Raw genomic sequence first — 288,358 nt, 5'->3', positions numbered from 1 at the left:
TTGCACATATTATAAAAACATTTACCCTCTAATAATCATTAATACTCTTTTTTGCATAATAAAATAGGGCACAGACAGTGCAGGCGGTAAAAAGAACATTTTTTTAACTATCTAAAAGTCCAAATCTTTGAACAAGTCATTCCCACAGAATCAAAGCACAAACATAAAAGCGATGCTTCCAGACTCACAAATTTACACCAATGTTCAAACTCAAACACAGGGAAATCCACCGTGTCAAAGGATAAACATAGAGAATCATTGAAGTAGTGAAGAGGGGTACTTGATAACCAGATGGCACTGTCTGTCAGTGGTTAAAGGGTAGACTGTATTCACGCATGTACAAAGTATCCCACTCCTACATTGTATTGTCAGAAGGATCTCAGAGACAACAGAGTGGCAACTATGCAGGACTCCCCTGCATCACTCCTGCCAGACTGGCATCCGTCAGTCTCGTTCACCATCACACGATGACTAAACTAAAATTAAAGTGGCACTGATCACATGCAGCTCACCACAGATGTCTGAAGACTCCCCAACTAACTGCAAACCACTGGAGCCAGAGTGGAGCCCTCCTCAGACAGAGCTGCCCCGGGGCAAATGTGCTTCATGTTCCACAAGCCTCCCCAAAACAGCAATTTTGTTTCTTTGAGGTCGGTTTGGCAGACTGACTTAAAAGACATTGGCTATGAAGTATCAAAGGACATTTTCAGTTGCTCTGAATTCTATGATCTCAAAATATGTGATAATAAGAAAATAAAAACATACATGTCGTATTTCACCAACAGGCCAAAAAAGTTTTGAAAAGAGGCTTTAGCAAAATATCGTCCTGAAGATTGTCTCTCTGCATGAAACATTTGTGTAAATTGAAGTGTGTGTAGTTTTAAAAGTTGCCATTATTTTACCCTACTGGACAGATTTCTGTCTGCTAAGGGATAAGCTGAGTGTAAACATTTGTTTTGAATCAAGTGGCCACTAAAACAGTAGTTTTAAACTGCTAGCATTGCTCAGCCTCTGTCCCCCTCTCATTAAAATCATTTGCTGAATTTGGGCTATAAAAGCAAATGCAGCAATTGCTGGCATGAGGCTTCAATTAGAGTTACGACTAGAAGGGGGGCCTGCATGGGGGATTTTCCAGATCTGTGTGTGTGTGTGTGTGTGTTAAGCATGTGCTTAAAGTAGATGTTTTGAAATATGGTTGCCAAGACTTTATATGTCCTCAAAACATCTATGCTCATCTGTGACAGACAGTAGAAGAAATGTGATTAATCTCTTTTTGACAAGGACGTCAGATCGTGCAGCAGCTTGATCTTTTCACTTAAACTTGAACTGCGAGTTGAAGCTTCAGGCAGTTTTCTGTTTCATTAGCAATGAAATTTTTAGTATCCAAATGGCAAATTAATTCTCAATATGAGCATGTAAATGTACTTGTGGCGTATACCCAACAATTAAAAAGTCAGCGTTATTTTTTATCAAATATAATTTATGTTTGACTGCACTAAATCCTCTTAGGTTTAGCATCTGCATTGATTAATTACACCTTCCTCCATAAAAGAAAATATAAAATCTGTGTTCTTCATCAGATTTCTAAGATTCACATACAATATGTGTGTGTAAGTAGGTTTAGTCATTTTATGATACAAGGTGAATAAAACCATACTTATATTGTGATATTCAGACCTTAAGTTTAAACATTTTGATGGAGAATTTTCTATCGAAACAAATGCCCATTACCCAAGGTGATAGAAACACTGCACTGCACTGCATTTCATAGCTCATTGGTAAAAAAAAACAAAACACAGGTATATCAGTATCAAAGTCATGTTATGATTGAAAATCCAAATAAATTGACTTTTGCTTGTCAGACCTGGAGTATGTTCTTTAGCAGCTACAGTGTGGTCATGGTATGACAAAATTACCTATGGTTAGGGTATGGTGAGGGTTAGACAACTAAAAGACTTGGGCAAGGAAAGGGTTGTATTTAGAGATAATAAAAAGGTAAATGTTAATTGCAGGTTGGTAACATGACTCAAACTCTGGCTTCCATTAAACTCACGCCCATTCACCACCCAGACCTGTACACTGTTACTGTACTTTCTGGCACATTACTTCCTCTATGGAGTGCTGCAGGGATGATGAATTTTTGTAGGCCTACCAAGACCTTAGCGTCACTCTGGCTCTGTCATCAAAAAACCAGTGGAATTTTTACACAGGCTTTTGGATTATCACAGAAAATAAGATATGTGACAAACAAAATTTTGCAATCCTACTACATGTTTTGTTCAGTATGATAATGTTCACATATAAACACCACTTTTAGGATTTTTGAAGCCAGAAGTAAAAAGCTAATGTTGGGCTATAAAGAAACTACACCACGGTCACATGACTTCAACATTACCACTGCTAAACTTCCAACTTGTAGTTTGATTTAGCTCTTACCTCCTCTACAAACGCACTTCCTCTTATTAAGGTACTCATAGTTCCCAAAAGTGCGAGTATAACCACAACGAGGCTGTAAGAGTGGACTGGTGAGTAGATCGGATTTTGTGTTTGGTGTGATGACCTTTAACATCCCAGACAACCTCTGCAGTCTCACTTAGCCACTTGTTAGCAACCTTTAAGACATGTAAATGCTTAAAGAAATCATGACTGGGGTATTTACTGATGTATTTTATGTAGTACAATAAAACATGAAAATATCTTGAACTTGTGTTAACCACAGACCAGCATCTACCAAAAACCCATTCAAAAAAACCCATAGACTTTGGGACAGGTCAACTCGAAGTGCTAAAATGCAAAACTAACTTCCGGGTTTTAGGACTCATTCCTGCAGCACTCCATAGGTGCTAATCCCTATACAAAGTTGAAAACAGAAGCTCTAAACTGCCAGTGGGAATACAGTTGGCCTAAGACTGAACAAATATTTCTCACCAAAAGATAAAGTAAACTTTGTTGTTTTGGGAATTGACAGATCATCAAGTTAAGATAATGAACAAACTGTTAAAAAAAACTACAGGTCAAATTTCAGGTCAGTTAATGACTTGAAAAGCACCTTAAAAGTGCATTAGTGCAGGTTATAATAACACTAGCAGCTGGCAGTGCTCTGGACTTTTTCTCTCTGTTCAAATTTTAGAAGGCCTACATGTTAAGACACTTGCACCATTCAGCCTGTATTTTATTCTGTTTTCCAGGGAAATATTCATGAAATCATGTGCACTTCACCCAGAATCTTTATCTTTATCTTCATATCTTATTTAAGTCAATATGCTGTAAATATGATACCCCAAGGTACACTTCGGACAAACATAAACAGTGTTTTATGTAATTTTAAAGCTTTAATCCCAAGGAATCACACCTGAGTAATATCCAACAATATCAGATTTCTGATGTGATGCATTACACAATTCAAAACATCTCTAAGTTAATATTAAGAGCAGCTGTATCACCTGAGGCCATACAAGAATAAACACAGCCCCAGTTTCCTGCTGACTCCGGTATATTGAATCGAATCCAACATGAACATTGAGCCAAGGAGTGACTAAAGAAAAAGAGGAGGGATAAACAGTTCGAAGAGAAAGTGATAAAGATAAAGATAAGACTCTTTATTTAATATTTATTTTAATGGAGACAGATATGTAAACACAGACAACTGAACAAATAGTCCAATGCCACAAAACAGGTTTATAACATGAGGGGTAGTGTTTGTCCCTAATGGGCTTTTGTTAATAAATCAGATATACAAAAGATTTACAGTCCAATAAATTACCAGAATTATATAACTGGTGGCTTGGAGTCAATTTATATTTCAAGTTGTCAAAATTATGATTAATTCTGTGCTGTATGAGAATGCCCATATGTTGACCTGTTTTAGAGTTGTGTCCACAACAACCTCAGAGGCCTGGTTTAATGTTAGCAGATTAATGGCTATTTAAAAATCTAAACTTTACTATGGGCTGTGATATGCAGGTTTTTATTATCTTGAGAGGTTTGATTTTCAGCTTTTGCTGAAGACAGAAACATGTAGAAGAGTTTAGTGCAGCACATAAATTTGCTTTTGCAATATACTCATCACTTAAACTGGATTCTCTACTGAAACAAGATATTTGACCTCTGAAGTCTGTTTGCTGAGGCTGTCCTCTCAAGGAAAAGTTTAATAGTAGTTTATTCAAACATCTTAAAATATTCTGTTTATACAAAGTGCCAAAACAGAAAATTATACCAGTACCACAGAAACAGCATTGGGGAGCCTCTAGTGTTTAAGGAATACTTTTTGGGAAATAACCTTATTTGGTTTATTGCCAAGCGTTTGATGTGAGCATTGACACCACTCTCATTACTGTGCCAAAAATATGGCCACCAGTTAGCTTAGCGAAACAAAACCTGCTTCCCAGAACCTCTAAAGCTCACTCATTAAAATGTTATATTTTGTTTGTTTAACAGTTCTATTTGTAGTTTATCTCTACTTGTGGGTTTTCTCCAGGCAAGAAACAAGGTGGTGGCGATTGTTGCTTGAAAAGCTTTGGTCATTGTTGCAATTATGACACAAGTGGTAATAATACGTCCTATGGTGAGCTGCGGAAAGTGACGACCAGCCAGCCCCAAGACCGGGGCTTCAGTAAAAGAAAAGATGTGATAGGGACAAAAGTTAACATCGGTGTTGCTTTCCACTGCTGGATACAGCTGTTGGTGAGTAAGTGAAAGCAGTTTGATGGTGAACTTGCACTGTTTCTTCTAGACTGGTAAGTAAACAGCTGTTATTGCTAACATTGGCTATGTAGCATTAGCAAAACTTACAAACAGCTCCTTTCATTTGTACAAAAAACAAGGAGTTAAATGGCATTTCACCCTATTTCACCCAGCAAAGACTCAAGGTACATTACCAAAAAAAAAAAAGGTTGTGTGTAAGTTCACTTAATCACTCACTTCAAAGCTTAATTTGACCCAACATCACAACTTACCGGCTTTTTTTTTTTTTTTTTTGTCTCTTTAGTCACTAACATTACTCATATACACACAAGATAATGTAGCCATACAACCAGGTGGCAGATCAGAAAACACTTCTTTCTGGAAGACGCTGACAGCTGTTTAGATATGAGGACCTGCTGTGTTGAATTGTCTACTGACAGTTGGGTTGTATGTTCAATGAAAGGGGGAGACAATGGCCATAAAAAATCTTCAAGTCTTGACAGACTGGATGATAATTCACTCATCAGCAGAGTTTTGATCATGTATTCGCCCTGGAGAAAGCTGATTATCATTTATTTTCTATGTATTGGTGTCCTTTGAGTGATGGATAAAAATTTAAAATATGACATAAAAGAAACTCGAATTACTTGGCCGTAGTTGTATGCCTCTGCCACTCAGACTAGTTTCAGATTACATCCCTGTTCATCCAGAGTCATATAAAATATTAACAATTTGTATGAAATTGTGTCATTATTGCTGTGTGAAGTCTTGAGTAATGGCTAAAAAGTGTTTTGTGAGGTCACACTGACCTTGACCTTTGACCATCAAAATATAATCAGTTTGAACGTTCGTACCTGATTTGAAGAAATTCTCAAAAGATGTTACGGAGATATTGACTTCATAAGGCCAAAATTGTTTTTTTTTTTTGGCCACTGCAAGTATGACCCTTTACCTTTGATCACCAAAATCTAGGTCTACACTACACAAAACCTCTTGTGAAAATTCAGTGATAACTAAGCCAACACAGGACATAAAAAGCTTCCATTTTCTACTAAATACATTGTCTTTGCAATGTAAAATGTATGTCAAATAATCCAATTATACATATTCAGGTATGACCTTATGCCAATATGTTTTGGATGGAAAGAATGCATTTTCTTACACATAAGTACTTATTGTTAATCTTAGATTGGTAATAAAATACAACTTGAACAAATTTTGTTCTAAAAATTATACAGTATTTTGAAAAGTGCTTTGGTCTTTTCAAAAACTAGTTTCCAAAGTGTTTTTTTTTTCTTTTCTTTTTTTAACAGTAAAACCGGAGTGTGGATGTCTGGCACAACTTCACCTGCTTCCAAGGTTCTTGAAGAGGGAAAAAACGTGAAGAGGTCAAAACTGCTGAGGCACTTGTTGAATGAAGAAGCCTGATCCACGTTTAAAAAGAGACATTCATTGTCTGTTAATAATTAAATTACAGCAAAGTAATTACCTGTAATTTTGTATGCCTCTGCCACTCAGACTATTTTCAGATTACATCCTTGTTTATCCAGAGTCATATAAAAATGTGAGGGGACTCCCTTGAGGAGTTTTTGAGATGTTGCGTTAACAAGGCCAAAATCATGTTTTGTGAAGTCACTGTTTCCTTGCCCTTTGACCTTTGACCACCAAAATTTAATCCGTTCATCTTTCAGTCAACCCAAAAACAACCCAAAAGCAATATGCCTCCGGCTCTGGCTGTCACCACTGGAGCAGGAAACAAACCTTAGTTGCTTGTAAGGATGAGCAGGCTGAACAAGATGTGTCAACATGGGAACTGAAGAAGCGCAGAGAAGAGGAAAGGATATTTACAGCGGGACTTTTTGATTCCTCACTCTGACGGTAAATTCTAGGCAGGGACAGTGAGCGAGTCACTCCTCATCTTCATCATCCAACGGCTGCAGGAGTTTGTTTCCCCTGTGAACCAACGTTACTACAACAATGAATCACAAAACAGTGTGGCATGACCAGAAATCTGAGGTGAGTAATAAAGAAACTATCTGAGCAAAGCAATGCCTTGTCACAAGCTTGTAATTCAAACACACAAAAATAATCCCTTCTCAACATTCAGTTTCCATTTCCTGATACCCATATGATGTGTAATCACCACCAAGTCTGAAAACAGGAATCTGGTTGTTGCATAACAACAGGACATACAAGTCCAATATCTTAGACCTCCGGTATCTCACTGACACTTAACTCGTGTCAGCCTATAATATGTGTCAGGTTCTGTGTACATAGGCCTTAACGTCTGATTTAAAGGAGACTTGTTTTCAGTTATTTTTGTGTTGGTCTATCATCAGTCTGTGTTGGTAAGTGCATCCTATTTTTTGACACCAAACATATGGTAATTCGTTTAAATTCACAGAACAGAAAAGTATTTCAACAGAATTTCTCATCACAGCAAAATCACTTCTGCTTCTCTTTTTTTTTAACTCAGTGGTCTGTGCTTCTATGAAATGCTTTCAAGGCATGTGAACCCCTGAGGACCTGCCTGGACATGCCAGCAGTCAGTGTGGATGGACAGAGACCTAACAACAGCAGACACGTAGTCACAACGCAACAGCAGGGTTTTTTTTTTTTTTTCCAATGAAAGGCGTAACACCCCTTATTTAAATAGCTCATATACTGGTCATACTGGTCTGTTGAGGCTACTGTCATTGGAGAAATGTGCATCCCTTCCTCTTTAGAGAGGAACCTCTCTCTGCGTTATGTTTAGAAAGACGTATGTCCTCTTTAATCCTGACATTATTGTATTAATGCAAAACTATAAACAGTGATTTGAGAGAGAAAAGGAAATTAAAAAATGGTTATGCTCAAACACTCCAGTCAAAACCTTTGTATATCTTATGTCACTGTGTTATTTTTTTTCCTGTCTTCTACAGCTTAAAAGCTGAAATACTGTTTGATGTGGCTTGTTTGTCGCTTCACCTACATTGTTATTGTTGTTATAAACAATAAATTGGTTGACAGTATGAATGCATAAAGTTTTTTCAAAGAGGATGATTAAAGAAGGAAATGGAGAAATTACATTTTGTTGCACTGTAGCTGCACATTGTGCATACCTAGTTTTACCTTTTAAATAGAAATTGTTGTTTTAATCATGTTCATTTTACATATGAACCTTTTTATAAAAAATAATTTCTGGGCATTATTACACAGGTTTATGAAGTTTACAAATTAAACGCATAGTGTGTAACTTCTGGCTGTCTCACTCATGTCATGATGTCGTGAGGTGGTGTGGGAGTTGTTGTCTTCACCACCATTGTTGTAAGCTTCTCTTGGTTTGGATTCCTTCAGGGTCAGTCGTTCAGGAGGTTTTTACCAGGAGACAAATTCTCTGCAGAGATCTCCTCCTCTCCAACACAATGACTATAACAAGTAAAAACACTTAATAAAGCAGTTTCCCGTTAAAACCAAATGAAACTGACTGTCACCATGAATAAAATTATGGATTTCTCAATGTTTGAATATTGAGAATATTGAGAATGTTGAAAAACATTTAGGACAATGTAAGAACACAGCTCAAAACATGTATTAAATAGCTTTTTGTCCTTTTCGGACATTTTAATGTCGAAAAGTTACATATTATAGCTTTAAGTAGTCATATCATAGTCTGACATTTTTCAACCTCAGGCACACTGTAGTGGTTTAGGGTGATTAGTGACTTTTTGTGGTTCTTACTGACAGTTAATGACAATGGCAGCTCCTGATGTCTCCTACAACAATAAAATAAGGTGCTTATCTGTGATAAATAGAGCCTCATTAGTTACCCAGATCACTGCTTACGTCACTCAGGCAGGCACCTGATTTCTTTATCTATGCAGGAATGTCGAAATGTAACGGACATGATTGTTTTCACCGTCACTTACAAAGGTGAAGTTTATTGACTTTTTTGTTTGACACAAAAGTGAAAGGAGACAACCTGGGTGGAGACAACGAGTGAATTGAAACTTTGCTGTCTTCCAGACGACCACTTTCAGATGCTAATCGCTGCTAACGATAGCCAAAGATTGACTAGGCGTTGACAAAAGATGTCGGGCAGCAGATCTTTAACACTGCACCAACATGTTGCTCAGCTTGGTTTCTTCATGGCCCTTAACTAAATAAATAAACTATATTTATCATTAATTAACAAAAGCTGTGAGGACGACTGCATTCTTTGTTTTGTTTGGTTATATGTGCTGCAAAATGAATTTGTAACATCAGCAGCATATGTCAACTAATGAGCACCAACACACTTAAGTTAAATGGTAAAATTAACAGTCAAGAGCTGCTTGTGCTGAAGAGAATACGGAGATTAACATTATATATTCATTACTGTTGATGAGTGGCTTTGAAAAAGCAACAACACGCACACAGACATCAATCAGCTAACTCATTTGTTTGGTGTGTTTTAAAGGAAACTGGAGAAGGAATGGTCTGCTGAAAGTGAGAGGATGTCCATACAGATGGACTTAGGTCAGATTCAAGTGGGTCTTCAAATAGTTAGAATACACAACTGTTGTCCCCTTCCCTGCTGTGAGAGGTCTACCTCTATTGACAAATACCACAACTTAAGGAAGCCCCATCTGCATCAAACATCTGTGATATTTGACAGATACCTTGCCAACCATTTAACTTTGTGTGTGCCCTCTACCAGGGCTTTTCCTGCTGTTTTTTTCAGTGCAGTGAGCAGTCCTAGTGCATTTCTACTGTGGGCTGCCTCATTCTCTTTAGCCCCTTTTCCACTGGTCAAAAAACCCACTAAGACCCGCTAACATCAGGCTTTGTCGGCAATGGAAAAGGGTTTAACCGGCCTTCACACCCAGGTCAAATGACTTTGCAGTAGACATGGATATTTATTGGCTCCAGCTCCAATCGGCATTGATTTTTGCATCTTTTCCTGCTGTAACATCTTTCTGAGCACACAGACACAGGCCTGTCACCTGTCCAGCACGGTGCTCTGTGGCTGCACTGACCTCGGGGACAAAAGAGTGAGCTGTAGCTCTGAAAGTTTTTAAAACACACAGTCCAGTCCACTGCTGCTGTGTGTGTGTTCTCCAAGTTCATGTGATGACATTGCTCCTTGTAGTTGTGTGTGTCCTCCGTTGAGCAGAAAAACAAACTTGACTGTCAGTGGGAAAGGGGCAAATCGGCTTTTATTAGCAAGTTTAAGCGCATTTAAAAAACCCGCTTATACCTGCTAATTTCTGTCAGGATAAAAGCAATGAAGTCCTAAAAACCCCTCTGTAGATCTGTGCGATAAAACTGGGGCGAGATATAGATCACACCTAACTGATATAAATACAGTAAAAGAACAGTCCTCACTGCAGTAAATTTTCCCATAATTGACTGCAACTTCCTCTTTGCATTTGTTTTGTGCTTGACTTCTGTATTTGCAGTAAATGCATCTATATTTTATCTGACGTGGCTTTAAGACCCAGTGTTGTGAAACTGCACAGTTTTGGTTTGAAATTTAATTGATTAGTTCAAAACATTATACAGTATCTGGTTGGGCTCAATCATCTGGTACCTGGTGGATGTTCCCCAGATTTACACTGTAGCACCACCACCTGCAGCACTTTAGATTGGAAGAACATCTGACCTATAAACCATACACTCCTGTTATTTAAGCACAGTGTTTGAGACTGTCAACAGCCTTTGGCACAGTTAAGGGCGTCCACTGTCCGGTGATGTCACCTTTAGGTGAAAGTGACACTGTTGTTTTTGTGATCCCCTCCTTTTCTTCTTGTGCCATCATTACATAATCCCCTCTCAATACAGAGCAGCGGATACTTACCTGCCTACTTTATTCACTATACATGGTGGCCCTATATCTCTTACCTGCGGTGAATAGTACTTAGTGCAGCAGGTTCTATTGTACCTGTAGATATAGAGAGGGAGGCCCAGGCCCCCGCAGTGATCCGGTGTCCTGCCATCTCAGGTTTCCTTCAGGGAACCCCTGGTATCTTTCCGTTTGGCCAACATTATGTGTGACTTCCTGTCTGTGGCAGGGATATGACTGGAGGACCTCTCTGGGGACAAGGCGACAATTGTCCTCTTCTTTAGTTTCTCCTTCTTTTGTTTTTTTTTCTGCAGGTGTGTGAGTCTGTTTAAGTGACAGTGCTTGCAGTAGTTCAGTAGCTCATGGAGACCACAAGAAGTGTGTTTTATCCTGCAAGTTTTTAATATTGGTGGAAAAATAGAGTGACCTGATCTTCTCCTTTTCAGTTCAAGTCTATTCTAATTCAGTATTCACAAAGCTATATGTACACTGAACATGATAATTATGGCTTTAATCATCTCTACTGTCTGTGCAGGCCAAAATCCACAGCACCCTTTCTGTTTAAGTAGTTGAATTTAATATGAGACCACCGCAGCCTCAGTGAGGCTACGTCCACGCTACTACATTTTCATTTTAAAAAGTATCTCTTTTGCTACATTTTCACCTTTCTCCATACTACTCCTGAGTTTTCGAGGCTGGAGAATGGAGCATTTTGGAAATGCTGTTGGCCCTGTTTTAGTTTGAAAACTTCAGGGTTGCATTGTAGTCTGGACACACCTGTAGACACGCCCGTAGACCCTGATTGAGTGTTATCGGCCTCGGCTACCAGTAGTGGAAACACGAATTAAAAGTGTTACAGAACTTGTTGTTTTTGCTAACAGCTGTTGTTCAGTGAAGTTCTGCGTGTTAATGGTACAACTGCCTTCGCTTTCCAAGTTTGTAGTATTTTCTGCAACTAATCAGCTGAGTACAACTGAGAGTAGACAATCGACTTCCTGTTTGCAGCAACTTGCGCATGCCCTGTGTCCATGAATGGTCACATATGTATGCGTTTTCAGGTGTGTTAGTATGGACGCAGATCATTTCTGATTTGGCTCTAAAATTAAAATGTAGTAGTGTGGATGTTGCCTTAGACAGATGACTTAACTTTTAAAGTTATACTGTTTTTATCACAGAATTGTGTTACTATCTCACCACTGCAGTTCAGCAAAGAAACACTGTGCAGGGTAACACAAGGAGGGAGTTTTGTACTAAAAATGCATCTCTTTCAATTCACGAATGGGGTGTGAGTACTGTATTAAGACAAACCTGAACCAGTCTTTTAAAGCACAATAAGGCCTGATAATGTGCAACATGTTCAGCTAGTGCCCTGTTAGTGTCAACACTGCATGAAACCCAACACTCAACTATAAATCAGTTACTACACCAGAGGCACCCACAGTGACACAGGAGCATTAATCTACTTATAGGTATTGCTCCATGTGTGACCCCACTACTATGTATTTTACTTTATGATTTGGTCACACAGTGTTCCCCAATGCAAACTCAGGCAGTGGGTTGTTTCTTGTGATCAAACAGAAGTCGACTTGATGCTGGGAATAATAAAATGTTAGGCTGGGGTAAAGAAAATATTTAAATTCAAAATTTCCTTAGACTGTGTGATTATGCGAGCTGTGGCAAGACTGGAGCACAGTCTGTGGAAATGTTAATCACTGCTTTTGCTCAGGGTAAATATTTTATTATTCAGGGCAGACAGAATGTAGGATCACATATGTATCTTTTTAAGATGTCACAAGTAGAGTTTGATGGAAGTGTGCGGGTCTTTCAAGTAAGTTCATTTCGTAAAGTTAAGTAGTATTCTGACTTTAGTTTGCCTAGTATTATAATGATGCGTTTCTGCGCATTGGTTAAATGCAGTGTTGAATTTTAACCCCAAAAAAGGTAAATTAATATTTACTCTTTGATTTAAATCCAATGCCTTTCTGTCTTGCTCATTTTGTTTTGAAAAGGTTGTCATGTTTTCCTCAACCTGAGAAAGCCAAGAGCATCCTCATGGGACTCTGGTAAAAGGTGAAACTCAAGACGATCTCTAGTTAGTGTAGCGTAGGTTAAAGCATCCTCCTTTCAGAGAAAGAGTGAGGGAGACAAATAGGTTCCCACCGGCAGAGAGAGGTCAGCTCTCCTGGGAAGCATCTCCACTATTCTCTCAGACTGAGGTGTGCGAGAAAAGAGTTTTTTACTTGGGTCTAGAGTGAAGAAAAGGCTCCCACCCATAACCTCACATTCTGCTTTGGACAAGCACACAACAACATGCACCCATCCCTCTTACACGCTCACACACACTGCATTAACCTGCTAATGGATTGACCCCTTCCGCTCTCTGCTCTTTGTTTCGAAGCACAGATCACTTTCCTCCAGCTCCACTGAAGAACAGCAGGTGAGTTGCGTTCCCTCACACGCCCATCAAAATGTGCAAGATTAGGTGAACAACCTTTTCATATACATTACGGTTCTTTTTTATCCTGTGGTCTAACACGAGGCGTCTTCCTGTATTTGTCCATCTGGAGCCAGATCACTATCAAAATACGTACAGTGAGATAACATTTGCCAGATTTGATTTCATAACAAACTAGAGGAAACGTTAAAAAGTGTCAAGTAACAAGTGTTATGTGACAATTTGAATTGCCAATAAATTATTGGGAACTCACCTGGAACTAGATCCTCCGTAACAACTTGTTAAAAACAAATAAATCAAGCCAACCAACCTAATAGACCAAAAACCTAATTTCCATTTTATAGTGGCACATTATAAATGGATCAAATTGCCATTTTCCCTATCCACCCACACTCAATAAACCAAAGAGAAAACATGTTTTTTACTTAAGATCATAAACTAAAATATCTTATTTACAAAAATGTCCTCAGACCTTTTACAGTGGCTCTCCGAATTGTGGCCAGGTGCCTTGAGTTTCCTTTAGTTATTTGATTGGAGTCTACTTGTGGGAAATTTAATTGACCGGACAGAGTTTAGAAAAGCACACGTGTGTATGTAAAGTCCTACAAATATGTCAGAACAAAAATCAAACCATGAAGTCCAAGAGACTTCTGTGATAAAATTGTTTCAAGGCACAGATCAGGGCAAGAGTATAAAACCATGTCTAAAGTTTTAATAGTTCCCAGGAGCACAGTGGCCTCAATAACTGTGAAATGGAAAAAGTTTGGAACCACCAGGAGTTGGTTGTCTGGCCAAACTGAGAAGCAAAAGGGGCCAATGATCACTCTAACAGAGCTTCAGAAGTCTCCTAAAGAGATGGGAGAACCTGCCAGAAGGATGACCCTTTTAGCAGCTCTCCATCAGTCAGGCCTTGATGGTAGAGCAGCTAGTGAAGCCACTATTGAGAAAAGGCATATGACAGCCTGCTTGGAGTTTACCAAATGGTATTAAAAAGGACTCTGACAGCATGAGGAAAAAGAAATCTCTGGTCTGATGAAACAAAAACAGAAAGCTTTGAGCACAACTTCAACCAATATGTCTGGCAAATGTTGCTCATCACATATTAGTACCGAATAATGAAGATTTAGTGATGTCCCTCTTGCAAGTTGCAAGTTGTCTGCCAAATGAGTAAATGCAAATGTAATACCATCCCTACACTGTAACATAGTAGCAGCATCATGTTAAGGGGGTGCTCAGCGACAGGGACAAGAAGACTGGTTAGAATTGAGGGATGAATGCAGGCAAACACTGATAAGAAAACCTGCACCAGAGTGCACGTGACCTCAGACTGGGGTGACGGTTCATATTTCTTCATGAAAATGACCTGAAGCAGCCAAGCCAATGCTGCAGTGGCTTTGGGAGAAGTCTGAGCCAGAATCCAGACTTAAACCCTGTAGAACATCTGTGAAGAGACAATAAAGTGTGCAAAAAGTCAAAGTGGACTGATACTTTATGAAGCCATTGCTCATCTTAATTACACAGGATAGATGCAACAAAAGTCTCCCAGTTGGACTCAAAATAGGGACATTGTGGTTCATGAGCAGGTTCTTGACGCCTAAGGCATAGGAGCGTCCCACAGCATTCTGTTTGTTGCAGTTGACTTTGTTCTGATGTGGTAACACAACGGCCTGGAAATGAAATTACCTGCAACTCGCATTTAGTACCATTTACTGAGCAGTGCTGAAATGTAGTTGAACTGGTCTCCACAGTGAAAAGTAGAAATAACAGCAGAATCCATGACATAGATCTGGCATTAACATGCATCTTCAGTGATATGGTCACAAATGGACAGCTCTAAGTACAGGTGTGAAGACACCCAAGAAGTGTTGAAGACGTATTTGAGATCCGATCGCTCAGACCACATTCGGAGGTGGTCTGGGTCACATGTGGCCACATTCTTTTAGCAGTGTGAACACAAATGTGTCCTGGTCACAATGAAGGACCACCTACTCTACTTAAGTCCTCTGCCACAGTCTAACTAGTCCCAACACAGTTTCGTCATGAACCGAAAATAGTTTACTAATGGCTAAAACCTTTTTTTTCACTGTAGAGCTGTGAGCAGTGCATTCATTCACTCAATTGCATAGATGTTTATTTGCATATAAAGCGAGGAAGTGACATCCCATCACAGGTGGTCAGTTGAGATGCATGTGGAGACGCATTTTAAAGCCAGGTGTGAACAGACGTTCATGGTGCTGACCACTTGTGACTGGATCACTGAAGACACATGTTAATACCAGGTCTGAACGGGGCCATAGATGTTACATTATGTTGCAAATCATTTTCTGTTGTAAGGCTGTAAGAGCCTGAGCTGTGATAAGATCTAAGGTAAATCACCCAGCAGTGAAACAAACCACACAGTTAGAGTTAATATTTCAGCCTGACCAAACTTGGGGCTGGTTTAGACTGGTTTACTCCCCTAAGGTATTTATATCAGTTTGGGTTTTAGTTTATTCATTTTATGTATTTAAGCAAATTATATGCTGAAGTTGTTTGGGCTTGAGGCAGGTTGAAATAGAGCTTATGCTGGGTCAAGGAACGTGTCTGCCTGGTCCTTATGTGGCATAGAAATTAAAAAATTATAAAGATGATGGTAAATTTGGTTTGTGTTTGGATTAAAAGACTTTGATGTCAAACCACATTCAGTTAATTTAATTAAATGTGAGGTTTTTAGTCAGTGTGAAGGCACAAAATGATTTTTCAATGTTCAGCTGTATGCCAAACTCAGCACTGCTCCTACACAATACGACTGTTTGTCACTCTAATCCTTTCCAAAGTAATCTCTTACTCTTGAACCTCTCTGTGAATTTCTATTCAGGATTCATCCTGTCTTTCCATTGATCTGAGCTGCTCCCTCACTCTGACCTTTCCATTTAGAACAGATAATCCTCCTGTCCGCAGACATGTGCAATGTTTGAGTGTGTGGCGAATGCCCTTGATCTGCCCGGGTGAAGGATTTTGTGACAAACACACTACCTCACACCGCCATCTGAGCCTACACAACCGCATCAAAGAGGTGTAGGAGACGACTAGAGTTTCACATTTATCCGTCTTGTTTGGACTTCAGCCCAGCAGATGTAGGTCTGTGTTTAAATGTATTTGAGCTGACTGTTGTGTGTGAGTGTGAGTGTGTGTCCCTACTCATCATCGCTGGTACAGACCTTTAATGTTTTAAAGCTAGCAATGAACGCCAACACAGCTCATCATGTAACTACAATATGACAAGTCCCTGAACTGACCATTTCTTCTATTCTCTTCTTTATTTTTTGGGCAGGGCAGCTGAAATAGACCTCAGTGAGCTTCTAACTTTCTCTCTGAATGATCATTTTACAAGTAAATATAACTTAAATCACAGCACAGGTCTTCATGTCATTTGGAACGACCACTCATCATGTGGTATGACCAATAATAGCAATAACTGTTTTAAATTCAAAATAAAAATATTTCTGTGGCTGAAATATTAATCACCGATACAGTGCTTAAGTGAATAGTATTTTTAAAACATCTTTATTGGTTGTATGCAATTTATCGGAAAAATAAGTCTCTTTGAGTGTAACATTATACAACAAAAACACGAGTTCTTTATTTACAGAAAATGTTTCTTTAAATTACTGTAAACCTGTAAAAAATATTAAGCATTATTATTTTGTTTATTTTTAAATTGGCCTGTTGAAACTCCTTGTCGTTGACCCGTGTATAAGTGACTTTGGAACAAAATTTGTGTAAACTGAAAGAAAATCAAGTCTCCACCTGTAGCCTTTGTGGGCTTGGATTGTATTTTTGAGGTGCAGTTTCCATGAATGTATGACATTCATGTAGCTGAAAACCAAGAACAAAAACACTCTTATAACCAGCTTAGTTGTAAATTGAAATCAAACAAAATGTAGATGTATAAATAATATCAGTAGATATGAAGGGAGGTCCAGATGAGATAGTGAAGAAATTTTGGCATAATTCATTTTGACATTTTGTAAAGATATCAGAAATTTATAGCAGCCTTGAAAGAGAAACTTAAATACTACTAAGAAAAATTTAAATGTCTTAATTGTTGACATATGTGTACACTTCTAGATCAATCAAGCTGGGTGTGCAACGGTAAATTAATAAACAACATGCAATTTTCAGTACAGCACAATTTTACTATCTGTCCATCAAGAGAGCAGACTTGGTTTGAAATTGATTTAAAGAGGCAGCATCTCACTTATAATGAATAAACATTGCCAAGCTCCTTAGCCAAGCTTGGGGTCAGAGTTCGTATGGCCCAAAATCAATTAATCATTAGTTTGACCCAGCTACAGTGTGAATGGTAGACACTTGAAGATGTCTGAGGATTTGTGAGGTTTGAGTTCTTTGCAGAGATGGAGGAGCTGGTTGAGGAGTCACCATGTTATCGTTTTCCCTGTTGTGGGCACACAAAGGAGGGCTGAAATTAGAAGACCAGAGGCCTTGAGAGGACAACTGGCAACTTCCATGAACGCACATGGACAATACAGTATTTGTTAATACTTTGATCGCAGTACTTGACAGTAGAGGGGGAAATGTGACCTGTCCTGTCTCATACCACTCCCACAGAAATACTCATGTCCTGTCTTTGTTCCTGTTGTCTTTTTTTCCGTCTTGTCCTAGTCACATAATAAGTTGGTGAAACTGACTCCCATGCTGTGGGAATCCTACAGGTGTCTGAAGTGTTATGAAGCTCAGAGTGGGCTACTCCATGGACGCCATCTTGGCAGTGCCTGACTCTCCCTAACACCTGTGTAATCCAACTAGAATTACTGCCTCATGGTTTTATGCCTCTGCCACTCAGACTAGTTTCAGATTACATCCCTGTTTATCCAGAGTCATATTAACAATTTCTGTGAAACTTTGTCATGATTGCTGGGTGCTTTGAGTTCACATGAACGTTTGTACCAAAGTTGAAGAAATTCCCTCAAGGCTTTGCAGAGATATTGCATCCACAAGGCCAAAACAACGTTTTTTTTGGGTCACCATGACCTTGACCTTTGACCTTCGACCACCAAAGTCTAATCAGTTCATCCTTGAGTCAAACTGAATGTTTGTGCCAATTTTGAAGAGATTCCCCTGAGGAGTTCTCAAGCTATTGCATTCACAAGGTTATGGTTTGTGAGGTCACCACAACCTTGACGTTTGACTTTGACCACCAGAATATATTCAGTTCATCCTTTAGTCCAAGTGAATGTATGTGCCAAATTTGAAGAAGTTGCATCAAGGTGTTACTGAGATATCGTGTCCATGAGAACGGGACGTACAGACAGACAACCTGAGAACAACGTGCTTCTGGCTTTGGCTGCCGCCGGCGTGGAGGCATTAAAATGGACCAGGAGGTGGGGTGTGTGTGGAGCTGAGACTTTGGTGCATGCCAGTTTAACTGTGGCAAGCATATGCTCCTGGCTATTTAGCTAGTTAACAAGCTAAGCTAACAAACTAGGTATGGTGAGCACAGACAGCGACAGCTGCTAATTAAGGCTAACATGTAAAATAATACGAGAATGTCACTCATCTCAAAAAACAGGAGCAAAGACGTCCACACGTTCTGTTAGTCACCATAACCGCACACAGTAAAAATGATATTACATATAATGACATAAAAAATTCAGTCTGTGTACTGTTGTCTTGAAGGGGCAAATTTACTATAGAGACCAGGCTGTAAATGTTCATTTCTGCTGGGCATTTTAACATGGGAGTGTATGGGGTTATAATAGGCTACTACCTGACACATGGCTGATATCTTTAAATGATAGATCCACTGGAGGGCCAAACATTTCCAAGTCTTCACACATCCTCACATCTCCCAAAAGTTATTATACCACTTTTCTGTCGTCATGTATTCTTGTCCTCAATGCTAATTACTGACTGCTGAATACAGTCAAAACAGAAAAAGACTAATGAGGCCAAAAAACTGCAATACAACTTTATACTTTTGCTATAAATCTATGTGCATGGTGCACGTTGGAACTGCTTCTTTTTTAATTTTCTCTCAGATTAGAAAACAACTGCATCTGTATCAAACCTCAGGGAAAAAACTCAGATTTGGTAAATGTTTGGCTGCAGAGCAAATTGAGTCAAAGTGTCAAGAACAGTATACAGCTGTACAATCTTTCAAAACCCTGAACACAGATGCTACCTCAGAGAGAAATGGTAACATAAACCATGTGTCTGGAGCTGGAGCTCAGATGATATGAGGGGGAGGGAGCCAGCCTCCAATTTTATGGTATGTTTGTCTTCTTTTTACTTCACAATTTATGCTTATCTGTGTTAGCTGGAGCATAAATGTTTGTCACTGTCTTTGTCTGTTTATAACAGACAAAACGGAGGGGGGAAGTGTGTGTGTGTATGTGTGTGTGGTGGATGAAACGTGATCCCAGTAAGCACCAACCCCCCCTCTCTCCTGGGCCATTATAACTCTCCTTGCTCGCACTCCCCCTCCCTCCCTCACCCATCCCTCTCTCAAAGTTTGGGCACCTGCCAGGTCCCACAGTCATTATCCTAATGAGCACTGACAGCCTAAAGTCAGTCTGGCTACAACACAAGCACACACACACGCTCACACATACACATACGCACACATTCACAGAGTTTATCTACTCTGTCTTATCAAGTTTATCACTGTGTAAGTGTGATTCACTGACTGAATCATACACTGACTACACCTTTGGTTCTGTGTAATCATTCACTTCATATTTTGATAATCATCTCTCCTGGTCCTCCACACCACATTTGGAGAGTAACATTTTCTCCACGTTGCTTATGTGAAGAGCTGGAGACAGGAAACCTATAAAAGACCATGTATTAGTTTTTTAACAAGTGCCCCCAGCTGTAAGGACATGGCTGAGGATATATGTTATTCTTAATGACAACAAATGGCATGAAAAAACCAAAATAAACAGTGAATTGATCCTCCAACATGTTTCCAAAGCCTGAAGTAGTTTATTCCTCTGTTGCACTTGATGACACATTCCTCCATTACAATGAACATGTGCACTGTAGTTTTATACTGACTCAGTCTCACATACACCGTCCCGCTGCAGTCAACACTCACTAGAACAACAAATATGTGTTAATCCTCAGATGAAAATAGCCCCAACATGTTAACTGCTTAATCGCCTTTGAGTACCGTTTGCTAAAAACCAGAGCACCCAACTGTTTAAGGAAATTTCTGAGCTTTTTTTCTAAATGAAAGTATGTAGTTGTGACCTGTTTTTAAAGATTTGTGCCTTGAAAAGGAATAAATAGGCCTGAAAGCCAAAGACAGTGTAGGGGAATCAGAACATACTGAGATGGACTAATGCAGTGCTTCTTTCGGTCTTTTAATGGCATGGTTAATTATTCCATCATCTCTTGTCTAAATTCTCACTCTAACTTTTCCTACTTTTGAAAATCTCTTTGATAAAACATGTTTTTGTTTCATTTAACACGTCTAAGACAAATAAAGGGATCTCGCAAAACACATTTTAAAGTTGGACGACAATTGAAGGAAACCAGTGACAACAATCTCATATCCAACCATGTCTGCTTCACATGGGAAATTTCATGAGTGAGACACCTGCCAGCCCGAGGAGAAGCAACGTGACCTGATGAGACGGTGCACTTCCTGGCGCGACACCACCCGTCTGGCAGGAAAACACACAGGAAACAGGTTCTTGAAGTGGCTGGTGAATGTGTGCGTGGACAGGCTACACCCTCAGGAGTGTGCCACCACGGCAACTGTCTCCGTGGGAACAATACCACCTGTCGCTCAGGGCTACCAGACAATGGAGGCCAGATGGGGAGCAAAGGGTGGAGGACGGAACCAAATGCCGACCTAAGCAGGGGCATCAAATCAAATTCTTTAGGTGCTCCTGATGCCAAGAGCTTATGGTTTTTATTGTTTATCACTGTTTGTATGGGTAATACAGCACATGGCCATCTGTCTTTCGCTTTTTTAACTTCTTTTTTCCCTATGTCTTTGTGTCTTTGTCTCTCTCCTCCTCTTTGATACACATACATACATAGGCAGGATGAAGTGATCAAATGATATCGTCTTGAAAATACATTTTCATGGCAACATCTTTGGCACAAAGCCACTTTTGTGTTCATCGGTGCCATCTTGAGAGTTTCATACAGTATTTTTCCAAAGCTGCCCATGATTAGAACATGAAATATCTTAAAAGAAATCTGAAAATCAAAACGTTAAGTTAAGAAAAGATGGACTCTGCGTATTATGTCTATGTATGAGTATTTTCTCCAACAGTATAACTGTTTCATTACAGTATTGACTGTGGTTGTTTTAGCAGCTCTCAAGATACAAATAGACATGTGAAAACAAAGAAAACACTGCTTAACCGACTAACATGTAGCTTCTATGTACAGGCAAGATAAATAGATACAGCTAGTCCTACATAAACAACAACAACACGACAACAAACACATTTATGTCAAGATTGACGTTGAAAAAACAATTATACAATTAAAGGGTGAAAATACTGGGGCATCTGGGTGAGTCGCTGCCCAGTTTCTGGTGTGTGCTACATTTAAGGTCAATAGTATCCATCAATACCGGACTTAAAAAGTAATTTTTAAAATAATTGCTGCCATTTTTAAAAATACAGTTTGAAATCACACTAATCTCAAAGGACTGTTTAAGGTTAGCAAACATGTTAAAAACTGTGAATAGAAAATATATATAATGACTAAAAATGTCTCACTGCCCATTTCACATAAGATATTAGTAATTTATTTACAGGATCTATATAAAAGAAATTTGTTGTTGTGATAAGAAGTAGCTGTATTTGTACTCGTTAACAACAGGGAAATAGCCATCACTAATTTCAAGGGTGACTTACAATTTTTTGTTAATTTTACAGAATATTGATACTAGCTGTGTTGTGGAGCCTTCGCAGGCTACTGCAGTGTGGTCTGGAAGAGTATTTTGAGAGGAAGCTTCATTTTCACATTAGCTACACAAAAATTTTCAGCATCCTCTATCTCCACCTCAAAGTGTGATTGTTTCCCATCACTCAGGTCTGCAGTACAGTGTTGTGTACATCGAGAATTTCTTCGATAAGAGTGGTATTTGAGTAAATGTCACCATGTCAGTCTGAAAGAGGTAAAAGCGGAAGCTGCCCTTTGGCTTGGGAATGCACCAGTTACATCTTACATGTCACAATTTATAAGTAGTTGCTATTGCCACATAGCCAGCATTAGTATTAACAGCTGTTTACTTACCAGTCTAGAAGAAACGCTATGAGGTCAGTATCAAACTTAATTCCTTTACTCACCAGGAGCTGCCTGCAGTGGTGGAAAGCAAGGCCAATGTTAGCTCTTGTCTCTATCACGTCTTTTCTTCCCCTTAAGTTAGCATGCTAACCAGCTTGCCACAGGCCGTCTCATCTCTCTCTCATTCTGCCCTCAAGACATAGTGCTGCTCAGAGGGCGTATTATTAGCTCTTGTATTAAAAAACAATGATGGCCGGAGCTCTTGTCAAACAACAATCATCACCACCACATTCAGCTGCAGATAAAACTTACAAATAGCCCCTTCAAAGTTCATTTGCCATGAAATGAACAATTGTGGAGTAAATGTGTCCTCTACTGTGTAGGTCTTGTAGGTATTGTATGCTTATTTATTGTTTTGCTGTTGTGATAAATTCTCTTTGACATGCTGAGACATAATGTAACATCTTGAGTTGTCACGGCAGGAAAAGAACATGTGAAATAAATTTTGTGAACAATGACTCAGTTCCATTACGTGTCTCAGTAATCCATGCCAGAAAGTAAAAATGCAAAATACCAAGGCCCTGTAACCAGCCACCAACCACCTAAATGGAATGCACTTGTTATCAGTGTCATTAATGACACCTGTGCTTTTCCCGCTGCGACACGTCAAAATGTCTGCAGTGAAAAATGTCTTTGTCATCATTTTTGCACCAAAGCAAAAGCTTTTGGAGGAAAATCTGAGAGAAATTTTAGATAAACAAAAAAATGTTAAGGATCAGATTCAGAGTCTAAACAGAGGTTCTACATGACTCAGTGTAACTATATCAAGCAAGAGCAAGGACAGTGAACTTCCTATTAAAATATACAATATACGAGACTACTCATTTTGTTATCATGGCAAGGGCTCATTCTAGTCTTCTTGAAGCACGCCTTCTTTCCAGTAATTGACCAGGCACGACTGCCCGGTTCCCATAACTTGTATGATTACCCCATGAAAAGAAATAGTATACACAAGAGAGCAGACGTTTTTGTCCCCCAACCCTTTTTTTTCCCCTTTCTCTTATAAACGTCTGTGCATTCAAGTATAAATCTAAGCTATCCCTGTCACACATGCCATGCTGCCATTAAGAAGTATAGGAGTGAAGGCTGAATAGAACAGGAGAATGTGGGAACTGGAGGTTTTCTGCCCTGTCAGGGTCGCCATCTGCTCTTTATCCATGCTGGCACCAAGCCCTGGTCCAGCCCTTGGCACCTACACACACACACACACACACACAAACTGCATGTGTAATATAATTGTAACTTTGCTAAGAAAAGCAAAGAATGCCATGTGCAATTCACTGTAGACAAACAAATTAAGAAGCAAACAATGCATTTCAACAAAGAATCTGCGATTGCGCTCATTTGAATGTGTAGGGTGTGATCCAAGTGAGTGGGTTTGCATATTTAGACTTTCCAACAGAGTTTCTGGCTCTTATTTGAAATGAGTCAGTGAATGGAAGAACAAGAGTAAGTGTTTATTTGTGGATGTTCTTGTGTGTGTTTGTGTGTGTGTGTGTGTGTGTGTGTTTGTGCGAGGGGGGATGCTTGAGTTTGTATGTGTGTGCCACTATGCACTTGTACACATGCAAAAACAAAGAATATGTCTTGGCGTTTGAGTGGCAAGACAAGGGGGCCTTAAGTATTTTGTGTGTGTACTTCAGTGTGAATACAAACCCAAAGTGATTGGCTTTTGTTTTTCGAAGGAGTGGGTGGGGAAGGTGCATGAGAAGTGCGTTTTCTCTCCTTTTGGGGTACTTGGCTCGGTTGGGTGTTGATGCATGGGTGTGTGTGTGTGTGTGTGTGTGTGTGTGGAGATGGATGGTGATGATGTTGGTTCCCAAAACAAAACCAGCAGCTGTTTTTACAGGCTCACACACAAACCCATTCATCTGTTGTCATCGTAGACCCCCCCCCCCCTTCCTTCTTTGGCCACGTCTATAGACTTTAAAAGAAACAAAGGCAAAAGGATATTTAAATATCATTTATCTATAATATAATTTCAATGGCCTTAGAGCTTTAGGTTCCAACCCACGCACTGTGGCTAAAAAGTCTCCACCAATGAATTTTACTCTGAAAAAGTGAGATTACCAGAGAGAAGAAAAGAACGATTGCTCACTAGCTCCATGGTGGTAGCTGGAGTTGGCTCAGCCAGTAATGAAACACAGCTCGCCGAGGTTTGCAGCTGGTGCCACATCTGTGACCAATCACATTATTTGGCTAAAACTTCCTGTTGTGTAATGGCATCTGAAAACATCACTCATCAGAAATCACAAACACGTATGTACCATTAATTTTAAATGCATGAGGAATTAGCCTTAGCATGTTGTACACAGCCAAAAACAAAAACTCTCTTGTATTTAGTAAGAAATGAAAAGAAAAGAACCTGCTGCTTTATCCATACGCTGATGTCCTCTAGGAATAGAACACATCAATAGTGTCGCATTGTAGCTTTTGTCTTTAATTACATTACATTACATATTACATACTTATAATACTGTCCTGTAAGCTCCCCTATTCTTTTTAGATTGTACACAAATAATTGCAGGAGTCAGCATAGTAACAATTATATCATTAAGTTTTCTGACGATACGGTCATACTGAGTCTGCTGACAATACAAACAGACATCAGGACGTATAACTCAGAGATACTGGATGTGGTTCAGTGGTGTGAGGACCAGTGTTTATTAATGGAAAGAGAGTCAAACAGGTCACACAATTCAAGTACTTAGGCATTAACTTTGACTGTCAGCTGCAATGGGCTCATCAGGTGGAGTATGTTTGTTCAAGGATTAGTCAACGGCTACACTTCCTACAAAGACTCAGGGTCCATGGCATGGATAAAAACATGATGCTACTATTCTATAGAGCAACCATTGAATCTATTATCTGCTTTGGCATTACAACATGGTTTGGTAATTGGACTGTTAAACTTAGATCAAAATTCCAAAACCTGGTTAAAAGGGTTGGTAAAATAATGGGCACGCTGCCCCCATCCTCTTTACAAGAGAGCTTTGAGGAGACAGTGAGGAGGCAGGGCCTTAAGATTGCTAGTGACCCAACCCACACCCTTCACTAAGAGTATGAGCTGATGCCTTCGGGTGGGAGATACAGGCTGCCAACCTGCAAGCTGAACACATACAAATCCTCTTTAGTCCCACTATCAATCAAACTACTCAACAACAAGAGATGACTTGTGTGTGTGTGTGTGTGTGTGTGTGTGTGTATGTGTGTGTGTGAGGGGGGCAGGGGGGTGCAAGTAGGGCACTGTGCAACATTTTGGCATAGGGCAATAGCGCAATAAGTTCTGTAGGGTACAGTGCAATAATTCCTGTATATTGCTTATTGTGTGTGTTTTATGTAAGAACTGTGCATAGTGCTGGATGTGTGATTGTATTTTTTTTTGTTGTCATTTGATTGTTTGCTGTTTTGAATGTAAGCTACATGTGTGTGACTGGGTAGCCTGTGCTTTTCGAATGTCCAAGACAAATTTCTCCCAAGGGAGACAATAAAGGTTAATTTTACTTAATTATATACTGATCAGCACTGATGTACTGTCTGACTTCTGTCAGATAAGTGGAAATTTTCTCAACACGTGTGAAGTTCTGCTTTTTTTGTTCGAGACGATGCCCTAACAAGCCCTTCACACATACACACTCAAAATCTGGAACAGCAATAGGCTACTTTGTTTTGTAAATGGGACCTGGCACTGCAGCCCAGCACTGCACACTGAGCTACAGAGATTTAAAAGGCCCCCATTGGCACTACAGGGGAAAGTTAAGAAAAGGCTCATCTTGACAGAAATGCCCTCTGACTCAATGTAAACAAACAGTGGTGGAGGGGAGATCACGTCCATCAGATCTTGTCTGTTCAGGTGTGTTTGCTGTATTTCTCAATAACGAGTCATGCAACGTTAAAAAGACAGCGATCAAAGCTTTTCTGCACTCTGGAAAAAAAAAACCCTGCGCAACAGGAAATGAGCAATGAGAAATGAGACTGCCTGCTACTTCGTATCCATATGTGTGTGCACAGCATTAGGTATCTCATTTTTAAAATGCTGTTGATTTGTGGAAACAACTTGCATCCACATAAGTATTTTCAGTCCTTTTAGTGAATATGTCTGTCTGCTCTGAAATGCAAGAACAGTAGATAAACAGCTGAATCTCTTCCCCATCACCCTCTTCTCAGCTGGCAAACCTCAACATAAGCCTTTTACAACCAATATCTTCTAAGTAGGGAAACAGACAGGGCATGGTTACCCTGCATTCTGTCCCTTCCTGCTCTTGACCACTTATACTGTGTTTTGATACAGCTCAATGATCAATTACTTCCTATTTACATGTTTTTCTGTATCTGATTTTAGAGAATGGAACAAGTTAAAGCTGTGCCATATGATCAGCTATATGGAAATATGCACTCACAGAGAAAGACAGAAGTCAGAGGTCAGAGTTGTCTTCCTAATGTGTCACACACCCCAACCACTGATTTTCTATAGCTCTGTTTCCGCAGTACACACTGAAACAGCAAATCTACATTTTTGGATTTATCCACTTGGAAAACAAGAGTTTTGCACTGAGAAAAATGCTTAGTGTGCACAAATGATGAGGAAATAGAAAAGGGTGCATCTTGAAATTTAGATAACTTCTTCTGGAGATACCTTCAGTTACAATGGGTCATTGGTTAAGACAGATGATCTTATAATGTGCTAGGCGTAAAAAGCCCAGCAGTCATTTTATATGCAGTATGTAATCAGATTCCCTCCCAAACCGCTCCACATTTAATGCAAATATTTACCAAGCTGAGCTCGGTTATTGAGCTTATTGACAGTGATTCATCTAACAATACTTTACCAACTTAATATTCTCCTCCTCATCCTTCTCCATGTGTAACTGCAACACAAAACAAACTTGAAATGTGTCATTCTCCACTACCTGCTGGTTAATCCTCTTTATGCTTCATTGACTAACATAGTCATATTTACATGGAGTGTAGCGTGGAAATCAAATTTGCGTCTGTCAAATCAAATCCAAAAGTGTGTGTGGAAACATCAGATGACTGCACTGATTGACCCCCAGAATGAACCCCCCTACAGGAAATGAACCAATCTTACACAAGTTTTGAAAACACACAAACTAAAGAACAAGTCGGACTCTCATCAGGGTTGTGACCAACCACATGACTGCACGTCACTGCTGTTGTTCGCCACCACTGTTGTTCTTAAGTGAATGTGTGTATTTATGTGTGTGCACACATATATGTTTATGGCTTAGGAGTCAACCCCTTTAAATAAGACCATCATTAACCCTTATAGCTCTTGAAAGACCACCCAGATATGTGTGTGTGTGTGTGTGTGTGTGTGTGTGTGTGTGTGTGTGCATGTGCGTGTGTGTGCGCGTGTGTGTGGCCTGCCGACTGGCATTGTGCTGTGTGTTATCTATCCACTCCAGCCTGTTCATTTATGCTGCTGAGACAACAATCTCCTCTGGGAGTGGAAGACAGAAGTGTATTACATCACCATGGTAACGTACAACGCTCAAAATGAAAGAAGTTGGCAAAATAAATTTCATCAGGACAAAATGAGACTAAGATGATATGAAAGTGGGATATTACAGTGGCAACCACCCTGTGTGCTATTGTTTGATTTAAGGTCACGTCTGTGACACTCTCTTGCTTCATCTTTCCCCTAATGACCCACCAGAGGGACACTAGAGGGGCCCACATGCCCTCTGGATGGCCTAAGGACCCCTTAAATTGGCTCAAATGCCCCTCCAACTGGCCCCTCTGGTCAGCCTGAATATCCTGGTCAGCTCAAGTGAAGCTCTCCTTGGGGCAAAAATGATTCAGCAAGAAAAAAATAAACAGATGCATGTATATCCAATTCCCCTCTGCCCTGCAGAAAAAAGGATAATTGAGAATGTATCCCTGTCAGATTTAAACCATGGCAATGTGATTTGCTGGTATGCAGTTCCTTCTACCCTCAAACCTCTGGATTCAGTGTGTGATTCTGCCCTCTGTTATTACTGGTGATACAAGAAGGTTGGTTGGTCCTCTCTATCAGAAAGGCGTGATACACATAGGTATCTGTTCATTTGCGAAGCCCTTATTGGAAAATTACCATCTTAACATTACATCTCTGTGAGTCAAACCAGGTCACATGACTGGCTAACACTCCATGTGCCGAAATTAAACTCTAAATAAAATAATAATAATAATAACAACAATAATAACAATAACAACACCAACAATAATAACAATAATAATAATAATAGAGTACATACAATAGAGTCCAAATGAAAAAAAATGGTAGAAATGAAATGAATCACAATAAACAATCTTTGGTTTATATAAAATTGTACATGTATGCATCAGTTTACTCTAAACTGCTATCAAACACACGATTAACCTCAGTTTTACATTCATAAAATATTTTGTTGTGCTGCATATCAATCACAAATATAAAATGTCATCACACTTGCTTGCACAAACAACAAAGTAAAGCACAGCATTCGTGATACTTTAGACTTCATTAGAGTTACATGAAAGGCTGTGGCTGCTCAAAAATGATGGGAAATCTGTATCACTTAAGTACTTAACAAAAGATTATCCCTGCTCAATTTACTGACAAGAGACATAAGACGTTCCACAATTGGTTTTGTTTCCACTGTGTGCTAATGACAGCTGTGTTTGTATCTCAGAGCTGTAGCAACACTAGCTGCAGAAAACCACACAAGACCAGCACCATGAGAGGAAGTCCTTACCTGGGATTCATAGTAGCCTTAGATTCAAAGTGGGACCATTTCAAAGGCACATTTCAATCTGTTCAAACACACAGTCTTTAGCATTCAGATAGCCAGTCATTTCAGCTGGTTGCTTTCTGGGAAGTATGTGGATAGTTTCATTATTCAATCATGACTGCAACATTTTAAAGAGCATAACAGCAAGATTATCTGCTTACACTGGGCCTTTTCGCATCTGAAGTGCACCTTGGTAGTAACTCAGAGAAATTATTTTCCTTTCACCTTGATTTTGTACTTTAACATGACAGTCCAGCAGTAACTGGAGCACTACTGGGCTCCCGCAGCTGCTGAAACGTACAAAGAGTCCCTTCTTTGTAACTTTATATTCAACACACTGGTCCTATGCACGGGATATGTTCAAAGATGGGAGGAGAAAGAGCATTACATGGTAGTTTCAAAAGGCAGCCTTGGCTGCAAGACCTCAAACGCACTCACACACATACAGCCCTCACACACCTGTGCAAACTCTCCATCTGACTTCCTCTCTCCAAGTCACACACACACACACACACACACACTTTTCCTGTGGGCTCATACACTGCCCAGTCTGTTCTCCAGGGCGTTGGCTGCTGGGCACTTGGTCAATGTGTACACAAGTGTAATGCTGCAGCGCTCTGGGACTGGCATGCAGACAACACACACACACACACACACACACACAATATTACATGCAAATTCACATACAGTAAAATCTGAAAGTTTTCAGACAGTGACATATTTCTTTGGACTGATAGTTGAATTAGTGATCAAATGAGAATGAGGTTAAAAGGACTGATGTTTCTGCCCTCAAGTATTTCTTATCATATCTTATCTTATAAACATAAAAGATAAGATACTCCCAAGAGCAAATACCATTTGTGAAAGACTGATGTTACAGAGATGACACTTTGTTGTTGTTTTTTATTTATGCATCTGGAAGAAATCTTCATATTGAATGTATCTGCAGACCATGTTTGTGGTTGAATATGTAAAAAACTGCTGACTTGAAATGAGAACTTGACAACAGGATGTGAACAATGATGTCGGTGTCCTGCTCAGCCATCCACACCGGCCTCCTTCCTGTCGTGTCTGTGAAGTATAATGGTCCCATCACATCAGGAAGTGGCACGGCAGAATTTATTTATGCATCTTCACTAAATATGTGTTGGTGAATGTTCATGAACTATTGTAACCGCTGAGCTAATTGCTAACACAATAGCCAGAAAGGAACATGCGAGCAGTAGTCAGTCATAATAGTTCTGCTGTTAATAAAGTAGTTAGGTTGGTCACTAACACGACAATATATTCACACAGTTTATTAAGAGACATATTTGTATGATTGACTCTCGTCTTATAAAGCTCAGACGATTGTGATTGGTGCATCACTGTGAATGAGTTATGGCAGATTCTCCTGTTTTTGACTTACTGCTCTCTTAAAGGTCAGCGCTATCAGGATTTTTTCCTTTGATCAACTGAATGAGTTTATGAGTCAAAGTTCACCAGAGTTGAACTTCATGCAAAAGATTTGCGTGGATTTCCATAACCTCAGTGAGCAAATCCACAGATCATAGTGATTATACTGAGGCTACGTCCACACTCCCACATTTTAGTTTAAAAACACATCTCTTCTGCTACATTTACACCTGGTGTCCACACTACTCCAGAGTTTTCCACTGCCTAAAACAGAGACTTTTGGAAACACTTCTGGCCTCCTTTTAGTTTGAAAACTCCAGGGTTGCACTGCAGTCTCAAAAACAGAGACCCTTGGAAATGATGACGTAGACACCCACAGTCACTCCCTGATTAGTCTAATCAGCCTCAACCACCAGTGGTGACCTTGTTTTTGCTAGAAAGTGTGCTAGTGTGGATGGAGATCATCTCTGATATGGGGTTAAAACAGTTGTCTGGATGGAGATCGTCTTTGTTTCAAAACACCGTTTTAAAATGAAAACAACTTAGTTTGGACGTAGCCTGAAATTAACTGCTTTTGTGCTTTAAATGGTGGTGTGATCAACGCCTGACACTTAATGGATTGATTAAAAAAAATGTTACAAGTTGCAGTTCCTCTAAAACATATTTGAGAAAGCATATCGACACCATAAAAACGTATTTTCTTGTTACTAATTTTGAAGTGCACAGCAAGGCTTCTAGAGAATTCATGACACACACTTCATTACTTGCTTCTTTAGGGGACTTTTTGCCTTCAAGTTAAACACATGTTGAGACTGAGGTCAGAGGAATGACTTGCTCAGTCAAGACAATGACACTATTAGGCCACAAATATATCATAGACGGCTGGTCTGTATGTTTGGGATCACTGTCCTGCATTTGTACAAAACAGTATGAGTCTTACCCAACATAATGCAAACAGCGACAAAATATCCTCAAAGCTGAAATTTGGCACTTTACTGTTTCACTTCAGATCCACTGTGCTGGAGTACAGAGACAAAACAATGACAAACTCACAATTCACCCATTCAGAGTCCTGTTAGACACACAGTGTTGTATCCACACAGCTGGGCAGAGAAGGAAAGAGCTGGGTGATCTTTAACACACACGCACACACACACCTCCACTGTTTACACACCACTAAGCAAATGTCTGAAGAACGACGAAGCCGTGAAAAACTAAACTAAAACCCTTGTGTTATGGTCGACATCTCACTCAACATCGACCCAACATCAGTCCACACCACACAGGTGACATGACACACCATTTGCAAACACACCAGACACAAGCAATACACACGCACGTACACGAACACACACACACACACAGATACAAGGAGGATCAACTTCTTTGCCTTTTATTCATTACATTCAGAATGAAAACAGTAGCTGCTTTGTTTTAACATTGTTCTTTAAGAGATACTTCAATAATTGACAGAGCTGATTTGTGGCTTTTTTCACCCCCTCACTAAATAAATGAAACTTTGCTTTGCTGCAACGCAGAAAACTTTCGTGGTTTTTCTATCTATCAGAACAGAAATGCTATACTGTGCATAATGGACTTGTTCATCCAATTCCCCCTCAGGCACGTGTGTATTCGGTGCAGCTCTTTGCCCAGTGTGAACTGTAATGCACCGTAATGCGCAGTAGATGCCTGACATAAGCAACACACTGAGATGAGTTATCTTGCCAATAAATCTAACTGTGCTTAATATTACGAGTACAGTCTAGACCTGCTATTTAAAAAGTGCCTTGAGATAACCTCTGTTGTTATTTGGAGGTATATAAATAAAAACTGACTTATTGCTTTAAGCTTCCGTAGAAAATGAGTCCCCATCCACGGCAAAGGTAAGTCATTGGGTTAAAGCTCTAACAAATGTGCCACTGTTTCCTTTGCTAGAACACTATGCACAGACCATGAGATATTACCTGACATGTACAGTATGTTTGACTTTACATTATCATCTAGTGGTGAATTCCAGCACACATACCATCAGCAACTCCAAGGTCAGGCTACACAAGAACTCCAACCATTTCTCCGTTGTCCTTATTTCTAAGAAAATAAACCTAAAGCTGATGTTTTTCATTGTTTTACTGGTTTCAGCACTTTCGGTTTTTTCACCTAATTCTTTTGCAGCTTCTTTGGTCCAGATTTTCTTCAGTTTTCCTTTTTTTTTTTTTACATCTTCTAACACTCATGATGGTACTTGTTTTTTTATCCATACCCTTCACCCAAACTGAATAATATGCTTTCCCCTGTCTTTTATCAGTACCTCTCTACCTCTCTACCTCTCTATTACTCCCATCATTCCCTCGTCTCTTCTCTTTCTCACCAGCGTTCAACAGACTAGACATGTGATGCACCTCCTGACTGACAGGATGTCATAGCTAAACTCATTACATATAAAACTATTTAGTGAATTAATTTACTGAGAAACCCCTTCTCTGCCGTGGAACACTGGACATTTACAATGCTTTTCAATCGAATAAATACAAAATACAACAATTATTTTTTTCAATACAACCATAGTTTTAAAAATTATATTGTTGTAATTTTACAAAAAGGAAACAAACAACCTTTTCAAACTACTATTTCCAAAGACAAGAATGAACTTTAATGCCCACATGCAACTGTTTTAGTCTCATTGTGGAGAGAAGCAAGAAATAGCATTTATTTATGAAATCAACCACAACACAGCAAATCTACACTTAAAACTTGATCTTACTCTAATAACCAAAATGAAAACTTTAAGTTTCATATGAGTGACCCAAACTCAACCGTGGATACGAGCAGGTTTATTTGAGCACATACAATCCTCCAACATCCATCTCACAGTATTTACCCGCTTGTCAGCCCTTTACTTCCTACTGACCAAGACAATCTCTCCCTCTGCCCCAGGATCTGACCTTTCCCCTTGGTATCACCTGCCATAAACACCCAGCGTTTGAACAAGGCATTCTTAGTCGGGGTGAGGCAACAATCTGTGTCAGGAGGCACCAGCGGCCCTTGGGGGGGGGCTGGAGCCGACCCCCTCTCTGCTTTATGGCGCTCATTTAGGACAGCAGGCATCTAGAGTAATGTGTGTGATGATTGTGTGTGTGTGGATACGTGACAATGGTGTGCTCGTGCATGTGTGTGTGTGTGTGTGTGTGTGTGTGTGTGTGTGTGTGTGTGTGTGTGTAAGGGATGATTTACGGCTGGAGGCAATGAGTGTGCTGGAATCCAGCTGGCTCCATAGATAGCTTAGCATCAACTAGTAACGAGTCCCTGAGACAGACAGACACACAGACAGATGGATAAACAGAGAGACAGACAGAAGGACAGATAGACACAATGGCAATTAATAACTAGATAGACAGATGAAAAACAAACACAAAAAGATAGATGCAGCAGAGAGAAAACATGAAGGACAGATTAAATGTGCTCAGAAACCATGTACTGGTAAAATAAAGATACTTTAGGCAATTTTATACTGTAGTATCCAATACACCATTATCATCACCCTGACCTTCTAACTTCTTAAAGTCAGAGAAGCAAAACAAAGACTCTGTTTGAAACAGCAATGTTTACATAATCTGGGCAGAGAAAGTTTAACACTGGATCTTTTGCTTCACTTGTCCCTTAAGTTTACACAGTAGGAGGCATTGTTCTCTTTTTAGCCAGAGCACAATGACTTAATATAATGTTCTTTTATGTGTTTTGTGACACAAAGTGGTGTTAAATAATAGCCGATTGTAAAATTATCCAAATACAACCCGATGGTCAGTTTCACTGTGATGAAATTTGCAATTTTCATATACTAATTTATTTCAGTCTATGATTTCAGGTACTTTCTCTGCAATCAGAGAAATCACCACTTTAAAAACACATTCCTGTCGGACGGGGGATAATTGCTTGGCCCGCATTAATCCAGCTTGTAGCAGCATCATCCAAACAACTTCACACTCAACACTGCACTTCCTTGGGTCCGGAGCAATAAACCCAGCTGGTCACTTTATTACTGCTCTGCCCCACTCAGAAAGAGTCGGTGATGGGTGACAGTGTAGACAGCACTATCATATTTGAAACCCTGGCATGTACACACTGTAAATTTGTCCAGGTGCTGCACTGCCCTTGTAGTGTAGTTTTTCTTACATGTAGAAAAGCAATGTTTGGTGCTTCCTCAAAAACCACTGATCAAAAAACTTACCAGTCATCACTGCACATCCTTGGGTCCTTGGCAACGCCCCCGCAACCTCTGTAGTTGATTGGATGAGTGGTTGTCGAGAAAATCGAAGTACAGACACAGGCAGACAGAGATTCTTCCATTTACAGTTCGATTGTCAGTGAGTAAAATTACTTAAAACACATGATGGCAAATTGGTTCTGCCCACTGAGCATATGGCACCTTCAATCACTGTCCTGAATCAGTTCCCAGAGTTAAAGTTTGTTTTCAGGAAGGGGATGGAAGTTGTGTGGTCGGGTGGAGAAGGAAAGTCACAAACATGTACAATAAGTGTGATAAGGTTAAGGCTCTCCCTGTTTCAGTACATATCTCCTACATATTACTGTAATACTGGGCTCCCACGGTAATGTAATGAATCAAACAGCTCTTTGTTTAGGGAGCTTTTTCATTCATAGTTAATGGTGGAGAAGGCCACTTAAGACTGTTACCAACAATAAAACCAGTATTATCTTTTAACAAGGAGGAAGTTTGTATTAGAAGATTAGAAGATTGTTTTAGTGGTAAAAGTGTTGATGCCCCAACACACCCACACCCCGTGCTCCCTGATGGGAAGGAAGAGTTGCTGTAAATTTGTTACACACTCAGCAGGGGACATCTGTTGGAGTGATGAGTGGGTGGGTGAGTGGGGGTGGTGTGGGTCACTCCAGAGGAAACCAGCCTGCACTCCAGACCAAGAGGACGTCACGATTTTGGTGTCAATGGACACTGTGTGTGTGTGTGTGTCTGTGTCTGTGTGTCTGTGTGTGTGTTCGTGAAAGTGAGAGAGTCCCCTTCACATTGAGGCCAGAGAGTCATTCAGTAGATGAGGTGTCTCCATTACTATTTATCAATAATGTAATTAGCTTAGCTTTTCTGCTGATTCATTTCAGCTGCCAATGGAACTTCTTTGAGTGTTTACAATTCAGCTGAAACTTTCATCCAGTTTTTGTGCTTATGCTTAAATTGAAGTGCAATTTACACAGAAGCCGCACAGCACCAATTAATCCCAGTAACATACATGATACTGGCAGAACCAGCAGTGAGTGTATACTAATGTGGTAAAGTTACTGCGTCATGACAATAGCATATCCTGACGATGCAATAAAGATGTCAGCAGTGTGTGGGCTTGCATGAAAATCGATAGTTTTAATAGGTCTACTGGTGTGTGTTGCCCTTGATACTTCAACACTGTAGCTTTCAGTGTTTCAACTCAGTTCCGCTCCTTTCACTACACTTTAGCTTCCTTCACTGCTCACAGTTCAGTTTATTTTAAAGGCTACTTTATATCTTTTACCCCTCTATCCTTGATTTCATAGTACTGACAAAGCATACATTATTATTTCCACATTTTCATAGTCATTTTCATGCAATATCAATGTCTGCACAGATTCCACATTCAGCCGAAGCACTTAAATGTCTCAGTGCCCATTCAAACACCCAATGTGGTTGTATAGATATCCACCGTCTGTGTCAATGGCAGTTTTGGAGTACATTCAGACCTTAATCCTGCGAGTCTTCCTAGAGTAGAATTTCTACTATTTTCAGCCAAACTGCATTTCCTTCATTGCATTCTTTAGTTTATGTGTATTTCTGTAGGGGCAGATACACAGCACTGAACAGACCAACCCTGCACACCTCAGCATGGCTAACTGAAGCAAATTTGCATCAGTTGTGCTTACATGGCTATTAGCTGATTCTCACATAGAGAAAGAAAGCAATCATCTAACAATGGAAAGAATAAAAGAGCAGCTGACATGAGATGCAAGAAAATATCAGCCACATAAACATACATTGATACAACGTTGCATCTTATGTTGAGAGACAGTTCAGATTTGTTTTGTTAACCTTTACTGGCTCATCTTACCTTGAGGGGACACTGGATATGTATTGAGGATTGTTTTACATTTAGCAGCAGATGGCATGCACAGAGCAGGGAAGATGCCTTTAAACATGTAACTTTATACCTGACCTTGACTTATCGCCACTTATCAGTTTTAAATGGTCAGACATTGTCGTCCTAGCACGGTGGATTTCTTCATTTCAGAGACACAGCCTGATTCCTGCCAGGTGCTTCTGGTTTGAACTCTTGACAGGCAGATTGTTCCAGTTTAACGACTATGACTTGAAAGCTCTTACTATTGTCTGTAACCAGCGTCTTGTTAGGATGTGTTCATCTTCACAATTCATTGCCTCTGTTCTGTGTAATCCTAGAACACCACTTATCCTCTCAGATGAGTCTGATCTTCATGTTCTGTAACAGCTACTTTAACTGAGTATCTGTTGAGAAGAGTGGAATCTGTTTCTCCTCAACCCTCATTGGTTGTTTTCCCCAGTATTCTTGTAGGGGTGTTTGTTAGCACAGTGAGTGAATACAGCTTTGAAACAGGAATTAAAGGGGCTATTTTTAAGTTTTTGCTCCTGCAAAACGTGGTTTCTTGACAGGAGCGGGTGGTGGTGATTGTTGCTTGACAAGAGCTCCAGTCATCGTTGCATTTAGTGGACAAGAGGTTATAATAGGCCCTTTGATCAGTGCAACAAAAAGACAGGCCAGGGGCTAGCTGGTTAGCATGTTAAATTTGTAAAAAAAGGATTCAGATAAGAGTTAACACTGGCGTTGTTTTCCATCTCTGGAGCCAGCTCTTGGTGAGTAAAAGAATGAAGTTTACTGCTGAACTTGCAACATTTCTTGTAGACTAGTAAGTAAACAGCTGTTTCTGCAATAGCAAAGTTTACAAATAGCTCCTTTAATCCTTCATAAAAGCCAAATCACTCACTAGCAGAAGACCACGTAGCAATCCTGTTCGGTTCAACACTGTAACTTCCATCAAATAGACCAAACTAAGTCTGTGCTGACATAGACGGCTTGTTAAAAATAAAAGTTGAAGTGGCTCATATACTTGCAGCTTTTAAGACTAACACTTCATCACCAAATTACAAAACAGAAAACTGTGGTATCTCTAACAGTTACATAAAATATGTAAGTCACAGTAAATTCAGATGCCTGGACAGTAAAGAAGAATGAATCTAGTAGTTCAAGCATAGAGGGAAAAGTTTGGCCATTCCACATCTGCACAGACAGTGGTGCCTGCAATGCTTTTTTTCTCTCTCACAGTCCTCCCAACCCCCACTGACTTCCTTCTTTCTTCATGCATGTGTGTGTAAAGTGCGTGTATTCTCCCTCCACAGCACAAAGCTGCCATTGGTTGGCCAGATTTGTTGGAGGGAAAAAGAAAGAAAAAAGAGCAAGTAGCAGGGAGAGTGGAGCAGGGAGATAGTGCTGACTCAGGCACTCGGCCCATTGTTCTCGTCGTCTCGTAACCCTACACCTCCCTGCTTCCAGCCAGACAGCCCATTGGCCAGCCGCAAGTGCTGGAGCCAGGGGGACTGCGGTGTTAAACAGCACCAAAAAAAATCTTATCTCTTCCTCCATTAGTCCCACAATGAGAGAATTCAGCAGCCAAAATCACAATGGACACAGGGCCATTCAGGTTGCAATATCTCTGCTGCATCTTGACGAATTAGAGACAGGTATTTTGGTGATAATCAGGACATTTTGTGTGAGGCCTTCTACCTGTTTGTTATGGGCTGCTTTGACAGAAAATGCACATTTTGTAACCAGGGCTCTCTGCAACTTTCTGTGTGTCAACTGTTAGTATCAGAGCTCGGTACAACCTTGACAATGACATTTTGAAGTTTACACGAGTGTTTGCCAAACTGTTTGGCTGTGATTCCTTAAAACAAACCAATGTCTAACTGCAATCCCTTATCAGCAGTTAAGTGATTTATTTCTGCTTTTCTTTTTCCTTTTAACATCTTTAGAAAAATATTTTCTGCTTTTTGCTTTTCTGCTTGTTACTCATCTTGTGACCCACCAGATTTATCTTATGACCAAGGCTACATCCACACCAATAAGTTTTGAGTGTGAGACGTAGACTCACACTCAAAACTCACCATTGTTTCTAAAACTCTCAGTTTCTACCTATTCAGACTTCAACACAATCCTAGAGTGTTCAAACTAAAATGGGACCGGCGGCTTTTCCAAAAGTCTCCATTTTAGGGGCTCGAAAAAATTCTTCCAAAGGACTAAACTAACAGGAGGAATAAATTAACATTTGTTTTTGCAGAGCTCTTTTTACAAAAAAACGACTAATTGTTGACCAACTTTCATGGACCTATTCATGCGATTTCTCTCCATCCCCTCTGTGCTGCCAATGATTTCTGTCAGACTAAAACATAATACATATTGTCACGATACCACAGGATAAATGATACAGGGGAATGCTTGCCTTGGGGAGACAGATTACTAAGTAACAAATCAAGGATCGACAGGGGAGGAAAGTGAGAGTTGCAGCAGCACCGGTAATGGGATCCCCAGTTAACTAGGCCATTTAGATTCTCAAGGTGATAAATAGGTTATGCCTGCTGCAGGGGGCTTAGTTTAGTGAGCTGAAACATGCACAGAAGAGGCTGAAAACTTGGTTGTATAACACTTTATGTCACGTGACTTTGTATTCTGTTCAGTGCTGCACAGTTGTTTATTCAGTGTCAGTGCTGGGACAATTTCTTCACATTAGGATGAATATAAATAATACACAAAAAAAAAAAAAACATTGTGTTTGTTTAGGCTTTGTTCAAACTATGATTATGTCCTTTTCATCCTTTGAGTGCCTGTATCCATGGCTCTAGCTTTTGTTAATTTTACTGTTTGAACTGACAGATAATTTAGATAAGAACACAACTATGAAAACTAAGTATCAAACACATATTAAGAGTTTATGGAGATTATTACAGATTTGAATTATATCCAATTTAATGTTCCTTTATCATCTTTCAGAGTTTAAAATATTTTATTTTTTAGTAAAAATACCTTCTGCATGTTCTGCAGAAGACATTGCTGTGGCTCCACCGACACTTTACATGAAGGGAGCTGTAGGTGTATAGTAACATGTCAGGGCAATTTTATTAGAGGATCCAGATCATTTACTATATATATAATATATAATATATCTATAATCTGTTAAAAAGCAGGCATTAAATACATGTAAAGGCATATTGAGCAACCCCTGAAAAGGGGTATAAATACAAAGCTGCACAAAGTGGAAAAACCAAATGTTGTTCATTATTACTATCCTTACTCTTTTACTTTTCACTTTGCATCTTTTTCTTTGAGTGTTAGTTCATAACAATTCCAGCAGCAGTTAACAGGGTATCTGAACCATTACAATAAAGAAATAATAATAAAAATCTCAGCTTTCTAGACCCACAGGAGGAAAAAAGTTAAGTTAACTTGTGCTCAAGGGCCACACTTACATAAGTAAGATAACTCCACACAGGACAACCTGAGATAAAGGAAAAGGCTGAGTTATTCTGTTTGTCAGATTCAGTGTACTTCCTGTTACAGGCTTGTGATGGCCTGTGGGGCTACAGTAGTTATGTAAGTTTTGTCTTAGCCTTTGGCCTTTGGCTGTTTATATTTCTGCTAAAATGTGTTTAATTATAGTGTGAGGAAAGAAAGCCAAAGTTTCCACTTCGTCCTTCATTAATTAACAGGAGGCTCATCACATTCTGGCATAGTGGATCATATATAACAGTCTGTGTGATTTAGAAGAACAGCAAAAATGTGACTGAGGGGAAATGTGAGAGCACGAATATTTGAAGATGAAGAAATGTTGGCCTTCAGGCACTGCTGAGCCTACATGTGTGTTCACACGGATATATCCACCCTCGTCAGCGTTCTTAACGTTCTTAACAGCGAACACATCACATACAGAATCACAGCAGTCCGTTTCCACGTTCTCATAGCTGAAGCATTGTTTGCCTGTGACACCGAACAATTAGCTGCTTTTCCCATGTGAGACAATTGATTCCCCTAAGCCCACGTTTATTAGATTCCGCCCTGGGTGTATGAATATGGAGGAGGGCCGGCGCTGGGGGCACAATGCCCTGCTCCTGTCTGAGCCTGCACATCAAGCTTGGTCATAGATTGAAAATTCTGCCCACTGCACGAGACAACAAGGCTCTTTCAGCTGGCGAGGCAGCCCAGACTCTGCCTTGGCAGCGTAATTTTGTGGATTTGTGTGTACACTTCTCCTGGGATCCCAGCCATCATTTCGTTGTGACCGTATGCAACCGTAAAGGTGGTGGGTACAGTTTAGCAAACGCACAAAGTTAGTTTTCCTTCAGACCTCATGCTCAAGATCCACAGTGAGAGGGTTGCTGTTTATTTTTTGGCTCTTCTTTTGTGTGAAGTTCAATCCTGTAGGATAAGGACAGACAGACAATATTGCTGAGACAGCAGAGCAGGGACATGAAAGGCACTACATTTTTAAGAATAAGAACATTCAAAGTATAAATAAAATGGAAACCAACATAAATTTGCTTTGCAGAGCTGAACATTTGACAGTTTGTAAAATTATACATTTGCACTGTAAGAAATGGCTGTGCTCCAAAATAAGGTGGTGGGTAGGACGTATCTGATCACTGTCCTGCTGCATGTATACGTGGGTGTATAGTAACAGTGCATGTACTGTAAAGGAACTGTCAGGTTTTCAATGTAACCTGATCTCTCTGAGGCACTGCATGTTTGAACTCTGTGTCCTGTGGTTTATTTTTCACCTCCACCATCCTCCGCCCTGTATACTACACTTTGCTCGTTTGTCTTTTTTTCCCCTCATTCTTCGCTTCCTCCCCCCCTCCCATCTCCTCTTGGTTCGGGGTGTACAATCAGCTGTCTGGCCCCCTTTTTTCATCCCCATGTTCCTTCAAAGAGTCAAAGTGGGGCCTCTCTGAGGTATTAAATATCTTTATTAAACTGCTGCTTTGGGGGCTCTCCCCTCAGCCCCCTGCCTCTTCCTTTTCTCTTCTGTACATCCCAACTATCCCCACAAACTTGGCCTCTGTCGGCTTCTCTTCAAAGGCTCCCGCCATGCGGCTTCTGCCGGCTACCTGCTGCGCTGCAAGATCATGCACAATAGCCTCCGCTGGTCCCCGCTGCGTTAAACCAGGCAAGCTCCGCTACACTCGGCTGGGCCACATCTGACGGGGGGACTTTGCCCAGGCGGAGTCCAGGATCAGCGAGTTGACTGAGATGGAGGGGGGAGGACAGTGGGGAGAAGGGGGAGTGGATTTCGTAGGCCAGCTGTGTCACGGTTTAGTGACTGCTATCAAAAGACGAGCTCAGGGGCAACCAAGCCCCCCCCCCCACACACACACACGCAGACATATGCACCTTTTGGTAGTCTCACTCATGCACGGAGTGTCGCTGTGCATGCGTGAGAGGGTGTTAGGGATGTGATTCACTCCTGCGCTATGTGAACAAAAATCCACACTCTTTGGCAGATGGTTGCTACAAATTTGTCCCCTCCCAGGTCCGACACTCCTCTCTCAGAGGGTGACTATACACTCGGAGGCGTTCCTGACCTGCTTTATGCTAAATCCTCACACCGTGACTTTACCCGAGTCATCTGTCACAACAGTGACATCACAGGAAATCACGTTAGCTGCTACAAAATATCACAATCGCATAGCTCAATAGCACAGGAATGTGACATCATGTATAAGAGCCAATTCAGTACATTTCCTGTTTTTTAATAAAATAACCCGTTAGGACATGTTATTTAGATTCTAAATTATTGAACTCTGTATGTAGTGGTTGCGCTTCGTTTTAAATTTTTTGTCGTAAAGTATACAGTTATATGATTGTAGTCTATGACAGGTCATTTTGTGGTATACAGTTTGGGGCTTTGGATAAGGCAGCACTAAGAAGATGCTGAGAAGTCAGCTCAGTTTAGATCAATATAAGTTTTTGACCATGTGAAATATATCAGATTTAACGCTACGAGTGTGTAGAACATCAAGTTGGGAATTGACCGGGCTGAGATATAAGACTGAATTACCTGCTGTGACGCTGGTATAAGGAAATAAACCCTCATTCAAGTTTTCCTGCCTGAATGTGAGTACACTGGGTTTTCACATTCAATTAATGAAATTTATAAATACATTAAAAAAATAAATTTAGTGGAACATGCGTGAAAACAAGATACTCTGCTGACTAAGTGGCCTAGGATTTTGGAGCATGGTCAAGCGTCCACAACATAGAGGATGAGCAAAAACAACCAGAAGCATGTAATTCAATGGTAATTCAGCTTGTAGACTTCAATAGTGTGGAACAAGATTAACATAAAGCAGCTAAAACTGGCAAATTACACTCATAAATCACCTCTTTGAAGATGAAATCAGAAGTATTATATCAGTAATGTAATAGTAATATATCCAGCTGAAGTTTGGTGCAACAGTGAACTCATTTGATGTGGTTGGACATACTGTCCTTTATTTGCATATTGAGAAATGTTGATCAGGTTTGTCAAGTTGTACCTGTGTGATTGACAGACAGTATATCTGCTTTCATGTTACCTGACCAGTTGATGACACTTGACACCAACTTAATGCAAACGAAAAGACTACACGCTCTCAAATGCTCTTGTGTCAGTTTGTTTGCCTCAGAGGAATCGGTGTCTCTACCCTCAAGCCTCAGTATAAACACATTCTGGCTGATTAGACGTCTCCTCCCGCTGATGCTGTGATACAAATGTAAAGTGTCCTGCCTAAGCAGGTGCAACAAAACGAGCAGGAGAGTCAGAGATATCAGTTAAATCAGTCCTGAGATGAGGCCTAATCAGCTTAAAAAGTGAGTGTGCACAGATAAAGCTGCTCTTGACAGTCAGGTCTTGTCAACTCACTGTGATAAACAGTCTGTGTATGTAACTGCAGGGACCATTCTTGCAGACAGCAATCTTCACTGTCTGCTGTCACCATTATAAACACAAATATATCCTGCTTTTCATTGCATACGTTATTGATTTTGGCTAAAGGAATGACATAGGTTGGTCAATAAAGCTGTTTAATAATGAAAATATCTTATTTAATAATGAAAAACAAAATTTCTAGATGTTTTCTCCAGTGCTACAGAGCAGCCCTTTAGATAATATTGGGGGTATTTTGACTAGCATTATCGCAAAGTATGAATATTAGCTTTTGGTAAAAATACAATATATATTTCCAGAAGCGATAATGAAATTATTTGACACCAGTTAAGTTGTTAAGCAGTACAGATTTTAGGGAAACAAAAAAGTTGTTTGTTAAAGTTTGAAACATTGAATCATTTTTGTGTTGCCGTTGCATATGCAGTCAGTGTAGGCCTCATTTGCCCAAACGTCTCAACCATTTCAGTGTAGATCTGTGCAGTTCTGAAGATGTGTTTGTGCTAACGCCAGAGCCAGCCTCCTCAAATCTCAGTGTGTAATCTAACAACACAATCAGTGCAACTTTTTGCAGTTTTTTCTCCCTTCGCCCCTGTTGACCGACTTCTTCCAGTGTGAAGTGGCTGCTTGTAAAACTACACTTTCAAAGTAGCCTCCCCCCACACTGCCAGTTGCAGCGGACTCTTTGTCCATCACAATGTGAGCTAAGGAAACAAAGGCACCATTACGGGCCCTGAGGTTTTTTGGGAGCTGTCTGTCACTCAAACCCATTGTTGACGTGTGCAGGGCTCAGAAGACAAAGGCACTTTGTGTGAGGAGGGAGCTGGGACACACCCTTCTCCTCCTCTATCTCTACCTCTTATCTGCCTCTCTGTCTGTCTGTCAGATTTCTCTGCAGGTCTCTCTTTGATTTTTTTTTTAATCCAGTTTTATTCTTCCATAGAGGGATTTTCCAGATTTGGAAATTCTGCTTCTGTTTCTGTTTTTATTTTACTCTCCATCTCTCTCAGTGTCTGTTTGTTTCCAGTAGCATCACAGAATAACATCAAATGCACAGTTAAATAGAGAATTTAAAAAAAATTGACGAGGGCTGGTCACACCAGAAAGTGGAACAGTGAAGTTCATCCCTTCATTCTTGTGAAGTAGACGCTGCTACATTGGTGGTGACACAGAGAGCATAGAGAACATAGCTCTGGGGGTAACAGCTAACATGCTAGTAACCAGGGTCATCAGTCACAACAGATTTCCAAGCTTATTTTTCTGTGCACTGGGTCATTTTGTACATCACACATACAATGAAGGCTTTAAAAAATAAAAAATTAAAAACATAATACAGTAACAGACATTCAAAAGACATGTTTCTACCATTTGCTCCTGTCTCTATCAATCTATGTGAAAACCACTCCTCTTTTGAGGATAAAATGTATAATTTTTTTACTATTTATATTTATGTTATATATATATATATATTATATTTCACACTATTTATGATTAAAAATAGTGTTAAATAAAACTAGACAGTGCAACACAGAAGTAATGAGCTTCCTCAGTTTTGGACTCAGTTCTCTGTTCCCTGAAAGTTCAGTTCTGTGAAGGTGGGTTACTGTAGGTCACCTGCTATTGCAAACTGAAATCAAAGTTCACCTAAGCTGAACTCAAAGTGAAAGGTTTGCATGAATCTACCTTGCCCACACAAAATAAGTGAACGAATAAAAAAAACTGGCACCAATTCTACTTTACCACAAATGTAAAAGCTGCTGTGACTGGGATTTCTTAGTCTCAGGAGGTTTTCACACGTGTGACTGTTTGCTGGTTTGTTTCTTCACTTGTCAGCGGGATTATGCAAAAGGTACTCCACCCATATGCATCAAACTTGGTGAGGGGTTGTGACATGGGCCAGGGAAGAACCTGTTAAAATTTGGTGCAGATACAGGAATTTCTTATCATGTTTTTTGACATTTTCATATTGTTTGGCCTTGGCATAGGTGTTCACTCTACTGAGTGCCATTCTAGTTTCTATTTTTGTCTTTATTCTTTTTCTCTTCTTTTCCTGGTTCTTTATAGTTATTGCATGCTCTAGATCCCACTGTCCAACACACACACACACACACACACACATGCACAAGTGGAAACATTGGTTTCATTGTGCTGGTACAAGTACAGCAAGGTTTCCATCCAAATGTTATGACAGATATCGCAAAACACAAAAGTGAAAAAGAAACAATTGATCAAATTCCCCTCTATCCTTTCACTTTTACTTTCACTTGAGAGAAAATTGTGTAGCTGCTGTGTAGAAGAAATGAAAACAAATCAAAGACACAGTTGGTTTTATTTCACTGACTGTGCATATGAATTAATTTGCTGATTAAAAGCAGCAACATTTCAAAACTTGACTTGACAGTCCAGCAGAAAATGATCTATGATGTGTTTCTGGCTTCTGTGGCTTTGTTTCTCCACAGTCCTGTAACTGGACCAGAAGGTCAGGACTACCAGAATAAAGTTGGAGTTTGTTCGAAGGCCACAGGCACTCTGACTGTGTAGGCATCGCAGTCCTGCCCTTTGACCCTGATGACATCATATGACTGGCTCTCATGCGTCTTTCGTGAACCAAGGGGGTCAAGATTATTCAGTGGACTTTCAAACAAGCAAAGAGTAAGTGTGGAGAAGCGAGAGGCCTGGACAATTATGTGTGTTTGCTCTGAGAGGCGCTGCTCTCTGTGTGTATGCGTGGTCAAAGTCATTGACATTGTTTGATTCAGCGAGTGTGTGAGAAAGACCGAAATGCTGTATGTGTGTGAATGTGTGTGTTTCTATCTGCATTTTCATGGATTCATTTGAAATGAATTCTTAAAAACAGGAAAATTAGCCATTTGGATTTCCTCCTTCTTTTTGTCCATGAAAATAACACCATTCAGTTCAGTCCTGAGGTCATTTACATAACATTTAGAGGGCCCTGGTTAACTTGCAACTTGTTATGAGAACACGTTATTCAGGACAGATGAAATTACAAAAAGAGTAACATTACATCAGTCGACCATGACATATTTTGATAAGGTGGTTTACTCTGTTTACGACTTACTGTTGTTGCCCCTTTTCCTTCCTTTCATTCCCGCTCTTTTCTTCTGAATAAGGCTAAGCTAACACGAGTAAACTGGATAATAATAATAATGTATACAGCAGCAATGTTTCAGGAATGACGTGTTTTATTCCCAACCCACAGTGTCGAATGGATTTTAAATGTGAGCCACCAGCTACACAGCAGATAGCGTGAAATGTAACAGGTAACAAGAAATAAAAGCTAAAAGTAATACTTATTCCCATTAATGGTGTGGGAAGTTTTAAGTTAAGCGTTGAAACAAAAGTGCACTCCTGTAACAATGTTGGACCCTCTGAAAATTACAGATATGTTCATGCAAAAAGAAAATGTTTCCTGTGTTTGAAAAAGAAATAAAATAAGAAATGGTATTGACATGTAGGAGAGCAGGAGACCCTTTTCTGTCAGGTGGAGGTATCTCCAGTCACTCACTACCTGAGCTTTGTGATTATTCACACAACCTCAGTGAGAGCTCTGAGGAAACACCAGATGCCAAACAAACACTCATAACATTATATATAAGTAGCAATATGTAGCCTTGATTAGGGAAGTGCAATCAACCAACTCGTGAAACAGAAGTTTCTGTTTTTAAGTATTTAGGGTGTTTGTGTGTGGTAGTAAAACTAAGATATGTTACTGGCATAAACAATACCACAAACAATATGTCAGCATAGTATGTGGTCTGGTATGACTGTGTGGAGATCGCCCTGGGCAATTGACATTTAGATTCTTGGTCTGAATTATCATCTTGGTCCAGACCTGTGCGCGAAGCAGTTGAAAAAAGCTCAGAATCAAAGAGGCAGAGACCTGTGAAGAGATTCATGTAAAATTTGTGGAGATATATTTACACTGCAAAGCTAAGGCCATATGATGATAATAAAACATAATTTATATATAAAATACAGCACAAAGTGTTCGACATAAAAGCAAAGCTTAATCAACATTTACATTAAAATGAAAAAGAAATGTGATAAAATAGGATAAAGTTAAATTACCCTCTGAACATCTGCATGAGAATAAAGCACTGACCGGAATCAGATGAGTTTCTGTTTACCCTTTACCTTGACGTGACATGTTTTGACACAAAAAGTTGATATGACTTCAAAATGATCAGACCCTGTTCCAAAACCTCAGCTTTTGTGTGACGGTGTTTGCGTTGTATAAATGATACGTATGTGCTGGATATACGACCCCTGACCTGGAAACATGAGCCTGCTGTTGTTTTTGTTGCTGTTGAACGTGAAACTGTGTGAAGTCAAGCAAATGCAAACAAAGTACACTAAACATGTTGAAAGTGAACACATCAATTTGTGATGGCTCATCGATGATGCTTTGCATGGTTGTTCTTCCCAGAAACCTCACCACACCTGTAGTTCACACCCACTGGAACGAGTTCATTCAGCAGCCAAGGAGGAAGAATCTCCTGAGTTATTATGTAATTATGCAACTGATTATGCAACTTGCACCTTTTTAACAGCTTGGAAAAAATGACGCTTACTACTTTTTGCCCAATAAAATTCTGAATGGACATGTCAGAATTTTTCCCAGCCTCTGTTCCTGATATCTCCAACATCCTTTCACCTTCTTCTCTTTTCACTTCACTCCATGTCTTTTCTTGCCATACATGTCTCTAATTTCAGCAGGATCATAGTAACTCTGTCACTGTCAACTACAGGCAGAGTGAGGCGTAAGTACTGGAGTTAATGTTCACCACAGTGTACAGGAAACAAGACACAGAAAATGTTTCTGGTAATTGAAAATGAAGTTCCTGATTATTCACTCTCGATAATTTTTGTGTGGGTTTTTTTTTGTCATTTCCATCTGTTTTTAAATGCATGTTTACCGAATATTGCATGAAATTGATTAAAAAAGAAACAAAACAAAAACATCTTATCTTTTCTGAGATACCCTCTGTCCTACAAACTTCTGCACACACACACAAACACACACACACACCCACACCCACACAAATACACACACGCCCACACAAACACACACACATATACATACACACACACACACACACACACTGGCCAGAGGCACGAGGAGCTCTCAGTGGCTTCTCTTGGCCTCTTGAGTCAACAGGGGCAGGAGGTCAGAGGTCAAAAATGATAGAATTAAGCCCAAGGAGAAGAGAGGTGGGAGGGAAGAGGAGGAGGAGGAAAACGAGTGTAGGACACCAGGGGGGGTGGAGGAGAAACAAACAACGGGGGAGATTTTGGCGGGAAAACCGGGACAGATCTGGAAAGTCACCTCTTACAGACAGACGGTGAGTCAGAGTCTGCTTCTGAATCACACTCACATGCTCATACACAAGCAGAGAGCTCAGATATAACGCCATGCACACACACACACACACACACACACACACAACCCCCCACACCTTAGCAGTCTACACACTTACACCAAACAATAACTGCACCCCCCTCCTGCACACACATACACACACACACACATAGGCTTTGAGATGATGTCATCTTTCTTTGCCTCTGTGGCATTGCTACACAAGCATGACTCAACATTTTGTGTGTGTGTGTGTGTGTGTGTGCATCTGTCTATATGTGCATTGACTCACGGGGTCAAAGTCCACATTTCAAGTGTGATGTCACTTATCACTGACTAATCCTCTCTGGACCATTTGAACAAAATAGGACAGAGGGCGGGAAGAAAGGAGGGAGATGGAGGGAAATTTTCTTTGTCACTATGTGTGTTTGTGTGTGCATGTGTGTGATTGCAGGCCACAAAACACAGCCTTTGTCCCCTGCCATTCTCACATTTGCTACACATGCACATTGGATCACTCTTTAAGTCCTTAATTAGACACACACCCAGTACTTACTGTTCTAACTTAACGAAATACGAGCAGCTCTCTTCTCTGTCTCTTTCACACAAAAACGCACACAGCTAATAACAACTTTGGCCACAGGTATTTAAGAGAGTGCAAACTCCTCTAATCACATGCACATTAGCTCTCACAGCAAATACGTGCACGTTTAGTCCACACACTTCCTTGAAATGAGGAGTGTATAAACACGTCGCCATCACCTCCACTTCAGTGAAATGATTAGAGCCCGGGGCCAAATTAAACATCCCCTGGACGCCGGCCTGGGAAATGAACTCATAGCTAAACCCATGACATGGCCCAGTAGACATGAAAGCCCTCATAGAGAGGGCCGTCAGGTGAAACGGGGCAAAGGCAGGGTGGCACCAGGCCTGCACGGATGTGGCAGGAGGGCATGATGTCAGTGGGGTCTCTGCAGGCCCTGCCAGGCAGCGCGGCGGTCGTGGATCAAGCATGTAGTCTGATGCCAGCACAGGTGTACACGCAAAAACACACACGCAGCCACAACACACAATGTCACAGCTTGGCAGGAGCCCGCAGGGACATGGAAAGACGGGTTGTATATTTCACACTTGTACGTACAGTGTCAGACCGAACAAAAAGCGCTCTGTTTTTAAGTATAAATAAATGTGTGTTTGCATGTGTGTGAGTGTGAAGGGATGGTGTGACAACCTGAAGCTGGTGACAGCAGGTAAACAGTGGGCTGATGCTCTGAAAAAGAGAAACATCAACATATTAACATAGTAGAAACATAAATGAATGTTACAATATAGCAGTGAATAAATATAGTTGTATATTTTTGATAGTCATGGCATCATGTCAACATCTTGGTTGCCTTTGGCAGGATGGAGCAGAGTAGAACCACTGCTTCTTGGTGTCAGAAGGTGCCAGTTGGGATGTTTTGTACACTCTATTAGGATGAATCTCAGATGCCTCCTTTGGAGACCCAGAACACCTTGGTGGGATTATATATCCCATCTGGCCAGGATCTCCCACTGTGAGCTGTACAGGCTAGGGGACATCTGGGTTTACCTTGCTGCCACTGCAACCCAGACCAGAAGTGGTGGGAAATGGATGGATGGTTAACTTTCTTTGTGGCACTGACAACAAATAACTGAGAATCCCCCACCACACTGTGCAGCTTCATGAAATAAGCAGCATTTTATCCCCCTCTCTCTCTGAACAGGAGCCAATCATGTCTCAACAAAACATCTTTATCATCTACAGCAAACAAGGTTTCTGATTTTCTCTCCTGTTTCTCAGATGCCTTTGTTTCTAATAGAGGAAACATGAGGCTACTGAACAGAAAAAATAATACTGAGGCCAAAACATGGGCAAAAGTGAGTCAGCAACAGAGTGAGACTGTCTACTTTATCACCCCTTGGTGCGTGAGAAAAAATTCTGACATTGGAAATGAAGACTCAGCAGTCTAATAATAGCTCTACATTCAAAAACACAACAAGTGAACTCAGCAGTAATTCACTGTCGCACTGGTTAATGTAGTACATGTGGGATTTCTGCCATACATAATCTGTAATTAAGGCTAAATGATGTCAGAGATATATGACATCCCATGAACAAAACAACCAATCCTTGTACTAATGTAAAGATGTCAGCATCCCACTGTTTCCCAGATGTGTTGTGGTTGAAACAAGATGGTTTGTTACATGACAGACACTACATCATGTTAACAAGGGGGGTGTTTCCTCCAGCACTTTAATGTGTGTTTTATGTACAAAATACAAGGATGTGTATATACATTTTCTTTTTCAGCACATCCCTGATTCACACACTGACCCATGGCGGCTGCTTCTGTCCACCACAGCTCAGCTGGTGCTGAAATGCCTCTCTGCTTTATTCATGTGACATTCTTTACCTCCACCTCATCTGCTTAGTTTGTATATTAACACAGCTGGTCATGTGTTATGGCTTATTTAACACATTACTTACACTACTTAACAACAACAAAGAACAAAAATTCAGTTGTAAAATTTCTTCTGTGACTCCCCTGTTTTGTTGTGTCTTCGAAAGTAGCCCATGAGTGGGGTTGTTTTGGCATGGAAACTACAAATTCACAACAAGAAGGCTGCATTACAGTAAAAATATGGCTATGTCACTTGAAAGATGTGGGCATTTACCAGGCAGGGATGTGTGCTTGGTTGCATTATGGAAGATTTTGAAGGTTAACCTTCAAAAGTAAGTAAGGACTAAAAGTCAGGTAAACTTGGCCTCTGCTGCCTCAGCTTAGATCATTCTTTTTAATCTGTCTCTTATATGACCCACAACTTTATGTGTGTACTTTTAAATTATGTCATTCTAACATCTTTAAAGGAGCTATATGTATTTTTTTTTTGCTATCATAACCTAGCCAACCTTAGCATTACCAGCTGTTTACTTATCAGTCTAGAAGAGACATTGTGTGTTTATCAAACTTCATCGAACTTCATTCCTTTACTCACCCAGAGCTGTCTCCAGTGGTGGAAAGCAATGCCAATTTTGACTCTTATTTTCCGTCTATAAGTTATTTTCATCTTCTTTTCCTGAGTCCACAGCTAGCCCTAGCACTTTACAACAGCAAGTCACTGTAGCACCTAGTCTACCCTGAAGACGTAGCACTGCTCAGAGAGCATATTATAATATTGTAAACGCAATGTTGGGCTGAAGCTCTGGGCAAAAAACCATGTGGCAGATAAAAAATCACGTAGAGCTTGTAAGTGTTTGATTTTGGTTATTTTTTTAATGGCATCATAAAAAGTCGCGAATAGAAAAATACAAAAACAACAGCAAGTTAATCAGTCCCAAGAAAACTATAGCTCAAATTAGCAAAGGCTGGAGACTATGAACAATTAAGGAGCCCTTTATTGTTCATATTGTTCATTGCTGTCTATGAGAAGCTCTGCGGTAAGCGTATTGTGTCACTTCCGGTTGTTGGTGGTGTTGTGTTTGTTGCTGCTCCCCCTGAACTCAGCTGATCCTAGTTGTATCTTTGTATACAACCACTAATTATCTGTTGTACTGTCGAACTTCTGTTCGATCACTCCTAGCTCTCTCCTTCTCTTCGTGAGATTCTCATTAAAACACAGCTGTTTACACGCTAGCTCTGTTAGCTACTTTAGCTTAGCAGTTAATGATGGCTTCTGTCTCTCCCTCTCCTGCTCTCTCTTGCTCAGCCTGCTTCATGTTTAGTTCCTCCTCTGCCTCCTTCAGCGATAATGGTACATGTAACAAATGCAGTTTGTTCGCAGTTATGGAGGCGAGGCTCAATGATTTGGAATCCCGGCTCCGCACCATGGAAACAACAACGTTAGCTTCTCCAGTTAGCCAGCCCCCAGCAGCTGGTGCGGACCGGCCCAGTGTAGCGTCTCCTGTCGCTCCTTCTCTCCCCCCAGCAGCTCCCGAGCAGCCGGGAGGTCAGGGCGGCTGGTGACTGTTCGTAACAAGAAAAGGCTTAGTCCTAAACAAAAGCCCACGGCTCACCACCGACCTGTTCACGTTTCTAACAAGTTCTCCCCACTCAGCGACACACCCGCTGGGAAACAAACTCTGGTCATTGGTGACTCTATTCTGAGAAACGTGAAGTTAGCGACACCAGCGGCCATAGTCAAATGTTTCCTGGGGCCAGAGCAGCGACACTGAGTCCAACCTGAAGCTGCTGGCGAAGGATAAACGTAAATACAGTACGATTGTAATACACGTCGGCACTAATGACACCCGATCACACCAATCGGAGATCACTAAGATTAATGTGGAGTCGGTGTGTACTTATGCTAGAACAATGTCGGACTCCGTAGTTTTCTCTGGGCCCCTACCCAACCTGACCAGCGGGGACATGAAGCCGCTTGTCATCGTTCAACCGCTGGTTATCGAGGTGGTGTTCCGCTAACGATGTGGGGTTTGTTGATAACTGGCAGACTTTCTGGGGAAGACCTGGTCTGATTAGAAACAAACATCCCACGCTGGATGGAGCTGCGCTCTTATCTAGAAACTTCACTGAGTTTATTAGAAAGCCAAAGCCATGACAAACCAGAGCTGAGACCAGGAGGCAGAGCCGCAGTCTTACACTCTTCTCTGCGCCTCTTAGAGCAGTCGCTGCCATTCACCCCCTAAAAACTGTGTCTGTCCCCCCACCACCTACATTTAAATATAATAAATCAAAAGTGAACAGAGGAGGAGTTAGACATGAAAACCTAATAAAAATTAACACAACTGTTAGTCCAGAACCAAATAACAGGAAAATTAAATGTGGATTATTGAATATCAGATCACTCTCATCTAAATCTCTACTAGTCAATGATCTGATAACTGATCATAACATTGATCTGCTCTGTCTGACTGAAACCTGGCTGCAGCAGGATGAATATGTTAGTCTGAATGAATCAACACCCCCCACTCATGTTAACGTTCATATCCCTCGAAGCACAGGCCGAGGAGGAGGGGTGGCAGCCATTTATCACTCCAATTTATTACTGAATCCCAAGCATAAGGTTAATCATAATTCGTTTGAAAGCCTTATTCTTAGTCTGTCTCACCCAAACTGGAAGACACAAAAACCAGTCCTACTAGTTACTGTATATCGTCCTCCTGCTCCTTACTCTGAGTTCTTATCTGAGTTCTCAGACTTTTTATCTGAGTTAGCTCTTAGCACAGATAAAGTCATCATAGTGGGTGATTTTAACATTCATGTAGATGTTGAAAGTGACAGCCTGAGTCATGCATTTAATTCATTATTAGACTCAATTGGCTTCTCTCAGCATGTTAATGAACCCACTCACTCTTTTAATCATACCCTTGATCTGGTTCTGACTTATGGGATTGACATTGAATACCTAACAGTTTCTCCCAGAAACCCTCTTTTATCTGACCATTCTCTGTTAACATTTGAGTTTTCAGTCATGGACTACACAGCATCTGGGGAAAAAATCTATTACAGCAGGCGTCTGTCTGACAATACCGTTAGCAAATTTAAAGAAAGGATCCCATCAGTACTTAGCCCACTGCCATGTATCAATGCAGTAGGGAACAGCTCTCTTAACTTCACAGCCACACAGGTTGATGATTTTGTTGATAGTACTGTAGCCTCACTGCGTGCAACTCTAGATACTGTGGCCCCTCTGAGGAAGAAGGTAGTGAGTCAGAGAAGGCTAGCTCCATGGTACAACTCAGAAACACGAGCTTTAAAGCAAAATTCAAGGAAACTAGAAAGAAGGTGGCGTTCTACTAACCTGGATGAATCTTTAAAGGCTTGGAAAGACAGCCTGTTGGCGTATAAAAAAAGCCTCCGTAAAGCCAGAACATCCTATTATTCATCATTGATAGAAGAAAACAAGAACAATCCCAGGTTTCTGTTCAGCACTGTAGCCAGGCTGACAGACAGCCACAGCTCTGTTGACCCATCTATACCTTTAGCCCTCAGTTGTAATGACTTCATGAGCTTCTTTACAGATAAAATTGTCTCTGTTAGAGAAAAAATTCACCATCTCCTCCCCACAGCTGGTTCAGATGTATTGTCCAGTTCAGCAGCCTCAGAGTCAACTGTAACTGGCTTATATTTTGACTGTTTCTCTCCTGTACATCTCCCTGAGCTCACTTCAACAGTTTATTTATCTAAACCATCATCCTGTCTTCTTGACCCCATTCCAACAAGGTTGTTCAAAGAGGTTTTTCCTTTACTTGACACCTCTATATTAAGTCTGATTAACTTATCTTTATCAACTGGTTATGTACCGCAGGCTTTTAAAGTTGCAGTAATTAAACCTCTACTTAAAAAGCCTACTCTTGATCCTGACGTTTTAGCCAATTATAGACCTATATCCAACCTCCCCTTTATCTCCAAAATCCTTGAGAGGGTCGTTGCAAGCCAGTTATGTGATTACTTGCACAGGAATGGTTTGTTTGAAGACTTTCAGTCAGGTTTTAGAGTCCATCATAGCACAGAAACAGCTCTGGTTAAGGTTACCAATGATCTCCTCATAGCCTCAGACAATGGACTTGTCTCTATACTTGTCCTACTAGATCTTAGTGCCGCATTTGACACCATCGATCATAAGATTTTATTACAGAGACTAGAACATATGGTCGGCATCAAAGGAACCGCACTAAGCTGGTTTAAGTCATATCTGTCAGATAGACTCCAGTTTGTTCATGTTAACAATGACTCCTCTATCATCACAGAAGTCAGTCATGGAGTTCCACAAGGTTCTGTGCTAGGACCAATGCTCTTCAGTCTATATATGCTTCCTCTGGGAAACATTATTAGGAGGCACCAGATGAATTTCCATTGTTACGCAGATGACACCCAGCTGTACTTATCCATGAAGCCAGGTGAGACTAACCAGGTAGCCAAGCTTCAGGTGTGTCTTAAGGACATAAAAATCTGGATGACCAGTAATTTCTTACTCTTAAATTCAGACAAAACTGAAGTTATTGTAATTGGCCCAAAACACCTCAGAGATACACTATGTGATAATATACTGACTCTGGATGACATCACCTTGGCCTCCAGAGCTACAGTCAGAAACCTTGGTGTCATTTTTGACCAGGACTTGTCCTTTACTTCACATATAAAGCAAGTCTCTAGGACAGCCTTCTTCCACCTGCGCAATATTGCTAAAATCAGACCCATTCTATGTCTAAAGGATGCTGAAAAACTAGTTCATGCATTTGTTACCTCAAGACTGGACTACTGTAACTCTTTATTGTCAGGATGTCCCAAAAATTCAGTAAAAAGCCTCCAATTGATCCAGAATGCGGCAGCACGAGTACTGACAGGAACGAGGAAACGAGATCACGTCTCTCCTGTGTTAGCCTCTCTGCATTGGCTCCCTGTAAAATCCAGAATCGAATTTAAAATCCTCCTCCTCACCTACAAAGCCATTAATGGTCAGGCACCATCGTACCTTGGAGAGCTTATAGTTCCCTATTTTCCCAATAGGACACTTCGCTCTCTAAATGCAGGTCTACTTGTGGTTCCCAGAGTTAGTAAGAGTAGAATGGGAGGCAGAGCCTTCAGCTATCAGGCTCCTCTCCTGTGGAACCAGCTCCCAGTGTGGGTTCGGGAGGCAGACACCCTCTCTACCTTTAAGATCAGGCTTAAAACTGTCTTGTTTAGTAAAGCTTATAGTTAGGGCTGGCTCGGGTATGTCCTGACCCATCCCTTAGTTATGCTGCTATAGAGCTAGACTGCTGGGGGATTCCCATGATTCACTGGGCGCTCTCTCCCTATTTCTGTCTCTCTCCCCCGCTCTCTCTCAATGACTTCATGCCATTAACTTTGTTTTTTTTTTTTCTCTCCCGTAGTTTTGTGCTTCTCCTCTCTCTCCCTCTCTCTGTCCTCATTCTGCAGGTATCTCTGCCTCGGGAGCAGCAGGATCCAGATCCACCACTACTCATCTTTACTATTACTATTACCTGTCTTTATTATTAATAACGCCATTACCGACACAGCTGTTCCTGGTCTCTCTCTCTTCTCTCCCCTCTCCTCCCCCTCCCCCTCTTTCTATCTTCCCCTAAACCCAACCGGTCGAGGCAGACGGCCGCCCACCCTGAGCCCGGTTCTGTTGGAGGTTTCTTCCTGTTAAAAGGGAGTTTTTCCTCCCCCCTGTCGCCAAGCGCTTGCTCGTTGTGGGAACTGTTGGGTTTTTCTCTGTAACAAAGTAAGGTCTTGACCTTACCCTGTAAAGTGCCTTGAGATAATGTATATTATGATTTGGCGCTATACAAATAAAATTGAATTGAATTGAATTGAATTGAATATCATAGAATTGACATTTTTGAATTAGGCCAAGTATACAGAAGCATAATGCATTCACTTTAGGAAAAAAAAATATTATGCTCTGTTTAGACTCAGAATAAAGATAATAACCTTCAGATTTAAAAAAAAAAAAATAGAGAAAGGATTATTCTCTGACCTTACCTGAGTCATTTATGCTCCTAAAGCCAAAACTATGGACATGTCAGATCAGAAAACTGTCTCATTTTTGCAATGGTGATATGAAACGACTTTGGAAAGCAAAGTCATGTATCGTTCTGGAGGGCAATTACAAACGCCTTATTTTATCATTTAATTTAGTTGACTTGTTGCTTGTGGTCTGAGATAATTATTTCCAGATGACCTCTTTAAGATGTTTGTTTGTTCTAGTTTGCCCATAATCCCTGACACAAGTTTTGACACCAGCTTTGTCACTAAGGTCATGTACAATGTAGAAGCAAGTAGGGGCTATTTTCACAGTTTCCAGAGGAAGTGAAAGTATCGAGCAGAATACCTAGATCTAAAAAGCACTGCTCAGCACATTACATGTCAAAGAACACATAAAAAACAAATCCTTGTATCCCTTCTCTTTTTTTCAGAAAGTCTATCAGGCTTTTAGTTTGAAATGTCAGTTCAGTGCCATACTGCCAAAGATTCAGAGTTGAGTTTTGGCAGAAAACCATCTGTGTTTAGATCATGTCTGGGCTGAAATCCTTAACACTAAAGGTTCTGCTAACAGCCGTGGATTGTGAGCTTAAGGTCAAAGAGGTCACATCATATGGACATCTGTGTGCGTGTCTGTCGCTCACGTAACTTTTTTTGTTTTTCTCAGATCTTAGTTTTTCCAGCAAAGTGACATGTTTCAAATGTTTTTCCACAGTTAAACTTTCCTTACATTCTTATCTCCACTGGTTATCATTATGGGCCTCAGGTCACGTCACTCACCACCTGGCCACGCCCCCTGCAATCTTGAAACATATTTATCATTCCCTTAAGTAATGGTGGCCTCAGGGCTACTTTTACTCTCAACTTTTACTTGCTCTCTGTGTTTGCCTCTTTTTGCCCTTTTCTCTTGTCTTTCCAGACCCCATTCACTTCTTCTATCACACACACGTTGCAGTGCCATGAGCGCAGCTGTGACACAATACGAGGAAGCATTTGACCTTCAGCTCGTTAACAGGAAAGTGCACAGATCTGTGAGGCGGCATCCCCTCCAGGAATCTGCATCTGGTGAACACACACGTCGTGACTTTATCATTCGTTTTGGACATTTCGGAGCCATTGTGAGATTCACAATTATTTGTTTGTTTGTTTTACCTCAGGTGGAAACAATAGGTGGAAAAGGAAAAATAAGAGTGACTCCCCAAGTGTACCTAAGTCATTGCAGCCCTAAGTAGCAGTGACTCCTCCTCCTGTGACCTCCTGGGTTGTCATGACACACACATACATATCATACATCCAAGCGCAATCACAGCTAACGTTGATGTGATTGCAATGGTTTCTGGACTCCCTCTCACTTGTGTGTGTGTGTGTGTGTGTGTGGGAGAGAGAGAGAGAGAGCAAGTGAGAGAAAGAAAGAGAGAGAGTATGTTTCTGTACAAGCTCCTCTCATCAACACAGGAAGTAGATGGACTTCTACTGTCCCCTCCTGGTGTCTGCAACACGTGTGTTACCTTAGCTCAGGATTAATTCATCTCTAGTGTAGCAGCATCTGAGCAGAACATACAAAAATGTCAGATTTGTCTTGAGGCAAACATACAGTTTATCCTATATGAACGATGTCCAATGCAAAATGAATAATAGAAAAAATTTACTTGGCTTTATAGGTTACACTTCTTTTAAAGTTGTTCCTGTTTACCCCATGATTAGTGCCATACTACATAATTCTTTCCAGGAAACAAATTTAAATTACAAATCTGTAATTAGATTAGTTACTGCAATTTTCATTTAATTTGTTGATTCGATCTCATGATTTCTGTAGTCTAGTGGAGGAGCCAGTCAAGATTAGACCAGGTTTTTACTGAGGTAAGAAAATAACATATCTGTCATACTGGACAGAATTCAGTGAGCCTCATATGGATCAAACACATTAACAAATAGAGTTCTTTGGTCAGAGACACCTGAGTCCTTAAGTCTTTCATCTAGGAGTTGGAGAAGTTGAACGTTAGAGGGGATGATTGTATAGACACTTGGCCAATATTTGTTAGAGCCTTTGAGTGTTTGCTTTAGGGGTTGGACTCAAAAATGCAGTGCAGCACCTGGGAACTGAACCCAAAACATGTACATTTTGTGGTACTCTGACCTGTTCAACCAGTTGTACTTGCACCTAATTTCTTGCAGCAGTTGACTCTTTCCTTTAGACACTGGCCTTCAAAGTTTGGTTGACATTAGAAGCCTTGACCTCAAAACTTCTTACCTCTGACTGCTGGAGTCAGTTGGTCAGGTGGAGTTTCTATGTGGAGACAGACGTTAGGTGTCCCATCTTCTTTGAGAAACATTACTACTTACTACTTAGGGCCTTTGAGTCTTCACTTTCAGTGTTGGACTTTGGGTGTTGGCCTCATAAAAATTGAACCTCAGAACGAGCAATCCTCTAACACACTGAGGTATTTAGTTAAGGACCGTTTTGCTCTTTTTCTTAGAGCTTTTGAATCTTTTCTTTGGGAGCTGTCCAAAGGAAAAGTTGGGGCCACCTTTGGCAGGTCATGGAGGCCAAGTGGAAAGGCACTCGAGTAACAGGGTCATTCAGAAGTTTTGGGGTTGTGCGTTTAATCTTCAGGCTACTTGTTGTACTTTGAGGACACAAAGGCTGTGAGAAATAATGTAGGCTTTGAACGTGAGCTAGCTCAGGGAGCTGCAGGACTGGTTGGTGGTTGTGGGTTTGATCTACAGTATGTGTGGTGCATTGAATTTTGAAGACAGTAGGTTTGAAGCTGTGAGATCAAAACTCATGAGGCTCAGTGAATCTGAAAAGACCAACACCCAAAGTGACGTGAGAGAAGCTGCTAGTGTGAAGGGAAGGGAACTTGGTGGCGTGATGGGTTTGTTTGTGATCGTAAGGTGTCAGTGGTGCCGTGTCTGGTTATGTCATAGAAACCATGAGCGGCTAGCAATGCTGCAACATGAAAGTGCAAGAGTTTTGTTACACATATATGTAGTAGCCCTGCACTGCTGCCCATTTGGGTGTGGGCCTGCACTGGCCCTGCACTGGGACCCGAGGAGGTGGGGGAAGGTGAAAGTTTTGGTCACAGTCAGACTGAGAGTACAGGCATGATTTACCAACAGTGGTCCTCTACAATGTCCCCTGTTGGCTCACCGGTCCGCTGTTGGATATGTACACACACGCACATATACACACAAACACACACACTTCAGGAAATGAACCCCATTACTTTTACATAGAGTATGAAAAGTGCTACTAAAACAGCACAGTCACCACTTTACACAGAGTGCCCTTTCACCATTACCATGCACACACAATCCACACATCCACAGACACACACACACCCTCAGACACACACTTGCACAGACACACATACACCCAAACAAAGAGGCAGTTCTCTCCAACAAGGGTGTGGCTGACCTGTGGTGGGCTGCTAGACTGAGGTCGGCCTGTGTGTGTGTGTGTGTGTGTGTGTGTGTGTGCATATTTACACGTGTGTATCCTGCTCACAGATGTTGAGACAGACCAGGTTAAATGGTGAAATGATTTAGAGACACTGGTACTAGCAAACACTAGGATGAAGCTTTCCAACAAAAAAAACAAAAACAAAAAAATGTCATGTTGCAATGTGAAACAAAAAGAGTTACAACAGTCACTGATATATGATTGTAATCAGTCACAGCTGTTAAGTGCCTTCACGCAGCAGCAATATTCACATGCATTAGTCACCACCTCCTTTGCTTGTAATCAGTTATTTTGTGTTTCAGTACAGGTAAACACACAATACAAGTAGTAACCTTGAGATATCTTTATGCTTCTTCTGTCACATGGCTAAACAAGTATAAAATGACATGATGCTCCATGAAGTGTAGAGGACTTTGATTGGCATTTGGAGGAATTCTCCAAAACTGGATGTCGGTGCAGGTTGTGTCGGAGAGAGGCAGGAGTGTTTTATTCCCGTAGAGCAACATCGCCTCCTGCTGGTGTCAGTGGTCAATACATGACCATTGCTCAGCCAAACTCAACCCACTGTGCTCAAGTGATTTCTGGGAGTCGTTTCCAGATACAATGATGAAGAAATCTAAATACCTCAATTTTTAGCTGTGAAACATCATGATTTGTCTCAGTAAAATATGTTACCTATGTTACAGTTACAGTGACATGAGTATACACATGTATCTGTGTGAGCTTGATCGACCTCAGTGAGAAAACTGGTTGACTACAGCAGCAGAGAATAAAGGCTGAGATTTAAGGACTAGGAGAGAATAAAAGAACATTTTACATAAACAAATAAAAAAATATTTAACAGGAGTTTTATGGTGCAAACAAAATGTGAAATGTTTGCTTGTTTCATACAAAACAAACAATTTTATAATGTCGTCAGATATATGAGTTTACATTTTCATATTATTTGTGTGCTAGTAGAAATATAAATCTAAATTAAAATAATGGTTAATGATAAATACAGTTAATTATATTTGTTACTGTGACTGGAATACATTGTTCAGTTAATCTTCAAAGGCCAAAGTAACTCAGAAAGTAAGTAGAGGTTGGATTATCTAATGGATTATGATAATGATACTGCACTTTTGAAAAGGTAATCTGTAGTCAGAGGCAAATTATAGTTGAGCGAAAACCCTTTCAACCTCTTAATCAGCTCTTATCTCAGAAACAGTAAGTCACTCCTCACATGGTGAGGAAATTATTCAGTTGTCAAACCAAACAAAGCAATGAAATCCAAAACATTACACAGAGGCAGAGTTTCACTCTAAAATAAGATATCTGCTGTTTAAGAAAAAAACTATTGCCCTAATGGGATATAATAGCTGGATGTTTTCTTTAGAGTGTAATGAGGCATGATGAAATGTTTCCAGAATAGATGCAGTACACTGATTTTATTTTTAGACATTAAAACAGATCCTGACAGAATCAGTCTTTAATCAAACACAGGAAACACTGATAAGCCATTAGGTCTGCTTCAAGACCGAAAGTGATTAAGACCACCACTTACAGCTTACTGATTTTATCTTGGCACACAACCTGCATGCAATCTCACACACACACACTCACACAGACCGTGGGACGTTCTCGCAGCCTGGGAGGGCTGATAGTGGAGGCCTGTATTTGACAGCAAACACAAAGTGACACCAACATCACCATACACTGAGATTAAGCAGCGGTCGACAGGAAAGGCCCGACACCTGACACACACACAGAGGTGAGGGGAGAGACAGGGAGGAGGTGGGAATGAGGATAAGCTTGTGACTGTGTTTTGTCATTTAATACAATGAACATCCATTCTGGGTTTTTTGTCATCGTAAGTGTTGAGAAAACAAGAATCTCATCAACAGGATTTCAGGGAAATACACAACAGAGCAGCCATGAACCTGCAAATTAAAAAATTAATTGATAATTAGCATTTGAAAATTAGTGTGTAAAAATAGAGATTCAAGCTCATGTACTGTGCAATCAAATATAAGCTTGTTGCATAACATGCTGTTGTGTTTGTCATGGTTCAGTTACCTTCTGATCCTGAGCAGGAAGAAGTTTTTAAGAATAAATGATTCTTTATATACTTCCTGTCTTAGTTGTGAAGACAGTGGAGTTTAGCCACACATGGAGGAAATTCAGTTTAATCAAACACTGACTCCGACAACACAAAAGTGGAATTTAGGTCAACTTTTGCAAGATTATCACTCAATGACCTTTGTTGTAGCATCTCAGATGCTTTTGAACTCAATGACTTATGGGAAGTGATGCACTTCACTTCTGGGTTATCCTATTCACCTGCCATTTGCTCACAAACCTGATGGTTTGATCTTGTTTCTTGCCTCGTCGAACATGGTTGTAGCACATCACTGTGTTCTGAGATCACAGTATTTAGTGTGATGAGTACAATGTTACTTTTATTGATGCAACAATGGCCAAAGCTGTGAAATTAGATTTCTTACCTTTACACTGAATGTCCTGATTTGTTTATGGAGTTTGGATATGAATGAATAGTTGTAGTTATGTGAATATCAAACCTTACAGCCTCACAGTCTTTGTTCTTTGACAAGGTTGACCTCACAAAAAAACACAAGAAATTGTACAATATGTTTTTGTGGTAGTCTGGAATAAATTATGGCAATATGGTCAGTTCATCTTCGGAGTCCATTAACACAATGCGCTCATTAAAATCTACAATACAAACATCAGCGCAGCTTTCCAAAGCCACTCAGTACTCTGTCAGTCATCTGTCATCCATTGTTGTTCTCTTAATCCCACCATTCATAGTGAGGTTCATTTCCACCATCAGGGACCAAGAATTAATCAGTGGACTTAAATTAGCCCAGGGCAATTAAAACACCCAGCAAATGGTTAATTAATTGACCTTGGTGGTCATTAAACAATTCATGGGATCAATAAGGGATCAATGGTTACCAGCGACCTTTCGTGCTCAGAGCAGATGGGCAGTGGCCACTTAGATGAAACCATAGCTGGATGACAGTGAAGATGAACTGATTGTGCTTTATTTCCCAGACAGATGGATACATATAGCCCCCATCCTCCACCTCTTCCTCCCTCCTCCCTTCTCATCCTCAACTCTCCCCCCAGAGCAAAGGTTTTATTTTTTAACCCTGAGGATACAAGTGAAGTTAAGCCCCAGTGCCTAAAATGTGTGAAAATCTGCAGATAATGTTCTTAAACTTTCTTATAGATTAAACGTACAGTTTTTAATACTGTTTATGTTTTATTACAATAGACACACAAATGAACCGTTTCCCCATCTAATCCAACATTCTTCATTACCTATGTTCTTTCCAAAGAAACAGAAATTGGAGTTCATTTCCTGCCAAATTATGTTTTAAAGTGCCTCTTCTAAAATTCAGTCAATATTACAAATTTTTTTCTCATGTTGATTTTTACAAGAACCACAGGGCAGCTGAGCTCAGTGTGACATCAACCTCTCGTCCTTTCTTTGCTTCTCTCTTGAACCAAGGTTTGCTCCTGACCCCAGACTTTTTGAGGACAAAGGAACTCTGCTTTCTAGTACAACCATCTCCCTCCTCCCCCCACCGACCCCCTCCACTTCTGCTCATTTAAACTCCCCAGACTCCCCCATCCCCCAGACACACACAACAAGACAACCTCTACCCAACCCCCACCACAGTCCATCCACCACAGTGTCTGCTGATTGTCATCAGCAAGTGTTGATTCACATCCTGGATGTACAGGACACAGGACCTATACGTGGGGGAACCACTGTTTGTTCCCCATCCAAAACCATTGTTGTTTCTTTTATTTGAGACCCTTCCACAACCTTGACTGTGTGTTATTATTGTAACCATGGCAACGGAGGTCCTCTAACCTTCATGACATCCATCTCACCCTCAACCTAACCACTTATTTTGTGCCTAAATGTGACCAAACAGATTTGTTTCATAAGCTAAACCATGTGTTTGTTATTGTTACCATGGCGATAAAGGTCCAGCACACCTGGCGCTGTAGGGGCACTGTTTCAGGAGACGCAGAAGGTTGGACCAAACAACATATATGGATGTTCATATTGGAGGAATTGTTGGTTAAAGAAATGTGGATGTCATTGGTTCACACACTGAAAAACAAAAATAAAAACTTTCTTCATACAGGAATTTTTTTTTTTACTTGTGAGATGACTAATGGCATCAAATCTACAGCAGCTGAAGCATGACAACGCTAAATAACAGACAGGTCCATTTATATGAGACTAAAAATGAATTGTAACTAACAATGATTCCCCAAATACTGTGCACTTAGACAGACTTGTGTTGTTATAATTGAAGTTAGTATTATATTTTCAAGTCCTTTTTCTACCTTTTTGTACAACTAAAATAAGTTGGTGACATAGTTTATTTTTCTTGGCATGAGTTCCAGTTAAATGCCTTTACTGAAACAACTAAAGGATAAAAGCAACATTTAAATGTATAAATCCTATGAAAAAAAGCCCAAACCAACCTACATGTTCGTCCATCTCTTAATACTTTCGTACTTCCCCTGCTTGTCTGGGACACTCACGCTCCTACTGAAGATGAAAATAGTTTAAATTGAATATATTGTTTTGTTTATTTTTTTTTTCAAGGTTCAATTCCCTAAAACAGCAGGGCACTGGAGTTTTTAACAAATGTTATCCCAACTGGAGTGAATGCTAAATGTGTTGAGGACTACTTTTAGCCGTGGATTAATATGTACCATGTTCATAGTAATGAAGGAACATGTTACCCAGTGCAACAGTGTGGTTCACTGATGTGTTTTGGAAAACAATGCAGCTCTGTGACATAGATATATAGATATATGGTAGAAAGGAGATGCAGACGTTTTATACCACAATCAAAATGTACATCTGCCACACATGGACACACAGAAAACAAGATGGGGATGTCACAACAGTGAGAGGAATTCAAGCTCGTTTGACATATTTGGCTGAATAACAAAGAGAAAACAGTGTGTGACCTCTAAATGAGACCAGGTTGTGTAATGCAGTACATACATACTGTAACACAAAGCAAGCATCCAGTTAGCTTTTCTAGCACATGTGCAGTCAGTGCATCAATGCATTCACACATTCTGGGTGGGTGATGTAAGTTAGTTGATGCAAAGCTGCCCAGATCCTCATGGCCTTGCAGATTCAGGGTGGGCATTTCTGGATGCTGAATTCTAATAAAAGCCATGAGTTGTTTTTTTTTTTTGTTTGTTTGTTTGTTTGTTTTTTGTTATGAGGTTGCCACAAAAAAATATAAAAACCCCCCAGTCTTATACTGTCAGTCATAATAAAGGCATTTGATGCAAAAACCTGTTGTGACACCACAGCACTGCAGCCAATGAACAGGATCAAAACAGTGTATGTATGTGTGAATGTGTTTAAATGCATCACCTTTGCAGTGATGTCATTGCGGCTTGCTCTACCCCCATCCCATGCAACACACACACACACTCATAAACACACCCTCCGCCCTCCTCTCTCGCTGCTAGCACCGGCCAGCTGTCTCCCCTGCTGCTCTCAGCTGACGGAGTATGGGGGTATGGTGGGGATACGAAGGAAGAGAGGTGGGGGTGGGTGGGTCGACAGCTGAGCAGATGCAGAAGCCCCTCCTGGGTTTGCCGGGGACGGGCTCTTTCCCAGCCACCCCGCAGCCGTGCAGCTGCCTAGGCACCAGCTGTCCCGATGATCACTCCAAACAGACCAGGAACTTCCTCACTGTGGTGGTTGGCTGAGGATGGAGTGGAGGTGGTGTAGTGTAGTCTCACTGTATGGACCAGCTGACACACTCTAAACAGCCCCCACCTCCCTCATCCCACTCCAAACCAACATCCCAGACAAAACATGGCTGGAAATGCACAATGTCTCCCCTTTGACCTCTGGCCACTGGCCTCCACACAACAGACATATAAGGGTTAAACTTAAATGCTGCAAATTAGCCTTAGTATACTTCAACGGACTAGGTCGTGCTAAATATGGTCTGATCGTTTCTACTTGCTCCCACAGCCTCCTTGACTGCTCTCCAAAGATTCTGTCTTTTGTGTGTGTGTTTTTTTATTGTCTCCAAAACTCTACTCTCCAGTCTTTCACAGTGTTGCACTGGTTGTCCATTCAAAAAGCGACAGATGTAATTATGTGAAAGATTACAAAAAGAAAGAGAGAGAAAAAGTTCATAGCCTTTTGCTGTGTAAGGTGTGCGTGTTGATTGCATGTCTCAGAAAGTTTCAAAAATTGCCACTGTAAGTGATTGTCGGACCAATTAGACAATTCAACAAGCACTTGGTTCAAATATAGTAGGTTCAGACATTTTTTTTTTACATTGGCTACAGTGGTGAAGGTGGAAAGGCTAAAAACTAATTTAAGATTGGACTCAGTCTTAAGCAGTATAACATGTCATTATGAAAACATTAAGATTTTAATTTACTCCAACACCACCACCCCCAGCCCAACCCTTAACTCAGGTTATATCAGTGTATGAGTACTATATTTGTTTATGCTGTCCATTATCAGTTAGAGCTAAGGTTAGTGTTAGGGCACATATATATATATATATATGTTGTCCTACACTGAGTTGTTATCTTGCTATACTCGGGTTCGCTTTTTTAGGAAATGAAAAAAATTGATAGCTGGATAGAGAAAGAAGCGTACATCTGTAAAAGGAGTTACACATTCCCCCACCCTGACCTTGGCTATGGTCACATTCATTTCAGTTACACCTAATGAGACCATTAGCGCAGCTGGATAAACAGATCTTAAGTATCAAGGCAAATATATCACGGTGCGCAGACGTGATGCCTGTGTGCCTGCTGGGTTTATTTTAACTCTTGTTCACCCCAGATAGGTTTGCTCAGCGTTTGTATTGTTTTTCAGGTTTGGAACAGTTGCATACACCACTATCTGGCAGCTGCCTTTTGGGTCATCATTTCATACTTATCAATACTTATTAGACCCATTCTTAATATCTTATTCAACAGAAAAGAGTGGTGTTGGTAACTTTTGTCTTGTTACAGGTTCCAGGGCCCAGCAGATGCAGGTTCTGAAGAACAAAACTATATTTTTATCTGGAAAAAGCTCATCTGATGTTATGCAGGATCTGCTGATATCAGTGGAGTGGAGACAAAAATAACAACCCCCTCTATTATGTAATTCAGTATCCCTGTCGTAAGTGCTGCCTTTGTGACCCTTATAAGGTTCAGTTTTTGTTGAGACTGATTGAACTCTATTTAACTTTACAGCAAATCTTTAGGATTAGTTTGTACTGTTATGTGACAAAGTTTTAAATGCTTTTAAAAGACAATATGCGCTATACATGTGATGATGTTACAGTGTCCACTGTCTGTACAAGGGCATGAATACAGTGTATGTATATGTAGGTTTATCATTTTTTATGATAAAATACAGCAATATAAAAGGAAATGAGATAAAATACAAATTTAGGGGCTTAATATCCTTTTTAAGATTCAAGTTTTGTCACCCTCATATTTATTGTACAGATTTATTTTCTTACTAAAGTCCTTCTGAACATTGGTCTCTAACTGTCCAGCCACCATAGCCCAAGTAAAACAAATTTTTTGGTCAGTATTTTTATTTACAGTTAGTATTCTCCGAAAAGAGATGCTAGAATTTAACCTCATAAGAAAGATGCAGTTGCATTATTATTGGGTATCAGATAAAGGAAACTAAACTTGATTTACAGTTACTGCTTTAACAGACATTTATATAAAATTTTTATACTACCATTATTGCAAGAAGTGTAATAACAAATTGACTCCTAATTTGCTATTTGCTAGATAGTACAACTTAACACACAGAGACTGAAACCAAACCTACACCCTTGTGTATCATACACTGGGATTAATAGAAACAAAGAAACATGCTGTACTGAAAAAAAATTAAAAAGAATGGAAAAAAAGTGAATTGGTTGTAACTGGAAGATTACGTGTCTTTGTCTTTTCATGTGTATTTTTGTGGGTGGAGAGGAGGAAGGGTGGAGGTTCAGTCGGCCAAACAGAGGGGAGTGTGTGTGTTCCTGTGTATGTGTGTGTGTGTGTGTGTGTGTGTGATAGAGAGAGAGAGTGAGAGAGTGAGAGAGAGAGAGAGAGAGAGGGAGATACTGGGACGGGTGCTGCAGATGGATAATGAGGGCGAAGTGTGTTGATGGGTTTGGGTCACAGCAACATGCCAGCGGTGGGAGACTGAGGTCAGAGCTGCCATCCTTCCAGCTGACACCAAATGAAATTACAGTTTAATTTAATGTAATAAAATTATAGATTAAAATGACACTGTAATTTCATTTTTCTCTCCAGCGAAAATGTCTCTAAGGTCATTTGGTGGATGGAAATGGAAAACTAACTAAATAACACTATATCACATGGCAAGTTCTCATGTCATCAGCACAGGTGTAAAACAAGTTATCAATTGTGAAGTGATGTACGACTAAATATATTTTTAAAAGTGCTTTAATATAGAAGTTTAGTTTTTGAGTTAATGCACATAGTTACTTTCCATCTCTGCTCATCATAGGCAACTAATTTTAATTCAATTTTATCTTCTAATTTAATCCGGTAATTGAGCAGGACTGAAGAACTTTTAACATTTTAAAACTAAGTTGTTCTGCTTGTTTTCAAAATCAGGTTTTCCCCCAATTTCAGGCCAAATAACAACAAGTATTCATTCTCTGAAATCAGAGTTAGACCATTATGGGCTCCAAAAAAAAAAAAAAAAAAAAAAAACCCACTGCAAACCCACTGCAAACCAACCACAGTCTTTGCGGTAAATTAGCACATTGACAAAGAAACTCATGCATCAGACTGACTTTATTTTATTTTCTCTTGATTATTTGTTTTTCTTTTAAACCCTAAAATGAAACATAAACGAGGGTTCAGAGGTTTGGAATCAGGAGATGGAGATGTTCGGGATGAACTGATTAAAGTGATGGTTCGGGTTATTCGACGTGGGGTCGTGTGAGGTAGTCATGCATAGTCAGTGTGTCACCTGCAGTAGATTCGGATCAGCGTGCTGCCAGTTTAGATCAGCAGCCGGGAGCACCAGCGCAGAAGCAGAGCGATGTGCTGCTGTGAACGAAGCCAGAAGAAAAAAATGTGTAGGTGGGCGTCTGTTAAAAGTGTCTACAACTTTTTTTTTCTGCTGGCCCCATGCACAGCAGCACATCGCTCTGCTAGTGTGCCATGTTCCCTGCTGCCTCTCCTATATGGCAGCTGGTCTGAATCTACCGCAGGTGACGCACTGACTATGCATGACTGTCTCACACAACCCCACATCAAATAAACTGAACCTGTCGTTTTAAGATAATATAATCCAAAATTTCATTGATTATAAATGACAAACACCTGTAGTTACACACTTCAGCACAGGGTGTTTATGTTGCAGGGGGGAGTCTCTGTTTCTAACAGCGGTCAACACTTGGCAGCCGATATCTGATATCCAATAAAAAGCCTATAAACTGTGCAGCAAAGTGATACATTCCTCTAATCCTACTTTTCAGTGAGTGAGTACAATAAACAGAGAATTCAAAAAAGACTGTCAGAGGTCAGGGTGTCCTCAGGGTCAGGTGGTGCCCCCACCCAACCATCATTAGATCAGTTTCCCCCAACCAGGACCGTCTCAGCTGTACCCATCCATCACAGAGGCCCCAGGCACTGGCCTGGGAGCCCCTAAACCAACACTGAGCGACTGACCACAGAGAAAGGTGAGCTGCAGTCCCCGTCCCTCCCTCCATCACCTGTCACCTGTTATTGTCGTCACACATCAGCAGCTCTCTACAAACTGTAAACTGGGCGGCAGCTGGCCTAATGGAGAGCAGAGCATCCTCATGGGGGGGGGGGGTTGCCTCTGTGAGTCTGTTTATGGTTGGTTCTTGCCTGGACCCAGACACTAATCCCCTCTACTGTAGATGAAGGCCCTTTTTCCCCAGAGGGAAGAAATGAACCAAATCACAATGGCACATGCAGGACCCTTATCTGAGGGTAAAAGAGGTTTGCAGACCCCTAAGCAAAACAGGAAAATGGCTTTCATTTAGCAGGAAGGGGCGGCAATATGACTCTTTGTTTGGTCCAGTGTCACTGATCAAAAGCTTTTCATGCTTTGAAGTTATCCCATTGATCCTTTTATTCACAGTATTTTACAGATTTTTTTTTTCTTTTATTTTCTGTCTTTCTTCCATTAAGCAGACTGAATTCACAAAATGAAGTGAAGGTTGCTGTGTACACTTCACAGGAATGGCCCTGATATGAAAACAGTCTAGGACATGAGCAAGGACATTTTATTCATATGGCACTCTTAAAAACAGAGGTAAATAAAAGGAGAATAAAAAGGACAAAGAAGGAAATACATATAAACAAGGAGAATGCACAAATCACAAGATATTAAGTCAACTAAGAAAGAAACAAAGAAAAGATGTGGGTATTAAAGGAGGCACAGATATCCTAAACTTAGTCTTTAGTATGGGTCAACCAACAAACACACTGGATCCTGCATTTCCCAAAATGCAGCTTGGTTTCTTTCATTAGATCCACCCTCCCTCATTAATACCCACTTCATTCAAACCCCATGCCTCCTGTTTGTAAAGTATGACTTTCTGTAAATTTAGATTATTGTTCTTTGAGTAAAAAACAAATGTAAAGCCCAAACTGAGATTACCCGGATAACATTATTGTTTTCTTTTTTGTTTGTTCGTTTGTTTTCAACTATTCTAACAGGCAGGAGGCTACTCATCAGGACAAATAAACTAAAATTTATGTATATAATTAAAAGATGCTTCTTATAGATGTGAACAAATTTTGCTTCTGTGAGACTTTGCAGGATTGATGCTGAAAACTCTCAAACTCTCAGTGAGTGTCCTACATGTCCGACCTTCAAGACATATCTCAAACATTGACAAACCATATCTGTGATCACTTTTAACTCAGTATGCTGCAAAATATATCTGTCTCTTTATTTGTGTATTTTATATTTGTATTTGTGTATTCTTACTTGTAATGGTTTTTATTTCATGTTATCTACCGGGATGTAAATTAGCATTTTTCCTACTATCCAGCCCGTTTACATCACATTTTTTTATACTGAATTGTCCCTGTCAAATAAATAAACTCCCAAATTATTCCTTTGGTGTTAGTTTTTGTTTTGGAGAAAAAAATTGATAATCACACTGAAAATTGGTGATTTTTTTTTTCCTATTGATTTTGGACACAGCCACTGGGGAGTGCCAAAGCTGAGAATTATCAAATTATATAGGGCTCAAAATATGATAAAAGTTAAGATTAGCATCTGAATCACTGATTATTGTTCTCTAATTTGGTTTTCAGGATGCAGAGATTTGTTCCAAATAAAAAGTATTGATGCAGTTGATTTAATATGGGCCTCAGGGCAAGAACAATTAATCAGCAGCTCATTAGCAAATGCTCCTGTCTTCTGTTACGGCTGCTGCTGAGAGATTTGTTGAGCTATAATGGAAATCAAAGAAGTCAGATTATGACTGTTTATTCCTCGCGTCGTACCTTTCACCTCATTACAGGACACAGCAGGATCCTGTCGACTGCCATCAAGGAGATGGCGGTGTGTGCGGCGTGAAGTAACAGCTCTGTGATGCTCCTGTTCCAGATGTCACTTCCCATGGCTTTGGGAGAGGGTTGAGGTTGTCTTTGGCGCCGGCAAGTGACAAAATCTTCACCACTCACAGGAGCTGTCCCGTTCACAGGACGTGTCGGCTGAACTATTTGTAGGGTTTAACGCTGCCAGTGTATTACAGCAGCTTGTGAGGATATCTGTGACAGATGTGAGGGAATTTACACAAGAACTCAGCAAATGCAGGGATACTGAGAGGAGCTGGCCACCTGTTTTAGTTTCCACTATGGCAGCACATGACAGCGCTGCCATTTATTTAGTGAAGTGAATAACTCACTGATAGATAACAGTGCTTGTCCAGTTGCATGCACAGAGCATTTTTAGGCACATCAGACTTTTCGAAGCTTTATGGCGATCATCCTTTTGGTGCAACAGGATGTGTAATTGTAGCTTCCAGGAGAAAGATTGCCATTGTTCATATGTTACAGTGTAGACGTGCTGTGTGACTGATAGGTGTCTATAGCTTTCAGTGTTGATCTAGAAAATATTTGGCAAGGCCTGGCAATTTGTGGCTTTTACCCAGATATATCAAGATTAATGCCCTTGTTTCTGAAACACATTTAAATTTGAGCTCTATTGTCTTGTTTGAGCGCAAATGATAGTCTGGGAGGCGCAATCTGAGAGAGCATAAGGTCTGACCGTTGAGGGTGAGATTGTTAAGAACAATACAAATTGTACAAATCTACCTATGGAAACACACAACATCACAGACTGAAATCCTGAGATGAATTTTAATCGTCAATTGTTGAATTAGTTTCAAGACTGCAGCATTTTCAGTTTTTGGACTTGAAGAAATATCACAAGTGTTGTTGCTTTTATTTTTGTTTTCTGATGTTTTTCTTCTTTGACTGTGGTTATGCTTATTCTGGCATTACTCTAATTCTTACTTTCTTTTTTTTTACATTGCAGCCTCACAGACAGAAAAATAAATCCAGCCCATTCTTGGGCCACATGCTTGTTTCCTTCTGGCTGTTAGTCAAAAGCGGAGGATAACAGCCAGACTCTGCCCAGATGTGAAAGTATATGGACCAGACTCGGTCCTAATCTAATCCTAATCTAAAGCTAATGTACTAAAGTGATACTGATGTGAAACTGCTGCATGTAATACAACAAAAAGACATAACCTTGAATAATTTACTTATTTTTTAATAAGTTAAGCAAGACTGAATGAAGTCACAGATTCTTCCTACAAGATTATGTTAAAACACCACCAGAAAATAGAAAAAGCAGTGTATGAATACATGACAGTGATGACAGGAAGTTAAGAGAAAGTGACACAGTTAAGTGGACATGGGATTATCCCGTAACACATGGAGACAACTGTTAAAGTGTCATTAGGACCTCACACACAGACAAAGGCAAACCAACACCTCAGCTGTCTGTTGACATATGGGTGTAAGAGACAGAAGCTGGTGGCCATGATATCCAGAGGTGTGCAAACCACACAAGGGAAATTAAAATCCCCACGCCACCACAAAGCAATCCACATAATGAGAAGGTGCTAGATGTCATCTTCCTGTCTGATTTTTATTTGCTCTTCCCTCGTTTCCGTTTGACCAACACAGCAGCACATGAGCCACCTTGATTACACCAGGACAGAGCAAAGACTCTTTCACACATAGAGCCCATAATACTGGCACTTTCCCCCATTCACACTATTAGGTGTATGACAGTTTCATATCGGTGAAAGAAGAAGCCTGAATGCCAGATGTTGCAGTTGTGGTAGAAAACAAAAGACATCACTTGTTTTATTGGAGAGATGGAAAATGAGGAGCTTCTTTGGACAAAGCTTCTTCTATATGCCGCAATTCATCCAAGGTTAACACGAGCTTTGTCTTGGAGTCTGGCTGTAATACGCCACACAAGGATCTCCTGTGATTGGTTTGCTTGGTGCATGTCATAACCTGGTATCTTTCTCCAAAGCACCAATTCAGAAGTAGCACTCAGTTTGCATTGGTGGAGAGAAGGTATCATTGTCTTCATGGCTAATGAGCATTCACTGATCACCTGAGACTTTTAACATGTCATCACCATGGCAACACATCAGCATAACAAGCATTTTCAGGAATGAATGTAAAGAGAATATTGGGGCTCCTTCAGGAAGATCTCAAGTACATTTCAAGTAGATTTTCATATTAGGTGGATGAAAAAAAAATCAAGACATGAAGAATCAATTTCAGCTCGATGACTTGTAATTTGAGACTGTTGGTTTGAATGTAGGGTCTTGCATTTGGTGTTTTTGTTTTTCTATTCATGTCATGATTGAAACTAAAATAAGTCAGACAGCAGAAACAGAAAAGGAATATAGACAAAATAACAAAAAATGTTGGTGGTTGATAAAATATAATATTACAGACATTTGTAATATTAACTGCAGTTCAGTCCCCAGCATCTTCATGGCACTTTGAATTTTAACCATCAGTACCAACAACCAATCTCAAGGGGGGGGGGCAACAGATGGAGATATTTGCATTCCTGAGCAGTTGGAGGAACCAAGACACCAGGTGTTTTGCTTTTATTTTTACATTTGCATCAGTCATTTGGCGGTATGGTAGCCCGAGCAGGACAAAGACCCAAGGCCAAATATCTTGGCTTTGTAGGCACAACAGCTGGAAGGAACAAACCAGGAAGTTGCTCCACTTCATTAAAGACCCAGCAGGAGAGCAGCAGAGCTTTTCTAGCTCTCCTCCCACTCTCTCCATCACGCCACTCCTCTCGTCTTGAGTCCATTCCCACTACAATTAGAACTTTGTACATGACATCGGAGTTCACCTTGTTTTCTCACATTTTCATTATTAATGACTCTACATTTGTATAAAACCACCCTGTCGTTTGTATATCAGAACACTCAGTACATTCATGTTGTCTCTAATGTTACATCTCTATGGGAAATTTCCACTGAGTTGCATAATAAAGGTATATTATGTTGGAATGACCTCCACAAATACCTCTTTTCTTTATCTGGGGTACAACATCACTATGGTATTAACATGAAAGACTATTTTTTTTTCTTTTTTAACTATTTCACTCTTTTCACCTAAATCCATCTCACTGTGAACACTTTTCATCAGTAAAATAGTGTTGAAATCATGAAATAACAAACGTCAAGTCATCTACCTGATCTCACACCTGTCCTGTCTGCAGTGTAGTGCATAATACTGTATATCATTCCCTGTGTGTGTGTGTGTGTGTGTGTGTGTGTGTGTGTGTGTGTGTGTGTGTTTCTAATGCTTAACTAAAGTGGTTACTGACAAGCTCTGTGACTTCTAAGCTCTTCTGAGCTGATCTTCCTACAGTGTGAAAGTGCTTCTCTCCAGCAGCAGCTACACTAATCTCCTCCATAGTGCATCAGTGCAGAGCTGCTGCTTCACGGTCCTAACGGCTGATCAGCTGCATCAGGATGTCACCTTCTCAGCATGTGTCTGTCTGTGGGAGTAATTTCACACCTCAGTACTGGTTTAGCTAAAAAGTATTTCTCCTTCTCCCCTCATCAGACTCATTTCCTGCAGATATGACCCTGCTTCCTGAAAAATAAAACACCACACACTCATCACGAAGCAGCCAGTAGTGTGTAATAGCACATAAAAGTCTAAAAACAAACACTAACACACACACACGCCATGGCCTTTTGGCATCACTGGCCCCGTCAGTAATAGACGATCACTTCATGATTTGCTCGTTCAGTGAGTGATGGACAGATCCCCCCTCAGCACCACAAAAGAAAACACCTGTTAGAATCTGCTTAATCCTAGCCAGTGGCCCTGCTTTCGGGGCTCTTTGGGGCCCCGTTAAATCCGCACAAGGGCACCAGGCCAAGGCCAGGGTAGATTAGACCCCCACCATCCATCCATCCATCCATGCACACACACCTCTGAGTCTGGCCCCTATAACGAGTGTTTCAATCGGCCCCTTAATCCTTGGACTCAGCGGAGCCCTCCACCCAGCACACACCCACCTTCCCCCTCAGTAAAACCTAATCTCCATGCATCCCCTGCATACCCACTCGCAGACCTGGCCCAGCCCAGCCCAGCCCGGCACTCACTTGCCCCTCCCTCTCTCGTCCACCTCCTTTCCCCTCCCCCGGTGGGGCTGAAAGCCCATTGATTTGTTTATTTCTCTTCTTTTGTCTGCGGCCGGCCGAGTGTTAACGAGACATCCAGGGTCCGGGGCCCAGTGCCAGGACTTTTGGCATGGGAGATTAAGGTCCTGATCTGGGCATCTGTCACTGCCCAGTCCCTCTTCTCCCTTGTGGCTCTGGGAGAGGCCTTTCCTTCAGTCATGTTCAGAATGAGCTGTAAACTGATCCTAACAGGAGAAGAAAACTGTTGTCCTCCATGCAACAAAAGCAGAAAGGCAGTTTGTATGTAAATATTTCAATGTTAATTTCAGTTGGACTATTATCATCATTATAAAGCTACACTAAAAACACACACACATAAATGCATATGACACATGGGGGCACATACACAGAAACAGATCCATGCATTACAGTCATGTGTACATAGCTCTCTAACTAGCGCTCTAACTATAGTAGGATCCAGTCTGTGCACAGAACTAGTCAAAATTTTGGTCAGGTAATAATAATATGCTAATTTCAAAGAAGAAATATTATATATATTTACATGACAATGTTCAAAGACTTATTACTTTATGTATTGGAAAGGAAGATCAAGTGTTACTTCAGTTTGTCTTGTCTTGGTACTGACAATGAGAGAAACAGATCAGTAAAATTAAACATTATTGTAGGATAAATTCAATCATTGTAAATTTTGAAAAATTATTCATCACTAAAAATATCAAAACGTTAACCAGTTTCATTCAGTTTGTTACAGCAATAAAGAATATTTTAAAGCACCTATCAAATATTACCAGCATTTTCAGTCCTCAAATTGTTGTTTATGCTTTTAAAGATTATTTTCTCCTTCAGTGTATTGTATTTTACTTGGCATCAAGTGACTGTTCACCTATATGTTATTCCTGTTTTGTTTTCTTTATTGTTCTCATATATCTACAAACCATCATCAGGGTTCATTGTGGAATTTAAAAAAGTCTAAAGTTGTTTTGATGTGTTAACTTCTGCTCACATATCAGTTTTACCTCCGATATATTCCCATTTCCATGGCAACTGTAACACTAGTATCTTTTTTATCAAATTAAATTAAATTAAATTTGTACATTTGTAAACAATTGTAAACTGCTCACTACATAGCAAACAATACCAGCATCACAGAACAAATGAAATGTGTAAAAGAAAATCATAAAGGCTTTCAAGAGTGGTGACACATCAAAGCCAGAGTTCACTCAGACTCTGTCTCCATCTAGTGGTAACAAAGTCTTACAGGCAGGCTGTAACAGGATTTATGACATGGGTTATTCCCTTTCAGTCTATGGTTATTCCAAAACACCAGCTGCATCTTTTTATCTGTGTTAAGTTTTATTTCTGTTGGATTTGATTTTGCTCTAAAATAAACTGGATAAGGAATTTAAACATGAATGTGTGCAAGACAAATTAAATCACAATAAATACACTATATGATCAGTAACAAAGGTTTACACTCAAGTGATAAAGTCAAGAAAACAAATAGGAAGTGGCCAAATTTAAAGATAAAAAGATATATATTACATTTGAACAATGACATAAAATCATCAATGTTTAATAACAATGCCATTAAAATATTTCAATTATATTAAACTACTATGCTAAACTTAATTATTCTGATACAAACTATTTATATAAACTATAAACTACCTAAAATACTGAGGTACACAGTATGTTGAACTGACCATGTGCTGCCATTAAAGGAGTTACATTAAATGTTTGGCTTATGTCGCCATCTGGTGGTGGACACGCCAGTGGACGGTTCTTGTTTTGTAGATACAGTGTATCCGGAAAGTATTCACAGCGCTTCACTTTTTCCACATTTTGTTGTTACAGCCTTATTCCAAAATGGATTTAATTCATTTTTTACCTCAAAATTCTGCACACTATAACCCATAATGACAAAGTGAAAAAAGTTTGTTTGAAATTTTTGCAAATATTTAAAAAATAAAAAACAAAAAGAATCACATGAATTGTCTGTAGACCTCAGAGACAAGATTGTATTGAGGCACAGATCTGGGGAAGGGTACAGAAAAATTCCTGCAGCATTGAAGGTCCCAATGAGCACAGTGGCCTCCATCATCTGTAAATGGAAGAAGTTTGGAACCACCAGGACTCTTCCTAGAGCTGGCTGCCCGGCCAATTTGAGCGACCGGGGCAGAAGGGCCTTAGTAAGGGAGGTGACCATGACCCTCATGGTCACTCTGACAGCATTGCTCTGTGGAGAGAGGAGAACCTTCCAGAAGGACAATCATTTCTGCAGCACTCCACCAATCAGGCGTGTATGGTAGAGTGTCCAGACGGAAGCCACTCCTCAGTAAAAGGGACATGACAGCCCGCCTGGACTTTGCCAGAAGGCACCTGAAGGACTCTCAGACCATGAGAAACAAAATTCTCTGGTCTGATGAAACAAACATTGAACTCTTTGGCCTGAATGCCAAGCGTCATGTCTGGAGGAAACCAGGCACCGCTCATCACCTGGCCAGTACCATCCCTACAGTGAAGCATGGTGGTGGCAGCATCAGGCTGTGGGGATGTTTTTGGGCAGCAGGAACTGGGAGACTAGTCAGGCTCGAGGGAAAGATGAATGCAGCAATGTACAGAGACATCCTTGATGATAACCTGCTCCAGAGCGCTGTGGACCTCGGACTGGGGCGAAGGTTCGTCTTCCAACAGGACAACGACCCTAAGCACACAGCCAAGATAACAAATGAGTGGCTTCGGGACAACTCTGTGAATGTCCTTGAGAGGCCCAGCCAGAGCCCAGACTTTTGAACCCGATTGAACATCTCTGGAGAGATCTGAAAATGGCCGTGCACCGACGCTCCCCATCCAACCTGATGGAGCTTGAGAGGTTCTGCAACGAAGAATGGGAGATACTGCCCAAACATAGGTGTGCCAAGCTTGTAGCATCATACTCAAAAAGACTTGAGGCTGTAATTGCTGCCAAAGGTGCTTTAACAGAGTATTGCGCAAAGGCTGTGAATGTACATGTGATTTTTTTTTTTTTTATTATAATATATTTGCAAAAATTTTAAGCAAACTTTTTTCACTTTGACATTATGGGGTATTGTGTGTAGAATTTTGAGGTAAAAAGTGAATTTAATCCATTTTGGAATAAGGCTGTAACATAACAAAATGTGGAAAAAGTGAAGCGCTGTGAATACTTTCCAAATGCACTGTATATATGTTCACAAGGGACAAAAATGAAAAACACTGTAATAAATAAGTTTTGGTGTAAATGGATTTTATTTAATAAGGCACATATGACTGATGCTTTTTGATGACATCAGAGTAAAAAGATAATCTGAACATTATTAATTCATTATTGCAAATTTCCCCACTGTGGGACTAATAAAGGCTATCTTAATTAAAGTATCAAAATGTGGTCAATTTAAAATATTTTTTATAAAAAAAAATATTTTTAATTATTTTTTTTTGCATCATACTGTAGCCATTATTGCACAACAGTTATAAAACTGCACTGCATTAAATCTTCAGCGTAGTAAAATGGCTCCCAAAACCGGGATAGTCCCAACTGTCAAGTTCATGACAACAAACCACAGTGACTTTGGCTCATCTTTCAACATCACCACATCCATCTTTCTTTTCTCACTCACACCCAGGCATCCATCATTCATAAATCTTGTGCTTGTTTCGATACAGCATTTTGAGATCTTCACAATTAAATTGAGATGTCTTGAGACAAAAAAATAATTCAAAGTCCCTTTTGTTACAAATTTTATAGTTAAGATTTTTTTTTCTTAACTTCTGTAGGTAGATTTTAGTGTAAGATTAAAAAACCTGATGAGTGTGGTTAAAATGAATAAAATCTGACTGTCAACATGCAGCAGCTTTATGTATATAATGTGCGTTAACAGCATTCCCGAGTTGCTCAGTGTGAACTTCAAGATGAGCAAAATTGCCAGATTTTCCAATCTTGACAATCTTGACTGGACCACTTAATTGGAGATGAGCTTGTCACAAGGCAGCAGCGGGCTAGCACCAATTTTCTTAGCACATTCATTCTGCAGACATAAAGTAAACATTTGAGTCAGGTTAGCTCAGTCTCAAAGGCCCTGCTGTGAGTTAGATTAGAAGATTGATACTATTGTCATGTCTGTACGGTAAATATGAAACTACAGCCAGCAGCCAGTTAGCTTAGCTTAGCATTGAACCTGCAAGAAGAGGGAAACAGCTCACCTGCCTCTGTCCAAACAACAAAATCAGCCTACTGGTACCTCTAAAGCTCACCAATTAATACGAATATATATTCTTTATTTAATCTGTAAAAGGCCTCAAGTGCAAAAATGACAAGTCATGGTTTTACAGGGGATTGTGTTTCTTGGCAATTTGTAGACACTTCATAAGGTCTTACCATATAATTGACGACATTGATGTGGTAGGGAATCCCACCCAACTCTTCGCACATCTTCATGTTCATCCTCTCCGGGTCTCCGGCAGCCAAAACAGGAGCATTGGCATCAGCCTATGATAAACAGCAACAGCAACAAAATGAAGCTCAAAACTTGATTTAAAACTTGTATGTGTTTTTGTCTTGAAAGATTGCAACCATTAGACATCATCAACATATTTTTTTCCCCCTTAATTGGTCTGTACATCAAGACAGCAGTAGGATCTACTCACAGGATCCAGGCCTCTCTGGATGGAAAGCAGGTCTGACATCCTGTCACTGAACCCAGGAGCAAAGTTCTCCGGGTTGATTGCCACAAAACACTGACCCTGAAAACACAAAAAGGACGATGACAAAATTGTGAACTGACCCAGAACAAACAGCAAAGGGGCCTGTGACGTATTCATAAATATGCCCTGCGTTTGACCATCATTGATTTTGTCTTTTAGATAACAGCGACTAATCTCTTGTCAATGTTGATTTCTTTACTGCTGTTGCTGAGTGGGAACTAATCATTTTTCTAACTTTACTCCTAGTCAGCTAATCATCACCACATCATACAGCAACATCTCTCGCATTATCTAATGTATGTAACTCAAGATATCTGTTTAATCATTATTATAGAAACTTTTCCTAGTTACCCTGCTGCTTAATTAACTGGGCAATAATGTAGTAAGCAGTGTGTTTAGAGTAACTGCTTTGTCACTTTGACTTTGATACATGATTTTTTTTTTTTTAATTAGGGTTTAGCAGCTATTAATTACAGATGAGTCATTTTCAACCTATTTCTCATTCTCTTCCATTTCACAGGGAATAAGACAAGAGGACAAGGAGGCTAAGTTTCAGCATGTCATGTCACTAACAAGTACTATGAAGAGTATCTTATTATCTTTTTTAAATGAGGTCAGCATGTCCTCTTTAAAACATGACAGCACAAGCCAAAAGAAAAGAGACAAATCAAGTGTACCAGGTCAGCAACACGGTCCGTTACTTTCCACGTGCGGACATGTTTGCTGTACTTCGCTCCAGCCAAGATGCCACAGAACACCTCCACCATCATTCCCAGACCGTAGCCTTTGTACCCTCCTGGAAGCCACAGACATAACATGACATATTTGAACTGAAACAGTAAGTGCAACAAATACTTTATACCAGTGGTTTCCAACCTATTCCAAATGTTGGTGGCCCACATCTGACCCCGTAACAATACAGAGGCTAAGTAATGCATCTCAGAGCACTTCTCTTGACTCTCTTTCCTTTTTTTTAGCGTGCAATCAGACAAAGATAGCAAACTAAGATAGCAAAATGTGATTCAGTCGTTGACAACATAAAGGTTCCTATCATTGGCTTATCCCTGTGATTGGCGTTAATGCAAGAAAAAAAACATGGCCCCAGTCCACTAGTTGGGAACCAGTGCTGTATACTGTGTGATATAATATACAATTAGCCCACATTACAGACAGCTGGGATATCAGTGTCTTTTACTACTCGAGCTGAATGCTAATAGTTGTATCTACTAGTTTCTGACCTGTGGCTTCACTGCCGCCAATGGGCACCAGTCCTCCACCGCTAAGGACTCTCTTGGGGTCTGTTGTCAGCTTCCCCTGAGAGTCACAGCCCCAGCCTTCAGGAATGGGGTCTCCACGCCGCTCATGGAGCTCCACCTGTGCACATTAGAATAAGTAAGAGAGTAAGAAGACTAGATACATATAGCACTTTTCAGTTACAATGTGCTTATAATATAATAATAACAATAATAATAATAATAACGACAATAAAGTTTATTTATAGAGCACTTTTCATACAAGATAAGTATGTTTAAATAAAGACTTTTTAAAAGTATTTCATCAGATCATTGTAACTGCACATGGACTTTCAGCTCTATATTGACTCAGTGGTCCAGAGGATTGTGCTTCTGCCACTAAAACAAAGAAAAGCTGAGTGGGCAATTACTCACCTTCTTTCAGCTGACAGGGACACAGAATACAAAGCCTTACATGAATCCATTCAGAGGTTATATGATTCTCACACCTGCTACTTAACTCAGGCTGCGTGTAAATCAAAGGAGTAACTTAAGACTTCCTTGTCCAGTGGCCAACCATTTCACACGATGTGAAAACCAAAACTTTAGATATTTGGCAATCAAAAAATCTGATCTTACCTTTCCCAGTGCTACTGCTGATGTGGCCATGTCCAGAACAAAGCTGTCTCCGTCTTTTGCGGGAGCTGCCACACTGATGGGGTTGGTGCCCAACGTGCACTACAAACAGCAGGTAGATGATGTTAGGATGGGAACGATTTTTACATGCAAGACTCTTGCTCACTGATTTTAGAAACATCTTGGCTAAATACATTCAATCAGTAATGTTGACATGCATACTAACATAAATGGTTTCAACAGCACCATTCAACAGCAATATGCAGGGCAGCATATTTTACCGAACTGATAATATATTTACCTCTTTGCCACGTGTAGGTACCACCAGTGGGGATGTGTTGGTAAATGACATGCCCTGTGGTGGTCAGATCAATATTAGAAAAAAAACAGAAAATAACATTTGGAAATAGATTACATTCTCTTACATTTATGTTGTTTAGTAACAGCATATACATGAAATTGTTTGAATTACAGCTTTCTCCTTTCTGGAAAAAGCTGAACTATTTTTTTCAGTGTCAATATTTAAACTGAGTCAACAGGAAAATAAATGTTTCACTCACAATCATGTTCTCTTTCACAGCTTGCATTGCGTAGTATCCGGCAATACCGTAATGATTGGAACCTAAGAAAGTGTCATTAACATTAATTGGTTTAAGAGCGTTAACATTGTCATTGTTTTCTTTATCAAAGTAAATTACTTTACTGCTTTTCCTCTGTAGTCAAGTGGCAAAATAAAATCTGGCCTTTGATAAACCTGAAAGGGATTTTATTACTGAAACTAAAGTGAACTATAGTATTTCAAGTCCAACTCGCTGAGTGTTTTCTGTAGTCTTAACCGCAGTGGTGTTTCCTCACTCCCACACTTAATTGTCTGTTATATGAGCCAAACACTCTACTTATAACTAAACAGGGAAAATAATCCCTTTATGAATGCTGAACATTTGTCCAATCAAATACAGTCCTGTATCTGATGCCTGAGTATGTATGAGTGTGAAACATTAGCTCACAATAAAGGTGTAGATGTGTTTATCTGACAGATGACACTTTGCCTAAATCTAAATGCATCATACAATGTAAGTTTGTAGTGCAACAGGTACGGCCTTTTAAAGTTTTAGTCAACCACATCAAATCACATTTTTTTACTTTAAAAAAAAAAAAAAAGGGACTCACCGTGTGCCACCACCCAGCCAATACCAACTTCTTTGGCCTTCTTTATGGCCAGATCCATACAGAAGTTTCCCACGACAGGACCCAGGAGGTTCTTCCCATCCACCAGTGCTGTAGCTGCACTCTCCTTCTCCACCACCGGCTCCCCGTCCTTGGCGCAGATTCCTGTCTGGATGTCCTTTACATACATGTCTGTCAAAAAGTATAGAGGACAGTGAGCACAAACAGCAACACATACTGTGTCACATTTTACCCACTTTCTGCTTCTATACCACTACAAATAAAGTGATGAGCCTCCAGCTCCCCACTAACCCATCCTGTTGAGTCCATGGCTGTAGTGGCCCCTGTGGTCTCCCTCCACCAGCACTTCTGCCAGGCTGCGAGCATGGTGCTGCTTGGTGCCCACAGCCATCATGCACCTCTCAATGAAGCTTTTAACCTCCACCTGGCTGATCAGACATCTGCAGAGGGGAAATGTTTAATCAGCAACAGAAGCACAGGTAAATCCAGATGATCACTTTAATCAAATTAATTTAGTTGCTGTGGGGTAACGCATCCAAAAAGGTGAAAATGACTTTGTTTTAGTTGGTTAATGAGTATGACAATAGATTGACTGTTAAAGTTTCTGCAAATTGAATTAAGGCAACTCAGAAAAAAAAATCAATTAAGTCAACAGAATAGTTTTTTTTGGCTCACCTTCTGCTTTTTATACAAATGCTGGTTTCTGGAACAGAATAGGGACTGTGACTTTTGGCCTAAATAGTAAACCAAAACAAATGCCAGACTGCCCAATTACGTCCTGCAAGGGATGACCCCCTTTATTGCCCCACATGTTGTAGGATTTGACAGAATGGTCAGTCCCATGCTTACTTAAAGTTTGAAGTCCATATTTGCAACAGTGATTGCACAACCTGTAAACATATAGGTGATGTAGGTCATGTGGTGAACCTCCACTTGCGTCGCGTTAAATTGTCACTGCAAACAGAGCTCCGCAGAAAAATGCTGATGGTTTAACCAGTGTAAACATAAACAGCATCCTCTCTGTTGACTTTGCTGAGTGAATGTAAGAACTGTCAGGACATCATGTGCCAGATGATGTTTGTTTGTCTCTAGGTGATGAATAGCGGTGTCACTGCGTCATGTATCTGTCATAGTTAAAGTCATGTGCACTAAAAGCTTCAGAAAAACTGCATTAATTACGCAGGATGTTTGACAGTGTGAGCAATGTTACATGTTTAATACATTAGGGTGGATATTGATTACAATGTGATCAATCAAAACAATAATAGTGATTATTTTGCTTTAAATTCTTAGACACAACTTTTCGGGGAGAAAAAAACTTTAAATTATTAGTGTACCTTCTGAAAAAGCACCAGATGCAAAACGTTACATCACCACTGTGGCAAGGTAAATATATGAGGGGAAAAACTGCCAAAAATGTTCAACAAGTATTTGCCGATATCTAAATACTATTGAACACAGATCACAATGAGGCTAATGTTGAACATTATTAGAGGTGTTCCGATACCATGTTTTCCCTCCTGATACCGCTTCCAATAACTGAACTTGTGAATCAGCCGATACTGAGTACTGATCTGATACCTTTACATTAAAACCATTTTAACAGCTGTGAGCTACTAGTCCTTATGAATGTTATACGATTGCTGTCATTGTTCAATGACTCAGGTTAAACACTTGAACAGATACATTAATGCCCTAGAATCTTCCTTTTATTGTCTAATTTGACTGTCAATCATGAGAAAAATAATGCAAATACCACCCCTCCAAATTAAAGCCTTAAATGCTGAACACATTGCCCTTTCACTGGTGAGACGTTCCAGTGTAACATGTTGCCAAATTGCAATTGACATTTTGCAAACAGCTAACATTTCACGATTTACAGGAAATCAATTCTTCTTTGCTGCTCTTAAACAATAGTTGCCAGTGGCTGCAACATGCAACTTCCTGTGTAAGCTAATAGTTTTGAGTAGCTACCTAGCGGGGATTGCTTTCTGAAGAAACTGTCATTTTATCCAGGTGTGACACTAATAAAGTCTATTAATGTAATTAATAAATTATGTGGTATCTGATCAGTGCATAGTGTCATGAACTTGCCGATACCCGATGCTGTATTTTAGGCAGTGTTGCAGCATTTCCAATACTAGTGTCAGTATTGGAACAAGTCTAACCATTATGTTGCATGAAAATCTGTAATTTTCCTTCCCAGGAAGATTTTGCTCTAATTGGCTTTCTTACTGTCTTTCTTTACAGTTTTCTCTGTAAAGTTCAGTACCAGTTAAAAGACAGCCTAAGAAGTAACGTAATGGTTAAATCACATCTGAAAAAACTTCACCCAAAACTACTTAAGTGAAAAATGTTGTTCATTAATACTTTTGGTTATTAAACATAACGCCTCATTGTGATGGAACATGTTTAGGTAGCTAATGACAACCAGATTAATCAAAACCTCATGCTTTTATGAAGACTGACAGAACAGAACACATCTGTGTTCATTATCTGCAATACTGATTATGTCCTGTTCTACTCCCTCTCTTCCTGCTCTGTTCTCCTTTACTCCTCCCATGTTTCCTGCATTGGTATTTAGTTGTTGCTGGAGGGAGGAGAAAAGTCGTAACTTTGGGAATGCACCATAACTTTGTCAACACATAAGCTGCAAGCGAGCTGGTTCGGCCTTGTGATTGGATGATTCTCAATTCGTCCCCAAAATGAACACTGTGTTCTTAACAGAGCTTCACTCAAAACCAGCGACTGTTGTTTATTGGACAATGGATCCTGTTCCCACAGGTTCACTGTAAGCTCATTGCCCAAAAGACTGGATGCACTGCATGATCAAACTTGCTGTTGCTTGTTATAGTAGCTATCTCGTGCTAGTTTCTAACACGAGCATCTCTCACTGTGAGACAAACAACTCATATTTACACATATTTACAGTCTGTGTGATCTTGAGAGCAGCATATCTGACTCCTCGATCCTGGACCCACCATTTTGTTTCAGACATCAACCACTCCAACTATTAGGTCCACCCTTACTACAAAGTTGTCGTGAGGACTTGTTCTTAAGCTATTATTCATGAAGACACCTGCATAAATCGAGCTGTGGCACAAGCACCAGCTCAAAAAGAACTGTGTAAGCCTACAAGTCCACACCCCGTCCCCCCTTCTACCCCCCACTGTCTTTAACTGTGAAAAAAAAAATGTCAGCATCACTTTTAATCTAGCAAACTGACACCACTGTGCTCTTAGGCACCTTACAGAATCCAAAGAGCCCTCGCGATTTTCAAGCAAACATGTTGCAGTTAACCTTAATTACCCTGGTACCACGCCCTGAAGCCCTAGCGGATACCACTCTCATGTGTGTATGGTAAGTATGAAGCTACAACCAACAGCCTGTTACCAAGGGTAACAAAATCCACCTTCCAACACCTCTAAAGCTCACTGATAAACACATTATAACTAGACTATTTAACTGTAAAAACTAAAATTTCTTATTTTACTTCTATTTCTTGGCAGGGACCATGGCACAACCTGTGGTCTCCCATGGCTGCTTGGTGACCGGTCCAGGGGAGGAAATAGTCTGGCACATAACCCCCCCCCATAAAATGTTACATTTGCAATTTTACACTTCAGTTATTGTATGGAATTAATAAATAAGGAAGGCAGATTTAAGTCCAGTAACCCTTAGACAGAACTAGGCAAGCCGTTTCTCTCTGTTTCCAGTCTTTATGCTAAGCTAAGCTAACCAGCTGCTGACTCCCGCTACCGCACACCTGTATGGGTGGTATCAATCCTCTCTCTACTTTGCAACAAAAGCAAAAAGTGTATTAATAAGTTTTCATTGTTAGGTCTTTCCACTTCAGCACCAACACAAAACATAATTTTTCACCTTTACACTCCATTCTGCTGTAAACTCTCCTCCTTGTGGACGTGTGACACCTTCCCCCCTCCAGCCAGTCAGCACCAAAGAAACTTGTGTCAGTGACTGTCGGCAATGATGGCATTTGTTCAGGAGCCACATTGTAAATGCTATTAGGTCGTTGCATTTCTGACATAACTCAAAGAGCAGCCGCTGTTCATATAAATCCTCCTTCACCTACAGTACAAGGAAAAAGTGTAAAAGTGTGTGGCACAGGGTCACATCCCCCCCCCCCCCCCCCCCCCCCCCCCCACTGGTTCATGTTAAATGAGTATAATGGGGCACATGTATGCATATCTAAGCATGGGTTAGCACTCCCCTTTAGCACAAACATACAACAGAAACAGATCCACTTCACAACTTGATGCACTCATGATCTGCTCCAGAACACTCTGTCCCTAACATGTTGCATCAGAAATCATGTCTCGTGAAGACAGAACTGACACTGATGATCCCTCTGAATGTGTGCGGTGCGAGGGTGTGTAACTGCATTTATCCAACTATATGTAAAGCAGTCAGACAAGAAGTCTACAAGGAACAAACGTAAAAGTGAAATCAAAATTAAGTACACATGAGCTACTGCGGTGAACAGCCACCCAAAGGTGCACATTATTCTCAGTTTAAACCTTTCAAGGGAACTAAACTTGACTCACACCTATCCTTGAAAAGTGAGACAAAGATGACTCAAGTTTCATGGAGTTAAATCCAAAAACATAAGTTTTCTATCTACATTCAATGAAAACAGGAGCAGCACAATCACCACACTGTGGCTCGTTGTTTAGTGAAAGAATCAAGTCGCATAAAAGTGAAATAGTGAAGTTTAAATACTGCAGAATTGTAAATACACTGGTGTATGAGTCTTATATAATTGAAAATATGTTTACGTTTCATTAGAGTGCCAAGTGCTACAGCTCATTCATAATGTCATTGACTCAACTGTCCATCATCGCCTCTCGTCTGAAATCACACCGAGTCCTGACCTGCTCATGTTGCCCTGAGTGCTGCTGCGCTGCCGCGGCTCGGTGCCTCTCGTTCCTCGCTGTGGAGCTGCTGACCTGCCGCCGGTGATGAAGAACGATCACTCCTCCAACTTGCTCTTCGAGTCTGGCAGTGTTTGTGAACGCTCAGAGTTGCCAAGTCTACCAGGTATCCTGTCTGTCTGCATCTCTGTGGGCGGGTTGGATGAGAGAGAAGGGAGGGGGGGGGGGGGGGGGGGGTGTCTCAGACGGGCCTATTCGTGACAAGGTTGTGGGGCTCCAGGCGTCACATGAACTTTACATTGTGCTGCTGCACAGTTTCACACTGTAGAGTCTTTACCTTCGATGAGCAAGGCCCCTTGACAAAATGATCACTGTAATATTCATTTAAGGATGTTTGGTCTCTAGATCATTGATAGGCTACTCAGTTTTATTAATAATATTTGTATAATGGGCCAGATTTACCAAATCGTTAATGAAACTCTATAGTGTGTTAGGAGTCCTTGCTGTCAGTCATACATTCAATCAAAGTCACAATTGTGTGAGAGGATTGGTGACATGGCTTTAAGCTAAGGTGTTGGCAGTTGCATAAGACACAGTAAGAAAATGAGTGGAGGAAAAAATTCAAGTCTTTGTTCACTGCTCCCACTATTTATTTGGAGTCCTCTTAGAGTAAGTGCAGTACATAGTAATTACTACTACTTACTGTACTAATGATGACTAATGACTTGTTTTCTCCTCACAAAGTGAATGTATTTACTGCATGTTGCAAGAGGTGCAGAGAGAAAACAATAATGAGTCAAGCTTGAAACTTGGGTTAGAGGGGATTAGAATCTCTTCACAATTCATGGCTAACCTAGAGTGTGATAATGCTGTATACACAATGATTCTCTTGTTTTTTGTTTAAGTCCGGATACATTTGTACCATACATGGTCCTACAAGGATCATAATACAAAGATGTATGCTGATGCAAAATGATTTCTCCACCCAGATATAGTCTACACATTATGCATTTGGATGAAATCAGTGTGCTTACAGAGGCTCTGATACACATATCCTCATTTTTTTTTCTTAATGTGGTACATATCATAAAAAAAACATATTTCTACTGTCTTTGATTAGTGTGGAGACTCTGGCCAGTCTGGTGAATACAGCTGTGAGGCTGGTAGACACACATGCTCATCTTCTGTGAACTGGAATAGTGCTCAGTGCAAAAGTCCTGTAATTAATACTATTTTAATACTATTTTTCATGAAAGGTTCAGTATTTAATTGTTCACATTTCAGAGGTGTGGATAAAAATAAACTGTAACCTATACTTTGTGGTAGTGTTGCATTGGATTAGACTGTGTTGTAAGGTTTGTCTAACATGTCTTCAATCTAAATGAGGTGAACTAAATATTAGAAACGTCTTTCTCAATTTGCATCACTGTTATTATGTTATTTTTCCATTTAGCATATAGTGGTTATTGCTAGAAAGGCTGAATGGACCAAAATCAAGAAATCCCATATGTCCTGGTGCCTGAGTCCAACAGGCCACAAGGGGTCAGGCACACACTGGACAAAGACGTATGGACAATAATAGTGACTTAATAAGAAATCTAGAATCTGCCTGATGCAAACAGTAAACTGCGTGTCCACATGGAACACAATGGTACAAAAGTAATGAGAAAGATTAAAGATTTTGCGTGTTCATGCTTGGCTGTCATATGTTTGTAATTCTGGCATTCAAGAGACAGAAAAGAGATAATGACATACATCAGCGTCATTGTCTCTGCAGTTTACAAACTTGTTCGTATAAAGCTCTGAAAGCAACAGAGACGATTCAAATAGAGTAAAGGGTGTGGAAACCAGTTTGACAGCTATATCACGTACTCGTGATAAGAGAGCTTCTGCTTTTCCTATCTTATAATGGATTGAATTGAAAGCCTTATTGTCATTGCACGAAATAGTACAACAAGATTTGCCGCGCAAAACCCAAAAAACACTATACATACATGCACGCACACTCATTCACACACATTCTCTATATTTCTCCAATAAATAGTAAAAAAAAACAAAAAGACATCATATTAAGAGCATCAACATCATAAGAGAACATCAGTATGCACTGTCTAAAATATTTCACATAGTGTCCCAAGATTAATGTGCATGTATGACCACAGTGATTGCAAATAAGATCAACAGATTGAGTTTAATTTCGCAGAGGCAGCATCTTTTAAAGATATCTTCTTGTATGGGCAGGGGAGTCTAAGGATTTTTCTACATCTGTGCAGTTCGTACACCATTCTGTGATATTGTGTGTTAGGACACTCTCAATAGAGCAGACTTGAGCAGTAGACAGGTTGATTTTCTTAAGTGTCCTCAGGCAGAAGAGCTGCTGTTGGTTCTTTTTTTTATATCAGTGCAGTGGTATTGGCTGACCATGTGAGGTCCTCTGAGATGTAGGTCCCCAAGAACTTAAAGCAGGAGACTCTCTTTGCTTCCTCTCCTTGGATAGTTAGTGGAGTGAGGTCCCCCTTGTGTCTCCGGAAGTCTACGATTATTTCTTTTGTCTTTTTGATGTTCAGTGTGAGATTGTTATCTGTACACCATCCTATTAGCTTGCAGACTTCGTCCCTGTAGACTGTCTCGTCGCTCTTTGTAATCAGACCCACCACTGTCACACCCTCATAGGAACCATAATCAAATTATGTAAAGGATTTGGACAATTGACACCAAATTCAGTGCCCAGCTACGCATGGTTCATTCACAGCATGGATGAGTCTATGTAGCTGTCTGTACCTGTTTTTTTTTTGTTTTTTTTAGATTCAACTTGTTTCCAATTTAACAGGTAGAGCTAGGAGTTAAATCCAAATTGTCAGGAGAGACAGTAGAGGTATGGTAATAAATTGCCCCTAAGAGCCAGTGTGGGACTTGTTCAGACACGAAGATGCAATTTGACGTTAATAATTGATGCTCCAAGGAATTCTGTGTAAATAATCTGGCTGTCATAAATAATCCACTATTATAAATATAAGCATTTCTAAACAGCAACTGTTCAAACAAAGGCGTAGAATCAACTATTAATGTGTCAGGAAGGATTAAAACGTCTGTGTTTGCAGATGTATGTATGTGAATCTACACTAGCCCATGTGTGCACATTATTGTATGTATATTTAAATGTACACTATGAAAATGCATGTGTGTGTCTGTGTATACCTGTATGCATCCAGATTTTGCATGACCATGCTAACAAGATCGCCATGAAATCTGATTTGGATATTCTGCGCTTCCCAAACCTTTTCCAACTCATGGCCCACTTGAAAAACTCAAAAACCCTGGCGGGCCACATCACAACAAACCAGAGCCCAAACACTGTGTTCTCAGAGCACGTTTTATTTTAATGATAAAGATGAAAACATCCAGGACTGCACTGAAAGCAGGGGAAACATGAAGAAAGCTCCACAGTCTCCACAGTGGCTGATAGGCCTTAACATCCATCCATCCATTATCTATACCGCTTATCTGTACAGGGTCGCAGGGGGGCCGGAGCCAATCCCAGCTGACATGGGGCGAGGGCAGGGTACACCCTGGTGAGTATGCCAGTCTATCACAGGGCTGACATAGAGATAAACAACCATTCACGCTCACATTCACACCTGCAAATTTAGAGTCTCCAATCAACCTAACGTGCACGTCTTTGGACTGTGGGAGGAAGCTGGAGTACTCGAGGGGAACCCACGCAGACAAGGGGAGAACATGCAAACTCCACACAGAGAGGCCCCAGTGCTGACAGAGCAGTGAGATGTTAGCGCCCCCTCCCTCTGCAGTGCTAGTCTGTAATTCTCCACAGCTCAGTCATCTGTAAGCATTTTTTCTCTGACCACAGGAGAAAAATAGAAAGTTGGAAGCTAGAGGCTATGATTTGGGTGCGTATAAATAAAGCTGCGAGCAAAGGAGAGGCTGCTGAACATGACGGGAGTGCATAAGGTGGGAGGTCGGGAGGAGCAGGACACCCAGGTCATCAAAGACATGGCAAAGAGAGCAAGAGGACAATTTAAGCCTCTGAGGGATTTACTGTATGATGTTGACATTTAGTTTCTGAATTACTCAAGAGCGTCTCAGTGGGTGTATTTCACACATGCAAGGCATGTTCCAGCTTGATTCATCCTCTGCTAGCACATCCTCCTCGATTTGCCTGTTGGCATGTTGCATGATGACAGTTCAAACGATTACATAAATACATGTATATGGACTGTACATGGTGACTAAGAAGACCAAGTCCTTGAGGGCACAGTAATGTTGGCACGCCACTCGAAAGCATCATTGGCAGCGAAGAACATTTTGTGGTGGATATGTTTGGAGCTCCCTTTTAAACCTATATATGTCGATATATGTTGAAACTGCGTCTGCCTGTTCATCTCACTGGTGTAAATTCAAACACAAGCAATTCTGTAAAGTGCAAAAGTACAACAAATTGAAAAAATCGTATATATGGTGTCTTTTGAAATGCGATTTTTGCAGCACAACATTCATCTGTGATGATGACCCTAAAGGCAGGACCAAGTCGTGTGACAGATGCTTAGCGTAATTAGAAAACAAACATCCATATGTTGGCTCAGGCTATGAAGATTTTCCTGGGACTCTAACCAGCCAGCAAAGACCGAGCAAAAAATGACAAGTGTTCCCCAGAAAGCACGCCACTCAATTTGTGATAATTCCTCAGACTGAGAGCAGATTGAGTGGAAGTGAGCCATCTTGTCCCGCTGCAGGCCTCCACACTGCTGCTGCCTCCTCTGTTGTGGTCAGCCTGGGCAGCCCTGCCTCACGACTGGAGGGCACATTTATACTGTTTTCCTAAAATGGGGTGTTCTGTATATAGTTGGTGCTGCAGCAGCCTCACAGCTGGGATGAAAACAACCGTGCTATGCCTTAGACCCGCCCCACAGTCAAACCTATAAAGCCCAAAATGACCACTTTAAAGCTGGGTGTAGGTGCTGCAGCAGAACCGCAACCGCATTTGAACATTCATCACTTCATCCTTGTGTTCATTAGCTGAGGAAACCTGAGGAGACCTGAAAAAAACACCTGAGAATTGTATGTAAATTTTTGGTAAAATAAATATAAGATAATCATGTGAAAGATAAAATTAAGGCCAATTTGTTTTTCAATGCAATACTGGCTTAACAGTATCTGGTTTATTTAGCTCAATAAGATGGTGTAAAATCAAAATACTTAAAACGACAAAACACTGATAAAAATACATGAATAATGACAAAAAATAGATGTATGCTGTAACAGTAATAAAATTTTAAAAAATGATGAAAGACAAAAAATAAAGGACTATCAATGGGAGGTCCCTTGTAAAGTGGCTTCTCATCATCACGGTATATTCAGACTTTGGCTCCACAGTCCTCTGTTCTCTCTGCTCTCTTTCTCCTCTATCTATGCTGACTAGAGGTAATTTCAGCTGTCACCCAAATTTCCATTCAACATAAATACAATAAATAACAACAAAAATGACCCAGAGTAGCTGCTTGCTCAATCTCTCAGCCTGGAATCAGCTCTTATTCTTTCTTGTCTCCATTTATTCCCTTATTTTCTATTTGCTTTAACTTTTGATCAATGGCTCAACTGACCATCTCTGGGAGACTGGCAGGTGTAAGCTGAATGCTCTCTAATACTGACATTACAATTAGGGAAGCACTGATACTTATGTTTTCTTTTCTTTCTCACAATATCAAGTCTGAGAAATGCCAGACTACATGTACTAAATTGCTGTATTGCTTTCACTGAACAATATAAACATGTATCATTAGTTTTAGGTCACTTGACCAAATGTTTAGTCTTATGTTTTATCCATAATTTTTTATGTGTAACTTTCAGATACTGGTCAAATTTCCTGTTTTAATCTAATATTTGATATCAGCATTAGTATTGGTGCATCCTTAAGAGGATATTCTTGTAATACACAACCCAAGGTTTACTTTTCCTTCTCGCCAATTGGATTATTTTAATGCTGGGATTTTAAAAAATCCCAGGACAGACCATGGCTTCCATATGGAAAAGGAGCTCTGAGACCTTTATCACTTGGCTTAGTCTGACTAAAATTCTTGACTTAGAGGCTGACATTTTTTTAATTTTTTTTTTTATTTCTCTCCCGCCATATCCATCTACCAGCTGAAGAGTTTCATGAAGTTTTGGAAGCCGTCCTCTCCCAGGAAGTCGAAGGAGCCCTGGGATGAGCCCAGGTGGACGAGCAGAAGGACAAGAAGGATGATGGCCAGAAGTGGAATCAGCAAGTTCCAGCCGGCCGCCAGGATGTTGTACCACTTGGCCTTGTCTGAACACTCCTGAGCCAGCTGCAGGTTACCCTGAGTCTTCTGGTCCCTGGCCTACGCACACACACACACACACACACACACACACACACACACACACGAGTTAGTTTTGACTGATAAAGAAATCTTTTAAAAAAATTTTAAAATATGTGAAATCTTTGTCTCTTCTGCAATGAAACATTACCAGAGACAAAATGCACATAAAGTACAAAAAGACTTAGTGCATGTTATTATATGTCATTATATGTCATTATATTCATGTAAACACCAACTAAGCATGTAGTATAATAAGAAGAGGAGGGCAAACAAAGACATATTATAATGTTCAGTTCTGTTTTTGTTTACGGTCAGTTCATTGCAACTTGTCCCATAATTCCTAGTTTTTCCATCCAGCGCACGATTGGAGTGATATTAAATCCTTGAGATGCCTCTAAGTGTATCTGTGTATTTTGGAACAGGCTAGGCTGAATCTTTCCCCAGCACTCTCTAATTTCCCATGAGTACTTGCCCATTAGGAAGATGCCAATTACGCCATTTTTAACTCCCCAGACGAGCAGCCAGTCCCTGTTTTTAATTTGAGAGCTGAGCCAATACATGGCCTGTGATTCAGAGCTGCTCCCTATGCTGACAGAAATAAAAGACTTAAATAAAGGCTATCCACGCCCTTTTGTGGTGAGTTTGCTGTAACCTTTTTATTCAGGTAGTGCTACAGTTTGTCCAGTCCTGCTTTGCACATGGCATTTTCAAGGATCTTCTGGCGTCTTTTAAGTGAGGAAAGCTTTTGTTTAGATTTGGACTCCTGTTTCTGGACAGCCCCATTCCTGTGGTAGAGGGCACACCAACTTTATACTGTGTGCACCATCTGACCAGGGACAATAACAGGTCTCCAGTGTCTGAAATATATTGTTTTTCAGATTTTACAACAAAGATTTTGCTAAACGAGCATTTACATGAACCTTTTATGGCATTACACGACCTATTGCACAAGTTTGGCACTCTAAATCCAGCTATGCCAATTTTTTCTTGACTTTGACAGAGTAGTAACTTGTTCACTTGTTCTCTAGAAATCTGTCTGTGCGCCATTTCCCAATATGGAATTTTCCTTTGCTCATTGGTTCAAAGCTTCCCTTGCCAATTCAGCACACATTTTGTCTATTACTGCCAAACATGCATTACAGACACCTTTAAAATTATCCTAGAGGTGTTCTTGCTGCATTAGGCTGGCACAATTAAAATCTAATGTTACATTGCATATTGTTAACCAATTATAACAATTATTCTCTTTTCTCACGTGTTCAAAATGTTGCATCACTTAAGAAATCGGCTAAGAAAGCAGTTCTTCTAACATTGGTTCATTAACATCATCAGTATTACCTTCATTTAAGAAAACGGATTGGGATTTACGGTCAGTGGTGAAGGCTTCAAACAGATTTTAAAAGACTTTAGAAAGGAGGTTAAATAACAATGTCAAATAAAACAGTGGGTCTCTGCATTGTTTGGATGCTTCTGTAAATCACATCTGTAAAGAGCATCCTTCAATCCCTGCTTGAACTTCTCTCTTAAACACAAAACAGTGCAGACCCTTGCTGTCCTCTTACTTTTGGCTCGTCAGTTAATTTTTTTTGGACACTGAGCGTTTCATAAAAAATGACCTCACCTTGATGGAGTAGATGAGAGCCATGAATCCAAGGCAACAGAAGTTAACGTACAAGGTGTTGCACAGTGACCAAATGAGATAGTCCCGGGGAGGATTCTTTCCAGTGTTGCCCATATTCACCACGGTGGATCCAGCCGGCTTACGGGCAGACTTGCAGTTGGTGAGCGGGGTGCAGTCGGACGGAAAGTTGTACGAATGGTTGTCCATGGCTATGTTCGGTCAGGTGTCCCCCCAGCTGTGGATGAATAGGTAGCTTTGCAAACTAGCTTGTCTTCCAGATGCCTGTGCTTGGTCCCTCTTTGGAAATTAGTGCCCCCCCCGTGTAGGAGGCTTATAAAGGCCCATGAAGAAGGAGGCGGCCAGGAGAGAACGCATGGGCAGGGTCCTTTAACATACAGTAGGTCTGTCATTATGTGGTCAGGCCAGAGAGAGACTGAAATAGAGATACAGAGAGAGAGAGAGCAGTTTGAGAGAGAGAGAATGCAGAGAAAGAGACAGCATATAGATGCATGGGAGCAGCACAAAGTATCTTCCACCAAAGTGCCCTGCACTTCAGCTTTCTTAGAAGTCCTAGTGGTGCGGGTTGAGTTGGACGGTGGTAACAGAGGACAGCTGAGGAAGGGTTGTGCTGTTCAAAAGCCTTGATGTTGAGGAGGAGTTCATCTGAAACGCTGTCTGCCAGAGGCCTTGAAGGACAAGTCTGTGATGTGGTCTTGAAGGGAACTGAGTGGGTGCAAAAAGGTTACACTTCTCTACAAATTACTTAAATATATGACAACTCCACTCAAATTAAAGTTCAGGCCAGGAATCATCCTGCCTGAACATTTGTCTAAGGTAAAGTTGAGATGATCTGTCAATCAATGGCAAACTAACCCAAGACTTTTCTGATAACTGATTAACTGATTTTCTTGCAAGCATAGACAAACCATGGACCAATTGGAATACATCTTTAAGTTTTGGACTGTTGGACAAAATCAATATGAAGACATCATCTTGGGCTCTGATGCTTGACAGCAAGGTTAAAATCTTTTTTATTTTTTTGTTTCAATCTTTTTTCACACAGCAGGAATGGCTCAGTATTATAATTTAAAACTCTTCAAATTCACTTCAAATTACTCCAACTGGAGTTTCCAAGTACAACCACAGTCTGCTGTTGATGGCCGCTGTAGAAAAGTTGCATTTGAGTGCCTGCATTAAACCCGGTTCAGATCTGGCACTAACATCCGTCCCAGGTGAGCTGATCACAAGTGGACAGATCACTGCTGTTCGGATTGACTTTGGCAAGATGTGTATACGAACCTGCCTCTTTAGCTTTAATATTGCTGTTGTTTATATTGTTGACATAAAGTTCACAGATGTGAAGGATTTCAGATATCAGGCCAATTAGCAGTTTTCACAGTTCAGTCTGAGAATGTTTTGTGCTGGATCCAGAGGCCATAATGGGAGGATTTCATAGGTGTGGCAGAATTAAAAAAAAAAAAAAAAAAAAAAAAAAGAGTTTAAAAAGTTTAAACACAAATGGACAACTGATCATGTTAAGTTCAAAATGAGCACTGGTTATGTATGATTGGAAATACTGAAAAGTAAAACAATGCCCTCTGCTGGCCGCGTACAGTTAACCTGAAGAGATGCAAATCGTTGCAAACACACTGTCCATTTTAATGGGTACGATTGGCTAAAACTAATGCAGCCAAAAACAACAGTCCTGGAATAAATTAAAGGTTTAAATGTTCCGTTTTTTGAACTATTTTAAAGAGGTCTTTCTTCAAATGTAATATGTAGTTTGTGTTGCGGTCAGAATGTACGCCATTACATTATATTTCTTTTACCTTTTCCACCCCATTGAATGAATAACAAAATCACCTTTCTTTATGATATGCAACAGCGCCAACTGCTAAAATGATCCTAAGATTGAATTAAGACCTCGAAAAAACTTTATTAAAATAAACAACTATTGTATTTAGTAAACTAAAAAAAGCATCGTCGTTACATGAATTTGAAAAAATGATGTTACGTTAATGTTACCTGCTCGCAAGTAGAAATAACTAAGGCACATACACAGTGATGACAACGAAGGGACCAAAAAATAAAAAAATAAAACTAGCAGAGGATGGTTTCGATCCATCGACCTCTGGGTTATGGGCCCAGCACGCTTCCGCTGCGCCACTCTGCTGCACGCCTTTGGTGAGCAGCAAACACCCTTAAGATTGTTTTCTGTATTTATGGGTAGCTGGTTTTATATTGGATAATTATCTTAGTTTTTTGCTCAATATTGTTCTTGCGCTCGATTATAGTGGGAAAATGTCTTCCTCGTCACCAATTCAAGATAAAAACACACATGGTATTAGTACAAATTGCGTTTCCGACTTTTTTTTTCCTTCTAAAAAAGGGTCATTTTTACAGTAGGACGGATAACGACAGTATTTACAAAAGACAATTAACCAAGCAGCAACATTATATCTATATTCCAGATAATGAGCGTTAGCCATGTTTATTGTGAACTCGATTTTTCTCTTGGTAAAGGACGGGGAAACATCACTCAGAGCTCTCTCGAGTGAAAATCTAAAATTTCACCTTAACCTCCCAAACAGCAGCATGTTGGAGTGGACTGGAGAAATCAGCCACAAAACAAAAAAACATCAGTGTCCAGCCCTATCAGGATCTTACCGTGGCCCGTTGCTGGGTAAAAAAAGTCCGGGCACTCTGTGATTGGTGAGCCCATTCCATCCTAGTTTTTGTATTAGTGATATTAAAACCAACCAATGAAATTTTACCTGTGTGGGTAAAGTGAGGGTGTCTTTGGGACAGCCTTTAGTTTAGCGTCAAATAGAAACGAGCGCTACAGGCTTTATTTGTGGATTGTTGCTGACAACCACCCAACACCTTGCACTTCCTACTTTGGTGCAGAAACCTACGACAGGTCAAAGACACTTTCATCGAAAAATATTTACAAATTGGACTCAGCTGCTTTCCACAAAATGGGAGTGCTTGACACTGAAAGGACGGAAAGGATCCTGGGGACTGTGTTTGTCGGAGACAAAGTGGTGAGTCAATTTTAACTTCTGAAAAAGTTCAATAACAGGTGATGGGTGCATTTATCTTCTTTTCTGTCCATTATTATCAGACATGCAGAACACCCCCCCTCCCAGAAATTTTGACCGGTAACCATAATTGGACCTTAATTCAAATTGTTCTCTATGTTTAAATATATTGTCTCTAAATTTTATTTCCCAATATAATCGGTGTTTCAGTGTCTCTTCTACATTACCCGGCATAGAATTCTAGTTGGGAGATAATTCATAAATTGTTTATTTGTAGGCCTAAAAGTAGTAGAATTTATATTTATATTTTATAGATAGTATGAAAATAATGGAATCAGTCTATACAACACTGAAAGCTATTAGAGTATAACTTTAGTAGTGTGATTTAGATAATAAAAATGGGTTTCATACTGTTACAGTTACTCAGTCAGTTACTCTCAGACTAACCTTGAAATATGGGAACCCAGCTCATCAAGCTGTGATTGTGCGGCTGTTGATTGATGTGATCTTACTTTTTTAGACAATGTGCTCGCTATGTATTGATCATAATCTGCGTGCTTTAATCAAAGATTGGTGGATCATAGTGAACACGTCATATTTAGTTTTGTACATGGGTGTGATTGTGCAGCAAAGAACAACTTTTCAGATCTGTGTTTTATTCTGGTCTGTGATGCCAGTTTTCATGGTTACGTTTGTGGATGTTGTAATGACCCCTGTCAAGTCTGTGTGTGTGTGTGTGTGTGTGTGTGTGTGTGTGTGTGTGTGTGTGTGTGTGTGCGCGTGTGTGTATTTGTTTGTTTCCCCCATATGAGATTTGATATGCAGAGTGCGGCAGAAACAAGTACGCACACATGAATTTAAATGGCAGATAAATGACTGAAGAAACATCAAGTCAAGGTAAAAATAAGCATTTGTGTCTGGATTCATTCTGGAGATGTGACATGTTCGTATTGCAAACCTGGCAACACACTGCACCCTGCTGGATGATGGTACACTCACCATCTGAGGTGAAATATGTGATATTGTGAGAAAAAAAACACAATGATGCACATTTTGTCCAGACATGGTTCTGATATAAAGACATTAGATGCACAGAGTCGTGTTTTCACGTAGGTCTACGTGGTTTTTAGATCATTACTTGCCATTTACTTTGGGGAGTGCTGTAATCATGTGTGGACAGAGGAGTCTGCTCAGTAGATCTCAAGCTCTGTTGTGACAAAAACATCATCCAGTGACAGACGATCCGTTTGATGTGAGGTGCAGTTTGAGGTGTGAACTTTGTTTGATGAGAACAGATAACTGTAGCCAGAGCTCTCTCTTCTGCTTCAGTGTGTGTGCTGATAACACCTAGATTTACACATTTGATCCTGTTGCATTCTGTTTCCCAAAACGATGATAAATAAATGAGTGAAACGCTTTATTGTGCTTTATTGTGTCATGTGCTCTCAAAACACAAGTGATTGCAGGCTTTACATAATGCCGTGCTGCTGATGCAATTCTACTTATTTTAAGAGAGAATATGATATATTACAAAGATAGTGCTGGGAAACAAACTATTACATGTAAGAAGGGCAATCGCTCCTTCACCCAACCCTTAAAACAACTTCCACGATATCATTGTGAAAATGTGGAGAAGGTTCTTTCTGTATTTTTTACTTCACTGGACATAAGCATCAGAGAATGCATCTTTTTTCTTTCTCTACATTTTCATTCTTGTCCTACTCATGCAACATCACAGGTAAACTGTACTTGAGACAAATATCTTCCTATAAAAAGTTTTGCATAAGACTTGCATGGGATACATGAGTTCTCTACAACTGACAAACAATGAAAGCATTCAGGAAGCATTCGCGTGTCACTTGCCAGATGCCGTTCTCTGACAGCATTGTGCAGCCTGTGCCCTGGATGGATCTGTCTGGCTGCCCTTCTCCCCATTTGGTGAAGGTCAGAGGCCGATTTTTCATATCAGCCTCAAAATTCCCCTCTGCTTTTTTATTGTTGATGTTGATCCAGGCTGCTTTGTAAACGTCCCCAAACACTTGAGTCAGTACATTGTTCTCCTCCTCATTTTGGGGCAAAGCCAGTTCTAAGCCTCGTTGGGAACAGAACTCAACAGCAGTGGAGAAAGAGTCTCTCTCCTTGTAGGACACAAAGTATTTCTGACCAACTTTCCGCACAAACCTGTAGTTTATAGCTGGAGAAAAAAAAAACATGCAACAAACCAGGGATAAATGAAGAAATTGGAACCCAAAGCACTGAAACTTAAGAAAAAACAAGCAAATGAAAACAAGAATCAACTTTTTTTGAAAAAAAGAAATGCTGAAAATCTGTCAAACACGTTCACCAATTTGATAAGACATACTCAACTTATAGAAATGTGCTTCAAAGTTCAACATAATAGAAATTTCCAGGAGACACTAAAAGCTGCTGGATAGTGGTACATTTTTAGTAATCAACAGTAGATGTACAACTATGAGATGTATAACTAGCTATCAGAATGCATGGAATAAGTAAACTAAGACATATATCTTGAGTGTGTCCTAAGTGTGTTGTGTAGTCACTAGAGACAGTGAGTAAACAAACATAAATTGGATTAAACTGCAAGAACAAACCTACACACACCAGAAGCATCCAGTGGGAACACAGGGCTTTCAGTGTGTTAAGAAAAATACACTTGGACTGATGCCAAAATCAGGATAGTCAGGCTGATTAAGCAACTCCAAGAAAAGAACCTAGAAATAATGGTGGAAACGTTTCTCAATGAAGAGAAGAAGGGGATGTCCTGAGGAGTAAGCCCCACCATAGGTGGAGACCCCTCAGAGGATATAAGGAGATGTTTGTTGGGCTCTAATTCAGTGTCTGTGTTCATGAACCAGCAAGATCAGTAAATCTTAGAATCATACTCTGCTCTGCATTGTCTCTGTATGTTTCTTGACTCTTGAGTGTTTCTGGCTTCTCTGAGCAAAAGTAAGATTTTTATTGAACTAAAGTGTTGTGGAGGACCTGAAGATCCACTGGCCTTATCTGAAGAGTTCTGCCGCCACAATATCATGACCCGTTGTTAGTGATATTTGAAAATGAGGAAACAATGTTCATTTTAGTTTTGATTTTCTGAATGAGTGATTGTGATGTAACTGGAGAGGTCGGCTATAAACCTATTAATGTTAGGGTCATGAAAGCAGAGAGCAAAACTCCCGCACACTGTCCATCACTTGTACTCACTTTATTAATGATATTTCCATCATTAGACCTTCATCGCTTCATCAGGCAAAAGATGAAGTGATGGACGAGTTCATTACCGGACAAATGGTGGACAGTGTGATGGATTGTGTTCCTTTTGTTCTCAAGTATATGAATTTGATAGAAAATTTGACAAAGCATTATCTCTCACATCCTGTAATACTCTCGTGTAAGTCCTCGATGATGACACTTACCCAGCTCTAACCTAGCAAGGCTCTCCTTTAAAGTGTTGAGGTCTGGGCAGCTGGAATCAGTGGTATCTGGATCAAACAGATCAAGTTTAGTTAGCAAACGTTAGAACAATATGGAGCTCACATCTGCATGTGCAGATGTGCGACCTTTTCAAACGACAGGCTTACAGTGAACTGCAGTTTCAGCTTCAGTTCTCTTATTACTAACAATCAGAGCATCAATGAGAAGAGAAACCGGAGCAAAGACAGACACAATAACATGCATGCCTTACAATATAATGCAAACCTACACAAGAGCCCCTAAATACTACCTTTATGAAACCTATGATATTCACCTTTTGTTCAGGATGTGCCATCGAGGTGACTATTACTTTTGTAGACTGAAATGATCGTCGATCACTTCAATTTTCTGCTCAGCACAAAATGAATCATCAAACATTTTACTAATGGACTAATAAATTAAGTTTAAAATTTAGCTTAAGAAAACGTTTTGAAGATGCCACTTTGAGCTCTGGGAAACTGTGATTGACATCTTTCATAGCTTTTTTTATTTTTTTTTTTTTTACAAACTCAGTGGTTAAACTGTCAAAATTAAAAGATGGGTCGATAATGAAAGAAATGTTACTTGCAATTTGTTAAAATGCATTGTATAAAAAAATGACAAACTATGGGCTCAGGATTGATTACAGACTTGTATCAACTCCTCTCTGACAGACAAAATGAAACATTTGAAGATACACAAACATACACACACTGTTGTTACCTTGGGTGTTCATCTTTTTTTGTCTAACAACTAGTATGTCTAGGTTTGCAGAAATGTCCTTGTGCAGGATAATATAAAAATAGAAATTTGCTCAAGGTGTACTTCTACTGCATCCTGTATTATAATAAATAACAAAAGCAACTGCTCAGCTGATGAAAACAATTCTACTAAATGATTGCATCATCATACAAAATCCATAAAGTATATTACCCCGGCCACACGTTGCACGAGGTCCAGGTTCTCCAGGTCTTCCTGGGACTCCTGGGAATCCTAGGTCCCCTGAAGAGGAGGGAACAGACATTAAACAAACAAATCATACAATCATACAGTCGTACAGTCGTACAGTCGTACAGCCCCCACACACAGCTCAGTGAAGAAACTGTTTATTAAATCAGGATGGTGACATGGGAGGATCTGGGGACATTGTAGAACTGAAGTTTCAAAACAAACTAATTTGTCTGTCAAACGGGGAAGTGCCAGGATTCAGACAGAGGAAAAATATTCTTTTAAAACAGTAGTGAAGTTGATAATATACCTTTTTGACCTGGAAATCCAGGAGAACCATCACGCCCAGGGAGCCCATGGGACGCAGGGAGCCCAGGGCGCCCACTGGACCCTGGGAGCCCTGGGATTCCTTTTTCACCTTTGAGACCAGGAGGACCCGGAGGACCAGGAAGACCAGGAGGACCTTGAAGTTGACTGTAGCCGATGGGAGACATCAGGCAAAGGATGCAGAATAAGAGAAGCAGCCTCATCTTCTCAGTGCAGAACTGAAAATATATATGAAATATAATTAAGAAGCTGTACACTACTGCTGTATAGAAGGTGGCATTAGAAATATTTTTTATCATCACTGACAACCATTGTTTCAGAGTTGAAATTAAAGGTTATTTCATAACAATTAATAACTTGTTTTACACATTGGCAGTATAGTTCCCACCTCGCAAACAAATCAGATTTACTGGGCTCATATTTACAGATGTGAATTTTGTTCTGCAGATATTGAAAACCTTCCAGCTAAACGCACAGAAAAACAATGTTGTTATAAAGCTGTTTAAAGGGTCCTAATACCACTAAATCTACTATTAAAGAGTGATGAGCAGGAAAGAACTCACTGATTTGCTGGTTGTGCTGCCTCTTCACTACTTCCAAAGACAAATAACTGAGCTATTGGGTGGAACTCCTATGTGAAGAGTAAACAACAGATGCAACGTCTCATTTGGGTTATGACACAGAGTCCGAAACCCTCCCTCTTTTTTTTTTTTTTTTTTTTCTTAACTGATCTTGCAGAGTGTAGTAATAGAAAATAGTTTCAAATGCATTACCACACATTGTAGAATAGTCTGGCTCAAAGGGCAAGGAAGGTGGTAGGTAGGCAGATTCAGCAGACAAGGTTTCTCAGAGGTGAATATTGTTTATTTACAGTGCTCCCCATTTTACGTGCAACTCAAGATTAATGTGAAAAAAAACAAACAAACAAGACATAATCATAGAAAATGAACCCATATCAAATCAAATTTAGGGCACATGTTTCTGGCAGCACTGCTGCACCTCCTCCCCCTGGAGTAGAAGTTACACTGGTTATATAGACCAGTCAGTTGACACCTAACCTGTGTCAGGCTGAGCCATAGCACAGCAGGGTTTCCTGTACTTCCCTAATAACCTTACAAAGTCAACCTACATTCGTGGACTATTTTCCAGCACCTTGACATTTCTACATGACTTTTCCCTTGTAAATAAACCCAAACAAAACTCTGTAAGGTGCACAAATCAAACAAAACAAACCCAGGAATGTCAGTTAACAAAATGAGACAACCCCCTTGTTGATCTCTCTCAACGATGTCACCATGACATCACCAACACCATAAAAATCAGGAAAAGCTAGGCAGCCCCCTCCCATCACTAGTTCTGAATGGTGAGTCAGAACCTTTTTATATACAGTCTATGGTCAGAACAAAGAAAGGTAAGTGGAAACAAAGGAACGAACAATACTCAAAGCTGCAACATAATAAAAGTAACTGAAACCAACTTGTAATTGTGTGTTTACTCAAATCTACTCATGTGCTTGATGTAAACGGCAACATATTGCTTAACACAAACAAACCTGGGATGGAAAGTCAAGCAATGTTACAACTGCTATGGTAAATCAAAGTAAAGTGAACACGTGTAGAAAATGGTGAGATTAATGTGTATTAGAAGAGGCAAGTGGTGTGAGTGAAAGAGCTCTCACCCACTTTGTCACACACATTAAAATGAATTCTTTATATGAAATTTTAAAAGATAGATTTTATGCATCCTGTTTCCTGATCCCCGGCAATATTAAGTTGGCAAGACACGTCTGTGCATGCGTTGTGTGTGTGCGTGTCCACTGCTATTGCCAGTCCTATTTTGCTACATTGAGTTTGCCTTGGATCTCCACAGTGGGTTTGGTGCCGTCCATCACTGATGAGAGGACCGAAGTGAACAGCTGTTCCCAAAAAGCTCACATGTAAGTTTCATTAAGATCCTCTGCTTTTCTATGAAATGAATGGAATCAGTCTATACAACTTTGAAAGCTATTAGAGTATAACTGAAGTAGTATGATTTACAGAAAATAAAGAGTCTCATACTGTTATTGGCTTATAATAGCATAAACTGTGTTTTCCATTAGTACTCAGCCAGTATCTAACAGTTACTCAGTCAGTTACTCTCAGACTAACCTTGAAATATGGGAACCCAGCTCATCAAGCTGTGATTGTGCGGCTGTTGATTGATGTGATCTTACTTTTTTAGACAATGTGCTCGCTGTGTATTGATCATAATCTGCGTGCTTTAATCAAAGATTGGTGGATCATAGTGAACACGTCATATTTAGTTTTGTACATGGGTGTGATTGTGCAGCAAAGAACAACTTTTCAGATCTGTGTTTTATTCTGGTCTGTGATGCCAGTTTTCATGGTTACGTTTGTGGATGTTGTAATGACCCCTGTCAAGTCTGTGTGTGTGTGTGTGTGTGTGTGTGTGCGTGTGCGTGTGTGTATTTGTTTGTTTCCCCCGTATGAGATTTGATATGCAGAGTGCGGCAGAAACAAGTACACACACATGAATTTAAATGGCAGATAAATGACTGAAGAAACATCAAGTCAAGGTAAAAATAAGCATTTGTGTCTGGATTCATTCTGGAGATGTGACATGTTCGTATTGCAAACCTGGCAACACACTGCACCCTGCTGGATGATGGTACACTCACCATCTGAGGTGAAATATGTGATATTGTGAGAAAAAAAACACAATGATGCACATTTTGTCCAGACATGGTTCTGATATAAAGACATTAGATGCACAGAGTCGTGTTTTCACGTAGGTCTACGTGGTTTTTAGATCATTACTTGCCATTTACTTTGGGGAGTGCTGTAATCATGTGTGGACAGAGAAGTCTGCTCAGTAGATCTCAAGCTCTGTTGTGACAAAAACATCATCCAGTGACAGACGATCCGTTTGATGTGAGGTGCAGTTTGAGGTGTGAACTTTGTTTGATGAGAACAGATAACTGTAGCCAGAGCTCTCTCTTCTGCTTCAGTGTGTGTGCTGATAACACCTAGATTTACACATTTGATCCTGTTGCATTCTGTTTCCCAAAACGATGATAAATAAATGAGTGAAACGCTTTATTGTGCTTTATTGTGTCATGTGCTCTCAAAACACAAGTGATTGCAGGCTTTACATAATGCCGTGCTGCTGATGCAATTCTACTTATTTTAAGAGAGAATATGATATATTACAAAGATAGTGCTGGGAAACAAACTATTACATGTAAGAAGGGCAATCGCTCCTTCACCCAACCCTTAAAACAACTTCCACGATATCATTGTGAAAATGTGGAGAAGGTTCTTTCTGTATTTTTTACTTCACTGGACATAAGCATCAGAGAATGCATCTTTTTTCTTTCTCTACATTTTCATTCTTGTCCTACTCATGCAACATCACAGGTAAACTGTACTTGAGACAAATATCTTCCTATAAAAAGTTTTGCATAAGACTTGCATGGGATACATGAGTTCTCTACAACTGACAAACAATGAAAGCATTCAGGAAGCATTCGCGTGTCACTTGCCAGATGCCGTTCTCTGACAGCATTGTGCAGCCTGTGCCCTGGATGGATCTGTCTGGCTGCCCTTCTCCCCATTTGGTGAAGGTCAGAGGCCGATTTTTCATATCAGCCTCAAAATTCCCCTCTGCTTTTTTATTGTTGATGTTGATCCAGGCTGCTTTGTAAACGTCCCCAAACACTTGAGTCAGTACATTGTTCTCCTCCTCATTTTGGGGCAAAGCCAGTTCTAAGCCTCGTTGGGAACAGAACTCAACAGCAGTGGAGAAAGAGTCTCTCTCCTTGTAGGACACAAAGTATTTCTGACCAACTTTCCGCACAAACCTGTAGTTTATAGCTGGAGAAAAAAAAAACATGCAACAAACCAGGGATAAATGAAGAAATTGGAACCCAAAGCACTGAAACTTAAGAAAAAACAAGCAAATGAAAACAAGAATCAACTTTTTTTGAAAAAAAGAAATGCTGAAAATCTGTCAAACACGTTCACCAATTTGATAAGACATACTCAACTTATAGAAATGTGCTTCAAAGTTCAACATAATAGAAATTTCCAGGAGACACTAAAAGCTGCTGGATAGTGGTACATTTTTAGTAATCAACAGTAGATGTACAACTATGAGATGTATAACTAGCTATCAGAATGCATGGAATAAGTAAACTAAGACATATATCTTGAGTGTGTCCTAAGTGTGTTGTGTAGTCACTAGAGACAGTGAGTAAACAAACATAAATTGGATTAAACTGCAAGAACAAACCTACACACACCAGAAGCATCCAGTGGGAACACAGGGCTTTCAGTGTGTTAAGAAAAATACACTTGGACTGATGCCAAAATCAGGATAGTCAGGCTGATTAAGCAACTCCAAGAAAAGAACCTAGAAATAATGGTGGAAACGTTTCTCAATGAAGAGAAGAAGGGGATGTCCTGAGGAGTAAGCCCCACCATAGGTGGAGACCCCTCAGAGGATATAAGGAGATGTTTGTTGGGCTCTAATTCAGTGTCTGTGTTCATGAACCAGCAAGATCAGTAAATCTTAGAATCATACTCTGCTCTGCATTGTCTCTGTATGTTTCTTGACTCTTGAGTGTTTCTGGCTTCTCTGAGCAAAAGTAAGATTTTTATTGAACTAAAGTGTTGTGGAGGACCTGAAGATCCACTGGCCTTATCTGAAGAGTTCTGCCGCCACAATATCATGACCCGTTGTTAGTGATATTTGAAAATGAGGAAACAATGTTCATTTTAGTTTTGATTTTCTGAATGAGTGATTGTGATGTAACTGGAGAGGTCGGCTATAAACCTATTAATGTTAGGGTCATGAAAGCAGAGAGCAAAACTCCCGCACACTGTCCATCACTTGTACTCACTTTATTAATGATATTTCCATCATTAGACCTTCATCGCTTCATCAGGCAAAAGATGAAGTGATGGACGAGTTCATTACCGGACAAATGGTGGACAGTGTGATGGATTGTGTTCCTTTTGTTCTCAAGTATATGAATTTGATAGAAAATTTGACAAAGCATTATCTCTCACATCCTGTAATACTCTCGTGTAAGTCCTCGATGATGACACTTACCCAGCTCTAACCTAGCAAGGCTCTCCTTTAAAGTGTTGAGGTCTGGGCAGCTGGAATCAGTGGTATCTGGATCAAACAGATCAAGTTTAGTTAGCAAACGTTAGAACAATATGGAGCTCACATCTGCATGTGCAGATGTGCGACCTTTTCAAACGACAGGCTTACAGTGAACTGCAGTTTCAGCTTCAGTTCTCTTATTACTAACAATCAGAGCATCAATGAGAAGAGAAACCGGAGCAAAGACAGACACAATAACATGCATGCCTTACAATATAATGCAAACCTACACAAGAGCCCCTAAATACTACCTTTATGAAACCTATGATATTCACCTTTTGTTCAGGATGTGCCATCGAGGTGACTATTACTTTTGTAGACTGAAATGATCGTCGATCACTTCAATTTTCTGCTCAGCACAAAATGAATCATCAAACATTTTACTAATGGACTAATAAATTAAGTTTAAAATTTAGCTTAAGAAAACGTTTTGAAGATGCCACTTTGAGCTCTGGGAAACTGTGATTGACATCTTTCATAGCTTTTTTTATTTTATTTTTTTTACAAACTCAGTGGTTAAACTGTCAAAATTAAAAGATGGGTCGATAATGAAAGAAATGTTACTTGCAATTTGTTAAAATGCATTGTATAAAAAAATGACAAACTATGGGCTCAGGATTGATTACAGACTTGTATCAACTCCTCTCTGACAGACAAAATGAAACATTTGAAGATACACAAACATACACACACTGTTGTTACCTTGGGTGTTCATCTTTTTTTGTCTAACAACTAGTATGTCTAGGTTTGCAGAAATGTCCTTGTGCAGGATAATATAAAAATAGAAATTTGCTCAAGGTGTACTTCTACTGCATCCTGTATTATAATAAATAACAAAAGCAACTGCTCAGCTGATGAAAACAATTCTACTAAATGATTGCATCATCATACAAAATCCATAAAGTATATTACCCCGGCCACACGTTGCACGAGGTCCAGGTTCTCCAGGTCTTCCTGGGACTCCTGGGAATCCTAGGTCCCCTGAAGAGGAGGGAACAGACATTAAACAAACAAATCATACAATCATACAGTCGTACAGTCGTACAGTCGTACAGCCCCCACACACAGCTCAGTGAAGAAACTGTTTATTAAATCAGGATGGTGACATGGGAGGATCTGGGGACATTGTAGAACTGAAGTTTCAAAACAAACTAATTTGCCTGTCAAACAGGGAAGTGCCAGGATTCAGACAGAGGAAAAATATTCTTTTAAAACAGTAGTGAAGTTGATAATATACCTTTTTGACCTGGAAATCCAGGAGAACCATCACGCCCAGGGAGCCCAGGGGACCCAGGGAGCCCAGGGCGCCCACTGGACCCTGGGAGCCCTGGGATTCCTTTTTCACCTTTGAGACCAGGAGGACCCGGAGGACCAGGAAGACCAGGAGGACCTTGAAGTTGACTGTAGCCGATGGGAGACATCAGGCAAAGGATGCAGAATAAGAGAAGCAGCCTCATCTTCTCAGTGCAGAACTGAAAATATATATGAAATATAATTAAGAAGCTGTACACTACTGCTGTATAGAAGGTGGCATTAGAAATATTTTTTATCATCACTGACAACCATTGTTTCAGAGTTGAAATTAAAGGTTATTTCATAACAATTAATAACTTGTTTTACACATTGGCAGTATAGTTCCCACCTCGCAAACAAATCAGATTTACTGGGCTCATATTTACAGATGTGAATTTTGTTCTGCAGATATTGAAAACCTTCCAGCTAAACGCACAGAAAAACAATGTTGTTATAAAGCTGTTTAAAGGGTCCTAATACCACTAAATCTACTATTAAAGAGTGATGAGCAGGAAAGAACTCACTGATTTGCTGGTTGTGCTGCCTCTTCACTACTTCCAAAGACAAATAACTGAGCTATTGGGTGGAACTCCTATGTGAAGAGTAAACAACAGATGCAACGTCTCATTTGGGTTATGACACAGAGTCCGAAACCCTCCCTCTTTTTTTTTTTTTTTTTTTTCTTAACTGATCTTGCAGAGTGTAGTAATAGAAAATAGTTTCAAATGCATTACCACACATTGTAGAATAGTCTGGCTCAAAGGGCAAGGAAGGTGGTAGGTAGGCAGATTCAGCAGACAAGGTTTCTCAGAGGTGAATATTGTTTATTTACAGTGCTCCCCATTTTACGTGCAACTCAAGATTAATGTGAAAAAAAACAAACAAACAAGACATAATCATAGAAAATGAACCCATATCAAATCAAATTTAGGGCACATGTTTCTGGCAGCACTGCTGCACCTCCTCCCCCTGGAGTAGAAGTTACACTGGTTATATAGACCAGTCAGTTGACACCTAACCTGTGTCAGGCTGAGCCATAGCACAGCAGGGTTTCCTGTACTTCCCTAATAACCTTACAAAGTCAACCTACATTCGTGGACTATTTTCCAGCACCTTGACATTTCTACATGACTTTTCCCTTGTAAATAAACCCAAACAAAACTCTGTAAGGTGCACAAATCAAACAAAACAAACCCAGGAATGTCAGTTAACAAAATGAGACAACCCCCTTGTTGATCTCTCTCAACGATGTCACCATGACATCACCAACACCATAAAAATCAGGAAAAGCTAGGCAGCCCCCTCCCATCACTAGTTCTGAATGGTGAGTCAGAACCTTTTTATATACAGTCTATGGTCAGAACAAAGAAAGGTAAGTGGAAACAAAGGAACGAACAATACTCAAAGCTGCAACATAATAAAAGTAACTGAAACCAACTTGTAATTGTGTGTTTACTCAAATCTACTCATGTGCTTGATGTAAACGGCAACATATTGCTTAACACAAACAAACCTGGGATGGAAAGTCAAGCAATGTTACAACTGCTATGGTAAATCAAAGTAAAGTGAACACGTGTAGAAAATGGTGAGATTAATGTGTATTAGAAGAGGCAAGTGGTGTGAGTGAAAGAGCTCTCACCCACTTTGTCACACACATTAAAATGAATTCTTTATATGAAATTTTAAAAGATAGATTTTATGCATCCTGTTTCCTGATCCCCGGCAATATTAAGTTGGCAAGACACGTCTGTGGTACTGTTACACCCGGGACACACTGCATGCGTTGTGTGTGTGCGTGTCCACTGCTATTGCCAGTCCTATTTTGCTACATTGAGTTTGCCTTGGATCTCCACAGTGGGTTTGGTGCCGTCCATCACTGATGAGAGGACCGAAGTGAACAGCTGTTCCCAAAAAGCTCATATGTAAGTTTCATTAAGATCCTCTGCTTTTCTATGAAATGAATGGAATCAGTCTATACAACTTTGAAAGCTATTAGAGTATAACTGAAGTAGTATGATTTACAGAAAATAAAGAGTCTCATACTGTTATTGGCTTATAATAGCATAAACTGTGTTTTCCATTAGTACTCAGCCAGTATCTAACAGTTACTCAGTCAGTTACTCTCAGACTAACCTTGAAATATGGGAACCCAGCTCATCAAGCTGTGATTGTGCGGCTGTTGATTGATGTGATCTTACTTTTTTAGACAATGTGCTCGCTGTGTATTGATCATAATCTGCGTGCTTTAATCAAAGATTGGTGGATCATAGTGAACACGTCATATTTAGTTTTGTACATGGGTGTAATTGTGCAGCAAAGAACAACTTTTCAGATCTGTGTTTTATTCTGGTCTGTGATGCCAGTTTTCATGGTTACGTTTGTGGATGTTGTAATGACCCCTGTCAAGTCTGTGTGTGTGTGTGTGTGTGTGTGTGTGTGTGTGTGTGTGTGTGTGTGTGCGCGTGTGTGTATTTGTTTGTTTCCCCCATATGAGATTTGATATGCAGAGTGCGGCAGAAACAAGTACGCACACATGAATTTAAATGGCAGATAAATGACTGAAGAAACATCAAGTCAAGGTAAAAATAAGCATTTGTGTCTGGATTCATTCTGGAGATGTGACATGTTCGTTTTGCAAACCTGGCAACACACTGCACCCTGCTGGATGATGGTACACTCACCATCTGAGGTGAAATATGTGATATTGTGAGAAAAAAAACACAATGATGCACATTTTGTCCAGACATGGTTCTGATATAAAGACATTAGATGCACAGAGTCGTGTTTTCATGTAGGTCTACGTGGTTTTTAGATCATTACTTGCCATTTACTTTGGGGAGTGCTGTAATCATGTGTGGACAGAGGAGTCTGCTCAGTAGATCTCAAGCTCTGTTGTGACAAAAAACATCATCCAGTGACAGACGATCCGTTTGATGTGAGGTGCAGTTTGAGGTGTGAACTTTGTTTGATGAGAACAGATAACTGTAGCCAGAGCTCTCTCTTCTGCTTCAGTGTGTGTGCTGATAACACCTAGATTTACACATTTGATCCTGTTGCATTCTGTTTCCCAAAACGATGATAAATAAATGAGTGAAACGCTTTATTGTGCTTTATTGTGTCATGTGCTCTCAAAACACAAGTGATTGCAGGATTTACATAACGCCGTGCTGCTGATGCAATTCTACTTATTTTAAGAGAGAATATGATATATTACAAAGATAGTGCTGGGAAACAAACTATTACATGTAAGAAGGGCAATCACTCCTTCACCCAACCCTTAAAACAACTTCCACGATATCATTGTGAAAATGTGGAGAAGGTTCTTTCTGTATTTTTTACTTCACTGGACATAAGCATCAGAGAATGCATCTTTTTTCTTTCTCTACATTTTCATTCTTGTCCTACTCATGCAACATCACAGGTAAACTGTACTTGAGACAAATATCTTCCTATAAAAAGTTTTGCATAAGACTTGCATGGGATACATGAGTTCTCTACAACTGACAAACAATGAAAGCATTCAGGAAGCATTCGCGTGTCACTTGCCAGATGCCGTTCTCTGACAGCATTGTGCAGCCTGTGCCCTGGATGGATCTGTCTGGCTGCCCTTCTCCCCATTTGGTGAAGGTCAGAGGCCGATTTTTCATATCAGCCTCAAAATTCCCCTCTGCTTTTTTATTGTTGATGTTGATCCAGGCTGCTTTGTAAACAGCCCCAAATGCTTGAGTCAGTGCGTTGTTCTCCTCCTCATTCTGAGGCAAAGCCAGATCTAAGCCTCGTTGGGAGCAGAACTCAACAGCAGTGGAGAAAGTGCCTCTCTCCTTGTTAGACACAAAGTATTTCTGACCAACTCTCCGGACAAAGCCATAGTTTATAGCTGCAGAAAGAAAACAGTAGAAAATCAGGATGAAGTGTTTGTACAAATGATGAGCTGTATTGTCATTATGGCCCTCTGACTCTCAAGCTCTATTCACAGGTCTTTGCCATATCAAACCTAGTGTAGCATTTTCTGACCAAATAATCTAAATTAACATGCCTTTTATAGCTTTTCTTTCTGAGCTCTCAGCTGCATCTCCAACAATCAGTGAATAGAATTATCATACACAGGAAGACCAGATGGTACCTGAGACAGGCCGGGTCCAAATTCTTCTCAGTCTAAGATTATTTATTCAGATTGTTTTTTTTGAAATGGAAATAAACCAGATCAGATTAGGATGCAGTGCACCCAAAAGCTTTTTTTGGAAATTCAGTAGCTTGCAAGATTTATGCTGCTACTATTAATTATTACAGTTTTTAATTTGATTCATAGAAATTATAATAAGTTAATGCCCAGTTGACCAGAAAACATTTTATGATTGGAGTAGGAGGTGGAAATATGACTTATTTATATAACTTAACTAATAATAATCAAGCGGCAACATGGGGCTAAAAAATGAAGCCAACACAAAAGTGCTAAAAACTATAGCTCCTCAAATGGCCACAAGTCTGGCTCCAAAAGTGAGTCAGTCTCCATAGACTCTCACTTTAAAATGCCCAAATTTACAGCACAAATAAACATGACAACTGTACGAGGGGATGATTTTTTAAATAACTCACCCATTTAGATTTTGTTGCATTGTGCATACATAATCGAGGACATGCCGCTTTGAGTGACAGATGGGTGAGCGTATACTTGCCTCAAACCGGCAAGTCTCAGCTCCACACACGCCCCACTTCTTTGCCCTTTTTTGGACTAGCTAGGAGTTAGGCGGAGTCAGGCACTGCCAAGATAGCAACTGTGGAGCAGCTCACTCTGAACTTCAAAACTGCTGTTCAGAAACCTATGGTGACGTCACGGAGGATACGTCCATCTTTATTTACATGCTATGATAATAGTTAAGATAAAAATTTATTGAGATTGATAGAGTCCAATATGGCAGCAATTCACTAAATATATTTTCCTTATTGCTTCTTTTGTCAAACATCCAATGTGCATAAAAGAAGGGATATATACGCTTCAAAAGTACTGAGATAAAAGTACAAAGTAAATCCAAAAAATGCGGGGTTTACAACAAATATAGGGCACCACCGCCTTTTAAACTATGCTAATTAATCACCATCCACATGCACTCACTTCATGTAACACTCCTTTGTAGTTCTTGAATGGGATACTTACCCAGCTTTAATTTAGCAATTCTCTTCTTTAAGGTTTCAGTGTTCTGGTGAACAGAACCAAAGGGATCTGGATCAAACACATATAGTTCAGTTACCAAAACAGTAATTGGAAAAGTTGGATCCGCGTGCAAGTGTGTGTATAGATGCGCACTCTCTGCAAACAAAAGGCTTATCTTCTATATTAATCTTAATTTCTCTTGTTGTCCATTTAACTTAACACTGAGATTCATTATGGGAGCGTAGGGCAGAGGTGGACACAATAATGTTATTGCTGTTATTGCTCCTTACGATACAATGTAAGCAATGCAAAAGCCTCTTCAATAAACATTACACTCTTATAAAACTTTAAACTGTTATATTTTGCTAAGCAAGTGTCAGAGAAGTGTTGAAACAGCTCAGAGATAAGGTTTTTGTTTTGGCCTAACATAATGGGTTGAATAATTGATTACAATTTATAATTGGGGTGGAATGGTTCACAAAATTCACAGATACTATCATACTATTGCAAACTAGGCTCAAAGTTTAAGTCTTAGTTGAATCAACACCTCCTGTGACAAAGCGTCAACAAAAGCGAAACATTATACAGCCTTTTTCATAAGTCGTTTGTGTATGTGTCTACCCTTTGTCCTGTGCACCCATGTTCACTGAAATTACTATGTTCAGCACCATAAAAACAATTGCAGAATTAAGGCATGCTCATTATCTCATGTAAAGCAAATAATTCTGTGAAATATATATATTCTATAAACTATATTACCTCGTCCACACATTACAACAGGCCCAGGTAGTCCAGGTGGACCAGGTGGTCCAGGTCGTCCAGGTAGTCCACGGTATCCGATATCACCTGAATTGTAGGTGGACAGGCATCAAACATATTAGTAGCCATGTGAGGACAACATGCTTCAGAGAAAAGAACATTAGAAGAAGAAAAAGGTTGATGAATGAAAACAGGCAAGACAGTATTACAAATCTTAGGCCACTAGTGGGACAAAAACCTTAAAGCTTGGCCTGAGGGTGGCACCAGAGGAAAGGTCATGATGTTGCCTTAACCAAAAGGATATACCCTTTGATGAGCATGAAGGTATTCAGAGATTTAAATGTTAGTCTTCTTGCATATTTTCCAGCTCAAGAGTGATAGTAGAGGGAAGATTTAAAAAAAAAGCTAGAAAATGCCAAATGTTGATGTCTGGATTTATAATGTCGCACATTGTATGGGACTGGAAAAAATAACATACACTTTGAGAGTGTTTATGAAGAAATCCTGAAATGATCTGATCTTTATTTGAGACATCGCAATGTTATTAAGTACTGGGGCATGTTTGAATGTAGATGTAATGGTATACTTTACAAGATATATTAAACTTCTAAGGGTTAAGATGTCAGATGTGGTGACAGATCTGAGGAGGGTGGAGACAGATCCTTAGATTCTAGCTTATTTTGTTGTTGTTGCTTTAGCTAGAATGTAAGGTTATTGAGGTTTGTTTTGTAGTTCTTGGAGTTCTTGGAGTATGATTGAGGTGATTGTCAATAATACTCACCTGGTTGACCTCTTGGTCCATCCTTGCCAGGTGGCCCTGGTGGCCCAGGTGGCCCTGGTGGCCCTGGTGGCCCAGGTGACCCAGGTGGCCCAGGTGGCCCTGGTTGTTCAACTTTAAGACCAGGAGGATCATGATGCTGATTGTAGCTACTAGGAACCATCAGGCAGCTGATGCAGAAAAGGAGAAATGACCTCATCCTGTGAATGCACAACTGAAATAGTGATGATATAGTTAATGATTTTCCTTTTCACAGGTCCCGTTTGAATTTCTTCTTCTTTCCTCCTGTCTTTTATCTCTTCTTTACAGCAGTCCACTCAGAATGCAGGCAATGAATTCAAAGATGTTAACTTCACATTTATATCGGTAACAAATAACAGTTATTATTATTATTATTATTATATTGCAAATTATGTGGATTCAATTGTTTCTTCTCTGTTCAACACTGAAGCAAAAAACTATTGGGATCGTTTGTGCCAGTACAGAGTTAAGTAATTCAGAATGAATATGATCTAGTACTGAGTAGTGATAAACAGGTAAAAACTCACAGTATGAATGAAGGGTGATCAGGATGTGCTGCTTCTTTGCTGCCTCCAAACAGAAATCACAGAGCAAATAGTACAAAGTCAGATATATGAGAGATCCAGTCCAGAGGAAATGAAAAGCAGGTGAAAAGTCTTTTCATGGGCTCTGACGCAGAACAGAGAACCAGAGTTTAGCTCTGGTTTGAGGATAGAGGACAGAGCAACAACAGATTCCTTTTAAAAACATTTCCATTCAAAGATACAATTTGATTATTTATTGATGTATTTTATATTTTCTTTCCTGACCTGTGTGAGTTTTAAGTTGGCATGACCTATATGCCATGACTATATTTGGTGTATGGTACTTCATTTGAAAATCATTGATGTTTTCTGTCAGAGCAAAATTATTCTGTTGATTCTTACTGAGCATATGAAATGGAGAAAGGAGGATTTAGAGCCTTGCTCATGGAGACCAAAAACATTAATCAGCATATTAAAAATTTCCTGATAATTCCTGATAATGAATCTATAGTCTGGTGTTCAAAGGATTTTTCATTCCAGGTGACTGTAAAATGTAAAATGTGAAATCTGTTATCTAGAGGCCACACTGGGATGGATTTCACTGGTTTGGCAGGGCCAAAAAACGAATAACAACATATGTAAAGCAAAGATAAGTAAATGGTTAAAAGGCTTATTTAGTTTACAAGCTTTACAATAAGCTTTTGTAATTGATCATGTGTGTCCAAATGCCTGCATGATTTTACAGAGCGCTCAGTGTCTGTATATGTAAATCATGGTCAGAGCTCATCTTTAATATTGTGTGAAAACCACCGTACAGTTACAGATCTTTAAGAAGTACTTATAGAGATCACAGGTTGTGCCTCTGTTGTGTTTTTCAACATCCAGATAAGCCTTTAACCAACCCTGTAAGCTGTGGTGATTCTAGAGTAAGTTGGGGCCCTAGGAAAAAAATTGCATTCATCACCAGTGATACAGTAAATAATCTGGCAACAACAAATATGTGCAAGATCTAAACATTGTTTTAATTCCAAATGCTCATAAGAAAAGTGGCCACTAAACACACAAGAAGCACAACTGAATAAAGGGAGCCAACAAAAAAACAATATATTTTAGCCCATGCTTGCATTGCCATGACATGCTACAGCAATGCTGGCAGTAAAGCCAGCTAGAGATAGCAACATTTGCTGAACAAATTCATAATAAGGGTAACAGCAAGTTCTCATGCCTACAGTAGCCGGTCACTCATCAAGGAGAAGAAGCCAGTCCTAGGTCAAGCAATTTGTAGAGCTCTCCATCTTGGTAAAGTCCGACCGATATTGGCTCCATGGTCAGAGTGAATTTCAGACTTGGATGGGTTGCATGAGTTGTTAAGGAGTTCATTTTGACTCTTGAATAAATGAGACTGCTTCATTGTTGTACACTTTATCGTGGCATATGCTTTGGGAGTATTGTGTCTTGTTAACAAATTCTGTATGTATAATGTCTTTCCTTTAATTGTGTGCTGCAATCATTCATCATCTGTGCAACAGTGATAATGCCATGCTGAGGATGCAGTTATACATGTCTTTGCCTAATATTTACCACATGCATAATGGTTCTGACACATTTCAAAGAAGAATGGTTCCTAACGCAGGTCCTTGAAGCTGTTTCCATGTAATTCCTAGTAACATGAGGATCAATGTCACACCAATATTCTTAATTTGCACAGTGGAAGAGTCTCCCCCACTTAGAATCAAGAGTTATGCAATACTTCACTTATTCAAAACTCAAGACAAACATTTTATGAGATACAAAACATGAAAGGACAATGGATACAAGACCTTACTATGACTGACAAATGATAAAAGCATTCAGGGAGCAATCGTGTGTCACTTGCCAGGCACCGTTTTCTGACACCATGGTGCAGCCTGTATGCTCGATGGATTTGTCTGGCTGCCCTTCTCCCCATTTGGTAAAGGTCAGACGCTGGTGTTTCATGTCGGTCTCAAAGTTCCCCTCTGCTTTTTTATTGTTGACATTGATCCAGGCCGTTTTGTAAGTGTCCCCATAGAAGTGAGTCAGTGCGATGTTCTCCTCCTCGTTCTGGGGCAAAGCCAGGTCTAAGCCTCGTTGGGAACAGAACTCAACGGCCCTTGAGAAAGTGCCTCTCTCCTTGTAGGACACGAAGTATTTCTGAGCAACTGTCTGCACAAAGTCATAGTTTATAGCTGAAAGAAGAAAACAGTATGCAGAACAATATGAATTAATGAACAGGTGAACACATTTGTTTTTACAAGCTACAAACATTATTAGTTTTGAGTCTCAAGGTCTTTTCAGTCTTTTATAAAACAGAATTTGGCATTGCACGAGAAAATGACCTCAACTCAAGCTCCATTCACTTGGTTTTTTGGAGGTTTCAACATGAGTCATGTAGTAACAGGTGGTTGTATCAAAACCACTGCCTTGGATCAAAGAGGTTTCTTTTTCTTTTCTTTTTTTTTTTTTTTACGTTAAATGTGAATGGCTACTGCAATCATTGTTCATATAAGAATATGTCTGTGCAATAGTAATAATACTATCTTGATCTTTCTCCTGCTCTCCACTAACTCCTGATCAATTACTTTCTTTCCTGTCTCTATTCTCCTTCTCACTGACTAGATGTTCTGTTGTTGAGGAGGGTCTTCACCACTGGTCTTTTTTTTGTTGTTGTTGCAAGCATAGGTGTAGTGCTGCTGGAGCACAGCAGAACAAGAGTCCACCACTTTTTTTCTCTAAGTGATGAAATAAAATATCCGCAGTTTGCATAATCTGTTTGAAATTTATATTCATTTTTAAGCACTAGAAGATCCAATCATGACTTAAGTGTATAACATGCAACAGGGCTAATAAAAATAAATGGTCAGAGTTGTCATATTGACATTTAAGGTGTATTGATTGATTCCCAGACACCAGTCTGGCATTGAATAACACCTCTCACAATAATCATTTTTTTTAGAAGACATATTGTCCCAAAAATAATTGAAATAAATTCTATTTCTGTCAAAACCATTTTATGCCACTGATATAAGAATATGATAGCATAATAATGTAAGTACACTGTTTCACAGAGCAATGAACTTTTAATTCTCAAAGGTTCTGTAAATGGGATTTTAAAGATTAATACAGCAGCAAACAACTATTTTATATATGAAGATACAGTGGAGCAACACAGAGAACAAAGCCACTTGCCCTCTGTACAAGTTGTAATCTGCGTTTATTTTATTCTTATCTTATTGCGTTTTGGTCGCAGGTCTGGTAGCAGCTGCATGTTAGTACAGGTATGTATGTATGTTAGTGCACGCGAGTCTGTCCTGTTAAACTGTTGGTCCTCCCCACATTTAGAAACGCACAGGCACCGCCGACACAAGAGATGGCACAGTGCAGTAAACAGCGTCCAAATGAGAGCCACCTCCACTAAAGACACAACTTTTTTGTCTAAAAAGGCATCCGACCAAGACAAAGATGAGACCAGAGCACAGGCAGACTGGCCTTGAGGATTACTGGTTAAAATCCCGTTTCACCAGTGGGCCAGGACCGTGAAAACATATCTAAAGTTTTTACTGGCTCCATTAGTGTCTGTACCAACTCCGGCAGTGTCCTTACCAGCTCTGTCAAAGTCATTTATGCAACCGTGGTCCTAGCGGATTAGTCCAAGGCTGAATTTCTTTCTAGTCCGACAGCAGAGCCAATACTGGTCTTGTTCTACTGAACCCTACGCATTGCTCAAGGGCTCCAGCTTGATTCAGAACTGTTTTTTCTTACTCTCGTGTGTACGTAACTTGATGGCGACATAATGTTACATCTTTGTTTTCTTTAGTGATCGACTACATTAGGCATGATAACGTTAGCTGACTTGCTGTCACCCTTATTTTGAAAATGTTCTGCAAATGTTGCCATCGCCAACTGGCTGTCAGCATAAGTGTGGAGCATATCACGGTAATGCTAGCATGGGCTAATGGTTGTGGGTGGATTGTCTCTGTGGTGCCTTTTGTGTACACAATAACTTAATTGAGTTGTGCTTCCTGTTGTGTTTTTAGTGACCACTTTCGCTGTGCTCCATAGCAGCTTGCTGACTACTGAGAACGGGAAAGGAGGGCAGGTGGGAGGGCTGTGGCTGAACGGAGGTCAGAGGTTTGGCCAATGAAGTGTTTTTTGTTCTGCAATGCTGGTGTATGAGTGGCAGTGACGATCGCTTACAGAACCATTAAGAATATTCAGGTATGGAATTGGACTGTAAAAAATACATTTAAATATCCCAAATAAATAAAGCATAAATTTTAATAATAGAACATGGACGTGGTCGACATATACACTTGTTTGCATTGGATTCTCAGTGTTTCCCATCCGTTGAAAATTTACTTGTGGTGGTGGGAGACCCAGGGCATGACCGATGTATGGTGCAGTTTAGGGAGGAGAATGTAAGCCAGGTTATTTTCTGAAGCTACAGTTTACAAAAATGAAATTGAAAGTAGTTCAAATTCAAAATTGCAAATCTAATGTTCAAGAAAAACAAACAAAAATAGTGATATGTTTGTGTTCCTGGGTTTCCTATCAAAAATGCAATAATGTGGTGTATGAATTAAGTTTTGTCCTCCACTAAATGAGATTAATGAGAGCTGACTACAGCAGCATTTCATGGAAGTATTTCTCAAACATCCCATTTACAAAGAAGAGGTGATGAACATAAAAGGACATAAATAGTACAGTTGTGGCCACTGAAATCGATACTTACCCAGTTCTAACTTATCAATGATCTTGCTTACGCTGTCAAGGTCCTGGTTAATGGAGTCAAAGATATCTGAATCAAACAGATTAAGTTAACAAAAGTTGTTCTGTTGCTCTGTGCACATGTGTATGAATGTGCGCAGAGCTGATAGTGCATTGAGTTACTAAAACAGGCACATTTATTTAAAAAAGCAATAAAGCTGCCATGAATCACAACAGTCCTGTGACACAAATAATTAATCAGTCTATCTTTCATGTCTCCCTGAGGGTGAATTGTTATATCACTGATCCTCAGACATTTCATCTAAGTTATCTTCAGGTCAGATTTTAATTCGTCCAACATAGTAAACATTATACGTGTTAAACATCAGTGTGTTAGCATTATCGCATTACCATGCTGATGTTTGCATTTAGCTAATATATGTTCTCTAATGACTAAATCACCTTTTCCACACATTACAAGTTTTCCAGGAATTCCAATTATTCCAGGTTGTCCGAATGGTCCAGCAGGTCCACGAGGTCCTGGGAATCCTGTAGAGCAGGTAAAGAGACATGAAAGATGATTGAAGTCCATAACCTCACTAGTGGATTACATTAGAAAAAGAAAACATTAGATGAATAAAAAACAGACAGACACTATTTACTATTCTCTTATAACCAGTGAGACAGGTTTGACTTGAAGACGTGTGGAAAGGTCATGTTATGTAAAAGGGTTTATCCTCTAATGAGCATGAACATATTCATATATCATGTCAGTCTGCCTTACAAGTTACAGAGTGCCCAAAATACTTTTGGCCAACCCACCCTTTGCACCTGGTGATCCAGGTGGACCAGCTTCCCCATTTGATCCACGTGGCCCAGGTGGTCCAGGATCTCCTTCGTCACCTGGGCGACCAGGAGGACCAGGAGCCTGACTGTAGCCAATAGGAGCCACAAGGCACAGGACGCAACATAGGAAATACAGCCTCATCTTCTAAATGCAGGATTAAAATTTAGATTAAATATAGTTAAGGGGTTTCTTGTTTAAATACTGCATCAGAAATATTGTTACATCATAATTTAAAACAATTAAGTCAAATAGTTGCAAATATTATCAAAGTTGTTCACAATTATTCTACAGGGTATTCTTGTAGTCACCTGCTGGTTGTAAAAGAAAGTTTAAGTGACATGTAAATAATAATAATTGAGTACTAACCAGTACCAAAAAAACAAAAACTTACATAGAAGCGAGGACTTATCTGCTGGCTCTGCTGCTTCTTTGCTGCTTCCAAGCAAAAATGACAAAGAAAATAGTTCAAGAATAAAAGCAGCCGAGTCCGGAGGAAATGAAAAGCAGGTGAAAAAAATGTTTTATGGGCTATGACACTGAAAAGAGAAAACTCTGTGTCAAAGAGCTTCCCTCTACTCTGAGCTGTGAAAACAGAGCGTGGAGGCCTATCAGCAGATTTTCTACATGTATTTCCTTTAAAACAGAGAGTACTGAGGCATCCCTGCCTGACTTATGGTTACCAGTAACAGTCCTTCGATCATTACAGATTTTGTCTGCCAAGCACATGAATTAATATATGTTTTCCGGGGCTGAAGCCCTGGGATGTGCACTTTCTAAAGGCCACAAACTAGTCAATTATAATACTATGTCTGATAATAATAATAATAATAATAATAGTGTAAAATAACAATAAAACATTTTTCTGATGAATTCAATAATATATTGTTTGATAATTTCCTTGCCAAGAATGATATTTATGGATACAGACTGGTCAGTTTGGTGCCATCTAGTTCCAACCTTGTGTGAGATCTGTTATCTAGAGTGGACACTGGGATGGATTTTACTGGCAGGGTAAAGAAACTAAGAACATCAAAAGTAAAACAAAGAGAAGAACAAAGGCTTGCTCAGTTTAAAATAAGTTTTTGTAACTGACCACTTCTGTGCCATCTTTAATAATGTTGTGTGAAAAAAACTGGACCATGACAGATCTTTAAGGATACTTTTAGAATTCACAGGTTTTACCTTTTTAGTGTTTTTCAACATCTGGATCATTATTTTACCAACTCTGTAAACTTTCTAGTTCACTGTCAGCAGATAGGTTGGCTAAGCAACCAAAGTAGCTAAAATGTTCATGAGTTCATCTTGAGGCTTGAATGAATGAAATGAAACTTCTTCGTTCATATACACTTTATTCTGGTTTGTTTCTATATATGTATATAATGTACTTCCTTTAATTGTCTACTTAATCATTTGTCATTCCTGCAACAGTAATTATGCCATGCTGATGATGCAGTTACACATGTGTTTAGTAGGGACTAAGATTTCCCACATGGATCGTGGCTTTGCAAAATGATAAAATTTGAAAGCAAATATTTTGAAGAAGAACGGCTCCTGATGCAGGTCCTTGAAGCACTTTCCATGTAGGTGCCAGCAGCATGAGGATAAATTTCACATCAATATTCTTAATTTGCTCCATATCACCAAAGGAGGAGAACACTTTCACATTGATTTTTTTCTACCATTTTTCCTGCCACACTTAGAATCAAGAGTTATGCAATACTTCACTTATTCAAAACTCAAGACAAACATTTTATGAGATACAAAACATGAAAGGACAATGGATACAAGACCTTACTATGACTGACAAATGATAAAAGCATTCAGGGAGCAATCGTGTGTCACTTGCCAGGCACCGTTTTCTGACACCATGGTGCAGCCTGTATGCTCGATGGATTTGTCTGGCTGCCCTTCTCCCCATTTGGTAAAGGTCAGACGCTGGTGTTTCATGTCGGTCTCAAAGTTCCCCTCTGCTTTTTTATTGTTGACATTGATCCAGGCCGTTTTGTAAGTGTCCCCAAAGAAGTGAGTCAGTGCGATGTTCTCCTCCTCGTTCTGGGGCAAAGCCAGGTCTAAGCCTCGTTGGGAACAGAACTCAACGGCCCTTGAGAAAGTGCCTCTCTCCTTGTAGGACACAAAGTATTTCTGAGCAACTGTCTGCACAAAGTCATAGTTTATAGCTGAAAGAAGAAAACAGTATGCAGAACAATATGAATTAATGAACAGGTGAACACATTTGTTTTTACAAGCTACAAACATTATTAGTTTTGAGTCTCAAGGTCTTTTCAGTCTTTTATAAAACAGAATTTTGGATTATGTCAGAAAATAATCTCAACTCAAGCTCCACTTACTAGGTTTTTTTGAAGCTTTTAGGTGGTTGTATGTTGGGGTAAATATTTTGCATTAAAGGTGAATGGCTATTGTAATAAATTTTCATGATAATATGTATACAGTAATAATATTATCTTCATCTTTCCCCAGCTCTCCACTAACTCCTGGTCAGTTACTTTCCTTCCTCTCTCTATTCTCCTCCTCACTGACTATATGTTCTGTTTTTGAGGAGGGTCCTCACCACAGGTCTTTTTTGTTGCAAGTTGCAATTTATGTTTACTTAAATGTTCATTAAGAATCTATCTGTCACTTTAAAATAATGTGTAGCCTTCTACATTTGGCACTCCTTATGTCTATTGAGCTGCTTCATAAAAAAAAAAATACAGAAGGCCCTGCTTCAAAACTATAGATTGGCTCTTAAATTATTACTATGATCTGAATATGTGCTGAAGAATATGCAAAAATAAATAAATAAATAATTAAATCATATTGTGATTAATTTGGCAGATATTGTGATTGAAATATTAGTCATAATCTCAGGTGGAAGGATCATTTTTACATTTCATTTTCACAAAAAAAAAAAAAAAAAATGTTCATTTGATGTGATTTTTGCTGGGGTTTCTACCAAACCAGTATGTTCCTTTACATCTTGAGAATATGATTCTTATCTCTGTAGCACCATAATGCTTCATTTATGATATGTTGTGACACATGTTATCTTCATCAAAAAAAATTCCAGCTTCTGTGATTTGGATATTCCACTTGGCCATATTGCGATTTCAGTAATATTTCAATTAACTGTGCAGCCCTAATGATAATAAAACAAAGTCAACACATCGGCTTGTTTGCATTGATGGGCTCTCAGGGTTTCTCATAAGTTGAGGAAGTTGGCCAAAATAAGTTCAAAAAGTGAATTAATGAGTTGGGTTTAAATTGAGAGCCTTTGTTTGGGCAACTGGCTCTCATATCTCCTTCAGCTTAAACAAGAAATGTTACCACAGTGGAGCTAGGGTTAGGATGTGACCTTGAAACCAAATTCATTTAGACTCATTCTTTCAAAGTCCCTGGCTGGAATTATGCAGTCATTGATGGCTGCAGAAAAACATGTATTAGCTGCTAGTACCATGTTATCTTTACTTCATTTGGTTTACTGTGGGTGCAGCTGTGTGTACATGTGTGGAGGAGCTGCCTAAGCCCCGCCCACAATTAAACTTCAGTCCAGTACTCTTTGTTCATTTGGGTCAGGCTCTATGAAAAAACCCTTAGGCAATACACTGAAGTGTCATCATGGAAATATAAACAGCTGCTTATTGTGGCACCATGTTTATTAAAAAACTGTCGACATTCTTATGCAAACAAATGCACATATGCAATATCAAGGTCAGCAAAAATGATCGAGGTTGTTTCCATATATTGTACATTAAGTCGATAATGTTATAATTGTGACAGGCCAAGGATATCTCACATAGGTGAACGACAGGCCTGTGTCCACTGAACCATATTTACCATTTACTTTGTTGTTGCAAATTAAAAACTGAATGGTCAAGAAAATGTTTTTTAAAAAAAACAAACAGGATGCAGTGATGCGTCTGTGTCTCTGTGTTTTCTATCCCAAACACAATAATGTGGTGTATAAATAAATACAAATAAATACATAAATAAAGTTTTGTCCTCCTCTCAGTGAGATTAATGAGAGTCTGCTATGGCAGAATTTCACTGAAGCATTTCTCAAACATCCCATTTGCAAACAGGTCATAAACATAAAAGGACATAAGTTGTATGAGAAGTTGTTGTCCATGAAAAGGAAACTTACCCAGTTTTAATTTTTCAGTAATCTTCTTCAAGTTTTCAAGGTCCTGGTTAATGGAGCCAAAGATATCTGGATCAAACACATTAAGATTAACAAAACTGCAGTATGTTGGTGCTAACAGCTCTGTGCACACATGTATAAATGTGCACTCAACAAATCAAAGGCTTATCTTCCACTTTCAGCTTCAGTTGCCCTCTTAATAATTTTTTTAGCCATGCTAGCAGCATAGAGCAAATCAGATTTCTGATTAACTATGATTTTTGAATGATCCAATATCAATTCTTAAAATTCCTTCTTTGCATTTGTACCCAGAACATGTGTGTGGTTGCTTATGGTTCAGTCAGATAGGGCAGCTTGATGTGCAAAACGTTTACTTAGAGGACATCAAGTTATTACAATATGCACAAAAGGCTTATTTTGAAAAGCAATGTGTAAGTGATAGCTGGTGGTATGAGCTGCCATGAATCACAACAGTCCTGTGTCATGAATAATTAGTCAGTCTATCGTTCATGTCCCCCTAAGGGTGAATTGTTATATCACTGATCCTCAGACATTTAATCTAAGTTATCTTCAGATACATGATAAATGCTAAACATCAGTGTGTTAGCATTATCATGTTACCATGCTGATGTTAGCATTTAGCTAATATATGTGCTCTAATAACTAAATCACCTTTTCCACACATTGCAGCTCTTCCAGGAATTCCAGGTCTTCCAGGTTGTCCCGGTAGTCCAATAGGTCCACGAGCTCCTGGGAATCCTGTAGCGCAGGAGACATGGAAGATGTGGAGCAGTGAGGATGAAATGCTCACGACACATTAGAAAAAGAAAACGTTTAATAAAAAACAGACAGACAACTTTACTATTCTCTGATAATCAGTGAGACAGGTTTGACTTGAAGACGTGTGGAAAGGTCATGTTATTTAAGGGTTTATCCTCTAATGAGCATGAACATAGTCATATATTTGAATGTCAGTCTTCCTCACAAGTAACAGTGTCTAAAATACTTTTGGCCAACCCACCCACCTGGTAGACCTGGTGATCCAGGGGGACCAGCTTCCCCACTTGGTCCACGTGGCCCAGGTGGTCCAGGATTTCCTTTAACACCTGGGGCACCAGGAGGACCAGGAGCCTGACTGTAGCCAATAGGAGCCACAAGGCACAGGACGCAACATAGGAAATACAGCCTCATCTTCTAAATGCAGGATTAAAGTTTAGATTAAATATAGTTAAGGGGTTTCCTGTTTAAATACTGCATCAGAAATATTGCTACATTAACATAATAAGTCAAAGTGTAGCAAATTAAATCAAAGTTTTTTATTTCACAATTACTGTACATGATATTCCTCCTGTAGTAGCATAGCAACTATTGTTTAGTTATTCATAAAGTGAGATGTCAATAATATTAATCAAGTACTAAACAGTACTGAAAACAAAAAAAAACTTACATAGAAGCAAGGACCTATCTGCTGGCTCTGCTGCTTCTTTGCTGCTTCCAAGCAAAAATGACAAAGAAAATAGTTCACGTATAAAAGCAGCCGAGTCCGGAGGAAATGAAAAGCAGGTGAAAAAAATGTTTTATGGGATATGACACTGAAAAGAGAAAACTCTGCATCAAAGAGCTTCCTTCTAGTCTGAGCTCTGGATACAGAGTTACAGATACAGAGTAGGCCTATCAACAGATTTTTCTACATGTATCTCCTTTAAAACGCCTTAAAATCTCAGAGTACCGAGGTCTCCCTGCCTGACTTATGGTTACCAGTAACAGTCCCTCAATCATTACAGATTTTGTCTGCCAAGCACATGAACACATGTTTTCCTGGGCTGAAGCCCTGGGATGTGCACTTTCTAAAGGCCACAAACTAGTCAATTATAATAGGCTACTACGTCTAATGGTAATAATGTTCAATTATATAGTTTTCTGTTGAATTTAACTATATATTGTCTGATCATTTTCTTGCCAAGGATGACATTTATGGATACAGACTGGTCAGTTTGGTGCCATCTCCCAACCTTAATTCTCTGCTGACCTCTTCTGGATATCCCCATACTAACTGGATTTTAAAATAAATAAAAAAATTCAGAACCACGATCAGGTTTATCAAAGCCCTGAGGGGCAAATGAAAAGAAAAAGAAAAGATAAACATGGTAATTTTTCTATTGTATTATTATTATTATTATTATTATTATTATTATTATTATTATTATTATTATTATTATTATTATTATTAGTAGTATTTTAATCTGTGAAGCCTGTGAAGTCTTTTGAGTTTAAACTTTGTTGTTGTTGTAATACTCATTTTGGCCACAAGAAGTTTACCAGTGTAGCCTAGAGGCCATCATGTTTCCCTCCAGGTGTAAGTTATATAACATTTCTGCCATGTCTTTTTTGTGGCTTGAAATATATTTATTTGATGACACCTTTCTGCTGAAAAGGCTTTAGGAAGTCAGGTGAGGTCATGTAAAGAGTGACAAAGCCCACATATTGTGCAGGTTGTGGTGGATGAAACACAGGACATTCACCAAGGAGACTGGGTGAAAATCCTGTTTTAGTTTTTGACTCCTGAACTGTCATTATTGTATCCCATAATAAGAAAAACATCAGCCTTAATTACATCTTCTGTGCCTGGTCAATGCTGAGATATTTCTAATTCCATGCCTCCAGTTTAACACAGGAGCACCTTCCATACACATGAGCTGTTTTGACATGACCTACACTTATCTAACAACTAGTGAGTCCATGTGTGCTGACATATCATTGTGCAGGACAATGACAACAGTGAAATTTGCTGAAGTTTCACTACAGCTGCATCCTGCATTGCGGTAAACGACACACAGCCTTACAACCTACTTGGTTGGTTAAAGTTGTTCTGTAAAACACATACACTCCATGAAATCTAGAAAAAATGACGCCTCGTCCACACATTGCAGCAGGTCCAGTCGCTCCCATCGGTCCAAGGAATCCTGGGTCTCCTTAAAAGTAGGGAGCGAGACATAAAACTGAAGAGAGATAATTTGCTATTCTCAGTTGCTTAGTTGGAAAAGATTGAAGGTTAGCCTGAGGGTGGCAGCAGAAGTTACCAAAGACCAGAGTGTTACATAAGTTAAAAGAGTGTTTGCTTTGACTGAGCCTAATCTAATAGCTCCATCATCGTTATTTTTCGGCAGTTTTTCTCATACTACTAAGAAAATTAATCTCAACATTACCCAACTCTTGGCCCTGGAAGTCCTCATGGCCCAGGAAATCCTGGAAGTTGACTCTCGCCAGTAGGAGCCATGAGACAGAGGATGCAAGAGATACAGGAGAAATATAATAATAATTTTTGGGGTTATCATTTTTTATTGTTGCAGTAAATGGCATCACAGGAGGAGGAAGTATTTTCTGGTACAGAGATTAGGTAAACATTACTGAAACATTACTGATAACTTTGTTATTGTAATCACTAATGCAAACTACTGAGATCAAAACTTTATGAAGCATAATCTGATCCTTTTCTTTGGTCCTGCAGCATTTCAAATATATTAAGGTTTTACAATTTATTGGAAATTAGACATCTCTCCCCTGCTAGCTGTAACACTGCAAAACAGATGGCATTTTCATTGCAGTGTATACAGATGTGCTGCAGCAACGTTTGATTTCTAAAATGCAAATTCTAATCCCCTGTTTCTTTTTTTTTTATATATATATTTTGCTGGTAAGCCATTAACGGATCTTAATAAGATAAAGTCCTGTACCAAATGTTGATAAACAGAGTGATGCTCACTGTATAAATAAATACTGATCTGCAAGATGTGCTACTTTGCTACTCTCTGGAAATGTAGTTAAGAGCTTGTCCAGAGTAAACGCCAGATGTGGTTGTTTATACTGATGATGTAATTTGATAAATGAAAGACAACAGAAGAAGATTTGAGTGTAAGGGCCTCTCTCATGTTTATCCAACAGTCCTGTGAGACTGCAGAGCTCATTGTGGATGGATTTATTTTAACACACACACATGAATGTGTGAAATCACAAATATGTTTACTAACACACCACTGTCTTGACCATTTTGAACTCAAACTGAAGTAGGAGTTTCTTTGTAGTCTTTGTATATTTCTCAAGAGAGAATAAAACCTATGAACACAAGATATTTTTTTCCCATTTTCAGCAACCACACATTAGTTATGTAGGATTTGAGCCATTTCTGTGCAACATTCATCATGGGGGAGGACCCATGGTACAGTGGCAGTGAAGGTGCTGTGGAGTAGGTTCACCTCTGGACCTCAGGTCTCCCTACTGCAGCACGGGATCAGTCTAATAGCACAATTGTTGTAATTAGTAGGCTGAAGTCAATCACACCACGAATTGCTTCCAAATAAAGCACATTTCATTCCTAACATTGTGTATACAGGCCTACAGTTTCACATACATGTTATTTTTCTGGGTTGTGTGAAATCATTAAAAAATTATACAAAACAAATCCGCAGAGTGATGTTTTTGGTTTTTTTAGAAAACTAAACAAACAAATAAACCCTTAACATCAAGCGATGTTTGTGTAGATGTTTGCTAGCTAACAGTCTTACACTTTGCCTCACTAAGCTTCGCGTTACCAACTGTCAAGTTGTGCTACAGTGTAAAACCGGAGGCAGGAATGTGTATTGTGATGTTCACTTGCTCTCCTGCATGTGCGTCAACTCGGACCCACTTGGAAAGATATTGCTTCATAGCGCAATAGTCAAAAACTCCAGAGGGTGCCTTTTTAAATTTATACTCCATTTAGAAAGTGGGAGCTGTTCAGATTTGTGAGAAACCAACAAAAAAAAATGGTTTACAAATGGTGACTCATTTGTAAACCATTGTTTTAATCAGTACTGAATGTAAAACATGTTTCAAATGTTTTCCTGCTATTGACTAAAGATCATCATACCCCCCACATCTTATAGTTATGTTTAAACCAAATAAATTGAAAGTGCTGAAGCACAGAGCCTGAAGAACAAGAAATGTCTAACTGACCAAAAACTTACCATACAAACTGTGTATCGCTCTGTGGGACAATGTATGGAGTTATCACACAAGTGTAGAAAAGTATTTCACCTTACTGTATCCTGCAGTGTTGCTATAGAATTTGATCAAATCATAATAATCAAAGTCATATCTTGAATAATCAAAAATGATTCAAGAACAATGTAACGGAGACTTAGACATGTTTTGTATTGGACATAAGTTTCATTTTTACACATTGCTGGATAAACGAATGCCCAGATACTTGGAAGATATGATACAGGAAGCTAAGACTTGGACCCAGTTCAAGAAAAACAACTCATGTTTTCCCCAATCTTGAACTGAGTAACTATGTTTAGTGCGTCATGTTATATTTCTAAAATACAAAAATGGTAAATTTCCCACGCAGTCACTCACAAACAAAACATTTTATTGTGTTTGTTTCACTGGAGTTTCTAGTTTCTAAATGCTTTATTCTACATATATTGTGATTCTAGTCTGAAAAAAACAAACCATGCAAGCTTTTTCTTTTTTTTTTTGTGACATTTAATCGTTTTTTCTGAAATTCACATGTTTCCATTACTTATTTTTAAGTTTGCAATTTCAAATTAAGCATTAAGCATATATTGGAAATGCACCTTATAATAATGCTATTCAACAGATATTTTTTCAGGAAGAAGGAAACAGTACACCCCCTCTTTATCTTGAAATTACCATCAGTTACAGATTAAAGGCAATATGAAAAATGCGGAAAATCATACCAGTGAATATACAACTATCAGTTTTTAACCCTTAAAATCTCATGACACACTTTTCAAAAAAATGTATAAAATGTCAATAAAGGTGTCCACCTTTATTGACAGATTAAACTTTTTCAAGCAACTGCTGTGACACAACAGGAAATCTAAATTTAACAAAGTCGAGCATGACTGTCAAAACAAAAAAGATTATTTTGCTTGAGGAAGTAAGTAAAAAGATGCAAAGTGTGCCATGAGCAGAAAGTCAAGAATCGCAAACATCACCAAGACACAGCAGCAGGCGACCCGAGCAGTATTTGAAACTTTTACCATTGTCTACCTTGCATGTGTAGCATTCTTAACATTTCAGTTACAGAGTTATAGAGTATAATAATGAAAACAAGGCCGATGATGCAGGCCAGGACTGTGGACCAGATGTTGAGACAGCGAGCAGTGGAGCCGTAGTTTCGGGCACCATCCAGATCTCCAGCCACCTTCCGGTCTCTGGACTAAAGGGACCAGAGTATATTGATTTTAAAAGTGGATTTATAGTCAACCTCGGAAGATGCTGCTAAAATCTATCTTTCTTTAAAATCTTTGTCTTTCTTTTTAAAGAGGCAATAAAGAAAAATAAAATGTCCAACATGAGCTCACCTTGATAGAATAGATAAGAGCAGCCAGTCCGAGGCAGCAGGGGTTGAAGTGGACAAAGCAGCAGAGGGACCAGATGATGTGGTCTTGAGGGGGCTCAGTGTTGATGTTCACAGTGGTGTACTGAACCACTGCAGATCCTCCAGGCTGTCCAGGGGGCCCTTCATTGTTCCCCACCTGCAATGGGAAAGTCTCAGCTGGGTGACCTCTGGGATTCATCGCTCTCAGCTCTCGGTGTAGTTTGGAGTGGTGTCTGCAGGAGTGTGCGCAAGAACTTCTGTGTTACTCTTAAGTTCTCACTTCCCTTTGAAGGGTTGGGTTTTTGTTTTTTGTTTTTTTCACCAAAGACCAATAAGCAAAAGCAAACAAGCACACTTGTGTTGGCTGTTGCTTTGGCAAAGAACATGCAGTACATGACGTTTTTGCAGATTCAGTTTAAGATACAGTACATTTGTCCATTAAACAGTCCTTTAAATCGTGCAGTAGGGGTTGCATTTATTTGGCAGTTTACAATGTAGAGAACAGCAAGTGCAAAGAGGGAGAAAGAAGGTTATGACATGCAACACAGGTCACCCAACAAACACCCATATGTGTTTTTCAACTAGAAAATTGCAGGAGGTCAGCTCTAAAGGTGAGCAGACCAGTTGTTACGCTGTGGTTTACAAAACAGAAGTTAGGAAGATATGACTGATGTAAGGACCAAACAGATGGAGCCCCACTCATGACAGATGACTTCCAACTGATCAAACTGCACATTGAAAATAAAATGCTTTTAGTCAATAAAAATGATATACAGTACATGGTAACAATGTGAAAATGTAGTGCTGTGAAACTTTTGCTTATTGACAGATGAAACTGTTCTTCTGTTCTCAGCTGCAGAGGACAGGCAATCTGAATTTCATAACAAAGTCTGGTATGCAACTTTTAAACATGGATGAGTTTCAATTAAGGCTTTTGTAACACAAATAAAATGAGTCTCTGTTTTGCTTGAGGATCAGCTAAAATTATGCAGTGAGCATAAAGCAGAGAACTACAAGTATCACCAAGCCACAGCAGCAGGCATCTCTTACGCCATTTGAAGTTTAGCCTCAATAGTATCCTGAAACAGACAGAGCAATAAATATAATAATGAAAATAAGGAATGAGGTGACAGCCAGGATGGTTGACACGATGTTGAGGCAGCGAGCAGTGGAGCCGTAGCCTCGGGCACCCTCCAGGTCTCCGGCCACCTTCCGGTCTCTGGACTGAAAAGACGAAAGCACATCTCATAAATCTCCATGATGCAAATTTGATAGTGTTGCTAGTATGCACATTTGTAAGCATGATTATATCTATAATATGGAGCTGAACTTCCAAGAACCTGTAACGATTTGATCCTAAGTTCCACTTTGTTTTTCCTCTGTGTTTTACAAGCCAGAACACTTTTTGTTAGATGTCATCGAAAAACGTGGCACCAGTTCAAACTGACAATTTTTATCAATCATCTTTATGCACCATTTGGTAGCAGTGCAAGTACATTTATGGGACTGAGAACAACTGAAAAAAGTGATCCTAATATCAGTTTTCTTTCATGGTTATCGTACTGATAAATCAATGGAGGGGCCTCATCTGCAGTATGGGGTCAGAAACATGAGGCCAACACCAGCCTGCCAGCTCTGTAGTGCTGCAGGTGCTGCTTTGGCACTCTCCCTGCTCTCTACCATCAACCCTTTAGAGGAAGACTCGATGAAGGTGAAGAATCTGGCAGGATGCAGGTCAATCATTTCTGAGCTTTTCTTTTTCAAGGGAAACTAAAGTATAATGATGAAGTACACTAAAAGGTGACCAATCCAAACTTTACTGGAGAATGGAGTTAAACCAGAAACATATTCCCCAACACTGTCTGCACAATCTAGTTTGCATATTCTGAGCCAGAGTTTTGCTTGTGTAACAATACAACATGTCCCCGCAGAGCCTGTGACAAAGGATATGTGAATCAATAGATATTGATAAAGTATGAAAACTCCTGGTATTATTATTGCTATAATTCCAATATGTCAAAACACAAGACTGATATAAGAATGATGTAACTCATAAGCAAATCAGAACAGAACTCACCTTGATAGAATAGATGAGAGCCGCCAGTCCAAGGCAGAACGGGTTTGAGTAGACAAAGCAGCAGAGGGACCAGATGATGTGGTCTGGAGGGGGCTCAGTGTTGATGTTCACAGTGGTGTACTGAACCACTGTAGCTACTCCCTGCTGTCCAGGGGGCCAACCGTGCTGCCCCACCTGCAATGGGATAGCCTCAGCCCGATAACCTGCAGGATTCATGGGTGTAAGCTCTTCTGTGGTTTGGAGTGGAGAAAGGTGTGCAAGAACTGAAGTGTCACTGTTGAGATGAGTCCTTTTGAAGGTTTTTATGGGCGGCACAGACCTTTTTTTTTTTTTTTCACAAAGCTAGTGAGCAGAAGCAGACTGACCACACTCATCTGCTTAAATAAATGCCCGAAATAGTTCGCAGGTTTATTACCACATTTGATTACATCAACACAGCACTGGGACTGTGAGCAGAAAATGGGGGAGTTGCTCAAAGTTGAAAGAAATTAAATATATAAATGGATTGTGGGTATTAGCTACACAAAATTTAACACAAAATAAGCATTATATTTTATGTAAAACTTTTTCATGTTGCTTTATGAAGTGTAGTTAGCAGTAGCTGTCCAAAAATATTATTTGATGTATCTCTAAGATACATCTAGATCAGGGGGATGTGGTTGCTTTGGTTGTACCAAACAACTGAAGAACAGAAAGCTCTGTCTTGTTAGCAGCAAACTCCTTAATATCAGATTAAATCTGCAATTTGATCAAACTGCAGTTCAATCATATTTCAATTTCATTTCACATACTGTGATAAAAGATCCCAAAAGATGCAAACATGCTCTAATATGACAACTGGACCAGAGGAAATGGAGACAAATGAAAGCTGCTGATAAGCTTTGATTACAAATTAATACAGGCAGTAAGTACACACCATCTCATCTGAAAGAGCGCCAAAACTTGAATATCAAAAAAAAAAAATCAGTTTACATTCAGATCAAGAACATTTTACAATTTACAAATACACAATGGCAGGTTATATAGACAATTCTTATTGGACGGTGATATATTGTGTTGGGGAGCTTTGCGGTCTCATCACAGGATGAAGTTGACCAACATGATAAATTCAAACTTGAACTCAGTTAGAAAAAACCAGGTTCCTCTCAAAACTTTGACTCTGTAACATACCATTAAACTTCAGATTAGAACTTAAAGCACTGTAGATTTAGTGCTAATTTACGTCTTCTAACATTATTTTACTAATGGTACTAATGTACAACCTCTTCATGTCAACAAGTGGCTAGTTTGTCTAAAGGCTCATAGTGATTCATAACAGATTATTTCAGATTAAAGGTTAAAGTCACCTGTGTTTTGTAGTTTTTGTACAAAAAAAGGCACAGAAGAGTGTTTTATTTGAAAGGTAAATATCTCATCTTGAAACTTGCTCTTCATGACTTCCATATCTGATGAGACATTCAGACGCCCAAAATTAATTATTGTTTGCAGTGTTTTGTCAGTGGTTCAGACAAGCATGAGGAAAACTCATCAATGTTCAAACTGACAACATAATTGCTACAGTCAGCAAAGCCACAAGATAATCGTGCTTAACAAATCCAGGTATTTTACCAGCTTGAATGCAGATTTAGTTTTATGAATGATGACAGAAGGAATTTCGAACAGCTGGATTTCTTTTCTTTAAATTTTAGCTAAAGAAAAGATTTGGATCATAACAACTTAGTAGTATAGACACAACCTGAGGAATTACTGGCAACAGTCATCACTCATTATATTACTTCACAGCGGTTGGGATTAATTGATGTAATGCTTTCATATCAATACGCAAAATAAAATATCTTTAAATGACTTTCAAGGACTTATGTGGTCATTTTTTTTAAACTGCTGTTCAAGACAAATTCACCTCATAAGGTTTTAATCACGTCTCTTTGAGCTTTGAGAATGTAGAATTTAGAATTAAAAATGAACTAACCCCAACACTGACAATACAAGGTTAGTATTTCAGTCATATTGAGTAATGTCTAATCTTAGCATTAGCAGCAGTTGTAATCACATAAGTACATTTGTTGTCAGAAAAATAAGGAGGGCTGCCCCCCACAGACATTTAAAGGCATCACATCTTGGAGGACGCAGCGATGGCTGAGGCACCTGGACGGCTGTAAACACGCACATTTGAGCTCTGTTGAAAAAAAGACAGAAACATGGGATCAGCTATTTTTGTGTCCAGAATATACACAGTATAACAATTCACTGGTGAAGTTATGAAATGACTGACACCAGAAACTAAAAACCCAGATTTTTAAACTGGTCCTCTGAGTAATGTGCCTGTTGTCTATCATGTAATGACATTACAATTTATTTCTGTATTTATTTTGATCTCATCTACATCTATAGTTATCTGTGCAGTTCAAGGAAGTCCTAAATGGCTCCACTTTTGTCACTTTACCTTTGTTCATGTTTAGTATTATTAAGGAGAATGTTTCATGTTCACATGTTTGGAATTTATTAAAAATAAAAGTATTATAATTATGAAACCTGTATGTTAAATCATTTTTGGATCTACCACTTGCAACAACAACGTTTAAAGAAACTTACGTATATTATGTTTTAGTGTACAGCTAGGCTAGAGACTCAGTTAGGCTGCACTTTAGCACGGTGGTCCTTTGATCTAGGTGCTAACAGTGGCATGCTAATGTTTGAACAGGTAATTTATACCATTTTCTCAGCATTTGTTATTTAGTATTATACACAGAGTATAGCTGAGGCTGATGGGAATGTCATTTGTTTTTAGAGTTCTGTGATTCTGAGGAAATCACCATGATTTTCAAACTCATCTGCTGGAGAACATGAATGTCTATCCCTTGATAAGTCACTCAAAATTAGAAAAATGTCAAAGTCATCATGGCACTAAAGAACATGTCAAAGAATCAGCACAGTCAATAGGATTCATTGCTTGGGGACTACAAAGGTCTGACAGTGCCTCTAATATTTGTCAAGATTCACTCTGAACTCTGAAGTGGTGGACGGACGGATGGACGGGCAGACCACAGTAGCATCTGTAGGAGACAGAGTACCACTTAACAGTGGATGGAAAGTCTATATTTAACTGGACTGGAACTGTGTTTACCTTCTGGGCCTCTGCATTGTACTTGTTCAGAAGGGTCTGAACTCTGTTTCCGTAGTCTGGATGGACAGCCTTCAAGTTCTCGACCTGCAGGAAGAACCAGAGTATGAAATTTAGAGGCAGAGAAAATGCATCAACTTCTCATTATATGAGAACCTCTGTGCTCTTCTCATCGGTTTGAAGTGTGCAGGGCTCTTTTAGAAAAGCCTGCTGTCACATACTTGTGTGCACCAATCAGGATTTAGCAACATTTTAATCAGAATGTGATAACAGTTGGTGGATTGATTGTTTGGTCCCCATTTTAAGTGTATGGTAAATATATTAACTTGACTGCTTTTCTAGTTATTCATTGTTATAGAGAAAAAAATACTTAAACATTGATGCCAAGTTTTCAAGAGCTTGAAAAAGTTTCTCAACATCCAATTTAAGTCTGTCTATTGGTTGATCGAGTGTCTAACATTTGGTGGATCCTTTTGTGCAAAGTGAAAAATTCTAACATGACCACAAAATGGACCACAAGCTTTAGCTGAAAGCTTCACCTCCTTCTGCACAAAGCCACAAGGACTCAAGGGGTTGTGACACTTACACAGGATTCAGTTCTTGATCCTGTGTTATTTTATCTCTACAAGACTGTGGCTAGATTATATTAGATAGATAGATAAAATACTTTATGATTCATTATCGTTATGAAAATAACATTTTCTGTCATAAAAAATGCTGATCTTTACATATCACTTCCCCATGACAACTGATTCAGTGGATTGGCTAGATTAACCCTTTAAAAACGAGTGCGTCGTCAACGACACGTTTGCGCAGGCGCACTTGCGCAGGCGCACTTTGGTTTACCGTAATTCTGTCATGGTTTGAGCAAAATAACCCAGGCGGACATTTTGAGGCTCAGGTGTTAAAGGGTTAATAGTCCCAGAACTGTCATTGAATGAAGTCATATTTCCCAACAGTCCACAACAAAAAGAAAATGAAGATTTTATAAGTTTTATAAAAACAAAATCACTAAATGGCTGATCTGCTTGTACATTCTGACCTCTTCAGTGCTCTGCAAAAAAAAAAAAAACCAAAAAAACCCCCCAAAAAAAACAAAAGACAAAGATCTCATTGTTTCGATAGCAGAAGCGAAGATTAATCCTGTTACTACATCGTCAGTGTTAACCTTTATATTATTTATTTATTTATATATATATATATATATATATATATATATATATATATATATATATATATATATATATATATATATATATATATATATATAATATGTAATGTATATGTTAACATTTTCTTTTATGAAATCATTAAAGTTTGTTTTAAATTCCTTTAACTTAATGTTTAATGTTTGATAAAGCACCATGAAAATGGCTTGTGAATGTATTGAGCCCTAGAAAAACATTTCCTTTGCCCAACGCCCACACAACCACAGACCTCCTGAGCGCAATGCATTTGGTGCTCCCAAAAGCCACATCCTGTGGTTCAACTGTGCTGCATCTCTGAATACGTGCAATTGCAAAAGCTGATACTTAACATTCATTCTTTTCAAAATAACATGATTATGAATATATAAAAAGTGGATCATCCGTGTTAAGAAAACTCTTTTCAGTGCTTATTCACTCAAAAATACCACTTGTTTTAGATTCAGAAAATCATGACAGCATGGAGGGCAATCAGGTGAGATAGAGTGCAGACCTTCCCCTGAGTGGATCCTACAGGATGATGTGGACTCACCATGCGCTTCTGGATGAAGAGCTGGGCTCCCTTCAGGGCCCCTGCCATGTTCTGGCAAAGTCTCTGGCGCTCCTCTTCACTCAGCACCTGGGTGTAGAAGGCGCGAACCTGCAGTCAAACACAAAGACAAGCTGACAAAGGGATGAAAGTGGATCACATAAAATTAGGTTCATTTAAGTGCATTTCATTTAGAAATGGCAGTTTTCAACAAACCGGTCAATGCCCTGCTGATATTCTGTACACACTGATCAGTCTGAACATCATGACCACTCACTGGTGAAACAAATAACAATTCTCTCGAATAACAATGATCTTGTGAGAACAGCGCAGGTCAAGGTGTGTGTCGTATTAGACAGATGCAGATGAGGGGGTGGGTGTAAAAGCCTTTATGTGAAAGCAATGTTAGCCGATTTTATTGCCCCCTGGGGAAGCAGAACAACCTGCAAACACAACAATGACATGTCACATTATATTATGGTAAGCATCATAGCAAACAGTTAAACATCAAGCATTATGGAGCAACACCACCATACATTTCAAGTCATGTGTCTACCCACACAACAAATGTTAGATTGACTCGCCTTTTAATTCCGGGCAGGAAGTGTACAGAGAGTTTGTGTGGTTTTACGCTAAAAACAGCTGCATGTTGCAGCAGTCAGAGTCTAACTCTCTGTAGAGCTGAGGAGAACGGCATCAGATGATCAGGTGATGATTCTCTAGGTTTAACACTCTGAGCAACACTTCAATTTTTCATATGAAAGTATTGATTATTGCAGCTTTATAATATAATTAAAAATTATTATTATTATTATTATAACTATAATAATAATAAAAACAAACCTACATGCTTTCATAGCAACAGAATAATGAGTAATAAGTCAATGAAAGAAAAAAAAAAAAAGAGATAGCAATAATGACCAACAGGGTTGGAGCTCAGGCCATAGCTTATTACGCTCACAATCCTCACAATACAAAATGTACCCAGTCTAGACAATTATGGACTTCATGTTGGTTTCTGATAATTCGTCAAAACATGAAACAGCAGCATCATAGACACAAAGACAAGTACACACTGAATTTTACTGAAAATATTTGCTTTTGAACTTATTGCTATAATAATAATAGTAACACCACCACCACCACCACCAACAACAATATGCAAAATCTTCTCTATCTTTTTGTTTGGTTTTAATACGTTTTATAGTATTTGATGAAATCAAAGTGATGGGGGTTTTAGACAGTTTAGACAATTTTTGCAATTGGACAGTTTTGTGAGTTGTAAATGTTTAAGTAAGAAAATAAGCAATGAAGAAAGTAAGAGAGATGCTATGGAGAAAAACCGCAGACTTGTAGCCTTTCTGTCCTGGTCACAGTGTGTCAGGTGTACAGTGTGGCACTAATGGCTTGGCCTCAGAAAACATGTTGATGCAAAGTGTACATATATATTTACCTGTGTGGTATTATCTTCATCTGCACTGTTGTAACGGTCCACATCTGGAGACACCTTGAACTTGGACTCCACAAACCGAGGCTGGGTCTCTGGGGCGCTGAAGCTGTTGGGATAGTAGTTTGGAGCTCCACCTAGGGAAAAGAAAAGAAAAACATTGTTACAGTGAGTAAGTCTGATCAGTGAACACAATGACAAAATGATGCCAAACACACTGTGGCTTTAAATATGGCATGCTGCTAGTATGTTTAAAGTTGTCAGAAGGTTTCAGTGAAACATTTTTCAGGTGTTACTGTGTCGATGACTGTGGTTAGTGTTCATATAGTCAACACAGTTTGGATGAGACACGTAAATCAAAAAACACTCAAAGCACTCTACATTATTAGAGATGGGGAAGCTTATTGAGATACTGAAGCATTTAATCTTTCCCCTGCATGCATGCGTGTGTGGTAAAGCAGGCCGCCCACTAATCAGATGGTTGGTGGTTCGATCCTCAGCTACTCCAGTCTGCAGGTCCATGTGTCCTTGGGCAAGAAACTGAGCCCCAAACTGCCCCTGATGTACAATTAATGTATGTGTGATAGAGCTGGCTGAATATATAGATGAATGAATGTGACTTGTAGTGTAAACCTCCAGTAAGACTAGAAAAAGCTCTATACAAATGCAGTCCATTTACAATATATGTCTATCTAAATAGATAGATTGATAGCAAGAGACAGAAAGAGAGAAAGAGCGAGAGAACAAACAGTGACACCCTCTGGCCAACCCTTGGTATTGCATTTGTATGAAGGGACTAAATCCATGGCCATGATCACAAAAATGGTCAGACTGTGAAGGCCTCAATAGAAATTTAAATAGAATCTACAGTTGTGCTCTTTAACACTGAGGCTGACTGTCAAACCTTCATCCCATCTGAAAGCAGGACTGTGCTGGTGTGAAATGACAAGACACACCACATTTGTACTGTCATGCGACTTTTGGCATGTTGAAACCAGGCACCGATGAATCTTGTTGCAATACTCTGATAGGTAGATACTGTGTTGAATAGTATTATACAACGTAGTGCCAGCATCATGGATTGGTTTTTGTTTTGCAGTCAAGGAAGGACATAGGAACATATGTTTTCAATATTCCTTCTAGTGATTAGAATTCCTAATTTTGATCAGTGAACACAATGACAATGTTGATGTTCTTAAAAAACCATACATATCCCCAGGGATATTGTTTAACCAAGGTGAAAACCAGGGATGCACTGATATTGCCAAAACTGCAAAACTGTAGGGATACATATTTGTAAAAACTAATATCACATTATTATACATTTTTAAAAAGATTCATAATTGAGCCACACTAACCACAGCTGCTGCTTGAAGAGAGACAGGCTGGACTATGACTTACCTTGGTTGTCAAACATACACATCGGACCATCACGCTGGTAGTTGGCCACGCGTGCCCTGAAGGGGCAGTTGACAGGGATCTGCAGGTAGTTGGCTCCCAGCCGGTGTCGATGTGTGTCTGGGTAGGAGAAGAGACGACCCTAGACAAAGACATGGGAGAAGAGAGAGCATTGTTACACTGCAGGTCTCTGTACTGTCAAACAGGGAGTTCACCCTGAAGGCTTTAGGTTAATGGTCTGTCAGAACTAAAAGTGTTTATTGCTGATCTGTTCTAAAAAGCCAGGCTTCATAGAGAGACAAGAGAGCAATATCATTTAAAAATGGGGGTAACGGTGCACATTTTCACATGAAAGGTGCCTCAAATAGTTGTATAAAACATGAAAACTGTTGACAGAAGTCCAGTCCCCGACTCCTTTCTGACTTCTACATAGCTGACCAATTACAGAGTGAAATGTGTCCGATCAGTTCCATTTCTGAGGCTATCTGACAAGCAAGTTTACTCACAAGTGTTTAGTCTGGCTTTAGTTCTTCTGAGAGAATCCAAGCTTGGGTAGCAGCAAATAATCCCACTGAAACGGCTGGACATGCACTTTACCATGACGCCACAGAGACTCAGACTGGTCCACTGTGGTCATTTAAACTTATAGAGCCTATAAAACTTCCATGGTATATGTGCTTTTAGCGCTCAACAATAGCTTTAACCAGACATCATATGTATGTAAGGATGTAGTGAGTAGTAGTTCCCTTTTGTTCCAACAGATGAAACAAGGTGCTTTTTTTTTTTTTTTTTTGACTACGAAGCACTATAAACAAACACTTTTAGGAATTAGTGTTTTGATGTCCTTTATGGTGATGCACATTTTGGTATAATAATGGAAGCAAACTATAGTTTTTAATTATTGATTTACTTTTTTCGATTCAGTCCGACTGAAAAAATGTCAGGAGAAAATCTGTCGTGTTGTTACCTGCAGCATCTTGTCGGGGCTCGGCTCAATGCCTGGTGGCATGTTGCTGGGGTCAAAGGCCAGCTGCTCCACCTCTGCAAAGTAGTTGACTGGGTTCCTGTTGAGAACCATTCTGCCCACGGGGATCAAAGGGTATTCTTTATGTGACCAAACCTGAATGAAAATAATCCATTAGCTGAAAAATCCTGAAGTGACACCCAAGCAGAGAAGTTGTATAAATATTAAAAACTAGACTTCTGATGCTGGCCACTATAAAATTCAACTGTAACACAGACATAAACATGTGGTTTTATTAGGTGGGGGGTTCAAATCATAACTCAATAAAGTCATGATCACAGTACAATGTGTGATCAGGTGGCCGCCAAGAGCTCTTCAGATGCACATTTTACAGCTGATTGCACAACTACAGCTTTTCCATAAACTCATAAAACCATACACACAATAAATGCTTGCGGCTTATTCTCTTTTGTAATTTTTCCTCACCAGGTAGCTGTGATATGGTGAAAAAGATATTTCTCCAAGTTGTGATTAATGTTATGGCTCCTCCCTCCAACCATTCAGGTATTATTTAACAAATACTTTTTGAATTGATTTGGGTTTTTTTTTAGATATCGATGGATAATGGCATTCACTGACATCAAAGCAATTTGAACAAATATGCTTTTGTCTTAGTAATTTCAATCAACTTTCTTATTATAGCTTCTCTTAGTCAAATCTATTTCCCATTGTCTTAGTGGGACTGTTCCTCAGTCAGCCTGATGAAGTCGCAACTGCCAATAATGCTGTCAACCTACAAACACAACTGAGATAATGTCTATAGTTCATGCAATAAACACACTTAATACTCTGCAATAGGTTATAATACGATTGCACCTGTCCAATTTTTTTTTTTTTTTTTTTAAACAACTGCAGGTCTCAACTTTATAACCCACAGTGCTCTGCTGTGGAGGGATGCTGCACCTTGGTAAGATCGAAGGGGTTGAACTGGAACTTCTCGGCCTGCTCAAAGGTCATGACCTGGATGTAGAAGGTCCAGGATGGGTAGTTGCCATTGGCAATGGCATTAAACAGGTCTCCAATAGCATAATCTGGGTTGGTGGATGCCAGGCGGTCTGCCTCCTCCACTGACAGATTCTTGATTCCTTGATCAGTCTAAAAAACACAACAGGAAACATAACTAAGCAATGGCAAAAAAAAATCCCAGGAGGTAGATCAATAAAGTCAACTTGGGCTCAGACTGACCTTGTAGTGGAACTTGCAGTAGACACGCTCTCCATCAGCATTGACCAGTCTGAAGGTGTGAGAGCCGTAGCCGTTCATGTGACGGTGACCATCAGGCAAACCTCGATCACTGAACAGGAAAGACACCTGAACACAGGATATGGGACAGACGACAAGATGGTGATGTTTCCGTGGCGACAAATGTTGACATTAACCTATCAAGCGATTACTACAGGTATAATTACAACAAGGAAAATCATTTCAAATAATGCAAGACAGTACACTGCAGTATTAAATTACTTCAGAATATTTTGCTTATTTAACTCTCGTCAATCAACTAGTTAATCTTTTGTTCTGAAGTACACTTGAACAGACTCTGCCTGCAAGAACAGCCTCAGGCTCAGCAGCAGCTACCTGATGCAGACTCTCAGGCCTCAGGCTCCAGAAGTCCCACACCATGTCGGGGTCTTTCATGTGGGTTTGGGGATTGCGCTTCTGGGAGTGGATGAAGGATGGGAACTGCATGGGGCAAAAGGCACAGGTCAACATGACATGTTTTATACTTGATTCATGTTGACAATGACAACAAAATGTGCTTCTGATCAACAGTAGGATTTACAGATGTGGTCTACACGTGTGTTCAGCTGATGAAACCACTACACATATATTTATTTGCATGTTTGAGAGAGAGAGAACTACAGAATGTTCAGCTACAGTGTTGTGCCCCTCAACGACAAAATGAACGCACAGCAAATTCTGGCTCCTACATCCCCTCAGCCCACTCACCAGCAGGGCGTCCCTGATGAAGAAAATGGGGGTGTTGTTGCCTGTCAGGTCCCAGTTGCCCTCCTCGGTGTAAAACTTGACAGCAAAGCCTCGGGGGTCTCGCACAGTGTCTGCTGATCCTGACTCCCCCGCTGGAATAAAATGCAAATGAGAGATGACATTTTATTTACATATTATTGTATACATATATAATATATAAGCACTGCACATATATTGATTATTCTTAATTAAAAGTAAATTAAATGGCCTAAACGTTTAGTTGATTCACAGTCAAATAATTGGCAAAGTTAATTAATTAATAATTTAAGTCATTTTTCAAGTAAAAATACTAAAAGGTTGTTATGGTACCCAGCTTCTCCAGTGCAGCTTTCCTTGCTCTGCATTATACTGAACTGCATATCTCTGTGTTTCAGACTGCTGGTCAGATAAAACAAGACATGACTTGGACTTGAAGTAAATTTTGAGCCTCGTCATGACATTTTAGAGATAGAGGGGAAGGGGTGGTGTTTGGAGCTGTGATCTCAGCTGATGAAATGAAAGCATTTTTCTACAACATTCCTACAAGTGTAAAGTGAAAGTGGCACCATGCACCTTCCAAACACCACTCATACTAATCTTATTAACCATCCGAACCCACGAATGTGCCAAACTTACACGCTCAGGGCACGGCCCACCTGTTGAAAGGAGATAACCAGTGTGGTGCCAGTTTCATACGACCAACAACCATAACAGTTGCCTATACTCAAACTACAAGAGTCCTCATTGAACATATCAAATATTAATGACTACTTTGATATTTGATATTCCAAGTATATTATTTAGAACTGATAGAAATCTTTGAGAATTGAATGTCATATTTGTAAGGACATGCTCTGACCATGTCCTTACACCATGTTGTCAACTAACATGTGTATTCTCCTGTGGCAGTGAGACTGCACTTGTGTGTAGTTAAAACACAAAGTTTTTTATGGGGGCAGCACAATGAGAGAAAGAGCACTCAGCAGACAGACAAAGTAAATACACCACCCGACCAGTGTATTAAGTTAATACATTACATACAACATAATGGCAGCTGCATCACTGAGATATAGCCCAAATGAACAAAGAATGCACAACTACAATTAATAAAATCAAAAGGTGAGGGGAGCATTTTCCAATCCACTTCTATCTACGGGAAAAAAAAGATGATACAGGTTTGAAACCAGTTAAAGAAATGAATAATACAAATGTTGAGTTAAAAATACTAAGTATTTAATTTGAGGATTTGCATATTAGAGTGCACATTTGTGTTTTTTCCCTCATTTTTCTCACTTATTCACTTATTATTTGTTTTCAGCAAACATTAGCAACAGGAACCATGGTAATGTGTGAGGATTTAAAATCCAGGGGAAAAATCATCCCATCCATAAAAAGAATTCCAGATATTTTTTATATTTTAGGAGAAAAATGTAACTTGTAATAAATCAATGACAAGACATGAATCACGCTTTAACACAAAGCAGGTTATTCTTACCCACAGTGGAGAAGCGGACAGCGATCGGTGTCGTCTTGCCGACATGCTCAAACACCTTGGCCTTGCTGTAGCGGGTGATGTCGTGAGTCACCTCAAAGTAACCAAATGCCCCTGCATCATGGAGGGAAAATGATAGGACATGTCTTTGTTTATATCAGCAGAGATATGTCTGGTCTTAACATTTGTAGCTGACTGCTCAGACTAGCTGAGTGTTACTGTATATCACCAAGCACTGGAAAGAATGCAGTGGGCCAACAAACATGATTTGATAAATATCTGCTCTGCCTGTGACCTTGATCTGAAAAGCTTGCAAAGATTAGCATTTGACTGGAGCTAATCCACAAACAAGAATTACCCTCATGTGCTGTTTTCCTACTTTTCTGTCAGTTACTTCTGTTGGAAAAATAAACAATACCCTTTTTACAATGGGGAACAATCAGGATATGAAATACCATAGAGGTGAGCCAGAGCCAGCTACGCAGGAGAACCTGATCACAGCCCAACACTCACCTGCACCCTTGGCATGCACCACCCTCTCTGGGATTCGTTCCCTGTCAAAGTGGGCCATCTCATCTGTGAAGACCACATCTTGGACCAGCAGAGGACCCCTGGGTCCTGCAGTCTGCAGGTTCAGCTTGTCTCCAACAGGATGGCCAGCCCCTGTGGTCAGTGTGTCTGGCCTCTGACAACGTCAGAATTAAAAAACAAACAAACAAGCACATTCACTTAGACAAGATGCATATGTCAGGCCAAATACTTTCATGTTTGCATGTATCATAATTTACATTTTAAATCATGCTGTAAACAAAGCTGCTACTAATTTTTTTTTTTTAATAATAACAAATGTTGATTATGTTTTGCTTAATTGTTTTGTCTATAAGATGTCACCAAAGGTGGACAATGACCATTAGAGGCTCAGAGAGCCCAAGGTGACGTCTTCAAAAGTCTTGTTTTGTCATAAACAAAACCAAAGTATATTCAATTTAAAATAAAAAAACAAATGAAGCAGGAACATAAACAGAATATTTGCAATTTTAGCCCAAACAACTGAAGAAAATAATCAAAACTATTGCAAATTCATTTCACATCTATGTTTCCTCTCTAATGCTTTGAAATTCCCTCCTACATTGTGCAGATACAATTAGTTTGCATTGCAGATGACTGACAGATTTTTAATTATTTTTTCTTTAATTATAGATTCTTTATTATTTTTAAGACTTGAGTTACAGAGGAAAGCAACTGCAGGCACATTTCTGCAACTGGCACGACACTGATGGCCGCAGTGTTGCACCAGAAAAAATATGAAAGTGGGTCCAGCAAACTGAAGGGCTGAGATCACATTAACTCAACCAAAATGAAAGAGTTTCTTCTTCATTATTTTTCACAGCTGTAAATCATTTTCAGAAGGTGCACTCCACTTTTCACTAGCTGTTTGCTCTATGGTGGTCTGGTTACATAACAGGCAGGGTTGAAGTTCAGCCACAAACATGCCTCTGGACAATGACCTACTTTCTATCTTTACACTGACTTACCCACCTTAAGGCCATTTCAGCTGTGTTTGTTTACTGAGAGACAGTTAGTGGCTACCATAGACTGTATATAAACAGGTGGTTACTTATGTGCTGTCTCTGACAGGCCAGTTTAGCCTGTAACGTTAGCAAACGATTGTTTGTGGGTTTGCCTGGGAGCCCGCTACAATTATAACGTGTGTGGACGGTAGCAAGACAAACAGTTAACCTAGCACTAACCTGCTTTGAAAGCTTTTATTAGCATTCAGCAAATTAAAGCTGCGCTGTTGAACGCTAGCTAGCCCCAACCAGCTATCTCTACGTCCAGGCTGTTAACGTTAGCTGGTTACCCTGAACGACCTCTCACCCATTTACCCCAAGTCAGGCAGCGCTGCGCAGCAAATGCAGGGTATTTACAGACCTGAGAGCCTCTGTTCTCCTTCCACATCTTCATCTGATCGGTAGTTTTATCCCTGTTGTCAGCCATCTCGACGGATCAGCGCTGATGGACGTCTGGACCGCTCACTGTGCAGGAGATGTTGCAGAGAAATACGTTATCTTTCTGTCCCGACGCCCGAAAATGCTTCCTGGACTTTGCTCGGTGTGACCCCGCCCCCTGGAGCCCCTCTCCTCTGATTGGCTAAGAAGAGGACACTGACCTACTTTTGAGACAAGAGGAGAGGGCACCAAACCAAAGATCGTCTAATGTCTCTACATGATGCGGTGTTGTTTTTACTGTTTTTTTGGTTACGTTTTCTTAACAGTTTAAATGTGCAAAATTATTCATGACAATAAATAAAGCCATTGTAGGGAAACATGCATTATATCCTACGTCTGTGCTGTAGTGGAGGGGAAAAAAGGCAAAACTTCACTGGTACAAGCTTCTCAAATGGCACTAGTTTCACTAGTTTTCCCAATTTGCTGTCATAGTAAACTGGTCAGACACAAACAAGCTATTTGAATATGTAAAGACACAGCTTTTCACTATTTTCTGACAATTTATAAATTGAGCATATAAATAATTTCAGATCTTCTGATAATGTACATAATCATTGGTTGCACTCACAGTTCTCCTCTGGTGGAATAATACAACCTAGATTGAGTTTTTGTCTGTCTTAATTACTTAACTCAAAGTAAAAAATGGAAAAAAAATTAAATGAAACACAACTTTACAGTAAATGAGCTTTTATAAATTTAGACAACTCAGGTCTTAAAACTAGATTTTGATGAGAATCAAATGATTGTTGACCAAAACAATGAGGTAAACGTGGGGCTGTTGGGACCCTTTGGGGTCTGGACCTACTGAGCAGTTGCCCGCTCTGCCTGGTTGGTAATCCAGCCTTGAGTCTTGTAGTTCCCAAACTTAGAACAGAGTGCGGCAAAGAAATAGAGGGGCAACAAATGCAGTTTCGCTATATTGGATAACTGTCAAAATGTTGCATGACTATTAGACTGTTGGTGTAAATTATGATTTATTGTTAAATGCTTTCCAGCCTTACATTATTACTGTAGCTTATTGTATTTTAAACTATTAAACAATCTTATACCAATTTTTCGGTAAGATAAACAAGTGGTCAGAATGTTACTGTTGAATTTCTTTTATTTCAAACAGCATTCACACAATACATTGTATTCTTGAGGCACATTCACATCAAGTGCTAAATAACTTCATGCATGGTCAAATGTAGGCTACAGCTTTGTTGAAGTGAATGCAAATGCTGACAGTAAATGAAAATATTGCTTCGTTATTTGGCACAGTAGGAAATTTTGTCTATTATAGGACCACCACAGGTGTGTTATTTTTGGACTGATTTTCAAAGTGAGGTGAGGAGTGTGGTCAGAACAGAAGAGCAGGTTCTGCTGGAAAAAAAAAAAACTAAACAAAAATCACAACAATGCATGAGGCTGATGGTGCTTTTAGAGTTAGCAGATATTTCACATGATAATTCACATTCAGAAGTTACAACAAAACAGCACTATTGCACAATGTTTTAGAGAATATCTCAGACGGATAAAAATCCACCTTGACATTCTGACTTTGACAAGACTCTTGTCATTATCTTCATTTTAACCATTGGGTTATTACCATCCAAACTTCAAGCTGCAAAGGTGTCTAGTTGGTTCCTGCTAACAGGAAGTTTGCAGGTACCATTAACGCCAAAAGCTAAAATGGGTGTGGCAAGGGCCTGGTGAAAAAGAACCACAGATGAACTCAGAATAGCAAGGTTTTTCCTCTTAACATAAAAGAAAGTGTAAACCCATTTAAAGGGGTTAGTATACTATACATTACACTTTAAATTCCCAGAGGTGTTTTAATATTAATTCACTGATCAGCAACAATATTGGTGTTTGTTATAGTCTTGTGTAAATGACCTTGGAGTTTGATGTTTATTTAAATGTGATACTATGACAAACATGATTTGCATCCAGAATTTAGAGGGGAAAAAAATGGCAATGAGATGACTGTTGTAGTACACTATTTACACTGTTAAATATGCTTATGCAACTGGTATTATATTAATTATGGTAAAAAGAGAACATGATACTAAATGGTGATTACATCTGATTTGGCCACCCTGTAACAACTGCTACAAATTACAATTATTTCACCTGGATAAGAGTACCTGGATTTTTTTTCTCTTTTTTTTTCCAAAAGCACAATAAATACTGAACATACCAAAAACCTCCATTGTTTCTGAGTCTCACTGTTAACAAATTACATGAGCAAATCCAATAGAGCTAACTCCACTCGGCTCGAAAACCGCTACAAAATCAATCAAATCGGTGCAATCGATGACCAGTTTGAAAAGACAAATGAGAGTTTTCCTGAAAGAGAAGCGATCTCACCCCTCCAGTCAAGTTCAGTTCATTCTCTAGACAGCTATAATAGGCTACAACCAGAGTAGGCACCATGCAGGGGGGGTGGGGGTGGGGGTGGGACACCTTTTCTTTAAAATTTACTTCAAAGTCCAAACTGAAATTTCTCATCAAGACTTTTGAAAAGGAATCAGGATTCAGCCCAATTCTCAAATCAAAAGCTTGACTTAGTATTGTACAAGCACAGAATTATACACCACATTAGTTACTTTCTGTTGGTAATTTGAGTAGTTTGGGACATGGACTGCTCTTGCCTAAACACCTCCCTCAGCCATAGTGCAGCCGAACAAGAATGAAATAACAAAGACAGGATTTCAACATATAATTAATCCATATGCACCCAGATACACCCAGTTCAGGGCCAAACACTTGCTTTTCAGATCCCCCCGCCTAATATGAAGATATGGTGTTTTTACTCCAATTTCTTACTTACTAGAGAAAAATGCCACCAGAGCGACATAGACCACACACAGTATCCTCCTGTGAGCCATGATCTTACTAAAATAGTTAAACAGATTTGAGCACGGCACCAGACGAGGGGGGAGCTGAAAGGAACGTGAGGAGGCGAGTGTTTTACTTGAAACAGGTCTGGTATGTACGAGGGCAGACAGGACTAGATCCTGCGCAGAGGGTGCCACATGGACACGGGCTTCCTCAGAGTGGCCAGCATCTGGTTCCAGTGGGTGATCCCCATCCCGCTGGCCTCGGGGCCAATGATCACATGACCCAGGTTCTCGCCCCGGCCGTCCTCTGTGGCCTCTGCCACCGTCACCCTCAGGGAGAGCTCCTGCAAACAGGATAACATGGTTACACAACCTGCTATGTAAGCGTGACTCAGCGTCTTTGTTTACAGCATGGCTCATCCAGATCTTTATGGAAGCAGTTTAATTAAACATGTGCAATAACAACATTACTGCTTTTGGCTTTTTTAACCTCATCAGCTTTTAATCACATTTCTTTTTATGACTATTTGGCCCATTTTCAAAATAGCCAGAAGTGTAAGAGCAATTCCATTTTGGGGCTTAAAAATCTTTCCATGCATGTAAAAGGCGCATTTTACACTGCAGGACGATTTAAAGTTGTTATATTTATATTTATATTCATATGTATATATATATATATAAGCCACACTGGAGGGGTGGCTCTAGCAATGACAATGTCAGTCTGTAAGTCCGTCCACCACTTTGGCCCTGACTGAAATAGAAAAAAAAAAAAAGATATTCCAGTCAGCTTCATGCTAAATGCAGTTTTCATGCTGACATTCAGCTCAACACAGGCTTACTAGTGTTGTTGCTGCTTCTTTTTCCACACTAACATTTGTTTTTATTGAATTGGTGTTTTATATTATTCTTTATTTAATTAACCTTTGTTTGTTTCACTTCCTGGTTCGGGAGCTGCAAGGCCTACGACACGAAGAAGCTAAACAGGATAGTGAAGACAGCCAGCAGGATCATTGGTGCCCCCCTCCCTTCCCTGATGGAGATCTACCAGAAGCGCTGCACCTGCAGGGCTACCTCCATCATTATGGACCCTTACCACCCCTCCCACCACATCTTCTCCCTCCTACCATCAGGGAAGAGGTACAGAAGCATCAACTGCAGAACCAGCAGGATGCTAAACAGCTTCTTCCCACAAGCTGCAAGAATAATAAACGACCCATGTGTCGAGTGTCACCTGCAGGACGATGGACGGCACAGAGAAGATCATGGCTTCATTGAAGATGGGGTTTGTGTCGTCCCTCTTGGTGGAGGTCTTCTTCTTGCTGATCTTCCTCCCTTCTTGCAGGAGATAAACTTTGACAAACGGATCTAATAATGAGAACGAGTGAATTTAAGATTACATCCGCATTTCAGCCCCCCCCCCCCCCCGCCCCCAAAATCCCAATACAGTGTAGTCAATGCAATAAACTCCTCATTAAAGAGTGATCAATTAGAAGCACAGTCCTGTATGCACAATTAGCTCCATGGATGATAATGACACTGTTTCAGTAGGTGACCTTTATCGGTACAATGTTAGAGTAGCACTTATGTGGACATTTAATGTGATGAACAAGTCAATTAAATCACATCTGCCTTTCTGGGTGACTATAAATGCATCTTCTGGGAGTTGGCATTAAGAGTCTGTTATTACTGAGTCAGCCAGTGTTTTGTTCAGTGGCGAGACGAGAGTCATTTGGAAAATTATGGACACATTTAATGGCAGAGAGAGACAGACAGACAGACGTGTTCATGCAGTGCATAGTTCACACACTGAGGCTGACCACACTCAGTCACATCTGCAACTAAAACAAACACACACCACAGCAAACAAACCTGCTGTGTTCTTGCTGTTGGTCCACACCAGGTTCTTGCACTTGGCCACAACCACAGTGAGGCGCTCTGCTGTCGGCAGATAGCTCAGAGACAAGAGGATCTCCCCCACCGCGTCAACAGCCTGTGGAAGCAGAACGGCAAACATTTAATCACACGACGTCACCTGCGTCAGTCTGTGTGATGCTTTGAATTTACAGAATCAGGATTTCTGTCATACTCAAGCTAATTTCCACCCACCACCTGCCACCTATCTGTTGGCAGGAGTCCGGCCAATCACAGCTCCTAGTACTGCTCTGTAGTTTTAGGTGGTAACACTGCTAACACATCTTTAAATCAAAGAAAGCTATGACAATATAGAAACTGTAAATGTTGAAAAAAAGACACAAATTGTGAAATGGAAAATGACAGGCAGAGAAATTAATAGACCCTTTCTAACATTTTGTGATTCTGTTAAAATATTCAATTGTTAAATCATCAGCGCAAGACATAATGAGGAAATAAAAACAATAATTGGCAGCTTTCAATGTTTTCTTGTGCATCATTTAAATGCAAATTCTATCAATAGCTTTTTTATAAATGCTAAATCCACTAATTGATTATAATTAAACATGGAAAAAGCTTATAATTACTCCAGTGCCACACTTCATTCTCTTCACTCATGAATATTCTTGAGCTGTTCTCTGTCATATTATTTGATGTTCAACGCACTCCAAGGTATTTTGGTTCAGGATGATAGGATGAGGATGATGAGACTTTAATGATCAGTACTGGACTGTCAAAACTGTCACTGTTCCATGGTGAAATTGTAAATAAAAATATAGACCTGTTAGACTTTCATATAATATATATATATATATAATATATATATATATATATATATATATATATATATATATATATATATATTATATATATATATATATATATATATATATATATATAAAAATGAATAAAAAACACTACGTATTGTTGCCATGGTAACCTCAAATCTTATACCTGGTGCACTGAATTTGAATGACAGTGGATCTGAAATATACTCTGTTTGGGATTTTCTAATATACAATTTAACACCTGCCAGCCAATCAGAAACAGAAACTGGCCACAGTATAAAGGTATTTCATTCAAATCAGTTTTATTATCCCTGATTCCATTACTAACAACAAGAGTTTTGCATTACATTTTAAAAGTAATCCACTCAACTCTGGTTGTTATTTATTGTATCTGACATGTAGTTTAGCTGAATGCCCAGCAGGGGGTCTCACACACCACTGTGCATTCTTACACATTACGATATAGACAACATAGAAACTTTGTAGGAGGGAGTACATGATATTGGAACTGTGCTTAAAATCCCAAACTGTAGAATTTATTACAGTGTTATTTCCTTGTATTATATTCAATTGGACCCTGTGACACATGTCTGTCCTGTAATTCACCTTATTGACATCTTGAAGGTAGAGCCAAGCATTGAATGGTCTGATGGTCAGGTCAAGGTCTGACAGCTTGAGCTCTGCTACTCCTGCGCTGATGTTTCTCTCATCAGCATCGATACCAAAAGCAGCAAAGCGCAGGCTGTACTCCTCCAAAGTGGACACGTCCATGGTGACGGAGAAGCGCTCATCAAAAATCACGGTGAATGCATTCGTCTGGACCTGTGGGGGGCAGACGGTAGTTTATGAGAATGGTTGGAGCAGTTTTGTGATGTGTTTGTAAGTAGATTTGTAAAATGGCTAACCTTAGGAAAAGTGTACTGAAAACACCTGCACATTTGTTTCCAATGCTTGTAAGATAAATCACATAAAAGTAACTTCAGAGCCAGGCTGTGATGCACAAAAGGACCAAACACTTTCTATTTATTAGATGATAACTCAGTCAACTGTGAAAAACCTGAATCCTTGTGCATTCACTGTGTTCCCAGCCTATCTTACCTTCCATTATTTAGGTTCCAAAAGCCATTACCAACATATAACATATGGACCCCAGTGAAAGCAGGTTTTCCATTTTTTCTTACAACTATTTATCAAAAACATTCTTAGCTTTTTAAAGTGGAGAGAGGGGGATGCTGCAGGGCTGGCAACGTGTTTTAATAGCACAGTCACCTTAAAAAAAGAAGAGGAGGAGAAGCTGCCAGAGCTTAATGTGCAATTAAACTTAGTCAGAATTATTTTTAACTACATTAGTTAAAGGGTCAGGATCACCCATAATGACATAAAGCTGTGCAGATGGAGTTGGATCTGTTTATCTGGGTATTACAATGTTTCTCTCTAAGATTTCTGCAGCCAGTCCTTTACAGTGGAGGTGAACTTCTTTTGTTTTGAATTAGTCTCTACCAAAGAAATAGTACCCATAAAACTCCGGGCAATGTGTGCTATGGCATATCCAAAGTAATAGAGACATTTTTTTCTTGACAGAAATGTTTCAGTTGAAATTTTTAAATTCTACCCACCCTCACTGTCTGCAGGAGGAAGGAAACTCAGGTGAAATCTTTAAACAGTTCAATAAATATCAGAGTTACATCCATCCATACATCCACTTATACTGTACATATTCCATATTGGCTTATTGTTCATTCTGTGCACATTTCACCTTAATGCACTTTGCTACTGTTTGCACTGTGAGGTTAGACATCAAACTACATTTGTTTGTTCAGGGGCTTACTCTGTGCAGTGACAATAAAGCTGAATTTAATGATATGTAACAAATGGGCAAAATAACCAAAACTAGAAGGGCTCTCAGAGAACAGAGAAGTTAGAGTGTCAAACAACAGACACCAGACCTTAGAGAAAAAAAATGTAAGATTCATAGTTAACTATCCGGATCTGCAACAAAATTTAATGGGGTTCTTCCCTGGTCCCTGACTCATCCCTCCACCATGTTTGATGCAAATCGGTTCAGTACTTTTTGTGTAACTGTGCATACTGAAAACATGTCCTGATACACTGATAGATATCACTTCCATGTTTTTGCCATTTGGATAAATGAACTACTTAAAACATTTCTCTTTAAAAGTCAAGTGGTAGCAGTCAAAATAAACAGTGAAGTCAGATAACACCAGGGAGGAGAGGGAGAACAGAAAGTACATTCAGAGGTCATACAGGATACTTCCTACCATGTCATATTACCAAGAAATATTCCTCCACTCTGCTGCTATTTGATGTTTCTGTTGGTATCATCCTGATATAAAAACACCAGCAGTAATATTACATATTGCTCCTCACAATTACATTTTTTTTTTCTTGGCAGACAAGCACAGCTTTTACAATGAAGACTACAGTCTGAAGGCAATTTGGCCTGGCCAGTGATTACTTCAGCTCAAAGTGAGAGGATCAGCTATTCAGCCAGAGTGACCAACGCGAACTCTGTGTCTAGTGCTGATTTCGAGCCATCAGCTGCTGCAGCACGTGCTGAAACGAGGGTTTACCAAGCGGTTGGAAGTTACCAGGCAACTAGTACATGTGCAGAGGAGAGTGGATTTAATAATAGCCTTTTTTCACACCAGCGTTTGTTCTTGAAGTGATAAATAAAAAGAGGAATATTTCTGCTCAAAGTACATGAAATAAACACAGGAGCTTTCACACAAATACAGTGAAGCAGAACAGAACAGTGTAAGCAGGTGCTGTGCAAGATCACCAGGAGTTGTTACTGATGAAGAGGAAAATAACAACGGTCTGAACCCTAGAAGAATTGTGCATTCAGAGCACAGCCTGTGAGGCCGACCTTGGATTGTTCCTCATATCAAACAGCTGAATGGCATCATAATCATACACCCAACACCTACAGAATCCAGAAAATGCCCTGCTGCTGCTGCTGCTGCTGCTGCTGTGTAAATGTGTACATAAACATATATAGCATCCTGAGCAGGCAGTATCTGTCTGCCAGCCCAGCACACAGACCTGTCCTCCATCCACAATATGAGACTGTCTGTCTGCGCTGTCAGGCTTATCGCTTGGGGGATAAGAGTGGAGTTGTGTGTGGTGAAAACGAGGCATTAAAGAGAGACAGAGGGGCTCATGTGCATGTGTGTGTGAGCTGAAGACGGCGAGGGGGAGAAAGAAGAGCGGCATTCGCATCATTACAGGCAAAACAAAAGCAAGAAGCAGTGACAGCAAATAAATGAGGGGAAAAAGAGATGAGGGGAAGATGAGCGAGAGAAAGTACAGGGCGATAGACAGCTGATGGGTTCAATAAAAACAGTGACTACAACGAGAAGCTGGAGAAGGAAATGAGCGAGAGAGAGCACAAGAGACCAGAGAGCGAGAGAGCGAGAGAAACGCTGGCTTGACCATCAGCGCGAGTGGAGCTGATCTCAGCATTTCCTTTGGTCTTCACCACTCCTCGAGATTAAAGAGGGAGCCACTAAGGCCGCCACACCAGTGGCTGCGTCCGTCATTATTACACGCAGCCTGAACGCATTAATACAACACAACAACATGCTTGAGTCAAAGGAAACCTTGATGAGTCTCAGCATGTTGACCCTGTCAGCCTGCACAGACTGTACAAAGCCACAGTCACACGAGGCGCCATGCTGATGATTCACAGCCAGGCAGGAGTTAGTGAATTTTCTGGCAACGTGGCGCTAAGAGCAGAAGGCGAGTGGCAGGTGGAGCAGATGGAGGAATGTAGCTCTGTTCTCTTCCTGTCAGAACAGTCACTCCACATTAGAGAAACGCTTTTTATGACACAATCAAGATAAGAACATTTCCCCCATGAAAGGGAGAAAAAAGATTCTTTAAAATCATGCTGAATAGATAATAAGGTAGTGAGACAAAAGTTTTCATATGTTTTTTTAGATTACAGCAGTCAGACAATTATTCGACTGTAACTTACTATCTAAAAATGTTGACTTAGTAAGTCAAATATGGTATTACAGTAACAATAGTGATGAATAATAGTGATGATAATCAAAAAACAGATTTATTGTACAATGAAATACAAATAATAGGTGTAAAAAGGAGAAATGTAACCACTGAAATTAAACGAACAAATGGAGTCAACACAGAATTTTTAAAAAATAAAATAAAAATCATGCATTTTTAGGAGAGATTTTAAAAAGTATTAACTCAGTTGATGTGAGTATTCTTATTTTGATCATTTTTATCATTTATCTTTTTATATATTTTTTCTATTTTGGTGTAAATGAGCTTCCATACATAATAAAGCCTAAATTGCAATATATCACATTGTCAGAATGTATATTGTGATACAAACCATAGATTTTCAGGGATGGTCATTAAAAAGTAACCAGATAGAAATATCTGTTTCAGACTAATTCAGAAAATGAAATTCTTGGAAAATCAATGTACTTCATTACATTGTTTTGTTCACTGATTTGCAGAGAAGTCACCAAAGGGCAATTACAGCCAGAGGTATTAACAGGATAGTATGGCAAAAACTCGATCTGCATTTTAACTGATTGATCTGAGGATTAATAATTACATCTCATCCCTGTTCAGGATCGCATCATAAAAAGTGCAGAAAGCCACATAGCATAATCATTTTAACCTAAACTGCAGGTAAACACAGGTTCAAAGTGAGAGAACTGAAAGTCAATCACATCTACTCTTGATGAAGGTAAAGGATGTGAAATCAACCTCCCTAACTACATCCAGCTCCCGGGGGGCTCGCCACTCAAGCAAATGAAATGGGCTCTTCGTTTCAGACAGGAAAGGATTCGTCTGTCAAGCTGCAGGATCAAGCCTCTCACCCCCGCAGGATATACTGCTGTCTCTGTCTAAAATCCAGCCAGGAGTAAAATCTTAAACACAGGCCAAAGTTCCCCCTCAGCGAGAACGCTTCAGACACTACACAGCCTTACTGCTCTCCCACAACACCAGCAGCGACTTTTATCTTCAGTTCTCTGCCGAAGTTCAGTCATCATGACTTAACTGCTAATTACCATCTGAGAAGCTATTCCTTTCAATTCTACCCTCAATCTTAAATCTCTGCTTCATTACTAGCCTAGTAGCAGTTATGCTGAGAGTCTGCCCTCCTCTTTTTGTGCGACATCGTCAGCTAATGAGGAACTCCCTGATCTTTAATGACCATATGTTTGAAACACTGTCAAATTTGGATTTCCTTTACCTGACACTAGTCCGACCATGTTAGCATACACATAGATTCTATTATTTGACATTCTATAGAATAAAATAAATGAATCAGTTAAATGAAAAATTAAAGATGATCAAGTCGATTTTGCTAGTGCATATTGCTGTGTTTCTCTGTGCATTGTTAGTGTTAAACCATTGTTAGAAATCTGCATTGCAAAGTACACTGGGTACCCACTCATTAGAACATGGCTTGATAGTGCTTCGAGTGGACAAACACTCCACAGTGTACCTTTAAATCATTACTTCCCTAATGCTGCATAACTTCCAACTCCTATAACTTCATTAAGAGATAAAGAACTCTGTCCACCAGACTCCAGCCTAAACTTGAAACAAGTCCCGACAGGGAAATAATCCAGACTTGTGTCATGATCAGACCAAACAACCACGAAACATGGTTAAAAGGTCCAGAAAAGGGTAGTAAGTTTGTCAAGCAACTATTTCCAAGCTCAAGCTGTTCCTCTCTATAAGTGTGAAATATAACATACTGATATATCCGCATATGAGCACAACAACTTCCTCACCCGTGTGATTCCAACATTTAGCTCCTCTGGCCCCAGGGAGACTCTGATGAAACAGCCGGGGAAGTCTCCTTCCTCTTTCTCCAGCAGGTCTTTGCCCTGGTGCAGGGTGATGTGGAGCACTCCCACTCCCTGGCCCGGCTGCCTGGACGGCTCAAACTCGAGCGTCACCTCCAGCTGGCCGACCGTGAAGTCGTGGCCGAAGTTGTTGGCAATAGAGGAGATGGAGCTGAGCGAGTCGGTGGAGATGGAGCGGTTCAGCTGGGCCATGCCAGTCGGGTCCAGCTCCCTGCTCATCAGCTCCAGGTGGCCCAGGTCCCTGAAGCCATCTGAGGTGTCACCAAGGGCCAGGCTGGGTTTGCGGCTAGAGGTGGTGGAGGTCCGCCGGTGGTTGTTGGCCGCCACTCTCTTCAGGAAGGACATAAAAGAACATATGGAATTTGTATTAACCTCGCTAAATTCTACTAAATAAAACTAAATTTAGTTTTAAAAGTTTCAAAAAAATAAAAAAATAAAAATATTATTTATTCTATGATTTTGTATCCCTGTGTTTTCGTTCGTGGACTGCTCTGTATTTTGAATTTTTTAAAGTTGTGGGTCAGATAGTTAAACAATGACCTGTAACTCACAATCGTTATTGGAGCTGCAGATTCAGGGGTTAATTCTCTGTAGCTTTGTCACTTTGAGCAACTGCTTTACTTAAATAGTAACAAACTGTCCTGTTTGTGGTTCTTGCTGTGTTTCAGGTGTGAGAAGGTACTTTGGTTAGCACCTGGCATAACCAATAGATAAGATCGCCACAATTACAAAAATAAGAATGAACTGTAATAAATCTGAGATTCATCTGTTAAAGCAGAGAGAGTCAATTAGATCCTTTTGAGGCCCAAGACTCTGAAGGTTGAGCTTCAGTGAATTTCAAAGAACAGTAAGCCTTCAGCCACAGGAAACTTTTAAATACCTGCAGACTCTTGACCCTTTGAGTCACATGATTACTCATCACTTTCTCCAGGCAAAGAAGCTGGTTGACACTAACATCAACATCACAAAACGTCTCACCTCCCTGCCTTATGTGACAGAGACTTCATTTGTGCACAACACTGATATTTGACATTTCTGAGCAGCATGGATGTACATGTACCTTTTGTCTGACTTCTGAGAAGGAGGTTCCATATTTTTCTTGTAGGTATCGATAGTCAAAGTTGGGGAAGGGGGACGGTGCTGGGAAGGTTCCAGATTTCCACAGCTTCCAGATGTTGAGCCCGGCCACACCCAGCAGCACGAAGAAGCCCACCAGGTAGATGCCCACCTCCCAGCCGGGTGGGTTACGCACCACTGAAACACACACAGAAAACAACAGGCACTTCAGGCCATCCTTATGCACTCCCACTTCATTAGTGGCATAAAGCTTGGCCTCGTAACTGTTTGTATTTTATAGTATAGTTTGATCACCGATGAAAGTGCACAGTCTGGGAGAAACCCAGGACAGAGAGTTTAGTGAGGCTTTTTATTTGAAGACCAGTAGGAGTCTTAACAAGCTGAGCACAGACAGCCACTGTTTCAAGTCTTGTCATTTAGCAGTGAGTTGAGACTTTGGGGAATAGTCAAGATTCATTAAGTTTTATGTAAATCAGGTAACAGTTTGGGGCAAAATTGACAAAATCTAACAAAATGTGACAGACAAATTGAAACGCCGCTCTGAATTCAACATCAGAGCGACTCATGTTACATTTCAGACAGGGATTATGAGCCTGCGCCGAGCCGGCTTTCTCAAGATGAACTGCATCTGTAGGAGGACTTTGACAGCTTCATCACTTCTCTCTAAAACAAGAGATAAGCCAATTACAGGGCAAGTTCACATGTTTTGTAACATCGACGGCCTTCAGCAACCGATGAGGTCAGAAGTCTTGTAAAGCTTGCGTGCAAAGGTGGCAACAGTTGTCAAATAGATCTGAGAACATCAACAAAGAGCCTCATCTCTCAGAGTCTGATACACATACTCAGATAAAAAAAAAAAAAAAAAAAAACATACACGTTTAGAACAGTGTGGATGAAATCACAACTGTCAAGCATTCATCCACACATGGATTCATGCAGAGATCAGTAAAGGGCTGTGCTGGAAACTGTCTGTGACATGCAGGGCTGTCCACTCACCACTCAGATGGTAGCCTGATGGATCCCCACTTTGAGCCGAGGACATGGTGCTGCAGCCAGCCTGCAAAAAACATCCAAACAATAATCTGTTCAAGTGGCCTTTTATGTCAAAGAGTATAACAGAGGAAAGTCATACACTCTGAGCTGTAGCCAGACTTTGGCTTAGAGGGAATCACACAGAGAGAAAATGGCAACTTGGTTCATCATCCAGAATAAATATTTGAGTTAGGAGGGAACAATTTATTCAGTTTTGCAGTGTCTGATTTAAATAACCTTTTCATTCTCAGTGCCAGTAACAACATTTTAAAAACCTGGAAAAATCCTTATAACATCAACCTCAATCATTTCCCTTTAACATGAATCAGAGTAAACATGTGGATTAACCTGCTTTGCTTCCACAGGGCCAAGATGCATCATGGGACCCCGATTGCTGCATTCAAGAGACTATACATGAACAAGATGGGGTACATGCACAGCAACATGCATGTATAACAAGGAATAACAAGGAATTACAGGGTTCATGGTACATGTTAACATTTCTGCCCTGGAGCCAACATACAGCATGACTCTCTAACAGGCACTGCTTCAGATAGGAGGGGAAAAAACTCATCGATGAAATCAGCCACTGAGATGACCTGCTGCAAAACCGACACAGTGTTGGCTCACTCGTGGTTAGTCACCCTGTCCTAGCAGGTCCAGCAACACACTGCTGTTCACTCCCTGAGGGGGTTTTTCTTTGCTATTACAACATAAGCCTATTTCCACCTTCGCTTATTGAAGACAACAGCCATTATTCCAAAGACCACAGGAGCTTCCATGTTAGGAAATCGTAAGCTTTGGTCCTTTGAATAAATGCTGCCCATGATTTCTGCTGGTGGGAAATGACTGAGTGGAGGGTGCACTCTGCACAAATGAAAAAATAAAATTCTAAACTCTCATATAAGAATAAATTATGTTGTTTTCCAGACACCGTATGTCAGGGGCTTTTCAATTTTCTATCACCTGCATGAACCAAATTTATATTTACTATCTTAATCAGTCCTCCAACCTGAGCAACCATGTAGCTCGTTCTTTTCAACCCTCTTTTATATACAGTCCATGTTTACAACCCACAAACCTTGGTTGTCATGGTTACAGTAATAAACCAATGGACTGTACTGACAGCGGTATACTTCATTACCGTGGTTACTATAATAGAGGACACAGCTTGGTTAGGTTTAGGCGCTAAAACTACTTGGTTCAGGAAAAGATCATGATTTGGGTTAAAATAAGTACTTCCTCACTATCTTTCCCTAACCAACCAGATCCTGCCCAAACATAACCATAAAACAGTGTAATAATGCTGTTGTCACTACATGTGGTTATTTTGCTGCAAGATCAGATATTTTGGCAGGAAACAAATGAAGTACATTGTCTGTGAACATTGTACTGATATATTCAATATTAAGAATTTTGCACCCTGACAAATATGTAAATTAACCAAAGTTCATCATCATAGTGAAAGGAAATGTAATCCAGGCAGCAATACGTTTCCTTCTACACGTATTCACTGTTGTAGCTGCAAGTCAACATAATTTCTAGGAGACACAGTTGCATGAGCATGCGTTCTGGTTGACTTAGCAAAGTCTGGGGCCTCTTATAAAGGGATTATGCGTCCCTTGCACTACGCCTAATTGAAAAAGTGATCAACTGTATCTCTAACCTGACTTGTGTATTTTTAACAGGGAGAGTCACAAATGTACCATAAATGTAAAATACATCTACTTTACATACTCAGCAAACAGGGCAATGCACTCACTGATTGTGCATATGCTTAATTTGGATGCATCTTAGGTTTGTTTAGTTTACAATAAGAAAATGATTCACTTTTCATAGGTGTTTCTTAAAAATAGCTGTTTTCTTTTCAAGAGACAAAGGAAAACAATATTTTCCTGCACCTCTCTCTGCCTACGCAAACTGAAAAAAAAGATGGTAGCTGGCATGTGAGTCATTCCTCCCCTCCTCCTTCCCCGCTTGTTGGAATCTCCCCATATTTCAGCAGCTCGGGGGAAACAGGAGCATTACACTAATGATATAGAAAAAGGCTGGGGGGGGTGGAGGGGTAGTGTGTGTGTGTGTGTGTGTAGGGGGGTGTTCACTCAATTCTGCTGAGCGCTTTGCAGACCATAGCCATGCAGGCCAATTAAAGTGGCTGACGCAGTGCAGGGCCCACTGACAGCTGCTGCTGATGTGCCATTAGCAAACCATGGGGAATCTCTGGCAGAGAGGGAAGCTCTGAGCAACCCCCCCCCCCAAACTCGGCCCAGCATGGCTCAGATAAGCTCAACTCTGCTTAGGGTAACATATGAGTAGAGAGGAGGTCCAGAGGAAGCTTAGAAGTAGACAAGAAGGGAGGATAAAGGATAGGGTGGGAAATAACAAGAGAGAGAGAGAGAGCACAAGACAATGTCTCAGACAGATTTAGTAAATAATGAGGCAGCGTGGGCGTTCTGGTGTCTCAGTGGGTTTAAGGCGGCAGAATACCAACAATGAAGTCCAAATTGCCTGAAATAGAAATACACTTGAAAGCAAGGAGGTACACACATTTTTGTTCATTCACTGCAGCTGTTAATTTGGATTCGATTCCAGCAGATTGAAGGAACTGGAAATCATAAAGGTGGAATTATCTCATAACACTGTCTGGAACAACCCCCACAGGGCTGTCGGATGAACTCACTTCATCAACACCAGCCGTTGTCTTTAAAAATGGATGTCATTTAACACCAATAAAAGTGGATACTGTTAGAGTAATTTTTCACACAACACATAGCATTCTTGGAGTTGTCAGTGTCGAGGCCTTGTCTCTGTTTTCATTTTTTGACTCAGTCTTAAACCACTTTTCTCAACATGTGGTGCATTCAGGTGCCTGGGCTGACTCAGGTGTCCTTTGCCATCAGCCTGTAATCAGTGGCAGTTTATTGGTTATTGTAGTAATACATGCAAAACAAAATCAGCCTTACACCAATTTGTAATCCCCTTTCTCCCCTGCAGGCAAATATGTGGATATACATATATTTCTACAAAATCATAATTCAGAAAAAAGCTTACTCCATAGTCCTTTCTTGTCCTTGACCACAGTACAGAATCTGAAGGAAAGAACTTACATTGTAAATGGAGATGCTTTTCTAAATTGCAATTGTTTTCAAAATGATCAAGATTTGAACATGAATCAAGTGTCTTGCTTGTTTGCAAAAAAGAAAAAGTATCTTCCATCTGAAGGCTTGGAATTACATTTCTGCAGCTCTACGCAGAGACGGTAGAGTTATGAGTAACATCACAGAGGCAGAGGAGCCAACACACAACTCCCCCTTGGTTTGAAATAGATAATAAAAAATATGTTCACATCCACACGTGTCTGAAAGAAATCATCCGTGCAAATGACACTCATAGGTATTCACTTGTGTGGAAACCAGAGGAGCATCCCCTGAACACTGCTCTCGACAGAGGACCATATAATCTGCTTGGTGACCTTCCCTCTCGTTATCTCCTCTGCTCCCCATTTTCCCTGCCACAATCCATCCACCACATAAAATCTAAGCAGAAGTGCGATAAGGAAGATGTTGAGATGGGGGTAAAAATAGTTATAAACTGAGACAGGCAGAGAAAGGAAAACAGAGGAGGAGATACCAGCATTAAGGCATTAATCCACTGAGTCTTCATACACGGCATTCCTACTTTTTTCACATTTTTCTCTACTGCAATTATTGAGCTGAAACCCACACAACTGGAGCAAGAGGGACACTTGCCTCAACCTAAACCACAATGTTTAATTTCCATGATGTGTCAGCACATCTGTTTTATTCTCTAAATACGACACTTTCCTTTGACTGACAGCTTATTAACACATGGCTGTGGAGGGAAAGGTGAAAATTTGCACAAAAGCTTTCCCACCGATGTGTCATCTTCGTGCCCACATGAGCTCGACTCTCCCACATCTTTGGATTTATCTCAGAGTTGCTGCAGGGATTCTGTGTCTGATAACATTCCTCATAAGGCCTAAAAGGCCCTGTCCTCCTCCAGTGCACACAGAGCGTCGCTGGCTAAAGGACGTTTTAATTACCGAGATGCGTGTGAAATGATATCCTGTCACAATGTCAGCTTGCAACACAGGCTGTGATGAGCATTCAGTGGCATGTGGATAATGCAGTAGAACAGAGCTTGTGAAATGTGTGCAATGCAATTTTCCAGAACAGTAATGGGGCTGTCAACGGAAGAATCAACACAAGGGAAAGTCAGAGTTAAGAATCATGCATTCTGCTCAGCACTCAAACAAGACAAATGTTTTTTCTTCTGTATTATGAGTTGCAAAGTCAGATTATTATCTCACAGTTATTGTCTTGAGTTGTGTGTGTGTGTGTGTGTGTGTGTGTGTGTGCCAAATGTATATATCAAATCTACTCTCCCTCAATATTGCCTTTTCACAGATACAGTATCATGAGCATTTAAATAGCACTGGATACTAGACTGAGGTAACTTTGTGATCGCAGTGTTTATTTGCTTCAGGCAGCTGAAAAATGAGATAAAACAACTCATGCACACAGTTGACACATGGAGGCTTGCTTTCTTTACCTCTTATGGAGGAGGATTTTGTTTGCATGCTTGATCTTTCTGCCACAGTCAATCAGCTCACAGATTGTACAGGTCAAATTTACTGTGCTCGTCTCAAAAATGCTGCTTCTTTAAAAAACACTGTCCTAAAAGTATTAAATCATAAAACATCCACGGTAGAAGCTGAAATCTCACTTCAAGAGCATAGTTTTCAGATTAAAAGTACAGACGATCCCTGTGGTCTAAGATGCATCCAATGTAATTACAACATCCCAAATTAGTTCCTGACCGGGAACCTTTGTTTTCGTCCCACACCTTTTCCTTTCTCCGCACATTTACTTTCTGTCTCTACTGTGAAATTACATATAAAGGCTTCTAATGGGTGACACCTGAAAATAATAGAAGTGAACTTGGCCCAGGAACAGAGATAAAGATTTGACTCCAAACACAATAGGATGTGTCTGTGTAACTTTTTTTTACGTATAAATAAACATCTGTTATATTCAATCCCTTGACCATCGAGTTCATCCAGTTTTAAATCTGGTGTCTGTGGCGACATTCCTGCACTGGCGCACCAGTAGTGATGCACTGTATGTCAACCAGCAATGACCGGTTTGCCAAAGCTGAAGAGGGGAGCGATGGAGACACTAGGCTACAGCAATAAGGAGCATGGCACAAAAACCCTAAGCAGCGTCCACGAAAAACCTCTGATGCTCCAGATAAAAAAAGAAACTCAGCATTCAGAGGAGGGATTACTCTCTAAAAAAAAAAAGAGAAAGCACTCGCTAGCAAGGACAGATACCATTGGTGTGGCTTTTCCTTATTGGAGAGCGCTGTATTGTCTGTATAATTACTCTCATTGCCAGAAGGGGGAGAAAAAAGTTTTGCCCTTTAAGGGACTTTCTGTAAATTTTCTCTGCCGCAGAATGTGTATTCTTGCCGGGAGCAAGAATACACATCTTGTTGCTTAACAAGAGCTTCGGCCATCGATGCGTTTACAAGACAAGAAGCTATCATACGCTCTCTGAGCAGTGCTGCGTCTTTAGGGCAGACTGGAGGTCACAGTGAGTCGCTATTGGAAAGAAAGAAACCCTTAACAGAAGGGCCAGGGCTAGCTGGTTATCATGCTAACTTCAGCAGAAGAGAAGACTTGATAGACACAAGAGTTAACATTGGTGCAGCTTCCACCACTGGACACAGCTCTGGTGAGTAAAGCAATGAAGTTTGATGCTGAACTCTCAATGTTTCTTTTAGACCGGTAAGTAAACGGCTGTTAATGTGAATGTTGGCTATGCAGCAATAGTTAAACTTACAAGCAGCTCCTTTAAAGCTGAAGTGATGAGTGGGTGTCTTTCAATGTAGCAACTACAAAACCAGAAATACATTTCTGTTGACTGATTTCTATTTTTGAAGTGCTGATTTTTCAACCTTGTCTGCTTAAATAAAAACTCCATGTAAACCTTTGTTCCATTAATTTTCTGTTTCTGGATGTACCTCACGATCGCTGGAGCCAGGCTCCTCGAACAAGACAGGGCACACCACCCGATCTCGTCCAGCTGCTGACACCATGAACTGATGCAGGTCCTTTTAAGTCCATCTGCTGGAGTGTTGGACTTGGTGATTTCTTACCTTCAGAGAGAAACAAATATTGCTAAATAATCCCCATGAGTGCACGTCTCATGAGCCCTCAGCCACATAGAAGTAAGTTATTTCACATCCTTTGTATTGTAAATATTAATGCATCCACAGACACTCTTCAAATTGCATGGTGACTTTAAGGTACCTGTACTCAGTGAGTGTCTTGCATCTGATTGTGAAAGCTCCTTTGTTTCTTTGGTTTCTCTGTGGTCTGGTGCAAGGTCTCCTGCTAAACAGCCAACGTGACTAGGGAGGAAGCAGACACTGAGGCTGCTGCATGCACACCAAGCAGCCTCCTCTGTCTCTCCAGCTGAACCTGGAGCAGCTCAGACACAGACAGCAAACCTCACACACCTTTCTGTGCGCTGGATGTAAATAAGCCACAGCTGCTGCCGTTCACTGCTAACAGAAAGGAAGAAAGAAAACAAGAATTTCCCTGTGCTGCATCTGCATGTTGAAAAAGGTCTGATCAATAGGAAGAGACAGGTACTGATTTATGTCCACACACACACACACACACACACACACACACACACACACACACACACACAAACACACACACACACACACACACAGATATAAAGAGGAGGCAAGATGAAAAAAACAGAGGAGGTTAGATAAGAGGAGCGAGATGAGGATGAGATAACAGAAAGAAGAGACGGAGGAAAATAAAGAGATGAGTGTCTGTTGAAACAGCAATAAGAGACAGAGCAGCTGGGGAGAGAAGAAGGGCGAAGGGATTTCAGGCCTGTCAGCTGCTCTCCTCTGACTCTTTCTCGGTCGCTCTCCCCACAGCTGATCAATCAACTTTGCTTTTAATCTTGCCCAATGACTCATAATCAAATTAACTGCCTCACTGCCGAGCTCTGTGGACAGCCGCATATAACACGGCACTGCAATCTGCGTACAGCCAGCTAAGCAATATGTCTCTCTCTCCTTCCCTTCCTCTCCCTGTCCTACCTCCTCACATATCAACCTGTTCCAGCTACACTTCGACTTCCTGGTTTAGACAGCTCATGGTTAAGAAAAAGTAGCATTGCACCAGCCAGCGGCAGGTTTTTAAATGTCAGCGGTGGCGCCAGCTGAGGCAGGAAGAACCTGCACGCTGCGGCCAATCACCTCAGTCACTTGGGGTTAAAAACAAACCGGGAACTTCTTTCTTGGCGAGGATACTTGACTTCTAAAGGCTGCTAAAAGTGCAGCAAATGCACTGAAACCATAACACTTTATCCTGAAGTGTCTGCAGCGGATATAAACAAGACTACTCTGTCTACAAGGAGCCGGCAGCTCTGTGAGGCTGTACTTGGGCTAAATGCTAGCGTCAGCATGCCAACATGCTCAAAATGTAAACAGGCTGATGTTTATTATGTATAATGTTAACTATGTTAGCATGCCAACAGTTACTAATTATCACCGAGGCTGATGGGAGCGTTGTTAGTTTTGAGAATTTGGTCATAAAATATCAGACAAATCAAGATGTTGACCAGATGATGATGGTCACCGCAGTCAGTAGGATTCATCCTCCTGACTGACATCGAATTTCACGGCAATTCATCCAACAGTTCAGATATTTCAGTCTGGACCAAAAGTCGAGGACCAGGGGTCTGATCGACATTATAGCCCCCTAACTGATGTGGCTAAAAACAAAATGTTTACTCGAGCTATCCTTTCACCTTTAGTGGATCTGCCTGTCAGTGGGAGCAGCTGTGGCTCAGGGGGTAGAGCGAGTTGTCCACTAATCAGGTTTGATCCCCGGCTGCTCCACTCCAAGTGATGAAGTGTACTTGAGCAAGATACTGAACCTCAAATTCCCCTTGAGGGCTGAGGGTGAGATGTATGTAAGTAAGTATTGTAAAGTGCTTTGAGTGATTGATAAGACTAGAACAGTGTGATGTAAGTACAGTCCGTTTATATCTCAGAAACATAGGATTCATTCCCCGTAAAATCAGTGGATTGATCTGCCTTAGATTATCTAATAAAAGATCAGATGCATTGATGGTGATTATGGATGAATTGTCTTTGATTTTCACTTCATATTCTGTTTATAACAATGACTGTAAAACTATCAGCGACAGACAAAGACTTGACTCCAGTTTATATAAAGTCAAGTTTGCAAATTGTTCAACTCAAAGTGGAATAAAAGGAAATGAAATGTGTAAATATAAAGTAGAAACTTCTTTAGTTTGATTATTCAGTCCGGAGCTACTTAAACAACTCTCACAACTGTTATGTGATCTGTCTCTAAGAATCTGGAAGCTAAATATTTTCTCTCAGTCTTTGCCAGAGACAGAGAAAAGCTCACTGTATAGTTTGTGATGAGCTTACGAGAAAAAGCCTGCAGACTTCACTCTAAACCACTTTAAACAGCAGACTGTCCAGAAGGCTAATATACAGAGTGAGTAAAACTGTACGAACACAATCAAACCAAACAAATGGAGACAGAACATTTGTTTGGTTGAATTAACTACAGACTCATTTTGTAAAATAGTGTTTCTGCCTTTTATCCTGATCGATGATGACACAACACACGCTATTTTCCAGAATCTGCTTGATCACACTATCTCACGCGTGGACGCACCACAATACAACCACTGTCGGGTAATTAAAGAAGCTGCTGACTGCTCCACACCTGGACGCACTTTATCAATGCCACTGATCTTTCATTACTCCTGTAATCCTGAAGCCTCAGTCTGGAGCTCTGATGTTAGGCCTAAAAAGCTAAATCATGTGTCTTCTTTGCCCTTCCACCCCACTAACTCATTATTCCTACTACCTATTAGATTAACAACCTCACAATTAGGCTAATATAGGACTGGGAAAGCACTTAGTGCCGCAAAAACGTCGGTGAGGCCTGACTTAATGTTTTGGAAGAAGCTTCATTCACTTTCAGTAATGTGAAAGTGGGTGGAAGCCTAAATTCTCCAAAGTGGGGAAGAGCAGAGATTTGAAGCCAAGCCACAGTTTTATTGATTAACTATTGAGTAACTGCAGTCAGATGCAAAGGTATTTGGACAGTAACACAGTTCTTCTGCTTTCACTCTGCATCCTTGTTTCTCTGTAGGTTAAATCTCACTCTGAATAGTGCAGACCTGCAGCTTTAAAGTGGAATTAAGATTGGATTTCCCCTCACACACGCAGCTAATGTGAATCATTTTCCACTTTTCACCGACCGACTGATATCTGAGGCCTGCTTCTGCCCGGAGTTCAGGTCCGTGTGCGCTACTGGCTACTGTGTCGCTCCTCTTTCAACAAGCCTGCACAGTGTTGGATAACAACTGATAGTTTGTGTCTTTACAACATTTAACACGTTAGCTTTGCTAGCAATGGCGGCACAGCACCTTTTTCTATATTTGGATTCAACTGCAGCAAGCAGTGTGAAATGCATGTTTAATAATCAGTGTTGTGTACAATGCTTCCGTTACAACTGGTAGCCTATTGTGTTTGGCTTAGTGCCATGTTCACGTCAAAGCAGAGTTATTATAAGTACGAGTTTCTGACTTGAAAATAATCTTCATTTTCACATTCGCTGGGAAATCTTTTTTTTTAGAAGGTAACAATAAATTTAACTTGCTTACTAATACAGAAATGCCTGAGATCAAAACAAATGTGCACACCTCACATCAGTCAAAGACCACTGAACCCAAATTTAATCCCATACTGTTAATGCACAGTATTTTAATCCTCACAACATGAGCTGTGATCATAGAACCATCTTGATGACATGAATGCTTGCAAGTCATAAACAGTGAAGCGCTTCCATCCATATTTCTCATTTATCCCATATGATGTGAAAGTGTAATAAGCAGGATGTGCTCAGGGCTGTATTTGTCCCGCATTATACAGAGGAGGGGGTCTGTCTAGTCTTTCATGGCTCCAGTTGCTGACCTGTAACCTCAGCGATCCTGACGTCAAACATGTGATTTGAATCACGAGGCTCGTGCAGAGTCTTGGAGTAACGCAAGAAGTGCTCACATCTCAGACGGGACAGATGGGATTTAATCAGCTAACAACTCCGGCCCTGCAGCTGGCAAACTGCTGAACTGATATTACAAAAGTGTTTTTGATGAAATTGTCAGTTGGCACCAAACGTCCATACACACCTCCTTCGAGAACAATAATGTACTGCAGGTGTGCTGTCACTGCAGAAAAATGAATAAGACCTACATTTGTTCTTTTTGGTTACGACTTATCAAATACATTCAGGAGCCAAACCAAACATACAAATTTAGACAGATTTCTCAGCAAAAGTGAATTTTAATTTCAGTTCAGCTCCCATTTTAGTGTATTTTCATCCATATGAGATGAGCAGAAAAACTAGAACAGGTAAAGGGATAACAGGTTGTTATTTTAGGAGCAATGCTTATTTTCTCTCATACAGAGACTTACTGTAGATGAGAAGACTGATGCCACCCTCACGTCTCTATGGAAAATAAGTAGCTGGAGCCAGCAGAGCCGGTTAGAGCCTAATTGTCACTTTTACACTTTGGTTTTTTAAAGTGTATTTCCCAAAATGTCAATGAGAACAGTCAGTAAAACAACCGGTTTTATATGTTGTCATCACTGTTTAATGCCTGGTTACCTTTTGGAGTCTCAGTCCTATAAAGGTGATTCATCTTATGATACTTTATTTAATGATTCTCTGTCTCCATCTCTGAGAGAAGTTAGCTGTAGCTACATTTGACGGCAAACAGGTCTGACCACAGGCGATCGGCAAAAAATTAATGAAAAATAAAATAAACAAGGCTATCCGTTACAATCTGCTCTGGAAATATTAGCTGTGATACATTAAGGTGTAAGCCACCGCTCGATGTTCAGAAAGACCATTCTGATAATGGCAGTGGACGTGTAGGTGTTACAGTAGACTCACAGAGCCTCGTGCCTTCACTGTTCATCTAAGTGCTCTCACTTTTCTTAATGTAATAACGCTTTTCTTCCAAGGGGTTCAGTGGGGACACAAGGAGGGAAATGTGGTGTGTTATGACACACACTGAGTGTAAGTGTGTGTAAGTGTGTGTGTGTGTGTGTGTGTGTGTGTGTGTGTGTGGCAGGGGAAGTCCATGACAGAGAGTGAGAAAGAGAGTAGGTGTTAAACGAATAGCTGAGATGATTGCAAGTGCTGGTGGAGGAATTGAATTGTGAGCAGGCCGTATTTCAGCTCGGTGAAGAGGCGACGCGACACACACACACACACACACACACACACACACACACACACACACACACACACACCCACACACACACAGCTATTTCACCTCTACTGCCCAGCCACTTCACGCAGACCTTCAGCATCATTAGAAAGCTGCGGGGAAGACACTCGAAGAGCGGGAGAGGACTCAGGGTGTGATACCCTGTTAACAAGATTGAACAGTTTGAAATGTTTCTCCTTTAGATTCTCAGTGTACTCCATGTTTTCAGAATTACAGCTTTGTTTAACTGTTACTTGAGGCTTTCAAGAAGAGTCAATGGAAGATGAGAAACCAGGGTGGGTGGTTTCAGGGGAAAACAGAGTATTAGTGGGACAATCAGACAACTGCAGCTACAGTAAACAGGACCACAGCTGGCTCCAAAAGTAGCTAACATCCACAAAGTGTCTGCAAAACACAGGCAGCCTCAAAGATAAAATGAGAATCAGCATTTAACCAACCAGACACATTCTGCTCCTTTAAGGGATCATGATCTGCATCATGGGTGAAAAGCTAAATTAAAACCCAAGCAGCATCTTCCTCCTCACAGTGATACTTCAGAGCACTGGCTGCCAACAGATTTTTACTTTTGATGGTTTAAAATGAAGCAAATATTACTCACAACCCCTTGTCACAGGGTGCATAATGTCTGAGCGGTTTTACCAAAGAGTAATTTTATTTTTTCAGACTGTTTCATTTATTTTTTAGAGGCATGAAGAGGTAAAAATATCCAGGATTTCATAGTAAAAAAGCAAAGTAGAGGCGCCCTGGTTGTGTAGACTGTAGAGGGTTTAAATGCCCCCTAACAATGACAAACACCCCATGTTGGCTTTTTCTTGTTATTTATCTTGTGACTGTCTCAGATTTATCTAGTGATCTTGGGTGGCTTCCGGCCGCCCATTCTCGAGAACAGCTGATTTAGAAAAGGCCTAACAAGTGGCACAAAAGAAAACACACTGCCTGATCTGATAGGACTCACTTTCTTCTGAGCACCAACCAATGTTTCTGGACTCTCAGTATTCATTATCCTGTGAGACTTGTGTTAGGGATGAAATTAAACACTGAAGGTTTTTAGCGAAATGCATTCATGTATTTAAACAGTCAAAAAGCACAAATTCACCTCCGAGGGCTTCACTGCGCTCTCTACCCTTTGACCCTGGATGGATCCCCAGTCTTACAGTGGTGTACTTACTCAGTGCATGAAGATCAGCAGCTGTCTCAACTTTCCTCTGCGAACAAAAGACTTTCAGTTGGTTTAAATTGACCATACAGCCCCAAAGCTGCTCAACCAATCTGCACTAAGTTTTTTTTTGTTGAGCTGTGTGGTGCTGAATGGACAGCTCCATTTGTTGTCCCTCCTTTCACCCCTGTGGCCCACTGAAGGCTGCCCCGAGCATCCATGCACCCGCAAACACTACAGCCTGCTGCCGGTTCAGGTCCACTCGCAATGCGAATCAATATATGGGTCGAGTGAGAGAAAAGAGCGGAGCCGCGGAAATGCTGTGCCAGGAAAAACACACACACACACACACACACCAAAAAGACTCCTGCCATCCTGCTAATGCCTCACACGCTTTCAGTGAACCCCTTCCCTGCCAACTAACAACCAGAGGAGAATAAAAGACGCATGCAAGTCTCGCCGTGATGCATGTTGCATGTTGGTGCGCGGAGGGGTGCAGGTGCTGGATGGGGCCAAATGGCCTGAGTGAGCACGCATTTCTTACCCGGAGTTTTCTTTTGGTGCAGTAGGGAGGAAGGAGGAGGAGGAGGAGGAGGAGGAGGAGGAGGGGGGGGTTAGACCAACTCCACCGCTCTCCCTTCTTCAGGCGCCGCTCTCCATCCAATGACACCGGTGCCGGTCCGGTCTATGTATACCGGGGGTGGAGGAGGGGAGGGAAACGGCGTTCACACTCCTCCCGTTTCAGCGCATCCAGGAGCTTTCAGACGTGGCCAACTGGAGGAGGAAGAGGAGCAAGGAAGATGAAGGAGAGGAAGAGGAGAAGGAGGAGGAGGAGGAGGAGGAGTGTTTATCTTCAGCTCCGAGGTGTCCGCCTGACTCTGCTGCTGCTGCTGCTCGCCCGAGTCTGGGAAGCTGCTGCCAGAGGCATTTCTGTGCGGGTCGAAGCTCACCCCCGAGCGACCGACTGCAGAAAGACAGTCCCACCCCTGCAGCGCAACTTCCACCGCCGGGCCGCTCAATAACACGACCACCGCCTCCCCCTCCGCGGCTCCACAGCAGCACTGGAGAGGACCTGCCTGCTGCACGCACGCACACACACACACACACACACACACACACACACACAGCCTGGTGTTACGCAACGGGTGTACACGGGGTGGGGTGGGGGGCCTGGATGGGAGGTGTATGAGTGTATTTCAGGGACAGCCAAACTTTTTTCTCCAGCACCCCTCGCCCACAAATCCTCCTGACCCCAAAGCTGATCAAACCCTGTCCCAGGAACAAACCTCCCCCTCCTCTCTTCCTCCTCTGAGGTGTTTATCTGTTCGAGATGATTCAGTGTGAAATTACATAACTGTCTGTCCGGAGGTGGGCAGGGTGCAGCGATGACACCTCTGACGGCAAAACATCTCATCTTTATTCATCCTCTCATCCAGGCACTTCCCAGAGGATCAGATTAGAGGGGGATTAAAGCACTCCTCACCCAGACACAGCCACAGCCACATTACACTTAGCTGGTGAGTCTACATTTTCAAGTGCCACTTTCTAATAAGGCTATGTAGCCTATAAGGTGGCTAACAGAAGGCTTTGTTAATAGTTTATTTATTCTGCACAGCTCAGAACACTCCAACCTTGTTATGTTACAGGAAGAAAAACGCCAACCATAGGGACCTTTAAACCACTCATTAATGATTTATTAGCCATTAATAAAGCCATCAGTTACACCATGCAACGCCCTTTGGAGAATTTAAAAATCACTTTATCTTGCTTGAGTAACCTGTGCTTTTTCTGACGCCTTATTAACATACTAGTGCAGTTGCATTGCATTAAAAACCATTTGTGCTGCACAGTCACAGTGTTCTCCAGTTGAAAGGTGACACAACTGTGCAAGTTGCATGAATGCAGCCACCAGCAGCTTGCAGCACCAGTGGAAGAAGTGCTCATCTTTTCTATGAGCGACAGCAGCAAACCCTCATGGTAGAAATACTGTTACCAATAAAAGTCATGCATTAAAAAGTTTTAATTACATAATCTTTTATTTGCTGATTATATTTAGTTTTAATAATGTGGACATGCAAAGTAACTAGTAACTACAGCTGTCCCATAGTGGAATATACAATATGTCCTCTGAAGTGCAGTGGAGCAGAAGTATTAAGTAGCATAAAAAAAAAAGTAAAGTACCTCAAAACTGTACTATTCTACTTTCCACCACATAACCATGAGTTTCTCCCCCCCTCTTACCTCTCATCCTCACCCTGCTGTTACTGTTCCATCTGTCCTTTGTGACAAACATTAGCTGCATCTCTGCCAGTCTGCATCTTAAACACACCTCCGCAGTCATTTACTGATTACCTGGACGACATGACGTTGACAGGAAGTGAAATGAAAATTGAAAAACCTTGACTGAACATCATTCGCAGTCAGCGCGCTCTCTCCCCCTGCAACATGTCCTCTTCAAAATCTATGTACTTTTTTGAAGGGTGCACAGAAAAAAACAAAAAACAAAACTAAGATCAGTTTTTATTTGTGATTTGTGAAGGCACTAGACTTAACATTTTTCGGAATGTAGGGGATTTTACTTTAGGTCTAAGGTTTAGGTTTAAGTTTTTGTGTTGTCAGCAAACCATGAGCTGTATGGAAAAGTATACAGACACACTACTACTTTGTAGCTACTTCACATAAAACTCTGAAACAGCAGTTTGAATGGGTCCTTTTGATATTTCAGAGCGCTCCTGTTGCCAATATGATGTTTTCTTTCTTTCGTTCTTGCTGATATCTCATTGAAGTCTTCTCTTTCCTTATTTTTATTTACAATATATAACAGACATGTGTACTTCTTCTATTGTTGCCTGCTGAGGATGACTGCAGCCCCCCTGCAGGCCCCTCTGGAGGCCCTCTGACCCTCAGTTTGGCCTGTTTTGACCTCATTCAATCAGATTATTGATTAAGTAATGGGTCACAGTGTAGGTAATAAACCTACTGGAGTGTCACTCTGGCTCCAGACTGATGAATGTCAGGACTCCTGCCAACAGGAAACACTCCCCACAGTCTCATGCAGTGGATTAGGACCATTTCTGAACTGCTGTCACGTGAAAACACCAGCAGGGAGATGCAAAAAAAACAAAACAGTGAACAATTTATTTTTAAGTTTTGTTGCCCCAGTTTGCCCCGTAAGATTCAGGGGCAGGTGCTGAGGATGGGAAATGTTTTTATCATGGGTCCTTTTCTCCTTTTCAATGAAAGAAGAGGCAGCGAGGACATATTATGTTAGATAAGAGTATAATCTCAGTCTAGACAGGATAAGCTCATCTTTTTGGTTCAAGCTGAATGACTTTCATCAATAGCAGATTCTCATGAGGCACTCAAAATAAACATCTTTGCTTTTATATTTGTACAGTAAAATTGATACAGCATCCAATCACCTTTACTACACTTTGAACTGAATGCAGCCACATGAGAGTCAATGTAAACGCTGTAACAGTTGGTGAAGAGGCTCAACAGCAGGAAGATACTGCATCCTGACTTCTCTTTGCCTTTTGAATGTCTCCATCTGGTGGTGCAGCTATTGTAGTGATGCAGGCACAGAAATACTCCATGTTCAGCGTACTGAGCACCCACCTCACTGAGCCTGAGTATGACTCATGCATATATTGCTCCCAAAAAAAAACAATCATTTGGCCCACACAATCATTTTAGCCTCTTGACTCTGTATAAAAAAAGATGAACATGACATGATGTAATGTTTCAAAAACTTAGGATAGAGGTTTATAAATCATACTCGCGTCACAATGATTATTCAGAAAAGGTACACAGACTAATTTCTGTTAAGATTAGTTGGATTCCCCAGAGCCCTGAAATATCAGTGCAGATCAGTGGTGATCTGGGCTTTGGTGTTGCTGTTTGCCATTTGAACTACATCATCTTTAAATCTGAAATCTAACATTCTGGAAACATCCATTTATACATCTTCAAGCTGAGGATTTAACAAATAAATGAATAACTCTATTGAGGTGCAGGAACTTCTTTGTTTTTAAGACACAGTGATGGATGTCAAGAAACAGGATGAGCAAGTTCTTAAAATTTACTAAGAAAGAAAAGTCAAATTTGAACACTCTAGAGGTTTCTCTAGAGTTGAAAAGAAAATGATGTAGATTTGGTTGATGATCCAAACCACTGAAATGATTAATATGTTTCCAGTTTTAGTATGGTCACTGTAAATTATTTAAAGGCTCATTGTCAGCCCAAGGCTTTAGGACAGTTCTTTTTTTTGCTGAAATCTGTGACACACTCGAATCAGTGCAGGTTCAAAATGACTGGAAACAAAGTGTTTCAGTGCACAAATTACTCATCATCCAACAATCATAACTCACATATCTAATAAAAGACTTGGGCAACAGTGAAATAGATTTCAACAACTAAAAATGCCATAAAAGCAGTCGAAATCTTTTCAAGTACAGTACCACTACTGTACATTTTACAATCTGTCCAATTATTACAGTTTCTACTTATTTTCCACCAGCGGAATCAAACACACCACAGCACCAATAACACAATGGCACAAGGTTTATCTATAAAAACATATATTTATTGTTCTGTTACTGTTGGTTAACTTGATCAACAATAAATGGCGGCAGGCCAGGAGACATACTGTACACATATTAATAGAAAGCCCCAGAGAGCTTCTGTTTTCTGTTCAGTGGCAATTAACAATGCAAAGAGAAAACCAGAGCAAAGAGAGAGAGAGAGGGGAGAGAAGCAACATGTACTGCAGGTCGTACAGCTGACGAATGCTGGGTTTTAATGGTGCGTTCAAAAGTCGTCCTTCAGCCTCTTTTCAAAGTGGTTCAACTCCTAAGCAGGTAAATTTTTTTTTTTTTTTTTTTACAAGAGGGGTAAAAATACTGTACATTGTTCTGTATAATAATGCAATTGAAGAATAAGATCTTTTTAATTTATCCTTTGTTCAGGACAGTGATAACTACTCACCTTTTTCTTCCCCCAAAACGAGCGAGGTTGAAGAAAGTCAAGTAAAGCTTTAAAAACGAATAAGTGATATTTAGACTCTAAAGACAAAAATACAGGTGCTCTGTACTCGACAAAATAGTGTGTGGATTAAAATAGATAAAGGTTATATATATTTATACTATATATATAATATATAAAGGCTGAATCTCTAAATACAAGGACAGCCACCAGTGCTGTCCACACACATTCCTCAGTACTCAAACCCTTTTACGCAGCAACAAACTCACACCTGCTTTGTCTCATTTTCACTCTGTGGACCATTAAGTCTTGTTCTGTACATCTGCAGTAAAACAAACACAGGATCCTGATCCCAAAAGTACATCCCACCCCCCCCCCAGTGACAAGCTGAACTGCTGCAGTGTTTGGATATGAAATCAGAGCGCATGAAGTAAACTTGAAGATGCAAAGCCTTTCTGCAGTGTCAGTCCTCCACCTGGATGAATATCAAGAGAACATTATGCACAAACTTCTGAGTTCGAGATGTTTTTCAAGGTGTTTGTTCATTATAACCACAAGTACACCCATGTGCATCAAACTCAAAATGTTTCTTAGTGTGTTTTTATGTGGAAGCTGAGGCTTGTGTTGCCTCCACTGACTCCAGGCAGGAAGGTACTGATCAATAACACAGAGCTCATTTAATTTAAGCACAACAGATCAGCCACAAGCAGGGAGCATCAGGGCAGGCTCTGCTGCTAGAGAGCATCAAGAGGACGGGAGACAAAGCCAGAGGAATGGAAGTCCCAGTGGTTGAGCAGCTTCTCTGCGAGGCCGTGGTTGATTATTACACTAAGAGTTTAAATGTGAAGCAAAGTGGTTCAGTTGGAAGATGAGTGTGTTCAGGAGCAGATGAGACCAGGTCCAAATGTCTGCTTCAGTCCAGGCAAAACTTTTACATTCCACACGCTGCAAAACAAATCAAATCCAGTTCCTCCAATTCACGGGAACTTTTCTCAGTCTCTCCTGCATCATCATCATCACTATCATCACTATCATCATCATCATCATCATCATTATCATTATCGTCTTCAGTCTCCATCGAGGAGAACCAACGTCCAGACTGAATGTGCAAATGTCATCTGTAACGCAGAACCGTTCGAAAACTACTTGACAAAAACAACAAAACAATAGACAAAGGAGAACTTTTTGCAGTCCCTGAAGCGTCCCCGTCTCCCATCCACTGTTCTTTACACCCAAATTCACTCTGTTTCTAAAGCTGCAGGATTTAACTGAGCTGAATCAGTTTATGTGCCACAAAACTACTGGAAGGGAGGATTAGTAAAAGACTGCGTAATGTCATAACAATGTTCATAAAGCGTCACCTCCAAAAGGATGTAACTAAACAAAGATAATAATTGCACATACTCCAATGAGAAACCAAACCCACAGCCAGGGCAGTTGTGTCCCATTTAAGCTTCAAAGCGTCTAAAACTTGTTAACTGTGAAAACTGTGAAGCCAAAATTAGCCCAGTGTTCATCACCTCCCTCATCAGAAGCCCAGTTAAGAAGTGTGAAGTATGGTGTGATACAACAGCATTTAAGGGTTTATAATTTTTGTTAAAGTCAACTCCTGACTGGCTTTTGAGTTTTTAAACCATAAAGAGTGGCATTAACTGATCTGAATGAGGCCTCAGCTGTGCACATGTCTTAATCATGTCACGTCTTCCTGTATTTTGTAATAAACTGAAATAAAAATCTCTGGTAAAAACTTGTGAAAGTATCTTTAACCTCTCCAGATGAATTATTAGCGGCAGATCTTTGGCTTGAACTGAAAAACATATTTCACTTTTGCATCAGACTAGATGGAAAAGAAAAATCTCACCCTGTTTAGATTTGATTTTGGAAAAGACAAATTTATCATCAGGGAGTTCGTTTCGTTTGAATTTGCCTTTTTTCCCCACTGCCTTCATTTCAAATGGTCTCCCTACATTTCTCTGTTTATTCTTAAAGATTTAAAATCTGCAGCTTTTCAAGAGTGAATTGTTGCTTAAAATACAATTCAATGTAACGGCCTAAATAATTGGGATAAAAATTCTGACGCCGACTCAAGTTTCCTCCAAAAATCTAACTGACATCTTCAGATGTCTGGTGAAACTTGTGTGAAATATTCATATCTAATACTATAGAATCTTACATTTATTCCATTTGATGCTGTCTTAAATAAACCACACAGACAGCTGCCTTGCAAATTATATCTAATATACTGAGCTGATTAGTCTGTAGTCTTTCAGAACTTGGCAGAAAAAATTGAAAACTCTAGAAATCCCTCACACGTTTGGTGAATCTCTTCAGTCCAGCTCTGGTTAAGTGTCATAACACACGTGAGGAGTGAAAAGCTAAAGACTGACTGATCGTCTACCACTTCAATCCCAAGAGCTAAAATGAAATCATCTTGCTATAATGTTTCAGTCTGTGAACGATGTCAGACAGCAACTTAATTTGCTGGATTTGTGAGCATCTTGCAGTTGCTAATCTTTTTGCCATGAATAACCCTGGTCATGAAGCTGTTTGATGGGAACACGGCCTCTCACTCTGTGGACTGATTCGTCCATGAAGAAAACACAGACATTGCACAACCAGCTGATTAGTTTTAGGTGCGCCCTGTGGCTGCTGCAACAGTAAAGCTGACTATTAGCTTACATCACACTTTAACGTCACCAGAGGGACCACACAGGGGAAGTTGGATCTGTTGCCATAGTAACAGTTGGGTAGAGGAACTCAGAGTGGCTGTGACTGAGTCAGGTGGAAGGCGTGTGCTAGATGTGTTTGGGTTTGAGTTTGGTTCTGTGCTGGGTGCACTGGCTGGTTCTGGTTCTGGGACTGAGGATGCGGCTGTGGCTGCGGCTGCTGCAGGATGTGCACCACCCGGCTCAGGGTGTCTGTGGTGGCAAACGCCAGATACTGGCAGCACAGCCAGTCCTCCAGGCTCACACCACAAGCCGTGTCCAGCGAGCGCTCCGCAAACTTGATCATCATCAGTGTCCGTTTCAGGTCCAGCCAGTTCTGCAGGGTGGCCTCACGCTGACTGGCAGTGGCCCCTGACATGGGGCCTGTGCTGCTGCAGCCCAGAGCCTGGAACAAGTCCTCCCGAGGGCCCCAAAGGAGGCACTGCAGGCAGGCGCGGGCTTCGGACATCCGGATCCTTTCAGAGGGGTTGACGGTGAGCAGTAACCTGGCCAGCTGCTGCAGGCCCTGTGAGTAGAGCGACCTGACCGGCAGCGGCGGCAGGTCAGCCCAGGTGTACTCAATCTCCTTCAGCTCCGGTGTCTCCTCAAAGGGGTTGGGCCGGTGCAGCATCTCATAGATGAGAATCCCAGTCTGAAACTCGTCACATTTGCGGTACTGAGTAGCTGTGACGATTTCGGGTGCCAGGCGTGACTGGTCGCGCAGTGTGCCAGGGTCGGCTGTCATGAGAGCGCTCTTCTGCTTTGCTTGGGAGAAGTTGCTGATGATGAGGCGGGCGGGGCATGTGGCATTGGCAGCGGCAGCGGCAGCACTGGAAGAGGTTGCGCTAGAGCTGCTGCTGCTGTTGCTGTTGTTGTTGGGCTCAAGCAAGTCCAGATTCCAGGGGCTGCCAGGCTGGCAGTTGACCAGCAGCAGGTTTTCCAGCCGCAGGTCACAATGGGTCACGTGATAAGGTTTCATGTGCTCCAGGCCAGAGCACAGCTGGAGCAGCAGGAGACAGACCTGGCGCTCGTACAGCTCCGGGTTATGAGTGTGTCGGGCCACACCTTCTCGGACAAAATCCGCCACCGTCTGGAAGGGCACCTCACGTGTGATGACCACCACTCGGCTCCTCAAGCGACCGGCAGTGTTCATGTGACCTGCTGCTGGAGTTTCATCTAATTTACCATTTGAAGCTTTGGAGTCTGTTGTCTTGGATTCTGTCTTAGCTTCTTTCTCTTTCTCCTTCAGCCCGTTTACATCTTCCTCCTCATCCTCTTCCTCCTCCTCATCTTCTTCCTCTTCCCAGGGAAGCAGGCGTGTGGGGACATCAGCCAAGAAGTGTCCACAGTCCTGCTGGATGTTGAAGTGCACAGCCAGGCTCTGTCTCACTGCAAGGCTGTGGAAAAACTGCTGCTGGGTCTCCTTCACTTTGCTCCGACAGATCTAGATAAACAAATATGGAGAACAAAACATGAACATTAACGCAAGGTTTGTTTTTGAGCTGAGAAACTTCTCATTATGAGGCTACTGCACAATTAACAACATGCCAACGTGAACAAATCCCATGAAAAGACAATGAATGGAAATTGTTTGTGACATTGACCTCTAATTCTGAAAAATATGCCATCATTTGATACTAAGAGACTGCTATTAATTAAAATAAAATAAAATAAAATAAAATATAAAAGCAAATAAAATAAAATATACTCTGCCAACAACAGAAATTGCCCCTCAACTGCCATGGGAGACTTTAAAACAAACAGCAACCTTTAGCAACATCAGGAACAAAATACACCAATTTAGCAGAGAATGCACTGCAGGACTCAAAGATCAAAGATGTTTTCTGTGTCGTTCAAAACTTTCTGTCCCGCTCACTTTCTCCAAAACATTTCAGCTCATGCCATTAATGATGCACTGTACGGAGCGGAGAGACGCAGATAGCAGACTCCAGGCTGTCACAGACAGCAGGGAGAGGGTGTCACTGTCTCCTAAACCACAGTGACAGCCTCTGCAGCGCTCTGTCTTTCCACACTTTGATCACAGCACAGAGGAGAAGCCAAGTCAAGGATAGGATCAGTCTCTGCAGACGCCACGATAAAGGGATAGAAGTCACGATATATTACTAAGACATTTTTTGTTGAACATGTTTTTTTTTTCTTAAGGGTGAGTTCATGAACTATATCTAAAAGCAGTCTTTCTTTTTTACTTTAACATTTGCTGACACGATGAACATTTCCCTGTCAAAATTAAGTGTGACAGTAATGTGTCAGAGTTTATTTAGTGACGCAGCAGATAAAATATAAAGGAAGTAAATGACCTTCATCTGGGACCTTGAGGTTGAATTTGGTTCAGAATTGTTGTTTAGTAGTTTTGGCTACTTAGTTTTTTTCTCAAATGAAACAGGACTGGAACGTGAAGACTGGCAGTGAAACACTTCCTCTACTGTGTTACATGTCAGAGGGAAACAACAAATTCACTGTTTTTCTTGAAAACCTTGGATTCATGATTAGAAAAAGTTATGCAGAGCACAATATAAAATAACTTTCCAATTTTACAGCAGTTTTACATACACTTTGTCCAAACTGACTGACAAGCTTTTGTGCAACTGACTTACAGTTTCCCTCTACATACCCCCACGTTCAGAGCATTATGGGGTTTGGTGTCTTGCTCAAGGACACTGCAACATGTGGCCATAAAGAGCCAGGAATCAAACCACTGACCACTTACGCTATGATTGACCCACTCTTTTAAGTAACCTGCAGTCACTGTTGATATAAAGGACAACATGACATATCGTATGTATGAAAAATTACATAAAACTCAGAGAAAATTATTAATGTAGTGAACTACATTCTGCTTTTATACTCAACTCATCAGTAATTTTGTTATTTTTCTTTGTTACATTTCCCACTGAACTATTTATTTGAACATATTTCTGTGATGAAAAATTAGAAATCATATTCTCATCATGGCAAGATTCTACTATGAGCTATGATAATACTGAATTGTAGCCCTGTGATAGGCCTCAGTCTTTGAGTGACATGTAGTGCTTCCAAACATGCACTGCAACCCTGAACTTATCTAGACATCACCCAGTGAAGTTGTACATGAGAGTACAAACGTCTGAACCAGTTGGACCGGACATTTAATGGACTGCACGCTGCCAGCTCCTTTGCACAAAGTCCATCTAATGTCTGATTGAGGCGATGTGTAAACACAGCAGGTCACTTTCCACAGAATTCACAGTGAGCGAGTGGCCATGTTGCATCCTGCACTCTCTACCCAAACTCCACCCCTTGCCTAAACCAAATGCAGTATTTCCAGTAGGTGAGAATGTATCTGACACAACGATCTCCTATTGTGTGCTACTTGTGAGACAGGCCAACTCCAAACAATGATTGATCTGATTCTACAGATACTGTCCAAAGCTCATGTGAGAAAACAGCTATGAACAAGGCTGCAATAAAACAGTGCTTTATGATCATTTCACTTTATTACTTCCAAGACTGACTCTAAACTCCTTGCTCTTTGGTATAATTTTTGCACGGTTCATTAGATTGTCATGTGGAATGAAAACTCTGCACCATTGAAAACACAGAGCAGCTCTGCAGGAATGTACAATGTTCACTGGATGTTTGTTTAGACTTGTTGGCTGTGAGACTACAGCTGCCTACTGATCGTTCTTTGAAGATGTCTGTAGACTCTTCACTGTTTAGAAACCACAGTCTGTGGCAATATTGCTGGCTGTAACATAGAGCTCCAGGTCGAAACATTTCAGGGAAACCGTGAAGCTTTAAAGCACACTGAGTCACTTGCTGAATTCATCGGAGAGTTGAGACACAGACATGCTAAAGGTGGATTATGAATAATTAGCGCCGCATTAAAAATATCACAGCGTGTAAAATCTCATTTGCAGGAGGATCGGCTACATGCACGGGGTTAAGGAAGCGCAGGAGCACAACTGGGCCACATTAAAATGGAGAGTTGGGGAAAGTTTAATTGGGAAGTGTTTGTGTTCTGCTGCTTCTGCTGCTCCTGGTTCCCTTATTTATGGATGAGCATCATAAAAAAACAGGACTTTCGCTTGAGCCTGCTGCTAATATGAAGGCAAAGCTTTGAAGTGCTGTGGAGCATAGAGAGTTTCATATCCTGTGAATAATATAACCTTCATCCATATCTGCTTTGTATTTAGCTTCAGAACTCTCCAGCAAGCTCAGCCCCCGACCCCCACACCCCACCCTCTCTTCTGTCTGTCTCTTTCTCACTCTCACTCACACTCACACGCACGCACACACACACACACACACGCACAGTAACACGTACCCTCTCACTATTATATGGAGCAAAAACAAAAAACAAAAAATAAACAATCACGTGCTCGCACATGTTTTATTGCACAAGGTCATGCCCTAAAGGCTCAAAGTTTAAGTGCTGATATTTCAGCACAAACACATTCCTCCACCTCAGCTAAGAGAGTGGGAGGAGAGAATACAAGATTTAATAAATCTGCCGCAAGGACAGCGATCACCAGACTCCAAATTTATCTAAAACCCTTCTCAATGCAGGGAGACTGCAAAGCAAGGACTCCAAAACACAAACAGACACACACAGTGATACATTCAAAGTCATATGATGCTGAAAATATGACGCTTCTTGCAGTATTTTGGTAAAAGCTTATATTATAGACTGTAGCTCTTTTGAGGTCAGGCCTACAGTGAGTAGCTGTAGCTACTTTGACAGAGAAGTGGGACAAACTAGCTCAGTTTGTGTGGTCCGTGTTACTTTGAATAAACTGCTCTAAGTGAAGACATCGTTATATCAGTGCAAAGAATAAAAATCATACAACAGACCGTCTGTGACTCCTATAGTCACATGTAGTGGTGCAGCAGACCAGGGCTGCAACTGACATCTGACACTTGGTTTTAGTATGGATGAATTCTTTCTTTGAATAATGGATTAATGGTTTGACCTGTGAAAAAAAAGCTCATCACAGTTGTGTTGTTGTCTTAGCAACACATTAAAACTAAAAGATGTTAAGTTAAGCAGATTGATATAAAACAGTAAAAGCAGCAAACTCACACTCCAGAAGCTGGAACAAGAAAGGTTTTGGCATTTTTGTATGAAAAATCCTGAAACAATTAACTGATTATCAAAATAGTTCCTTCATTGACATGTTAATGCTTAATTTTCTGTCAGTCAACTCATTGTTTAATCATTGCAGCCACACAGCACAATACTTTTTTCACCTGAATTAAAGAATTTAAGCTGCTTGTTTTACATTTTCTAGACACAAGAAAAAATTCTAATGTACATTATGTTGTGTTTCTCAGGCCTCCCAATACAAGAGAAGGAACATTTTAACCCTAGTATTCTCCTCCTGGCAAAAGTCAAACAGTCTTACACTGTGCATCAGAACAAAATGATGTATACACAGAACAGGATATCTCACCTTGATGGCGTAGTTGACCAGTGGGTCCTTGGCATAGGAAGCAGTGTAGTAAACAGCATCCCCGGCCTCGCAGCAGGGTTTCCCTGTGGTCAGTCTGAAGTGGGACCAGCTGTCAGTGCCAAACCTTAAGTGATCCTTCTGGCCGGCCATGAAACGGTCCTCGCACTTTGCTGCCAGCTTCCGCAGTGTGTCCGTGTGGAGACCCCGAATCCTCCCCACCACCTCATCCCAGCTGTCCAAACCCCTGTAAAGAGCAGGTCTCTGTGGTTTGGAGCCTCCTCCTCCAGCAACAGCACCTCGACCTGTCGTCCGACCCCTTCCAGCCAGAGACTCTGTGCTTGGGTAGGCCCTTCTCTCTCTGCTAGCGGTGGCACCGGGTGCAGCAGATGCAGGTTGAGGAACCAGAGAGGATGTGCTGTTGGTCGGGCGGCCCTTGTTGGTAGCTGTGGCAGCTGATGACCTCTCTAGGGAGTCACCGCTTTCATGGTTGTGGGGCCGATGAGGCTCGGAGCTGAGAGAGGAGCTCTGACTAGCTGTCTCCCAGGTGGAGTCCAAGTCGTACAGAGGGTTGGCCACACTGAGGTTGGTGCCCCCGGGTTTAGCCTCAGCCCGAGGTCTCAGTGCTCCCTGGATTGGCTCTTTGCCTCCCAGGCTGGGTTCCGTACTGGAGCGAGGTACAGCCTTCTTAGGTAGTGGTGGTGGTGTGGCCTTGGGGGCTGGCTGGTCAGTGAGGGCATCCAGGTCGATGGAGGCCAAGGTGTCGTTGGATGCTTTGATGTTGCGTGGTTGTTTCAGTGGTATCATGTTGGCTCTGGATTGACCTTGAGCAGAGGGAAGATAACACCACGTTTATAGTGTGAATAAAAATCAAATCAAAATCAAACTGATAAAGTGCTAGAACCACTGCACCTTAAAAAAACTGAATGGAGAGGATATTATAAGCTTCAAACTGCTTTAAAGGTCCCATATTGTATAAAGTGGGATTACCATGTCTTTTTTGATTATAAAGCAGATTTAGGTTCTATATTAATACTGTGAAAGTATCAAAGCCTCAGTCCACAGAGAAATGCACACAGCCTGTATTCAGAAACTGAGCCTTTAAACAAGCCGTCAGGACTTCTGTTACTTTGTGATGTCCCAACAAAGCAGTCACTGCCCTCAGCCACTGCAACTAGCCTTGCAGGATTTGTTTTTCTGTGAGTGTTTACCTGAAATCTGTCAGCCAGATAGCCAGAGAGAAGAAGAGAGGCTCAGAGCCTCTCTCCTGATTGGCTCACCAACCTGTTGTCGTTAGAGCTCAACACAAAAGCCTAAGAGATGTAAAACTACATTGAGATGTCTTCTTATTGATATCAAAACTTCAAATAAAACATCAGAAAGTCAGAGTATGGGGCCTTTAAATAAATGATAATATGACATCAACACAGTTGCATGTATGATTACCAATCCAGGCAGTCTGCATTGGGTGAAAGTGACTAAGTACTTTTATTTTAACCGCTGTACTGTACGTAAGTTCAGTCTGAGGTCATTCTATTCTGGTATTTCTTTTTTTCCTGGTACTATTCTGCTACTACTAGTTTTACTCTACTGCATTTCAGAGGGAAATAAAACACTTTTTAGTCCACTACATCTATTTGACAGCTGAAGTTTAGTTACCTCACTGCAGTTTGAGTTTTTACATACAAAAGAAAAACAGATTTAAGTAAAATGTTTAAAGAAGTTCCACCTTCATCTTGACTACAATATTAGAATAAAATGCTTACATTATGCTTACATTAAAATGTTTACAAGTAATAAAGTAAGTAAATATAATATGGATGTAATGTAAATTGCTATATTGCTACTTTAACTTGAGAAGAACATATGAATATGTCTTCCACCACTGGAGGGCTGTGTCCAGTTTTACCTAAGAAATAAAGGAAGCAAAATATCTTAAGTTACTGAGTTAGCTACTTGTCAGCATTTAGATAGACAATTTTGAATTTTACTTTCAAGTTTTGATTGTTTTTCCTGAAAATCAAAAAAGCAAATGTTTCAGAACTGTTTTGTCAAAACAGCTTCTGATTATCTGAAAAAAAGATAAAGATAAAACTGCATGAAAAACTGGGATCAAATATGATTCATGGTTATCATTGAATGTTACTTTCACAATAATCAAACCAGAGTAAAAATGACACCTGCAATACACATCACTTCACACCACTAGCTTCTCAAGAGCTACTTGTTTCTCCTCCACAGTGTTTCCAGCACTGGCTCGCTGCCTCTCATGAGGACGAGTGGGTGACACATGGTTGTGTGCTGCAGCACGTGAGGTGACTGGTGGCCCTGAGGAGAATTCAAGCCAGAGAGCAGCTGGGCACAAGTCATCCCTCCAACCATCCAGCTGCCTGACTCAATCTGCAGCTCTGTTCTGCAGTGAGGCTTAAAGAGGCAGCATGGAGGGCACATTTATCAGTGACTTGAAGTGACCTTATTTTTCTGGGATGATGGTGGGAGGGAGTTGGAGGGTTGCGGGGGTTGATTGGACTCCCCTCTATGTTCTCTGGAGATGAGGACCACAGAGGCAGATGGGTCAGAGACAAGTGTCTGATCAGATGAAAAGAACAAAGGGCACATGCTGCCTGTATGATGGGAATGAAACAGTCTGATTGTTTTAACTGAGTGGGTGTGCAAGGTCACTGAAAACCCTGCTGCGCAGCTTTTTAACCAGGGAACAACCCAATTTATTGGAAGCTCCTGATGAGAGGCTGCCCTCCCTACGTTGAAGGAATGTGCTTCAACACAGGGTCCAAATCCAAATGCTAATGATTACAAATTCTCCTCAAATGGCATGAGTTACTCCTCACGTGTGCATCACACTGCCATCATCTTAAGTAAGCGGGAGAAGCCTTAAGAAAGAGCAGTCTGGATAAAGTAAATGAGTCTTGTTAATCCTCCCTGGAACGAGTATATTTAATGTGTTCCTTCACCAATCTGCAGTAATCCAGCCAAGAAAACAACCGTCTCTTTCCATTTTTTATTGCAGCAATGTGGCTGTGACTTAACTTTATTACATAAGACTCACCCAGTTTGTGACTGTCACTTCATTTAAGATAAAGTCTCAAATCTCAGTGGGCAGTTCATTAGGTACACCTGGCTAGACCAAATTGCAACAGTCCTACACTAAATCCTCCCTTCATGAGGGTTATAATGTTATATAATGTATAAAGTTTTTTAGAGGTAATTCAATATCATGGGGTCATTTTGGAGGATGCTGTTTGTGGTGCTGTTGAATTGAATTGTTAAACTGACTGGTGTTTCTATTATTTTGTCCCCCTTATTCATATCAATGAGGAACAGAAACAGCTCTTTGTATAATGCAATACATCAATCTCATACAACTTCCTCCAGATTTATGACACAGATGAACCAACACCTCTTTAAAACACTTTCAGCTGAAGAAAAAAAATGATATACCAACTGGCAAGGGGAGAGTAAAACCATCAAATTGCTGGTATGAACATATCACCTGATAAAACATAAATTAAAATTAGGGCTGTGATAAATTGCTTCATTTGTAGATTGTCTATTTGATTAATGTATTGATGTTTTGTCTATGAAAAGAAGTGTATGAAATCTAGTGGAAAAACCATATATATAGTGAAATACCCATCAAAGCTTTTCAGAGCCCCAAGAGCATCTTTAAATGCCTCAGTTTATAATGATATGAAATGAAAGAAAGCATCGGATTCTTATATTTGAGAAGTTGAAACCAGCAAATGTTTGACATTTTTGCTTGAAAAATTACCAAATTAACAATTATCAAAATAGTTGTTAAATGTTTCAGCTGTATATAGATAGATGGATAGATAGATAAATGAGGTAGGTGAATAAAAAACTGCAATTAGTAGCTAAATATTATGCAATAATTAAATACACTCAAAAAATAATAAAAGATAAATATATAATAGAAATAGAAATGGAGACTAAATATTACCAGAATAATGTGTAACACTTTTTCAACAATCCTACAATATCAATGAAATGGCCTTTTAACATAACTAAACAGAAAGCTGTAATTTCACTGTGAAGTGAGAAAAGTAAACAAACCGTGTCACAGATTATAGTCTGATAGATGTTTTTGAAAGGAAAAGTGGTGATAAGTAACTGAAACTGAAAACCAGAACTACTTAATGTCTTTTGACCAGGAGGTAAAACAGCAGAGTCCCGATCTCTTGAAAATCTGCTCAGGATTAAAAAGCAAATTCTTTTTCTCGAGAGCACAGAACCTGATGTGTGTGAGGCAGCTATTCTGCTACTGCCGTCTATCTATTTATCTACCCATATCTGTGTAACAGTGCGTGCAAATCTAAATGAGGCATGTTCTCTCTGCTGCACATCATTACATCATCATCATAGATTTAAAAAAAAAAAAAAAGATTTCTAACAAGCCGCACAGCCATGCACACAAACAAGAAGTTACTGTACTGAGGCAGATACAGTAAAATGACTACATTCTTTAGTAGAGTTGAGTTAATGATCTTTAAGTATATTTAAATCAAAACTACAACTCACAAATAAAAACGAATTAACCATTTATTCCTCCACTCTTAGACTGGAAATAATTAAGCTATAACACTTTCAAATTAAAAGGAAACTGACATATTTTACTATGTGTTGCTAAGCTTGATATACTAAATATATAAAGTAATTACATATTGAGTATCATTCACAATTTCAGTAAATAGAGACTGAAATTTTCCATCATTTGTTCGTAAGGAGATGAAGAGACTTGTTGCAGCAGCAGAGTGATTTACTGTCAAGTCTTCGTGCCGCAATAAAACTAACTCTGACACCACAGCAACAGGAGACGATGGAGGAGGTGGGTAGAATAAAGAGGAACAGGGAGGAGGAATGAAGCGAGAGCGGTGGAGTGGGTGGTTGGAGGTGGTTAAAGTGAGGGAAGTGACAGAGAAAGAGAAATACAAAGAGGTGATGGGGTGAGCAGGTGACAGCTGATAACAGAGAGATAAACAAGTGATGAAAGAGACAAACACTGAGAGATAAGGTGGAAAAACAGGAAAAACAAGCCTACCTTTATTCCACTAATGCCTCAAAGTTTTCAGGTAAACGCAGTGCAGCAGCTGCGTAGGGAAGCAGAGTGAAAAGCTTTTCTCTGCTTCCATCCCTGAGAGTCTGTGCGGAGCCGCTGGTGCCAACAGACAGGCTCAACGCTCCCACCAATACTGGAGATTTGTCAGTGAGTGAGGCAGAGAGTGCTCTGCCTCCTACTGCCTGATGCTCTGATTAAAACACAAGTGTGTGTATACTGTATATGTAGAGGTTGAGAGAGAGAGAGAGAGAGAGAGAGAGAGAGAGAGAGAGAGAGAGAGAGAGAGAGAGAGAGAGCGAGAGAGAGAGAGAGAGAGAGAGAGAGAGAGAGAGAGACACTTATGCTTGAAAATTGAAAACGATTATCCACTAAAACTTGCGAGCAGGGAATATTACTGCAGCCAAAAGTGAAGAGCAGAGAGAGAGAGGGAGGGACAGCAGATCAATTCTGAAATCCTGACAAATACAAAAGATGAGATGGATGTGGCAAGTTACAAACAGGCATCACACTCAGTGGCTGTGTGTTCATTGTGAAGGCCACACACACACCCTGTCAAACAGAAATGACACACTGTACAATGTTTGGAGGCAGACAAAGACACAAACACTCACTCCTGCCTCGTTCCTCATTAGCAGCATGTAGGAGAGTCGAATGAGGCTGCAGGCAGCTCATCATCCATCATCCAGGGAGCTTTCAGCACATCCACAATATATCCATCCACAAAAACACACACAAACACTGTGTACCCAGTCTGCACATACCCATGTAAAAAAAAGAAAAAAGCCTTCAGTACAACAACACCTCAGCAGTGCATCTGCTCCACAAACCTACACTCTCCAGCCCATCACTGTGTTTCCACTTCTTTTTCTCTCAAACACTGATCACAACAGGATCCTGTCCCACACCCAGAGAGCTCCGTGCTTTAAGTGCCCAGCTATGTTTGACAGCTGTGCCCACCACTGAACCTGTGATACTGAGCCACTGACAAAGTGTGATGATGAAATGTCCACTGTTAAGTAACAAAAACAGGCTCTGAAATGGAGACTCGTCACAGTATTTTAGGAATGCAGTGTGGCAGTCTGCAGAAATATCATAAACCAGAGATGGGGTTATTTGAGCCTATTTGTCATTTATAATACTCTTTTTGTTTCAAAGGCTACATCTGAAATTATCCTGGGCTGCTGAGACAAAAATCTTAAGTAATTAAGCTTTAATGAAAAAAAAAAGACAAAATTAGTCTCCCTTGCCATTTGGATGCCTCAATTTCAAACAAACAAACCAATTAAACAAAGAAATAAATAAATCTGCACACTGCTGCCTCGTTCCAAAAATTTCAATTTTAACCACTTGAAACAATGAATTTATAAACCAGAACATACTTGTCATGTCCGTGTAGAATAACATTGAATAAATCATTGAGATTGTGTATTTCAATGATTTATACTGTTCTTGCTTTTACCACCAAAATGAAATTTTAAAGCAAATAACAGTTTTTCTCAGTTATTTCTCTACCAATCTTTAGCTTTAAATGATGTCGAAGACACTGAGACATAAATACAGAAGTACAACACAGATTTTCCTCTCTCCGTTTCCACGATCAGCCTCTCTGTGTGTCTGCTCCTCGGAAAGCTTTTATTTGCTCTAAAAGATTTGTCTACTACAAGCAGGAGTCCTGTGAATCATTCAGCTGTGGACTTAACTACCTTTTTCAAACTGGACTTATAGATTGCAGTGACAGACCACATAATTATTTAGAGTATGCTACAGTCAGTCATGTACAGTCGCACTGTGGCTATTAGTGTAGCTCAATTCCAGACTCAATCATATCAAATATGGTTTTCAGAAACACAACAAAAGAAAGGGACAAAGGCAATGAAACAGGGAAGAACACAAAGAATAGGAAAAAAAAATTAGGATCATTATCTGTTGATGTATGTGAGTGATCCACCCTCTGTTCAGTTCTGCATGTCCAATAAAGATGCAGAATCAAATGGCTTTGATGAGAATTAGTCCCAGCTCAGCAGGGACACATGCAGCGCCACAAACAGGAGCACTAGCCTCAAGACAAAGATTTCCACCCCTAGCTGAAATGAATTCCAAGTTGCAGGTTGTGGCAGATGAGAAGATGTGTTTTTGAGCTCCTCCAGTTATTTTAGCAGGGAATAAATTATGACTTGTCAAGTGGAGATGTGCTGATGCTGAAGAAAAGCAAAATCAACCACTTACAGCAGGAGTCAGGTGAAGTGCAGAAACTGAAGAGTGACATATTCTGGAAATATTCATCCACTGACTCCAGTTATCATTACAACACTAAACACAACCTGCACACAGCTGCTTTCCTTTTTCCAAAAAATTCAAAAAAATGAAATCAGTACAAAAAACAAAACAGATGCAAATCAGACAAAAAATACCATTTGCAGCCCAAACACTGTCGAACTTTATCATTTGTAGTTTTTCATGTTCTGAGTGATTGTAGTGCACAATCAGCAGCTTATTTGCATTTTCCTGCTCATTTTTCTCTTCACCTTTTTTATGAGAAGCATATTTTGAACTGCAAAAGGATCTTGTTCATTGTAAATTCCAGCAAACAGAGCCGTTTTGCAGAAGGACAAACAAATTTCCACTGCAACATAAGATCCAGGTAAAAATCAATTACTACATGCAGGGGCGGCAGTTACAGTGTTCTGTCACTGTTTGATGAGCCGATCAGAAAGTCAGTCCTACACAGGAGGAACATGCTCGTTTGGACAATAAAAGCCTGCAGACTTTGTAGCACTTACCTACACAGCACAGTAAGTGCTGTTTCAGGTACATTTTCTCAGCTTCACATCAGCCAGTGCTAATACACACACATACACATACTCATGTTTAAGAAACTGTCTTCATCTTGCATGTATTGTTCTTACCAAGGTTGCTGTACGTGGCACTGCACTGGCTGGAGGCGGGAGAGTGGGAGTGATGGGAGTGATTCCCATCTTCCTCTGGCTCTCCCAGACTGGCGCTGCCCTCGCTGGCTGAAGCTGGTGTTGCAAGCTGGTTGGCATGGCAGTCCTCGCCCTCCCCAAACGCCAGCCCCAGATTCACTTTGGCAGACAGGACGGTGGCACTGGGCAGCTCCCTATCCTTGGCATTGCTGCCACTGACTGGTACCTGGCTGTACATGACAGGAGAGAGGCATGGCTCGGTCAGTTATAAAAATGTGCATTAACAGTCTGATTTTTTTATTTCCTTCCTGATATTTTATCCACTGACTTTTTGTTCATTATTCTGTATATGATAAGGTTTAATACTGCAAAACAGACCAGAAGAGAAGTAGAAGTGACAGAAACAGAAGCAGTAGTGTTTATAGATGATAAACAAGCTGCTTTTGATAAGGGCTTCCATCCGTCATTGTTCATTTTATCTATAACAGATAACTATAGTTAAGATCATATGACATCAACAACAAAAAGTAAAACAATGGTTTTATCTGGTCAGTTTCTTCAGTTTCTGAAATGAATTCCTGCATCACTTTATCGTTCTCAGCACAGCTGTAAATAAAAAGGGGGGTGGTGCCTTATGAAGCCTGATGTGTTTCAAATGCAACTACACATACGTTGCCTGAGGGAAGGTGAAAAAAAGGCTAAGCAGGTCAGAATGGTGTGTGATAATATGTTTTGAAGATCCCTCTCTGACAGTGGGTGGCTATGATATGAGGTGTTTATTGAGGTGAGAATAATTTCATCTAAATCTGCCACAGCAGACTGGAGAAAAAGTGTGATGATAAGGTGGCAGACTTAAATGTGATTAACTGATTTTCTTTTTTTTTCCTTTGTTCCATCAGACAACTTATCAAAGCTGTAGGCGTGAAATAATGAAGCATTCTGGTTGTACTGAGGTTAAACTTAATGAACCATGAAGCTTAAAAAGACAGACTGAAGATTTAGAAAACAAAACAAAAACTAAATTATGATTTATGAAAAACAATGCCTGTCCTCCTAATGATCTGCTGTAATGCTTCTCTTCAAAATGACTTGTAGAAGATGAATATATATATATATATTCCCTCTTACAAAAGAAGGCCATATCTTGACCATGTACAGACAGTGGCTCATCTTAGTTGTGTGCACTAGAAATCTAGGTCATATCTTACAGTTACTCAGGGTGTGTTATCACTGAGAGAGCTGAGATTACAGAGTGACACCAACCACAGTCTGAGAGCCCTGGAGATGCTATGAGGTAGGCTATACGACACTGTAGTTCATTACTGTCAGTGATGTCTGTTGTACAGGAGATCTGCCACTTATGTGTCTTTTTAAGGAAGTGACAGCACCACAATTTCCCCGTAGGGCCTGTTTCCATCAGTCTGTTATTAAACTGTAAAAGAATATCTTTACTGAAATGTCTGACATAGTTGGAAACCAGTTTGCATTTAAAGGAACCATGTGGAGTTTCTAACCACTAGCAGTGCTATTGAGCAATTTTTTCTTTTTTGTTTGTCTCGTGCATATGGATGCACACGCAAGCACACATACACAAAGGTGATATATATTCCTGCCTATGGTCTGACATTATTTTGCCGATGTACAGACAGTGGTAACACAGCAAAATATGCAGCAATGCACCAGCCAATGCAGGGGAGAATAACATTAGAAGTAAGTTAACATGGGTGTAAACAATGCATGTTCTAAAACGTTTTTTAAATCTGCTTTTTAAATGTTGAATGATGAAGGAAATACACTCAACATGTTTGATAAACCTCGAGACTACAATGTGTTCATCACAAAACAATAATTGAAGACGTTCACAGAGAACGAGCCAACCCAAGTCTTACAAGTAAAATGATGAAATAGATGCTATATAGTAACAAGAAGAAAGCATTAAAGATGCATCTGCCATGCAGAATGCACTCTTATACATGACAACTGGTTGAAGCAGTGAGTAAAAAGTGGCTGTAGCTGAACAAAAATACAAAGAGCTTACAAAGATTAAAAAGTATTTTGAGCCACAAAGCCTTTACTTTTAACTCAAAATTAAATGCATCATGGATTATCATCAAGAAACAACCTGATTTTTTTTTCTTTTCTGGGGAACTGTGTATCTTCTCTGTGGTGAAAAACCTCAACAGCTGGTGTTTCACCAAGAGCCATCTGGGATCAGTTGCCCACTTTGATCAGAGTAAATAGGATACTCAAAGCGGCCTGGTTACTGACCTCTGATCTGATAACAGTTCAGCCGTGGTCTTTCAATGTGACCTGTGTGAGCGTTACACCCTCAGGCCACCTGGGTTGAGACCACCCAGGTCGGGTGACATTCTAAACTATTGTAGATATTACCCCAGTGTAATACACAATATACCTGCTATCTACCACTCTGCCATCTGTTCTACATTTGAGATACTGCTTTGGTGGCATATTGTTTACTATTCTGGCACTTCCATCATGAGTCTGAATCTTACAGTATTTATCTATTTCTCTTTCCTGTACTTTTGCTGAAAATTAAAACAAAGAAAAACAAAACCAGTAAAGCAGAGGAGTGACACAATAAAAGGTAAAAGGTCACAAAAAGTACAAGCAGCTGATTTCATAGCCACAAGCGCTGTTATGGGTGGGGCTGGTTGCCAGTAATGTTTGTTTTATCCTGAATCAGATGTCTCATTTCCTTTGACTGAACTGTTGTTACACATGCTCCTAATATGACTAATGACTTATGTGATCACAGGATGAAAGTCCCTGTCAAAAGCAAGTGTCATGAGACAAAAGAGACAAAAGACGGTTTTGTCCAGTTGAAAGTTTGGGGCTTGTAAAACACTCTCTCTTTTTTTTATAGCATCTAGTGCACTAATTAAATGAGCTGAGATTCTTCTGCCACCAACAAGAGGGCCAGTTATTTGCAGCCAGTTTAAAGAGTATAAAATCAAGTGCTAAGACCCTCCTATGAGCCAAGATTATGATTATAAAAGAGTTTTAAGCACTTACCAGATGTGTGATTCAGAGACCACTTAAAGCTTAAAATTCATGGTCACTGCAATTTTTATCTACAAATAATGATATGGTTTGTCAAATGCAGTAAAAAAAAAAAAAAAAAAAAAAAAAAAAAAAAAAAAAAAGGTGAAATAACTCAATCCTCTGTCTTAAAAGGAGTTGAGTATCATCAACAGAGCACAAAGGTAAATGACTACAAACACAGACTTGAGCTAAGATTTTTTCAGTTTTCAGTTTAAAGATGACTACCGTTACCAGAGACAGTTTTTTTTCCAGACAGAAACTGTTGCTCACATTAGATGCTGGTTTTCTACTGAATTCATGCTGTGCTGTATCATGTTGCATATGTCCCATAACATCACCTTCTAGCAATCTAAATACACAGGGAACTTATCTCAAAACAGTCCTTTTCTGGAACTGCTGTTACATAGGGGCATGTTCTTTATAAGGAACACAAATATTATTGCAATATTTTGAGCATGACGTGATAGAAAAGTGAGCACTTGAGGAAAACACCCAGCTGCTCATGTGTCTGTCTCTACCCTGGGGCACTGCGTCTGAGGAGAGCATCAGATCTGACATGTTTATGACCTGTCTTTGTAGGACATGAGCCCTCTGTGTCCCTTTTAAAGACAGTCGATCAATAGCCTTCAAATTGCCATAGTGCATGACTGTAGCACTTGCCAGCAGCAGACAGACATTATAAAAAGGCCCACTACAGTGTTGAGAGCCAACTAGAAAACAACTAGTAAATAAACTGTGAAAAGATGAAGGCTTCGAAGACTCATTGTGATTACAAACTCAACAGCATATCAACAGTACAGTGTGATATAAGAGAATGCAAAAGGTTTATTATAAAAAATCTGCTAGTGGCCTGACTTGTACATTCAGTTCACGTTCAGTTTCCTCTTCTTTTCTTCCCTGTTTCTTCTTCATGAACTGATGCCATTACTGCACTTAACTCCAATGCAAGCATACAACCAACATTAATCCTACTTGAGAGGCACTTGACAAGAAAAATACCTTTATGCCTGCTACATGTTTCAATGTCAGGACCTGACTTGTTGAGACAGCATGAAACTACCTCAGTGCACTTCACTCTTTCTCAGACCTCTGCTGCAAGAAATGAACAATCACAATCCAAAACACCAGTCTCAGAATCTCAGAAACCTCTCCTCCCTGCTAAGTCAACAGGACTTCAAATAGCCTGGATGGTCACAGGTATTTCCAGAATAAGGAAAGAAAGGGGCTCCATTTCAAGCTTACCCACTGTACTGGCTCACACAGCTTCCCATCTGGAAACCCTGAATACGAGGCAAAGGTGAATTCACATTCTAGGTGGAGCAGTAGTTGTAGGCTGGCCAGTTGTGAAGAATCAAAAAGTCTTTCCCTGCATGTGTTCCTTCCTTGTTCCCCTTTCCTTGAATGTTCTTACCTGTCTAAGGTAATGTGTGTTTGCCAGCGCTGATGACCACGCCTACTGTTAGCCTATAAAACTCCAGTGGAGTTAACCCCTCTTCTGCCAAACAAAACAGAGGGTATGTAGAATGACCCGTGTGACAAGTACACGTCATTTAGTCACTGACTTACTCTTGTTTATCCAGGGCTGGGTTGGGTTTTTAAGAGGCCTTTCATTTACTGAAAAATACCTTAGCATCAAAGGTATTTTATTTCATAAGAAATATATAATATTACTATTATATATAATATTAATCAGCAACTGACTAAAAATGTGTCATGGATACCAATTTTAAACAGCAAAAAAAATGCTTACTAATGAATAGCAAATTTGAGAAACTGCTTTAGTTGCAACAAATTTTTTCAGAAAGACTTTAAAGCTCCACTACTTTGCAGAAGCAAACAAGCGAACAACTATCTATAAAACTAGACAGACATGGTGGTTAATAACAATCTAGACTAGCTATTGAAGAACACTTCCTTTCCCTTCAACACCTGTTACCAAAGCACTGTGAGATATTTACTCCATTCACATTCCACAGCAAATTCTTTCTGTAGAGAGCTACAGCACCAAGGTCTATTTTCAAAATTATTTGGCAACACCTGAAGTTACTAACTAGCAAGTCCACAGTGAATGCTGCAAACAGCAGGTCACAAAGGAATGTCTATAAAAGACAGATAGAGAGAAAACAAGAGAGACTACACCAAAGGTGAGATGTCTTAAAGTGTTATGTATGATGCTATTAAATATGGGTTGCTTAAAGTGTGATTCCACACAAGCCTACATGTTTGTTGTTAGACCGTATGTGAATTTGTCTCATGTAATACTTCAAATACTAATTACAGTAACTACTTAATAAATAATTCAGGAAAAAATGGGTAGAAATACTTCAGTTCACTTCAGTTATTTTTGGTATCAAATATAAGTGAATGAATTTTATTGGAAAGAACTGATCAATATTTCAACAGTGGGACAGATGTTCCCTGATGTTCATTGGGAAAGGAGAAACATTTGGTATGAGGAACACCGCATTAATTGATTGCTCGTTCTTAACCATTTTTTAACCCATATTTCCGCCCACTGCCTTTTTTAAAAATCTAAGCTGCATATATGTGTGAGCTGCTGGATGACTGAAGTTTCCCATGGGAATGAATAAAGTATCTATTCATTGGTGGCATTATCCTTGAAGACTTGACTTGGTTGACCATCAAATGATTTTACTTAACATTATAAGCTTCGGTTCTATTACTACTACTGATGGACTACTCCATAATCCTCTGTGTGAACTGAGAGCTCCATTGCTCTGACTAATGACATGTGGATTTTGGCATCCAACTTTTGGGTAACATGCATTGGATACTCTCCAACTTATACAGTACACCCTAATATATCATATCACATATTAACAGCAAAACTAGCACATACTTGATATTTGTGCCACTTCTGTACCAAAGAACTTCTGGAAGAAAGAAAGACATGACTAAAGCTGAAGCTTGAGGAGGAGAGAAAAGCAGGGAAGCTAGAAAAAAGACAGAATGGGGCCGAGCTCTTGACAGGATGGAGGAGTGAAATATTTAAGAGTTCACAGTGCTCTGGGCTCAAAGGAGAAAAATGTGGGAAGAAGGCATGGAACAGGAGCAAAAAAAAACAAACAAAAAAAAAAAAAGAACATGAAACAGAGTAAGTGATGGTGGAAAGCCAAGCACCAGAAGGTGTGGATAACATGACAGTGGCAGAGATACAAAGAGAGGAGAAGAACCACATAGGGGCAGTGGAGAGAGGGCACCAAAACGCAAGAGATCATCTGAGAGGATGAACAAGAACATTTAAACAAGTTGTGCATGAGCTAAGCTGTAGGTGTAGATATTTCCAGAGTGCTGTTCCTACTAATCGGGGTGGAATGCATTTTATGAAACATACCACAGTGCTAATTGACTATTTCCCAGTGTATTCCCAAAACACATTTAAGTTCTTCTGTGGGTGATTATATGTGCAATCAGACAAAATAAATGAGAGTGTGCTCTTTTAGCAAATAGCATGACACCCTCAGGAAGAGACACTAAGGAAATGCTAAGAATACATGCCTGAAGTGAAGAGCATTTTCTAACAGCAGCAGCTTTCCCATTACAAAAGAACAATTTATTTTTCTTGTTGAGATTATATATTTCAATTTAATTGGGGAGGAGTACACATGTATTTGTAGAATGTGGCACCGGAAATAAAACACGTTTGGTAGGTAATGACTATTTCTAACTGATAGTACCAGGTACAGCAAATCAGAGTAAATCTGAGGATTCATTATTAAATCACCTACTGTAAAAGCTGGGGTGGTGTTTTGGTTGAGTTTTCCTTAATTTATGAGTTCAAAGCTTGATATTTAATAGCACACAGTAATCAACAAACAGTAATCTTCTAAATATTGCACTGAACCAATGGTGCAATTTAAACAAATGGTTTGGGAATGTTTTCAGAGCGTATTATCCAGCCTGTTGTCCATGTGATTAGTGCTTCACATTATTACCTGTGCTTTCAGTCCATGACTTTCCTGATGAATGAGTTTTTTGTTTGGCCACTGCAACATTTATTTCACTAATTGCCATCTTTGAGTGAAATGGTCAAATTCAGCACAGCTTATACTTACAACAGCTTATAATTTAAAACAGAGAAAACTATATACCTAACACCTCCTAGGCTATCTTTACATGGTACCATCACACCGCAGGAAATTTACCTCAAGAAATTAAACACAATGGTCAACAGGACGTAAAAGACAAATAATGAACTCATTATGCAGGAACACAGCAATTACACTGGCAAGTAGAGCCAGTGTGGGTGTGTGTGAGGATAAAGGGAATATGCCATGTAAAGCAGTGATTAACAGAGTAGTTGTCAAACCGACTGCTGTTGAAACCTGTCACACATCGAGGTCCACTCCTAAAGGGAGAAAGGCTGAACATGGAGCCTGCCGATCAGGTAATGGATGACATTAAGGAAGAGACCACACTTGCCAAAGCAGTCGGCTGGGCATGTTGGAGAGCAAACATGCCAAGTTGAGATCAAACACCATCACTGAATCTGTGATGAGGGATCTGTATGATAGAAGGAGAAGAACCCCTGGCACTTTGGAGGAGCAGCTGGCAAAGGTTGAGCATCTTCATTTTAAGCTGGGTCCCATGAGTGCTCTGAAGGGAATGCATGTGGGTAACGGTAACACAGGCACTGCATGCAGGAGCATTAATTAGACCAGCAGGAGGTGATGTAGGCAGAACATGTGTGAGCTCATTTGATGAATTACTATGAATTCCACAGCCTTGAAGACAACAGCATATTAAAAACTACCTGTGTAAAAGCAATATTCACCTTACAGTAGGGGTGGGTATTGTTAAGATTTTAATGGTACTATTACTTTTATCGATACTGCTTATCGATCCAGTACTTTAATGGTACTTATTGCTAATTTTTAAGAGAAAAAAAACTAACAAATTAAGAACGGAATTAACATTGCTTTATTTTATCATGTTCTCAATGAACATTCTTGAGTAGCAAAGTTCAACAGCATTTTTGTGAACAAATTACTTTGTAAACGGATTTTGTAATGATGGAAATGTTGAACAAATGTAGCATAAACAATAATTTACGACACAACTTTTTCTTTGACAGTAGTTTTTTTTAACAATCAGCTGACTAATGGTTACCTTCCATCATTAACCTGTTCATATAATTTAGTTAACTCTCTCGTGAATGAGCATTTCTCCTCTAGTATGTGACAGACTTTCAGACTTTTGAGAAATCACTCATGTTTTTGGCCTTATATTCAAAAGACTTCACCACACTTTTGAATGTTGAGTTCTCTCTGCTGTGTGTACTGCATGGCGCTCTGTGACAGACAGACAGAATGCATCTGAGACTTAACCAGATATGGAGTTGGTGAATGTGCAAGAGAACTTTTATGTAGCAATAACAAATAGGAAATCTACTTTCTTAATTTCTTAAGCACAGAGAGCAGAACCGAGAACGTCAGAGTTTGTGGATACTATAGTCTTTAAAAATTTTGCCCTGGGGCTTGTTTAATACCGGGGATTTGGTACCCAACCCTACCTTACAGCACTTCAAAGTATCATTAACCCTTTCAAAATTCCTGTCAAATTGTTCATGGGTTGAAAACTATTGTTTTCTGGTGGAACTGGTGAAGACTTCAATAGCAGCATAAACACATTCTCCAAGCACATACAGTATGCATACATAGCAAATGATAAGATTACTTTTTTAGTCCTCACTAACTCTTACTAATAACACAAAGACCCATCCACTGTTGCCTGTGTTTGAAACTATCGGGGAGTCCTCTGCAATATGTGTTTAATTTTATAGCTTCACTTTTTTTTCTAACAAAGAAATCAGTATTCTGATCCAAATCTATAACAACATTTAAGTTTATCTCAACCCAGTTTTAAACTGAATCTTTACTGTGAAGTACTACTGTTACAGGCTTTACTCATGTCACTGAGGCATCTTTTAATATGCAGGTATCAGAAGAGTAAGTAAAACCTCAAATAAATACCTGAAGTCCTTGCTGATGAGATCAGCTCCAGTGTTGTAGGAGGGTGGTGTTTGTCCTGGGCTCAAAGGTCTGGGTTCTTTGCGCTCATCAGGTGTCAGTTGCGAAGTTTCTCTGCACTCCTCTACTCGTAGTTCTCCTTCTCCATCACAAGGGGTGTTGCCACTGTCTGGTTTGTAGGTGAAGATGATGGTTGGCTTCTGGGTGGGATCCTCTGGTTTGGCCTCAGTAAACCAGTGATGCTGTTGAATTGGTGGTGGTGGAAGAATGTGAATTACTGTCCCATCAAGTCCAACCAGCTTGCCCTTCTCCTTCTCTCTCTCCACCTTCTCCCTCTGCTCATCCTCATCTTTCCGCCTACGAAAAAAGCTCTTGAAGGAGATCCAGCGTTTGGGTTTGGAGCTTTCTGTTGAAATACGTCTCCCCTCTCCACCTGGACTTCCTTCTCCTTCACATGGTCGTACAGGAGAATTGGAGGCGGAGCTCTTGGTCCAATTGCCAAAATGTCTCTGTAAGATGTTAGAAGCGTGGTACGGGGAAGACGTAGATCTAGGAGGGGGGAAGGGGGCATTGGGCTCTGAGCGGGGGCTGGAGAGTGGGACAGCAGCAGAGGCACTCTGGGATTTGGACAAAACCTTTGAAGGCGTGTCTTTCTTGGGCTTTGAAAGGCAACCATCAGTTGCGGAAAATAGAGACTTGGGTCGGGTGAGGGTCTCCTTCATGGCATCAGGTGGGAGAGCATACAGCTCCTCAGAACTGAAGGTTGTGGTTGAGGGCGACTCTGGAGGAGACTGGGGAGGCTGGATGGAGGCCACTATCTGTGAGAGTACAGCGCTGGCCTCCTCCCTATGGTTGACCACTGCCCCAGCAGACAAAGCTACATCTGTATCATCATCTTTACTGCAAGTAGCATCTCCACTTGACTTCCAAGTGTGCGTTACAGCATTGGCAGTAGGGCTGATTTTAGGTAGGTTTGCAGTTATGGCAAAAATGGCAGGGGAATTTGTTGATGTAGTGGGAGAGAGAGCCCCGACTGTGGAGCTCATCACAGTGCTTGTCACAGTGCTAGAGTCTGTAGTGGTTCTAGGTTGTAAATTTGGTGCTTTTGACACTGCTTCAGGTAGAGCTTTTGTCTCTTCAAAAGAGGCTCTCTCTGATGTACCTCTACCAGACATAGTTTTCTCTGTTGAGGAGGACTGGACACTCTCAGAAGATCCAATCTCTTCATATGTATGGCTGGCTACCCTACTACCTACGCCTTTTGGCTGTGGGAGTTCCCCGCTGAGTCCCAAAAAACTCTTGTATACAGCTAGGTTGTCATATGCACTTGGATTGATAACAATAGGTACCTTGACTGCATTCTTTGAGCTACGGGCATAGGCTGGCTCATCTCGAATAATAATGGGAAAAGGAGGCATGCCTGCATTATTGAAACTGTTGAACTTGATCTCTGATAAGTTGGGGGATTTCACAGGCACAGTCCGGGAGGAAGACAGCCCAGCAATGGGAGAAGTGGGGGCTGACTTGTGGCTGCAATGTTGTGAAGGTATGGAGGGGCCAGGAGTACTTCCAACCCCCAAATCCACTTTCGCTATCTTTTGGCGAGGACTTGTGCTTGATGTCCACACTTCTTGGTAGCGTATATTCCCTGATTTCTTTCGGGAGGTACCCGAGAGAGCAACAGATGTGGGTGAGGTTGGCATTACAGGAGAAGATGGAGAAATAGGGGAGGCTGGAGAGAGGGGGTGACCCAAAGGAGTGCTACAGAAGGATGTAGGACTGGAAGGCATTGACAGGTTTTTGGGTTTTGGAGTAGAGTCTGGAATTTGCTCATCTTTGTTGGCCATGGATGCTGACACATCCACTACAGTGTAAGGCTTACAGATCAGCGATTTCTCCAAATTCACTACACGGTATGGTTTTGCTTGCTCTTCTGTGGGACTAAAACTGATAGTGACTGGTTGACCTGGAAGGGCCTGGGGCATTGGCATGCCTTCTCTGCCATCCTGATCTTCTAATCTAATGGCCAGGACAGCCTTGTGTGTTTCAGTCATCTTGAGTGGACTCAGTGCTCTGTGGACAGGCTCCTTTTTTGCAGGAGCAGGTGCCTTAGAGGAGGTGGGAGAATGCAGGCCATTTCTAACAGCACAGGGAGCACTGCTCCCACTGCTGGAGGTTGTTCGAGAATCTTCTGGTAGTGATGATGATGATTCTGGAGAAGTAGCACACTCTGAATTTGATAGAAAACCACTGCCTTGCATGTCATGATGCCCATAGGGAAGAAGACCGCCATTGGAGTCCATGGAGGGGTATCCATTTAAAATCTCATCATAGCTATCATCGTAGTCCACTGCACAAATCCGCTGTAGTGAGCGGTTGCGAAGTGGCACAGTATTCCATTTTTTCCCTGCGGCAAAGGGCACCGGAGACAACGTGGCAGCACGGAAATTTGCAAATCGTGGTTGCCCTCGCATACGGATCTCCATGGCTAGTAACTCTTCATCACTTTCGTCCCAGCTTTCATGTTCATCATCATCCCTTTCGGTTTCTTCCTCCTCATCATCCTCTTCCTCATCATCTTCACCTTCACTGGAAAACTCTGGGTAGCAAAAGCGACCACCTTCTGTGCTAATGATCTCGGTGCTGTCACTAAGGGATACCCGTTTATGAGCAGTGCAACCACCACCACTACTACTGCTTCCCATGGCCAGACAGCTTGAGGCTGGAAGGCCTCTTTCCAAGGACCGTTGGTATGAACTACTGATTCGTCCCCAGAAAATGTCCTTGGAGCCTGAAAGGGGTGTGGGGCTAGGGCCAGGGCCTAACCCAGCAATCTCCTTTAAAACATCTGCCAATCCACTGTTATTGTTATTTCCACTAGGAGTCCCTGTGCTAAGATGTCCATAACCCTCAATCTCCTCATTGCCATCCTCTCCTTCATTGTTGTTGCTGGGCCCACCAGGCCTCTTACGGTTCAGTCCATTGCGATTCCAGACTGTGAAGGCAGATGTTTTGCCCTGTTCTATTACATTTGGTGGTCGTTGCAGGTTGCCATCTAAATCCAGACCTGCAGAGGAGCAGGGCAGCATCATAGTAGGCTTAACAGCAATGGTTGGCTTCTTAGCCACTGGTGGACGGAAGTGGCCTGAGCGGGCTGACCCACTGCCAGCCCTCAGAGAGTTGTTGGTAAGGTTAGGGTTGGCTCTGGCCCCAGCAGGGGCTGGATTCTGTTGCTGTGTTGTCGGAGGCCTCTGCTCAGAGGGAGGCTTCCCTCCACCACTCTGAGCCAGACAGTGCAGGCTTTTAGGTTTAAAGCAGTTCTTGCACTCGCCTGGTTTCCACACGTGCTCGGTGAATGTGCTGCAGGCGGACATGGCTTCTGGTCCAGTATGGCAGCCTACTGGGTCAATGGACAGGAAACCCCGCCATGAAGCTACAGGCTACAGGAACTAACTGTAGTGCAGATGATGAACACTATTCAAGCCTCAAATATGGGGGATACAGGATCTGAAAAGAAAACAGGAGAAAAAAGTACAAATGAAATTATTTTTTAAAATTTTAATGTTAATGTTTAATGTTAATTTAATTCCATACATTGATTTATTTGCTACAAATTCTTCAACTCAACAAACTGCAAAAAGAAAGTTACTTATTAAGTTAAGTTATGTCCACGCAGGACAAATACTGACCTAATCAAGGAAAATTAGATTCTATAATACAATAACAATTATCACACACACAGCTGAACTGAAGCAAATAAGGTATATTGGGGTAGACAGAGGGAAGCTTGAGAGTAAACTTAGTGAGACAGAGAATGAATTAGGAAGGCAGTGCTCCATTATCTCCATTAGGTGGCAAACTTTCTCTACTTAGGAGGCAATCTACCCTATGGGCCAGTGATCTGCCTCCTCCTACCCCACCGTTGGACCTGCAAAAATTGAAAAGCAGAGAAGCAGAAGTGAAGAGGATTAAGAGAGTTTATGTCTGAATTGCTGCCCTGTGTTGTAGTTGGCTGTTTCAGCCAGGCTTAGGTGAGATAAAGGTACTGATATTGTCACTGAATCAAAACCTCAAAGTACTAAATCCTATGAACCAGAGCAGTTACATGGAAAATGGAAATTGAAAGTGCTTCAGCTGAGTTCACATGTATTGATGTCTCACAAAGGGTACTGAGTTTTTCAGGCTCATATATTTACAGTGAAGTTTGAAAGAAACATTTTTTGTAGTTTTGGTTCTGTATTCCAGCAAATGAGTCCTGAAATTAAACAGCTAGGGGAGGTGTTGTAGGGGCTTACATCCATACTGGATGAGCAATGTAAGACAAGTAGCTCTTCGTATCTGTAGTCACAACAAGAAGCAAGAAGCAAGACAATGATTCTAAACATCCAAGCCTATGAAAGGAGTTTTTAGTGTCACCTATTTTCACTTGCTGAAGACTAGAATACAGAAAAAAAGCCCCCAAAACCAGAAAGTGAAGACAGCTGCAGTAAGACCTGGAGACTGCAATAAAAACAATACCAAGTAACATACAAACATCTGAAAATGTCTATGTTCATAGACTTCACTGACATTAATTTAGATTTAGACATTAATATTTGTGACCAAATATTAAATATGACACAATTTTAATTCGGTTTTTTAAATTACAATTAGGTTCTAAATATAAAAATGGCTATGTGAATGCAAACAAGTTTGAATCTGAAAGTTGAAAACTCAGACATACATACATTGGCAAAACAACAACAGACAAAATGTCACTCTCCTACTGCATTACAGGCAATAAACTGACAGTAAATAGTATTAAGACATGTGATATAAAAACTGGTTTTAAATGGAAACTTAATAATATATGTTATTTCTTATCTTGTTTAATTAGTAAATCATCCTACACACAAAAAAATCTGTTAAAAAAAAAAAATTCAGTTCAGTCTTTTTGAGGTAACAAAGGCTGACATTTTAAAACGTGGGCACAAACACTGACTCACGTTATCGGCACCAGTGCATACATATCAGACACATCCTGTTTTCTTGGCCCACCAGGTCACACTTTTTAGCATCAGGAAGCCATACCTTTTTTTTTTTTTTGTGCAAAAGAGCCCTATCTTAAATTCCTTTCAATATATCACACAGCCCAGGTCCCTTTGGATAAAATTTGAAATACTTGTTTAATTTCTTTAAGCCTCACTTCAACACAAATCATGAATCTAATGGAGGTGGAAAGACAAAGGAAAATCCATTATTATAATTCACTTCATCCCAACTGACCAGTGCACATTCTCACAATTATAACAAGCTCTTGAATACATTAACATCTAATCCATGGATAATACGTGGTGTGTTGTTCTAATAACCAATTAAAATAAAGGCATTCCATGAAAGCCTTGAATGTTTTAACATCACACAGGAATCTGCATGTTACATAACCTTGCTAGTTATTTCTACAAATAAAGCCTTTTCTGGTTCTTTCAAGGACAGTATTATATTTTCAGACAGAAGACACGATTGTAAGAGTGAAAAATAAAACACTGAAAACCTTGAATATGGATAGCAAGAAAGTGAGGTCAGAATTTAGCTGCATACAGAGAAAATGACGCAATTAAAGACAAATTTGTAGCTAAAACCTTACATAGTAATAAAGTGAAGTTTTTGGTTTATTTTTCCTCTTTTATCACAAATGCATTTGATTAGTCAAATAAAAAAAAGTCTTGTTGGGAGCGATGCAAGTCTCACTATATTGAGATCTCCTTTTTCCTCTTGTCCTGTAGCAACTTTATTTCTGTGATTCTGTTGTGGCTCTTATGCTCATTTAGTCACACCCTTTTTAATGCAGTCAGAATCTGGTAACTGAAGTTTGAGTGTATTCATTTTTCTGAATCAAACAAAACAATGTGTTTCACTGTAAGCCATGAAACTTACACAAAACATGAGGTGAAATTAAGATGCACATACGACATTTAAAACCATGAATATATGTGTGCATCTAGATTTTCTAGATGCACAGGGCTTTCAGATAAAAGATTTTTAGTTAGTAGTTAATCGTTCCCACTGGAACTAGACCACATGTGTCTTCTTTTGACTACTGTATTAAAATCAAATGGGAAGTACCTGGAAAATAAAATGATTAAGCAGCTTATATAGGAGTTCATAATTATCTACTGATTACTGATTAGTCAATTGTGAGAAAATTAATGATCATCCATTAATTTTCCATGCAAAAATGACAAACCTTTGCTGTCTCCAGCTTTTCAGATGTGAGGATTTGATGCTTTTCTTTGTCGTACATGATAGCAAACTGAATATCTTTTGGCTTTAAAGTCTGTTCAGCCAGACTAAACAAGGTATCTGAAGACATCACCTTGGGCTGTGGGGCATTAAAACAGATACATTTCACTATTTTCTGACATTTTATAGACTATAAAATAAAGAAATTGAGAAATTAATCAACAGATTAAGCGAGTTAGTTGCTCCCCTATGATTATCTCTTGCAGCAAACGAAAGTAGAAAAAAGTTTAAGGAAAAGAACTGTAAATATAGTTCTGCATCTGCTCTTGACTGCTATCAGAAATATGCTTTTTCTTCCATGGAGATCTCACAATAGTTGAGAGCTCTCTCCCTCAGCCAGAAAAACCTGATTAAGTGATTTATGCTAAAGCAATATTTCATCTATTGGCTGGGATGAGATAGCTCATTCCGCTCTGTTTAACATGTGAAGTCTGCCAAAGGATTATTATACAATGCTTGGCCTGAATACATCATTGGATAGGGTGTACTTCAGAGGAGATAACCCATATACATAATGGAAGATATCTCAGATTGAGGAAGTTACTCAGTCTTTGACTTTGTACGATTATAAATCAAAATGAACAAATAATGACGACACCAACACTGCGCAGTGACTTCCGGAAGAGCCCAACTCTCTCTTCACTTCTGCTATAACTTATTAACAAAATAAATGTTAACTTAAGCAACAGAATGCATGGTGATTCAGTGCTTTTATGAGTGACCCAAGCCTGTGTTTCATCAAATAAAGCTGGGCCTATGACTCATGTTAGAGCAGGGCTGATATTGACAGGCATGGGTGAGTCAGTTTTCTCATCCATCTAACAAGGTCATGGGTGTCAGATCCTGTACGGAAGGATGTTACCATGACAATCCCCTGCCCAGGGCCAGACACAATAAAGCAGGAACTCCTGAACAAAACTTTGCTGACCAAGTTGTGATGGGTGGGGGAAGATTTATCCTGTTACACTGCATCCTCATAGGAAACAAAGACTGTAATTCAAACAATATTCAAAACCTGCCAGCCCTGTGACACGTAAGCATAGTGTATGTCTGTGGCAGACTTTCAAAAACTGCATGGACAAGCAAAAGTACAGCCAGAGAAAAGTCGGCTATGTGTCTGTGGAATGTCTGTAACAGCTGAGACAAAATTAATATATTGATCATTTATAATGACATCATCCAGAATCATTTTCTCTCTATGTGCTTGTCCTCCTTGAAACAAAACAAGACAAATTTAAGACTTTGTTTTTCACAGCTGTAATGCAGCTGTTGCGCAAGCACTTACAAAAAACTGGACAGCAGAGAAAAGCATAAAACAAGTGGTATTAACATGGATATTTCAATAATTTAAAAAGCTGAATTGCTTTCATGAGATCTGCACCATGGAGCCCTTCTTTGTAACTAGATTATTTCTTCCCTGACAGACAGGGAAGGGATGGCAGAGGGAACAGTTTCCTTTTGAAATCAAGATAAAACCTCCTTATTGTGTTTACTATCCTCAAAGCAGCTAGATGGAAATATGAAAAACAGCTCCCAGGCTGCATCCTAATGAGATAATTCTGCTTTTCATGCTGTTGTGTTTCTGATCATGTTTCGGAGAATCATGAAAAATGAAAATGAAAAATTCGATATCCAATACATGCCATGTAGAACCAACAGAAACCTCCCAGTGGTGGATGTGACAGCATATTTTATTTTTCTCTCAGCCAACATTAAAATTCATTTATTTTTTTCCCTCCACAGTGGGTGTGATATGACACTGTGTCCACCAGCCAGCAAAACTTACTTACATTTTAGTCTCTCATTAAGCCAAAGGCACAAAGTGGCGCCATGTTGTTACTGACAAGACCCCACAACATTTAATCTGGGACGACAGATACGCCTTGGGGACAGCAACAATCCCATCTGCCCAACAGTCCAATATTTTTAGTTCACCCAGCTCACAGTGCAGAGCATATCATTAAAATATGATAACTCCAGAGACCAGACCAAAAGAGGGGGAAAACCTTTTTGAAACAAGCACTCCCTCTTGCTTATGTAATCGTCTTTGTCGTTTGTATTTGAACATTAAAATGATTCTATCTGTGGTTGCAATATAAGTGTTCCTACTCATGGCCATCAGCCAAATCATAGACTGCTATTTTGGTGTTACTTTCATTACGTAACATATATTACACAACACAATTGAAATGTGATGAAGTACAATAAAGTAAATTGGTTTCAACACAAAACCCCACAGAACATTTTCAGAATTACTGTTCAGATATGTTGCATAAACATTAAAAAAAAAAAAAACGTTCCACCAAACACAGGCCCACACAATATTATAAAGACTGTCTCTCTCCTCGGGTGTTTGGGATTGTTTTATGATATTGACTGTGTCTTTCTGATCTAGTCTGTGTGTGTGTCCACTGTGTGACTCTGCAACACCTTTGATCAGAAAGATATGAAGCAGCACTAAGACACCAGCCGCATAAACTTTAATTTTACATTGTATACTATTTCCTCAAAGTCTGGAAAAAGATGAAAAACATGCAAGCCATAATTTGTCTTCATTGGCCAAACATTTTTTATTGCTGTCTGCTTCGTTATTCTCCTCAGTCTTGTTTTTGTTTATCACTGACTTGCCTCTCATGCATATTTAATGAGGCTAAGACATTAGTGTCAATCATTTAAATGGATCCCTTATGTACAAAGACTGATGACTGTCTGAGGTAAAGGACTGACTGCTCTCCATCAAAGATTATATTCTATATAATGAAACATGAGGACACAATCAACGTAAAGCAGAGAGATATATTGTGATTCCCATTACTGCACATTTCTGGAGAAGTCAAAGTTGTGTCGACATTTGGTTGGACAATACATGACATGTAACATGAGTAGGTGTAATAATTATGTTATAACCGTACTTAAATAATAAATTGATAAAGTTATAACAATACAAAATCTGGTTTACATCATTCTAAGTAAATAGTCAGAAATCTCCAGGAAGGACTTTAAAATTCATCAACCTAACTGTTAAACACAACCAAATATTTCAACTGGCAGCTTGAGCTGAGAAACCAGCCACAGACTTTGGATCAGCACAGTGTGTGTGTGTGTGCGTGCGTGTGTGTGTGTGCAGCCTATTTTATGTGTTCACTCTTCATAACGCTGCATCCCCGTGCTACAGTTATTTTGCTTTGTAAATGGTCAATTACATGTGTAAACATACTGTTCTCTGCTCTGCAGATTAGTTTGGCCAAAACCATCTGGCAATATAGCCTCTATTCATATGATTGTAATCTGTCTGCCAGGGGCCAGAAAAGTTCAGATCGCCTGCCAGTCCCAATGAAAAACAGAAACACACACCAAATTTTCAGTTTTGTTACGAATATATGTGGAATTCATTTTTGGATAATTCTCTATAAAGTAATCAAAGAAACCAATCAATGTTGGTCTGTGCTGCATATTGTGTTAAGAGACTGAAGCAATTATGTTTTGATCTCACTATTTAAAATCTTTTTCAGTAAATCTGACTCTAAAATCTGATTTAAATCTTAAGAAACAAAATGAAGGGATGAGGAAAACTTTATTTAGTACTTTCTTCACACTACACAAAATTTTGAGCAATTATAGTGGAGATCACCTGGGAGACTTTGATAGTAGTCTGTTGCCAGTGATAACAACCAAATGTGTTCAATAAATAAATAAATGAAATAATAAACAGCGTTATGAAAAACCTGAAAAACAAAAATGTGCTGCATGTTCCGAACCAGGTTTTCCTGTAACAGACATTTCAATAAAGTGTTAATACATTGGAGACGTGTGTGTGTGTGTGTGTGTGTGTGTGTGTGTGTGTGTGTGTGTGTGTGTGTGTGTGTGTGTCTGATTTAATAACAGTTTGTGGCCTACTGACATTAACAGACATTAACATACACACAAACGCGTCATTCTGGAGCAAGTCGCTGTAAAGGGTGAAAGGTCAGAGGTTACAGATGCCTCAGTGCAGAGGTTGCATGTGTTATCCCTGTCGTTTAGCTCAGCTGCTCCCAAGTCTGTCCTCATCTCACACTTTACTGTTTCTCTCCTTTTACTGTGCAAACCTCTTTCTTTGTCATCTTTGTTTCTTCCCACTCCATTCTCTCTCTTTCAAAGTTTTTCCTTGTTGTTTGTCTTTTCCCCTCTGGCTCAAAATTTCCCACTCTCTTCTCTCTCCATCTCCTAACCCACTCACTGTTTTTCATTCAGCCTGTTTTTTCTTTAGGCTTTTTCTCACTTTCCTCTCCCCTCTGAGACATCTGCCTCCCTTCTGTCCCTTCTTTGCTTCAAACAATACTTTAATAACTGTCAGGATTACATTTTGCAAACCAGCACCACTAAAACAGAAAGCTAGAACAGAACCACACACAAACAATCAACAAAACCACTTTAAGAAGTCCTGACCAGCAAACACACACACACTTAAACACACCTTCACTGCACTTGTCAGATTGTCCACAAAGACACCTACTGCTACCATCATATCTCAGAGGGAGGTATCATTTGGCTTTCTCTTAATATAAATCTGACCAGAAAACAAAGACATAAGATAAGAGATAAAATAAACTACAAATCACTTATTTGTTCATATATTCACTCAGTGAGCTCTGCTGCTGTCTGTGGCTCCTCTTATCCACATGTCAGCAAGATGCTGAACTCAAAACTGCTCCCATTGGTGAGGCCAGCACCTTGCGAGGTAGCCGACATGAGCAAGTGAGCGGGTGTGATTGAGAGGCAAACTGTAAAGTGCTTTGGGTAGAAGTGCGACATAAATGCAGTCCAGTCCATCCATAAATTCTAGTTATTTCTGGAACCGTGCCCATTGCCACTTTTTCTCAGATTTATGGTCTGATGCACCTGAATTTCATGAAACAACCTGCCTTTCTTCAGTGTTGCCATTGGTTGTGCACACCAATGTGCGACTTCTCTCAGTTAGGATTTGCCTATATTGAGGAATTTATACTTGTGATTTAATTATGAAACTAATGATCATTTTCATTATTGATCAATCTGACAATTTCTTTCTTCATGAATCGATTAAGTGTTTTGTCTATAAAATGTTAAAAATGCAACAAATGTCAATCATCATATCAGAGCCCTTAGTGACATTTAAATTGTTTTTCTATCTATCATATTTCAGAATCAAGAATCAGAGAATTTGCTGCATTTTTGTTAGAAAAAAGATAATGAAGATTAAAATCAATTATCAAAATAGCTGCCAATTAATTTTCTGTAATGATCGTCTACATTAGTTACTTCATATGTAACACCTTCGAGTGGTTGTGTCATTATTCTGTCCACCCTACAAAGCTTCAGTGAAAGTCAGTACTGTCAGAGATTCTGACATGTGGGCCACGGAAAGATCTTACAGCTGTATGAAGACAGCACAAAAACACAGGCCACACACACACACACACACACACACACACACACACACACACACACACACACACACACAAAGATCCATGCCTATATGCATGATTCAATTCGGGATATACCCATTAACTTGCCAAAAATCTGAAAACAACAAACCAGTCAAACGAATGACAAACACAAAAAAACAACAAAACTTTGCCTCATTAAAAACAAAGATAGTCAAATATGACAGGAAGTTCTAGGCCGGGTTTCTGTCTCTGCCACTGCACTTGCAGAGTTCACTGTTCATATGAGATGCAGCGTAAGCCCTCGATCTGTGACCATCTGCTCCTGATTTGATAGCAGCTAACACTGTCTGGTGTTGTGCCAAGCGAGATATCACGCAACACCTGCTGCTCGGTGCCACTACCACCAAGACACAAGCCCCATGGGAACGCCGAGTGAGACCTAGATTTGTACCGGGATAAGAATAACTTCTGAGGAGCGACTGGTGGGATAGAACTTTATTTACTCAGAGCTACCCTGCTGAGACTCGTGCATGAAATATTATCCTCTGTGTGTGAAGAAATAGTTCAAGAAGTCAGTTTAGTATGAGGTGAAACAGCCCTGATCTTAGCAATAAGCTGAATTCACAGCGCAACAGAAGAACAGATTGAAAAACAACTTCTCGGCATGACAGCTACTTCTCCAGTGAACCTCACCATTCACACGGCAAAGAAAAATAACAGGGGAAGAATCATTTTTTCCAATATGTTCCAAACCTAATTTAATGGGAATCAGATCAATGTGTCCACTGGGAATTTTAGAATATTTCAAACATGACTCATATGGTCTGTTGTTGTGTCATCTATCTCTCTCTATATATGAAATCATACTTTCTCCATGACTACATCATTTACAAATATTACATTTCTTAAACAAAGAAAACTCCCAATAAAGTGCCTTTGCTTTAATCTCTGATGTTTTACATAACTGCTACACGAGGGGAGGTCTTTGAATATCAACAGCCTGTCCCATACCTACACCATGCTTTCATCTTTTTGATTCATCCTATACACCTGAGGCTTCCCTCATCACTTCTCTCATCAGTTATAGCTCAGTGAACTGACATGTTGGAGAAATACTCGTTCTGGGGGAGATAAAGCATTTGGGACCTGTCAAAGACTGACTGCCAAGATGTCACTGTGCATTTAGCAACCAGTACATTTCAGCCAGAGAGGAGTACCACCACCCCAATCCCATCTCTGCCCCCGTTTCCCGCTGCTTAAATCGATCCAGACTCTGGCTGTTTGACTGCCTGGATGGAGAGAAGGGGAATCGATATGGTGTCTGTAGGTGTGTGTGACAGGGTGAGAGAATGAATGCAAACACTTTCTCAATGTGAGCTTATGAATAGGTGAGACAACAAAAAAGAAACTCTGTTTTAGCTTGACCTTTACAAATTAAAAAAAAAAAAAAAAAAAGGATTTTAACCATTGATTAATAGTAGTTCTAAAACTGAGGCCAGTTTTAATTGAAAGCTCTCAAGCCCGTCATGTCTTTGCAAGGTACAACTCCAAACTCTCCACGCTGCTGACAAGCAGCCTTTGAATTTAGATATGGGGTGTTGGGTGCTTAGTGTTATTGCCTTGTAATTCTAAGGCATGGAGGGCCGGGCATAATCATACACTGCCAGTCAAAAGCTTTAGAACGTGCCACTTTTCCCAAATTTTATTGACATTTAAGTTCAGTTCCACAGACAGTTAAGTCCATTGAACAACTTTAAATGGTACAAAGGTAACCACACATCTGCCCAAGGTTTAAAAAAATAAAAAATAAAAAATAAAAAAATTGGTCACCAAAAAGTGAAAATCATGTGAATTTCATAAAATGCAGGTATTTTGCAGGCATTAAGAAATTAGTCAATTTACAGTATTCTTGCAGCAGAGCAGGTAAATGAAGTCTTGAAAGTTCATGCAAACAATTCATATAGGCTGATGACTTGCAAACCCTCTGTGTGTACAAATGCAGTGTTGGAACAAAATGTGTTACTACACACTGTGTATTAGGACTGTAATAATGTAGTATTAGAATAAGTAGTACTGTCAGAGGCAAGTAACAAAGGAAGACAGACTGGTTTGTCAGGGGTTCATCCTCCAGCAGGATCAAGAGCCAACACAGAAGAAAAGAACCAGACGGTGGCTTCACATGTGCAACACATTCGTGGGAACTTCTGCACCAGTCTTGTGCCAAACTTTCTGAGCAATATTTGATTTCCATTGTAGAAAGAATCCAGCAGTGTGTTTGGCTGCTGGATGAGTCAAGAATTTAAATGAAATTCAGGATTTAAGACTCGAGAGACATTACACTATAAAGTTCAGTAACAACTGGAAAATGGAGGTGCCCCGAACCTTTGACCAGTAGTGTAGAGTTTTCTCTTTCTTAATTCATTTTATTGGTTTATAGGAGGACTTGGTTTATTGGAGAAAAAAGGCAAATAACAACTGTTGCAAGGGACATTAGACTTGGACCAGGATCAAATAATAGTAATAAAAATTAAATAACTCAAAAGGGTGAATTTTGTGTTAATGTCAAGAATCTCTACAAGAGCCAGTTTGTTCAGTTTTGGACATTTGTCTGTGCACAACTTATGTCTTCTGCAACAAATAGTTCTAAAGACAAAAAGGTTTAGAGTCAGATGCATGGACCCCAAAATGCCCCCGCACAAAGGAAATACAGTGGACTTGTACACCAGTAAGTACTGTCACCAGCATGGGCAGGGTCTTTAGTACCTCAGTGACTTTCTACCATTCTGTGATACCACAGCAATGTGGTGTTCCCAGACAGAGTTTTTTTTAATGCCAACATAGTCTCACGTTTCAGTAGTACACCTAGAAAGCAACAGTACACTTGTGTGGACTACTGCTTTGTACTAAAGGGAAGGACAAACTCATGTAGCTAAAAGCATTATTATTCTGGGACAAGCTATTCATAATGAGGAGAAGACTAAAGTTTCATACGAGGTTGCTGAGACACAGAGTGCCAGTAAACAGGAGAGACTAGGTGAAAAAGAGAGAAGATAGACAACAAAAGAGGAGACAAGGACCACTGGAAAGTATAAGAGACTGAGAGATTGAGATATAAAGAAGTGAAGCATCAAAACCAGACAGAAAGCTCATGTTGAGATTTCAAATCAGGTTCTACCACACTCACCTCTCCACAGAGAGGCAATGTTTTTCCCCTGAGAAAAGTCAGTATGCTGAGGACAGAAGCTCATTTCCCATGCAGAGCACGTTCACAGAGAGGGAGTAGGAGCTCGCTGAGCCCGGTACATAATAGTGGAATAACTGAGGCTGAAAGCTGAAGCCATGAGGAGATAGGATATGGGATTTTCTGCCCGCTTTATGGCAGAGGGCTTGAATGATAAGACAGCTGTGGCAGTGGCATAGACAAGAGCAGAATAGATATGAAATAGGAAGGGAACTGCAGCACAAGGAGCTGGACAGAGGGAGAAAGCTGTGCATTCAGTTGTTTGCTAAGCTAACAGTAACCCAGTGTCTGTCATCACAGGTTCTTAAAGAAGAATTCACTATCATTTATTCTCACAGTATGATATCAAAAGCTTTCAACATATTATTTGAGGCAGAAACCACACTCTGCATTACTGTTTGTGACACAGCAGTTAACCAGTGTCACTTTCTACCACACTTAATGTCACAGTAAACATGCCATTTTTGTTCCATGATAGGTTTGCTCAAACCTGAGTGTGTATTTCAGTTCTTTTTGTGTGTTATTCCATATGATCATGAATGCACAATTGCTCCTGATTTTTGTCAAAGAAATCTTAAATAATGTAAATATATGATGTATGAATTTTGATGTAGAGTTTCTTTGTTTGTTTGTTTTATATAATCATATTTGTTTTTTTGTTTTAAAAATCAGTTGATATACACACAGGTACACGATATAATATAAGCTCACATATCAGTGTGGTTCATTTATAGGTCTTGCCTGATTTGTAATAAACCAGTCCATCCTTTACCCATCTTATCTATAAATCATTTCACCTTGTCATTGCAGCCACAGCTGTGAGTACAGCTGGTGCGACTATAGGCTCTGAGTAGTTCAGCTCAGCACTTTGGTGACAACAGTAAATGAAGAGCTGGAACTGCACTTATTGCCTCCTTTCCTCAGATTTTCTCAGCTCATCCAGGGATTTAAAGTGATGACCTTCAACCAGCTCCCCCAGCTACTCAAGCAATGCCACCTCAGAGTATAGTTAGCGCGTGCCATGGACTAATCTCTACACTCAGCCATTGGTTCTGATGGTGCGTAACAAGTCTCTTTCACCAAAAAAAAAAAAAAAAATCAGAAAGCCAAGGACAAGTAATGTGGAACGACATTACCTACAGTATATGACAATGACAAGATTTGGCAAAATCTTCCTGAGCCATGTGTGTGATAGTGTGATTGAGAGTGTGTGTGTGTGTGTGTGTGTACATGTGTGTGTATGTGTGTGTGTATGTGTGTGTGTACATGTGTGTGTACCTGTGTGTGGGCGCACGCCACACACAGCTTTCATTTTCAGGAGCAAACCCACTCTGAGTCAAGGCTGACTCGTTCCACATAATTCCCAATTTCTACCAAAATTTCAGCTTGTGTCCACAGAGAGCTGCTGCCAAAATCATCCCATTGTATGTCAGTCCAGTTTCAAGGAGCTTTCCCACAAGTATAATTCTTGTCAGCTCCTTAACTGAAGCTGTGTTTTGAGTAAAAGCTACTATTTAGCTGTCATAAAATGTGTTCTCCCGTTTATGAGTAAAGTACAGGTTTAGTGGGCTGAAAAAAAAAAAAACATTCTCTTTAAAGTTCCTCTCCAGACATGTATTAAACTGTGTAAAAATACTCTGCTATGATAAATATTTTGTTTAAAATGGTTTTCCCACATAAAAAGTGAAAGAAATGGAAAACTGGGGCTGGAAGCACAGCTATGTTTACTTCCTCACTGAGCAATTCTGGATCAGGCCCTATGCCTATCCCGCCACCAATGCTTGCATGAGGTTGACAGGTGAAACGGTAGTGGGTATCAAGACAGTTAGCAGAGGAAACATCGGAGAGACTCAGCCACACGTTTGAGCCTCAGTCAGACCCAGAATCACGAGATTTTTGTGCACTGAAATTGGCGACTAGAAGACACATCAGAACAATAAGCGCAGTTAATTGTTTACATTGTTTTGTTAGATTGTAACTGGCAGTGGCTGGCAGAGTGTTAATGGCTAATGCAAACTCTTGCTCTCTGTACTGACAGGTTTCAGTGACAGGTTAAAGAGCAGAGCGTATCCAGATAGTTAGAGGAGGAAACATTAGAGGGCCTCAGTCAGACCAAGACTCAGATTAGTGCGACTAGCAGACATATCAGAGTGGCTACCATAGTTAGCATCTTTTATTTGTGTTTGCTTTTTGTCAGCTTGTAACTGGCAGTGGCTGACACAGTGTTAGTGGTTGTGTTGACGTGAACTCTGATTTTCATCTGACAGGGTCCTCTAAATCCTATCTGCCTAGTAAATTTTTCTTTATTGAGACAGTATGAAAGCTGAAACAGACACGGAGAGAAGTAAAGGCCTGATCCAGCAAGAGGCAAGATTGAGACCTGTCTTTTCAGTGCTGACGTTAAGCTAGGAAGTGAATGTCTTTTGGCTACAATAGGTGAAGTAAACACTTATTCTACAAAAGAATAAAAGATGGATTCTCATGATTAGTGGTGAATCTCATTAATAAGATGTGAGTTCCATAGAAGAGATAAATGTCCAACCATTATAAGCGGACATTTTCCAATTAAGATTTATTAGCTGAAGCATTTATAGCTTATGTAACCTGCACAGACTGCTGCAGAGAGAAAAGGAGCCTGGAAGGCAACATACACAGCTCAGACATAGCTAAGTAAAACAAAGCTCCACCTACAGACTTTACTACGCAACTTATGTACCAACAAGTGAGTAGTATAAGTGACATGGTATGTAATCTACCAGAATGTCCCAAGAAATACATTCACAATCCAAACATGTCAGCGAGCTGACAACACACAGGCCACCACAGAGAGCAGGAGGAGGCACAGAGGAGTTCATCCACATCATTTCAGATGTAACTTTTTCATAGCTGGTTCGGAGTAGTAGCAGAAAAGTCAAGGTCTTATGAGCCAAATTCTGACTTAATGTACCCCTCACATAATATATAACCTGGTGTATAAGTCCTGATGAATCTGTTAATGCTTCACTCAAGAAACAATCTTACCGTAGTTACTACAGGAGGTGGAACTAAATCCCTAGAAAAACAAACAACCAGATAGTGAGTAAAAATTTAAAAAAGTAAAAATCCTTTGTTCACGCCATCCAATCCTTTTATGCAACAGTCAGTGAGAAAGAGAGAACTCAGACAGAGAGAGGGATGGGAAGAGACTGCACTTTTGTAGATGCAACTTCCAGGAAAAAAAAAATCATTGCCAATACAGTATGATTCAAGACACATGGGACAAAGTTTTATCGTCTATGTCATCATTATGTTTGTATTCGCAGATTTCATTCTAATATAGCAAATACAGAAGTTCATTAGATTGTATGTGATGAAGATTTTGGAACTCTTTTGGTATAAAAACTTAACTCTAAGCAATGATACATAAAAGGGTCCTAAAAATGCTTGAGAACTTGTTTTCACTGTGGATTGGTCTTTACATGCTGCATCAAGGGCTCATCCATATTGATGAAACACAAGATGGGCCAAGTGTAATGGACTGAATCCATTGTGATGTACTAAGTGGCTAGACGACTGGCTCTGTGTGTGTCTGTGTGTATGAAAGGCGGGGGTTGTGTGTGCTTGTATGTATTATAGCTGGATCTATGTTTGGGTTTGTACTAAAGTGCTGTCGCTGTTTTGTGTGCATACGGGGGTTCTGGAACATGTAGGTAAATCAAGTTCACTGGACAGTCGCAAAGCCTTTGAAAGATGACAAAATGACAAAAAATGTGTATAAACACCGTGTACGCTATTAACAATTTACTGATGCAATTTAGAACAGCCAGGACATTTTTTGTGTCACTTCAGATTAGAACTGTCGTCAGGTATATGAGGGCCTCTAATCCCATGAGTTGGATAACATTTGCCATTAACTGTAGTTTCTTTCTAGCCAATGAAACACTCTTGTCTACTTTACATTTGAAGGGAAAGCAGCTTTTTCACTTGAGCTTTTAGGTAGTGACGGCTAAATTTAAGCTTTAAAAGAAAGGTGCAGATGTGGACACTGTTTTTGGGCTCTATTCCTTGAACAGGTGAAATATGTTTCTGCTAAAGATGTGCTGTCCTCCATAATAAAATCATAATCAAAACTGCTAGGCTATTTGTTTTATTACTTGTATTTTCATGGCCAAACAGAATGGGTGAATGAGTCACTTCTGAGCACACATTGTGCAATGTTCACTGGGCCTCCTCTGTAAATCCTTCAAGCCTCAAGTCTTTCCCAGAGTAAACGAACTAAAAACATGGACTGTGCAAGCCCCTCTTAGTGGCAGTGTTGACAGACAGCCAAATGAGTAATGTGACAACAAAACGACCTCATTATAAGCTCATCTCCCATCGCTGGTCCACTGGCAGATTTGACTTGGAACAGGCAATGCAAAACCAGATGACATTGTCAAAACAATGTCCTCACTGTAGTAGTAAGGATCAGTCATTATCTCCTGGCAGTTCCAACTGTCACTCTGTTGTTCAACAATTCCTCAAGATGGGAGAATACAGTTTAGTTTCAACATATTCAGTGACGATGCTCTTGATACTCTTTGTTTCAGATGATCTGTAAAGCAGTTTCTAAAAAGGCAAAATCAAAAATGCTCTATAGATGAGTACTTTTTCAATGTTGCTTAAAGCATACCTCTACATGTAGGAACATGTGTATGTGGAACATAGAACGTGTCATCCTCACCTATTTTTAACCCTTAAACTGAGAGAAAAACAATAATCTGAGATCTCTTCATCGGGGCTATATTTGGTCGTTTGATGTTATCTACCTCTCTGCAGCCTGAATATGCAGTTCCTCAAAATATTTCACGCAAACAAAATGGGTTAAAATGTGAATTAATGCATTTATTAATGCTAACCAATTTTATTGGATTGCAATTACACTGTATGGGCAGGTGTGGTTTTAAGTGCCCACTAGGTCTATTGGGGTTATTCATGTATTCAAGTGAGCCAGAGAGAGAGTGTCCGCAACTTAAACTCAGTGACAAAGGGTGAGCAGGGAAGAGCAAAACTAAAAAAAGGAGAAGGGTTAAAAAAAAAAAAGGCAACAACATTCCAGTGCAGTGTTTGGTATTGTGCAAGCTCTGGGAGAGTAGTTGCAGACTGGCCTGGGAAAGAGCCAGTGCAGGTCTCTAGGGAGACCAACCCACTGGCCTCCAGACAAACACCAGCAGAGTGGCAGAGCAGACACAGCCAGATGTGTGGGAGTGCAGAATATGCACAAAAACAACACACAGACCTACGGACACATACACAAAACACTCCACATACAGAAATAAATATCAGCCATTTGGAAAATATGACACCTCCTTAATGTGAAATTCATTATGTAATATTAGTGGAGGGTATCAAAACACCTCTGCTGAGAATTGTAACAGTATTTTTCAAAAGGTGCTAGATGGTTCTTTTTTTTGGGTAATAAAACTTTAAAAGGTGCAGTGCCAGGAGGGACTGGATAAGTAAATACAAATGAATAATATATGGTGCTCAGCCTTAAGATATAATATATTCCAACATAGTTTATGTAAGACAATACATCATAATTTTAGACTTGCCCTGTTAAAACGTGAGTATTAGGTGATCTATAACAATCTGATGGTGATTTCAAGGACCCACTAAAGAGATATTTATACTTGCCTGACTGATTCTTCATTCAGGATAAAATTAATAGATATTTATGTAAACTGTACTATGTAAACAAATACAAGGCTGCTTTAGCAGAGCTAACAGGCTGCTTATACAGATTTGTGAGACCATAACTTCTACCTGATCACATAAATTCTCAACAAGAACAAAATGTTCTCTGTATTCCAGGAAAATCACCCTGCATGCTGCCTCAGTGTTCACAAATTCCTTGTCACTGGAGCAGGTAAAAATGTGCAACATGATCATCACAGATTAGAGACTTGGCTCTGTCCTTTTTTAGCTTTTGGAGAGCCGTCTGTGTAGAGGAAAAACATCTCAACTGTCCAAAGTCATGTGCAAATTCTATATTATGATGGATTTTTTTTCCCTCAATAACACTACTCCAGAAATTCCCAGTGGTGGCACAACTATAGAAGGCATGAAAAAGAAGCCTTTAACATAAACCACAAAGAAAACAGTCAGGAGGAGGGTGGTAAAACAGATCTGTAATCCGCTCAGTGTGAAACCCACAGGCGTTTTACTTGCCCAGGTCAAACATGAGCCACACTTCTTTGACCATGTTTATTAACTTACTGCATGCCATGCAATGCTGCAAAGGTAGAAAAACACATCTGTAACACGTCCGTCCACTTCTGTGTAAATGTACTGGTCATGGGAAAAGGAAGAAATGCATAAAGGTTTCATCGACAGCACGTACACACAAACTGAAACAGCCAAACTCTGAATAACATGCACACAACTGCAGCACTGCAGCAGGTCTGTATTAATGCACAATCCGGCTGTCGGGCTATAAATAACAAGCAATTTTTTTTTTTCTCTCTCACAGTTCTGTCTCTCACCAACACGGCCACACTAACACACACATCTATCACAGATGCACACATGCACTCATTCACTCTCGCTCTCTCAGTTTCACTCACTCGTACTCTCCACACTCTGGTGTAAAACTGACACAGTGATTAGCCAGGGGCAGGTTGGTGATGACTGTAAAGAGCCCATGAAGGCCCAACATCCCTCCTCCCTGCCTCCACCCCCTCTCCCTGTATAGGAGCACGGGCTTCTTTGCCACCAGGAAACATCGAGGGTAGCGTTGCACTAACAGCTGGATCTTGCTGGGATGCCAGTGAGGGTGCAGTGAACAACAACCACTCGGGATCACAGAAAAATTATTTTGGCTTTGGGACTGTGTATCACACTTACATATACTTGCCAAGACTGCCTGCTCCAGTTGCCTGCACTCGCGTAGGCAGTTTTTCAAGGCAAGGCAGGCAGCGTGTTCACTTCCTGTCAACAAATATACTTCCATTGTGTTAATATCTCTGATATTCTATACTTCCTTCTGTCAGCTGCTTTCTCAACTACTTTTCTCTTTCCTTTGTTCAAGATCTAAAACATGCTGTGAGTTAGAAAGGAAGTCATTTGAATGGTTAAAAAACAATAAAAAAAAAAATCATGACTAGGATATGTGGACTGTCAGAACTGGATTAACTTTAAAAACTGAGGTAAATATATATCGTCAGTTTTGCTGTTGTGATGATGGTGCTGACATTTCTTGGTATTTTGGAATACTAATGGAAAGGGTAAGAAGATACCATGAAAAGAGGAATAAACTATTAGGCTTGATAATTCAACTCATTCAACTCCAGTCTATCCAGCCCTTAGTCCTCAAAAGTACAAGCATGGGAAATAGAATATATAACCAGAATCTATAGGAAGCTATCACAGACAGAAACAGCCTCAAGACAAAACTGAAGCTGCTGGAAAAACTCGTCCTACTTTCTTCTTCCAAGAACAATCGCCTGCTTCTGCTACAGCACTCAACTCAGAGAGGACGACGAGATGGGAACAGATTTGATAACGGTTTGCAATTACCTCCAATAAAAAGAAACTGTGGTTTTTGTGAGTGTAGGAATTCTCTTCCCTTTTCCCATGGTGCTGTTGGACTGTGTTAGGCTGATGGTAATGTGGGACAGGCCTATTTCACTAATGATTTAACCACGGCTTTGTCTCTTTCCCTGCCTGCTAACTGTGCTCTCTGGAGGATGGCTGTGCTAATCCAAAAATCTGGCTCCAGTTTGAAGAACATTCACAGCTGTTTTCTGCTGGAGGTTCGTTCGAAAATGTGACAGACTTTGATGAAAACAAAAACCCAAATAGAGGAGATAATACAATCAGTGTACTCCTTAAAGAGCGTCAACTTTTTATCAATAATCAACTTTGATAAGTTGACATCACTTGTGTCTTCGAACTTGACAGCAAAGCTCAAAAGTGATCATCTCCAGAAAGACATTATGGGTGGGTTTCTCCTGCATCATAAAAAAAAGGTGAAGTTGATGAAGCAGGTTTTACTTGCAAATCAGACAAGGAATTTTAAGACGGGTCACGCAAGAGGTGACCCCCACCCAGGTAGCTTGCTGATATAGCAAAAACGTTATAATAGAAATCACAAAGATGACAACAACAAATCCTTTACCAGACCATCACTGTTTACTGTATTTTTGTTCTGGACAGACACAATCATTTCTCTCAGTGGCTTTGTGGAGGGTGATGAGAGGTGTGGGCCAAGAAACGACTGCTGGCATCGAGAGTCTGCAAGGCAATACCACATCATCCAATTACAGTGAACACAACACCTCCCTGCTCTTAACTGCCAAGTGCAAAACAAACCAACAAGCAGCAGAAACTAATGGATACAGGAGAAGGCAGAGGCAGAAGGAGCATTTTAATGCCGTCCTACGCCATCATCACTTCCAGACCAAATGCATAGAGACGAACACGAGCAGCTACCTGCGAGTCAGAAGCCTTCAAAGACAGAGCTTATGCATGCTTTGTATGGCAACTCACTAAAGCTAGAGTACCTCTGCCTTTGCCTGGACAGGCATTTCATCCTCCTCCTTCCATCCTCCCTCCAGACCCAAACCATCTGAGCTGGTGCATGTGTGTGAAATTGACCAGTCTCATTAAAAAAAGAAACATTTCAAAAATAAGATTTCATACACTCCTGCTTGTGAGGGGGAGCTTTGCTGCCAGCCAGTGTTTGCTGCTTACTTTATGTATGTTTTTGTTTTCCCTTGACATGATGTAGAGAGGAAAAATAAGTAGTTTCAGCATCAACATCACAATGCACACATGTGCAATCATCAGTCCCTCCACGGAGTCTCATAGAATGATCACAAATTCAAACAATCGCCATAATATTTATGAGAACTTGCATTTGAAAAAAAATCCCTATGACTTTTCTGCAGAAATTGGCCCAACTCAGTGAAACACAACTTCCTTGAACTACAGTAAGGACTTTCTTTCCTTTGCAGCACTTGGCTTCCCCAGGCATTCCAAATAAAGTCCTCTGATTTATATTGCAAAAAAAAAGAAAAAGAAAAAAGGAAAAAGCATATGATGTTATTTTTCCATATCCAGTTCAGCCCTAGTGTGTGCTTACTGTATCTTCAAGGTCTCAATACAAAGCACCAAAGAAAAGCAAACGTTAAAGACGAAACCAAAGAGAACATAGTTCTCTGGTGTTCCTTTGTAAAAGGTCAAGTACAGCACACACAGTATCTATTGTTATTACACACACACAGCACCATCTGCAGAGACTGAGCACATGTAAACAGAGCTGGACGTAAACCTGTTGAGATACAACAGCACAGATGGCTGCTTTTCACCCAGCTGGCACTGAGGCATATGGAAACAGAGATCGTTAGCAAGATAGCGTGTGAATGACAGTGTCATTAACAAAATCCCCATAACAGGTACAAAAAATTAATACCTCTGGACCAACAGTTACCTCTAAACAAAAGAAAAGCACTAACCAATATTTATTACTGACAATGGATCAATTGACTCTGTGTGATGTGAAAGGTGTTGCTCTTTTTTACATTAACATTTTAGTGTTTTTCCGTTCACTGTTTTGGTTTTATGGCCCACAACTTTACTTTGCTGCTTCCCTCTCACTGCTCTCGTCCTTGTTTCCTGTTGTAAGCAGCTGTTTTGGGCCAAAAAGCCAACTGTGCCTGCCCAACACCAACTAGCAGACAGACAAGTTAACAAGTGGCTGATACAGTACAAGTGGTCAGAAACACAACTGTTTGGGTCCAGAGCTTGTTCTGCTGCCCCCTAACCTTTAACCTTTAGGGCCTTATTTTTGTAGCAGTGCAACGACCAGTGCAAGCTGACAGTTTGACAGTTTCATTTCCTCACCCTGAAATTCACTTTGCGCATCTGTGTGGTATTTTGGCGCCAAGTGCGGAGCGCAGTGATTCTTACACTATCTGTTGTCGACAACTGCTTTGTTCTGTATGTGAAAAGCTTCTCCTTCAGTTCATTAAATTCCTGCAGCCATCTGAAGGCAGGAGAACACATATGTTTCTTAACCTGCACTCTCTGATTTGAGAAGTGAAACGTCAGAGCGCAGTGCAATTATACACGGCTGGCCACTGTCTTAATTATATATACCTTTTTTAAATCACATGCAAATGACACACTGCTATAAAATAAACACATAATACTACACACATCGGTCTGTTTTGTCTTTTGTATCGTGTTGTTTGAGTGAAAAATGTTGGATGACAGTGGCTCATCAGTCCTGTGAGCTTGGAGACGCCACCGTGCACTGAAGACCATCCACTTTGTGCGTTTCATTGCATTTGCACAGTTAAAATAGGGTTAGTCATGATCCTTCGTCTTGTTTTCACTAACTTTGACAATATTACATAAAAGTTTCTTTTCTATCAAAGATCACCCCAAAATCATTAGGCTTCAGTTTCTGACATGTTGCAAGTACCATCAGTCTTATCCCCACACATACCACAAACTGGTGTCATAATCTAATATTCACACAATGTTCCACTACAAGCATCAGCTGTAGTGCATCTCACTAACTCATCTGGTTATTCACGCTGTATACTTTTATTATATATTACATCAAGTATGCATAGAGTAAGTTTTGAAAACCATACACTAATAGGCAAACAGGCTTGGAGCTGTAATCGTTATCACAGTCTGTCAGTCATTAAGCTGGGAACACTGGCTTCGTGCATACAGCTTTTGATTTGGAGAAAGCAAGTATTGCCGTTCCAATGCCAGAGTGTGCTGCAGCAGTGCAGAGAGCAGAATCAGCAGAATAATGAACACAGCTTGAGAGACTAATCAACGCACGACTCTGGTCCATAGGGAGTTACCAGACTCCTTTGGCATCAACTTTAAGAGTCACAAAAATGTATCTTCGCGAATTCAAAACAGTCTCACAAATAAAGCCACAGAGAGGCATCTACTGCAGAGGGTTCGGTAAGTCATTAATTCAAGTGTGCATGCTGCATGGGCTAACTAAACAACCATTAAAAGCCAATGAAGGCATGAGAGAAACACAGATGGAGAAACAGACCAACACACACACACACACACACACAAAAAAAGGAGTATACTCACAGTGCAATGAATCAAGCAGCAGCAGTGGCAGCCATGGAGTTCAAGTTGATGAAGCAGAGAGCACCTACTGCTGGAACCTACAGAAGACAGAGAGACAGAAACGGGCAGAGAAAAACAGAGACAGAAAGACAAACAAAACGTGTGAGAGTGTGAGAGAGAGAATGAAGAGGGAGGGTGATGGAAAGGGAAACAGAGAAAGTCCAACAGAGACAGAGGGAGAGAAGAAGAGAGAGCATTTTGTTAGTTTGCCTGAGGCACATCTCTTAACATCATGGCTCATTTTCAGAGCAAGTCATTGTTCTGGCATGGCGTTACAGAACAGATATCAGATTTAATGGTACATTTAGCACCCAGGGAAATTCATCTAAAAAAACACTTTACTATACAAATGGACACAACTTGATGCATATGGCCTCATTTGAGCTTCAAACGGCCCTGTGGTTTTGTTCTAAGCAACAATCACTGCTGTACTTTTCTGCAGGCATTAAATATAGTTTGTTTATTGTAGCTGTTGAATAAATGTATGTGCAGATACAGTTTAAATGTGAGTGCATATACAGTATTTCCTAATAATTCCTAGTGTTGTTTTCCTGGGTGCAGTGCTGCATGTAGTTTGGTCTAGAAAGATGAAAATGACACTCCAGTGAGCAGCTCAACTGAAGTAGCATCATTACACAAACATCAGATTTAGTGATACACTCAGGGAACTTCTTTTTCTCATTGTGGGTAGAAAAGCTGTTGCTGCATCAGAAACCAAAGCTGGCACAGACACAATCAACCGCATTTGCTAGTTTAATCCTGTAGTGATCCTTGAGGTTTAACTGTCAGACAATCATCATTTTCACTGTTTGTGTGCATATTTCAGTGTATCAGGTTTTACATTGTTAAATATATACACAATGCTCGTTTGAGCGACTGCAAACATCTATCTGGTCCTGGTATCCTGCTTGCTGAAAATAAACTGGACAGTGACAGTTCTTCTAATCCTGCTGGTGGATTTAATGTCAGCTGTGAAGGGAAGAGCACATTTTCTGTCAGTGGATTGAATTGAATTGCTCAGCCCATTTGCAAATCCTATCCTCCTTTTTGCTGTAGGATCTGTTCAGGGTGCGTCATTTAGGAGACAAAATAGGCGGCTCCATGAGTGTTGCTATGCAACCGAGAAAAACTTAACGTAAAATCACCCGACCCCCCCACCCCCAAACCCACTGTTATTAGGGATTCAATCTTCAGAATCATTCTGGATTAAGTTATCCGAAGACGAAGCATCTTGTTGGGGAATAAAAATAGCCACAGTCATCTCGGGAGCATTGGCTTTTTTCATGAGCCTATTTACTTGCTTCAGGATGGAAAAATGATCTGTCAAAATGGGAATGTGGAGGGAAAATCCTTGGACGTTCCATGGTGATAAAACTGTTGGTGTACATTAGTGAATAAAGGCAGTTTCAAAATTGTACCTTGGTGTATAAGCTTCCCCTTTACTCCTGTGGAGCTTCAAATCTTCATACTGTGTGTGAGTGTGTGTGTGTGTGTGTGTTTGTGTTTGTTTATGTGCAGCTCATCTCAGAGTGAATGAGGAACTAACCGGCATGCAGACTCACACACATTATCACATAACTCGAGGTATGACACACAATTCTTTGACCAACAGTGAGACACAATTACACTGGAATAATTTCATGTGGTGATCCTGTTAGCCTCTTATGTAACCTTCATTACTATGCAGTGCATTCACCCAACCCCCACAGCTTTGATGACACCTAATGAACATTTCTGGCACAAACCGCCAACAGCTTGCTGAACTGTCAGTGTGCATGCTGGGTAGAGGGAAATTGATTTTTTTTTTTTCACAATCTGGATCCTATATTTGTAGTTCTTACCATTATTCCAATGGATTATGATCACATTTTTCCCCACCAATTTAATTGCTGAGCTCTGAGAAGTAGCGCACACAAGCAGACTGATGATTGAATAGGCTGTAAATAAACTATTAACATTATCAAAAGATTAGAGAAAATCAGTCCATTCGATTTTGCAGAATTACTGTCTGGGTCACTGTTTATCCTGCGATCACTGTTTTTACTTATTTCAAACAAATGGTTTAGAGAATATGGTCAAACTGGAGATAAGATAAAGAAAGGTGAATTTTCCTTTAAACAATGCAATGTAGTCAGGAGATGCAGTATCTCTTCTATGTCATGATGGGTGGTCCTGAGTAAGTACCACAACTAATAGCTGACTAGTTGTGTCATGAGTAACATTTAGAACAGATGAAGGATCAGGAGTCTCGCTGCACACAGTTGTGGCTCATTTTCATAATAGTGTAAGATCAGGAACAACACTTCTAAAGCTGAAGATGGTTAGAAGCAGAATTATACATTTGATGCTCTGTTAGTTTTTAGTGTTACTGAATGACAGTGCAGTGTCCTCCCACACACTCTCAGAGCCACACACACCTGGGAGCTGTTGACCTAAGCAGGTCAGCTGGATCAGTCACTAGTTAAGCAGCTCAGTGGACATATGACAGGAGAACAATTACTGAAAAAGATTGGTTTTGTTCATTTTTTCTGCCTTTGTTTAACACTCTGAAACTGGCAGCCTTGCAGTCATCAGCTCTGTGTTCTGGTTATTTCTCCTCAGAGGCTGCTCCAGTATCAGCATAACACTGTTTGTTTTGCACATTTCTGCTGACTTAAATTTAAGTGCTGTGTTTGCAGGTGCCACTGCATGCATGTGTGAACTCTGCTGACTGCAATCCCTACCTCATACCTAGTAAACAACAGCTGGTTCCAGTGGTCCATCTGCTACCTGTAAATTCCCGTCCACAGGACTCACAGCTCTCACATACTATTGTTTTTTTCTGGGACACTGCGAGTGTGTGTTGCTGCTTTGAAACTATAATAACAGTTTGAGTTTTCAACTAGCACACTAGACAGTAAACATGCTTTTACTTGACTGTCTGAGTTCTTTCAAAGCATGACTTGATGGCTTGAAAATAAAAACAGTGATTACTGCTGTGGCTGATGTCTGAAAGGTATGTTCAATATCTAAAGTGTAGGGCTGGAAAATTAACCAAAGTATCAAAACTGATACTGACTTCATCTTGCTTATATCAGTTAATTTAATGAATGGTTTACTCAATGTCCCCTTAAAAAAACACTACTTCATGTTCTGTCACGTGCCTTACTCAGAGGGGAGCTGGCGATATGACACGAGTAACACAAGCGCAAACACTGCGCCTCAACCCGAGCAGCTTATACCTACAAAGAATGCCATGTCTGTTGTTTGGGCACATTTTGGCACAAGAGATCATATTCAAACAAAAAAAGAGAGACTGATAAGTGCTAAAGTAATTGTTTATTATTGTAATTGAGTTAAAGTTTGAAATAATCATGACAATGATTTACAGTCATATCACCCAACCCTCTACAGTCAATGTATGTGAATTAAGCTTCAGAGTCCCAGTGTTTGTTTACTGCAAAGCAGTTATTAATTGAACAAAAGTGTCAAAGGACAAATTGTTTACTAAAAAGGCCAAAAGATGCTCATTCAATCACACTCAAATATATTTGGATAATCTTAATTACTGTTTTTCCTTGACAATGTTAACATGACGTTTGAGCTGATCGCCACAGTGTATGATGGTCTTTGTTTGGTCCAGTACCTGAACACTTAGCACTGATTTACCATTCATACTTGCTCTAGATGTTTTTCACCTGACCTCGCAGAGCACCTTCACCATCCTCAAACTATTGCAAGGTTTTACGAGCATAATTTGCTGACTCACTCTCATCAACACTGACTGCAAAGAAGAACCACTGAATCACCTGCAGGACAACAGCATGAAGATCATCAAATCAAAAACCAGAGCGATGAGTGTTTGGGTTTATTACAAACAATACTTTGAATGAGTCATGTAACCTCAATTGTGCATAATACCTACTTGAAATCAGGATTAAGGTATAATGGCCCTAGAATCCAACCATTCATCAATTACACACATACCACGCGACCACACTCACTAAGCTAGACAAGGCTTGCATGTATTCCTTGGAGGTTACTAAGGTATCTAAAAAAGACTTTTCTGTCTTGCTCAGTGGCATTTCAGGAGAACTGTAAGCTCCAATGGGCATAACATACTCAATTTGTTAAAGCTCTTAGTACAAATCTGCTATTTGTGTCTCCAGCTCTGACCATCATCTTTCACTAAATTTAAGCAACTGCAATGCAAGCCTGTCTTAAAACATAAGACCTGTGTTTTACTTAAATATGGTGTGTTGGATATAGTATAAGTCTGTGGTTGAGTACAAAGACACACAGGAAGCCTTTACACAACAACAGGGCTCAGTGGAAGACCACAGACAAATCATCACTTAAAATCCTGAGCTTAGTGGCAGAGGCGACGCCACACAGACGAGGAAATTACCACCATCAGATGTGACTTACTAAATACACGGGTCAGTCCTGCTGGATGCGACATGAATATGCACATACAGCCCATCCCAGGCTTCAGAATAGTTGTTATGCTAGGTCCTCTATGCCATCTTTGTCATCATCCCCTGTCTTTCTGCTCTACCTTGTCCTTGTCTCCATAACAACCATCTCCAAAACTACTCTGCATTTTCAGTGACAGCCTGGGTGCTGCTGGAGGTGAGAGGGGCTCCACAGTGACAACTACTACTGTGACTCCTCATTTAATTGACAGATAACAAGGGCAGGTGAGCTAGAGTGGGGAAATCAGAAAACTGGAGCCTACTTGTGGCAACCTCATTATCCCTGTTTTATGTTTTACTCCATAATAATCTTAAAAATTCCAGACTAGCCATATTTGAAAAATTGCCTCAAGGGAATTAGTGCAGACAAATGTGTATTTTGTAAATAAAAATGAAATGAGAGAATGAAAGTAATTTCTTTTAGGCTGTAGAGCCTATTGAACTGCTGAAGTTGCCCTTCTGAAGTTAATGAATCTTTCACACATCAGTGCAGCATTTGATACATACAGCAGTAGACTATTCCACACTTCATGGTCAACACTGCTTGGGGAGTATTGGCACAGCTCTCAAATAGTTAAAGATAGGGCTGCAGGATTTCTGCAGTCACTGAACTGGCTCTGTGGCTGGTCAACCAACAGTCACTTTTTCTGAAAGCCCAGCAGCAGAAAACAAGGTAACTACATCTTCTACAGTATGTATACAGTACAGTATCTTCTCCAAGCACTCTGGCTACTCATGATGCTGTACTACGTACAAATCACGACTCATTGTAATTCATCACAGGCTAAGACAAAACTCTGGCACATTATCCATACTTAATTCTGTGTTTTGACACCTCACCTTCATCACAACAAGTCTGTGGGGTATTCAGCAAGCGTAACATAAAGGTTCAGTTAAAGTGTGCTAAAGAAAGCTAAGGATGGCTTCAGTTGAGGTTATTTAAAGAGCTTTACGCCAAAACAAGAAGAATTGAATTAAGCTCCAAAAAAACTAACAGCGTGAAAAACATAACCCCTGACAAAATGATCGATGGCACAAATCTAAAGCTAATTACAGTAGAGAACTCTGCAAAACAAAAGTAACATTAACAAGTGCTTCAGGGTTTCCTGCAGTGAATTCCCAGTGTATAAGTCCAGCCGCCAGGCCTACCAGCTTTTCTGGCAGGGACCCTGGTCGTGAAAATTTTATCACACAACTTTCACAGACCTACAAAGCAAGAGCAGGATTTTCAAATGTATGCACTTTGAAAAGTTATTCCAGTGAGAGAAAATTTTATTTGGTCGGCAGCGGCAGCCAAGTTGGGTCAGAAATCTCAATACATCCACATTAGTGTGACTTCAAAACGACAACAAAAGGGGTAATGTAAAGTACAGGTGCTGTGTTTTGAACTTTGTTTTTTTGTGAAGTATATAGACATACATACATTTTACATATATGAATTTATATTACCAGTTGTTTAAATGACTTAAAATGCAAGTGGAAAAAAGAAAGATTGTACAGGTATTACATAAAGCTTTGTGAATCATGAAAAGAGAGTTGAGGAAACCTTTTTCATTTTTAAGAACAGCCTCTTGAAAAACATGGGAATCATTGATCATACATACATTTTGATTATTTTATTATCTAGAGTGCTTTTAAGTGGCAACTACAGTTTCTCCATTTATCTCCAGAGTTGGCAGAGGAAGCTTCCAAATTGTTTGATTACCCAGTCGATTTACTTTGTCGTTACCTGCCCTGAGTTCTCCCACATGGATGAAATGGGAATATAAGTGTGGAACCGTGCCAATCAACACCTCAGCCACAAAAATATGGCTGGAGGATAAATAGCAGTAAAACATATCAATATTAGAAAGGCAGACAGATAAAAATATGCACTGAGATAAAAGGGCACACAGGTTACATGAGGCCATCCTATACCGATTCAGGAAGTGGTCTCTCACCAATGCCTCTGGTGTTTTTGAGGTCACCTTTAACAGATTCGAGCATTTTAAAGACAGTTCTCGTTTCTGCTTCAGGAAAGGTGCTATCACTGAATCAAGTTAAGACTAGGTATGTGAAAATGAGCACAATAACTCTTCATGGTAAAAAAAAAAACTTTAACAAGCTCTTACTCTCTGGCTTGCTACATCTGGAAATCACTGTTAGGTTTAACATCATGACCTTTAATTCTCCTGCAAGTCAACGGTATAATTTCAGGTTGACTCAAATCTACTGCTCAGAACTGACTCAGATCTGCTGCCTTGCAGTGACACTGAACCCAGAAAAACAAGAACTTAACACAAACCATCAAACACAATGTCTACAACATAGATGTGTGTGTGTGTTGCGTATTCCTGCTTAGAACTGATTAGAAAGAAATAAGTTGGGGGAGGGAGTGAGATAATCCAAAATACGTACAGCAAAAATAGTCACAGATAAACCACAATCAAGTTGTTTTAACTGCACTGCTGAGCACATACTTTTTTTTTCCTTCACATCTGAGCAAAAGAGAAAAGGGTTAGAAAAAACAGTCATCCCCCATCTCAATCTTAGTGTGCATTTCTCTCTCTTTCATTCACAGGCTCCATTATTAGAGGTAAAACCCTGTAAAGGATCCTTTTTTATTATGGCTGGAATTTCTATGCAGACTGTAAAGGATTGTGCTGAAAATGCTGAGAGTGGAGTCAGGGTGCAAACAACAGCCCCTGTAAGCAGATGAACTTTCTCCTCTAAACATTTTTTCAAGCTGAGAAAGCTGATCCAACACAAAGTCAATACTCACAAAGAGGAGAAAGAGATGCACATGGCTGATACAATGCCATATAAGAAAGAAGAGAACTGAACAGGACAACAAAATGTAAACATCGATCTTTGTTTCAAAAAAGGTTCAGTTAGATGAACAGACGCAAGCATTTCTGAGCAGTCGCACTGTCATTGTTGTTCCAAAACACTGAACTAAAGAAGCTGCTCTCATTAACATGTAAGCCAGTCTGTTCAATGCAACACATTCTGCTTAATTAGAGGGTGTCCTATCAGCACTGAAAGCTCCTTGTCCAAACTCAGGACAGGAGGTGATAATGATGATACATAGACTGGCTCGTGACTTCCTCTCCTCAGCTCCTCCCTGACTTCACTTCATCTTATCTGTCCGCACACACAACCTTTTCTCCGTGGATCTCTTAAGTCCTGTGTGATCATCCTGTACATATGTGTCTCCGAGCCAGTCAGTCACGCTAGCAAGCCTCGGCCTCACTGAGCAGACAGCAACAGTTGTTTGCCCCCTTGAAGAACAGGAAGAGGAGGGTTAAAAAAAAAAAAAACGAACTACTTACATAGCACTGGTGTGTATCCGATCAGTGGCCCAGGCAGACGAATGGGGAGAGAGAGCCACATGACAAACACAGTCGAGGTGAAGCTGGTGCATGAATGAGAGACAGAGAGTGAGGGAGGAAGAGCTCAAGCGCTATGGAAGGAGGGAGGGAACAAGCACAAGAGTGGCTGATGATGATGATGAGGGAGCCAAAAACATAACAGAACACAGACAGAGGAGAGTGGCAGGAAAAACAAGTACAGGATGGTGAGAATCTAATCAACTTGGCTTCTCACATTTGAACAATGTGAAAGAAGAAAAACCTGAAGGGAAGAAGAAGAATAAGAGGATGACTGACAAGAAGAGAGATACACTTGGACTGGACACTCTGTAGCAGTAGTAATTCATGTTCAGTCCCCATGTGAGACCAGCTCCTACAACAGTGACAACATCAAGGTCCTGACGTTGTTCCGCGAGGATGAAAAAGGAAAAGAAATGAGAGAGCGGGGATGAGCTGAACCTCCCAGTAAGACTGAATTCCCAAAGAGACCTATCACTTCCATGATACCTCTTAACCTTACATTTTGCAGGAAGAGCCAGAGTAGAGCAGCTGTCAACCTCCACAGATATGGACCTGAACACAGGGCAGCCTCAAGTACAAATTCAGTGGATGATTCAAGAGCCTGATGGTTTGTGGTGTGAGCTAGTCTAGACAGAGGAAGTGATCTCCCTTTCCTAAACAAGTACTGTTAAACAGACAAGGCATGAACCTGTACAGCCAATCAACGGTTATGTTTTGCTGGAAATTTGGTAAATAACAGTGTGTGAATGTGTGTTACCCTCCTTGGGCCTGCAGTTACACCCCATGGCTGTAGAGCTAGATAAAATGTCTGAACAGGGCTGCTCACACGCAATGACAAAATGACAGGAAAGAAAACTACCCTTAAACTTCCACTGATAGCCTGGGCTTTTATTTGCTTCAGTCACTGAATTCAACCGGCCTATATGTGGGACAGGCATTTATATTGGACAGGCCTTTAATTCCTTTCACACAAAACTCGTGCACAAAGGTGCAAAGATGGGAAATACTTTCAAACTGATTATTGAAACCTGTATGAATATTACTTGTAAAAAAAATTACCTGACTGTCAAATAACATATTACAAATCATTAATTTGATCTAACTCAGAGAGACAGAGCATCTAGGCCAACCCCGTGCACAGAGAGAGAGAGAGCAAGAGACAGAGTGAGACTAAGGTAGGCCACTGGTATCAAAATACCAGTGGCCTACCTTAGAGGATGAAAGCTGGAGGTTACCATAGTTATTTAAACCTTTATTTTCATGAGCAAATTTGATGACTGACAGTTTAAATTTCACGTTGTACCTCACAACAATACATTCAAAGAACCAGGTGTCTGAGACCTGCGTTTATTTGACAAATTGTGCAGCCACACCAGGCCAGTAAAAGGGTCACGGGCGTTTAATTGGGACTCGTTGTCCAATTGAAGTTTTACGGTATAAATGATTTATGGTATATATCTCATTGGTTAGTGCTCAAAACTATGTCCAAGGTTTAAAACAACTACTAAAATATGGCTGTGACTGAAATGTTATTTTGTAAAGAAAGGTTAAGAACGGCATAGAAATGTTCCAAAAAACATGAGTCACATTTTTCACATTATGAAAATGTTATTTTACTGTGAAAATCAGATAATGGATCTGAATAGGCCTTTCTCACAGCCGACATCTTGACTCGTCATAGCAGGAAAAGCACAGGTGAAACAAATTTCATTGTCGATGGCTCAGCTCTATTAAGCATCTCAGTAATCCATGCCAACGTGCCAGTGGGCTTTCAATGTTATCATTTACACCTGTGCTTTTTCAGCTATGACATGCCAAAATGTCTGTGGTGAAAAAAACATCTATTCATAGCTAAAATGTTCATCTGACGAGGGACTCCTTTCCCACAGTGAGAAAAAAACCTTTCAGTGGTTGAACAAAGCAACACATTTGGTGAAAACTGAACTTACTTCTCTGCAAAATCCATTAGCATAATCAGCCTTGTCCATTTTTTTTTCTCTTTTTTTCAAAGTTCATGACTTACTGTATGCAAGTCATAAATAAATGTTTTTATTAGAAACTTCATTTCTAGGTCAAGAAAAGTGATTTTCTTTTCAATTTCTCTAGTGTAAGTGGAACGGCTATGGTATGACAACTCAGTGCAATGTATGCATTCAGTCTCCGACCTAGTTATGAAGTGTCAACCCACTTGGCGGAAAGTGAATGAGATTTTCTTCCCTCCTGCTTCCACAGAAAGGAAAACATGCCCAGTGCTATAGCATCTACGTAACAATGTATATTAACAAAAAGCATCACTTCCTATCAGGAACTGCCATTAGAGACAGTTTTTTTTCAAAGGGTGGAGGGGAAACTTTTGGACTTCAAGACACTGAAACAATCACATCACATTGAGCTGATTCTGTTGCTAATTTTGCATGCTACGCACCATTCCCTGCAAACTCAAACATCTTCAAGAGGATGCAATGTCTTCAATATGGTCATCAACATGTGTGCAGCTCATGAGCCTGGCTAAAACAGACTAAACTAGACAACATCAGAGTTTCCACATCGAATACGCCTTGTTTCCAGTACTGCTTCCATAGTTACTCACTCTTGCTAGACATACAAGACATTTGTTAAAATTAGGTGGGCGCTATGGGCCACTATTTTACAATCAAAACAACTCTGAGGCATTCTAGCCAAAGGCTTCTCAGCTTTTTAATGGTATTTGTCAGAATTAAGATAGAGACAGTTGAAAACTACCAGTGTTTTCCAGTGTTTAGTCTCAGTAGCACAGCGGTACTAAATTAGCTTGAAGAGGCCATTTCCTATTGGCCACAAAGGTACTGTGCCTGCAGATGTCAGTGCAGTTGGCAGATGAGTGGTGAGGTCTACGTGACCCCCATCATCTGTGCTGACATCTGGACCATATGTCTTCTACACTGAGGGGCCAGGGTCCACTTTCAGAATAAAAACAGGGCACAGGGGGTGGAATCAGTCCAAGGACCCACAAGGGCATTGGTTATAAAGAGATGCAAGGGCTGGCAGGTTATTAAATAGCAAGAGTGCAGCATTAAGTGTGGGCATTTTTATGAAGGGAGACAATGTGCACAAGTTTTAACTTATCAAAGAAATATGCACTTTATAGCATGTGCTTCATCATGTCATGAGTAATCCATAAACAAGAAATAAATCTGAAAACTGATACAGAGCAAAAAGAGCAAACCAAAGAAATCTCCATCTTGCCATTCTTAAAGACCCTTACTTTCTAAGGATGATATATGAAGGGATCATGTGGAGAACTGGGAAAAGGAAGAAGAAGGATGAAGTCAGGGATGTGAAGCAAGTAAGATAAAAGTAAAGTAAGGGGGATGGGATGAAGTCAAGCCAGAGGGTTGCCAGTAATCAGCCATCTGAATGTCCTCTTAAAAAAAAGACAGCTGATACAAGCAGGAATTTCCTGGGAGATGGATTAAATAACACAGAGCCTTTGTAGCCTTTGTGGTCGCTGATGCTCCCCTATATCAGGGATCAGATTAAGCATAGCTCCAAGAAAATATTACAGCACTGATCGCTCCACGTCACCATGGGATACAGTGATGATATTGAATTTTGCTCAAGGGTGAATTCAATACTCTAGATACATAAACATGTGGGGTACACTACATGCACTGCAGGTTGACCACTCAAGGATGTTGGATAATGTCACTTGTTAAGGAAAACACTGCTCCGTTTGAAACGAGCAGGGTGAAATAACATACCTTTCATTCTTACTACAAAGGTTCACAATATTTGCTGACTATTTTGCAGATTTTATTGAACCAAAAAAACAAAATGGAAATAAAAATCCAAATGTTTCCGTCCACATTTCACTGGGGCAGGTTTGCCTGTGAGCACTGAATCTTCAGTGACTCTGAAATCCCATGAGTCACCTGTTACAAACTGTCTGCGAGCACACTTAATGTCAGATGACTTCCAAGACAAATGCCTGTGGTTAGACACCATAATGTATGGCCAACCTACCATTAAGGTTTACTGTCTTTGATCTGTCAGTGTGAGGTACGTGTTTGTATGTGAGGCACTACTTCTTGCATAAATATCATTGTTGTGCGTGCATTCACACAGCTGTTTCACATCACTGCCCTCACACATATGTTGGCACGTCTTTCACTTCGTCATCCTCATCCATCCCCCTGTTTACCAGAGAGTGATACAATCCCTCACTCCCATTTTTATTTTCCCAACTGGGAGTGACAGGGCCCAGAACAGGATCATCCATCCCACTGTCCTTCACTATCAGCTGCTCTACCTGCAGGTAGGAGGACTCAGCGCAATCACAGCTTTGTCACTGTAATGACTTCCTTTTACATGTTGTTGCCGCAGCAATAAAGTGAGTGAAGAATGTGAATCTTGATCCATTCTTCTTTCTTGTAGGTGATTTACCTAGAACCTCAATAAATCAATTTTCTCATTCAGCTCTGGGATCATAAAAGTCTATCTTAACATCATTATTAAAGCAGAAACAAGAGTAGGCTATCAATCAATGATTTCAATGATTCATGAGTCATTCGGGAAGTGAAGCTGGGTTAATACTTGACACAGGAGGTTGATAGCTTTGCTGCCAGTGTGGCTACTGTGGTTATGTGTCTCTAAAGTGATGCTGTAACCCCTTGACACACAGCTAAAGCCCCCTTGATAGCAAGAAATGAAGGACGGAAGTTCATAAACACTCCTTTTATTTTTGGCATTTTCATACATGCCAGAGTCATGATTTGATGGGATTTGTGGATGCACTTATGTATCTCAGGGTCTGCAGAAAATTCTCAAGCTCCACGAACCAATGTGGTTTGAGATGCTGTTCCAGACGGCCTCGTCCTACTGCATTAGAGTCCTGTCAATCACGACCAGAGTGGTGCTTAGGAGAGGTGACGGACGCTGACTGTCTTGAGTGGAGAAAAACAGTTTCAAACGTCTGGGTTTGAGTGATAGTAAAGCTCTTTGTTATACTGTACACGTTTTTCCAGGCAATTCCTGCTGAGGGTCAGGGAGCCAATCAAACAACTGGTTTCCAGACGCTCAGTGGAAACATGGAGACCTTTTAGCTTTCTGATCACGACTCCAGCAGGCATGATATAACAAGAGGCCAGTATGAGCTCCAGTGTCTATGGAGAAACAGGAGAATGTCATGGTAATATATCTCCAACCCCAGTGGAGGGAGAGGGATGAAGAAACAGTTGAGCTACTTGGCTCGGCTTCGCCCCCAGCCAGTGCTTTTCTTTTTCAACCTTGCCAGCGGACCAGTGGGGATGTCGATTTCAGTTCTGTCCTCAGCCCATCCAGAGCCACTCCAGATAAGGAGCCGGTCCAGGAGGGAAACGTTTTCCAAAAGCAAAGGACGGCAGGGATGAGATAAGGCAAGGCCACTTTCATCAGAAAGACACCAGCAATAGAGAGAGATTAATGGTATGGAGAGTGAGAGTGAATAATGTATTTTAATATCAGTAACACCCCTTTTTGTTGCAAAAGTTTAGGCAAAACAGGAGAAAATATGTCTTAAATTCAACTATTTTGCAAAATGTTTTTATTTATTTTTTATCCAGGGCAAAAATGTTGTCCTTTGGCATATGCAGAGAGCTTTCAGATTAAGCCTCAAGGCCATTCACTGCTTTTTTATATCCAGTGGAAATGTCTGGGAAAGACAACACAGGGTTGTTGAAAATCCCACACCATGAAATGTTCCAAGTTTTACTCTCCCCTTGTCTTTCAATGCTACTATCAGTGCAAAGCATTCTGCTGCTTTTCCAATCTGCCCTCCTCCTTCAGCTGCATAGCAAATAATTATTGAAAGGATCAAAGCATATGAAAGGGCCTCTGCGTCAGTGAGGTTGAGCTTGGGGAGCTTGGTGACTCAAAGTGATAATGGCAAAACAGTGAATTGTTTTTTCCTCTCTATCTGCCACACTGGAGTAACTGAGCTCCGCAATTAATACGGGTCGAAATGGGAAGCTGTCGCAATTATTCTATGGTAAATCAATTTCCGCTGGTGTTTGTACGAAATAAGTTATTTTCCAAATTTTGGCAATTGCAACCACTATATCCTTTGAAGCAGTTGATGGCTCTGACTAAGAAGAATCAAAATTGAAATATAAATTTAAAGAGGCAATATAAGAAATGACTAAGATACACGATCAAACAAAACAGCCAGGAAAAATGGAAGTGGGGCAGTGTGTCCTCTGGAAATGTCCTTCCTCAAGCAAAAGTATTGTCTGTAACCAGCTCATTGCATGTTTCACTCTGCTCACTATCAGATTCTCCTTAGTGAATGGACAGTTACATGTGTGTATCTACTGCAGACAACGGTTAAAAGCATCTTGGCTTGCCACCAGTCAAGTTGGACTAGGATAATTTGGTGCTTGACAAATGCATGTTGAAGCTTTAAGATGTTTAATAAATGTGATGTACACTGGTGTTTATTTCCTGTAAGTGGTGAACATGCCACGGACCCCATGTGCTTGACAGCCTGGGGTCTTGCAATCAACCTAAAAGGTCGGTGACATGCAAAACCACTGTCAGGCGCCCACATACTGTACATCAGCATGACAAACTGACAACATGCAGTTCACTCAGTGGATGGCTTCCTGTAAAAGCAAGAGGCAAATGAAATGCATTCCAGGATAAGATTTTAGAGCACCATGTGTGAGTGACACTTAGACAGGCTTTGATTCAATCACAGACTGCACCTTCACCTGTCAAGCAGGGCAAAACAGTATTTATTAAGTGTTTCAGAGGTCTACCTGAACCCTCCTGCATACCTAAAGGAGATGGCAAAAACCCTTGAAGAAACTCAGCACTCAGTGCTGTTGAATGCCAAATACTTTTAAAATCAAAAGCAACGATTTGCACTTTATTTCTTTTTTTTTTTTTTTTTAAATAGCAGCAACAGCACGTTAAGCCCGCCTACAAATATACACCAACTTTACAGTAAATTTCAGGAAGGTCTGGTCAAAACCAGGAAGCTCTGAAATAACAATAACATCATGTTCTAAGTATAACTTGACATGTTATAATTAATGTTCTTCATTGTACCTCACCAGACATTTACCCCAACATTGCTCAGGTGGCCCATAACGTTACAGGTTGTTCAGAGCAAAAACTAAAAAAATTGAAATGTCACAAAAGCAAACAAAGTCAACAGAAATATGTAAATGGAGTTGCTCCAGGCCATACCAACTGAGGAAAAGATGTGTCCACCAGAGGTAAAAAAAGAAAAAAAAAAACAAGGAGAGGTACTGGAGGAAAAACAAATGAATTCCTGGTAAGTTTGTAAAACAGTTTAAGGTCTATCCTAAAAACATAGAGTATGTTCCTGAACGAAAGAGCGGGGGTGAAACAGTCATACTGTTGACCTGCTAGAGAAGCAAATGTTATGGATGTTGCAGCCTTGTGATATTGCAAGTTTAAGTCTTGTGTGTTGTTCAGAGAGGTGTTCTCGTAAATAAATGCTAACTGAACTGTCCTTGACTAAAAGTACAGTATAACAGGTTGAGTGGTGATAAAACTCATACTCTCATTTGAGTCTTTTCTTCAACGGTTTTTAACAACACCAATGAAACAAGCCTGTCATCATCATGTCTGATATACGGAATTATCCTCTGATGAGTATCACATGGGGGAGTGTGATTCAGTTTTCCTTCCCTGAACAAGACATTGATATTACATTACATTACACGTATGTCACCACTATATATAATGTACAAGGTAATTTAACACAAGCCACTGTGCTTTTATTGCGCAAGAGCACAGTGATGATTTAAAATGAATATTTCACATGGCCATTTGATCCTGTTAAATAGTAACAAAGGCAAAAATCTCAGAATCTCTCCCACTTTAAGGGTAAAGGACGCCATTAGAGAGCAACGACTACCGATCTGCCCTGACACATTTCACTGAGCCAGGCGAAGGCATCATGTCATAAAATATTCAAGAGAAAGGGATATTTGATAGTCTAACCCGAGCAGAGAACATAAAGTGGTGAGAGTGATGAAATGGTCCAATATCAATCTGTGACCGTAAAATACTGAGTCACAGTTTAAGTATGCACACATGTGGAAAGGTTCAAAACCCATTATCTAACAGGGCAACCATGTATGGCTGCTATACGAGAGAATGAGGGGGCTCCAATGCAAGTTCAAAGACATCAAGGGGAGGAGAGACAGTTTCAATGGTTTATGTTCAATATTATTCATAGTGTGCACCCAGTCTTCACTCTCCCTTATGTGATTTCATTACCTACAGTCTCAGCTCCCGTATGCACTTGAATAACCTAAAATTAAACAGTTTGGGAGAAGCACCACTGCAACACAGTCTTATCAAAAGCAAAAGAGGGTTCTTAATTCAAAACCGTCTAGAAACTCCTTCCATATAACTAAAGATGGGGCGCAAACTAGCCAACGAAATGGAGAAGCTTTTTAAGTACATATCATTTAATATGCTAAATGGGTTCCATAGGTAATGTAAAAGTACCTCAGGACTTGTATAAAAGAGAAAACTGCAAAGAAATGAATCTGGTATTACATGATACAGGAAGACTACAACTTGGAAAGTAAGACTTTCAGTGTTTGTGCTCTAAGTATGTTCCACTGTATGTGTACGGTATATATGTACAGAGTGCTCTTGAATGTGCATGTTTTCTTCTGCATTTGTCCATATTTCTCAACTGTTTTGTAATTTTGCAATAATTTCTTTCTTTGTCTTTATATCAAATTTAAAAAATGCAAGCAGCACTGTTGTCTAATGATGACACGTTCCTGAACAAGTCACTCAGCTTTTGCTAAGCTAGTTGGTCTGTCATCTTCTTTATGCATTTGCACTTTTAAGGAGATTGCGCAAATAACGAGAAGAGATACAGCTGCATGCAATACTAATGTGAGACCACTCCCAGTAATGGGAGAGCACCAAGCAGTGGTTACCTTAGAGGCACTGTGGCATGCAGAGTGTCACCCCTGCCTCATTTGGCCACAGGATCACCATTAATTAAATTAATAGGACTTACTACACCTGTAGCCTGTTAACAAGAATGCTTCAGAGTGAGAACAGCTGAGCCTCATTAGTGATATTGTATTCATATTCTAATACATTTGGGTAAAGCCAAACCTCTCACTGTTACTGGGTGCTCCAGCTTTCCTTGACACCTCCCTGTCAAACATAAAAATAGGCAAACCACAAAGTCCATGATTTCCATAGCAAGCAGGGCAAACAAAAAATGCCCTCTGACCCTCCTCAAGCATAAATAACAAAGTCCTGAGAGGTGAGTCTCGCCACTAGGCAGCCATCTTGGCAACGCCCTCGGGCAGTTATTCCGGGCAAACAAGATCAGGCCCCTATCTAACTGAATGGATAGAGAGCCATAACTTTACTGTCTATGGTCTTCAGGACATTTTTATGCATGTATAGAATCACCATTCAAGTTTCAAATACCTTTTTTTCTACAGGTTATGCTTCTGCTATGAAAAGTAACCAGTTTCCATTCATCTACAAAGAAATGAGATGTTACAGTAGCTACATAACATGATACCAAAAAGGTAAAAAAAAAAAAAAAAAAAAAAAAGGTTTTGTGGTCCCTGCATACAGATCTAGATTTGTTTTGTAATCTGTAGACAGCTTGTGGGGGCTGACTTAACAGGGCTTTGACAGGGCTTGATAGTGTCACTTGCTCTGGAGCCTTTCTGTAATGTATCAGTTTCAGACCAGTAAATGTTGATATGTTGTACATCATCATACATTACTTTACACATTCTTCCACCATATAAATATAACATACTAGGCTTTTGGTGAGGTGAGGATTCTCCTAGAGCATCACCAGATATTTGCGTTACTGTCTTTTAAAACATGATTTCTAATGGGCTTCACTGACTTTGATCTTTTCCACTTGCAGCCGCTATGTCTGTAAAATCACATGCACATTTTCCTATATCCTAACAATAAATATCGTGGTGTGTCAAAAGTGAGACTTGCTGAATACACTTGGATTTGCAGAAAATAGTTGATGCTAGACACACTAAAGAAAAATTACATATTGCATAATATAAAGTACATTATGTACATACAATAATATTCACTATGTACATGTCTTGTGGTGAGGGAACAATATTTGTGGGACAAAAACTGAACTGCATGTTTGTCATTTTTTAAGGTATATGGAAGTAAATGCTGTCTCCTGCATACTATAAATTGGCAAGTGAGGTTAATGTGTGCAAAATTAATTTCTATTAAGTGACTTCTCAATCAGTTGTAAAATTTTTACTAAATGAATCTCCACCAATGAAAATCCAGCTCTTAACCTCGTCAACATGTCCATATGATGTTTTGTAAATGATAAGACATATCATGAGCAAAATAAGCCATCAACACCATGACTGTGTATTTCCACCTTGAAACTGCAGCAAACCAATGACAGTCTCCTAAAAATGAATTCAGACAGCCAGGGATTTGTACATTATATAACCTGAGGAACCAATCCCGTCAAGTTGTGGGGACAGAGAGCAGGCAGAATAAACCCCAAACCTTCTCAGTAGAGTGAGTTTCCATTGGCACAACCGCTAATAATGTGTCAGCCACTGCCAGTTACAAGCTAACAAACAACATAAACAAATAAAAGATGCTAACTGAGCTAACTTCTCTGATACATCTGCTAGTCGCCAATTTTGGTGCACAACAGACTCCTCATCTGAGTCTGGGTCTGACTGGGGTTCAAATATGTAGCTGGGTCTCTCTGATGTTTCCTCCACTAAACATCTTGATACCCACTGCTCTCTCACCTGTCGACCTAGCATGAGCAGCGGTGGTGGGTGATCCTGATTTCTAAATAAGGAAATACGCATAGATGTGCTTCCATCCCCAGTTTTTGATTTTTTTCCTCACTATTTATGTGGGAAAACCATGTTAAACAAAATATTAATCATTGCAGAATATTTTTACATAGTTAAAAACATGTCTGGAGAGGAACTTAAAAAAAAAAAATCTGAATCTTAATCCATAACATGTAATTATGCCTTTGTCATGTAATCCTTACTTATGTGGTTCATTACAGTTAAAAACAATACAGAAAAAAACACACATTCAGTGACGTATGTTGTGATGATTCATTCATCATGATGTATTTGATATATGACACATATGTTATATTATATTATAGGATTGCTGGTTTGAGTAGATGACAGGGGGTGAATAGATGTACAACGTTAAACTGATATCAACACAGAAGGTGACTAATCATTTGGAATAATGAAGGCTTTAACAAATTTTCTATCTTTATAGCCATGTAAAATATTCAGTGGCTATAATGAGCCACAAGTAACTTGCTGTCATCTAAAAACATACAATGGGTTTTCTTTGCTTCTTAAGCTTGAAGACGTGTGGATTTAGAGTCTTACTTAAAACAACAGTCTGCAAAAGCATGCCATATGGTAGACTTTCTATATCCACATTTACTTGCTTTGAGAGATCCCCTCATTCCAAACTTCTAATCCCTGTACCATGTCCCCCTTATGTCCAAAATATGAGAACTGTCATTATGAGAAGACAAAATGTTCTGATTTGCTCAGATCCCTGCAGAATTTCTTATTTTTGCACACCAACTGAGCACTCTGTTCCTCCACAAGCTGTAAACATTTTAAAGAGATCTCTGGTGCTGCACTCACTGGAAATGAATACTCTCCCTGGATCAACTTTCAATGCAAGAGCACATTTTAGAGAGAAATGAACACCTTAGGCAAAGACAATGGGTTCCTATAAACCAGTGGGAGGGAAGACGTGGAAGAGAGAGGATGGTCATGATTGTTAGGTGCAGAATAGTGCCCACTACATAGCCTACTCATGTTGTCTTCCTGCTTGGGGCTGATTGCAGCAGGTCTCTTAGGGCCTGTCTTAGACTAAATACATGATAAGAACTTGTGAAGGACTCTCCAACAAAGACAGAACACACAGCAAAGGAGGGAGACAAAAAAGGCAGCGACAAGGAGGTGGAAGTGGAGATACAAAGACACTTGGGGGAGGCGGGCAAAGAGGAGAGAGGGTAAAGGGAGAACCTAATCAACAGTTTTATTGTGCAGTCATCATTTAAAAAGCAATGAAAATAATTTCCAGGCCTGCAAACAAGTCTGATGCAATGGGTGATATTTCTGAACCAAACCCTTGTGTGGCAATAACTTTTACTGTTTTAACGTGTAACTAAAGCATATTGATGCACACTGAGATGTTAAAGAAGAAAAATAATGTGTCGCTCGTTCATTAGAGCTGTGGGTACAGTTGTGAGGCCAACTCATCCATGTTGCTGAAAAATTGCTGCTTTTTTTAAGAGCTTTGCATCAATCTGCATCAATATGTCACTGTTGTGCGTGATTTTAGCAATAGGTGCAGTAGCATCTAGCATTGTTTGTGCTTGTTGTGGACAGTGTCATAAAAATCAGACTCTGTATTATATTTAATGATCACGACACATAGTCTATGTAATAGCATTTATTTTTCAAAAATAAGTTGATTATGCATTCATGAGGGTATGGAGAGAAAAGATTGTGCAGTCACTTTTTATGTCAATACCACACAAAGGAGGTGGATGAATTTTTCTTCCACGGCGAAGGGCACAAAAACACCACAGCCTTCCTCCCTGAACAGGCAAATATGAATGTGGATTTAGGCAACGTCCCCACTACTATAAAATGATATTTTCGCCTCTTGTCCACACTACTCCAGAGTTTTCAAGCCCGGAAAACAATGAGTTTTGGAAACGCTGCTGCCCTGTTTTTGTTTGAAAACTCCGGGGTTGCTTGTCACCTGAACGAGCAAAAACAGACTTTTGAGTGTCATGACACAGTCACACCCACTAATCAGCTGAGTACAACTTAGAGTTGATAGTCGGAGTCCTGTTTCCTCATGCATGCCCAGTGTACATGAACGCTCATGTATGTATGCATTTTCAGGTGTGATAGAGGCAGATCGTCTATGAAGCTAAAACAGTCATCTGCAGAGGGATCATTTTCAATCTGCAATGAAAACATAGTAGTGTGGACATATTCTTAAACTGGGTGCTTGCTTGAGCATATTCAAACTGCATCAACGGAGATCCCTGTAGAGGTGAGTGTCATGAGGCTTTGTGTGTTTGCCTCGGTCAGACGACTTTTCATGGCCATAATTTTATTCTGAAGGCCAAACCCGCATTCTGCTGCCACACTGGAGACTGGAATTACCAGCACCACTTCAACCAGAGTTTTGAAGTCGGGGAACATTTCTTCAAGGGAAGTGATCAAAAGTCGGCCAGACTCCCCCACTTCACCGGGAGGAAATCCCACAGCATCCGCTACTTCTGCACCAAGGGCATAGCTGTTCAACGCGCTGTAAGCACACAGATAGGGAGATGCGTTGCTCCGAGGGGAATTTAGGTGTGCAAAATGGAAATGGTCTGCACTTCTGCCTGCACAAGCATAAGTCTGCCTTTGACATTCACATCATAATGGATAGTTGCTCTGTAAGTGGGAGAGGGAAATATAGGTAATAGGAAAAAATGGTGAGACTGCATGTCAAAGTCATTATGTCGCTTCCTGAAAACTCTAAAAAAAGTGACATGGCTGCCTTAAACCCTTTGTGATGAGTACTGTAGCTGTGATGACTGAGTCATCACAAAGCGCAGAGAGACATCAGAATCCATCAGCGCTGCTCTCGATGCATAGAAATGAAGTCATTAGAACAGTGAGCGAAGGCAATCCCTGCTGCATTTTACAGCCTCGTGTCACTCTGTTCTATTTATAGGATGTTAGCCCAAATTAGCCCTTTGAAGTATAATTCATAATATTCACTGGGTACCAAATAATGAGGAAAGTCACTGGTAGCCACGATGAGGATCACCATGAAAACAGGATCATGAATTTGAGCAGCACTATACATACAGTGCAGTCAGCCAATTATTTGAGGATGAGACACTTCCATTCCCACACGAAAAATCATAGCTGCTCCCTTATGGAAAGATGATGTTTAACACTTATTAGCTCCCAAACAGCTGTGAAAAAAAATCTCATTTAACAACTGGGTCTGCATCATATTATTCAGGTTTGCTATCATTGTGTGCACGCTCCCTGTATAAATCTGAAGCATTGCAAACTGTTACCACAACTCCAGGCAAGTTCTGTTTTGAGGAAGCCTCTGTAGACACGCTTGGTTGCTCTGCTCTGGCCTGAAGTGGTGCACTCTGGATGCTCACACATGTATGCCAGTCTGCAGCGAAATATTTAAACTCTACCAGCCTTGCATTCCATCAACAGCTGAGTTTGTGAGAGACATGCAGCAACAGGACACCACAACACTGCCAAAACCATGGATCAGGCGATGAAGGCTTTAAGAGTTGTATCAGGTTACAACCTGACAGGGTTTGGGGATTCCTAACAATGTAGCTCTGGGCTGCTGTGAATTTTACCCTTTGAAATGTCATGATGAGCTTACACCACAGCAGTTTGTCATGTCACATGAGACCAACATCATCTGGAATTTGAAACTGACTCTCTTTAATGGGGAATACACTAGATTCTCTGTGTGATCATCAGGTTTTAAGATCCAGCTGAGTTACAGGCTTTCAGACTAAGTCATAAGAACTGATAATAATCTAGACAAAATTAAGCAAGATGAGGCAAAACAGTGTTACCACGTCATCTCAGCAAGCCATGTATCATGCCGTATCAATATCCACTGGTTTACTGATACCGTAGAAGAAACAAAGCTGCTGTTGTTGTCGCAAATTACAGCGCAGAACTACAACTAATGATTCTTTAACTGATTTTACTTGCATGGGCAGAAGAACTATATTAAAGTAACCAAATGCAGTTGCTTGCATCTTGAGATGAAGATGATGAGACTTTACAGGAAATGAACCACACTGCCGAGCTGGTAAATAAGACAGCAATCATTTGCTTCTAGAAATCCCTGTAGTTTCTATAGGAGAGAGTGAATGCATATTGAATGGCCTTCAAACTCTTTCACACATCCCCAAAATAAAATAGCCCTACAGTTTTTGATGACTGTCGTTTTCTCTTTTTCCTTGCAACACCCTCATTCTGTCTAATTCTTGACAAGTTCAATTTAGACCATCCAGGCAGTAGTGGGTGGAGAAACAGAGGTGTGGATGAAGCACTGGGAGGGTCCTTCATCAGTCAACAACTCATAATGATCGTCAAGGACTGCAAACGAGATGCAGACTAAGATTTCTATTGACCTGTGGTAAAGGGGAAGATACAAATATATCTCCAAGATTCAGTAAATGGGACAGGAGTGAGAGCCACTGTCAGGCTTTATGTCATTGCTACTGAAATCAAACTCGGATGGTTTGAAATAGGAGACTGTAGTATTGAATATATTTAAGTGCAATACAGAAATATTAAAATTTATAAAACAAAATAATTTTAATAAAGATGCATCATGAAAGCACTCTCCATTGATTTATCTTGTTGCAATAATTTTTTATCAGCTCTGTTTATACTGCTCTTCAACTAAAAACCCCTGCAGAGTTTCATCTGGGATTCACTTTATTGTGGACCAAGTTTCCGTTTCACCTTGATGGGATATTGAATGAGATATTATATTTCTGGTCAATTTTTAACCCTGTCCCACTTTTCTCTCTTAAAATAGTTTCCACTGTTTCCCCCCCATCTCTCTGCCAAGCTCTCGAAAATCTAATTTCATTTTGGCCATTTGGCATCTGAAGACAGATTTAGCTCTGTGGGCCTCCTGGCAAGTGGTAACACACAGTGTTTCCAAAGAAAAGGGACAGGTAATCAATCCATAGACAGAAAGTTATTACCTTGTGACACAAACGATCACAATCTTAGCTTTTACAAGACGCAACAGAGGAGCTTACATAACATTTTTACATTTCAGTCCTTGCTCCTCTAGAAACAAAAGTTTTCTCTCAAGTTTCCATGGGGATATGTGATGATGTGCTGCAGCCCTTTTCACTGTTTTTCATCACAAAGTGACACAAATTAAAAATATATTTCAGATTCATTTAAATGATTTAGTCTGCCTCCGGCCATTCACTAAAATATGAGAATTAACTGAGGCCTGCCGGCGTGTCCTGCAGTTATGATGCTCAGCACTGACAGTTACCTTTGTAGGATGAAAGAATGAGCTTTAAACTAAAACACTGTCTAAGCTTGAATATTTCTAGTCCTCCTTTAATGTTGATGACCTACTTTACCTTTTCAAGTGACGGGTCACAGACTTCTGTAAGTACTGGCCTTAAAACAATCAACGTTTTTTTATGCCAAAGTTTGCATCTCAACCGAAATGATCACTAGTTACACCATAAATGGTGAGAAATAAAAATTTTTGCAGCTGAAAAAAATCTTTGGAGTGACTACTGTATTCACAATATCTTGCAACAGGAACTTTAAACCCTAATGAGCCTGATTTTATAAAGTTATCCCCATGGAACCAAAGAAGGTACATTTTTCCCCATAAATCCTTCTGGGTAATCATCCTGTCTTAATCATCTCTCATTCTTTCCCAGTGACACAGTGTCAATGTTAACATGATGACATCACCAGTTAACGTCCCCATCTGGTTTCTGCTTTTGTCAGAGACACACCAACTTCTCAAAACTATTCATCTTTATTATGAGAATAACCAGTAATGTCATGATTTCTTGGAATAAATATGAGTTACCTGGTGTGATATTTCTTTGGTAGCTCTTTCAGCCAGGCTAACCAGATAATCTGCTCCATTATTCTCCTTTATACTGTGCCTCGCTCAAATTCTCAACGAATGCATGGCAGCACATTAAACGTATATTAAAAATAGCTCCTAAGTAACTTCAGTACTAGTAATGTGCACAGTACACCAACACCACTAACTGAACAAACTCCTTCAAAACTTGGGTTACAATTATACTGATGCTTATACCTATTATACTGATAATTTATTTCTTATATTACAACCCTTGCAAAACATCTTGTCAAGGTAAATTTCATGTTCAACAAAAGCCAAAGAAAAACTGTCTGATTAGTGCACCGCCACAGTAGCATATTAAGTCTTTGGTGAAGCTGTGTTTGCTTAAAATGCAAATACAAAACAACCTCAAAAGTTAGGGTTTGGGTTAGTTCTAACAAAAGTTCTAACAAAACTAATCAAACTGACTTGAGTAATGTAAACTTTTAATTGTATGCACTTAGGTTAACTTTAGATGGAAGCGGTCTAATTCATGTCTTTCAAATCCCGGGACTGACTCTGCAGTAGATATCAGCGAGCAGAACCTCTGTAGAGATTTCAAGCACCTGATGATCAGTCTCTGTATAATTTTTCATGGGAGATCATGGATATTGTCTGATTAGCAAAAGGTGACCATACTGACATCACCTTGGGGGTTGACTAACCCAAACAATCTATCACTGTATATTGCCTTCCAACATCTCTCACTCCCTGGCCCTTGGTGGACTGCATCACATGCATACAGATCACTCATTATTCTGCATGTAATGGGCCAGTTTAGAGTGCAAATGATCAATAACAGAGCACAAGTCCTGGGTAAGGGCCAAGGAGTGAACTCTCATAGATCGAAAGATTAGCTAATAGCTCTGAGGCTCCTTATTCATACTCATCAATAATGCATGTGCAGCGATGCTTCTCTTCCCTGCTCAATGACCAACTGATTTGCATCATTTGTCGTGAAGGAAATATGTACTGTATGCATTGGAAATGAAAGGCAAGTATTAAGAACATACCCTACAGTGTAGTTTCAGTCTTTCTGTCTCTCTCTCTCTCTCTCTCTCACACACACACACACACACACACACACACACACACACACACGTACTTCTATCTTTGTGAGGACACTCACTAACATAATGCATTCCCTAGCCCCCTACCCTAACCTTAACCATCATAACTGAGTGCCTAACCCTAACCCTGACCCTCACCTTAACCTAAGCCTAATTCTAACCATAACTCTAAAACCAAGTCTTAACCCTCAAAATGTGATTTGAAGGTGGGGACGGGCCAAAATGTCCTCACTTTCCCACCAAAATGTCCTCACTCTGTTAGTAAAATACTTTTTTTGGTCCTTACTATGTAGCAAGTACAAGTACACACACACACACACACACACACACACACACACACACACACACACACACACACACACATATATATAATTAACTTAAACCTTTATGTGAAATGGTCTTTTAAATAATTATAATATTTAAGTTAATTTAAATATCCATTTGAAAAACAGTCAAGGGAAATATTACATATACTTACGTATCTAAACCAGGGCATTTCTGAAATGTCTGATATGAAAGCTAGAAATCAGTTAGCAAGCAAAAAATAAGCAACAAATTAACAAAAGAAGTAAGAAGAAAAAAATATTTCTCTTTAACATGAAAGAGTTTTCAATGTGTACATGAGCTTAAAACTGGCATTTATGTGTCACGTAATGAGTAAAGAGAGACGAATGAATGATGTTAAGTCCTGACAGATGTCAGAAGTCTGGTACAGAGGAAGGCATTCACCCCACCCTTCAAGTTTCAGAGACATGCCATGTAAACACAGCTGAAAAAACATGCAATAGAGGGTGGGATGAACAGGGTCTGGTTGGCTATGGAGGAGTCACAACAAGGCAAGATTACATATGGAGCAAAGAAACTCCAGTCTCCAACGTCTACCCTGATGACAATGGTCTGTAGTTACACTGGTCTGAACCAGTATTTTCTCATATGCTAAAGGCTTAACAAGAGCGTGACAAAGGGATTATACAGTAACTCTGTGGTCTGTGGAGACAGGAAGCAGTTTTTACTCCAACCTATCCATCCCTCTTTATGAAATTCCATGCGAGTTCTCTTCTGGGGAGCAATATTTACATGATATCATTCACATGTTTTTACACAGCCCATAGCCCCTGAAAACCTGCTTCAGTAAGACAAGATTATACACATTCAGCAACTGCATTCATGTGGACAACCCCTGGGATGTCAATAAACCTGACACACTGTAGTATGTGTTATAATGTGATTCTAATAGCAGATAAATCCCTTCAAAACTGACAGGATGATAATTCCCTTGCAGGCAATGTTCTTTCACTTCCTTATCTGACCTTGCACGTCACCTCCAATAACTGAGTGACACCAATCATGTGTTAGTTTGTGTGTACATACTTGTGCACACACAAGTCCTGTGGTAAAACTAAGACTCTGTTGATCTATCTGTTCATCAACTTTGAAAAGTGCACAATCCAAACTGAGAATTGAAGAAAGTTGTTTCCATTACATGCTAGAAGGTTTCTGTACACTATCATTAGCAGTCTTCCTAAACTTTGCAAAGGCAGTTTAGCTTGAATTCAACATATTAAGGCCCACTGGAAGCATACAGCCACAATTCTGAACAGCTGTAAACATGTTAAAGAAGACGTCAAGTTTGGCACATAACTGCCGTTCTTTTAAAATAACTTCACTAACCAAAAACTGTTTTAAACTGTTTTAACCTCTACAAGTGAAATATTGGGAAAAAATGTGTTCCTATAGCCTTTTAAAGTAAGATTCAAATCATCAAAATAAATATGCTATATTAAATGTTCTTCTATCAGACACACACACAAAGTCATTTTTCAGCTGTAAGAGACTGTTTATCTTTATGTCATGTGACTGTACAGACAGAGCTGTGACTGCACTGCTGACATAAAGTAAGTGATCAGTGCTATTTAATAGGAAAGCCAGAGATGTTACTCAATTGGAAAACAGTGATACTTCTTTTAGCATGAAATAGCATGAAATACAATTTCTCATTCAATCTTCAAAGAACAAACCACACCCGGGGGGGCAGAGGCTGAACAGCTGAAACCTCAGCCTGTTTGAAGAGCCAGGCAAGACAAGGTTGACTAAACAGTGAAACAATAGGTGGTCGGACTAAAGAGCTTTTGGCGCAGATCAAGTTGAAAGCCTTTGGCCTGACTAGTGGCCAATAAATCTGAAACACAGATTACATGGCAACATGTGAAGGAACTAGATCTATTTTCAAACATCAGGGACTTTCCCCTCCACAATACCCTTAAGTGCTGACTTGAGGTTGGCAGACTGTAGAACAAAATTAAGTATTGTGACAGATTAGTATTTTTATTTATTTATTTATTTATTTTAAGATGTTTAATTAAGCTAATATGCGTGTTTTGTGACTTTATGACTGCACTCTCTCAGACACTGTAAAAATGATCTTCAAATCTAATCTGACAACATGGTCTAGTGGTTTGAGAAATCAGCCTTTCACCAACCGATGACAGCAAACATTCCCCCTGACCCAGCTCCAGAACTGATGCTCTGACCCTGCACTCTGGCTTTGCTGGTTGTTAAAATTACTGTGATTAATCATCATTTACTTTAGTTTAATTTAAGATGATTAAAATAAGTCAGCACTGGAAACAGAAACACAGGGTAACCAAGGTAACATCATTTTAGAGAGAATACCAAATTGCTTCCTTATGCACAGGGAAAAAACAGACTTACCCGTTCCATAAAATCCCAGGGTGATTATTGGGTTCATTCATCTACAACTAATATCTCAGTCATCAGTGTAACACCAGTCTAAACCATCATACATGCATAAACATGTCATTGACCTTCACATGCTTCACATGCTCATTTATCTATGAATGTTGCTGTTTTGTTCCCACCAGGGCCAACGATGAAAGATTTACAATTAATGTCCTAAACTGGATAATTACTAAGAGCATCTTACAGGGAAAATCAACTCCAGCTTCTAATCCCACATGATAGAGACACAGAAAATTACCAGGCCATTTACGGGTTCGGATGCATGTGGGAAAGCACCTTAAATGACGTTCTTGAGGTTGCAGTGCATTAGGGACAACGTGGTGGCATTTTGGAGGAGCAGCATGCATAAGGCTGTGTGTGAGGAACAGAATAAGACCTGGTTCAATGTGAAATCAGTATATTAAATAACGCGGTGAGGCTGGTTTTACTTTATGATAACGACAAACTGGAGCATGGATTTGTTTAGGCTGGCTGCATGGGTAAGTATTTCTTCAAAGAAAAACATAACACTGACACTTCCTCTAAATATCCAGCTAAGTTAAGCTTTCTGCAAAATAAATATCAGCATTCTTCACTGATGAATGGGAGGGTCGTCGCGTCCGTGGGAAAGCATGTCCATAACTTGGCGGCCTTGACTAAGAACTGGGGAAGAACCATGGCAGGCCATGAGGAGTGATGACCTCTTCTCATGCAATGGCACATTCCTGCCATAACTAAGTTGAAACAGGCCTGGGATAACTATAGCGGGCAGCATGGAAGGGACAGGGGTCATGGCTTGGTGGAATTTAAGGGAGACTGCCACTCACCCCTCTCAAACCTTTATGAATAGGCTACATAAATCCAGTGAGAATGCTATTATACCTAGAGGGTTCACAAGTCAACCTGACATCATTGTACCTCTTCACCTTTGTTCCACCAGCGGCTGATGGCAAAAGAATGGAAAAAATAATTTTAACTTGTGGCCCGTGTACTTGGGATGTCAGCCCGTGGACGAACTGGCATTTCTTTTGAGCATTAACAATTCATTTGTTCAGGGCCACCATATTACTCCAAAATGTGATGCCTACAAATCACTGTGACTCTTTTTTGTTCTAGTAATATATGAATTCACATGTTTTTTGTAAGAACTTTTACATCTATCAGCTGGCGATGCATATTCAAACCATAGCTAATGTTATTTAAAACACTCCTGTGCCAGATTTCAGCCTCTCAGTCCAAAGACTATTACTGAAAATTAAACCTATAAAATCAAGAGAAAAAAGTGAAAACTTATCAATAATTACTGCCAGACTCTGGTCAAATATTTGTCAATTTATATGCTGTAATAAACTTTGCAGCTTCAGTGAGTGTGTTTTAGAGCAGTCTGCCATCCCTCTGAGGTTGGCTCTGCCTTATGTTTAAGACAGAGAGCAGAGAGTTGCCCCATAGATCATTTTAAATTGATGTTTCAGACTTCTGTGACTCCCTCAGTGAAACTCACTTTCCCTCTCCGAGGTGCTCTGATGGGAACTCCAACAGCTGCTAGCTTCCACAGTCCACTTATTGGTTCCTTCAGGGAAAGTAAGGGATTTAGAGATAGATAGATAGATAGATAGATAAATAGATAGATAGATAGATAGATAGATAGATAGATAGATAGATAGATAGATAGATAGATAGATAGATAGATAGATAGACAGAGAGAGGGAGAGAGCGAGGGACCAAGGGAGAGAAACTGAGAGAGTGAGAGAGAACAGGAGTGTGAGGAGTGTGATGGGAATATATGCTCCAGACATCCACTGCATTTATTGATCTCCACTGACCTTGGCTCCATTGACATGATGGGTTTCAAGGACAGACCACTATCCAAGCTTTATCTTTTTCCATTTTCACACTATGATTCCTGGAAGTTAGATACTTTCTATGGCTTAATTGATTTAAACCTTATCAATGGGGGTTGTAATGGGAAAACTTCACATTGTTTACTGTTGGAACTGGATAGCAAGGGCACTTTTAGTGAGCATTGTTTAAGTGGTAACTCTAGAGGCAAACAGCACAGGGCACATCCTAATCCATTTATCAAGGACAATCACAGCGAGGAAATGCAGCAATCAATACGTAGAGCAACTTAAAGAGCTCCCATGCGTCAACACTGTGTAATCTTGATAGATCTATACATACAGTATATACTGACAGTCAATATACAGCGGCTTTGAGAGTGCTCAGAAATGCTACAGGGACTCAAACACTACACTTGGCCTCTGTAGCAAAGCCACAGGCATCGAAACACAACAGAAAGAGTGCAGCAAAATCAGATATGACCAAAGCTGATAGTCTACCTCTCATATCAGCTGATGCTGGTAAGGTACGCATTTGTACACGCTTCATGCAGATGAGGATTACACATCAGGTTCAGCATCTTTCATGAATGTTTCAGATAGTTGAGTGAAAAATTAAAAATTAAATTAAAAAAATGAATTAATAAATAAATAATTAAAAATAAACATGTGATTGAAGTTTATTCTACTGCTAAATTATGTAACAAAAAGAAGAAAAATTACATTTCTGCATATATTTGATCAGATATCCACAGTTAAAAGAATAGTGGACCTATGGAAGTAGATGTGTTGGCAGATTTAAGAATCAAAATCTTTACTAATTTAGTAATCTCTGACTTCTTAATTTTGCTACATCATCTTCATATGAAGTTTCCTAATATTGGTGCACAACACCAAGGTTGAGAAACTTTTTTTATTGAGCTAGTTTCATAGTTATTTTTTTTTTAAATTTGTATATAGGTTCAATACTTTGCATTTTCATTTTGTCTTGTAACATAGCAACTATTCTCATAAATATGTGTGTTTAGGTGAAATATGTATGTGTACGTGATTTCTGAAGGTTTCTGAAGAATGTGAGAAAATCTGAACCAGGGCAGGTCAAGACCTGGGTAGAACTGAAGTGGGACATGCAATCTACAGTTAATCAAACAAGTGCATTTTAACAGCGGCATTACAGAGAAGAGAAGAGAAGAGAAGAGAAGAGAAGAGAAGAGAAGAGAAGAGAAGAGAAGAGAAGAGAAGAGAAGAGAAGAGAAGAGAAGAGAAAAAAAAGGACAGTTAAGAATGAAAAATTGGAAGAATGAATGACAGATACCTAGGAACTAGCTAATATATTTTTTGTTCAATAAATGTCAATAATTGATTATGCTTTTGTTATGTTGACACATGAAAAAAATAATTTTCGCCTCCGCTGCTTCAGCTCCATCCTACAGACAACACTGTACCCCTCTTCAAACCTTAATATCTTTTTAATGAAACAACTCTTGTTTGTTGCTGCCAAAACATGCATTAGAAGAAATGACATTAGCTGTTCAGAGGCAGGCTTGTTGTGGAAACACAAGAGAATTTGGGGGCTGACAGTTTTTGAGGACATTACAAGCTCTGCATTTTAATTCACCTAAATTGCCACTTTCCTTAATCATACTTCATCATAACTTACAATAAATAAACTGTAAATCTACCATGTTCTCGTTCTGTATTTTCTTAAACTCAACTATAGCCATACAGCTTTTTGATAGGATAGGATAATATGGTCAGAGCAATTAATTTTATCAGGTTTTCAATTCAACAATCTAACAGGTTCAGTCATAATCAGCCATACACACACTATGCTAAGATGCTTGTGATAATTTCAAAGCACCACCAACAACGATCACAAGCAGGCAGGTGTTTATTTTCTTTAAACAAGATCATTAAGTCCTCCTAGCAGACGCCTCCTCTGTTACTGGAGTCTTTATTCCTAACCTCTACTAAAGAGTGTCAATAAATGCTGTTGTACTAAAACACATATGTCAGCTTTGACAACTATAATACAGCTCTGACTTTACCACAGCTGCTCTCATATATTCATGGATAATTATTACTCCAGACAGCCCCATTGCACCCTCCCCAAACTCACTGATTAAGCTCCCTGGAGGAAACCAAGGGGAGATGTGGATGCCACATTCTTGCACCCTCTTGAGCACATTCAAGTTAATGACTGCACTATCAGTGAATCAGCTCAGAAGATAATTATGTCAAAAACAACCCGCTCAAATCATCTCTGCAGATCCCCCTGATCCTCCATGAGAGTAGATGGTGCAGGGCCTATTGATGGGAGCCTGTGAACAGAGAGCTGTGTGTGGTGGCTGGACTCAAAAGCCAAAGAACTAGCAAGTCCAATTATGCCCAATTCATTTCAAACCATTTAAAGACAAATGAGGGATTTTGCTATGGTGCTAATTAGGGCTGGGAATCATGGCAGACCTCACAGTGAAAATGGCACTGCACAATAGTTGAACCATGCTACCGTGATAGCCAAAACTTTTGCATGATGAAACAGTGGAAAACTACAGCTATCAGTGCTCTGGTTTCAAATATTTTAGTGACAAAACATTTAAATGGCACCATCTCATAAAAAGCTAAAACCATATCAATATCAGTTCAGCACATACTAAGCAGTCTGAAAGTATTTTTAATCCCCCATACACACCATCATTTCCCTATATAGGGGATATATTCGGGAAATAAATTCAAAATCTAAAACAGAGCATGAATGCACAGATTTAATTATTGACAAAGACAGAGTTAAGATAAAATATGTGAGTGCAGATGATAATAGTTATCATCTACCACCAAAAGTGTCTTACTGTAGCAGCGAAAACACAGTGCGTTTGCAAGACTCAACAAAAGACAGAAGAGATCACACGTGTCAGGGGAGGAGGAAAAAAAGGAAGGGAAATATGTATTGTGAATGTGAAATAATAGAACAGCAGTGACAACCGCACTGGCATTAAATGCAGAGAGACTTGCTGAGACAACTCGACAAAGCAGTCATCAAAGTAGAGGTGGTAATATCTACCAAAACAGAACAAAAACAAAACATGTCCAGAAATAGCTGCAGCGCTTTGTAGGTGACGTGAAGCTACAAATTTGAAATACCTTGGTCATGAAGTCAGAAAGACTGAAATCATTTTCCAGAGACAGAGGATGAGTGTAGTCTGAAAACAATTGCTCCATATTATCAACTAAATCATTTGAACGTGGCTTGAAATAAACAACAACGGCATAATTTTTCCCATGTAAAGAAATACGCAATATTAAATGCTTTCAACATGTAGTACTACCCTCAAAATATCATCTCTTATCATTGTAGTGTTAGGAATACATTATAACCCCCTGTCTATGAAGAGCCAGGCTGAAGATGTTGAGGATGCCTTTGCTTTGTTGTAGTGATGTTGCAGGCACTTGTATAACTGTAAATCAGTGTAGTTATGTTGCCCTGTGGTGCTGCAGTTTATTTGTACAGCCCAGTATCACTCATGTCTCAATGGTCTTTCCTTACCTACAACAGCAACGGTTCACAACCAGCCCAAACTCTTAAAGAAGAAGAAGAAGGAGAAAAACTCCACAAAGCACAAAAGGTGGTGTAAAACATTTCATTTTTTGATGTGCAGTAGAGAGAAATTAGATCTCAACTGCTGCCATGTACAAAGAGATTGCATTGCAGTGTGGAATGCAACAGCAATCATAATATGATTAACTGTGCAGTCCTACAGCAGATAATGAGAGGAAACAGAAATCTCGACTCGGCTTACCTGCCAGGTTATGCTGCTCCCTGTTGGCTCGAGTATTACAGGTTTGAAAGTACCAGAACTTGCTGATTCAGACAAAGCCACAGAGCATCCCAAGGCGGCAGCCAACTTTCCTGCAGACAAGGGAAGCAAGAGACGAGAGGGCAGATGCCAGCTTAATGTCAACATCACGTGCTCCTGTTGAGTGCCTTCTTCTGAGAAGTCACAGACACAGAATAATTCAAATGAATGGATTTCGGTTCACACCTTGCACCAATTTTTTTGTATTAACTTTTAAATCAAGAGAAACTCAAAACAATTTAGAATTATAATCTGCATATGTTCTAAATACAACAAATCACAAAAATCTGACAACAAATCTATAGAGTTGTGATATTTATGGGAATACTGGCATTTGATTGGCAGATTTCATGTCTAGAGATAGTTTCAACAAGAAAAAGGAGTGAGGTGAAGGATGGCATGGTTAACAGTGGTGGGGTGAAAGGACGGGAAGCCCACAGAGTGAGTTGCTCACTTATCTTAATCAAAAAGAAAACTAAAGTGCGTGGCCTGTTAGCACCCGTTTGCTTCATGTAGGGGTCGATCAAGCAGGTAGGACTCAACATGCTACACAACTAGCCTGCTTGCTCTCTAACAGCAATGGCATTAGCACATTAGCTCGAAGAAGAGAACTCACCCTGTTAAAATGATCTCACATTATTCTGAAAATATTGAATAACATGTTTAAGCTAAAGAGGATTTTTTTTTTGTGGGCACTGACTTCCCACAAGGCACCAAGCTTGGTCCCACTTGATGTGACATAATCTTCATAAACATTCACATCACCCAGCTAAAAAGCTGCCATGCATTAATAATACCAACAGACTAACGAACCATTCCAAATACATTCTCCACAACACTGTCGCATCCCAATTCTCATTCAAAGCATGAGTCAACAAAAGTTAGACATGAACCACTCCCCTGCCCTAAATTCATCCCTGCAGGCATGGCTTTCTTATACTGTAGTCTGCTCGGGCAAGAAACCAAACTATATATGGAATTGTTAGTGTAGAGCACAACTAGTGGCTCTAAACTATTAAAGCCAAGGGTTCAGATGTGGGGAGTCTGTTTACACTGAAAGCCTTTTTTATTTTTTTGTTTTAAGAGGGTCCACTTGCTGAACATGACTCAGGCTTTAATATATAATCCAACACTAATATTGGCTGCCAGTGGGCAGAGGTCGGGGGGGAATGAACAGGGTCTCTTTGTGTGAACACTTGCAGGTGTAAGTGTTGTGCATATGGCCATATTTGGATGAGTACACATGCATTTTGTGAATGTGTATACTTTTCAATTTTGCTACAACAATCACACCAGCTTGATGTAATGTGTATGTATAATATCTCACTCAGACATTTTTGTCTGATCATGTATTAATATGAGAGGTTTTGCCTTGCTAAAGAGTTGATAAAGGGCAAGCCTACACAGAAAGAGTGACAAAGGCATAGTAAAAAAAAAAAAAAAAAATCAGTTTAAGAAACCACACAACTTTAAAGCTGAACTACAGTATAAAATGTATCATAAATGAAAAGGAGAGAAAGAAAATCCAATAAATATGAGTGGAGTCAGGCCAATCCTCCCCTGGGCTCCCTTTACTCCCAGTTTTAGCCATGACCACTTCCTTCCTCTGGCTCTAATTGACAGTGCACTACAGTATTTCTACATAGGCAGATAGCTAAACAGCTCCATGTGTCCCTAAATGGCAGTCAAGCAGTGGTAATCAGGACAGACAAAGAGCTGAGCACACCAGGCTACTGCTCCTGTGATGCAAACTGTTTTATTGCACTACTGCAGTTTGCACCCACTCGCAGAGCTGTGTATGTAGTATAATACCTCAACAGGCATTCTTGCTTTACAAGCTGACGTTATGATGCCGTGACGGACAGCTTTCATGCATAAAGTTTGTCAAATGATCACTCTGAGACCAAAAGGAAGTGTGAGTTGGCCTGCCAGAATACTGAAGTTGAGAGTGCAAGATTTGAAAAGGTTACAGCATGAGCATTGGACAATATGCACATGCACTGGGCCTTTGATCTTTCACTCAAGCTAAGACTGAGAGATCCCTATGGAAAGGAAACATGCCAAGTTCAACAGAACCTGAATCAAAGGATGATAGCATGATACTCGCCCCTAAACCATGTAGAGCTAGAGAGAGTTTCAAAGACACTGACATGCTAGTTTATTACAATGCTGTTCATCCGGGAAAGACAGTGTAAAGCTATAGGAGATGACTGTCAGGAGGACGCTATTAGGCATCATTAAACTGAAACTGACACTTCTGGAATTCCTTACTCTGGAAAAACTGTTCTTAAAAAAATTGTTTATTTTTTTACTTGGTGAATATTATTATTGGGACAAGAGCCTGTTTTGTTTTATTTTTATAGCAAATAAAACACAAGACTTAACACAAATTGAGTATTTTTTCAGACTACAAATTACACTGACAGACAGGAAAGACACAGTGTGGTCCTTAACATTCACATAAGATTCTGGTGTCTGCATGAAGTGCACAGATGTTTCCTCCTCTTAGCCATGTGCCTTGATTGGTTATGTGTGCAGTGGGCTAAGTCAGCTAGCAGGCCATAGGAGGGGCAGACGACTGTTTGCAATGGTCCATGTGAATGTCTTCAGGCCAAGACCTTATTCCCAAGACAACAACCACAAGTTCACCATGACCTTTACAAGAGCCTGGAAAGTTGAGCCTCCCAGATAAAAAGAAAGTTTTAGAGATACTGGGGCTGCAGAGGAAGAATTACAGAGATTTTCTCCAAGGCGTGATGCCCCAGGTCAAATCCAATGTCTACATGGTTGTAAATACATAATCAGGCATAGGGTTGGACCACCATTTGAAAAAAATAGGGCCTATCAACAAAAGACACACACGTCTACTCCAACCTAACCCAACATAAGCCAGCCACTCTGTCTCCATGGCAAAGGGATTATGTCATGACTCAAGCATCTTGAGGAAAAGTCAGCCTGGATAGACTGTGACAAGTGACTGAGTTGATATAACAAAGAAAGAGAATGCTTGTCAGACGAGCAGACAAATGACTGGAATGGAGCGCTACCCAGTAGTACATTAGCCATGATGTCATCATCGTACATCTTGGAGCCAGGGCAGAAAAAGCATCTATGCTGATCCAAGAGATGAGGACTTGCATCACATTTAGATGGCATCAGACTCTATATTTAAATATGATTCTGCAGGAGGACAGAAAAGGAGTCTGACATCTCCTGGACACAACTACTTAACAACACCCTCTTTTATCACAGTCTTTACAAGGTATGTTCCTCTTTCCCATTTCTTCTTTCACTGGTATTTATACATTATCTCCGTTCACATTCTTGTAACTCCCCAGCTTTCTCTTCCCCTCTCTCCATACGGAAGGCCCACTGTTCAGCTCCCAGGGCGGGCAGCTGGCTCTACATCAGACACATCTGAGGACAAAAGGGAAACTCCAGATTGTCGTGGTGAGGGCAGCCACCCGTGGCAATGCTCAGCGGTATTCCGGTTGTTTATGGTTGGGACTAATTACAGATCGACAGACCAAACCAAGCTCTAGAATCTGCAGTTGGTACAAAGAAAACACAGAACTGGATTAGACAGAAAAACACAGACTGACCATTAAAACTGTCTCCACTTGCAGCAAGCCAGATAAAACATGGAGCGATGTAAACTCAATAGGGCAGCTTAAAGACATCACTCAGGATCAAGCTCACACGCTCTGGGGAAGCCTATTAACTTGTGTAGGGGTACGGTATCACAGTTTTATTGCTACCCTGCGGCATGATGTATTCAGCATATGAAGAATGTATCTATAGAATTAAATCCACACTAAAGGCTGTTGTAAAGCTAATTGTAAGAGATAATCTCCCTCCAAGCTCCATGTCTCACTTTACAATCACTATAGTGGCAGCAAAAGACTTTTCTTTTTTAAGCAAAGTGTTACATTGAGCTTTATGGTTGATGTTTTGGAGAGAGCCCTGCACTTGATATCTTAATGAACTGAGAAACTGTGTCAGTAATGGAAATCTACTTAGAGAACAACATCACCTACCACAAAAGACCAATAAATCAGAGATTTGCTTGTCTGTCACATTACCCTGTTTTTTGTACATGTCAGGCTTTAGGGTTTTGTTTCTCTTAAAAAAAATAATTACTGAACACGTTTGCTGTCATTTAACAAACAGAATTTGAGCTGTGGTCTGTGGGTAACTCACTTATTGAAAGCAAATTGGATTTCCTACCCTCCCTTCCCCATCGTTTCAGGAGACTGCGGACTAAAGACATAATTGTTATGGAATTTTACAACGTGGGCTGCACGTTTACAACATCCACACAGCATCTTGACAACTGTGGGTGTATAGTTTCTATTCCCCACAAAGGTTTGACGGACATGTTAACAGCCAACCACACACCAGAGGTCTCTATGTATGTGAATTGTAGATAATAAAGATACAAGTGTGTGAGAGGACGCAGCAAATGGGATCAGCATGAAAGCTAAAACCTCTCAGTCAAAAGTAGGCTTGTCGCAGAAAGCTGTGTGTTTCTGATAAAAAGAATGGCATCAGTTGTCAACAAAGGAAATTCAGCAAACCACACAGAGTGTTGAGTAAAATCCAGCGTAAACCCCCTCTAAGATGTGCACTGCATAGAAATCCAAACACAGCAGCCAAATGCTTTACAATTAAACTCTTGAGTGAGTAAGTTACAGTTTCCTCTCAGCTTCATGCTGGTTAAATTCTCCTGTATCTTATCAGTGACAAGTACCTGCAACTTTCTCTATGGCTAAATAGAAATCACTTGACTCTGTAGCTGGTTATTTTCTGGAGGAGGGTGAGAATAAAATGTTATTAAACGATTAAACCACAAGGTTTTACAGCAACATCCATATACACACTGTAAAACACTGTGAGCACTGACCTCATTTTATGTTTGATGTATTTCCTCTTTTCATCATTAGTCTTTATGTCCTTGGCTGTCAGTGACAAACCTGTGTAATTAAAGCTCTTTATGAAGAAAGTCAGCCTGATTAATATGCATGTCCTCCTTTCTGTCATGCTTCCAAGCCAAGCTAAATTCTTGCTTATACAGTAAAAGTAAATTAACATGTCTTGCTTAACTAGCTGACATGTAATGCGGGATTCATGAAGGCGTGTATGAAAGAGATAGCTTTTAATTAAAACTACAGCATTCGGCATATGTATACACACACACACACACACACACACATACACACACACACACACACAGTTTACATGTATGAGTGAGGAAGAGAAAGAAAGGGACATAAATAACAAGTAAATTTCAACTTTCTTTTAAACAGTGAACTAATTTAGGCTGAAACATGAATTTTTCTACTGATAAATACAGAAAATTAATTAAATCTTTTTATTTATTTCTTATGAATTAATCAAGTTCTCAATAAAATATAATTTATCAGTGACAGTTTATGCTCCACTTCAAAAAATCTGCAAGTTTCAGAAATTCTCTATTAAAGCAGTTTTTTGTAAGTTTTCTCTGCCACTGAATGTGGTTTCTTGCCGGTAGCAGGTGATGGTGATTGTCACTTGACAAAAGCTTTGGCCACCGTTGCATTTGCAAGATAACAGGTTATAATATGCCCTCTGAGCAGCACTACGTCTTCGGGACAGATTGGAGGCTACAGTGATTCCCTATCGGAAAGTGCCGAGACCGTGGGGCTAGCTGTTTAGCATGGTAAATTCAGTAGAGGAAAGACGTGACAGAGACAAGAGTTAACATAAGTGTTGCTTTCCACTGCAGCGCTTGGAGAGTAAAGGAATGAAGTTTGATGCTGAACTTGCAACATTTCTTTTAGACTGGTAAGTAAACAGCTGTTAATGTTAACATTGGCTATGTAGCAATAGCAAAACTTACAAACAGCTCCTTTAAAGCTGGTTTACAACACAGTTGTTTCCTGAGTGTAAACATGAGTACATCAGTGGGTTACTGGAATGCAAACACTGAACAGTGCATACAACACTAAAATCACCATCTTGTCTGAATGCGGCTGTTGTTTGTCTTCCTTTGTTTAAAAAGCAGTTCACTATGTCCCTGAATAACAAGAACTGCCTTTTTAACATGGAACATCTTAGGTCACTGTTTTTTTTTTTACAAATCACAACAAATTAATCTGTCAATTTTAGAGGGAGAAGTGGTGACAAAGGCAGGGACATATCACAGTGTAAGAAACATTATCATCTTCCAAATACACCTCCCGCTGCTCTTTCCACCCCAAAAGAGCCACCTTGCTTTTCTGACCCGAAAAGAAACAGAGAGAGGGTTTCCTCTGATCTTTGCCGAGTCCTATCACGTGTCGGTGCAGGTGTTCCACTCCAGCACTCGCCCAGAGGGAAGAAGATGTGCTGGCACAGGGGAGAATTATGCATGCCAGAGTAAATACACGTGTGTATATATTCCCCATTTACATCTTTCATCTTCTTCAGCAACACACTTCCCACATTTCCACTGAAACTCCTCCTCAGAGTGCATTATTAGTGCCACGGAAAAACCAAAGGGAGAAACTGATTGAACACTTTCACTTGATCTTACAGTATGGTGTCCCAGTGCTGGGTCCAGACATATAAAATGAACTGAATACTGGATCTTGTTGTGCTGTGATCTTGTTTGCCAGTCTTATGCTGATTGGCTAGTTTCTACAAAGCCACTGTTCCTGTCAGTCAACAGTCCTCTGGATCACAGTCCTCCCAACTCCTCCTCTTCCTCCTCGTCCTCCTCCTCCTCTTCCTCCTTCTGTGGCCCAAATCTAGTGGCTGAATGCCAATATCTGGGCAGGACACCCACCTACTATCACAGTCACAGTCACAGCCGAATCCACAAAACTTGCTTCTCTCATCCGAATAAGGACTTATGTTTCTTCTTTGTTCAAAGTGCTACACGCTTGCTTTCAAACCCCATTCTCAGACAGACACGTCACACTCGTCTCATCCCCTAGAGACGTTCAGCCAGGAGCCCCCGTCAGCCTGCCAGCCTGATATAGCTGTGGTATGGGCCCTGGTGTGGGCCAGGGTCTGAAGGAATGGGAGTGTTTGTTTTCTTGGCATTTCGATCCTCATGTGATCCAGATACCGTCACACACCAAACGACAACTGAGCGGGGGGGAGTCATTGTTACAGAGACATGGCATGCACTAATATTGCTAATGAGATCACAGCGTGTACCGGGCTGTGTGTGCCTGTGTGTATGTGAGACTAAAAGGAGGGTGTATGAGTTAAAAAGGTAATATGAGATGTGCCTTCACTCAGCTGGGTGACTTGAAAATGGGGTGAGTCTGCAAATTTAATTTGAGCAGCGCCAACAGGATTATTTGCGGAAAAGGGTCTTGCTGTGTCAGGCAAGGTCAGGCAGCGGATGTTTACAAGTGGTGAGGTAGTGAGCGCTGGGGTGCATTTTCAACATGAATGTTGCATAATGTCTTCACCACCTTGGAATGCAGAGCGACAAACACTGTTTAGTATGATTGTCTTTGCAGTTCCACTCAGTCCAAATGTAATTTTCCTCTTATCATCCATACAGAATCAAGAGAGCGTCATTAATTTGAACTTAATTTGAAAATCAGAATAACTCACATCTGAGTGAACACTAATCAACACTAACTATTCATTATTTTAAGAGTACCAACATGTATATATGAAGTGGAAACTGGGTTTATATGTCGGGATGTTTTGGTTTATGGTCTATGCAGTGTAATGTGGTAATAAAACTGTGTCAGACAGTGGCCACACTGCACTGGTAGCATGTATTTCTGTCCACAACTACATAACAAAGACAGGACTAACCACAGTGTTCCCAATGAGCCTGAAACAGCCAAAGCCAAGGTACAGCAGCATTAAAGTCGTTCCTGCCCATTATTGAATTAGGACAAGATTAGAAACTGCCATAAAAAAGAGACAAGGGGTCTTATTGTAAGAACAAGAGATAAGAAGCGGAGCATTTCTAAATTTCACATTTGGATGGAAATAAGTGAGTCACGATGACCTAGTTTAGCATTCAGAACAGTGGAGGAAGGCTTTACACATTTGCAGTGCCAGGAAGAGCCATTATTAAGTGTGGATTTGCAGAGACGCACCACACCCACCGCCTCCATCCATCTCATCTGTAATTTATGAGACCTCCGTATTCCACTGAGCTTCAACACGATGCAAATTAAGAACCATATAGAATATTTTGACTTTACAGAATACATCCCTGCAGCTAAAGGAAATCCTGCTCCAAAAGGCGCAGCCAATAAGACGTTTTTCTTCTGCAGGCAAATCTGTTAAACTGACGGCTGTTTTGACAACCAACAAACATGCAGACTCACACAACGCACCTCCAAAAACCTACCACACTTCATCCTGAAAGGTCGGTGCTTCAGATGAATCTACAAGATAGTACTGAAGCATGAAAGTAGCCCCCATCCAGGGCCTGTAATCTCCGACAGCAGGGAGAGCTCAGGTTCACCATGGTAAACAAGTCCAACAGCAGCAAGGTATGTCTGAGAGATTTCAGCACAACACGTAGCAAGTTATTTTAAGATGCAGGGTGAGTCCAGGAGAGTTAGTGAGGTCAAAACTTGGCCAAAAGCAAGAACCCCTTTGTGCTCTCAACACATTTGAGTAAGGCAGAATTGTTTTGACCTCACCATAGCCACAACCAATCACAGAGGCCTTGCCCTAACTCAAACAAATACTTGTGTAGATAGATCACCACAGATCCTGCAAGGGAGAATTATCCTTCCATATATGGAGTTCAATGCAGCATCAAGGCAGTTAAAAGTTGGAGATCATATAACACTCTTTTAGTATCAACAACACTTCTAAAGCTCTAATCCAGAATTCAAGAGAGAAACACTGAAGCACAGATATGGCTTTACAATGAAAGTGTAGTCAAGACACTATCATTTCTCCCTGGACAAGCTTTGTCTGGAGGGTCTCCTGTTTTCCTACTAGCTGCTAATGTTTGGAGCTGTGGCACTTGCTTCCAGGGTTAAAGTCAGTCTTTGACAGTAAGACTCAGTCAAGGCAAATCCCTGAGAGCAGCAACCACTTGGTCAGACCTGTGCCAACACTCTCCTGGATCAAAAGCCTAACTGCAGAAACATGGTCGATGCGGGGGACATTTTTCACCTGTTACAGAGATACACGATGGCAGTGTTGAAAATGTAAAGTGTGCATGTGCAGGTGTGCACACATGCTGGGTGGGCTTAAGTGCATGTGACTGCATGTCACTTCATTGTCGGTTGTGAATTTTATTTGTATTTCATAGTTATTTGCTTTACCACATGTCCATCCACACCCAGATTTAATAACCAGAAAGGCAGAACTGCGGGACCAACCCCGAAGACATTTTGCTTCTAAATGAAACTGGAAACCAGATTCATCCTGGGATTTTGATCTCCCACCACATATTGTTAGGTCTTTATTGGCCATCTCCCATTCCAGCCTCAGGCTATAAGCTGTGTTAGTTCTCAGACTGAGGGAGGTTTTAGAAGCCAGGATTGCAAAATTCTGAGCAAGAAATATCTTATTCAGGCACAATATCTACATTTCATGATAATAAAGAGATGCAGTCAGTGTTCAACAGTTAAGAGTTTGTAGCAAAGTACGCTTTAAAGACAGTGGCATTAAATGGTTGCAAAATTAGGCCACATTATCTACAAAGTGTTAATTATTATTGTGACATATTCCTTGTTGTTGGTTTGAGACACAAATGCATGCATGCATTAGGTTACAGACCTTAATTTGATATGTTCACCACTATGCTGTGACACAAGACTTTTGTTGTACGTTTTAGTGCCATGTTGAGTCTACAGTATTGGGAAGAATGTGATTAGCCTGATAGTCAGGATGTATGGCCACTTTACCAGTTACAAAGCCATTAGTCATTTTCTGTGAGGGGTTGATTAAACAACTATTAATTAATTTAATAAGATAAGATAAGAAATAATTTATTTAGGCCTATAGGGAAATTCACAAAGTCACCATGAGTTAACATCACGGTATCTTTTTACAAAGACTGGATATTTAAAATCCATGTTGTCAATGCAAGGACTGTTTGCAGGTTCGTGAATATATGACATTGTAGAACCAGGTTTACTCAGAGGGATGGGGTTTTTTTTCACAAGCTAGCATTTCACTTGTCATGATAATATGACAAAAAGTTGTTGGGCAGGAGAAGGATTTTAAAAGCAGCTTAGCAGCAGCTCCGGGTAAAGAATGAGTTATTGAACATATTGTATGTAAGTCTTCATAAGCAAAGATTTATAACAATGACTCAAACAATCGTGAACTTAAAATGTGCCTTATGACTGACACAGCTTGTTGATGTCACCAATTTTAGTTCGCAAAACAACAGCTCTGTTTGGTTTGGACACTTCTCCAAGTAAGGAAACTGCAACAAACTTTTTAAATGTATTTCGTACTCTTGAGTAAAAAAGTGTAATGACCTTCTCCACTGACGCCTTCTCCTGATAGACGACTCTTTGGTTTTGTTTGTGAAAAGCCCTAGCAATCCGTTGAATGCTGTTAGCCACAACATCACTTATTAGTTCACGTGTACTGCTCTGTTAGTTACTTGGAGCCTGAGAAATAACAGAGCATATCAAGCTTGGAATGTAACACAGCTGGATGGACCCTTGAAGTTATCTTCAAATGTAGCCTTTGGTTTCTTCTTCTTCTTGAGGCCAGAGTGTATATAAAGTGTGTGAACAACTGTGCGCAAAGAACACAAATTTGTCTCCTATCATAATGCTGTTACGAGAAGTTTGAATAAAATGAGTGAGCTGACTTTGCCTGTAGACAAGAGCCACAATTTTCCTTCCGATAAATTCAAACTGAACCCATCTAAGTGGTGCTGGAACCAGGTTTGAGGACGGTCTCAGAGCCAGGGTGAAATCTTAGAAGGCTTTGAGACAGAAGTGCACCATCAGGTCATTCAACATCAGAAATGGCCAAGCTGCTTTCCTCTGAGCACCAAAAACAAACAGCTAATGTAAAGTTTGACATGACCCACATCAATCAGCTTTTAAGTAGACAATAACAAGACAGCATAGTGCTTTTTACAAGCAGGAAGACAGGTGAGAGGTCTGGAAGACGTCAACAATGAAAAGACCTTACGTTACCACTGCCTCAGCCTTTGTGTAGTGGACCTCACAGGATGATGATGATGATGGCAGGAGTAGTTTATCCCACACCCACTATTCAGTCCAAATGGAGAATATCTGACACCACTAAATCACTGAGTCCAAAAGCCTCAGCCCATTAAGTCAGTTTGGGAGATGTTGAATAGCTGAACTCTGCCTGGCCTGTGAGGAGGAGACACACTTTAAAGTCACACACTTTGGTGAAAGGACAATGGGGTGAGCAGCAGCATACAGCTTTTAGCCTGAGTTAAGTCACTGGAGTCATCACCTAAGCTAATAGCCCTCATTTGTATGCACTGCAAAACAGCTGTGGTAGAGAGGCTTGTTGGAATGCATTCTAACTTAATGAAAACAGCAATTAGTATTTGTGGACTGGACCAACCTTAAACAACTTGTCTAAAGGATAGATATGAGCATCTTCACTACAGTCTGTCGTGCCTTTTGATTAATATTTTAGGTTTATATAAATAATAACCCCAACTCAGCTAACAGCTCATTAGACTTGCATTTTCAAGTTCAACACCTTAGCTAATAGCTTATCAGCAAAGCCGTGGCCTTGACATACCCAGACAATCACAAATGTTTACAAAGTCAATGTTCCTTTAAAGGTCAAACAGAAACATTTTAAACTGTTTAAAATTCATCAACTCTCTTCAAATAGTAAATAAATGGCAAGGCAACATAGAAAACCAAGCTAATACAGTAAAGATAAGAGGCATCTTATTAAGCTTGACTTGACTATTAAGCTGATCTATAATTTCTACTTTATTAGACCACATACAAATAAATCCAAAGAACAATATAATTCTTGTAGTAACATTTTCACATTATTGTAGTATTATGAGTCACTTTTTGCTGGATATATGGAAACAAATCTTTGCCTGACTTGTTAAAGCTCTTATCACACTTTACTGCTTCAGTACATAATGTTTGACCACATGTATAACATGCGTATGAGCACACAAATGGCCACACAGAAACACAAACAAACATGAGCACACACAAGGTTGCTGGTGAGACATTGATGAATTGTCCCTCCCTCACAGATCAAACACCCCAACAAGGGTAAGCACCTTCTGGCTTAATATAAGTTCACAGTGTCACTTTGATCTGCACCTCTATCATCCACCTTCTCCCGACAGGCCGCAGATCCAAGACTGATTCAAAACTTACTCCTAACAAAGATGACGCTTGGTTGACCTGACATGACACAAGAACTGATATGTCAGCTGATGCATAATTTCTCGGTTGATAAACCCAAATCCCAAATCATGGAGGAATACACATCAATTAAAGGATAAGGTTTCTAATTTTAAAAACTGGGTTTTTGATAATCAGAAAATATCAATAATCTACTGGAGTTGTTCAGGCACTGAAAATGTTTCACCATCCATTTGGTTGAGTTCTGGCATCCTGTGAATTACTTTAATTTGTTCTGACATCTTCCCACCTGGATGACTCAGATGACACTACCCTGACTTTTGGTAGGTGCAATGTTATTGCCTGGTAGCTGCAAAATGTACTCTAGTATAAGCCATGACCTGGAGCTGCCAACACCAATTATATCAAGCCCAGAGATCCAAAACAAAACCCAACTGGGTTCCAGCCCTGCCTTGATTGCAGAGAGGGCTGAAGTTTTTAGATATGGCTTTCAGCCCAAACTGCACTTTATCAGGCTCCACTGACCTTCTAAAACCTGGAGTGCTTTGTTTAAGGGGCAACTACATGGACACATTCCTGATGGTGAAAAAGCGGAACAATGTTGTTCATCACAGAGTGTGACATTTGGGAAATCTCAAATGGGACTGAATTTTGTAGAGTAGAAGGCAATTTGGAGATGCAAAGTTAAGCTGGTGTTAAACGGAACTTTAGACGTTGATCCTAATTACGAATCTCACAAAAGACACATCTTTAACAAACATATCACTTAACAAAGGCAGAATTTTCAGTCAACTGATGGTTCACTTTTAAGATTTATTCATGTGCACAAGGGCAACTGTGACCAGGATACTGGAATAGCAGTGTTTCCCACAGGTGGAGTATTTACTTGTGGTGGTGGGTGGCACATCGTGTCACTGATGTGCATGCAGAGACTCACGCAGTTTAGAGAGGCAAAGTAACCCTGGTTATTTTATGCAAGTACAATTTACACATGTCCCCTACACACCTCACATGCAGGCTATCAGTAGATAGAAGCGAGGTCAGAGTGGAGGCTTCAGTAAAGAACAGGAGTCCTGGGGTGAGGAGGGTTTCAATGCCTTGTCTTCGAACAAGGCATTGAAACCCTAGATAGATAGAAAAGGAGAATCATGAACCTGGACTGAGAAACAGTATTTTCAATGGTATCACACTGAGAGGTGTTGTTACAGTCCGGATATTACATTACATTTGTATGCTGAGGTTATAGGCTTAGGTCAGACACACACATCACTATAAATATAAATCCAATTTAAAAACTGCAATATCAAGATTTTAATCTGGTGTGTGTATCATTGCTGTACTATTACAACTGGCCCCTCTTTGAGAGAGAGAAAGAGAGAAGAAGAGAGAGAGAGAGAGAAGAAGAGAAAGAGAGAGAGAGAGAGAGAGAGAGAGAGAGAGAGAGAGAGAGAGAGAGAGAGAGAGAGAGAGTATGGATATATGCGTGTCTGTGTGTGTGTGTGTGTGTGTGTGTGTGTGCGTGTGTGTGCGTGTGTGTGCGTGTGTACACTCTTTAACCTCTAGGTCACACCTGTTACCTTGCTCAAGCCCTGGCTCAGGCAGGAGAGGTCAAGGGCCAGGATGTCACATGACACTTCCTTCCCAGATCTGTTTCAGGGCCCACATGTACACATTCATTCTGTCAACCAAGAAATTATCTATTATTTATGTCACTGAATGTTCTCCAAAACAAATGTTTGAGAGATTCATATTAGCCAACAAACAAGTTTGAAATTATGGGTTGTTTCTGACAAGCACACACTGCCTTCAGTTCTGAATTTTCCCATCTGAAACACATTTCATTTTTTCTACCAGTCACAATTAAAAATATACATGAATTCAGGCAAGGTTTTATGCAATGTCTTTGAAGCAGGCTAAAGCTTGCTCTCACACATAATTCAACAGTTTTATCGCAAATACTACTATGCCTGAGGAAAAAAGCGTAAGTGTGGTGTATGCAAATGTCTTAAAATGGTTTATTAGATTCAAATTCCCCAATAACATGCTTTACTGCAATGCCAAAATTATCACTGACTGTGTTCAATGCTTTCAAAAGGAGGATTTGCTATGCAATAATAATTAGTGCAATGTTAGTTTTTTGTATATTTCAGTAAAAGATTTAAAAAAAGGCACATTAAAGTTGATACACATAAGGGTTTTTTTTATGCAATCTTTAATATACTGTGTGATGAACTACAAAACAACACAACCAACACATTTACTGTGGATAGAGACTCTGCTTTTGAGAAATATTGATTCAGTGGCTGGGCTGTTTTCCTGCAGCAGAATTAAGCACTTTTGATGCTCAAATTGCGTGTTTCAGAGAGACAAACAAGCAGAGAGCTACAGACTTCAGCTTAATCATTCAAAATTCCGAGACTGGAATTTGTTTTATCGTAACTGGCACTTACATCCACTTCCCGAAACCTATTTGATAAAATAATAATGATAAGCCTCAGCTCAGGTGAAGGTCTGGGTCACTGATCCTTCTGACAAACAGAAACAACTTTCAAACCAATTCACAATGTGAAGGGAATATTTTGAACGTCTCACTGCACTGCCATTTCATGATGCGCCTCAAGGCCAGTGAGTCATCCATGACATTCTCTTACAACACAAAAAGTGCCTATTCTAATAGAAAAGGTCATTTATGTCACATTTATGTTATCTCTTCAAACACACTGCTGTAACAGCACAGATCAATACTGCAGCTGAATGTCTGAGAATGGCAAACAGAAAGGTGAAAGTCAAATAAAATACTTGTGACTGTCGAGCAGCTGCTGAGACATGAATGTCATGAACTGTCCTGATCATTTATGCGTACGACTGTCAGACTTTATCTCTATCAGTCAAAGGCATGGGAAATTACAAAACGTCTTGTAGCCCTGTGATACCAAAAGACCAAGATCACCTTAAAACACTATCTTCCTGTTGCTCACCACAAAGAATGTCAGGTATGTTCACAATTCAGAAATGTAGGGAACAATCCAGCAAATATTTGTCCCACACACTTCGGGCACTGGCATCTGCACCTATCTGAAGGCAAATCAGAGTCAATCCGCCTCCTCTGCTTTTTAAACAGGTGAAGAAGTAACAATGTGAGGCGCCCGCCTTTGTTGACGCTGTCAACTCAACGAGTGGTAATCAAAACAAAAGCAAGGAGCAAGTAAAAACAAGAACTGACAACTCCAGAGCCACATGAATACACAAAGAAGATCTCATTTATCAAGGGTCCCATGTCTGTTTTGAATGGACTGAGGTTTCCAGTGGTAATGTACTTCAACTTTCACTGGCCTGAACTTGTGACACTGAGAATGAAGAATGTTTCACTTTCACAAACACATTCCTCACATAAACAAAAGAGTTCAGTACTTTTGCAGAATAGTTAAAAAGGATACTGTGGTTTTCAGCAGAAAAACTGAACTAGGATTTAAACAATATGAGTAGCTGGGCTCTGATGCTGGTGTTTTTCTCTGAAGCCAACCATAGTTTGTATATTTTTCAATAATTTTAAGCACTTTGATCATCACCGACAACCCACCCTGAGATCAGGGTCTGACCCATACTGTGATGAGTGATATCTGTGGAAAGACACACAGGATGAGAAACTAAGTGGCTAACATTACGGTGCATGTTGTGCTCTCTACTGTTCAAGCTCGTACACCTACGACTGAAGTGATTAGTCCGTTCTTTGATTAGTCCAGTAGTTGTCAAAGTGAGGTCTGGGGACCCCCAGGGGTCTTCGAGAGGAGTTCCAACAAAAAGGGGAATAATTTAATTCCCTTATTCACTTATTTATTTCACTAATGTATGTCTGTTTTTCTCATGGGTTTCAAATACTCTGTAATAAAACATCTAAAAGCAAAACTCTTATCAGATGGGGGACTCAGGGACAAAATGTTATTAAATGTGGGTCTGTGGTCTAATTTGGGTCACTTTAGAGGTCCTTGATGTGAAAAGGTTTGAGAACCCCTGGATTAGTCAAATGACAGCAAATTAATCCACAACTTTTATCATAATTGATTAATCACATCATTTAATCACTGTCATTTTTCAAATGTCAAATATATTTTTTATTTTAGGCAATTCAGATGTAGGAATTTGCCACTTTTTTTTCAAATCCTGCTCTGAATAACAAAATAGAGCTTTTAATGTTCTTGTATGTGGTCTGTTACCTACAGTATAATTTAATGGGAACCAGAACTACATTTCAGATAATACTTGGACTACGCATAAGGTTTTATTTTTGAACCTCTAACCTAATTTAACGGTTCAGAACCTGAGACCACAGATGTTGACAGGTGAAAATATCACCTGTCAAACATATTCACATCCCTCTTACAACCTCAAATTTGGTCACATACATGCTTATGTTAAACATTTACTGTGAGTCATCTCTTGTCAGAGCTTTCATGCTCAATCTCCATTTTTAGTTTAGATAGGGTTTTTTTTTTTAATTAAACACAGTACTGATTGCAGTACATTTTGTGTGTTATCTAATGCTTTAGGCTGTAATTACAGTCTTTCATTTGATTCACAGGGACAGAGAGATAGCTCTTCCAAACATGCCTAAGATACACGTAACATTCTTCATGGTGCAATGTAGACAACAGCAGCTCAATTATGTAATACACTTCGTAAAGGCATGTCCCACTATGGAGTCCTGTGTAAATTTCCTGACATGATGGGGATAACAGAGGTGATCAGAGTTTTTGCAGTAGCTCTGAACTGGGTCAGCTTAAGGTCAGAAAACACATGTTGAAGACAGGTCTTTGACGGAAAAGGAGAACAAGACAGGATGATCCCCTGCACCTGTTTACAGGTAGGTTAGGGGAATTCTAGATATACACTTCACCTTTCAATTATTTTACATTAATATCAATCAAATAATTTAAATCTGCAGGAGAGGAAACTTTTTATTTGACAAATCAGTCTATCAGGCAAATCACTTGGTGAAACTCACCAAGTAATCACTTGGTGAGTTTCACCAAGTGATTACTTGGTGAGTGATTATACAAGTGATTATAAATTCCAGTAAAATCATTTTGTTTTGTTGCATATAACTTGGTATCTGGGACATCTCTCCACTGCCTTAATGTATTGACATTTAAGGTGGTGAAATATATCTTAAATAAAACCATCTCTCAGTAAAAGACCCCTGGTGGTCCTTAAACCCCTCTTTGGTCGGTAAGTGAAACACTGCCTTTCCCATTTTGTAAACACTGGGAAGTTGTGTTTTGGTGCGGGCTCGTCTCCAAGCCAGGATGTACGCTAAACTAACTTTAGAGCAAACCCAAAACAAGCAGCATCGGATTTCTGAGTTGTTTCCCAGTGTTTCAGCTCTCACTCGGCTGTGACAGCGGCTGTTGCGACGTTACGAAGTGAGCGGCTATCAGTCAGCTCGGTGAAACCTAACAACAGCTAGCAAACTTCTCCGCTGTCTTTGCATCTCCGGACGCGGACAAATCTGACATTTAGCTTCACCGTGACCACACGGAGCCGTTAGCCTCTTCGTACAGACACGGCGCTGCACTGCCGTTCAAACTGGAACTTGGCAGCCGAGGGAAACCGACGAGACTTGTGGCTGAGACACTTTCAATTTTGGGGGAGAGGGAACCCTTAGCTAACTTTTCCTTACCTTTCAGACGCCGAATATCGCCCGGGCGCTTCTATCACTTCTTGGCAACCGTAAATCCCGGTTTTGACAACGTCGTCCTCGGCGGGAATAAGGAAAATCCGAGTGTGTGTGGCTCAACTCTTGCCAGTGCCAGTGATTTTTCGCACACAGCTCTTCTCTGCGTGGCTTCAGCAACAGCCGCTGCAGTTTTTTCCACCAGCCTGACGCGGGAGCGAGCGCACCGGGACACTGGGGCTGGCCAGGACAACCGCGTGAACGCGCAACCAGCCCGTCCATTTACAACGGGTGGAAATCCAAGACATTTAATTCAGGCTTTCACCAGCATCTCACGGTCTTCCTCAGCAGACGGAGCGGACTTTTTTTTTTTACATTTTTATATTGTAAAGGCGTAAAATGTACATTTTCCGTTTGCTGATGTGTCTTTTTCGCAGCAAATATGCCATAAAGTACGCGCAGTAATCATGGCTGAGGGGAGCCAGCATCAATATTATTCATAACACCTGCGTTTTTCCCACTTTAAACAAAGCATCTTTTACAGTCAGTTGCGTTCAATGACCAGTGGTAGAAAGTAAGCCTAATCTTGAGTGCAATTTTGAAGCACCTTCCTTCAATTTATGTTAATGCGCATTAATTGATATTTACATTCTTCTACATATTAGGGGAAAATATTTTCACCAGCATTCAACATTTCACATACAAAATATATTATCACCTTAAAAAAATATGATGTATTGTTAGATTATACCTGGCAGCTGTGAACAGTCTTTGAAGTGCTTCTTATACATTAATGCTTCATTAAGAATAATAACAATCTTGAAAATAACACAACACCCTGAAAGAGGCCATTCTGCATAAGAAGAACTTCTGATATTGAAAATAGGAAGGACTGAAGTAACATTTTGAATAAAGGGCTTTTACTTGTAATGGAATATTTTTACATACACCATTAATGATCTCCTTAGTTTAATGGCATTGTAGCCTGCCTATACAGTAAATACTAGCCCACATTCTATTCTAGGATATTATATATAAAGTATTTTGTGTTGCAGTGTGTTGCTCATTACATGTTCTTTCTTTTAAATGCCTGTGAAGAAAAGTCACACTCACTGATGATAAATTACGAGGCCGCACTTCAAAGCGCAAAATGATTTTAAGCACTTCTAATTATTCAACACCGTGTTTGTATGGAGAAGACAGCTGGCATCAGGAGGAGGCAAACAGATGTGCAGTACAAAGCCGCAGTCAGTGTGTGTATGTTACAGTTATTGAAAAGCGTTGAGATCAGCAGTGTGCCGTTTACTGACATCATGACTCTCATAAGGGATGATAACCACCAGAGAGGAAATCCCCTCCTTTCCTGCTGCCTTCAGGTGCTGTTGGAGATATTCTATCACAATTAAAAGCCAAGTGTGCATGAAAAGCATAGCTAAGAGGTAAATGTCACAGGGAAGGATGAATCAACAGCTGGTAATTGCAGCTGAAATCACGCACTGAGTTATGTTAATTGTTTTAGAATTGAATCGATATAACAGCAAAGTGACACATTTGTGAAAGCTGTGACAAGTCTTTCCTTGGAATGAAAATCTAGTAAAGCAAGCAATAAACTGTGTGTTTCAATCAGCAGCAACAACGGTTAGCTTGGACATGTGACAGTTACACCATTAGATCTTAGATGTAAGAGGTAATGAGGAGAACCTGAAGGCAACATGCGATAGAGGAGAGAAAGCTGAGCCAGAGGTTGACATGTGGGAATGACTCAAGTTTTTTACACATTCCAAGCATTGTTTCCTCCTCCTCCCTGCCCCAGTCCCGGGCACTGAGGCCAAGGATTTTCCAGGGCTGGGGGGAGATGGAGCGGATGATGGATCAAGGAAGAGGAAGGATGACTCGCATTTTCCTCTTTTGCCTTTTTAAGAGTGACTCTCTCCTTCTCCAGCTGAATAAATAAAAGTAAGAGGGGTGTTGTCATATACTTTTGAAATGTCTCTCAGGGTTTTTGTATAATCTGCCCACATCCCTCACCTGCAGGATAGTGCCATGGAGATGATAACAGGAGATGAAGGTAGAGAAGACAGTGACTGTAATAGCTCCATTTTGAAACTGCTCATTTTAAGAAGGCTACTTTTGCGTCGTGTGCTGGGAATATTAATTTGAAAAGCCCTTCCCTTAGAGATCAGGGTATTGAGTTAGTGAGGACAGAAGTCGTTCGTAATGTCGATGTCAAATCAAAAGAACAGGGAAAACACTTCCACAGTTTTGATCAAATAGACAGTATTATCACATGGACAGACTCATTTTTAGCTCCACAATTTCTGTCAGAAGCATTACTGTCTGTATTTGTGATGATATGTATACAGTGGGTTTTCTAGAAGTGCCTATGTTCCTTGACAGTGGTAGTGACAGCATGCATCAGGCAAGTTTAATAATTTCTTAAAGTGCATGCAATATGACAGCGTTTTGCTCTGTATGTGTCTCAGCCTTTTTTTTTTTAATATCAATATACAGCACTCTATGATTTTTATCGGCAGAGCGATGTCATTACAAAATGCTCATGTGCATCACAGTTGGAGTTCAGTCCCTAAGATCTGAGACAGTGAGGGGGAGAAAGAGAGAGACAGGGTGGTATGAGTCAGGGTCGGCTGGAAGAGACACAGTGAAGTTTAAAATGACTCACATCAGCAGCAGAGTTGGAAATGGGGACATTTTCCCAGATGATGTTACAGAAGAAAAAATAATTTCTCATGAAAAGTACTGGAATGTGACTTATGGCAGAAAGAGAGGCTGACAGACCTTACAGTAGAGCCTCAATCTAAAGGACACATCAGCAATATATCACGTCCCTCATCTTCCTGTGTCTCAAACTGCATTTACATTCCCACATTTTTATCTCATATTTTGCACATTGCAGTACCAACATGTGTTGCTCTGATTGTGGTTCAGCTGAGCTCAAAATCGTTTATCTTGGAACTGTAGGTGCTATCTGTCTCCTGTCAAATCCCTTTAGTTTTAAAA

The 288,358-nt window shown here is 40.1% G+C and overlaps 11 protein-coding genes, 2 long non-coding RNA genes and 1 pseudogene across 18 annotated transcripts; 3 read left to right on the top strand and 11 right to left on the bottom strand.

The window, feature by feature from the left end:
• Positions 1–5,992: 5,992 nt before the first annotated feature.
• Positions 5,993–8,164, top strand: LOC139627091 (uncharacterized). The gene is made up of 3 exons (XR_011692499.1): positions 5,993–6,071; positions 6,375–6,699; positions 7,160–8,164. It is a non-coding gene; the product is annotated as an uncharacterized lncRNA (long non-coding RNA).
• A 37,754-nt stretch (positions 8,165–45,918) lies between these two features.
• LOC139627086 (uncharacterized) lies at positions 45,919–48,000 on the top strand. The gene is made up of 3 exons (XR_011692498.1): positions 45,919–46,075; positions 46,644–46,704; positions 47,871–48,000. It is a non-coding gene; the product is annotated as an uncharacterized lncRNA (long non-coding RNA).
• A 4,489-nt stretch (positions 48,001–52,489) lies between these two features.
• LOC139629995 (uncharacterized) lies at positions 52,490–57,107 on the top strand (annotated as a pseudogene).
• A 21,954-nt stretch (positions 57,108–79,061) lies between these two features.
• Positions 79,062–89,304, bottom strand: LOC139629969 (uncharacterized oxidoreductase YjmC-like). 2 transcript variants are annotated; one of them, XM_071492949.1, is made up of 11 exons: positions 89,163–89,301; positions 84,562–84,710; positions 84,253–84,441; positions 83,643–83,704; positions 83,384–83,437; positions 83,086–83,184; positions 82,453–82,588; positions 81,892–82,010; positions 81,158–81,253; positions 80,889–80,999; positions 79,062–79,196 (listed from the first exon to the last, which is right to left on the bottom strand). In XM_071492949.1, exons 1-11 carry the CDS (start codon positions 89,168–89,170, stop codon positions 79,077–79,079), a joined length of 1,143 nt encoding a protein of 380 aa, XP_071349050.1. In that variant the 5' UTR covers positions 89,171–89,301; the 3' UTR covers positions 79,062–79,076. The 2 variants fall into 2 exon arrangements, with proteins under 2 accessions (XP_071349050.1, XP_071349051.1); XM_071492950.1 differs by lacking the exon at positions 79,062–79,196 and adding an exon at positions 79,737–80,538 and having other exon boundaries at positions 89,163–89,304.
• Positions 89,305–94,304: 5,000 nt separating this feature from the next.
• On the bottom strand, positions 94,305–99,934 carry LOC139629936 (interferon-induced transmembrane protein 5-like). The gene is made up of 3 exons (XM_071492947.1): positions 99,807–99,934; positions 97,140–97,572; positions 94,305–95,536 (listed from the first exon to the last, which is right to left on the bottom strand). The coding sequence occupies exons 2-3, from the start codon at positions 97,344–97,346 to the stop codon at positions 95,315–95,317; spliced, it is 429 nt and encodes a 142-aa protein (XP_071349048.1). The 5' UTR covers positions 97,347–97,572; positions 99,807–99,934; the 3' UTR covers positions 94,305–95,314.
• A 1,657-nt stretch (positions 99,935–101,591) lies between these two features.
• LOC139629911 (pulmonary surfactant-associated protein D-like) lies at positions 101,592–105,630 on the bottom strand. The gene is made up of 5 exons (XM_071492890.1): positions 105,490–105,630; positions 104,910–105,144; positions 104,585–104,653; positions 103,615–103,680; positions 101,592–102,374 (listed from the first exon to the last, which is right to left on the bottom strand). Exons 2-5 carry the CDS (start codon positions 105,127–105,129, stop codon positions 101,992–101,994), a joined length of 738 nt encoding a protein of 245 aa, XP_071348991.1. The 5' UTR covers positions 105,130–105,144; positions 105,490–105,630; the 3' UTR covers positions 101,592–101,991.
• A 2,388-nt stretch (positions 105,631–108,018) lies between these two features.
• On the bottom strand, positions 108,019–112,053 carry LOC139629905 (pulmonary surfactant-associated protein D-like). Its single transcript, XM_071492876.1, has 5 exons — positions 111,913–112,053; positions 111,333–111,567; positions 111,008–111,076; positions 110,039–110,104; positions 108,019–108,798 (listed from the first exon to the last, which is right to left on the bottom strand). The coding sequence occupies exons 2-5, from the start codon at positions 111,550–111,552 to the stop codon at positions 108,416–108,418; spliced, it is 738 nt and encodes a 245-aa protein (XP_071348977.1). The 5' UTR covers positions 111,553–111,567; positions 111,913–112,053; the 3' UTR covers positions 108,019–108,415.
• A 2,430-nt stretch (positions 112,054–114,483) lies between these two features.
• LOC139629917 (pulmonary surfactant-associated protein D-like) lies at positions 114,484–120,190 on the bottom strand. The gene is made up of 5 exons (XM_071492904.1): positions 118,626–120,190; positions 118,081–118,291; positions 117,300–117,386; positions 116,544–116,609; positions 114,484–115,265 (listed from the first exon to the last, which is right to left on the bottom strand). Exons 2-5 carry the CDS (start codon positions 118,274–118,276, stop codon positions 114,883–114,885), a joined length of 732 nt encoding a protein of 243 aa, XP_071349005.1. The 5' UTR covers positions 118,277–118,291; positions 118,626–120,190; the 3' UTR covers positions 114,484–114,882.
• A 148-nt stretch (positions 120,191–120,338) lies between these two features.
• On the bottom strand, positions 120,339–130,496 carry LOC139629921 (mannose-binding protein C-like). 4 transcript variants are annotated; one of them, XM_071492919.1, is made up of 5 exons: positions 129,780–130,494; positions 129,358–129,526; positions 129,005–129,091; positions 128,336–128,401; positions 125,527–126,371 (listed from the first exon to the last, which is right to left on the bottom strand). In XM_071492919.1, exons 2-5 carry the CDS (start codon positions 129,521–129,523, stop codon positions 125,989–125,991), a joined length of 702 nt encoding a protein of 233 aa, XP_071349020.1. In that variant the 5' UTR covers positions 129,524–129,526; positions 129,780–130,494; the 3' UTR covers positions 125,527–125,988. The 4 variants fall into 4 exon arrangements, 3 of the variants coding, with proteins under 3 accessions (XP_071349029.1, XP_071349040.1, XP_071349020.1); XM_071492928.1 differs by lacking the exon at positions 125,527–126,371 and adding an exon at positions 120,339–120,829 and having other exon boundaries at positions 129,358–130,496; XM_071492939.1 differs by lacking the exons at positions 128,336–128,401; positions 129,005–129,091; positions 129,358–129,526; positions 129,780–130,494 and adding exons at positions 120,339–120,829; positions 123,373–123,438; positions 123,810–123,913 and having other exon boundaries at positions 124,169–125,993.
• Positions 129,961–134,919, bottom strand: LOC139627443 (dispanin subfamily A member 2b-like). The gene is made up of 3 exons (XM_071488189.1): positions 134,704–134,919; positions 134,424–134,558; positions 129,961–129,972 (listed from the first exon to the last, which is right to left on the bottom strand). The coding sequence occupies exons 1-3, from the start codon at positions 134,917–134,919 to the stop codon at positions 129,961–129,963; spliced, it is 363 nt and encodes a 120-aa protein (XP_071344290.1).
• A 256-nt stretch (positions 134,920–135,175) lies between these two features.
• On the bottom strand, positions 135,176–137,504 carry LOC139629952 (dispanin subfamily A member 2b-like). Its single transcript, XM_071492948.1, has 2 exons — positions 136,798–137,504; positions 135,176–135,944 (listed from the first exon to the last, which is right to left on the bottom strand). The coding sequence occupies exons 1-2, from the start codon at positions 137,011–137,013 to the stop codon at positions 135,789–135,791; spliced, it is 372 nt and encodes a 123-aa protein (XP_071349049.1). The 5' UTR covers positions 137,014–137,504; the 3' UTR covers positions 135,176–135,788.
• A 155-nt stretch (positions 137,505–137,659) lies between these two features.
• cat (catalase) lies at positions 137,660–151,110 on the bottom strand. Its single transcript, XM_071492849.1, has 13 exons — positions 150,914–151,110; positions 149,495–149,666; positions 148,985–149,095; positions 147,472–147,602; positions 147,100–147,204; positions 146,707–146,832; positions 146,425–146,616; positions 145,465–145,617; positions 144,501–144,639; positions 143,106–143,236; positions 141,656–141,763; positions 139,922–140,005; positions 137,660–138,973 (listed from the first exon to the last, which is right to left on the bottom strand). The coding sequence occupies exons 1-13, from the start codon at positions 150,977–150,979 to the stop codon at positions 138,908–138,910; spliced, it is 1,584 nt and encodes a 527-aa protein (XP_071348950.1). The 5' UTR covers positions 150,980–151,110; the 3' UTR covers positions 137,660–138,907.
• A 964-nt stretch (positions 151,111–152,074) lies between these two features.
• On the bottom strand, positions 152,075–178,143 carry syt12 (synaptotagmin XII). The gene is made up of 8 exons (XM_071492863.1): positions 177,590–178,143; positions 164,458–164,518; positions 163,445–163,638; positions 162,310–162,714; positions 157,118–157,333; positions 155,682–155,802; positions 155,044–155,177; positions 152,075–154,156 (listed from the first exon to the last, which is right to left on the bottom strand). Exons 2-8 carry the CDS (start codon positions 164,501–164,503, stop codon positions 153,983–153,985), a joined length of 1,290 nt encoding a protein of 429 aa, XP_071348964.1. The 5' UTR covers positions 164,504–164,518; positions 177,590–178,143; the 3' UTR covers positions 152,075–153,982.
• Positions 178,144–181,608: 3,465 nt separating this feature from the next.
• On the bottom strand, positions 181,609–285,533 carry peak1 (pseudopodium-enriched atypical kinase 1). Of its 2 annotated transcripts, XM_071492827.1 has the most exons (7): positions 285,347–285,533; positions 267,308–267,417; positions 233,275–233,351; positions 207,256–210,759; positions 198,182–198,429; positions 190,184–191,004; positions 181,609–186,177 (listed from the first exon to the last, which is right to left on the bottom strand). In XM_071492827.1, the coding sequence occupies exons 4-7, from the start codon at positions 210,624–210,626 to the stop codon at positions 184,786–184,788; spliced, it is 5,832 nt and encodes a 1,943-aa protein (XP_071348928.1). In that variant the 5' UTR covers positions 210,627–210,759; positions 233,275–233,351; positions 267,308–267,417; positions 285,347–285,533; the 3' UTR covers positions 181,609–184,785. The 2 variants fall into 2 exon arrangements, with proteins under 2 accessions (XP_071348928.1, XP_071348935.1); XM_071492834.1 differs by lacking the exon at positions 267,308–267,417.
• Between the last annotated feature and the right edge of the window lie 2,825 nt (positions 285,534–288,358).

The sequence above is a fragment of the Trachinotus anak genome, unplaced genomic scaffold (genome assembly GCF_046630095.1).
Source record: "Trachinotus anak isolate AG129_WGS33_773 ecotype Australia unplaced genomic scaffold, CSIRO_AGI_Tana_v1 ptg000002l, whole genome shotgun sequence".
NCBI lineage: Eukaryota > Metazoa > Chordata > Actinopteri > Carangiformes > Carangidae > Trachinotus > Trachinotus anak.
The sequence above is the reverse complement of the archived record's forward strand: the minus strand, read 5'-3'. Positions and strand labels throughout refer to the sequence as shown.

Excerpts from the sequence above, each read along its gene's own strand:
- LOC139627443 (XM_071488189.1), bottom strand. The coding sequence starts at position 134,919 with ATGAATCCCAGAGGTCACCCAGCTGAGACTTTCCCATTGCAGGTGGGG. Across the intron at positions 134,559-134,703 it reads CTCTTATCTATTCTATCAAG|TCCAGAGACCGGAAGGTGGC; the intron begins GTGAGCTCATGT and ends TGGTCCCTTTAG.
- LOC139629936 (XM_071492947.1), bottom strand. The coding sequence starts at position 97,346 with ATGGACAACCATTCGTACAACTTTCCGTCCGACTGCACCCCGCTCACC. Across the intron at positions 95,537-97,139 it reads CTCTCATCTACTCCATCAAG|GCCAGGGACCAGAAGACTCA; the intron begins GTGAGGTCATTT and ends GTGTGTGCGTAG.
- LOC139629911 (XM_071492890.1), bottom strand. The coding sequence starts at position 105,129 with ATGAGGCTGCTTCTCTTATTCTGCATCCTTTGCCTGATGTCTCCCATC. Across the intron at positions 103,681-104,584 it reads TCGTGCAACGTGTGGCCGGG|ATACCACTGATTCCAGCTGC; the intron begins GTAATATACTTT and ends TGTTTGATCCAG. Across the intron at positions 102,375-103,614 it reads CCTTGCTAGGTTAGAGCTGG|CTATAAACTACAGGTTTGTG; the intron begins GTAAGTGTCATC and ends TTTTTTCTCCAG.
- LOC139629917 (XM_071492904.1), bottom strand. The coding sequence starts at position 118,276 with ATGAGGTCATTTCTCCTTTTCTGCATCAGCTGCCTGATGGTTCCTAGT. Across the intron at positions 117,387-118,080 it reads TGGACCAAGAGGTCAACCAG|GTGATATCGGATACCGTGGA; the intron begins GTGAGTATTATT and ends CCTACAATTCAG. Across the intron at positions 116,610-117,299 it reads TGTTGTAATGTGTGGACGAG|ATCCCTTTGGTTCTGTTCAC; the intron begins GTAATATAGTTT and ends TGTTTGATCCAG.
- LOC139629952 (XM_071492948.1), bottom strand. The coding sequence starts at position 137,013 with ATGAATCCTGCAGGTTATCGGGCTGAGGCTATCCCATTGCAGGTGGGG. Across the intron at positions 135,945-136,797 it reads CTCTCATCTATTCTATCAAG|TCCAGAGACCGGAAGGTGGC; the intron begins GTGAGTTCTGTT and ends TCGTCTTTTCAG.
- peak1 (XM_071492827.1), bottom strand. The coding sequence starts at position 210,626 with ATGTCCGCCTGCAGCACATTCACCGAGCACGTGTGGAAACCAGGCGAG. Across the intron at positions 198,430-207,255 it reads CTCATCAGCAAGGACTTCAG|CCAGGTACCAGTCAGTGGCA; the intron begins GTATTTATTTGA and ends TGTCATGTACAG. Across the intron at positions 186,178-190,183 it reads TGGTCAACTACGCCATCAAG|ATCTGTCGGAGCAAAGTGAA; the intron begins GTGAGATATCCT and ends TTGTTTATCTAG.
- LOC139629905 (XM_071492876.1), bottom strand. The coding sequence starts at position 111,552 with ATGAGGCTGCTTCTCTTATTCTGCATCCTTTGCCTGATGTCTCCCATC. Across the intron at positions 110,105-111,007 it reads TCGTGCAACGTGTGGCCGGG|ATACCACTGATTCCAGCTGC; the intron begins GTAATATACTTT and ends TGTTTGATCCAG. Across the intron at positions 108,799-110,038 it reads CCTTGCTAGGTTAGAGCTGG|CTATAAACTACAGGTTTGTG; the intron begins GTAAGTGTCATC and ends TTTTTTCTCCAG.
- LOC139629921 (XM_071492939.1), bottom strand. The coding sequence starts at position 124,335 with ATGAGGCTGTATTTCCTATGTTGCGTCCTGTGCCTTGTGGCTCCTATT. Across the intron at positions 123,439-123,809 it reads ACTTGTAATGTGTGGAAAAG|ATATCTTTGACTCCATTAAC; the intron begins GTGATTTAGTCA and ends TGTTTGATTCAG. Across the intron at positions 120,830-123,372 it reads CATTGATAAGTTAGAACTGG|CTATAAACTATGACTTTGTG; the intron begins GTAAGTATCGAT and ends TTCTTCTTTCAG.
- LOC139629969 (XM_071492949.1), bottom strand. Across the intron at positions 83,438-83,642 it reads CTGTGAAAGAGAACATGATT|GGCATGTCATTTACCAACAC; the intron begins GTGAGTGAAACA and ends TGACCACCACAG. Across the intron at positions 82,011-82,452 it reads TGGCGGCAGTGAAGCCACAG|GAGGGTACAAAGGCTACGGT; the intron begins GTCAGAAACTAG and ends TGTGGCTTCCAG.
- cat (XM_071492849.1), bottom strand. The coding sequence starts at position 150,979 with ATGGCTGACAACAGGGATAAAACTACCGATCAGATGAAGATGTGGAAG. Across the intron at positions 149,667-150,913 it reads AGGAGAACAGAGGCTCTCAG|AGGCCAGACACACTGACCAC; the intron begins GTCTGTAAATAC and ends TGACGTTGTCAG. Across the intron at positions 138,974-139,921 it reads ACAATGCAGAGGCCCAGAAG|AGCTCAAATGTGCGTGTTTA; the intron begins GTAAACACAGTT and ends TTTTTTCAACAG.
- syt12 (XM_071492863.1), bottom strand. The coding sequence starts at position 164,503 with ATGTCCTCGGCTCAAAGTGGGGATCCATCAGGCTACCATCTGAGTG. Across the intron at positions 163,639-164,457 it reads ATCAGGCTACCATCTGAGTG|TGGTGCGTAACCCACCCGGC; the intron begins GTGAGTGGACAG and ends TGTGTGTTTCAG. Across the intron at positions 155,803-157,117 it reads ACCTTCAAGATGTCAATAAG|GCTGTTGACGCGGTGGGGGA; the intron begins GTGAATTACAGG and ends CTGCTTCCACAG.